Source organism: Panthera tigris, chromosome B3, assembly GCF_018350195.1.
Source record: "Panthera tigris isolate Pti1 chromosome B3, P.tigris_Pti1_mat1.1, whole genome shotgun sequence".
Lineage (NCBI taxonomy): Eukaryota > Metazoa > Chordata > Mammalia > Carnivora > Felidae > Panthera > Panthera tigris.
Genome location: NC_056665.1, coordinates 84,109,398 through 84,367,687, shown reverse-complemented (window position 1 = coordinate 84,367,687; position 258,290 = coordinate 84,109,398). Strand labels below are relative to the sequence as shown.

At 39.1% G+C, this 258,290-nt stretch overlaps 5 protein-coding genes across 11 annotated transcripts; 2 read left to right on the top strand and 3 right to left on the bottom strand.

Annotated features, from left to right (window-relative positions):
• Positions 1-37,362: 37,362 nt before the first annotated feature.
• On the bottom strand, positions 37,363-67,567 carry PSMA6 (proteasome 20S subunit alpha 6). Of its 2 annotated transcripts, none has more exons than XM_042989567.1 (7): positions 67,453-67,567; positions 45,592-45,686; positions 45,036-45,117; positions 44,162-44,317; positions 41,056-41,234; positions 39,664-39,758; positions 37,363-37,800 (listed from the first exon to the last, which is right to left on the bottom strand). In XM_042989567.1, the coding sequence occupies exons 1-7, from the start codon at positions 67,469-67,471 to the stop codon at positions 37,743-37,745; spliced, it is 684 nt and encodes a 227-aa protein (XP_042845501.1). In that variant the 5' UTR covers positions 67,472-67,567; the 3' UTR covers positions 37,363-37,742. The 2 variants fall into 2 exon arrangements, with proteins under 2 accessions (XP_042845501.1, XP_007073792.1); XM_007073730.3 differs by lacking the exon at positions 67,453-67,567 and adding an exon at positions 56,176-56,342.
• A 5,583-nt stretch (positions 67,568-73,150) lies between these two features.
• On the bottom strand, positions 73,151-204,380 carry PRORP (protein only RNase P catalytic subunit). Of its 2 annotated transcripts, none has more exons than XM_007073735.2 (7): positions 204,264-204,380; positions 200,710-200,757; positions 200,103-200,235; positions 153,373-153,480; positions 77,770-77,918; positions 74,918-75,113; positions 73,151-73,415 (listed from the first exon to the last, which is right to left on the bottom strand). In XM_007073735.2, the coding sequence occupies exons 3-7, from the start codon at positions 200,151-200,153 to the stop codon at positions 73,284-73,286; spliced, it is 636 nt and encodes a 211-aa protein (XP_007073797.1). In that variant the 5' UTR covers positions 200,154-200,235; positions 200,710-200,757; positions 204,264-204,380; the 3' UTR covers positions 73,151-73,283. The 2 variants fall into 2 exon arrangements, with proteins under 2 accessions (XP_007073797.1, XP_042845495.1); XM_042989561.1 differs by lacking the exon at positions 204,264-204,380 and adding an exon at positions 202,623-203,816.
• LOC102960669 (60S ribosomal protein L23a-like) lies at positions 116,844-126,560 on the top strand. The gene is made up of 2 exons (XM_042987745.1): positions 116,844-116,891; positions 126,053-126,560. The coding sequence occupies exons 1-2, from the start codon at positions 116,844-116,846 to the stop codon at positions 126,500-126,502; spliced, it is 498 nt and encodes a 165-aa protein (XP_042843679.1). The 3' UTR covers positions 126,503-126,560.
• On the top strand, positions 203,908-226,571 carry PPP2R3C (protein phosphatase 2 regulatory subunit B''gamma). Of its 4 annotated transcripts, none has more exons than XM_042989562.1 (13): positions 203,908-204,132; positions 209,922-210,049; positions 213,089-213,193; positions 213,846-213,958; positions 214,397-214,494; positions 216,134-216,204; positions 217,443-217,575; positions 217,981-218,036; positions 218,116-218,191; positions 218,913-219,049; positions 220,939-221,076; positions 224,138-224,197; positions 226,261-226,571. In XM_042989562.1, exons 1-13 carry the CDS (start codon positions 204,057-204,059, stop codon positions 226,447-226,449), a joined length of 1,380 nt encoding a protein of 459 aa, XP_042845496.1. In that variant the 5' UTR covers positions 203,908-204,056; the 3' UTR covers positions 226,450-226,571. The 4 variants fall into 4 exon arrangements, with proteins under 4 accessions (XP_042845496.1, XP_042845497.1, XP_007073794.1 ...); XM_042989563.1 differs by having other exon boundaries at positions 224,138-224,219; positions 226,261-226,350; XM_007073732.3 differs by lacking the exon at positions 203,908-204,132 and adding an exon at positions 204,758-204,959.
• A 245-nt stretch (positions 226,572-226,816) lies between these two features.
• Positions 226,817-251,516, bottom strand: FAM177A1 (family with sequence similarity 177 member A1). Of its 2 annotated transcripts, XM_042989566.1 has the most exons (6): positions 251,223-251,516; positions 251,005-251,125; positions 244,973-245,146; positions 232,583-232,649; positions 231,413-231,510; positions 226,818-229,264 (listed from the first exon to the last, which is right to left on the bottom strand). In XM_042989566.1, the coding sequence occupies exons 2-6, from the start codon at positions 251,095-251,097 to the stop codon at positions 229,058-229,060; spliced, it is 639 nt and encodes a 212-aa protein (XP_042845500.1). In that variant the 5' UTR covers positions 251,098-251,125; positions 251,223-251,516; the 3' UTR covers positions 226,818-229,057. The 2 variants fall into 2 exon arrangements, with proteins under 2 accessions (XP_042845499.1, XP_042845500.1); XM_042989565.1 differs by lacking the exon at positions 251,223-251,516 and having other exon boundaries at positions 226,817-229,264; positions 251,005-251,206.
• Positions 251,517-258,290: the final 6,774 nt, after the last annotated feature.

The window sequence follows — 258,290 nt, the reverse complement described above, 5'->3', positions numbered from 1 at the left end:
GGAGGGACAACCGTCATGCATTGCTAACTCAGGTCTAGGTGGTTTTGTTTTGTCTTTGCAGTTTAGAGATAACCGTATAAAATTAGCTGCATCCAGAGGTCTCGAGTCAAGGGAGTCCCCCTGAAACGCCAGGCCTCTCTCTGGCTTTGTGTTCTGGGGCCATTCGTGGAGCCATACTTCCTCCCCTGAGGTCTCTAGCACCCGCCCCAGGTGGGCGCTCTTGTGCTCCGTGGCCACTGTCACCAGCATGCTCAGGTCTCCTGTCCAGAAAAGCCCCTGAATCACCGTTTCCACCCCGAGACCACTTAGAAATTACAGCTGCTTACTTATTGTCCCTTCTCTGGGCCACCGTTGTGCGGAATCCCAGCTGAAGGAAAGCACCAGTGACTGCAAGTTACTTAAGAATAAAAATCCACTTCTTATCCCAACAACATAAAACATTAAGAGGAATTATGTTTTTTACAAAATCCAACAAACCGCCCACGATTGTACCTACCAAGCAAAAGCAGTACCTTTGTAAGCAGAGCAATGATGAAACAGACTGGGGCCACTTGATCTCAGGTCCTGGGCAGACCTTTAGGTGCCAGTCTTGTTTTCTAATAGTCTGAAAAAGAGTTGATAAAAAGTAACATTTATTGGATACTTCCTAGGTCCTGTAAACCTGGACAAGTTTCTTAACCCTTCTGTGCCCCCAACTTTTTATCTGTAGAATGGGAATAATCTCAATGCCTCTTAGGGTTTTGTGAGTATTAAATGAGTCCATCTCTGGAAAGTACTTGAATGGTATCTGGTGCACAGAAAAGTGGTATTTACATGTTACCTCAATATCAGCTACGATCACGTGGCAGCCCAAAGAGGGTTCACGGTCTCTGTTTTTGAGACTGTGGCTTCAGGGCTTCCTCAACACCCAGGGCCAGCCAGCCATTAAGTGGAGCCATGGGTCTCCTGATCTTCGTTCCCTGGGGAGAGGTGTCTCCAGAACTCTCTCTCTAGGCCCTGCCTCCTCTAGCCTGAGTGCCAGGCACCTGGACCTGCCTCTGTGGCACTTGGTGGTAGAAAGAGGCCCTGAGTTAGGATTCAGAAGATACTCAGTGTGGCAGCTGAGTGACCTTAATCTTTGGGCCTCAGGGTTCCTATCTGTAAATTAGAGATAATAATTGCCCTTCCCACAAACCCACATGCAGGGTGGTTTTAAAGACCAAATGCAAAATAACTAAAAGTTCTTCCTAGAGGTGACATCATGAGTCTCTGCTGTGCCTCCAACCCCAAATTGCACTTTTTTTTTATTATTTTAAAAAAAAGTTTTAACGTTCATTTATTTTTGAGAGAGAGTGTGAGCAGGGGAGGGGTAGAGAGAGAGGGAGACACAGAATCCGAAGCAGGCTCCAGGCTCCAAGCTGTCAACACAGAGCCAGATGCGAGGCTCAAACCCATGAACCGCAAGACCATGACCTGAGCTGAAGTTGGATGCTTAACCGACTGAGCCACCCAGGCGCCCCCCCAAATTGCACTTTTTAAAGCTCAGCTGGGGGGTGAAATGGATTGAAAATAAACCAACCTCGATAGTTGTGCAGGGGTCTCAGGGGAGCTCCTTAGCCATATAGAGTCCCTGTCTGCCCCCACTGCCAGGCTGCTACAGGGAGGAAACCATTAGCCCGAGTGAATTCTTGAAACACTGGAGGCAGTTGTTCCATCCCAGGTGGTTCCCATGTTCCAGGAGGAAGTAAGGATCTTGCCCCCAAAGAGCCCAGGATGGAGTCTGGGAAGAGGGTCTTCTGGAAAAGGCGGCCCAGGCCTTGGATGTGAAGCAAACCTAAGCAAACCCTTTGCAAACCTAAAGCTCTTAGCTGCAGCTGTGGGTAAGGGAAAGAGCCTGGGAAGGTAAGGGGCCCTGTCGGCAGAGCATCCTGCAATGGGGGAAATAAAAATAGAGATAGGGTTCTCCCTGTCCCCACCCCAGTTGAAGAAGCCTAGCACTGGCCTGGCACTTAATAGATGCACAATGAATTTGTTCCTTTTATGCACATGTGCACACACACACACACACACAACTCCATTTGGCCTCAAAGTACCTGCTATGTGCTGGGCACTGTGCAAGTTCAGGGGACCAGGTACAAGAGCTGGCCTTGACCTCTGGTGGTTGAGATAAACTTCAGCCCGGGAGAGAACTGGAGCCCTAAGAGGAGCCCTGGGGAGGTGCTCCAGAGCTGGGAGTGCTAGTAGAAGGGCCCTCAGGCTGAGGGGACAGCAGGCACAGTAGGAGGGGGCAGGAGCTCTGGGGTGACTGGGTTAGGCAGAAGGAAGATTCTTGGATGGTATTTTCTTGTTACATACCTATTTGATCTATTCTTTGGTACTTTCTGGAGAGGCAGGACCTTGGCTGCCCACCTTTGCAGGCCTCTGCATAACCGGTACGCAGTAATCCCAGCATGGAACCCCCGTCGTGGAAGGGGATGGCAGTGTAGCTCTTACCCCAGATAATAGCACAGGTGGACTGGAAGAATGTACAGAAGAGTCCTGTCCTCTGGGTTCCAGGAGAATCCTAACCAGTCACAGTCCTCGTGGGACTGAATGTTTTCCCCGAGGTAGCTCCCAGGACTAACTCCAGGTGCAAGGCCTGGGTGCCACCCATCACTTCTTCCCTCCTGCCCACCCCACTTTTAGGAGAAGGTAGCCAGTTCTGTCCACATCTGGCTACCTGTAGGATGGTCCTGGGGTGTCAGATCCAGAGTAGGAAAGGAGAGGGTGAAAAAGAATCCTCTTCAGTGGTCTGCCCCCTTGGGTGGGTGTCTCGAGCTAGGCCATCCTTCACACCACCCAGAGAAATCAACTCCTCAATTACGATGATGGAACTTGTTTCCTCCAGCCACATATTTGCATGAAAAGCTGGGGACTGGATATGGGGGAGGGAAAGCAATAACTCTGAGAGTTGACACCAGGGCTCAACTCTGGTGCCAATTTGAGTTGTGCCTCAGAGCAGGTTTAGAACAAGGAACATGAAGGGGTGCCTGTGTGGTTCAGTCAGTTAAGTGTCTGACTTCAGCTCAGGTCATGACCTCATGGCTTGTGAGTTCAAGCCCCATATTCGGGGTCTATGCTGACAGCACGGAGTCTGCTTCGGATCCTCTGTTCCCCTGTCTCTCTGCTCCTCCCCCACTCATGCTCTCACTCTCTCTCTCAAAAATAAATTAAAAAACATTTTTAAAAAATGAGGAACATGTATTGAAGAGCACCTACTATGTGCCAGGCCCTTTGCATGTATTCGCATGAGGTAGACGTGTGAGGTAGGTGTTCTAGACACATTTTATAGATGAGGCAAACTGAGATAGAGCGAGTTTGAGTTGCCCAGAGTCACACAGTGACCTGAGAGGAGTAGAATCTGGTTCTGCTGGCAGGACTGTCTTTTCTGACTGAGAGTCCCTCAGCAAGCTCCTGGGACAGTGTAGATTCTGGGCAGATGGCTGCAGCTCAACTTGATGCTGCAGCCTGAGGAACCATGTGGAAGGCCGGCTTGGTGAGCATAGCAGCCGTGTCACAGATGGGTCAGGGCTTTGGGTGTCCTGCTGGCCAGTGAGGAACCGTGCGAGGCGTTTGCACAGGCTACCCTATTCCTGAAGCCAGTGGGGGTCTCCAAGTCTTCTGGCGTGGGTGAAGGCTGCTTCCCAGTTGATGCACTTGGAAAAGCCCCTGCCTCTACCATGGGCCACGGAGAGCTGTGTAATTTCCTCTGTGGGTCAGTCCTCCACCAAGGGCTGTGACAGGGTGGTGAGTCAGACCGCAGCCTGTCACTGATAAGCCACCAGCTGCCTAGCTTCTAGCCTGCTTGGTGGACATCGGGATGGCTGCTCACTGCCTTCTCCCATCTCTGCTCTGCCCTGCGTAGGAGAAGTGGGGCTGCTCAGGGGAGGGTCAGGCAGACATCCGCTGTGGGTCATGTAAACTTCCAGGGTCAGGAATTGAGGTGCCACCCGTAAGCTGTTTGAACCTGGCCTGATCACACCATTCATCTCCCAAGCAAGAACATTCTCTGCCTTCCCCTCAAGTTCGGGAGACCCACAGGGGAATCTGCTCTTCTCAGAAAAAATCACTTAGCTTAGGTGATTAAAAAAAAAAAAAATCAGTGGTTATTTCAACTGCCTTCAAGGAATTCACCATGTACGGACGGGCTTTGAAACTCAACAGCTGGCTTTTAGAAAACAAGAAGGATTATCTTTGGATCCCTTGCTGTGAGCTGACAGTGGCTCATCCAGAATCCCTCAGGGTAGGGAGGCTGTCACAGGCTGGAGTGCCAGTCATACTTCTGGGCAATTTAAAGCCACGTGCTCTGTGTCACCAAGACTGTGACTCAACTGTGTGCTTGCCAAAACTCATTCACAGAGGGGTTGAAACTGCTCTGTAGGCACTTTTCAGAGTGAGGGCTCTTCATGTCCTGGAGGGAAACCGGGGATGCACAGATGAGCCTTCCCAGCAGTCCAGGTGAGGGCCCCTTCGAGCCAGGCCCCGTAGGTGTTCGCTTCTGTTACCTCAGCTCCTAGGCTTTCCATAAGTGTCTGTTAGATGACTGAATGAACAACAGAAGAAACAAAGTGAAACTGGCACAAAAACCTAAAGCCCATACTCTCCTATGTGTGTCTTACTGCTTAGCAAAAAGGAGTGATGCTCGTGTGGTCCCCACAAGGGAGCCTGAACCTCCACAGACAGACCAGATGCCTGGCTGGCTGCCAAGAGATCCATGCACCCCGAGGGCTCACCCTTTCTCTGCATTCCTCCAAGAAGGTAGGAGTTGGCCCCGAACACCTTGAGGGAATAAGGCCACTCATATCTGGGCTATTTCTGGAATTTTAAATTTTTTTTAATGTTTATTTATTTTTGAAGAAGAGAGAGAGAGGCAGAGTGTGAGCAAGGGAGGGGCAGAGAGAGAGGGAGACACAGAATCCGAAGCAGGCCCCAGGCTCTGAGCTGTCAGCACAGAGCCCAGCGCGGGGCTCAAACTAACAGACCACGAGATCATGACCTGAGCTGAAGTCGGATGCTCAACCAACTGAGCCACCCAGGTGCCCCTATTTCTGGAATTATAAAGAGTTTGTGTTGACTGAGATCCTCAAAAGAAATTTCTTAAATTATTATTATTTTGCTCCTTAAAGACAAAAACAAAACAAAAACAAAGGCCTGATGACAGGTGCTAAGAGTCCAGGCTAGATCAGCATGGCCAGGCTGGGAGGAGTGAGCAGCCATCAGTGGGCCTGGTCAGGCAGCTCTGCCAGAGTGGGCAGGCAGGTCCTCACACTGCAGTCTCCATCAACCCATGCATCTCCTCACATCTTGAAATCTCCATCTTCAGTTACACCTGTGGGCTGGACAGCCACATTTAGACCAGCTCCTGCCATCACTACTCCTCACTGCAGAGCACGACCCAGGCATCTTGGATTTTTTTCTTTCCTTTTCTATCCTTTTTCTATCTCTTCCTTTTTCTTTCTTTGCCTTCTCCTTACTTAATCTAATTGTCAGCGTGGCTGGTAGAGACCAGAGGCCAGAGAGGGTGTGACACTAGACAGAGACATCCAGGGGCAGCAAGAGCCCAGTAGTGAGGATGGGGTGACTAGGGGGTTCCTTGGCCCGCCATGTGACAAGCAGATCCGGCTTATCATCCTGGAGACTTGGCTCTGAGGTTCTGCCCGGGAAATAGCTATGGGGCAGGAGAGAACAGGGGCAGGGGAGAGACACCAAGATTTGGGTCTCTAAGAGAAGAAGACAACAAGAAACACATCAACAGTTTTATCGGGCTGATCACATAAACCGCCAAAACACCAGAGCTGAGTGGATCAGAAATACATCAAGCATTGGTGGCTGGAGAATTTGAGTTTGTTCTGTGCTTAGAACTGTGACGTCCACATGGGAGGATTTTTCACTGGCTGGGGCCTTCCACAGAAGCGCATTTTTACCATTCTCTGCACCATAAACAAATGCAAACCCTCATGGCAAGCGGTTTTCAAAGACTGTTGTCTCTAAAAGGAAATCGGGACTGCATTTTCCCACAAGAACTTCAAGGAATTATGATTACTCAGAACTCCCTCTTGACATTCTTGTGAACATTTGAGAAATTCCCAGTGCCTCCTGTCGCCCTGAGTGCGGGAAGCCAGGGATGTGCCGACTCACACACAGCCCAGAGAATGCTTTCAGGCTCATAGCAACTGCATAAACCATTGCATAACTGCAATCGCGCCTTTTTTTTAAAACTTTGATAATGAAAGGAAATGCAAATAAAGAAGTAATGACTTCTGGGAAAATGATGCCTAGAAGATGACTTCTTCCTCTCTATCCCTCCCATCTCCTCAAAAGTGCTCCTCTCTAGATCTCTTTTTCAGGAGCTGATTTCCCACAGCAATTTTCCAGGATTGTAAAGGGACATGGGACAGTCCACGTAATTAATTCTGTGAGCTCCCCTACTTTGGGGCTCAAACATTCCCTCAGGCTCAGAGATGGATGCAGGGACTCTCCGGGCTAGAAGAGCTTCTGGCCACCAGCCAACTTCCAATGCAAAGTACAACTCCAATCATGAAACAGACATGGAGAGCCTCACCAAATACTACAGACTACTGGAAAAGAGTTAAGGGCCTGCGTGAGCCTGCCCCCATCACTCAGTAGAGAGAGACAGCTCACCTTTGTTACCTACAACCATAGACAATAGGTGTATAGGGACTGGATATGTAACCAGATATGTAACTGGATCTGGTAACCAGAGGGCTACCAGAAAGCCCAAAGAAAGTAACTAGCCACATGCATGCTACAGCACGCAAGGGGAAATAGCCACTGGACAGAAGAGAGTTCTGGAAAATAAAGTTTCCTAGAATTTTCTGCCTGGAGAATGCTGTAGGCAGGTAGACACATGTCTCATTTCTTTTTGTTTTTTAAGTTTATTTATCTTGAGGGGGTGGGGAGAGAGTGAGAGCGAGCGTGCATGAGCAGGGGAGGGGCAGAGGGAGAGAGGGAGAGAGAGAATCCCAATGTTCAGCATGCAGGGCCTGAACTCACCACTGTGAGATCATGACCTGAGCCAAGATCAAGAGTCAGACAATCAACTGAGCCACCCAGGTGCCCAAAATGTCTAGTTTCTAACGAATGATTTGTTTTTCTAAGAAAGAAGAAGGAAGGAAGGAAGGAAGGAAGGAAGGAAGGAAGGAAGGAAGGAGAGAGAGAGGAAAGAAAGAAAGAAAGAAAGAAAGAAAGAAAGAAAGAAAGAAAGAAAGAAAAAGAGAAGGAGAGAAGAAAGAAATGGGAAGGAAGGAGGGAAAGAGGGAAGGAGGCGGAGGGGGAGGGGAAGAAAAGGGGTGGGGGAAGAAAAGAGGGAGGAAGAAAACACAAAAGGAAAGAAGAGGGGTGCCTGGGTGGCTTAGTCAGTTAAGCATCCAACTTTGGCTCAGGTCATGATCTCACAGCTCAGCTCGTGAGTTCGAGCCCCACATCGGGCTCTGTGCTCAGAGCCTGGAGGCTGCTTCAGATTCTGTGTGTGTGTGTCTCTCTCTGCCCCTCCCCCACTCACGCTGTGTGTGTGTGTGTGTGCGTGTGTGTGTCTCAAAAATAAACATTAAAAAAAATTTTTTTAAAAGAAAAGGAAAAAAGATAAAAATTCTAGAGCTGTGCTGTTCCATATGGTAGCTTCTGCTCGCAAATGGCTTTTGGGTCCTTGAAGTACAGCTGATCTGAATTGAGATACGCTGTAAGAATAAAATATATGCTGGATCTCAGAACAAAGAAAGGCATGTAAAATAAATACCAATTAATAATTGTTATCAATTACACAGTGAAATGATGTTTTGGAGATTAAAAAAATTTTTTAATGTTCTTATTTATTTTTGAGACAGAGAGAGATAGAGCATGAGCAGGGGAGGGGCAGAGAGAGGGGGAGACACAGAATCCGAAGCAGCCTCCAGGCTCTGAGCTGTCAGCACAGAGCCAGACGCGGGGCGAGTGTCTCTCACGGAGTGTGAGATCATGACCTGAGCTGAAGTCGGATGCTCAACCAACTGAGCCACCCAGGCATGCCTGGAGATTTTGAATTAAACAATATATATTAAAATGAATGTCATCTATTTTTCACTCTTTTTAATGTGGCTCCTAGAGCATTTACAGTGACATCTGCGGCCACACTCCATTTCTCTTGCAGCGCTGCTCTAGGTAGCTGCCTTCCGTGGCACAGGGCTGTCCTGGGGTTCCAGCCCCACTTCTAGCTCCTGCCACACTGTAGAGGGCCTCAGCTCCACCCCTTTCCCTGGACTGAAAACGAACTAGCTCAGATGGGAAATGTCTTGATTCTTAGATTCTCCAGAAAAGATCCAAACATCTCCCTGGAAAACCCTTTTGAGTTTCAAGCAGTCATGTTTGACCTTTCAAAATCCTCTGCGTTGCATGAAGGCGCCCAGGGGCTTTCTTGCACTCGTTCGAGAGATGGTAGGTGGCTGTGTGATAGCAACGGAAACTTTGAATAGGATGTGTGAGTCGTGGGAGGTTTTGGTGAGGCCTCAGTGGGGACTAAGACATTGACAGACACTGTTAAAGTTTGAATCCAGGTTCACCGGTAAATATTTAGGAGAATTTTTTACATTTTTTAAAAGTAGTCTTCACACCAAACCCGGGGCTTGAACTCATGACCCTGAGATCAAGACCTGAGCTGAGATCAAGAGTCTGATGCTTAACTAACTGAGCCACCCAGGAGCCCCCTAGGAGAATTTTTTAAAGTGGCAGAGGGGCGCCTGGGTGGCTCAGTCGGTTGAGCGTCCGACTTCGGCTCAGGTCATGATCTCGCGGTCCGTGAGTTCAAGCCCCGCGTCAGGCTCTGTGCTGACCGCTCGGAGCCTGGAGCCTGTTTCGGATTCTGTGTCTCCCTCTCTCTCTGACCCTCCCCCGTTCATGCTGTCTCTCTCTGTCTCAAAAATAAATAAACGTTAAAAAAAAAATTTAAACAAAATAAAGTGGCAGAATATCGCGGCAACGTTGACAAAACATTTCTTCCAAAAATATGTGTTTGAGCACCCTCTCTTTGCCTGGAGTAAACTAAGTGAAGAGCACAGCCGTCTGCTGTGGAGCCCTGGAAGGCAGAGAGGAAAAGGCTGGGTGTGTGATGTGGGAGGGACAGGGTCCAGGCACCAACGGTATACCTGCTCAGCTTCCCAGGCCTCCAGCCACCGTGTGCAGACTTTTACAAAGTTGAAATTATAGTATACTTGCATGTTTTGCTTTATACTTCTTTCTCATAAATGCTCAGAAGCGTTTTCCATGTTCCTATATAGTCTTCATAATCATCCTTTTTAGTACTTAACTAATACTCCAAGTGACTGTATCATTTTGTAACCTCCTATGGGACAGTTTCCAGTTTTGTTTAAATAAGATAGCAGCAAAAATGCAATTTGCTTTCTTTGCTGTCTTTCCTTTTGGATTTAATTAATTGCCAGAAAAGAAAGAAACTACCGTGTTCAGGGGTATGAAATCTTTTCTAGTTCTTGATGGATATTGCCAAGGCGCTGTCCAAAAGGCACGTATGAACTTATATTGCTTGCCGGGATGGATGTACATACTAAGTTTCTTACAACTTTGCCAGGATTGAAGTTACAGTATATATATGTATATATGTGTATGTGTATTTTTACAGCATTTAAATTTGCAAACGTATATATACATGTACATGTATACATACACATAATATGTATGTATACGTTTGCAAATTGTATTGCATATGTCTTGAAGCTTGAGATTTTTGAAGCTTTTATAAGCAAAATGTTTATAGACAAGTAACACAACTATATATACATTTTTTTTTTCTGAAAATGCCACGATATTGTCTTGAGCATTTCTGGACTCTGCATACATTTCTGTGTTTAAATTGTTCTGCACAAGTTTAAGAAACAAAACAGATGAACATAGGGGAAGGGAAAGAAAAATGAGATGAGAGAGGGAGGCAAACTGTAAGACTCTTACATACGGAGAACAAACTGAGGGTGGCTGAAAGGGTGTTGGGTGGGAGAATGGGCTAATGGGTGATGAGCATTAAGGAGGGCACTTGTTGGGATGAGTTATACGTAAGTGATGTATCACTGGGTTCTATTCCTGAAATCATTATTACACTATTTGTTAACTAACTTGGATTTGAATTTTTAAAAAAAGTGCTATTGTCAGCCTCAAATATTTAAAAAAATTTAAAAAAATGTTCTGCAAAGATATGTCTCTTTTTCTCCATTTATTAATTTATTTGTATCAATATGGACTCATTTTATATTTTGGGTTCTACTCCAATTGATTGTATTGCCCAAATCTTCCAGCTTAGGCCATCGGGATCTCTTTCATTTGGCTCCTGTGCCCCTTGGACATACCCTATCAATGTATTTGTAATTATCTCTTTACTTTCCAGCACTCCAAGGTTCTCCAGGCTCATCTTTCTCAGTCCTAGAGTCAGTCTGTTCTCCAAGGGGCCCTGTTATTGGAGAATGGTTCTAGAAACCAAGATCTGGGTGCTCAGTGTGCTTATTGCTACTATGCTGTCATTTTTCAGGTTCTCAGGTGACAGAGAAAAGACATATGCGTGTTTACCAGCCTGCATCAGGGATAGATTCCCATAAGTGACGTTTCTGGATCAGAGCAAACCCACATTAAACATGTTGTTACTGCCTAGTTGTCCTCAAAAAAAAAAAAAAAAAAAGACTGTTTTTCACTCTTCCCAGTGGTGCTTAAGAGCACCTGTTTTCCCACACTCTCACCAATACTGAATAGTAGCAAATACAAAATTAGCAAATTTTTACTGATCTGATGAATGGAAAATGGGATCTCCGTGTTTGAATAATTTGAATTGACTTTGAACTTATGTTTCTAGTTTTCTCACTGCTCATCTGTTACTAGACTTTGAATTTCTTCTTTCATCTTCTTTTATCTTGTATAAGCATTTGCATCCTTCCAAATAATATCTAAATGACTCTTTTAAAACTCTTTGCTGACCTCACCTTTGAGCTTAGGTAGATTTTGCTGAGAAATGGAAGCTCCTTGACAGACTGACAACAGCACAGATGGGGACAAGAGGACTCATTTTCCATCTCTCCTTGCAGGCACTTCCTTATTAGTCCTTCCCAGCCCCATCTAGAGCCCCTCCGGTGCTCCTTCCTCCAGGATAAACTATTCTAGAACACGTCAGCAATGCCTGCCTTTGGGAGGTTGTGGACTTTTGTCACAGTTTCCAGGGTGACTGTGACTCAGCCCCTGTTCCTGAAGTCTGAGGCTGTCCACCTAGAAAGCGCTCATTCCCTAGCACAAACGTGCCTCCCTCAGCCTCAGGCCGGCAGAAGCTCTTCTGTGCCTTCCTCCCCTTGCTCCTCCACTCCCGCTCCCCACTTTAACTCATAGTGTCATTATACAAATGAAACGTCCACAGACACGAACCATTCAAACAGTACACAATCATCCTGTGAAAATACATGGGTATTTGTTTAACCTCTGTGCCTCTTCAGAAATAACCATGCATAAACAGGCATATATTTGCATATAGATTCTTTTTTTTAATGTTTATTTATTATTAAAAAATGTTTCTTTAAGTTTCTTTATTTCTGAGAGAGAGAAAGAGAGAGCAAGCACATGAACGGGGGAGGAGCAGAGAGAGGGAGACACAGAATCCAAAGCAGGCTCCAGGCTCTGAGCTGTCAGCACAAAACCTGACCCGGGGCTCAAACTCGAGAACTGCGAGATCATGACCTGAGCAGAAGTCAGACGCTTAATCGACTGAGCCACCCAGGTGCCCCATTGTTTATTTATTTTTGAGAGAGAGGGAGAAAGTGTGAGCAGGCAAGGGGCAGAGAGAGGGAGACAGAGAATCTGAAGCAGGCTCCAGGCTCTGAGCTGTCAGCACAGAGCCCGACGAGAGGCTCAAACTCTCGAACTGCGAGATCATGCCCTGAGCCGAAGTAGGACGCACAACAGACTGAGCCACCCAGGGGCCCCTATACATTCTTTTTTTATAAGGCAACTGGCAGAAAACTCTACACAGTGTTCTGCACCTTGCTTTTATTTTTAATTACCAGTGTATTTCGAAGATCTTTCCACATCAGCCTACACAAATCTGTCATTTTGAATGGCTACATGGTATTCTACTGATGTGTTATTGTTTATCTAGTCCCATTTTAATAGATATTGGGTTTTTCCTTTTTTTTTTTTTTTTTTGCCACTAGAAAGAATGCTACTGTGAACATCCTTGTGGACCTGTGAGGTTATACCTGCAGGGTAAATTCTTTAAATTGGAATTTCAGGGTCAAAGAAAATGGTGTACTTTAATTCCAATAGATATTGCCAATTTGCTCTCCGAAGGGGCTGTGCCAATTTACCCTCCCATCAACAGTCATGAGAGAGGCTATCTCCCTGTCCTCTCTCACCAGCATCCAGCTCTGTTATACTTATAAACCTCCTCCCAGCTGATAGGTGAAAATGGTATCTCATTATAATCTTAATTTGCATTTCTCTCATTATGGTTGAGGGATGTATTTCCTTTTTTTTTTAAAGTTTATTTATTTATTTTGAGAGAGAGAGAGAGAGAGAGAGTGTGTGAGCACTAGCTGGGGAGAGGCCGAGAGAGAGGAAGAGAGAGAATCCCAAGCAGGCTCCACCCTGTCAGTGCAGAGCCTGATGTGGGGCTCTGTCTCACAAACCGTGAGATCATGACCTGAGCCGAAATCCAGTGTCAGACACTCAACTGACCAAGCCACCCAGGCACCCTGAGGGATATATTTCAAGTGGCAAGAAGTCATTTATATTTCTTTTTCTGTGAACTACTTATATCCTTTATGAATTATCCCATTTGTTGCCAGTTTTTATCTTACTGATTTAGAAGCATTCTTCATATATGAAGGAAATTAGTATTTTTGTTATATATGGTATAATAATTTCCCCCCAGTTCATTGTTTGTCTTTTGTTAGTAGGCTTTGTAAAAAAAATATACATGCTACCCTTATAGATTCTGTCTTACAGCAGGTTAGAATTTCAATATACATATTTGGGTGTGCAATAATCGATTTTCTCATTTCTACATTTCATCTCCCATCCCCCTGAGGGGGCAGACACGTCTTGTCATCAGTTCAAAGATCAGCTGGTCCTCTCGTCCCCTCAAAGTTCCTGGGATGGTCCTGAGTTCAGTACACGAGAGGACAGATGGAGCACCTTCAATTCTCCAGGCTAGCTGGCCAGCTGGCATCTACTGGGATTCCCTGGCTGGTCACTTTGGGCTGTCACTTCTTGTCCACAGGATCCCTCCATGTCTGCTCTCTCCTCCATACCCCTACACTACCAGTTACACAGGACTCTTTCTGCTACCCACAGCGAGGCAGAGACCCATCTGCCTGACACGCCACAGCCATTTCTAACCTGGACCTTTGCCACTTCCTCTGGGTTCCGCCTAGGAAACCCAGGCAGGGTTTCTTTCTCAGGACCTCAACAACATCCACGTATATCTCAGGACACCCCTCACCTCTGCCCTCTTCCCAAGCCCAGACTGGCAAGCCTTGCTATTCCTTGTCAAGGAGCTCCCACATCTATTCCTGTGTTTTCCATTCCTCTGTGGAGTTATAATTCTGGAACTCAGAGGTCAGGAAGACTTTCTTTCCATACTTTTTCTTCTGTTTCTGTCTCACATCCTTTCCCTGAGGCAGCACACACAGAATGGTCAGAAGTGTGTGTGTGTGTGTGTGTGTGTGTGTGTGTGTGTGGTTCCTGGGGAGGGAGAGGCCAAAACTTGTCAGGAACCCCAGGAGAAAGCAGCCAGGTGTGAAACCCTGTGAACTTCCCCAGCCTCTCCCAGCAAGTCTCAGCCACACCCCTCATTGCTGGGGGTCTGTTCTCTCTTAGGCCCTCTCTGATGCCATCTGAGGCTGCTGTGGGTTGAGTGGTTGCCTGTGCCCCCTTTGTGGGTGGGGGCTGGCCCATCTTGCTATCCTCTGTGGCATCTAGCCCATGGGCCTTGCACATCTGGGCACTCAGGATGTATGGCATTGAAGCACCTGCTGGTTTTACCAAGCCAGCTTGTCCTTGTTCTTGGTGCTCTCCAAGAGGCCAGGAAGGTGGGGCATCAGTGAGAGGGGTCCCCAAATACCCTCCTCAGCTTCTGCTTTCTTCTGAAGGCATTCCTCAGCTGACCTTGAGAAGCCAGGGTGAAAGAAGGTTTTCTCCAGAGAGCACTGTCGGCAGATGAGGCCTCCTCACCCAAGTTTGTCTCCCCTAGTCTCCATTCCTACTTTTGCTGTTCCTGCAGGCTAGGGGGCTGGATAGCATGAGATGACCTCAGACTTCAGGTCCTCAGGAAGGGATGTTGGAGGGAAGAGCCGGAGAGGAGGTGAATACAACTGAATTCATTCCTCGTGAATCCCATCCCTACTGTACTCCTGGTTCCATTTTTACTTTGCCTCTAGCTAAAAAACCTCTACCTTTAATCCTTCTGTTCATGAGGACAAGGTCCCTTCTGGGAAGTCTTTCTCTTTCCTGGGCAGGGCCAGCTCTCAGGACCATGCATACATACCTTTAGCCGGTCTCCAGCCTTCCAGCCATTTCTAGTTGTTCCCTCCAACATTCTCGAAGGGCTCAGCCTGTAATCTGATCTAGTTTTGCTGACCCTGTTACCTCACATCTGTGCCCATTACCCCCAGCGGCTTACTGTCTCCAGTTCTTTCATGTTAATTAATCTTTTCCTCGGTAGCATCTGAGCAACACTATCCACCAGCAAGCTTACCTAGGGACTGCAGGCTGAACTCTGGGAAATGTCCACAGTAGTGGAGATTCGAGGTCAGGAAGAGGGTCCAGCCCCACCTCTGGCATTGACTGGCTGGTCCCTTGACTTCCCTGAGTTTCTTTCTTCATCAGTAATGAAAAAACCCAGTACGTACTTACCTCACAGCAGGGTGAGGGCTACAAAGGCATCATGTGCATATTTCTAAAACATGTGCTATTAGTTGTAGTATAATGTGAAAAGCATTTTTTATAATTGACCCTGCCCTATCTAGCATAGATCTTGAGTCATGTATATATATGACATATATATATATATGTCATATATATATATATATGACATATATATATATATGTCATATATATATATATATGTGACATATATATATATATGTCATATATATATATATGTGACATATATATATATATGTCATATATATATATATATATATATTCCCCCCCCCCGGGGGAGGGTGTGTTCTCTACCATCTTGTTTCTCCTTTTTCTACAATTCCTTTTTTAACTAGAAGTTGGAAATGGCAATGGCGGTGTTAGGGAGGAAAAGCAGTGCTGGGTGTGGGTGGAAAGATAAACAGGCTATCAGCAGCCACACCCCCTAGAGTAGGTGCCAGCAAATTCAGCTGGGATTTAATCAAGTTTGGAAACCTCGTGCTGAGCTCCTCACCTCAGCAGATGCCAGCCAGGCTCCCTGCCCCTGCAAGTGCAGTGCTCCCCACGAGCCAGTGTGAGGAAGGCAACCCCACCCATGGATGCTACGGGGGCCACCGATGCCCTCTTCCATTACCTTGTGTCATTGTGGTTTGTCACATCTGGAACATAGGCCACCAGGGAGGGTGCTGGGCCCAGGAGACGTGGCCTGGGCTCACTGCAGAGCCAGAGGTGAAGGAACAGTTAGTTCCCCGAGAGGGAACAGCAAGTCAGGAACCTGGAGGACTGGAAGGCTCTGAAGTCACAGCAGTGGTTGGTTTCCCTTGTAGGGATGCAGAGTGGGAGATGCAGGGTAATGAGCCAGGAAAGGAAACAGGAGCTTAGAAACAAACTGCAGCTATCTGTGCAAAGATTGAACACACCTTCAGTTTCCGTCAGGGTGGGAAGACCGAATCATATAGGGACTATCCATACAAGGGCAGGCTGAACAGAAGGATGAGAATTGCATTATTTATTGATGTGACATGACATCCAATATGTATCACTAAATGAAAAAAGCAAGATGCCAACTGTGTATAAAAGAAGCTACCATTCATGTTTTTATTTATGTGTATTTGCTTGAATATGTGTAAAATGTCTCTGGAGAAACTCACTGAGAAACAACTTCAAGGAGTTCACGTTTAATGGGTACAGAGTTTCAGTTGGGGTAGATGGAAAAGTGCTGAGAAGGATGGTGCAGGTGGCTGTACAACAGTGTGAATGTACTTCATGTCACAGACTGTACACTTAAAAATTATCAAAATGGCAAATCTTATATATATTTAACCACAATAAAAATACTCCCAAACATTTCATCAGTTGCCCGTGGGGAGAGCAGGGTGTTCGAGAGAGAGAGGAAAGGAGAATTTTACTATACATCCCTTTGTGCCCATTTAAATCTTTTCAAAAAATAATTAAGAAAAATGAAAAATAAATGAAGCAGCAGACTGATAAGACCCCCAAACAAGCTAAGCCTTGCCGATGGGTAGCCATGAGCAGAACAGGGCTGTGGCTGGCTCACTTACACAGAAACTTTTTTTTTTTTTTTTTTTTTAATGTTTATTTATTTATTTTTTTTGAGACAATGTGAGAGACAGAGTGCAAGCAGCGGAGGGGCAGACAGCGGGAGACACAGAATCTGAAGCAGGCTCCAGGCTCTGAGCTGTCAGCCCAGAGCCCGACACGGGGCTCGAACTCACGAACCATGAGATCTTGACCTGAGCCAAAGTCTGACGCTTAACCAACTGAGCCACTCAGGCACCCCTTCACAAGAACTATTTATAAAGATGTAAAAGGGGGAAAGAGAGCATGTGGACAGTGCAGCAGCCTGGGGTCAAAAGCAACAGTTACTCATACTACTTACTGGAATTAGGAAGGAGAGAATCATTGCAAGAGGCTGCCTGACAGAGGCTGTGACCTTCCTTCCCAGGTCACAGCCAGCCTGGGTGACCCTACAGGGAGGGTCTTCCTGACTTCCATCTTTTCCCTTCCTTTAGTGTCTCATGGGCTCCCCATTGGCCAACACCGAAAGGCAGCCGGAGGCCAGGTGCACCTGTCAGGGCACGATCAGTCACTTGGGTCAGCTTGCTCTGGACACAGTGCAGGGTGGCAAAGGATGAGGAGAGGATCGGGTGAGACAAAGGGACCGTCTCTGTGACGGCTTGCAAACCCAGGCACCAGCCTGCTACTGACTGCCTGGGTGCCCTTAGGCATCCTGATCTGTAACAGGAATAATTGTACCTCTCCGATAGGCTGGTAGGAGAATTAAATTTAGTATCCACGTACAGTGCTTAGAACAGTGCAGTGCATGTGGTAAACCCTATATGCGAATTGTGACTTACTTATTACAGCCTCCCCTGTGACACCCAAAGCTTTCCGTGTTTCCTACTGAGGCCCGGTGCAATGGAGCAGGCCCATTCCGTGAGGAGAAGGGGGAAGCAGCAGTGAGTGTCCTGGTGAGGCCGGCACCTGGGAGTAACAAAAAGAGCTACTCATCCAGCATCTCTCAGAGGCAGCCCTGTCCTGGGTCTGCTGTATCCATTGTCATGAAACCCTCACCACATGTGCCAGCTGGGTGGAATCTTCTTGCCTTACAGCTGAGGAAAGACTGCAGCTCAGAAGGGGAAGCCCCTGCCCAAGGCCACACAGCTAAGAAAAGTTACTCTCAGCAAGCACTCATGACAGCCCTCCCAGCTGCCAAGTGTTCCTTTAGAAACTCAGAGCCCAAGAAAGATTTACAAATTGCAGTACAAAAATTGCAGAATTAAGGACACCCTCTGTTTACAGAATTTCTCTGAGCTTCCTAGTCCTTATACAGAGGGTAAATCTCATTTAAAAATATTATGGTCGGGGCTCCTGGGTGGCTCAGTCAGTTGAGTGTCCAACTTTGGCTCAGGTCATGATCTCACAGCTCTTGAGTTTGAGCCCTGCGTCGGGCTCCGTACTGACAGCTCAGAGCCTGGAGTCTGCTTCAGATTCTGTGTCTCCCTCTCTCTCTGCCCCTCCCTTGCTTGCGCTCTCTCTCTCTTTCTCTCAAAAATAAGTAAACATTAAAAAAATTTTAAGTATAAAATAAAATAATCTTATTTTTGAAGCAGCTCTTTCTGCCTATGGGTCATGTCCCCGTGCTTTAATAAAACCACCTCGCTGCACAGAGAAAACAACCTTATTTTTGAAAATAGTTTTTAAATACATTATTTTAGGGGCGCCTGGGTGGGGCAGTCGGTTAAGACTCTTGATCTCGGCTCAGGTCATGATCTTACAGTTCATGAGTTTGAGCCCCACATCTGGCTCTGTTCTGATGGTGTGGAACCTGCTTGGGACTCTGCCTCTCCTTCTCTCTGCCCGTCCCCTGCTTGCACTCTGTCTCTTTCTCAAAATAAATAAATAAACATTAAAGATACATTATTTTAAAAGAGCACCGATATAATAAAATCAATTTGTTAGTCAAAAATACTTTAAAAAATGTAAAAGACAATGGCCAGGCCATATATCAGCATCTGTCAATGGACACATGGGCCACGTCCTTGCTCCCTGTCCCTGTCTCTTTACAAACTGAAAAATGAAGGGTGCCTGGGTGGCTCAGTCAGTTGAGCATCTGATTCTTGATTTCGGCTCAGGTCATGATCTCCTGGTTGGTGAATGAGAGCCCCACATCAAGCTCTGTGCTGACAGCTCACAGCCTGCTTGGGATTCTCTCTCTCCTCTCTCTGCCCCTCTCCCACTGCGTGCGTGCTCTCTCTCTCTCAAAATTAATTAGTTAATTAAAAAAAATGAAAGCTGATTTTCATCCCTATCAGTCTCCATTCATGGTAAATATAAATGAATGAGTGAGTGGATGGACAAATGGTGTATTTGAAGGAAAAATAAACCAATGAGAAGAGGTGCCGGTGATGAGCTTGAAAGACAGTTTGGACTATGTGGGAAAGCCTTTGACCCAAGGCTGAGGAGAGGATTTCCCTCAAGAGGCGGTACAGTGCCCATTGGGGTTTAGGACAGGAGAGTGATGTGACTCAGGCTTTAAGGAGATTTATCTCACTGAGGGGTAAGAGGACGGTAGGGAAGCGAGTAGTGTCAGTGTCACCATTCGGGGGCTCAAGGTGACATCTTCTTTGGGAGGGTCTGGAAAGAAAGGGAAGGAAGCCTGAGGGCCAGTAAAGAGAACTGGCAGGATCTGGTGGGTGCCTGGGTTGGGGGCCCAGGAGAGAGAGAAGTTGGAGATACGCTGGTCCCTTTGGCAGCTCCAGGGAAGCCAAGCAGTGGGGAGGAAACCTTTTCTGTCAGCATTAGAATTACACTACCTGCCTCCCAAGAGTGGGGGTGATATTGAGATCATTCTTGAGTCAAGACCTGTGTCTGAGGCTCGATGTCTCCCTTGTGCCCAGAACGGAGGACGCCAAGGCCACAGTACCACACTTCCTCTGATTCTGGCCCTGTTTCCGAGGTGAGGTTCTGTCCTCTACTTGAGTGGCTGATGGGAGGCATTGTATCCTTCGTTACAGTCCCTGAGTCTTCTCCCAAGCAGGCAGACCCTGGGCAGAACATTAATCCAGACACGCTTTTATATCCCTTAGCATATTTCCAGGATACCTGGTGGATAACTTGTCAACCACCTGAGACCATCATCTGTCTGTGCTGAATCCTCAGGGGCTGAGACAGCATAAGAACAGAAGATCCTAGATCATCTATCTTTTGCTCTTTACAGTCCTGCTTCGAATGTCAAAGTTCAGAATGAACTAGACATAAGGGAGAAGACAAACCATAAAGAAAGTGACTGCCCCTTCCATTCAGGTACACAGAAAGGCATGCTGGTAAGGAGGCCAAAAGGCCACAGACCGGAAGTTTCTGATTCTTGTCTGCAAGGCCAGTGCTGGGTAGATGGGATATTTATCAGTAAGAATACAGATCAAGTAGTCAGCAGCCTCTTCTAGTGTCGCATGGATGACTTATGACGTCTGTGAGCCGCAGGCTGCTCCTCACACAGGGGTCAAGTCCCTTGCTCGAAGCAGCCTTGGTTGTAAGAAGGCTGTCTCTGGAATCAAATGGCCATTTTCAAATTTTCAAATGAAACTTCTGAGTGATCCATGCCTGTTCCTGGTGGAGAGGACAGGGCTAGGCCATAGCATCAAAGAAACTTTGGCAGCTCTGGCCATTTCCTTCATTCAGCACATATTTATGGAGCATCCCCTGGCTCTGTCTGCCTTCTAAAGTTCCAGCAGAGCCTGGGATCACTCTAGGGTGAGGGCTGATGCATTTCAAGTGCATGCTCAGCTCTCCTTGGCCACAGGAACCCAGGGCCAGCAGCAAGTAGGTAGAAGCCAGGAGGGTTGTAAAGAATGGGGCTATGGCCAGTGGAATCCTTGGGACATGCATGGGGCAGGGGAGGCCCTTCAAGTCCTGGGCAGCAGGTTCCTCAAAAGCAAAACCACTTGAAACACATCATGTGGGACAGCTGAGGCCCCTATGGCCAGCCCCCAGCAGCCCAGGAGGTTTCTGTTGTGGAAAGCCCCGGCCAACAAGGGCAGCTGCTGGCCAGAGATGCCCAGAGATGCATCTCCTGCCACACCCCTGCACAGTGCCCAGGATGGCTGCGAGCAAGGGGCTTGGGGCCAAGGAACAAGGAGGTGACTCTGGGGAGACAGCCACTCCGAGGGTTCCCTTGGGCTCCAGGACTCAGCCCTAAGCTCAAGCTCCCCCCCCCCCCCGCCATCTTGGCTCTGTTCCCCTCTTCTGTTCTCAGCTCTTGTCTTTCCCCCAGTGGAGGCAGGCTGGGAGGCTCGACTGCCCTGGGTAGCTGCCAACAAGCTGTGGAAGGCAGGGGCTTGGCAAGCACACAGTGTCGCCTCTGTGGGAGCAGTGGAGCTAATTATACTCAGCTGGCGGCAGCAGTGGCCGGGAGTTTCCCAGCTCACTCGCCTCGCCTCCTTCTGTGTGGTAAACACTAAAGGGAGGTGCGGGGACAGAGGGTGGGGAGGTGTGGGCAGGAGCCCAAGTCAGGCCTTGAAGGGGAGCCAGGTGGGACAGCCCAGCCAGTGCTGGCTCCAGCTAGGAACCTGACTTTGAATCCTTGGATGTGGGGCCAGTGTGGCACTCCCAGGGTTCAGGGTCCTATTGAAGGGGTCCAAGCCTCACCCAGCTGGGATATTGTAGAACCAAAATGGGATGGAATGCTTGGGGAAGGCCCAGAGAAGGGGCCTGGTGGAGAATGTACTGTGTCTGCCTTTCCTTTTCCTACAAATCTTGGGGACTTTCCTGGGGTCAAGGCTGCTGTGTACAACTATGCAGGTGTGGGCTGAGGCATGAGTGGGGACTAACCCAGATGGTGCTGGGTTGTGTCCATCTGAATGATGGGTCACCTTTTTCCAAATCACACAAAGGTCTGGTGCTGGCTGGTATCTGGTGCCCATCAGGCCAGAGTCAGAGGAGGCTGTTCATCAGAGGCGAGCCCTGTACACTGGGTATCTGCCGGCCTTGGGAGTCCTTCCCCAGAGGATGGGGTGATGCTTTCAGGTCTGCACATCCAACCTGGTGTGGTGGGTTGGTAAACTCTCGGCCCAGGAGGTGACCAGCAGGTTTGCAGAGTAGCCTGAGGCCTCTGGCTGAGAAAACCCAGATCCCTCTCCTCCTCCCCAGACTGGTTGCTTCCACATCTTCCCTGCCTGCGTTCTAGCTTTTGCCACTGTGGCAGAGTCACCTCTGAACCAATCAGATGTCATCGCAAGTGGCTCGGGTCACACAGAATCAGGATGAGGAGTGAGCCTGTGGAAGCCAAGGCCGGGAGTCAAGTACATTGGAGCAAGACCAATGATTTAATTTCATACCTATCATTACATAATGCACAAGAATGTTTAGATTTACGAAAACTAATCTCAAAGCCCTATTCACTCCTTCAGCAAACATTAACTGACCACCTCCTGGGTCTCACTCAGCATTGTTTCTGAACTCAGCAGGGAAGCGGTTGCACCACATCACCACTCACATTCTAGTGGGTAAGACAGACGAAAAGGCAAGAAAACAACAAACAAAATAATTGCAAATTGCAAATAAGCCCCGGGAGCAAATAGCATGCCACAGTGGAGAGCAATTGGCCTGTGTGAGTGTTGAAGATGTAAATGAGCTGGTCCTGCTTCACTTTTTTTTTTTAATGTTTATTTATATTTGAAAGAGAGAGAGAGAGAGAGAGAGAGAGAGAGAGACCGGAAGAGGGGCAGAGAGAAAGGGAGACCCAGATTCCAAAGCAGGATCCATGCTCCGAGCTGTCAGCCCAGAACCCAGCGTGGGGCTTAAACTCGATAACGGAGAAATCATGACAAGAGCAGAAGTCGGATACTTAATCAACTGAGCCACCCAGGTGCCCCATGGCCCTGCTTCACTTCTGAAATAAGATCATAAGAAACCTACCCAAATCGTTGGCAGATGTAAAACAAACCCTGAACTACCTCCAGACCAAATCCAGAAGAACCCGCTTCCCTGCACACCTACTCCAAGCTGCAGCTGCTCACAGAGGAGAGGCCCTCAGGGAGCCTCTGCTGACAAGAGGGCTCACAGACATGAGGGACGTGACCACAGACATGAAAGACGTGCCACCTCGCAGGCACCATGGGAGAGGGAGACATCAGGTCTCTGTCAGGGTGGCAGGAAGGATTCATAGAAAAGGTGAGGGAGTCGAGGTTGGTTTTGAAAGATGAATTCAAATTTGCAGGCCCACGAGGGGGAGGCCTACCCGGCACAGAGGTGCAGAGCAGGGTCACAGGAGTGTGCTGGAATGGGGTGCAGTGGGCACCCTGAGAGGAGAGGCCCAAGGCCTCCACCCGGAGGGTCAGAGAGCACCCAAGAAAAGGATGCATTCCCAGACCTCCATGGTCCCCCCCTCCTCCTGCCACCTCTGAGGCTCTCACGGGGTTTTCCCAGGCCGTCAGCCTGGCCAGAATTCCATAGGGCAAGGTCCAGGCAGGGTGACAGGAAGGGGACAGGACTCTAGGGAGGGGCTCCTTCTCCTCAGGCCTGGCCACTCGTTTGTCTGTAGAAAGCACCAGGATACTGAGAGATGCCGCTCTTACTGAATGTCTGGCCATGAACACAGAAATTCAGGGAGGGAGGAGCTGGCTAGGGAAGAGGAAACAGGCTTTGTATAGAGGTGCCCCTGGTCTGGGTCTGGCCTGAGTAGGAGGGGCAATAGTTCTCAAACTTGAGGGTGCAAAATTCACCTGGGGGCAGAGGGGACTGTTAGCATGAAGATTCCCTGAGCTTCTTCCCCTCCTTTGAGATCAGAATGTCTAGGGTGGGACCCGTGAATGCGCAGTTTTAACAAGTACCCAGGCAATACTGATGCAGGTAGCTGGTGGGTCCAGAGCCCTGGAAATTGGGCCTACATGGCACAGAAGCCACCAGGGAGGCTGGGAATTGGTGGCTCACTATGGGGCATGGCAGCTCCAGAGACCCCAAGACTTTTCCTTTGGTCCATATCAGTACCCGCCTCCCCCCTCATTCCACCACAAGATCTCAGAAGGGGGGCTTCTTGCTGGCATTCCCACCTGCTCTATCTGTGCTCTGACACATAAATGAAAGCCCCCTCCTCCATATTCTCAATAATGTTTTTTTCCACCAGAAAAACAGCCTGAACAAAGCGAACGTGAGGATTTGTGGTGGCCTCGGTCTGGGACCTCAAAGATGAATGCATTTTACCTTCAGGTAAGTCCTTCCCCACCGCCAGCACTCAGCTGATAGTGATGTTGTCAGTGGACAAAGATGAATATCCCACAAGAAAGGCTTGAAACCACCAAGCAGGAGAGAGAGCTCACAGCTGTTAAGAACCTGGTGGCATCAAAGCTTTACTTCTCTGCTCACCCCACAGCTGTTAGGTTACACATGCCACAGGCAGGGGTGAGTATCCTGGTTGGCAGGAGAGTCAGAGGGGTGGAGAGGGCCAAGGAGGACCTCAGGCAGGTCAAGGATGCTGCCCTCAACTGGCCACCCCTCTCCAGAGTCAGAGACTGACATAGTAGAGGCACATCGTGCTTACCTGGGAGCAGATGGGCCTTGTTTGCATAAATTTTAGGGCCTCAAGATTCTTACTCACCTGCAGCCCATTGTTTCCTAAATCCTGAACTGCAGCCCTGGGGAGGTGAGCGTCTGTACTGTGGAGCTTCCCTTAAGGCCCTTGCTTGGGGGGCTGCGCAGAATGAGGCCTATGTTATGACTTGCTAGACTTTGTGGGAGGCAGAGCTTTTGCCCTGCTAATTCTCGTCCCTTCCCAGCTCTGATCCAAGCTGTAGCCTGTGGCTTTTCTCCCATGAGAGCTGCCAAGCTGGGGGTTAAGAAGGGTTGCCCTGCCTGAATAGGAGATAGGTTCACAGGCTCAGCCCCAGAGCCCCAAACTCCTCCCTGACTTCTGGCTGGTGAGATCCACATCACTGACCACAATGAATAAATTTAGCTGCCTATTACCATACAACATGAGCAAATTACACTTTGAAATTGTAAGGCAAGTTTACTTTGACTTGCTTCTTATTTGGCCTTATATCTCATTGGGTCTACACCCTAATTTGGAGGGCTCAGTGTGAAAATGGGACAGCTTCGCCTACCTTATTATTGTTAACCACCACTCCAGAAAGGCCATTTCAGAAAGCTGAGCCAATTCATACCTGTGTCTTCTACGGGCCTCAAGGGCGGCTCTGGGCTCCCGGTTGGAGGCGTCAGGATGCTGCAAGACTTGGAGTCGGGAGCTGGGCGAGAATAGGATGAACTGTGCTGGCTTTTGTAAGACAAGGCTGTGTGTTCTGGGCAACAGCTGCCTGTGGAAAGACTTGATGGCCATTGAATTCCAAACAGACCTGGCTTTGAATCATCGTCTACCACCTGTGTGTCCTTGGGCAAATCGCTAATCATTTTGAGCTTCAGAATCCCATCTGTCAAATAAGCATGACAACATCCACCTCATAGGATTGCTCTCGAGAGACAGTCTGTGGAGGTAGCGTTTACTTCAAGCACCAGTCTGAGGTACACAGTAGATGCTCAGTGAGTGTTCCTGCTACCTTGCCTTAATTAGGAGCCAGAGCCCCTAGGATTCCATTCCTCTCCTGAGCAATCATGACCTGATCACGAGAGGCAGCAGCTGCGAGAGGAGGAGGGTTGGCTGCCATGACTGCGCGGCCCTCACCAGGTCCTGGCCCTTACCCCTAGACGACCGGCGCTCTTGTGTGTCACTGCATGAGTCACGACCCAGGACTGTGGGACTTACAGGTGTTTGCTCACATGTCTCCACTTTCTGCTCTGGTCAGGACAATGCTTTTAAATTAAACAGAGATAAAGGCTAAACATGAACACAAACTTTATACAAACCATATATATATATATATATATATATATATATATATATATAATATATAATGTATATAAAACTTTATTATATATATAATTTTTAAAAATGTTCTTTATTTTTCAAGAGACAGAGAGCACAAGCAGGGGAGGGGCAGAGAGAGAGGGGGACAGAGGATCCGAAGCAGGTTCTGTACTGACTAGCCGATAGCAGCGAGCCAACGTGGGCCTGACCTCACGAATCGTGAGTTTGTGACCCGAGCCAAAATTGGATGCTCAACCGACTGAACCACCCAGACGCCTCCCATTTTTATATACTAAACAGACAAAAAGGACCTCAGAACATCTGAGGGGGTCTCTGGTTTGAGCTCTGTTCCCTTACACGCAAAGCCAAGGCTTTTGTCTGGTCCCCACGTGGCCCTGCTGTGAGTTCTTGGCCCCGTGGGTGTGGTCGCCGAGGGCACTGAGGAACACGGGCCTGTCTTGTCCTCCTTTCCCGGGTCTCTCAGAGACAGATATTGCAGCTGCCTGAGCAGTCCCAGGAGCACATTTGCATTATTTGGTGGCAACAAGCAAATTTCCTGGAGGGGTTTTTTTGGAAGAGCTGGGAGCCTTCCAGAGTGAAAGCCGAAAGAAGCAAGAGAGCAGGAGGCCAGGAAGAAACAGGCCTGGGCAGAGGTAGAGGCTGTGGGGGAACACAGCCTTGGCCTGAACACTGGGCTGAGGGATATCTGGGGTGCTGAACCCCCTCCTCCACCCTCCTGAGCTGCAGAGGGCGAAGCCAGGGCCTGAGCAGGCCCAGGCACTGCCTGAACCACCCATGCTGACCTGCAGGAAAGCTTGCCCAGCCCAGACCTGTGTCAGTGGTGGGTGATGATCTATTTAAGGAGGAGCCGACAGGGCTGTAAGATGGAAAATCCCCATGGCGCTCCTACACGTGAGGCAGCACCCAGGGTGGGGGCTGGGCACCGTGCTCCACTCAGGCCCTGACTATAGGAGGCATGTGCCTGACTCCTGGGTTTGGCAGGGCGGCTGCCACCAGGGCGCTAGCAACTGAACAACTTCGAGGAGAAGGGAATAGAAACCTGGCCTTTGACCTTCCTCTTTATTCTTGCGTCCTGAGAAATGGCCTGACTCCAGGCTTAGTGTTCATATGTGCTGGGTGAGATGGGGAGGCCATTAGGAAATGAGAGAAGACAGACCCGTTTTCTGAATATAAAAAAGGTCCAATGACCACTCGAAATAGGCTGGGAGTCTGAAAAAAAAAAACAGGTCATAGTGGTTTAAAGAAATCAAACAGCATTCCACAAGCATGTAAGTCACTATTAAAAGTCAGATGCAGACATTCTAAGGTGCCACCAATACTGATGAACATCAGGCTGTGCTGGGCTTTGGGCCTCAAGGAAGAACACCCATGGGGCACCCGCTGTGTGGTGGCACCGTCACATAGTCTCTCCTTCAGTTCTTGCTTGGTAGGGGCCCTGTGAGCAGGAGAGTGTGCTTGATGAGTACAGAGCAACATAGAAACACTCCTGATCTCTCTGCCCTCTCAGTTTCCTCCAAGAAGCCAGGCTCGAACAGACTGTCTCAAGGCCCTGGGAATGTAGGTGTTTTCCATCCAGTCAGTCTCTGGAGCAGAAGCTTCATGTTCCCTGTACTCCAGGAAGATGAGAAGGATCTAGGTGTCAGCGGATGTGTCCCCAGTGTGGGGAGGCTGTGTGGGGCCCAGCCAAGGGAAGAAGGAAGGAAGCCATGCAAGATAGGACTTCCCCACCTCAAGGCCTACAATCTGGCTCCAATCACCTGATAAGCAAGTTGGTTTGTTAGCTAACCTGTAGTTTTCTACAGGTGACAAAGCCACTAGGAGGTTGCAAAATCTCTCCCACACAAGCAGATTTCAAGAGGACATGCTTTTTCCACAGGGATATGAAGAGAAGGTGCACAAACCCTGGATGTTCTATAGAGGCTGACTAGCATAGCCCAAAACTACAGAGAGGAACTCAGTAGCACAGGAGGATTTCTCGTCTGTCCTCCCCATTCTTCTGGCCAGTTAGTGCTCCTCCACTTCTGCCCCTCCCTCCCTAACTGGCCTTGACTCACACACTCTCTGGGTGAGGCACCTGCCCTCTGGCCTCCCTCCATCTGTTTTGCTCTCCTCCCCAGGCTACCCAGGGTGAGGACCCCCTGGCCAGGCAGGCTCTAGGTACAGGCCAGAGCCTTACTGCTCTGTGCTGGGGTCCAGCTGAGCCAGGACCACCAGGGTTCTTGAGGATTCTGCAGGCCCTGAAGGTGTGGAGGAGATCTGAGCCTGGGTTCCCCTCAGAGCTCCGGGAGACTGGACTCATGGAAGGGTCAGAAGCTGCTTGCTTCCTGATGCCATCTTGTGTGTTCTTCCAGGACAAGAAGGCTCTATCCAGGATAGGATTAGCCCCAAAGGCCGGGGACCCCCGTGGGGAAAACTTACAGCCTGTGGATGTCATGAGCAAGTGAGCAATGGAGGTTCCCAGGAAGGAATCCCTTCACCCAGAAAGAAGTGGGAAGCTGGCTGAGCCATGAGCCTTGTGCAAGTTACTGAGGCCACACCTGCTCAGCTCTGGCTTGCGAGAAAGGCTTTTTCACTATAGGCTGGCTTCTGCCCTGTCCACCTCACTACTTAGGTGAAAATTTCCCAGGAAATTGTATTTTGGAAGGTCAGAATGCTTTAGAAACTTGAAAGCATTTAAGAGCCATTCTGGAAGAGCTACACCATATTCTGTTGATAGTACCTACTGTTCTCAGCACTTTAAGTGCATTATGTCATTTAATACCCACAGCAACCCTTTGAGATGGATCCTATGATTATATCATTTTACAGAAGAGAAAACTGAGGCTGTAAATTACTCAGCTGTGGATCAAGAATTCAATGAGCCTCTCTGTTGGAGAGTTGAAGTCCTTGGCACTTAAATCTAACAGAGAGAGCCTGGGGGTGTAAGTGCCCCTTTCCCCCACCTCTCTAGTCTGTCTCTGTCACCTGGGTCTCCTCAGGCTTCCTGAAATGGAACAAAGGCAGAACTGAGACTTCAGTGGTGGGTGTGTATGTAGCCAGCAGGCGCTGTTGGCGTGGTGTTTTCAGCGGGATCCTCCTCACTCCCAGTTTCGCTGTTGTCTGATGTCGGGTTCTTGTAACCTCTGCATGGAAAGCCCCTCCCTCTAAGGCCATCAGCTCTCCCCCCACCCCCACCCCACCACTTTGTGTAAGGGAGGCCTGGTACTGGGGTTTTTCAGAAATGTGAAATCAGCTGTGAGCAGCCGTGAGCGCCTGCAGCCCTTCCTGCTTCAGAAGAAACCATACAATACTCTGTTTTACAATGACGTTTGTTTTTAAGAACACAGAGTAGAAGAAAAAAAAAAAAAAAACCCAGAAGGGATCTCCGTGTAGTTTGTGGCAGGAAAGGAACACACTAAGCATATGACAAATGAGAGTTGTTAGAGGCATTTTCTCACCAATCACAGGCAGGTTGCTGCTGGTCCCTGGGGGCCCCAACAAAGCCCATCTGGAAGACGGCCTGGAGGCTGGTTTGGCACAAGGTGCCTCCATGCCCTGTGTGCTTCTGTGAAGGGTCCACTCCCTACCCTGCTGGATGGAGGCAGGATGCAAACATCTCAGTGACAGCTCACTCGCAGGAGATGCTCTGAGAAAGAAGCAAGAGCCCAAATCCTTAGCACCCGGAGAGAATTAGGCTGCATCGTCTTGTTTATCACTGTGACCCCAGGCCCAAAACCTGGGTCTGACTTGTAGCAGGGGTCAAAAATATTTGCTGGTAAATCAGAAGAACTAAAGAGAACTTTCCTACATTAACAGGAAATGGTGCAATAACATGGCCCCTGCGCAGCAGCTCTCCTCCCCGGGTCCCTCCTAAAGCACATGTTGTCGGGTGGTTGCTGGACACAGAGGCACAGAGAAGCTGGCAGCCTGCTCCAAGTCACTCCCCAAGTCTCTCCAGCCATTCTGTTAGGATCAATGAGCTACTTTTTTGGAGGGGGTGATTTTGTCCCATCGTGTCCATCCAAAACCTAGAGCCATCATAGAAGCACACTGGGCATGGAGGCACCTTGTGTCACCATTACTTAAGAAGTGCCTTGGGGCGCCTGGGTGGCTCAGTGTGTGAAGTGTCCGACTCTTGGTTTTGGCTCAGGTCATGATCTCATGGTTTGTGGGTTCGAGCCCCACGTCGGACTCTGCACTGACAGCGTGGAACCTGCTTGGGATTCTCTTTCTCCCTTTCTCTCTGCCCCTCCCCATCTCCGCATTCTGTTTCTCTCTCAAAAAATAGGCAAACGTTAAAAAAAAAATCTTTAAAAAAGAAATGCCAGCATGGCCATCCTCACAGACGTTTTCTTGCCTTCCCTTTTGGTGAGAACTTATATAAGCTCCCTGAAACTTGTGCTCGCCAGGCCCCTGGAGGCTGCCCAAGAAGTCTGGCCCTAGTTATACTGACCCAGGCAAACGTAGCTCTGATGGTGGTTATCAACTAGAGAGCTAGGACCCATTGATAACCGAAGTTCTGCCTTTATCCCTGGAAAACCCCAGCGAGGCCGGGCACTCTGTGGCTGTTCACTGGGGCTCCCCCCAATTCATCCCTACTCTGCCCAGGGAAACCAGGTCTTTCCTGTTCTTCTTCTGCTTCTCCTTTTCATCTTCATTCCAGTCCCCACTAGAGCCTTAATCACTGTAGCTCTTGGTAAAACCTACATGACTGGGTTAACTCTGAGGTTTGCAGGTCAACTTGTGCAGTTAGGCCAGATGCTGATTTCTGTGTGAAAGATGTCTAATGCAGACAGTCTTCTTGAGTGGTAACCTCTCAGAAGGGGCATGAAGAGCATCACCAAAGTTTCTGCAACACCACTTGTCTTATGGGACAATGGCACATTCCCTTCTCCTAAATGTGTATTTCCCTGTATTCCCTTCACGTCCCTCTGGATCGTGAGCCCTTGCAAGGGGAACCCCAGGATACAGTTGCTGCAAGCTGGGCTGCTGAGAAGGGTTAATTATTGTTAGACATTTGCATTTTTTGTCCCCTTGAATGACTTTAGGACTCAAGGATGAGGTCAGAAAGGCACAAATGACATTAACCTAATGTACAGGGGTTACGTCCTGGACACCCACTTGACTCTTCAGCACCCCAGAAGCTTCCCACTTACCAAAAAAGGAGTAAAGGGGAGATAAACCCCAAATACACTTCACTATGATCATGCCACCGTTAATTACCTCTTACAATATTTCCTAACCAGCAGCAAACACCAGAACTACTGGGGAGCACCTCAAAATACACGTGTCCAGAGCAGCATCCTGGGAACCTCTGAGTTGATTGATCAAGATTGGAAGCCAGGTTCGTGTTCTTCACAAGAGTTCCCCTGGTGGTTCTGATGTGAAACCCTGGCTAAGAACACTAAGTCAGACATTTCAGTTTAAAAATCTTCACTGCTTACCCTCATGAGATGTGGGCATAGAAAAGTGGTATTACAGAGAATTTGAAACCACACTGAGCTCAGTGATTTCCTTCTTGGTAGAGAGGTCAGTGGGCAAAATAGTGCTTTTTGCTACCCAGGAGGCTCTTTTTCAGTCAGAAGCACCTGATGCTTTCTCTAAAGCTAAGGTGAGGCAGGTTCCCAGGGCTAGGGGTGAGGTCTAACGGATAACCCACAAGCAGGGTGAGATTGTGCACCAGGGAACTTTGTAGGTTCCCCAACGTGTGCTGTGTGTGGCAGTGATGATTTGGCCCAGGAAATGTAAACACTTCATGCATGCTCAGAGTTTGGGCCACCTGGGTTAGCGATTGTCTGTGCTCTGAACTGGGGAAAGCAAGAACCCCATGGAGAGTTTGAACAAGGGGTCTTGACCAACACGTGACTAGCTGAGCAAGGCTCCTCTCCAGATAATGCTTCCCTCCAGGTAGGCTGTGCAAACACTTCAAAAATGGGTAAGACCCTCCATACCTTCACTTTTGGTATTTCACCAGGAAAATGTGGGCTTAAATTTGCTCATTAAAAAACTGAAAATTTCCATCAGGTTTTCAAAATCCATGCTTTTCAGTATAGGTTTTTAGAATTCAGAACTTAATTTTTGCCTGGTCGTATAAGTAATACACAATCCATTTAAAAATTTGGAAAATACATTAAAGTATAAGAAATGAGAAAAATTATTCATAACTGATATGAACACTTTGGATTATCTCTTGAAATTTTCTCCAAGCATTTAAAAAATTAATAGACTTTATTTTTTAGAACAGTTTTAAATTTACAGAAAGATTGAGTGGATTGTACGGAGAATTCGCATATAACTCCCCTCTGCACCCACACACATACCTGTTTTCCCTATTATGAATATCTTGCATTAGTGTAGCACATTTGATACATTATTATGAAGTAATATTGATACATTAACTAATGAACCAATGAACTAATATTGATACATTATTATGAACCAAAGTCCATGGTTTAGATATTCACCCTTTGTGTTGTACATCTCTATGGGCTTTGACAAATGCAGAATGTCGTGCATCCACCAGTACTGTATCAAACAATAGTTTGACCACCTTAAACCTGTGCTTCTCTAGCCGCTGATCCCTACCATCCTCCACTTTCCTTCACCCCTGTTCCAAATACCCAGTAATCATTGATTTTTTACTGTCACTGTAGTTTTGCCTTTTCCAGAATGTCATACAGTTGGAAGCTTAGTCTTTCCAGACTGGCTTCTTTCACTTAAAATGTGCACTTATGGGTTCTCGATGTCTTTTCATAACTTGATAGCACATTTCTTTTTAGAGCTGAATAATATTCCATTGTCTGGATGTACCACAGTTTGTTTTCCAATCACTTATTGAAGGACATCTTGCTTGCTTCTAGTTTGGGGCAATTATGAATAAAGCTGCTAAAAACATTTGGGGTTTTTTGTTTGTCTTTAAAGTTTATTTATTTTGAGGGAGTGTGAGTGGGGGAGGGACAGAGAGAGAAGGGGAGAGAGAATCCATCCCAAGCAGGGTCTGTGCTGTCAGCACAGAGCCCGATGCGGGGCTCAATCCCACTAACTGTGAGGTCATGACCTGAGCTGAAATCAAGAGTGGGACGCTTAACTGACTGAGCTGCCCAGGCACCCCTAAAAACATTTGTGTGTAGGTTTTCGTATGGGCATAAGCTAGATCTTACAGCAAGATGGTGTCAAACTGCCATCCAGAGTCATTCTCACCAGTTTCTGCTGCTTTTTATCTCCACCAGAATTTCATATAGTCAATTTGTTTTAAACCCTCCTAATAGATGTGTAGTGATATCACATTATTGTTTTAATTTGCAACTCCTGATGACCTACAGTGTTGGCTCCATGCTGACAGCAAAGAGCCGGATGCAAGGCTCGGACTCACAAACTGTGAGACCGTGACCCAAATCAAAGTTGGTCCTCAGCCAACTGAACCACCCAGGCACCTCTGCCAGTTTTTGAACTGGACATTGTCTTACTGTTGAGTTTTAAGAATTATGTATTTTGGATATCAGTTCTTTATCAGATATGAGTGTGCAAAGATTTTCTCCCAGCCCGTGGCTTGTCTTTTCCCTTTTTTTTTTTTTTAATGTTTATTTATTTTTGAGACAGAGAGAGACAGAGCATGAATGGAAGAGGGTCAGAGAGAGGGAGACACAGAACCTGAAACAGGCTCCAGGCTCTGAGCTGTCAGCACAGAGCTCGATGTGGGGCTCGAACTCACGGACCGCGAGATCATGACCTGAGCCGAAGTCGGCCGCTTAACCGACTGAGCCACCCAGGCGCCCCAGTCTTTTCATTCTCTTAAGTGCCTTCACAGAGCAGAAAAAGTTTAGTTTATCAGCTTTTTCTTTCATGAATATGCTTTTGGTGGTGTATCCAAAAGCTCATTGCCAAACCCAAGGTCACCTTGGGTTATGTTATGGTCTAAAAGTTTTATAGTTTGTTGTTTTACTTCAAGTTTATGATCCATCTGGAGTTACTTTTTGTGATAGGTGAATGTTTTGCATGTGAATGTCCAGTTGTTACAGCACCATTTGTCAAAAAGACTATTTTTTCTCCATTGAATTGCTGTTGCTCCTTTTTTCAAAGATTAGTTCATTATATGTGTGGGAGTCTATTTCTGGGATTTCCAACTGTCCTAATTGATTTACCTATCCTTTTACCAATACCAAGCTATCTTGACTACCCTAAGTTTGTAGTAAGCCTTTAAGTCAGATAGTATCAGTCCTTTGACTTTGTTCTTCTTTTTTTTTTTTTTTTTTTTTTAATTTTTAATGTTTATTTATTTTTGAGACAGAGAGAGACAGAGCATGAACAGGGGAGGGTCAGAGAAAGAGGGAGACACAGAATCTGAAACAGGCTCCGGGCTCCGAGCTGTCAGCACAGAGCCCGACGCGGGGCTCGAACTCACGGACCGCGAGATCATGACCTGGGCTGAAGTCAGACGCTCAACTGACTGAGCCACCCAGGCGCCCCTGACTTTGTTCTTCTTTGGTATCTTTGGTTATTCTGGGTCTTTTGCCTCTCCATAGAAACTTTAGAATCAGTTTGTTAATGTCCACAAAATTACTTGCTGGGATTTTGTTTGGGATTGTGTGGAACCTATGGATTAAGTTGGGAAGAACTGGCAACTTGACAATATTGACTCTTCCTATCAATATTGACTCTTCCTTTTCATTTATTTAAATCTTTCATCAGGGCCTCCTGGATGGCTCAGTCGGTTAAGCATCCGACTTCAGCTCAGGTCATGATCTCACGGTTCGTGGGTTCCAGCCCCGCGTCGGGCTCTGTGCTGACAGCTCCGAGTCTGGAGCCTGCTTCAGATTCTGTGTCTCCCTCTCTCTCTGCACCTCCATTGCTCACGCTCTGTCTCTCTCAAAAATAAATAAACATAAAAAAAAAACCCTTTAAATTTTTCATCAGTTTTAAAACTTTCCTCATATGGATATAGCACATATTTTATCAGATTTATATCTACATATTTAATTTTTGGAGGGTGCTAATGTAAGTGGTAGTGTTGTGTTTTAATTTCAAATTCCAATTGTGCACTGCTGGTATAGAGGAAAGCAACTGACTTTTGTATATTAATCCATATCTGCAACCTTCCTATAAACACTTACTAGTTCCAACAGTTCCAAGAGTTTTTTTCTACATTGTTTGTATTGTTGAAATCATAGACTTTGTAAACAATCATATGCTGTTTTTTCTCTCAATTATGTCATGGCATTTTCCAATGTAATTAAAAAAATTTTTAAACACTTTTTTTTTTTTTTAACGTTTATTTATTTTTGAGACAGAGAGAGACAGAGCATGAACAGGGGAGGGTCAGAGAGAGAGGGAGACACAGAATCTGAAACAGGCTCCAGGCTCTGAGCGGTCAGCACAGAGCCCGACGCGGGGCTCAAACTCACGGACCGCGAGATCATGACCTGAGCTGAAGTCGGAGGCCCAACCGACTGAGCCACCCAGGCACCCCAAAATTTTCTAAACACTTTTAATGGCAGCAAAATATTTTACTGAGCTATGATTAGTTAACATCCATCTTTAACTTCATGCATATTCCTTATTAGAAATGCAGAAGAGTATAAAAAAATGTGCTCATAGTTCTACCATAAATAACCAAATTAATTTCCACCAGAAATAACCACAGTTCATATTCTATTGTTTTCCTTCTACTGTTTTTTTTTTTTTTTTTTTCTGCCAATGGTTCCCCTTTCTTGGGCAATAGCCTTCTTTGAATATCTGATGAAAGCTATGGGTCTCTCCCAGGAAATTAAGATATGCACTAAATTTTGCAAAGTTCCAGAGTTCTAGAGGCCTCTATGGCCCATCCCAGAAATGACTGACAAGAGGCTGGGACAGGCTACACTTATGGCTGCCCTGGGGGATGAGATGTTGGGACAGTTACATGTACCAAATGTACATCCCCTTCTGGTACCCCACCCCTACCTGCTTGTTTGCCACCAAGGGCAAGGGCGTGGCAGGTGGCACCAGGGCGAGGGCTATCTTCCTGCTTCCTCCTACTCGTCCTCCTCTGCTGGGGTGGCCTCGTCATCTCTCATGAATTATAGGCACTTTGACAGCTATCAGCATGCGCAGCTCACAGCCCTTCTGTTGTGGGTGAGCCCAGGTCTCTGAGGAAGTTATAGTCACAACAACAGCAGCAACAACAAAATAGAGAGAATATTACCTCTGTTGACCTGAATATATTCTATGACATATAATTATAGAGAAAATATATGTGTTCTATTTTTGGAACAGTTATTCTTGGTATAGAATAATGGCATTTTTTTAGAATTTTGAATCTAGCCACCTAACTGATGGTGGGGAGGGGAGAACTTGATGTAGGTGATTGTAGGTTTCATCTAATGCCCTGACAAAGAAGTCTTGGGGTCAGACAGTTGTGTGTGGGTCTACTCCTGTCATCAATGCTTGTGTGATCTTGGACAAATTAATTTACTGAGCTCAGTTTTTTCACTTGTGGTAGGGGACTATTGATAGTATGGATCTATGATCCTTTCTGCATTAACTCTTATATATCCCAGACTCTTAAAACACACACACACACATACACACACACAAACAGAACTAGAGTGACTTAATGTTCATACTTAAATTGATCATTTCCATTTCTTCTAGCTCATTTAAGCATAATTTAGCCAATCCAAGAAGCTTAATAATACTATTTTATACTTGGGGCATCTGGCTGCCACAGTCGGTATAGCATGTGACTCTTGCTTTCAAGGTTATGAGTTTGAGCCCCACATTGGGTGTGGAGATTACCTAAAAATAAAGTCTTAAAAAAACAACACTATTTTATACAGTAAAACCTTGGTTTGCAAGCATAATTCCTTCCAGAAACATGTTTGTAATCCAAAGCACTTGTATATCAAAGTGAATTTCAAAAACCATTGGCTCAGTTGTGATCATGTGACATTTGATGTCATGTACTCTTCTTATTGAAAGACATTGCTCATTTATCAACTTAAAATTTATTAGAATGTTTGCTCATCTTGCAGAACACTCACAGAACAAGTTACTTACAATCCAAGGGTTTACTGTACTTAAATTTGTCTAGATTTTGCATAATGTAAAACTTATTTTTCTAACAAATGAGGCAATTTGCATTTTCTACCACTAAGAGGTATTTTCTTACAAAATAATCAAGGTATTTGCTAGACTTTCACCCATGACTCCAGAAGGGTGGAGTCGATCAAGACTCTTAAGGGTATAGTTGTCTGTTCAGTGAAGTAGGCTGAGGGTCTACACAAGACCCCACTTTGAAAACGGTAGTACCTTTACAGGGCCTAGTGGATATAGATGGGTAATCCCAGAGCAGCAGCCCCTGAACTGGAAGACCTTGCTTCCCCTTTAGGACTCATGACTCAGCTCTGATGAGGATGTGGTCTGTGAAGTTTCCTGCTTTTAGTGGTCACAAGTTCACATGGTCTCCCCTTTTGTGGGACTGGTGGCTACAGATAGAGGAGCAACTGCCTCCAGGCATTTGTATTAGGCCAGCAGCCACGTTCACCTGTTGTGTGTGGGGACAGCCTGTCTCACCCAGGGCAAATGAGGACATGAAACGTATCAACCTTAGAAATTGCGAGATTTTTGGATCATCTGTAACAATTAGCGATTCATGTCACCAGGGTATCACTATGGGAATTTAAAAAAACTTAATTCTGTTCAGTAATGATTTTTCTGAATATAATCTGCTCTTCTTTTTCCCTTAACATTGTTTATAGTGGCATCTCTACTATAGGCCAATTCCTTAAAGTCTGCTTTAAATAATTTTAAGGCAGCATAGAAAATACATATATTCTACAACTTTCCTGGCCTCATTGTTTCTCAAAGGTAACTGCAATTTTTGCTCTTAAAAATAGTGCATCTTACGGAGTAGAGATTAAATGTGTATCTCAAAACCACTAATAACAATGCCAATCTTTTCACTCTGGTTAAAACCTCTGACAGAACTTGGGAGTCCAGTTCAGGAATATTCCATTTGAATGAATGAAGAAATGCAAAATAAAGGTCTTGCCTCACATGCCAGCTTACAATCAGAGCAAGTTATACAACCACAGTTTTTAGTTTGCCATTTATTCATTAGGCCATAGAGCTATAGTTTAAACTTCTGCCTGTTAAGTTCCTAAAGCCAAAGAAACTTGGATCTCTGTTAACAAAAAGCATAAAGCTACAATGTGAGGATGGTGGGCACTAACAGTCTGCATGCACCAGAGGCTTACGACTTAAAACTTGAGGTGAAATTAAGACAAGATGCGATTATTTTCCAAAAGCACTATTTTTTTTTTTTTTATTTATACAGAGTCCTAACCACTTCAGTGGCAGGAGGAGTGGGAGAGGTTCCTTTTTCAATCCAGGGGCCTCCATAATGTTGGTCTGTTGTTACCAAACACACAGGCAAGTGGCGTCATGGATTTGGTAAACTAACTACGTACAATGTTTAGTCTCTCTCTGCTAGAGCAACAAGGTGAGCATCAATCTCTGCTTCTGTAAGAATCCTAGAAGGCAAGGAGAAAAAAACCCGTAACTATTTTACTTTTTGAAAACTTTTTCTTATCTAAAATTCCAAACACACGAAAGTAGAATAGATAGTAATGAATTCCTGTGTACCTAACACCCAACTTGGACAATTATCAATTTACAGATTTAAAAAATCTGTATACCTGTCATCCCTTTAGAATTCCCAGGTATTTCATCAACTTTATCTATACACAAAAATGTTTACTTCTTTGACATCAGATCTAAAATTAGGTTTTCTTTTTTTTTTAATTTTTTTTTTTTTTAACGTTTATTTATTTTTGAGACAGAGAGAGACAGAGCATGAACGGGGGAGGAGCAGAGAGAGAGGGAGACACAGAATCGGAAGCAGGCTCCAGGCTCTGGGCCATCAGCCCAGAGCCCGACACGGGGCTCGAACTCACGGACCGTGAGATCGTGACCTGAGCTGAAGTCGGACATTCAACCGACTGAGCCACCCAGGTGCCCCTAAAATTAGGTTTTCTGAAAGCAAACTCTTTTAGTTGTAGCTATGACAGAAAATATTTAAAGCAAACCTATACATAATGTATTCTATTTTAGCTCCAATGTCAAAATGCCCTTTAGAAAAAAGACGGACATCTGGGTGGCTCAGTTGGTTGAGTGTCTGACTCTTGGTTTTGGCTCAGGTCATGATCTCATGGTTTGTGAGACTGAGCCCATGTTGGGCTCTGTGCTGACAGTGTGGAGCCTGCTTGGGATTCTCTCTCTCTCTGCTCCTCCCCCACTTGCTCACTCTCTCTCAATATAAATAAACAAACATTTAAAAAAAAAAAAAAAAAAAGAGAGAAAAGAACTTGCAGGTCCTTTAAGCAGATTTATAAATTGCTCCTGCAGGAAAAATACTGCTAAAACCAAACACACAATTACTTCCCACAGAAAAAAAAAAAAAAAAAAGTATAGATTCAAAAATTTTTTAATTCCATGAATTTTTCTTAAATCATTCACATTTAAACCACTTACCTACAGGCAACAAAGAGAATAAATTAGAAGAAAAAATGCATAGTAACAAAAAACTCTGTAAGGTCCAGTTAAGCTTAAGTTACCACCTTTTTTCCCACCCCTAACCATTATCAAGTATCCCTGTAACTGTGACCTAAGAGTAAATACAAATTATAGTTAACATGCCTTCCAGCAGTATCCTGCATCTGTGGATTTAACTGAAGTATTTTTCACAAGTGCATCCAGATTCATGGTAAGTAAACCACCTCACAAGGTTCTGGGGGGATTAAGTGAGATGGTATATGTTAAGCACCCAGTATAGATTTGACTCATGGAAGCTATAAGGTTGATCTGTAGGAGTTAGTTACTTAGTAAGAACAGACAAGCATCCAGCATCTGCAATTCAATTAGCTATATTCAAAATTTGGGGTTTCCAAAGATCTCCAGACAGGGTCTGATATAGATTAGTATTTCATATTACTCTCAAAGCTCCACTTAAATAATCACTAAATAATCAAAGCTTCACCTGAAAAAAACTAAAACCTACTACTCTGGGAGATGAGGTTTCTATTGGCCATAAGGTAAACAAAGGTAACACTTATGCTTACTTTACTCCTAACATAAAGAAGGTTATTTTATGTTGCCTCTGATATTTGATATAAAATCACTCAGAAATGAGAAGCAGTTATGTCTGCCTTAAAGAGATTTATGGTAAGTTTTAAAACAGATCTCTCAGGTAATGAGGGAAAAAACTGCAATTAAAAAAAAAAATGCTTTTCCCCCCCAAGTTGTAGGACAAATGGACCCACACACTTCTACCCTTCTAGGCTGTAATTTATCTCTTGGCAAACTTCTTTAAGCACCTGTCCAACAATATAACTCACCTGAATTTAGGATTTTCAACTGTAACTACTCCAACTTCTATTTCTGAAGGTTTAAAATCAATTGATAGAACAGTAGATAGGCATGTAATTGCAGTCTGAAAAAAGTATCAACATTAAAATAGTATTTTTCAGAGATTCCAAGATTTTTCATTCCAAGCTTATTCAGATCATGAATTAACCACAAACTATTCATTTTTGTTCCATGTTTCAGTGATGCAGTTCTACAACCACGTGTTACCAACAGATTGCTTAATTCTAATATGTTGCCTGCCAATGAGAAGAAACTTGGCTTATACTAAGTCAAGTCATAAATGAAAGGGATCTATCAAAAAACACAGGATGAATCACACACAACAGTCTGTTTGCTTGATGACCTCTACATGCTGGGCACTGTGCTTAGCACTTGGGGTGAGATGGGGGAGAGGATAAACATGAATGATACAGCCTTCCTTCAAGGAAAATTTACAGTAATAACAATTTAAGAATGTTTTAAAGTGGCTCTGTATCTGATGTGATTAATCATTTATGTAATTATGAACTGCAAGTAAAAAAGACCTTTTATAAACATTTAAACAGGACACAGTACCTCCCAGATGAGAACTAACTTTATATCTCCCATTATTATAAATACTGCCAACCAAACATAAAAGTATTAGATAGTAATTCTTCTTTTGTCACTTACCAGAATCATGTTTTAAGTCTTTAGAATGGTTGTATCCCAGACCCTCCTTTCCAAAATTTACTAAAATTTTTGTTTTCAACTTCTTGGCAGTAAATAAAAGGTTTCCTTGGTCTAAGATTACTAAACATTTATGTAAAATTTTAGCTTGTTGTGTCCATTTAAAACATCCCAATCATAATGAATAATCAATCTCCTATCATTCCTGCATTAAGCTAGCTCTGCTTTTGCATCCCAGATAGAATTTCTCTGTCAAGTTATCGCATGAGCATATATTCTTTAACCAAGAAGATGTTTGTTTGCTGAGAATCTGGTATGCGGCTCTTTCTCCTTTAGGGCCATAAGAGTAACACTGCAGACTCAATTTTTTCACTTTTGCTCCCAGGAAGCTTAAGTCTAATTTGAGTCACAACCATGCAGGTCTCAGGCCCTGCTCTTGAATTCTCATTTTTAGTTACATCTTCCCATTTTATAAGTGTTTTATTGGAAGCAGTTTCAAATACATTATGACATGAGATAAGGAATTAAGTGAATACAAGCAGTCCTCATTGTTCCCATGTCAGCTGAATGACACCAATTTTAAGCCAACAAACTTGGTTCTGTGATAAATCCAGAACAGCCTTTTTAGATGGTCAATTTATACAATGATCTTCCCTATTCTATTTAGCATTTAAAAAAAAAAAAAAAAGGTCAGATCCTTTTGACTAACTTACTTCCACTGTCTGTTCAAATGTCCAATCAAATTTCTTCTTGACTTTTTTTTCAAGGAAGCTGGTTGATTCAGTTTGTTTAACTCCTGCTGCAGTGGCTTTAAACCCACAGTAGTAACCTGCAGGATCACACTTGTACACCTGAGGGCCTTGTTCTTCATCTATACCAATTAAAATCATACCTAAAAAGAAAGACCCTCATGAAATATCTTATACTTTTGCACAACACAATTTCTTCTTTCTTTGTATTGTCATAAAGCTATTGTTAATCACTATTCTGTCCATCTATTTTAGGATATGTATTTTGCTTAAAGAACACTGATAAAATACAGGTTATCACCACAGATAAACTAGGTAACCAAGAACTTTCCATTTCACAAAAGGCTTATCAAAGACGTTTTTAAAATTTGAATTATTACAATTATAATTTACAACTTTCTAAATCCTTGCTATTACTCAAAGCATATTCCTCTGAACCCTTAAGATGTTACCAAATAAATTTGAATTGAATTGAATTGAATTCAAGTTGAATTCAGTTAAATTTTTCATCTTCCTTTTAGAGAAAATAATATATAGTAGTATGGTAAATGTTCTGCTGTAGACTGACCTACTTAAACTTAGTAGTTCTTTAATTTATTTGACCAAGGAAGACTTTTTCTTTTTTAAGAACTTTTTCTCTTTATTTTTTAAATAAAAAGAACTTTTTTTTTTCTCTTTTTTTTAAGAACTTAAATTCTAAAGAATTTAAGGTTCCAGGGAACCAAAATTGTGGAATACACCTTGGGAATGGTGGCGCAAAACGAAATACACCTTGAGGCTACTTGCTTATCTTCAGACTGCCCATCTTTGATACTGTTGGTATACATTCCCCTAGTAGTCAGGAGAAACCAAATTCTAAATTCTGTACACAGAACTTTATTATTACAAATCCATTATGTTACAATGACATACAGTTAAAATAAACACCACACCAAACTTCTTTCTACTCAGCAAAGCAGGTAATAAAGTATTTAAAGAATGACTTAACTCCTGGTTTCTTGCATTTCTAGATCTGAACCTCTTTTATGTACAGGCATGCCTCGTTTTATTGCGTGTTGCCTTGTTGCACTTCACAGATACTGCATTTCTTTATAAAGGTTTGTAGCAACCCTGTGTTAAGTCTATTTTTCCAATAGTGTTTGCTTGCTTCATGTCTGTCACATTTTGCTAATTCCTGGAATATTTCAAACATTTTCCATTATTCTTATTACACTTGTTACAGTCATCTATTATCAGTGATTAGGACTTGTTGAAAGTTTAGATGCTAGCATTTTAGCAATAAAGTATTTTTAAATTAAGGTATGTACATGGCTTTTTTAGATATAATGCTATTGCACACTTAATAGAGTACAGTGTAAACATAACTTTCATATGCACTGGGAAACCAAAAAGTTCATTTGACTCACTATATTGTGATATTAGCTTTATTGCAGTGGTCTGTACTGAACCTGCAATATCTCTGAGGTATGCCTGTAGTTTCCTCTGTTTTAAGATTCAGTAGTAGTCAATCACTTTATTCACATTTAGAGATGTTTTACCGAGTCTACCAATGAGGAATTCTGAAACTTATTTAATTGATAAACACGATGACAGTGATCAGATATCTGTTTTAATCAAAGGTTATGTCACCCTCTAATTTTCTTTACATTTTATACTTGATATAAAGTATAGGGCAACACCAAAGAGATATCCACTTACTGCTTGAGGGAACAAACACTTTTTTACTCCAGTCTTGCAAGATGAGCTGGGTTTAATAGATGGTAAGGACATGAAGGGCAATCAAGGCAAAAGGAACAACATGCACAAAGGCATCAAGACATGAAAGGTCTTGTTATATCCAGGTGATGACAAAAGACCCACGCACTACCGGGACTTCAGGTGAGGAAGGAAAGCAGTACACGGAAGAAGGTGCTTGGGAATAAACTGCATGTCATATTAAGGGGCTTGGAATTTACACTGTAGCTGATGAGGAATCAGTTTTTCTAGGGAGTAACAAACAAAATTTAATTTTAAAATGATAACTCACATAGCAACATGGAAGACAGACTAGGAAAGAGTGAGAAGGGAGAGAAGAGACAAGTAAACTAAGTGGCAAAGGCAAGAGATGATGAAGAAGGAACAGAGGAGGCAGGAAAGAACAGATATTCTGAGGAGAAGCTTGAAGACTAATCATATGACCAGGGAAGGTGGAGTAGGCGTAGCAAAGAGAAGTTGAGGATAAAAGTAGGAAAACAGCAATGATTTCAAGTCTGAAGCATCTGCAGGCTGTGGAGGAAGGGACTGGGCTAACACTAATGTAGTAGTGACTGGCTGAATACAGGTAGTAAACGAAAGTATGAAAGAGGGTGAGATCACGGACACAGAACCAAGAGGGAGAGAAGGACCACAGAGAAAGCCTGGTGAGCAAAAACATTTAAAGGAAAAGCAGAAGATGAGCTAAGGAAAGTGAAGAAAAGGGGGAAAGAGCATCACTGAAGAAACTGAGGGAGGATTTTTAAATGAGAGGTCAAAAATAGGGTCATATGTTAGAGAAAAATCATTGCACTCACTGTTTTAATTCCCATAAACGACACAATGTCAAAAACAAACGTGTTCAATTTTTCAGGATAATGTATTACATTCAATCTAAAATCAGTAAACCTCATCTCTCTCCTAATAGAATTTTACTTGTTTTTAAAAAACATAATATAGTCTACAAATATGAATCCCAGGTATATGTGTTTGAGCCTAATTCTTTAGGGTGATCAAAAAAAAAGAGCTACATTGTTAAGATGCGTATTGAGACATCTGCATGGAAAGAGTAATCCGGAATTGCAGTACAACTCCCATTACAACAGCCCAATGTAACAGTGACTTGGATCTTTCAAATCAAACATCCTTAAAAGAACTATTTTAATGAAGTCTAATAGCACTAAAGCTTAAGAGATAATACCTAAAATACTGTTGTGAAACCTACCCTTCATCGCTGATTTATTATAGAGAGTTCCACCCTTTATATAATTTTCTTTTATTCCTCTTTCTGAAAAAATGTAATTCATCAATTATTTGTGAGCCTTGTTAGCATACTTACAACAACCAAGAGGCCTCATTTCAGCATTCTGTGTGTAGACCTGAGAAATATCAGCAATTCTTTTGCACAGCATGTCCACAGGAATCTCATAGCCATACTTGTACTTCCAATTAGCTGCCTCATAGCGTGCCCTCTGTACCTGGGATCTGCTGTCCGCTTAGAGCAGAAAAAACACGTTTACTTCTTTAGAGGAAAGAGTGAACGTAAAATCAGACAATTTTCCATTTTCCATACATATATAAAATCTCCACTCTAACTTAAGGAAGGTAGAGTGGTCCACTATGGTTTCTTCTACCACCAACGAACGGTCGATGACTCAGCAACAAATATATGACAAAAAAGGAAAACATTTAAAGATGGAGTTCTACACACAGCACTTCCTTTTATGCTGAGTCCTTTATCAGCCGTCAAAATAGTTTCTACAAGTGTTTAATAATTCCCAAAAGAACAAGTTTTAAGGAGAATGTTTCTCTTATCTTTTTTGTAGGCTTGAATTTTCTCTTGATTTCAGAAAACAGAAACCCAAAGTAATTTTTATAATTCTCATCTACTTCTAACTGTGCCATTATTACCAGGTTTGAAATATATGGACTTAACTGCCCTTAAAGTATTAACTACATATGAAATAAATCATCTATGAGAGGGGCCTCAGCCCAGTTTCCCTGACAGTAGTATACAGATCTAATTCTATTATACTTATGATTTCAAAAAAGCTCACAATACTCCGAATATACTGATACTAACCTTGGAAGATGGCAAATATACTCCTATATATCAGGCACATCAGGCACTAAAGGGAGCCTTTTAAAATTAATACAAAACTCAAAAATAATTGAAGAAAATAACAAATCTAAGTAGACATCAAATCAGTTACCTGTCATTCCTGTCATCACACAGCCAATGTTTTCAGTTATCTTGAATAAGTGAGTCACTGTGCTAGAATCCAATAATTTGTCCTAATGAACAAAAGAGATCAAGATAATTTTTGTAAAATCAGAGGCCCCAGTGCAGGGATAAAAAAATACTATGGAGTTATGATAAACTATGTAACAAATGTCTTCTGTTCATTTTATTGTTAAACCCAATTTTTTAAAAAAGGCAGGGGATAGACTTTGTCTTCCTTTGTTAGATGATAGGTTTCCTGTGGGGGAGAACTATATCACCAAAGCCTGTTGCAAGATTCCTGAAGAAAAAAGACCTAGAATTCCCACTGTGCTTATAATCATTACCACAAAGTTCAATATGTTAATTCTGTCTACTCAGCTAAACAGTCCATAGCTGCCGAGTAAATACTTCTGGAGTGAAATGGGAAAGCACGAGGAAAGCAAGAATGTTAATGTATATAGGTTGTAATATAACTTTGTACAAACTCATGAAAAATCCTTACATTATATTCTGTAACAACAGGCTATCTGAGCAGTATTACTTACAGGTACTTTCTTCTGTGTGACAATTACTGCACAGTCTTTCCCTCTGACAGCTACTGATGTAAGGCCACCCTGGTTAATAGCCTTAAAAGCATATTCTGGAAAACAGAATAGTGTTTTTAAAAGGTGGAATAAATTATTATAGATTCATCAAATGGAATAAGCAAGCAATCACTGAAAAGAATGAGCTAGAGCTATACAAACTAACATGGAATGCTGTCCAAGACATGCAAAGTTAAAATAATAATGATAATAATAAATTCTAGTTAAACCAACTCCATTTCTTTTCATTTTAGTTTACTAATCATTTTCATCAGACTAAGTACCAAATTTCCAAAAAAGATTTAATTAATTTATCATATCAAGTCTTAAAAAAAAATTTTTTTTAATGCTCATTTTTGAGAGAGAGACAGAGCATGAGTGGGGAAGGGGCAGAAAGAGAGGGACACACAGAATCAGAAGCAGGCTCCAGGCTCAGCTGTCAGCGCAGAGCCCGATGCGGGGCTTGAACTCACAAACTGTGAGATCATGACCTGAGCTGAAGTCAGACACTTAACCAACTGAGCTACCCAGGCACCCCTATCATATCAAGTCTTTATCAATTACATTTTATAATTTGAAAAGTTTGTTTTGTGGTCATTATTTCTACCAAGTCTGGTTTTCCTGGGTCAAATTTAGTTGCTCTAAATTTTCTCAAGATCTACTACTACTGCTAATTTTGGCCAGTAACTAATTTGACCATATGCAATTTTAATTGCTGTTAAGATTATTCTGTATTGTCTTTTCCCCTACCAAGTTGAAATTTTCTGGCTCATAGTTTTGATTTTCATGATATCTAAAACAAGGATTCTTTAGTTTGTCTATAACAAACTTCAGCTTGTGCACTTCTAGCTGCTATCAAACCATTCCCCAGGTTAAAACAGATGGATCAAAGAGGGAGCATGAAAACAAACTACTTTAACACCATGCAGTTGACAACAACTGCTTTTGAAGAGTAGAATTACAAATGAGACTACCCCTTTCTATGTTTTGTATTTCTGTAATATCTAAATCTAATATAAACACACTTTGTAATTATAAAAGTAGCAACAGATGAACTATTGGAACCTCATCAAGATAAAAAGCTTCTGTACACAAAGGAATCAATCAACAAAACTAAAAGGCAACGGACAGAATGGGAGAAGATATCTGCAAATGACATATCGGATAAAGGCTTAATATCCAAATACATGAAGAACTTACCAAACTCAACACCCAAAAAAACAAATAATCCAGTGAGGAAATGGGCAGAAGACATGAATAGACACCTTTCCAAAGACATCCAGATGGCTAACAGACATGAAAAGATGCTCAACATCACTCATCATCAGGGAAATACAAATCCAAACCACACTGAGATACCACCTCACAGCTGTCAGAAAGTGGAGAAAGGGGAACCCTTTTGCAAGGTTGGTGGAAATGCAAACTGGTGCAGCCACTCCGGAAAATGGAATGCAAGTTCCTCAAAAAATTACCTACAGAACTACCCTACAACCCAGAATTGCACTACTAGGTATTTATCCAAAAGACACAGGTGTGATGTTTCAAATGGGCACATGCACCCCAATGTTTATAGCAGAATTATTAACAACAGCAAAAGTACGGAAAGAGCCCAAATGTCCATTGACAGTTAAATGGATAAAGAAGATGTGGTATATACACAATGGAGTATTACTTGGTTATCAAAGAGAATGAAATCTTGCCATTTGCAGCAATGTGGATGGAACTAGAGTGTGTTATGCTAAACAAAATAAGTCAGGCAGAGAAAGACAAATATCCTATGATTTCACTCATACATAGAATTTAAGAAACACAGCAGATGAACATAGGGGAAGGGAAGGACAAATAAGGTAAAAACAGAGAGGAAGGCAAGCCATAAGAGACTCTTAAATACAGAGAACAAACTCGGGGTTGCTAGAGAGGAGGTGGATGGGGGGTGGGCTAAATAGGTGATGGGCATTAAGAAGAGCACTTGTTGGGATGAGCCCTGGGTGTTATATGTAAGTGATGAATCACTGGGTTCTATTCCTGAAATCGATACTACACTGTATGTTAACTAACTTGAATTTTAAAAAAAAATTAAAAGAAATTAAAATAAAATATTAGTCATAAAAAACAGCAACAGAAATATTTGCTCACTGTAGAAAATACGGGGATTATAGAATACAATGTAAAAAAAAAGTCACTCATAACTCTAATCATTATTGACATTTTAACACAATAGATGTTTTAAAAATTCTGTCAAGTATTACTCTGGGCACAGGGTCTGAATCCTAGTCTCCTATGTTCAGAAAGCCAACTGGTGATGAGGACCAGCCAAGAAAGATACTACCTGTGCCAAAGAACTTCCTTTAATAGGAGCTATAATAAAAAACTCATCAAATATTTCTAAGTAGCTATAGATTGAAGACAGAAAAATAGAGTAAAAAAGACTCTAGCAAAACACCATAAAGAAAATCCTCAAATCTACCTTAGATTCAACTAGATTACAATAGTTTATTTTTACCATCACCACAAATAATTTCTAAAGCATAATGTTTCAAAATGCTTCTCAGTTCTATTTCTTATATGGCCAAAAAGCTTCTATCAGATCAAACCTCCACAGATAAAAAACCATAAACTCTGAATAACTACCTGAAGACACCAGAAAGTGACAAACAGTAGGCAGATTCTAGAAGGGGAGGACAATGCTTGGAAGAAAGGAATGGCATGAATGAGTTTCCCGTTTTCACAGCTTATACACTGAGTGCAGGCCCTGGTCAGGGCTAAATACCCACAGAAAATTCAGTCTCTTTAGCCTGAAGAACTAGAGAACAGTTTGGGGGTAACTACAGCTACTGGAAAATGAGGGAAAGAAAGGAGAGAGCCAGAGAGGGAAAGACTCAACCCATATATTATGTTACCCAAATCTGTGGCTGATTCTATAACCACATATACACAAGACAGACTCCAGGCAGCTTAGCTAAGGATAAAAAAAAGGGAGATTTGAGCTGCCACCCAAATTTTAATTGCCTGCTAGAACAAATCAACATTCTTTGGAGGAATATAACAGAATCCATGTCAACTGCATTAAATATTAATGGATAAAATACTCCAATTAAAGGCAGAAACTGTCAGAATGGATAAAAAAGCAAACCTCAAATATATGCTATCTACCACAGACACACTTTACTAAATGAATGGAAAAAAAGATTACCATATAAACAGTAAGCATCAGAAAGTTGAATGGACAATATTAATATCAGACAAAGTAGAGATTTCAAGACAACAAATGTATCAGAGATAAAGAGGGACACTTCAAAAAAATGTCACAGAATGTCAAAAAATGTCATAGAAAAATCAATTCATAAGAAAGAAGACAGAACAATCATAATGTATATGCACCTTATAAGAGTACTTTAAAATACATATAAGTAAAATTGACAAAATTAAAAAGAGAAATGACCAATCCCATCCAGTTTAAGATTTTACCACCACCACTGGGCAACTGAAATAGACATAAACACACAAAGTAGACATTCATGATATGGACCACACTATCGATCACCTTGACTGAGTTGTAGCTACAGAACACTACTGGCAACAACTGAAGAATATACATGCACATGGTGTAATACAAATGCACATGGTACCTTTACTGAGACAGAGCATATATTAGAGACCATAAAACAAGTCTCAATAAATTTTAAAGTACTGAAATCCCTAATTACTTGAAAAATTTAAAACACCCTTCTAAATAATCCATGGATCAAAGACATAATCATAAGAGAAACTTAAAAATATTTTGAACTGACTGGTAATAATGTATCAAAATTTGTAGGATGCAGCTAAAAGAAGGAATTGTATTGCTATGGTAGAAAGACCCTAAGGTGGCCTCCTCTCTATAATCCCTGCCTCCGGGTGTTCACATCTTTGTGTAATCCCCTCCTCCTGAATGTGAGCAGGACTGTTACTTGCTTCTGACAAAATGTGGCAAAGGTGATGGGATGTCATTCTCCTAATTACATAAGACATCTTAAAAGCAAAAACGTATGTTACCTTCCATTGCATATTTCTCCTACCATCATCTTTTTGTAACATTGTTTTTTTTGCCTTAAAGGTAAATGTCTGCCCCAAATGAATATGCAAAATTTTAAAATAAAAATGTTTAATTAATACAGCTTAATGCTTCTAAGACAGCCAAACTAATTCCAATTACTTCATAAGTTGAAACGTACACTGATAGCTTTGAATGCAAAAATATTATCAGAGGTAACAATTATGGCATTTACAGATGTCATTAAGTGAGCTTATAAAATGATTTACCTGTGACATGAGGCTAATTTCAGTCCTTAACTGTACTTGTATGTGTCTCATTTATCAATAAAATTATATATACATAGTTTATATATAAACAGATATATAAACAGATATATTTATATAAATATAAACATATATAAAGACTCTGTCTTGCTAGCAGACTAACTCTAGAGATTCCTCTTGCTGACTTGCTAAATGGCTGTATGACAAAGAACCATGGGTGTCTTCCAGTGAACAGTCAGCTAGTAGCTGGGACCCTCAGTCTTATACTGAAAGGAAATGAATTCTACCAACATCCTCAGTGAGCTTGAAAGCAGAGTCTTCTCTAGTTGAACCTCCAGATGAAAACACAACCCAGACATGATTGCAGCCTTGTGATATTCTAAGCAAACTACTCCTGACCCACAGTAACTGTGACTTAATAAATGTATTAGTTTTAGTGGCTAAGTTTGTAGTAATGTTTATGCAGCATAGAAAACTAATATGCTAGCCTTGTTTATATTAGACAAGGTCTAAAATCAATTATTTAAGTTACTACTTTAAGAAAATAGGAGGGTGTCTGGGTGGCTCAGTTGAGCGCCCAACTTTAGCTTGGGTCATGACCTCACTGTTCATGAGTTCGAGCCCCACATTGGGGTCTGTGCTGCCAGCTCAGAGCCTGGAGCCTGCTTCAGATTCTGTCTCTTCCTCTCTCTACACCTCCCTTGTTCACACACTCTTATCAAAAATAAATAAACCTTAAAAAAAAGTTTTTTTAAATAAAAAGAAAGAAACTTAGAAGGGGCACCTGGGTGGCTCACTTGGTTAAATTTCCGACTTTGGCTCAGGTCACAAGTTCACAGTTTGTGAGTTCGAGCAAGCATGGGGCTCTCTGCAATCAGCTCAGAGCCCGCTTTGGATCCTCTTCCCCCCCCTCTTTCTGCCCATTCCCCTGCTCATGTGCTCTCTCTCCCTCTCTCAAAATAAACATTAAAAAAAATAAGAAACTAAGGAAAGGTAAAATAAACCTGGTTCCCCCAAATTTCCTTATCTAATTCCCATCTATATCAATTCACCTTCTCTGAAGGAACCTTTCCTGGCTCTCCCTGGCTATGTCAGTTTCTTTCCTTTTTTTTTTTTTTTTTTTAAGATTTTTATTTATTTCTTATTTTTTGGAGTAATTTCTACACCAAACATAGAGCTCGAAGTCCTAACTCTGAGATCAAGAGCCACACGCTCAACTAACTGAGCCAGCCAGGTGGCCCATGTGTCACTTTCTATAGTAACCTTCTTTGTACTGTTATTTTAGTACTCACCATGTTGCACTGTAATTTCCAATAAAATTTTATATAAATGAATCCCTATTGTAATATTACCAGTGTAAAATATATATTTTATAGTAATTTCCAGAAAAATGGAAACTGCTGGAGTAAAGAATCTTGAGACAACATAATAAGTAAAAAGTATCTTCTAAAGAAACACTGGTAGGGTAAAAATATAGTTTACAGCAGAGGGGAGCATGAAGGCTAATTAAGAAAAAAACAGAACAGCATAAGGGGAACATTTAAAGGTGTACTTGTTTTTTAAAGCCGGAATTCAAATATTGGAAATAGTAATTAAACACTTTATTTCCATCACTAAAGATTGGGGCTTTTAGGGTAAAATTTCAGAAAAACTTACAAACTAGCAAGCACTATTACATTAATCTCCATAATCTGTTTTTGAATGTCCAAAATTATGCAGGATAATAACTGATAGTCCATTTCCCATTTTTTAAATAGAACAAATTATAATGAATTACACTCAATCTCAAGTCTTCATTTCCTTAAATACATAGTAAAATACATATTTGTAAAGTATTAGGTTGACCCACGAAAATCACTTTAATAGGTAAAAAAAATAGTAAAATATCAGCAGTTTCACGTGGTTCAACCTAACAATAAACCATTAGGTTAGAACGCAAATTGCTTCCTTGACCACAAACAAAATGGTAAATCAACAGTTGTTTTGTATAGTTATCTATTTCACAGTCATCTCTTATTCACTTTCTTTCCTTATACTTTTTCCCAGCACTTTCCCAACTTTTCTGGGAGTCATTTGTATAGTACTAGGAAAAAAACAGGGGGAAAATATAAAAGATACCGTGATAAAACGTTCAGGACAATCACGATACCAGACAATGGCTCATACTACGACCTGCAACAGCAGAGATGCATATCCCCTTTATGAACACTCATCGGCTTTGCAAGGCATCTATAGATGATTCTGAGGTTCTGCCAATTACAGGGCTATACTCAAGATTTTCCCCACCCATAATTTTGTTTAAAATGCTGTACTGAGTTTTGAGAGATAGATACGGGTTTTTTTCCCCCATATAAACATGGGCTGGAAAAATTAAAAAAATGAAATGAGAGATCTATACATTCTATGAAGTTTGATTATGGAAAAAAAAAAAAAAAAAACAAACACCAAAAAGGTTGTTCTACTGAGGCAAGGCAGGTATTCTGCAAAATATGTCTATTTAATTTCAATGCTGCATGCTAGAAACTTTTTGTTAGTAAGATTTTTGGAAGCTGTTTATTCTTCTGTCTTTCCCTAACCTTGGAACATAAATGAGAAGTGCATCTCATTCCTTAGCACCACCTATTACCCTCTTTAAAACTGTGATCTTTGGGGTGCCTGGATGGCTCAGTCAGTTGAACATCCGACTCTTGATTTTGGCTCAAGTCATGATCTCAGGTCCTGGGATTGAACCCTGCATCCAGCTCTGCGCTGGGTATGGAGCCTCCTTGGGATCCTCTCCCTCCCCACCCCCTCTCTCTCTGCATCTTTGCCCCCCTCCTCCACTCACTTGTGGGCGCTCTACCAAATGAAAAGACAAAACAACTGTGATCTTTAAGCAGGTGGGGTCATTAGAAATCTTGGCACTGGCATGGGGATGTAGAGGGTGTATATGAGGTTTGAAAACATAGTGTTTGATCTCGTTACTTTCTGGTGTAGTTATAATATGTATGTATTTATGTATGCAGACATTTAATTTCAAATCGATTCAAGGAGGGCATGAGAAGTCTAGGTTCAGAAACACTATTTTTTTTTTAATGTTCATTTATTTTTGAGGGGGGGGGGAGAGGGAGGTGCATGAGCAGGGGAGGGACAAAGAGAGAAGGGGACAGAGTATCCAAGATGGGCTCCAGGCTGACAGCAGTGAGCCTAATGTGGGGCCTGAACTCATGAACTGTGAGATCATGACAGCCGAAGTCAGATGCTCGACTGAATGACCAGGTGCCCCAGAAATACTACTTTAACACGAGTTGTTTTTTTTTTTTTAACAGCAAAAAATGTAAACAGTAAATACTTCCCAGTCCATTTATTTCTAAAACTCTTGATTCCATTTTTATCACCCACTCATTTCTTCCTGACAGCATCCCTCACTGAAACATTTATTGAGCACTTACTTTGTGAAAGACACTGTTCTAATAAGTACATTGTATCCATTAAGTCATTAAATCCTTACAGCCCTATAAGGGACATGAAATTATTATTTCTATTTTACAAATCGAAGAAAATTCTCATAGTTGGTGTGGAGCAAGAACTTGAACTCAGGAATCCTGGCTTTGATACTATGCCAGACTGGTATTTCTAGATTAGAAAAGTGTCCTATCCAGTGTGATTCTACCAGTCTATTTCTTTCCTGTTCCTTATCAGTATACTCCCTTCTTAGAAGCAACTGGGCAGTGCTCATATCCCCCTGGCAGGCACATTCAAATGACACTCCTCTCCTCCCTTGCCAGACCTATCCAGCAAAGGATCAGCAAAAGCAGGAGAGAAAAGCCCGAAAATAGTGAGGTTTATTTTGTCCCACCTGGGCCTTAGTTTCTTCATTGATAACTTAGGGATTTCTGAAATTAGATTTCAAAGCTGGTGCTCTGTGTATAGTTCTACAATTTTTACATACACACACCCTGAATACATTCATTAAGAGAAAATTTTCAGTAGTTACTAAAGAGTACAAACAACAATGAGAAATCATTCTCTTACTCCCTGGGAGCAAACACTGTCAACAGTCTGTAATTATGGGTAACATTTTAACTTTAAATTTGTACCTCTATTTTTTAAATTATTGCCTTTAGACTACATTTATGTTTTGAGTCCAACTATGGAAGAGGAGGAGCATACACTCACCTCTCCATTAATCTTTCCTTCCCCAGTCACCTCCCCATTTTTGCTTTATTTTTTTCCACTATCAAAGTTAACAATTTGCACTCATAATTCTTATATACTTTGTCTCTGGTGGATTCTAAAGTTTATAAACTCATCAAGAGCATTCACAATATTATAATGTACAAATATTTCACTAGAGAACCAAGTATGGATAGACCATAAAAAAGTAAATACTCCATGTTTACAGAGCTACTAAGCTAACAGACCAAAAAAATGAGCCAAAGAATCAAATAAGCACCTAAAAACATTTACTGAGCATTTAATACTGTGCTAAGCACTCTACATGCACCATCATATTTAATCCTCAAAACAAGCACACAGGAAGGAATTGTTAACCCAACTCTGCAAACGGAAACTAAGGCTAATGTTAATGTTATAGATCACTTGCCCAGGTTGGCTAGTATGCAGTATGCAAGGATCTGAATCCAGGTAAGGCTCCAGGGCCTGACCTCTTCACTATACTGCTTGCTCACACTAAGTGTCCTTTCACTTTCCTTTTCCTAGCAATATCTAATTAGTGCCCTGAATAGCAGAATGTGTTATTCAACAAGGCAGTGCTTAAAGTCATCCTGTCTAGAGATTAAGCTTTTGGACTACATGTTTCATTCCAAATCTTTTTAAATTACTTAACTGACACTATATCCAGCCTTTCTACTCACCTAATCTGGAAGTATTAAAGACTACTTTTTGGCTGGATTTCACAATACGGTATATAGCAAAGCAAAGAGTAGGTCTGACTTTTCCTGTTCACATATTAAAAATCATAAAATAGAACATTTAAAGCAGTAGTCCAATATAGAAAAATTCTCTAAAACTCGGGAAAGAAACTAAAAATGAAACTTCCTTGAGGAGTTATCTTTCTTCTGCCTTTGGTCATATTTTTCGTTGAGGATGAGTGAAAAGGGTTACTGAATTACCCTTGTTTCTTGCTACCTTGTAAACAGTATATAGCCATATACTGTGTAAGTTTCATTCCAAGTTATCTTGAACTATTTCTAAAATTTACAGGTGAAGAGAACCTCATTTATAGGTCAACTCTCTTATGATTTCCAAGCAGAGATGGTATTACTGTCCTCCCCAAAGCACTGTGGCGGTAAACTCACTCAAAAATCAAAGGATCATGGGGTCAGATGTAAATCAGATTCTCCAGATATTAATTAAATTCCCTATGGCAGGAGATTAAGAATCCCTGACACCATTTCAATCCAACAAAATATATTGTTACACTGAATGAATGGTAAATAGTTTAGGGTTTATTCCCACTAAGGCTGTCTTTCAGGAAACAGCTAGTTCACCACTTCTCATCCACAATTCAAAACAAGCTTTTAAACTATTTAGAAACGTTCAGATGTGGGTTAAAAGGGGATGCTAATTTCAAGAACAGCTCCAGAATTGACAGCCACTCACTCGATCTGCCAGTTTTTCAAAGATGTCCTGATCTGTAGATCCTTGTCATCTGGCACTTTTTACTTTTCTTTTTATACGTTTGTTTACGTTATATATTACTCCCTTTAAGCTGTGAGCTTCAGTATAGGAGAGGGTTTGACATCTTTGCATCCCCTAGGACCGCCACAGTGTCCTCCACATAAAAGGGTCTGGATGCCAGTGTGGAATTAACTACTACAAGGAAGTACATGTTGCAAACAAAGGAAAACGGAGAGGAGTGTTTTAATGGCAAACTTAAGGTGCCAATTATTCTTTAGAGAAGTCCAGATGTTGGGCCCATCCAGGCCAAAACGTAACAAGTGAAAAGGCGTCAAGAAACCAGAGTCCAGAATTGCAGTCCTACCTTCCTTAACTCTTTATTGTGTCCAGGAGGTGCGGCCTCTCGCCCTTAAGAGCCCGAGGCCTTCAGCCTTCGGGCCCCCCGATCCCTGCCTCCAGACAGGCGTGGGAACACCTTGGGAACGGACCCTGACTCGGCCTTTCTCCCGTCCCAGCTCGGGCCATGCTTCAGTCGCGGACTAAACTCCGGCCGCGTCTGCCTGTTCCAGGCCGTACCATGACAGAGCAATTCGAGTGGACCACAGGCGGACTCGGTTCACTCACCTACTTGGTAGAGCCGGCCCTCGGGTGAAAAAATGGTAATGTGGCGATCAAACCCAGCGCTGGAACCACGGGACATGTTGGCGCACCCACTACTTCAAGCACTGTCTCTGAGCCCCGTAGCTCCCGTACCAGGCGTACAAACCCCCCCGGAAGTTGCAACAACTGCTTCCGGGGCACCGGCCGGCTTCATCCGCTCTTACGCGCGGAACTCGCGACTCCAGCTCCAATTCAGGCGCGGAGAGCGTTCCGAGGCCACACCCCTTCTTGGGGGGTGGGGAGAGCAGGGACGGTGCGGCGTGGGGGCGCTTTCAGTGAGCGCTTGCGTCAGCTACGCGTCTGAGCTGTGTGCAGATACCAGGTGAAACTGGCGTTGTGGCGGTTTAGAGTTTTCATCTGGAAAGTGAATGGACTGCAGCAAGGACGAAAAAGTTTTCTGGGGGCCCCGAGTAATAATCTGCCTACCGGTGGGACCTAAATGGATGGATGATGTGTTTAAGTCTCTCGTTAGTTTGGGGACGTATGTATCCAGCTTGTGTCTAGATTTCTTGCGTTCTTTCTAATCTACTCTTTACCCATCCACTTTTCTTCCTACTACAGGAGAAAATGCGTTGCAGGTGTTGCGGCAGTAACCGTTAATTTTAGGTACAGAAGGGAGCGGGTTCTAGTAGCTACTGGAAAGAACAGAACTGTCTTCTGGCCAGGCAAGGCCAGCAATCCCGACAGTTTTGTCTTAGAAGTAGAACTGAGGAAATATAGGTGAGGAATATGAGGAATCATGAAGTTAAGTTGCTTTAATTGATAAGAACGGAAAGGACATGGAGTATAGCCCTGTTCATTTGTTGAATGAACTAATGGGAGTAGCGGACTGGGTGGCTCCGGGGAGGAAAAGTGGCTTTTCAAATTGTAAAACGGTGCCTATTTTGACTTTTCCCCAAGGCACACTCCTATTTAACCAATATTAAATGCAAAACATGACGTTAGGCTGGTGTCCCTAACCTCCCCCGTTTGTGCATCTGGGAGGCCGGTTTTGCCAAGGTTTCTGGCACTTGAGTGCCTGCTGTAAGTAATACTAAAGGATTCTTACCTCTTTAACATATTTTCTCTTAAGCTCACTTTGCATTTAAAGGAAAAAAATGTGTAAGAACCTCTTAAGTAGTTCTTAAGGAAACCCCAAACGTCAACAATGTTTTTAAAAAATTAAACCTCCATTTTTATCAAGCTGAAAAAGTCCAAAAGTGAGACATGATTAAGATAATAGTAAATGCATACAACATCTTTGGCACACAGGGTACTTTCCAGCTCTAATTTCCAAGTGTACCGATAAAAGTTGTCCGTTACTTCTGGCGCAGGTCCCTACCCTACCCTTAGGACCAACTCCTGACCTTTTGGGTGCTTTTTTCCTCACACTCTGAGCGACGCTAGTGTATTATAATTTACCGGACTTTACCTGAATAGTCATAAAGAGTTCTTTGTAAGGCTGCTAAGGAGGGTGAACTCTTTTAGTCGCACAGCCTCAACAGCCCGCCACCCCATGCTGATGTCTCCCAAACCTACGTCTCTAGCTGGACCCTTCTCCAGAACACGTTCTTATCTAATTGCCTGTGGGATGTTTTTCACTTTGAGACACAAGGTACCTTAAAACGCAATGTATTTAAAACAGAGCTCATCATGTCATTTCTTCCCCCACCAAGCCAGTTCCCGCCCCTTGTACCACACTTTACAAGTACTCAGAACCCAAACCTTGCAGCAGTCTTCGATTCCTCAAAACTTCTTACTCTGTCCCTATATTATCCTGATCCTTCATTTTCTTTTTTTCTGTTCTGTAATTCATAATTTTGTTCACTGTTTATTGTCCCATCCCCCACCCCACCCCCACTGCCCCCACCCCCCACTTGCTCCACGAGGGCAAGAATCTTTGTTTTGTTCACTCCTGTAGCTCAGGCAACTTGAACAATGCCTAGCATATATCAAGTGCTCAATAAATATTAGTTGAATGAATGAATCCCTTACAGCATCGAGGTTAGGAGTACATCCTTTTCTATTTAAATATGGATTTAAATGCCATTTGTGGCAGTTACTAGATATGTGACCTTATGCAAACTCTCTAAGTCTGGATTCCCTTATCTATTAATTTTGGATAAGATCCACTTTATTGGAGGCTGTTGTGAGGATTAAATGAGAAGGCAAGTGAAGAACTAAACAAAGTACCTAGCATGTAACCTGGCGCATTAAACAGTTTATGTTATTGTTGCTTTCCTGTCTGGTTAGTTACCAAATCCTGTTGATTATTCCTATGGGATAGGATATGTCTGCTTTTCATTCCCACTGCCATGCAGTGATGGGATATTTAAAATCACAGACACTGGAAGCCATTAGGATGTCACATGTTCAAACAAATCCTCATCCCTTCTTAAGGTTACATTTAAGCTGGGCCCTGAAAGAGGCATTGGATTTCAGATGGTATATACATTTTAGTACTCAACCTGGAAAGAATCAACCTCATTTTCCACACAAACACAAACTGAAAGCTACAATTAGAACATTAGACTTCCTTAGGGCAGTGGTCACATTTATTTTGCTCCCTAGTGTATCCTCAATGGTAAACCATGTCTAGCATGAAGTAAGCACTCAGATCATTCAAAGGATATGCATGCTCACTATCTGAGTTTTCTGTTATGTTTGTTTTTCCTAATTTGGAGATATTTGTGAATAAATGAGAAATCCAAATTTCAAAAACTTAAAAAGTCAGAGATTTTATATTAGAATTTGAGATTTTTTTTCCCCCATACACAAATGAATTCCTCTGGGAAATCTTTCTGAAAGACAAACCCCTCGCTGATTCCACTGCTAAGGGAAATCCCCTGGAAGCAGACTGACTATGTGCCACTGGGTGCCAAGCAGCAGCCAAACTACTCACCCAGGTGGACTTCCCCCTTGGGTTAGGGAGCTTTCACCAAAGTCGTCAATACTCTTGTAGCTTTAACACAGGCCTATGGGGGCAGACTTGCTGTGTCTGTGTGGAAAATTTGATCTTCCTCTCTGTGGGGCCACCAAGTTAGACTTTTTGAAATGACTTTCTGGTTTTTTGAAAAATTTTAGAGATGACTTGACATCTTGTGAGTCTTGGAAAATCTCCTGGGGGCCTCCATTTGGCAAGGCCCATATTCTCCCCTGGGGGTGGAGGTAGGTGGAAGGTTGGGGTTACCCACAAGGCAAAGGTAAAAAGTGGCAGCGTAGATTCCCAGTGACTGCAGACATGCTGAATCACGTGGTGTTTAAAGGCAAGATAAGAATTTAGCCCTTAGCTTACAGTGAGCCCAGGGAATATAAAAATGGAGCTTATCTGTGTTTCCATGTGATATTAGCAGATGTTGAAACACAGTGCCCTGTGAGTTAGCCATCAACACTGGTAACAGTATTTTAGGAGAGTGAGGATTTCTTGATGTTAAGGGACCCCAAAGGTCAACTGGAGCCAGGACAGAGCTCAGGATGTAGCAGCTTGGGTGGACAGTAGGAGGGAGGTAGACCTCTGCCCAGCTCCCTGGCCAGACTTCCCAGTCAGGTGCTTCTCAGGGAACTGAGGGCAGGGACCTGGCTCTATTTGTATGTTTCCCTGTTTGTATCGTTCTCACAGCAATGTCAGTCCTACAGCTCTTCCTCCAGTAGCTATGGTTGGCTGCCTGGGAGTTGTCATTCTGGCTGAGTCTCTGGGAAGGAGAAAAGTGATGTCTCTGTACTCTAGTTCTATATAATTTATGGGCAGAAAAGAAGGACAAATGCACCAAATGTGGGGGAAGTGTGCTTCTGTGACTTACATGAAGCACTTGATTATGCCCTTACTTGAAAGTCCTTCAAATCCTTTACGTGACCAGATTCTAATAAAGCAACACTCCCCTGCCCCCTTGTCCATAACATCTAGTGTGGTTCTCTCATCCTCCAATACCAATGGTGAGTACAAGATGATGTCTATCGACATAGCAGTCACACAACTGTCATTTCCATTCTGCTCCATCCTTTCCTTACCAGTCCATATAATTCTGTGCCTGGATTCTATTAGTCATCGCCAATATTGAGAATGTTGTCATTTGCTTTGAAAGGGAATAAACTTGCATCAGCCTAACCCAAAGGACATTTAACTAAAACTATCCAGGAATCCCCCACCTTCCCTTAAATAGAGCCAAAACTTTTTTTTTTCTTTTTTAGAGCCAAAACCTTTAGCTTTCAGTTTACCCTTGATTTTTAGCTATAACAACGTCAGTATTATCCTCTTACAACTTTTGACGTTTCTCTTGCTTTCTCAAACCCTCCTTAAATGAAGATGCAATGCTCGACTGATCTCTTGTTTCTGGAAGCCAAAGGTCTTGAGAAACACTTGAGAGTTCTCATGGGTCTCCCCAGAATACTGGAAGAAGCAATGGAAGACCCCAGCTGTCTTGGGCTTAACCGTTGGTGGTTTTTAACATACAACTTCCCCTTAGGCATGATAACACAGGAAGCCCTGCATAGCTTAAGAGAACAGCAAATGTTCCAGTGAAAAATCTGAAGGGGAAGGGAGGGGCCTGAGTCTCGAACATGGTCAGGCTCTGAGTGTCAGAAGCGCTGAATTACAATCTGAGCCTTGCCAGAGACTACCTGATGACCATGACCTCGGTTTCTTAAACAGGCAAGCATGCTGTACCCACCTTAAAGGCACAAAGAAAAAAATATTAACCACTACTGTGAAAATAAGTCACATACTAATAGACTTGAACTCAGCTTCTCTCTTTGTAAAGGGGAGCCACTGGTGAATAAAGGACTGGATTGTTGGCTATTTTGCTTTGATCTCACCCTAGTACAGAAGGAAACCAAGTACTGCACCAACCTGCACTGCACTCTGCTATTGTTCAGAAGTGAAAGTCTATTTTCTTAACTTGGAGAGCAGCCAGTTCTTACCCACCCTGTCCCACACACATGCAGCCTCACCCACGGCTGTGGACAGGGGGGTGGGAACTGTAAGCATCAATCAGTTCATTGATAAGATTTTCATACCTATCATCTTGAGGTCTTTAGGAATGTTATTTAACTTCATTCGCTCTGCTCGCCACCCTCACCCTTACCCCCATTCCAGCCCCCTAATCAGGTGGGGAAAAGAAGGTACAGAAATTGGCCAGCACCAAGAGACCGAATTAAGGACAGAGAGGAAATAAGACTCAGCAGCCTTCCCTTTAGCCTAGAGACACTTCCTCTTCCTTGAGGTTTCCTAATTGGCTTCCTCTAATTCCTATTTTCTTACCACAAAATTAAGTCATCTCTGATGCTCAGAATCAGCCAGCCTCTCTCGGGGTAGTAACAGGGGAGACAGCAAATGAATGAGGTTTCTGATCATTATAACCAATATTTTCAGTCACTAATTTAGGAACTAGTTTTGAGAAGCCAGTTATTGATGGGAAAGTAAGAGAATGCTCCAGTCTTATTTTCTCCTTGCTTTGAAATGATTGATGGACCTGAGTTGAGATCCCCAAATTTCACCCCAAATGCATTTTGTCCACAGTGGTCAAACAAAGGCAACTTTGAAAAATCAACCAATAACAGATCTAAAACATTTCCAAGAGTAAAAATTCTGGAATGAGGTCTTACAGGTGTATAGCAAATTTTATTCCAGTTATCACAGTGCATGTACATAATGATGCCTAATACATCATACTGAATTCATATAAGACATAGGGGGCTTACATGGTAATGATTACAGAGGGTGGCAGTGAGAAGTTAATATTTCTTGAGGATCAAGGGATCAGACACCAAAGACTATGTTCTTGAGTTAGCTCACACACAAAATACCATGGAGCAAGAGGGGAATTCACTCAAAGGAGAAGTGGGAATTGGAGATAAAAATCAGGAAGATATTTTCAAACAACTTCTCCAAAGTCATTCAACAAACATGTATTGAGCCCCTTCTATGAGTAAGAGGCTGGGCTGGCTGCTCTGGGAGGCACAGAGATGAACCAGACAAGAGCCCCACCAGAACCAGAGTTCAGTGGGGAAGATGAAACATGACTAAAAGCAACACTAACAGTTCATGATACATAAGGTAGACTCCAACAGAGCACTGTAAATGGCAAATTACCTTGGGCCATAGGGAATGTACGCTTCCTGTTGGAAGAAGTATATGTGAGCTTAGCATAGGAAGACAAGAAATCCTTCAGGTGTGTTAGTTGTTGGAAGCAATGTCAATCAGTGGCACCAAGATGTAACATGGAGTGGGAGTGACATGAAGAGAGAAGCAGAGAAGGGAAAAAAAAGCCTGTGCTTAGGACATGGCAATGGCCTAGCTTGACTAGGACTCACAAATGTTCTAGATTAGGACACAAATGCAAGGAAGAGGCCTTGAATGCCTAAGCTAAGGAACTTAGGCTCTGGTTGGAAGGCAATGGGGAGACATTTAATATTTTTGCTTTAAAAAAATTTTTTTTTTTTTAGTGTTTATTTTTGAGAGAGAGGGACAGAGTGCAAGTGATGGAGGGGCAGAGAGAGAGGGAGACACAGAATTCAAAGCAGGATCCAGGCTCTGAGCTGTCAGCACAGAGCCTGACACAGGGCTCGAACTCACGAGCTATGAGATCATGACCTGAGCCGAAGTCAGACATTTAACCAGTGGAGCTACCCAGGTGTACCAATATTTAATGTTTTGGAGTAAGGGAAGCAGCATAATTAGAATTATGCCCTGGGAATATAAAGCTAGTGGCATTGTTTATGATGAACTATGTATAGATGGGGATATCAATCAGGAGGCTATTATGAATAGTCCAAGTGAATGTTTCTGAAGGCCTGAACTGGGATGGTAGTAATGGTTATGAAAGGGAAAGAATATTTACAAGAGATTTTTAAATAGCTGTCCCCCTATTGTTAAAAGTAATATACTATTCAAAGCAGTGCTATTTGTAATAGGCAAAAACTGAAAGCATTTAAATGCCCATGAATGGTACAATCAATAGTTGTGGTGTTCACACTATACAACATTGTACAACAATAAAAATGACTGAAATACAGTTACATGCAACAATATGGATGAACTTCACATAATGTTGAAAGGAAGAAGCCAGCCACAAAAGAGCACATCCTGAAGATTCCATTTATATAAAGTATAAAAACAGGCAAAATGAATCTATACTGTTAGAATAGATAGTGTTTAAGTTTGCGGTGGCAAGAAATGATGGAAGCAGGCATCTGCATTCTGCTAACAGAATCTGATGAACAGATTGTGATAAAACTCCCAATTTGATTTTTTCTCTCCCACCCTTTCTTCAATCTTTCTTTCCTCTACACGAAAACCTGGCAGGTCTCATTACTTTGCTGTTCCTCAGACAATATGCAGTTCTATGGTCACTTTAAGTAATAAATGAAGTCTCAATTCAGAAATCAGAATATCCAGTTCTAGAAAAATAAAAATTCCAAACAGCACTGCATCATTTCTAATCTGCCAGCTTAAATTGGTTTCAGATTAAAGCCTCCCAGCGGAAAGGGATTGGGAACATGGTTGGCTTTTCTGGTTCAGTCACTCCTGGTTCAATTCTGCCCCCAGCCAAGGTGGAGGATGGACAGTGGAGGGCTAGGATGGGAGGGTAGGTAAGAATGAATGGTTAATGTTTTCTAGGCCTAGCAGCTACTTAAAGCTGGTGCTTTTGGTGAGCCTGGTTAAAGCTGATGCTTCTTCTCTTGGCCACTCTTCTAGGGCCATATATCTTTATATGTAGGTGGTTACTTGCAGCAACTTCTTCAACCCTCTGGGCATCCAGAAGTTCCTCTCCAGCCCAAGACAACCCAACCCCAACACATCTGGCTCCCATCTGGCCCTTGGGAAACCTTTCAAGGCAGTCGCCTTGACTCAAAGGAGCCTCTGACTCCCTTTCCAATACTGCTTTTTGGCCCTTCTGTCATCTTCTATATTTGCAGACACACTCAGGCCCCATCCCCAGAGGCTTTAGCTTTCTCAGGCACCAGAACTCTGGGTCACCCATACTGTAGGAGGCTCTCCAAGTCCTCCTGCTGAAGCATCTTTCTTGAGGTCCTGGGGCAGAGGACACAACTCAGAGCCTGGCAATGGCTCTCTAAAGAAACTTCTTTATCTTTTTCTTTCCTCTGACTCTTTTATATGTTTGGCCTGGCTAAGAGGCCAGAGGTTGTGAGTCAGATTCTTCTTTATTCTTTTTGTAAAATCTGTGTATGTACCTCACATTCATCTGGGAATCTTAGTATCTACTGTATTTGTGTCTCAGTGGAATACAGCACATATATTGTAACAATTTTAGGCTATGCAGGAGATGAAAAGAAGAAAGTAAAAATCATCCACAGTTCTAACACCCAGAGATACCTATTAATATTTTGGAATCAACACAATGTTATTTCTTTTTTTTTAATTTTAAAAAGACTTTATGTTTTTAAGTAATGTTTTCTCCTACATGGGGCTTGAACTCATAACCTTGAGACCAAAGGTTGCATGCTCTACCAACTGACCAGGCAGGCAGCACAACGAAATGTTATTTAAGATACATTTCTCCAGGTATCTCTTTCCTTCCTTCCTATTTAAAAAATGGGATCATATTAGACATACCATTTTGTAGATGCTTTTCATTTAATCCATGCCAACACACAGAGTTTCATTTTAGTCACTGTAACATTAAAAACTACATTTACTTCTTTATTCCCTTGTTTTGAGCACTTAGTTATTTCCAATTCTATTATTATCATCAGTAACACTATTATGAACATCTTCAGGTACAAAACTTTACAAAAGAACTTTTTTTTTTGAAAGACAGTCAAGAGTCGACTAGCCTGCAACTGACATTTTGAAGGTATAAATCAACACAATTTGCTAATTGAGTAGGTATGTGAGTAAGGGGAAAGGAACAAGAAAAAATAACTAAGGCAGGAAGTTGCTTTGGGTGAAGATGAGTGGTTCCCACAGTGGTTCAGTTTGTAGGTCCTCAGGCCACCCAGGTAGAGATACTCAGCTGCAAATGTGGAATTAGAAAGACACCAGGGGTAGAGATGGTGCCTACCTTTGAGATGTTTGTCTATTATACTAACCCTAGCAAGGCATGGTTTATGTCAGGCTACAAGCCTAAAGGTATTTGCAGTTAGCTGCGAAAAGAGCCAGTGGAAAGGGATTAACTGAAGAGAACAAGGTCTCAAGCCACCAAGAAGGGACAGAATGGAGGCAAGTAGAAAAAGTAACCTAGAAAAGAAAAGGGAGAAAAGTTCAGGATGGGAAAGTTACTGGAAAGGACAAAAATTGCTGAAGAGGCTTCAGCAGATTGCAGATGGCTTGTAGATCTTAGTTAAGTCATCTGCTGACAGTGAGAATAGTGAGGTTATGACTCAGGACTCAGACTCATGAGTGTTGTTGTATTATTATTTTAAAATAAGCTTGAGCTCACTTGAAGCTACTCACGATACTACTCAAAATATGGTCTGTAGCATTGCATCACTTGGTACACCAGACGTTAAATCAGAATCTGCATTTTAAACAAGATTCCAGATGATTCTATGTCTATTAAAGTTTGAGAAGTACTGCTGTAGCCCATCTTCCCAATTAACAGAAAAGGGAATGGAGGTTTTAGGAGATAAGCCATTTTTCAATAGTGCAAAGGGTGAGAGAGCTCCTTCAGGAAATTAATGGGAATTCAATTAAAGATGAAAACAAGGATCTTCAAATGAGAGTGAAGTTCCAGCTGTATAATTTCATGACTTTTCTAGCAATACTTGTGTGTAGGAATGGAGGAAGTGGAATGGTTTGGGGCTGTCCAAAATTAGGTTTAGGTAAGATGCTGCAGGAGGTGAAAGGAACAAAAGAAGGCAAGCAAAGGCAGATGGGGATGGACAATAGAGGCCTTTAGGTAAGGAAGGGATGGGCCAAAGAATACACCATGGAACTGGTAGTTGGGATGAAGGAGTGGGGCTGGTAAAGAGGTTGTGGTCAAAATGAAGAACTTAAAAGTTTGAAATCCTGAAGGTAGAACACCTTTTTTTTTTTTTTTTTTAGGTTTACTTATTTATTTTGAGAGAGAGAAACAGAGAGCAGGTGGGGGTTGGGGAGGGGAAGGGACAGAGAGAGAATCCCAAGCAAGTTCCAATCAGCACAGAGTTCTATGAAGGGCAGGACTTGATCTCACAACCTGTGAGATCTGGACCTGAGTCCAAACCGAGAGTCAGTGCTTAACTGACTGAGCCACCTAGGCACCCCTGGAACACTTTTAAGTAATTTAAAAGGTCCAGGTTGGCCGTCTCACAGGGGGCTGAAAATGACCAGGTTTAAGAGGTTAAGAAACAAGACCAACATATGAGTGGTGTTAGAATCTCCGGGGATAATGGCAGTGGACCAGAATAAAAAATCTGGTGACATTTATAAAGCACAAACTGTTCAATACTGATTGCCTCACATAAACTTCCCTTGGTGGGTCAACGAACAAAAAGAGCCATGTGATTTGCTTTAAAAGATAAAAAGCCCTTTTTATCTGTGTAAAGCAGCAATCCTTCCTGAGACTTTCTCTTCAAAAACTTGGTCTGACTAGAGTTTATTGCTTTAGCAGTTGGACATCAGAGGGCCTAACTTGGAAAAGATCCATTTCTTCAAAGATCTGACCACTCCTGCCAGAATAAGACTAAATGCCAAAGGACATGACCCTTAATTTGAATCAGTAGATACTATCAGAGTGACAGCTTCCTGGAACACCAATTTCCTTCTGAACCCAAGGAAGCCTTGGGTAGTATATCAGTATACAGCTCTGCAAGTAGTAGTTTATGGTATACAACAGCCCTAGCTTAACTTGGCTGGCTGTCTTTATGAATTTACATTATTATGATTAGAGTATACAAAGAAGAAATGGTAGAAGACCATACAAACGTTTTCATTTTCTCTCAGGTGAACAAAAAGTTACAAAAGAGTTTACAGAGAATTGATCCTTTAAAAAAATCATGTGCATGTAATAGCCATATCTACGGATGTATAAAAACTTAGTAGCAACAGACAGCCCAGCTTTGGAGCAAGGGATAGAAAAAAAAATGCAACTGTGGATTCTAGGACAAGGCACTGAAATGAGGAAAATAGAATAATATATTTTTAAAGACTTAGGAATAGGTGCACCTAGCTGGCTCAGTTAGTACAGCGTGTGGCTCAATCTCAGGGTTGTGAGTTTGAGCCTCACACTGGGAGTAGAGATCACTTAAAAAAATAAATAAGCTTACAAAAAAAAAAAAAAAAGACTTAGTAATTCAGTACATCTTAAGCAACAGGGGACTTACCTTTGGGAAGACCTGCCATGACCACTTCCAAAGGAACCTATTTGATGGAAGTGGAGGCCCATTCTCTTCTCCCAGGCCAGGACACCACTCTGCCCCGGACAGCCCAAGGAACAGCAGAATTGTGAGAGAATTCCACTGGCACCTGTCAGAACCCGGATATTCTCTGTTCTGATGTGGTCATAGAAAGCAAAAGAAATCTGTTCAATTTTAAAGGTTTCTATGTGAACTAAGCTTGATACCAAGTAATGTTCTAGTCTAGCTGAGAGTGATAGGGCAATCTGACCCAGTCTCTTCAAAAATGAATTTATGTCTCTACCATAGTAGAAATTTAAGTCCCTAGCAGTGATTTTTCCAGCATTTGCTTTTTGTGCTGGATTTTAATTAACACCAAAGAGATGGTGGGGTAATCACTTTAATGTGGTTGAAATTTCCATCACATTTCTTGTCAGAAACTACCAAAACCCCTTCATATGACACTGTTATTTACAATAAATTATCGTGGTTACCTTAATAACCTAATCCATTTGATAACAGTGAACTGAGAGGATCTGTACAAACTATTTTTGGCTGCCATCAATGACTACTAGATAATTGTCTTTCTGTTTATTTCAATTCCGAGTTGAAAGCAAGTTGTGTACGTAGGGTCTCTGGAAGCATCCGTTGGACTGAATATTGCCAACAAAGAACAAATCTCGGAAGACAGAGCTTCCCTAGAAGTATTTTTCAGTGGCAGAGCTTCAGGGAATTTTGAAACATCAAATGAAATAGACATGACAGGAGAAAACTAAAAACTATCTCTCCAGATTTACTGCATTTACTCATTGGTGTTCCCATCTCTTATATTTTTTCATCTCACTGCTTTCTATGGCTTTTTCTAAGTAGTTCTCTAAATGGAAGTCCCTTTGCTTATAGAGTGTACATTCAAGCAGATTTGTTATTAGCTGGGACCAGCAGGGAAGAGCTGGTCTTCTTGCCTTTCTTTCCTCTCTCAGGTGCCTTTTACTCACCTCCTTTCTTCTCCTTGTTTCCCTCCTGCCTCCTGTAAGACTACTGGGCTGTTAGATGCTTCATTCCCCACTACCACTCACCCTCCCATGTATGTCTCACCTAGGGTTGTCAGATGTACTAAATATAGGGTGCCCTGTTAAATGTGAACTTCAGATAGGCAATATTTTTAGTATGAGTCTGTCCCTGCAATACTTGAGACATATTTACACTAAAAAAATGTAAATGCAAATTTAACTCATAGTCCTAGATTTTACTTGAGAACCCTACTCACTGTGGGCTACAGGGGGCGCTAACAGCTGCCTGGTCTCTCTTACTGAGAACTCTATTTGCTGAAAGAATACCTAAATCAAAATAGCACCATTTCAGGGTGCCTGGGTGGCTCAGTTAGTTAAGCATCCGATGTCTGATTTTGGCCCAGGCCATGATCTCACGGGCTGAGCTCCTCGCTGATGGTGCGGAGCCTGCTTGGGATTCTCTCTCCATCTCTCTGCCTTTCCCCTGTTCATGTGCTGTCTCTCTCTCTCAAAATAAATGGGGTGGCTGGGTGGCTCTGTCGGTTAAGCGTCCAATTCTTGGTTTCAGCTTAGGTCATGATGTCACAACTTGTGAGTTCAAGCCCTGTGTCAGGCTCTGCACTGATGGCACGGAGCCTGCTTAGGTTTCTCTGTCTCCCTCTCTCTCTGCCCCTCCCCTGCTCACACTCTGTCTCAAATATAAATAAATAAACATTAGAAAAAATAGGGGCACCTGGGTGGCTCAGTCGGTTAAGCGTCTGACTTTGGTTCAGGTCATGATCTCACGGTTCATGGGTTTGAGCCCTGTGTCAGGTTCTGTGCTGACAGCTCAGAGCTTGAAGCCTGCTTTGGATTCCGTGTCTCCCTCTCTCTCTGCCCCTCCCCTGCTCGTGCTCTGCCTCTCTCTCTCAAAAAAAAAATTTTTTTAAAGAAAAAAGAAATATCACCATATCTTCACAATGGTCTATGTTGCTATACTCCCAGTCATTCCCACAAGGGCTCCCTTAGATGTTTTTCACTCTAGGAATTCCAAATTACTGAAGGACGGCTGAAATACCAGATCTGGACTCCATTTACCTTTGCCCTCAATTACCCTGATAATACTAATTTTTAGCAAATGAGTATAAGACTCACCATGATGGACAGAATTCAGGTGCCCATATAACACACTCTTCCTTTCCATTTCTGCTTTAGAATGAAGCTATTAGGGAAAAAGAAATCCAACGTGAACATATATGATGTATTTTATAATACATTAGGACAATTTTTCAAAAAATGAGAAACCTGCTACAGGACCAAAGAGCAAGTAATTATATTTAAATGCAAACTTGAAGACACAAATTAATGTGAAGAACAAGACACCTAAGGTGAGGTAGTGTCAATGTAGTCCTGAGAGAATAATTAACTCAGCCTTCCCCTTTGAGATCTTCTCTTTATTCAGTCCGAGAACAGCAGGAGGCAAAGAGAGTATAAATTCAGGAGCATTTCTGAGGGAAACACAAAGCACTTTAGAAGATTGATTGACTGATCGACTGATTTAGAGAGAACATGAGCAGGGGAGAGGCAGGGCGAGAGAGAGAGAGAGAGAGAGAGAGAGAGAGAGAGAGAGAGAGAATCTCAAGCAGGCTCCATGCTGTCAGTGCGGTTCCCCACATGGGGCTTGACCCCATGATCCTGGGATCATGACGTGAGCCAAAATGAAGAGTCGTACACTTAACTGACTGAGCCACCCAGGCGCCCCTGGAGGTATTTTTCAGTGGCAGAGTTAATGCTCTTTCAAAGCCTTCATTTGCCCTTTCAAAGCCTTCATCTGTTCATAGCTGACTTAAAAGACACTATTAATCCAGAAAATAACTTTTTTTTGAGTTTATTGTTTTTAATTTACTTTGAGAGAGAGAGCAAGCAAGGTAGGGGCAGAGAGAGGGGGACAGAATCCCAAGCAGGCTCTGCACTATCAGTGCAGAGCCCGATTTTGGGCTGGGACTCATGAACCGTGAGATCATGACCTGAGCTGAAATCAAGAGTCTGATGCTTAACTGCTTCACCACTTCACGAACTGAGGCACTGAGGCCCCCTTGAGCATAACTTAAAAGAATTCCTCTTCCCATTGTCTCAGACTTTGCTTAACTGGTAGCTTTTTTTCTTTTTCACTCAGAATACAAAAGGGCAGCCTAAGTGTTTGGTACCAGCTCCCTTCCTTCAGAAGATTCCTGCACTCCTCAGTGTCCTGTGTCAGTGTCATTTACACTAAGTAGCCCTAGAATTCCCTTACTCCTGGACAAAGAACAGATGCACCTCAACTCAAGCAGAAATTAGGATTTTTTAAATTATTTATTTATTTATTTTAGTAATGTCTATACCTAGCGTGGGGCTTCAACTCACAACCCTGGGATTAAGAGTCACATGTTCTTCAGACTGAGCCAGAGTTGTATTTTTTAATGGTATTAAAGAGTTCAAAAATAATGTAATTTCCCTGACACAATTTTGTACACTGAAGAGCCATTCTACAAATGTGGACCCTTTAAAGAGGTACTCCCTTGTTTCTTTGCTCTCATTCTTCCCCCTTTCTCTTATGTGGCTAAGTCCCTCAATCTAAATACTGGATGCCCTATGATTCAGTCTGTTTGAGTTTTTATGAACTACCCTAACCTAAATCACAATGTAGAGAAGGAAGATTATTTGGCTGGGAATCAGGGAAGGTGGGTTACAGTTGAAATGTCTCCACGAACTAGCTATGGGATCCACAGAAGCCATTTCATCTTTCAGGGTCTGTCCCTCCTCTATAAAATGCTACTGCTGGACTTTCTGTTCTTCAAGGTTCACTAGAAGTTCTGGGATTCCTTTTGTATTCTCCCCCATCTCCATGTACTCCTTGTGAGGTATTTGTGTTAGGCTGTCAGATAAGCTTATTTAACAAACACATTTCTCTTTTTTAAAAATTTTCCAAAAACTAGGATAGTTACTTTAAAAAAATGTAACTCACTGAAAACACAGTTTTCTGTCTGTAGTTTATGAAATTTAGAAAATAAGCAGATTGGATGTAGGAGAATTTTCTGATCTTCAATATTTTCAAATTATTGCACACTTTTCTGGAAAGCTATTTTTTCTAGGCACGCAGCAGAGTAGGATCCAGTAAATGGATAAGGAGATGAAACATTCCCCTCCTGTGTTTTTCCTGAATAGTCTCTCTGTGCATAATACACACCCTACTTATGTCTGTGTATATGGCTTTATGTAAGTGAGGTAATTATTTATTTCATGTAAATAATTATCTTAAAAAGTTTTTTAATACTTATTTTTGAGAGAGAGACAGAACGCGAATGGGACAGGGGCAGAGAGAGGGAGACACAGAATGTGAAGCAGGCACCAGGCTCCGAGCTTGTCAGCACAGAGCCCGATGCGGGGCTCGAACTCACGAACTGTGAGATCATGACCTGAGCTGAAGTCAGACATTTAACTGACTGAGCCACCCAGGAGCCCCAATAACTATCTTTTTAAGGTTAATGTTTTTTGAGCTACATTGTTGTAAAGGCATCCATTTTAAGTAGTGTGATAAATCGACCAGTATACACATACACCTAAGTTAGCATCACCCAGATCAATATACAGGGAACTTTATATCACCCTCCAGAAAGGTCTCTTGTGCCCTTGCCTCAGGCAACTACTATTGTGATTTTTATCACCATAGACTGGGTTTGCCTGTTCTTTTTTTTTTTTTAAGTTTATTTATTATTAATTTTTGAGAGAGAGAGTGCACAAATGAGGGAGGAGCAGAGAGAGAAACAGAGAGAATCCTATAGAGGTTCTGCACTGTCAGCACAGAGCCCGATGTGGGGCTCAAACTCACGAACTGTGAGATCATGATCTGAGCCAAAATCAAGAGTTGGATGCTTAACTGACTGGGCCACCCAGGTGCCCCCAGTTTTGCCTATTCTTGAGTATTAAATCATACAGCATGTATGAATAAAGAAAAAACATAAAGTATTGTGGACATGAATATTTCCAGCTAAAATTAAGGCCCAGTGAGGTATAAGCAGGCTGGCAAGGAAGTAAAAGAGAGGCAAACATGAAAAGTTAATCACTTTGTTAAACTAAGTCAAACTTGATTAAATGAAGAAAAATCTGTATCCTTTAAAAAGCCCTCATATTCTGAGTGATAGATTAATAGTGTTCACAAAATATTGAACCAATTTGAAAAAGGCATTGTAGAATGAAGAAATGACCACAGGCTAAAGAGAACAAACTGCTCCTTTCTCTCCCACTCAAATCATTGGGTGGTAAGTAAAAGTTGCTAATAAGCTTCTGATTTCCTGGCCAGTTTATCACAGAGGACCATAAGTGACTCAGTGTGAGTAGCAGATCATGTGTAGAGGATGAGATCATGCCAGAAATGGTAGAAGGGGTTTGGAAACAACATGAGTAGCCTAGGCCTAGATGCATTGGCTCTGCTATTTGTGGACCTGGAAGGTGAGGTCAGGGGTAGCAAAATGGATACCAGAATCACCTGTTGTCCAAGTGAATGGCCAAGCTGGCCCGACAGGAGAAACGTAGATTTCACTCTGCCCTGACTTCCCCAACTATGGATAAATTCTCCAAAAACAAATGGCTGGTAAAAAAAAATACAAATACAACTGCTTATGAAAAGATATATTTTATTTAATTAAAAAAAACCCCTCAATTTGTTGACATCTGGACCAAACAGGACAAAGTGGATCACACAGGAGCAATGCTCTAAGCGAGCACTGACTGAAGAGCTCTGATGCCAACCAGAAGGGCACCCAAACACAAGTTCTGCATAGGGTATAGTCTTTATGTCTTTCGGTGAAGGCACAGCCATTTGGTTGGCACTTCATAGGAATATCTTTCCAACAAGTCTTCATCATATGGTATGTGCCATGAGTCTCCAGTTGTTTGCACCACTGTGTCATAACTGGGGATACGCTGTTGAATTAAAAAGGGAGACAAACATTGAGAACAACACAGAGGGGTTACCTGGTCATTTCCCTTTCTTTTCTGACAACTTCTCAGTTTGCTTCAGGAGTATTCTCTGTCTTACTTAACAATGGATTTTCAAAGAGCAGCTAGCTCTGTGAAGATGAACCCTAGCATTAGGGGTTTCTTTTTTGGGGGAGAGTTCATCTTTAAGGTTAAAGACTCTCTACAGGAGAGTCTATATTTGGACTGAAAGAAAATTTTCATATATACAAAATAGAGAAATAGTATAATGAACTCCCATGTATGCACCACCCAGCTTCAGCCATTATCAACTCATGGATAATTTTATTTCACCCATACCACCCCCCAAGATTATTGTGAAGCAAATCTCAGCTATCATATCCCTTCTTCTATAATATTTAGTATGTACCTTTATTTTTATTTGTGAGAGAGAGAGAAAGTGGGAGAGAGGGGCAGAGGGAGAAAGAATCTGAAGCAGGCTCTATGCTCAGCGTGCAGCCCGAGGTGGGGCTCGACCCCAGGACTCTGGGATCATGACCTGAGCCGAAATTAAGAGTTAGAAGCTCAACTGACTGAGCCATCCAGGCGCCCCTCAGTATGTACCTTTAAAAAGTAAGGATCTATTTTGTAAATATAAGATTAATACTATTATTACACTTAAGAGTTAATAATTCCTTATCATCAGATATCTACTATTTACATTTCCCCAATTATTAAATATGTGTACATATATTTTACAGTTGATTTCTTTGATTAGGAGTTGAAATTAGGTTATTACATCGTGACTGAATTATCTGTTAATTTTAATTAGAGCTTTACTTTTTATCTCTGTTTTTCTTGTCATTTTGTTGTTGTTGAGGAAACCAAGTCAGTTGTCCTGAATAGTTTCCCCCAGTCTTGATTTTTCCTATAGAGCTGTTGTTTTGTATATTTTTTGACCATTGGACCACATATACCATTGGCTAGTGTATTTTTCTATAATAGCTTGCCTTTGGATTTTTTCCCTTTGCTTTCACACAAGAGATAAGAGATCTCATATTTGCAGGGATCTAAACTAGAACCAAAGGAGAACTCAATTGAGACCATGCCGCAGAAGTGAACTAACAGGAAAAAGAGTTACTTAGCAGAAATATGACGAACCATAAGGGATAAGGAATTTTCAGGAAAATAAAAAACATGTATGAGGATTTATAATCGTTGACATAACTGAAGTCACAATTGATGACATCTCAGATGTTTTTGATATGTCAATTAATGTGATGTGAGGCTGGTCTATGGAAACTTTTGCTCTGGCAGACTTTCTGTGTCCAGGAACTGGCTAATCCCAAATACCAAACTACAGCTGAGAAAAATAAAGCATTCAGAACCTTCAACTAAGTGCAACATTCTTTGACTATGCCACATTCTTACTATATATATATATATATATATATGACTATATACTGTACTTGACTCTGTTGGCATTATGTAGAGAACAAATAACATACCTGAAAGGTTATTTTTGATCCTGGAAGCCTATTAATGATTGCTAGCTGATGGCCCTGCTGCCACTTAAAGAAGAGGCGCTGGGTCTTGGCATCATGTAGACAGGCCTTGTGGTCCCGCATCAGATCTTTTGTGATAAACTTGCAGTGGTTCCCCGAGTGCAGCGTGGCATACAGAAGGAATGGGTCGTCTGCCGAGCTAAGCCAGGCATAAGAAAGAATACAATTAAGCACAGCCCCAAGGAGGCAGAGGATGGCATTCTTCACCATGCTTTTTACTTCTTACTCTATCTACTTTCCTCAGAGGTGTTCTGCATTCTTAACTGACATGATCTCAGTGATGCTTACAAACTACCTGCATCATGTCCTTTGCTAGTAGACAGCATTCTCTAGAACACAGGTTGGAAAGCTAAGTGGAAGGGAATGCAAATGCTCAACTTGGTCCACTGTAGTGGGCTCTCCCACTAAAATGAAGAATTCTAACAATGACTTTCCCTTCACATTCACAGAGAACCCTGATTCTCTGTGTGCCCAAGGTGTTGTTCCTATTTGCCTTATCCACCACAGGGCATACCCGCGCCACCCCCCTTCTCACCTTTCCTCATTTAAATTTGAGGAATATTCAAAATATTAATAAGGCAGGATGACACTTCCTTGCAAGCTACCAAAAATAATGGGCTGCCCTCAAAGCTAATAGTGGTATCTCAAAGAAGCTTCTGGGTAGTCACCCAGATCACTCAAAGGCATCTCCTGCTATGAGATGAACCAGTGACTCAGAGTTTCTAATAGACCCTCCACTTGAGCACTTACCACTATAGTATGTGTGCTGTAAAAACAGCCAAGTAGTTGCCTTGCTCAGGAGATTTGGACTATAGCACGTGGTATGTCTTACGCCTTGATCCAAATGACCCAAAGTAGGACCATTCATAGTTTATTTTATACTCAACTATTTCAAATGAAATGATAAATGACTAGAATCTATCTGCCTTAAAAATCTCCAGGTAAAAAGAGAGCGGAAAGAAAAATAGAAAAAATGTAGGGGGTTATACGCAACAATATCAGAAAAATGATAGTAATTGCTGGAGCTGGGTGACACTTCCATGGAGATTCACTATACTATTCTCTTATAGTATAGTATCTGTTTGAAAAGGCTTCTTTGGTACATTAGTGGAAAATAGAATTAATGTTAAAAACTTAAATATTCAAATCCAAAGCCACAGGAGGTCACTGAATCAATCTTTACAACTGGGTTTGGAACTTTAACAGACACAATAAACACAAGCCCCAAACCAAGCATGAGACCAATTTCCAACAAGCTTCTTGGTTGTAACACTGCATTTATCCAGTTCCTCCACCTAAGAAAAATAAAAGTGATGATGATGGCACTTACATATATGCTTTCCAAGTACTTGGTGCCCTGCTACAGTTTTCCATGGATTATTTACAAACATTATCTCACTTAATCTTCACAGAAACCCCATGGGGGTTATATATGAAGACACAGAGGGAAACATCTTCCCAGATAGGAGGTGGCAGGGCTGATATGAATCTGGGTAGACTAATTCCCAAGCCTGTGCTCCTCTAGTCTATCCGATGCTGCCTAAAGTGAGTGTGAAGAGTATTATTATTGTCTTCTACTCACAGAGACAAAGAAGCAACCCCTCCCGTGAATACATAAAAGGACTTAGCTAAGGAAAAAGGGATTGGTTTGGGATTTGAACGAGGGGTTAGCCCCCTGATCTATGCACAGAGAGTCATTTTACCTTTTTAGGAATAAATGATTTGGGGAATACTGACAAATCTTGAAGCTACCACATTCAACATAATGAAACCTATACCCAGGACTGAGGTACACACATGATCCAGGCAAAGTTAAAAATAAACTTTTGTCAGCATAAATCGGATGTAACACTAAGTGTATGTTAAAAGTTTACACGTCCTGTTGAGGGTCTGTGCCTCTCCTGATTAGCTGCTTTCTTCTTTATGGACACTGTACCATTTTGTCACTCACCATGTTTTCCATGTTTCTTTGGATTCCTGAGAAGCTGTGGCTCATAGCAACATTCTCTTTATATTTAGAATAAATTCCAGGCTCCTCGCTTGCCTATCCGAGTCCACAGGTCTTCTGTACTACGGTCCTTTCCTTCTGAGTCCAGAACCTCCTGCTTTTCCTTCTTGCTGCTACAGCTCATCTACAATAGTTTGCTTTCTTCAAACATGTCAAACACATTCCTGCTTCAGGGCTTTTTGAACAGTGGCTGTTCCCTCTGCTTCATATGTTCTTCCATCCACCCTCCCCCATTTTCTCAAATGACTCCTTCCCTCTGGTTTTGCCCCCTCCAAAAGGCTATTCCTGACCACCCATCTACTACCCTCTGACCTACCCCCTACCTAATCCTTTTTAATCTATTTACTCTGCTTTATTGTCTTCCTAGCCATTGATCACTGCCTGGAATTACATGACCTTTTTATTTGTTTACCTATTTGCATCCCAAGAAGGCAGGCACTCAATGAACGACTACTGTTTTCCAAGAACACAGAGGGTGCTCATATTTATACAATATTGGTTAAATGATCTGTGTAGGACCTTATGGCATGCATTCTGTGTACTCATCTCACTTCTGACTTTATCTCCCTCCTATTTCTCCTTTATCCTTATTTTCTCATCCATTTAAATGTATCCCGCTGTAGAAAGTATATTTTTGTAAGCTGCTTCAAATCTTCTTTTAGAATGAGGCTGAATATACGTACATATATACATTCAGACACATGCACTTTAAAAATGGCAAGAATAGGTAACTAACAAGCAGATGATGGAAGCCTAGTGTAATTCACCTAGTGCCTTCAGTACTTACATGTTGTCAGCAAAGAAGCAGCTGGCTTGCTTCTGCACCTTTTTCATCTCATCCTTTCTCCACCTGGAGTGCTGTGTTAGCATGTGCTTTCGGCCCAAGACCAGCAGCTGCAGATTCTGCTTGGCTAGTTGAGAGACCACATGCAAGAGCTAAAAAACACAAAGCCAGTCCCCAAAAGGGCCAAGAGAAGAATGTCAAGTAAGAGGAGTGATTCTTCTACCTGGTAGTCTCAATGGTAAGGGGTGAGAAAACATTCCTTAAAACAATTCTGCATCTTTGTAAGCCTGAAGCAAATGCTTCTTTGTTACAACTGTAGCCTACTGGTCAGGCTACATTACATTGGGTCTGGTGGGGGGGGGGGGTTCCTAAGCATAGACAAAATAGGTTGTTGTTGTTGTTTTGCATTTAATTATTTTTGAAAGACAGAGAGAGACAGAGTACAAGTGGGGGAGGGGCAGAGAGAGAAGGAGACACAGAATCCAAAGCAGGCTCCAGTCTCGGGGCTGTCAGCACAGAGCCCGACACAGGGCCCCGAACTCACAAACGGTGAGATCATGACCAGAGCCAAAGTCGGACGCTTAACCGACTGAGCCACCCAGGTGCCCCCAAAATGAATTGTTTTTAAAGTGTGTTCCACAGAGTCCACTGGGATAGAGACAGAGAGGTTCAATGAGGATGGGATTTAGTTCCTATACTCCCGACCCTGTTTCAACCAAAACAAGCTCAGCTTTGGTACATTTATACACAGGTATTCTGCATAAGTTGTCACTTGAATAAAGTGAACAAAGTGTTCTACTTTTTTTTTTTTTCTTGTAAGTTTGTATATGGCTGGAATAGATTGCATCTTTTCAGCCAACTTTTCCATGTCATGATTCTGCGGAGACTGATACCTTTCACTGAAATTCTTTTTTCCAAAGATCTGTCAATTTTTGTTCCCCACCCAAAGATTGTTAATATGTATTTACCAGTGGTTTTATTTCATGCATTTTTATATAATCTTATAAGCCATAATTTTAAAAGGCTAGTAATCAAAAGCAAACATCTACACTATAAGAAAGTTTGGTTCATTGATTCAAAAGAACTCAAAAGATACTGAGAGGTGCATCTCCTTTAGAATGCATTTATAACATCCCTTTATTTATTTATTTTAATGTTTATTTATTTATTTTGAGAGAGAGACAGAGAGCATGTGAACAAGCAGGGGGGAGACAGAGAGAGGGAGTGAGAGAATCCCAAGAAGGCCCATGCTCAATGTGGAGCCCAATTCGGGGCTCCTGAGCTGAAATCAAGAGTTGGACACTTAACCAACTGAGCCACCCAGGCACCCATAACATTCCTTTCTTAAAGCTATGCTGAGATTACAGATTATTTTCGGTGAGCTCAATTATAAAACGGCAACTGGATTCATTAAGAAGAATGACAATTAGTTTTAAAATTTTCCATATGAATTTCCATTGGATTATTGCTTTATATTTTTAGTTTACTACTATACCCTGGTTTAGATAAATGGCCTTGAGTTTACTAATACTAAGTTAAAAAGAGGGGCCCAGGGAAGAACAGAAAAGGATTAGCTTGAACTGCTCTGGGGCACCATCTTGTGGCTTAGAGGTCTGTAGTAGCAGCAGCTCTCTGAAATGATGCTAACAAAAGAGAATAAAAGAAAGATACAGGAAAGAAAGATGAGTTTACAGAATAAAGGCACTGGCCTGAAACTCTATGACAGTCTAGCCATGAGCAGACTTCCTCTGCAGTAAATTCCAAGGCTAGATCCAGTGGGCTGGGTCAGAGTCACAGGTATACTCAGAATAGTAAAGAAAAAGAAAATTTACCTTAATTCTATGTTAGATCAAAAATAAAACTGGGGGGGATTTCCACTTCTTGGAAGATGGAAGTAAATCTACTTTTCCCTATCTCTAAACTACTACTAAAAAGCCCAGACATTCTACAAAACAAACATATAAAGACTTTGAAAGTTTGATGTTTCTAAAAATCAAAATGTTTTCAAACACATCTAAAATATAAAATACATCATAGGGGCACCTGGCTAGCTCAGTCCGTGGTATGTGCAACTCCTGATCTCAGGGTTGTGAGTTCAAGTCCCATGCTGGGTGTGGAGATTGCTTAAAAATAAAATCTTAAAAAAAATACCATAAAATGAAATTTATACACATTTTGCACATAAGAAAAATATCAGAAATTAGAAAAAAGAAGACTGTGAAAGGTACAGAGAAAAAAGCAGACTGGCTAGGGACCTGAGGGCATGAAGAATGACATCGTGAGTTCCCTGTATATTCTTTTTGACTCATATATCCTAGACTTAGAGTGAAGAAGCTGGCAACCCAGAAATGCCAATGGGTACAAAAAGACCCCAAGAAAGGCCCAATTTCTATAGCCCAAGGACCAGGAAAGAGGCCATCCAGCAAGACAGAAAACTTGTTACAATGATGACACAAGAAGACTGTGGTATTGTGTGTGTGTGTGTGTGTGTGTACATATATACATGCAGTTCCCAGAGCAGCCATTAAAAATCTACACTAAAACACACTATATATTAAAAAACAAAACACAGTAAAAAACCCAGGACAGATACATAAAAATGGAATTCTATAAAAAAGTTCAAGTAGCCAATAGGAAGGCAGGAAAAATGAAACAGAAAAAAAAATAGAGATGATATAAAACAAAAAATAAAATGGCAGGCATAAATCCTAACATTTCAATAAGGACATGAAATACAAAGGGTTTTAATACACCACTTAAAAAACAGAGGTGGGCAGTGTGGATTAAAAAAACATAACCCAACTATATACTACGTAAAAGAAACTCATTTTAAATATAAAAATATAGGCTAGTGGAAAGTTAAAGGATGGAATAAGTTAAATCATGCAAAGATTCATTAAAGGAGTGCCAGAGTGGCTACATTAATATTAAATGAAGTAGAATTTAACGCAAAGAAAATTACCAGATATGCAGAGGGACATTATGTGATAAAAGGATCAATTCACCAAGTAGACACAGCAATCCTAAATGTGTGTGCACCAAACAACAGAGCTACAAAATATGTGAAGCAAAAGCTGATAGAATGCAAAAGTGAAACAGACAAATCCATAATTATAGTTTGAGATTTCAATATTCCTCTCTCAACAACTGAGAGAAGACCCAGACAGAAAATCAGCAAGTATATAGAACTCAACAACACCATCCATGTTCATGGATTGGAACACTCAAGACAGTAAAGATGTCAACTCTCCTCAAATTGATATATGGGTTTCAAATGCAATTCCTATCAAAATCCCAGCAAGTTTTTTTTTGTAGATATAGACAAGATTATTATAAACTTACAGGGTAAGGCAAAGGAAGAGCAGCTAAAACAGTTTTGAGAAAAAAATAATAAAGTGTGGGAAAAATAAGTCTACCTCATCTGAAGCCTTATTACAGAGCTAAAGTAATCTACATTGTGTGATATTGGTAAAGGGATAGGCATATAGATCAATAGAACAGAATAGATGACCCAGAAATAGACCGATATAAATATGCCAAGGAAAGGTAAGTTTTTCAACAAATGGTGCTGAAGTAATTGGATAAGTAAAAAATGAACCTCTATTTAAATCTCACACCTTATACAGAAAATTAAATCAGAGAAGATCATGGACTTAAATATAAAGCATAAACTATACAGTTGTAGGGAAAAAACCTAGGAGAAAAATCTTCATGACCAGAGATCTACACAGAGTTCTTAGATTTGACATCTAAGACATTGTCTATAAGAGGAATCTTTGGGGGTGCCTGGGTAGCTCAGTTGGTCAAGCATCTGACTCTCTTGATTTTGGCTCAAGTTGTGATTCCACAGTTCGTGACTTCAAGCCCTGCATTGAGCTCTGCGCTGACAGCATGGAACCTGCTTTGGATTCTCTCTCTCTCTCTGCCCCTCCCCTGCTCATGCTTTCTCTCTCCCTTCCTCGCTCTCAAAATAAATAAAACTTTTTAAAAAATTAAAAAAAGAGGAATCATTGATAAATTGGACTTCAAAATTAAAACTGTTTGCATTGTGGAAGGTCCTGTTAAAAAAGATGAAAAGACAAGTTACAGACTGGGAGAAAATACTTGCAAACCACATATTCAACAAAGAAGTGATATCTAGAACATATAAAGAACTTTCAAAACTCAACAGTTAAAAAAAAGCAAATAATCCAAATAAAACATGAACAAAGACCTTTTCGAGTGCTTGGCTGGCTCAGGTGGTAGAGCGTGTGACCTTGATCTTGGTATTGTGAGTTTGAGCCCCACATTGTGGGTAAAGTTTACTTAAAAACAAATCAAAACGGGTGCGTGGGTAGCTCAGTCAGTTAAGCATCTGACTTCAGCTCAGGTCATAATCTCACAGTTGATGGGTTTGAGCCCTATGTTGGGCTCTGTGCTGACAGCTCAGAGCCTGGAACCTGCTTCAGATTCTGTGTCTCCCTCTCTCTCTGCCCCTCTTCTGCCCATGCGCTCTCTCTCTCTCTGTCTCTCAAAAACAAATAAAAATGTTAAAAAAAATTTTTTTAAAACAAAACAAAACCCAAAGAACTTTCACCAAGGAATGCACACAGATGACAAATGAGCACATGAAAAGATATCCAAAATTATTAGCCATTAGGGAAATGCAAATTATAACCCAATGAGGGATCACTATATACCTATCAAAATGGCTAAATAAAAAATAGTAATGACACCAAATGCTGGTGAGTGAGGACAAGGAGAAACTGAATCACTCACATATTGCTGGTGGGAATTTAAAATGGTACAGCCACTCTAGCTACGGTTTCTTGTAAAACTAAACATGCAACTACCACATGGCCAAGGTATTGTATTTCTCGGCATTTATCCCAGAGAAATGAAGACATATGTTCACATAAAAACTTGTACACATATGTTTAACTACTTAGGTTTATTTGTAATAGCCAAAATCTGGAAACAATCCAGATGTCCTTCAATAGGTGAACAGTTAAACTGGTGCATCTAGATCATCGAATACTAAACAACAATAAAAAGGAACAAACTATTGATACTGCAACAATCTGGATTGATTTCCAAAGAATTATTTGAGGGAAAAAAGCCAAACACAAAAGGTTATGTACTGTGTGATTCCACTTACATAACATGTCTGAAATGAGAAAATTATAAAAACTGAGAACAGATTGGTGGCAGCTGTGGGCTAAAGAGAAGGTGAGGTCAGGAGGGAAGTAGGTATGGCTATAATAAGGAAACAAGAGGGTTCCTTGTGGTGATGGAAATGTTCTCTATCTTGACTGTATCAAGGTCTATATCCTGGTTGTGATAATATAGTTTGGCAAGATGCTACCATTGGAGGAAAGTGGGTAAAAGATACACGGGATCTCTGTCACTATTTCTTACATCTGTATATGAATCTACAATTATCTCAAAATAAGAAGTTAAACAAAAAAGCCAAAATAAAACAAAACCTCTGAACCAAAACAAACTGGGGCTCCTAAGGACAAACGGGTATGTGACAAATATCCAATGCATCCTGGATGGTCAGTATAAGATATAAAAGGCAATCCTCTCCTGAGACTATCAGCAGGAAATAAGTTTAGATAAGAAAGATAAGGAAGGGTTTTCTTAAACTCAGGACAGTCATGACCAGAGAAGCCACAATCCACTCTGGACTGTTCTAATGTGGAAAACCATGAATGAGATGGTAAGGGATAGTTCTGGGTTTGTCTAAGTAATCTAGAATCTGAGCCACATAATAGAACAAAATAAATAGTATGGCTCCTTCTGGAGAGTATCCAAAATTCCAAATTGATTCTAGAACTTCTCTGGGTATCTCAAGGTTAACCAGAGATTGGATCTCAACGCCACCACCACCCCCCGCCCAACCCCATTGCTCCTTAGGATGTCTAAAGGATAATTTTCCAAAAACCAGAAGAAGAAGAATAATTTTCAGACTAATATTTGATGCAAACACTTTCTTGTTTGGCTTCCATTCTAATTTGGTTTATCTCCTACAGGAACAGATAAAAGGTTTTTGTTTGTTTGTTTTTGTTTTGTTTTTTTTTTACTTGTAAGTGACACTTATTTTTGGTATAAAATTGCTGAAAGGTAGTTCCTGAGCCTAATTAGGGTAAAAATACATTTGGCAGGGCCACATCTGTTAGAAATAACTGCGTAGGGATACTCAGGAAGTAGAAAAGCTGCCTGGGAGGTGGTAGAGGCCAATGAGACCAAGAGTTTTTCTGAGTAATCCTAAACTGCAAGTGTAACTTCCTTTCTGTATTCTTAACTTTATACATCACCCCCTGCAGTCTCTTGCGCTTCCTGGGTTGTGTGGACTGTAGGTCTTCAAAAACTCTTAAGCCTTTGGGATCTGATGTCTACAGAAATTAGTTTTATGCCAGTTCTTCAGCAAGATAACTATAATCAGTATACCTTATATACGAGAATAGTTATTATCAGATACCTTCTGGAAAAAGTTTTGGAAACAACCCAAATGTCCATCAATAGATGGAAAGATAAACAAAACGTGTATATACACACAACAGAGCATTATACAGCTTTAAGAAGGAATAAAATTCTGATACATGCTACAACATGGAGAAACCTAGAAGACATTACGTTAACATTACGTTAACTTAAGACATTAAGCCAGACACAAAAGAACAAATATTGTATGATTCCACTTATGTGACGTATGTAGTCAAATTCATAGACAGAAAATATACTGATTGTAGGGGGTAGGGGTGGGGGAAAATGAGGAGTTATTGTTTAACGGGTACAGAGTTTCAGTTTGGGAAGATGAAAACGTTCTAGAGATGAATGGTGACAATGATGGGACAACAACGTGAAGCATTTAATGCCACAGAACTGTACACTTAAAAATGGTTAAAATAGAAAAAAATAAGGTTAAAGTGGGGTGTTATATGTACGGGATAAAATCATTAAATTCTATCCTGAAAATAAAATTATACTAAATGTTAACTAACTGGAATTTATTTATTTATTAATTTTTTATAATGTTTGTTTATTTTTTTTTTATTTTTTATTTTTATTTATTTTTGGGACAGAGAGAGACAGAGCATGAACGGGGGAGGGGCAGAAAGAGAGGGAGACACAGAATCGGAAACAGGCTCCAGGCTCCGAGCCATCAGCCCATAGCCTGACGCGGGGCTCGAACTCACGGACCGCGAGATCGTGACCTGGCTGAAGTCGGACGCTTAACCGACTGCGCCACCCAGGCGCCCCAATGTTTGTTTATTTTTGAGAGAGAGAGACAGAGTGCAAGTCGGGGAGGGGCAGAGAGAGGGGGAGACACAGAATCCAAAGCAGGATCCAGGTTCCGAGCTATCAGCACAGAGCCCAATACGGGGCTCGAACTCACTAACGGCGAGATCATGACCTGAGCCGAAGTCAGATGCTTAACCGGCTGAGCCACTCAGGTGCCCCATTAACTAACTGGAATTTAAATAAAAACTAGAAACTATAAAAATGGTTAAAATAAATTTTATGTTGTGTATGTTTTGCCACAATGAAAGTTTTATTATAGAAATCTAAGAATATAAACAAAAGTCAGTCAAATATGATCACACTACTGTGTGCCTGTCACTAGTTTCAATAATTATCAGCTTATGGCCAATCCAATTTCATCTATATCCCCACCCAGATTATTCTCCCATTCATATTATTTTGAAACAAATCCCAGACATTATATCACTTCATCTGTAAATATGTCAGAATATACTTATAAACATAAGGACTGTTTTTTAAAAATAAGCACACAATACCATTATCACATCTAAAAAATTAACAATAATTCCTTAATGTCAAATATACACTATTCATATTTCTCATTCATGATTTTTTTTTACAGTTTTCAAAAAAAAAAAAATCAGGATCTAAAAAAGCTCCATATATTGCAATTGCTTGACTGCAGTTACAGAAATGTGGCTGTTTGTCTTACAGTATTTCCTGTACTTAGATTTTGCTGACCGCATCCCTATGGTATCATGTAACATATTCTCCAGTCCTCTGTTTTTGTTATAAATTAGTAGTTGGATCTAGAGAGTCAACCAAACTCAAGGATATTTTTTGGTGTGTACTCATGTGCGTGTATGTGAAACTCCAGTTCCTTCATAGAACATGAACGAGAACTTCTCTGTCAATCAATAAACAGGGGGCACTGGAGATACAGATATAAAGACACAGTAATCCCTAACCTCCAGGAGTTTACAGTCAAATGATTCTAACAGAATTGAATAAGTCTAAGAGGGAGCACAAGGGATGGGCACTTAAATCACACTGAGGGTAGGGAGGGTGGTCAGGGACGTCTTCACAGAGGAAGCGACCGCTGAGGTTTCAGATGAATTATCCAGGCATGGAATGGGAATTTCCAAGGACAAGGAGCAGCATGTTGAAGGTGGAAGCTCTTTATTCGTACACTGAATTCAAGGAACTGCAAGCTGTCAAATGTGTTTCAAGCAAAGGTGTGGGATGACCTGAGGAATGCCACAAATAAGGCTGGAAATAAATGTAGAAGTCAGTTCACAAAGGTCCTTGTAAGTTGTGATAAGGAATCTTTTCCCACCTGAAAGCAATGGGGGGGGGGGGGACAAAGAATTTAAAACAGGAGCATGATATGACTACCAAGTTAGATCAAAACTGTGAACTTTGAGAAGGCTAGACTAGGAGATCAAGTAGGGGGGGTTTCTGCAGTAATTCAAGTAAGAGATGAGAACTGAGGCACGGGCAGTAAAGCTGGAGAGAAGAAAGCCTTCTAAGTTAGTAGAGTTAGTGGAGCAGAACTGATCAGGCTTAGTCACTGATTACCTGTGGAAATGAGGAGAGGGATAAACCAAGGAAGACTGGGACAACTGGACAAATGTTAGTACCAAGACAGGGTCTATGAGAAGAAAAGCTCATCATATCCCCAGGTGGGAGATATCCAGTGGGCAGCCAGTTATGTGACTCTACTATCTAGCAGGGGGCTCTGGGCTGGAGATAAAGATTTCAAGGCATCATGGAGTAGAAGTTTAACAGGAAGGATACAGACAGAGAAAGGAATAAAGCTGAGGATGAAATATGAAGAATACTATTTTTTGAAGGCTAGAATGATAAGAATTTAATGTCAACTGAGGAATGGTCAGAGAGATAAAGAAAAACCAGGAGACAGAAGTCTCTCAGACTATCAAGAGCTTTTAAGAAGAAAGGAGAGGCTAAGTATCAGTGCTTATAGAGACAACAAAGTGTGGCCTGCAACGTGGAGTCATTTTGAGGAAGCCACGGGGACAAGAGTGAGATTTCAGTTGGTTTCCTAAATTACATAAGGTTACAGTTTGCTTTTTCCAGAGAGACTCTGTTTTACAAGCATATCTGTATTTTGTTTACCAAAAATAACAATTCTGCTTTTTCATTTCAGAAACGATGTTGTGTGGTCTCTTCAAAACTTCCAACCTCCAGAAGCTTCATTCTGAAGGGAGGAGGTATTTGATTTTGTTTTTTTAAAGACAGACTTGAGAATATTTATATCCTGATCAGAAAAAGTCAGCGGCAAGGTAAAGGATGAAGATACAAGGCACAGAAAGGATAATTGTTGGAACAAGTTTCCTGAGAAAGCAGTAAGAGAATCCAGAGAATAGGCAAGAGAGAAAGAGAGAACACCTCTAGAACTGAAATGGATTTGAGCATAGATAAATTGGCCTGACCATGTGGTTTCGTCTATGTATATGTGTGGTGTGTATGTTGAAATGTGAGGTCACTCCTCCTGACAGTTTCTATTTTCTGTGTGCGACAGGAGGTGAGTCACTGGCAGCAGGATGGTGGGGAGGGTAGAGCAGGAGGCTTGAGGGCAGAGACACGGAGGAGATACAGCTGGTATGAGATTAGGAGTGAGAGCTGACCTCGGACTCACAGAGCAAGCCAGACAGCATAAAAACCCAGAAGAGGGTGGAAGCCGGGAGTGCCTTGAGGCAGCAGCAGTTGGCACAGTAGGGAGATTTTCAGCAGGCAGCATCCTGGCTGAGTGAGAAGGCCAGTGTGGGTAATGATAATCCCTTGCTCCGAATTTGGTCCAAAGGCACTTACAGGTGGAACCATCATCAAAACATCAGTCATCTAATATCGCTCTCCCTATTTACTACTGAAGATCTCATTCCAAATTTTTATCAATATAGGATCTGTGGTTTGGGGGTTCTGGCCTGAGTCAGGAATTTCAAATTCCTATTTTATTTACTACTCAGATTGCTTTATTTTTAAAATGTGAAATAAGTTACCTCCCACCCTCTTCACTCCCCCTCCCACTATCTTCAACAGTATTATGAACATTTATCTATCAAGTTATCATCAATAAAAATGTAAAATGACATCAACTCACATACAACTTCTATATGGAAAGATCTTTGGAGCAAGGATCTCAAAACCATCTGGCTTTCACGGCATGTTCTTTCTGGCAATGTTTCTCCCCTCTAATGACTTTTGGAAACCACCAGGGGTCAATTTGATAAGGGGTCCCAGGAGGCCGCATGTTAGTGCTGAAGTATGTTTCCTTCCTCAACCTACCTCTCCACCTTCAGCCATACCTCTCTCCTTTTAATGTATTAGTGTGTGTGTGGGGGGGGGGGGGGGGGAGAATGGGGGGTGGTGGTGAGAAGTTGTATTTACTTATCTTAGCCTTAGTTAAGAGCAGACGCCCGCCCCACCCCGTCCCCAATTCTATTCAGCTAGTTGGAGCCCAGTGGATAAGGCACCCAGTATCATTCCCTGGCAGCTTCTGATGGTAATATTCAATGTGTGAAATGAGTAAGTGTAAACAGCTCTTCAGGAATCATGGAAAGTTGAAATTCCTGCACTTGGCTGTGGACAGTTTTCTTTAAAGGATCTAATATACAGATGGGAAGTGGGAAAAAAAGAGAAAAGAGGGAAACAAACTACAGGAGACTCCTAATAACAGAGAAAAACTGGGGGTTGATGGATGGAGGTGGGTGGCAGATGGGCTAGGTGGGTGATGGGTATTAAAGGAAGGCACTTGTGATGAGCACTGGATGTTGTACTTAAGTGATGAATCACTGAATTCTACTCCTGAAAACCAATATTGCACTGTATGTTAACTAACTAAAATTTAAATAAGGAAAAAAAAGGACCTGATGTAGAAGGGGAGCTTAATTAAAGTAGAAGTTGTTCTCTCTGAAAATGGTCAGCAGCTGTTTATAGGTAAAAACTGATCAGGTGGGGTGTTTGAGGAGCAAGGCATCATGCATTTGACTGGTCCAAGCTTTTGGAGGCCTCATTTTTTCTCAGATAAAACCATACTAGTGCTCACACCAAGGAAGATGTGAAGTGATTTTGTCTTTGACCTGTCTCCTCTTTACACATACACACAGCTGTAGTTCAGCACCTGAACTGCAAAATGAAAAATTAATTAAAAAAAAAATTTTTTAAGTTTGTTTGAGAGAGAGAGTGCACAAATAGGGTAGGGTCAGGGAGAGAGAGGGAAGAGAGAGAATCCCCAGGCTCTGTGCTGTCAGTGCAGAGCCTGATGCGGGGCACAAATTCACGAACTGTGAGATAATGACCTGAGCCGAAACCAAGAGTTGGATGCTTAACTGACTGAGCCACTTAGGAGCTCCAGAAAGCAGATTAATTTTAAATACAATGTTGCTATGGGGCACCTGGGTGGCTCAGTCGGTTAAGCATCTGACTTTGGCTCAGGTCGTGATCTCATGGTTCATAAGTTCGAGGCCCGAGTCAGGCTCTGTGCTGACAGCTCAGAGCCTGGAGCCTGCTTTGGATTCTGTGTCTCCCTCTCTCTCTGCCCCTCCCCCACTCACACTCTGTTTCTCTCTCTCTCTCTCTCTCTCTCTCTCAAAAATAAATAAACATTTAAGTCAAAGGCAAGCAAGAAAAGTAAGTAAAAATTCTTTGGGTCCTTTTCTTTCATGTGCATTAATTAATTTTGACAATTATTTCCCACAAACTAAGAGAATATGAAATCACTTTAGATACACAATGAAAGATTCTATAGAGGCAGTGTTCTCAGACTCAGAAGACTACAAACACAATGTTTATAACTGATGCACTGTGCTCTCCACAAAGTTTACAGGAGAAAAAGCAAGGCAAGTCATAACTTACACTGAACAATGGAGTTTTCTACTTGTTTCTGTGTTGTTTCTACCATCTGCAGGTAAGCTCATATCTAGTTTCATTCTCTCTTCTGTTTTTGTAAGTCTCAGTGTTCTCTTGAGCTAAGTTTTGGGAAGAGAATTCCTGCTTAGGTGACTGCTATATTCAACATTTTTCTGTATACCTTGGAAAATACCAACAAGGAGGAGTTTAGGAAAACCACCAAAGTTTTGGCTCAAGGCTTCTCATCATGTTTTCATTTGCCAACTACTTACTGGTGCTGTCTCAGCCTCAGTTCTATCTTAGAGAGAGATATCCTTCTTTACTTAAGGAAGATGAATGATATTTCGTTGTTGGAACTGTTCAAGAGCTATCCACCATGTAAGATGTAGATTAGCACTTGATGAAAATGGGAGAATTAGAAGAAGATGAAAAAAGGAAATGTTTTAGAGAAGCGGCAGAAGCTGGGGTGAGGAGGGGAGGGGTACTTTACTGGGTGGTATTGAAATGGAAGCTTCATAAACATGGTGGTAGAGTTCCAGAGAGAAAAGGCTGAGACTAAACCAGGGTTCTGCTCCCATCTCTGGGACCATGCACTCTGACCACAGAAGATTTAAAACTTTGATGACTGACTAAGTAAATTTCTTTGAATCTCTTGGAAGAAAGTATATACACAAAATACTGTTACTTTATTATGATGTCATAAATGATCCCACTGGTTTACACTAGACTCACCATGTTCTATATATCCTGCTTTCATCAGTCTTTGGTATTTTGGGGAGATTTGAATGATCTCACGTTGTCTTTATTCAATGAAACAATTCTACTGAGGAAGAGAAATGCCCTTCCTGCCCTGGGAACATCCTGTCAAGTGTGGGATGTGTTTCCTGCATACCTTGTCTTCTCTGATGCCATTAGCACCCACACAATTGTCCAGCCTTTTAGAGAATGATTAACTTGGCCAAGATGGATTTCCCCAGCTAGCTGAGAGTCAGCACTGTCTAGAAAACAGAAGATTTGGCTCCTGACTCATAGTATGACTTTTCTCCAAACATTTACATGCATCCTTTGGTCTTTTTAGTTTCTCTGTAAGATATCTGCGTTTCCTTTATCACTGTGAGACAGAAAAGCATAGTATTTTGAAGACTGAAAACTAATTTCAGGAAGATTAAATTAACTTACTCGGATACATTTTAATTTCCACTTGCAACAATTTAATAAAAATTTCCACTAGGGTTCTAGATCCAGTCCATGTACAGGGAGTAATCTGCTCACACTGGCAAAGTATGTAAATACTTTCAGGCTCATAGATACCATTTAATGACTAGAAAAGAAAGAATATGATGACTGGGGCTGTGGAGGCTTGAAAATTTATGTAACCTTTCCATGGCTGCATTGATTTACATAGGTTCTGTTTTAGTAGACAGCCACACACAAGTGTATATTATGGCTATTAATTTTGTTCACTTAAAAAAGTTTTTTTTAATGTTTGTTTATATTTGAGAAAGAGAGACAGAGTGTGAGCAAGGGAGTGGCAGAGAGATGGAGATAGAATCTGAGGCAGGCTCCAGGCCCCAAGCTGTCAGCACAGAGCCTGACATGGGGCTCAAACCCATGAGCAGTGAGATCATGACCTGAGCTGAAGTCAGACGCTCAACTGACTGAGCCACCCAGGTGCCCCTTGATTTTGTTTTCTGGAACAAGCTTGTCAGTTCTAAATATATGAGAGACACAGGAATATAAAAAGACACCTTGGATATCTCCAGTTAATGTTCCAAGTCATCTATACAGTTCTGTAGTGGAAAGGCTGATATGGTAAATGAAACTGAATAGAAACATAAAAGAAACTTTTGCAATTCATATCTAGTATTTGATAGTATAGTAATTAACAGCAATAAGCTTTGATATCAGGCTGCCTAGTTCAAATTCTGGCTCTACTGTGTCAGAGCTGTGTGACCTCAAGAAAGTTACATTTCTTTTTTGGGCCTCTGTTTCATCATTGGTAGAATGGAGATACAAATTGGGTTATTATGAGGATTAATTCAGATTCATTTAGCTACAAAGCACATGGAAAAATACTCAATAAATGCTAGCTATTATTAGACAGTACAGTCTGGATTAGTAAATTTAGACCTCCCAAACCCCACTGTATTCCCACTCCCTCAAAAAACAAAAACAAAAAACAAAACAGAAAGAGAATAAAACAGATAAAAAAGAAAGAAAAGAGACATTCTTTTGGTATTATCACAGACCTCGGTGATTTTTGTATTAATCTCTCTGTCAACACTTGTTAAGAGTAGAACATAAGCTTTCAGGTTAAGAAGACAAAAGGAACACATGCATCTAATATTAACCCCACTTGAAACCCTACTAAAACTATAATACAGAGCCTTCTAAAATGACAAATCCACAAGAACCTGGAAACAAGGGAGATAACAGCAATAAAATTTGGAAGCTGGAAAGGAGATGGGCAGGTGGCAACTAATCTTGCAGATCCAACAAAGTCAATTTTGAAGAGGGGTGAACTAAGAACCAACCTAATTTCTCAAAATACTCTAGAACTGGAAGCAAAGGAGGCAGGCTAACTGGAGGCGTATGTCTTCACTCAGAAGACCTGGATAAAAGCTATTAAGGAAGCATCAGATTCCTAAATCTTCCCTCCCCACTCCACATACATACTGTTTCTGCTGTGGTGGGGGTAGGAAGTCTGAAGGTTCATTACTTGGATGTGGTAAATCAAAGGATCTCTATACTGGAGTACTGTGCACATTTCACAGTGTGAGTACAATACTGAAAAATAGGCATGACGTGAATATACGTATATTGAAAGCAGGATGTAGAGAAACTCAGACCTGTTCCTGTTCCTCTACTTGGCTCTCAGAAACACTGGCAGTAGTAAGCCCTTGGCCCTGCAGTCAAGAGATTGGAAACTCTCCTTTGGGGAATCTGACCAGGCAAAGAAAAAACCCCAGACATACTGACTGTTAGGAATTCCCCAACAAATGGCCCACCCAGATCACCCTACCATGAAGTCAATAAGCCCCACCTACACACCCAGAGCTTCTAATCAGCTCTTGAGATTATGTTTAATCATAAGCACATAGCGGGGCACTTGGGTGGCTCAGTCGGTTGAGCGTCCGACTTCGGCTCAGGTCATGATCTCACAGTTTGTGGGTTCAAGCCCCACGTCAGGCTCTGTGCTGACTGCTTGCTCAGAGCCTGGAGCCTGCTTCAGATTCTGTTTCCTTCTCTCTCTGCCCCTCCCCTGCTCACGCTTTGTCTCACTCTGTTTCTCAAAAATAAATAAAATGTAAAAAAAAAAAAAAATTTAATCATAAGCACATAGCAAAGAATTATCACAGCTGTGGAGAGCCTATGACATGGAAGAGTCTAAAATAAATAAGAAAAAAAAAAAAAACAACAAAAGACTATAAAGGGACAAGGCCAAAATCCTACAAAAACTTATCATTAAAATCATGAGATAATATATATTCATTATGTATTTTTTTTAAAGGAAGAAAATAAAGAAGAGCTCTTAGGAATTAAAATATGGCTGCAACCATGAATTAAAAAAAAAAAAATCAATAGAAGGGTAGAAAGAGAACACTGAAGAGGCCTCCCAGGAAAGGAGCAAAGGGATAAAAATTAAGAAATTTAGAAGACCAGCCTGGGAGATCTAACATCTGAATAAGAGACAGAGAGAGAGACAGAGAAGAACAAAGGGAGAGAGGAAGAAGGGAACGAACAGGGAAAAAAGAGAGGAGGGGTCATCAATGAAATAATCAAGGAACATTTCCCGAAACAGAAAGATACAAGTTTTTAGAATGAATGGATAGCAACTTGACCATATCAAGTCATACTACTGTAAAAGCTTACAATGCTGGAAACAAAAAAACAATTCCAAAAGCTTCCAAAGAGAAAAAAAAAATCATATAGAAAACATCGGGAGTCAGAATGTCTTCAGATTTCCACTCTTCCTGTAAGCAGCCTGAGATGATCTCTGAAAATGGTTCACTATTCAGTTGACACAGAAAATCATACAAAATCATGCAAATCAAGAGGTTCAAGGGTGCCTGAGTGGCTCAGTTGGTTGAACATCAGACTCTTGATTTCAGCTCAGGTCATGATCCCAAGCTTGTTGGGATTGAGCCCAGTGTCAGGCTCCATGCTGAGCATGTAGCCTGCTTGTGATTCTCTCTCTCTCTCTCTCTCTCTCTCTCTCTCTCTCTCTCTCTCTCTCTCTCCCCCCCCCCCCACCCCCCGCCATCCCCCATGCTTGTGAGCATGTGCTCTCTCTCTTAAAAAAAAAAAAAGAGGTTCAAATCTTCATGTTCACTTTAACAACACATGTGAAACTGCCTAGGCCATCAAGGGTATGCATATCCAAAAAGCCACACAGTATCTGAAGGATGTCACTTTGCAGAAGCAATGTATGCCATTCCATTGCTACAAAGAGTGGGGCTAGACACAAGGTTGGTGTCCCAAAAAGAGTGCCAAATTTTTATTGTACGTGTTTAAAAATGCACAGAGTAATGCTGAACTTAAGGATTTGGATGTAGATTTTCTGGTCATTGAGCACATCCAGGTGAGCAAAGACCCCAAGATGTGGTGCAGAACTTACAGGGCTCAGGCAGATTAACCCATACATGAGCTCTCCCTTCCACACTGAGATGATCCTTACTGAAAAAAGAGCAGATTGTTCCTAAAGCAGAAGAGGAGGTTGCACAGAGGAGAAGGATATCCTAGAGGAAACTGAAGAAACAAAAACTTATGGCTCTGAAGTACATTCTGCGTAAACTAAATGCAAATAAAAGTAAAAAAACAAAAACAAAAACAAAAAACAAATGTCTTCAAATTTTCAACACTGGAAACATAAAGTACCATCTTTAAAATTCTGGAAGAATATTATTTCTAACCTAGAGATCTATTTTCAGCCACTCTATCATATGTAAGAATAATATAAAGACACTTTCAGACATGGAAGCATTCTAAAATTTTACCTCCCATGCATCCTTCCTTAAGAAGCTCCTGGAGAATGTTTTCCACTAAAGACACTAACCCAAGAAAGAGGAAGACAGGAAATAGAATCCAATACAGGAGAGAGGCAATGGGAATTGCAGGAGGATGGTGAAGAGAGATTCCAGGATAATTGTCTGTGTATCAGATTCAGAGGGCATTCAATCTAGATTGGAAAGTGAGTCCAGAGACAGCCACACTGGGGACAGTCATCATCACGATCTCCACTGCCATCACATCATCGTTTTCATTTGAGCATAGAGTGCTCAAGTGCGTGAGCTTGTACTTGGCTGTCTTAACCACAGTCTGGAGTTACCATACTCTCTACTCCCTGCCCTGCTGCCTGGATCGGTAAAGACTTGCATTTTACTGAAAATGCAAGAAAGTTTTGCTTTGATCTACTCCTAAAAGCTGGAGGAAAGCCATGTGAGTGTAGAGGCAGTAAACAGCAGCCTGTTTGGTTTGACCATGTTTCTGTCAAACGCTGTGTAACTGATCCAAAGTATAACTCTGCCAGATGCCTGATAAAACCTCTGTTTCCTAAGACTCATGCCTAATGCTGAATGCTTACTTCCCCAGAAGGGGCTCTTACAAGCTCTCAGAGAAGCCATGAACCAAAGATTCTGTTCACCTTCTCCAGGGAGTTGTCATCTAATAGCAACAACACTGGTCTTTCTTTTTTTTTTTTTTTTTTTTAACGTTTATTTATTTTTGAGACAGAGAGAGATAGAGCATGAACAGGGGAGGGGCAGAGAGAGAGGGAGACACAGAATTGGAAGCAGGCTCCAGGCTCTGAGCCATCAGCCCAGAGCCCGACGCGGGGCTCGAACTCACGGACTCACAGACCGTGAGATCGTGACCTAAGCTGAAGTCGGACACTCAACCGACTGAGCCACCCAGGCGCCCCAACACTGGTCTTTCTTTACACAGCTAGGGTTGAGCTTGCTACTTGGTTTTCCAAATCTAAACAAAGAAGAGCAAGAAAATTATTTATACCATACTCAGGGTGTCAGGATGAAGAAGAGGTTAGTAGAAGAAAGAAAAATAAGTTAGGGCACATAGAGAGCTTCTTAATATGACAGGTACAGGAGAGTTTTATTATTATTATTCTTTACATCATACATTTACATTTAAAGTGTTCTTGGGGCGCTTGGGTGGCTCAGTTGGTAGAGCATCCATCTCTTGATTTTGGCTCAGGTCATGATCTCCCAGTTCATGGGTTCTAGCCCCATGTCAGGTTCTGCTGACAGCATGGAGCCCACTTGGGATTCTGTCTCCCTTGCTCTCTCTTCTTCCCCTGCAGGCGTACATGCACGTATGATCTCTTGATAATAAATAAACTTAAAAAAAAGTGTTATTTATAGATGATTATGTCTCTCTCTCTCTCTCTCTCTCTCTCTCTCTCTCACACACACACACACACACACACACACACACAGAGGCTCTGTAACATGAATCATATGAAGTTCCCAATATTCTACCATTTTTGAGGTGCAAAATAGCAACCTCCTATGTTTAAATCTAATAGTTGAGGCTCAGCAATGTACCTTATGCCCTTGAGGTGAGTTAAGAGCCTAAGTTTCCCCATCTGCAAAGTGTAGAGTGAAAAATAAAACAACAGAGAAATCAATGTAATGAACTCTCATAACTGTGTAACTCTCATACTATGTATGCCCAATACAATAATTCCTGTCCTCCAAAAAGTTAAAATGTAAGACTAATGGGGAAATTCCTTTGTGTTTCCCAGAGTAAAGATCTGGCAAATATTATATTCACATAAGTATAGTTTAATGTAATGTAACAATGAGAACTTAGGAACAGTTTTTAGAAATCCCCAAACCCTCACATTTCCCTCACTTCTGCTTTTCTTAAAGAAATAGGGGCACAGAAACTGGAAATGGCAGGAAGCAATAATGGGGATGTGATTTGAGGGAGAGGTGTGAGAAGAGGAATTAGATATCAAATGAGACAAGTGTATTCACTATGCTCTAATCAAGGCAGAGATATGGGCAGACTGAGTTGGTTCTTAGTAGAAGAGCTATTTTGAGGCTTTTTCCAAGCATACAGAATAAACATTCATGCAAACTAAAAAGAGTCATCTTCTTTTCTCCCTTTAGCATAATTTACTGGGCAATTCTGGTGGGTCAGAAGCACTTTAAACACCTTTATATACGTCTTCACTTCATCCTCATAGACGTCCTATGAATTTGGTACCATTATTACCACCCTGCTCCTAATGCCCTTTTACGTACGAGTAACTGAGGCTTAGTAAAGTTAAGGAACTAGCTCAAGGTCACAGGCCAGTAAATAGCAGAGCCAGGTTTCAAACCTGGGCTAATTCTAACTTCAAACCCATTCTCTTAATCAGTAACCCCCTTATACTGAATACATCTTGATTCTAACTCCTTTCTTTTCAAAATGTTCCCCCTTCTTAATCCTGCCCCTTAATCTATAGCTGTGACTATGATTTTTCCAGTAACATCTATTGCTTCCTCCTTCCTGAGTTGTGGGAAATCCCTCGCTACTTTTTTTTGACAGCCTAACGCTGTATTTCTTACACTGGGGTATGCACAAACAGTCCTTGGCAACATATTGGGGGCACCCAGAAGCCCATAGGATAAACAGGCACATCCTCCTGGACTGACCATTTTACTTCAGTTTTGAGAATCTCCTTGTTTCTGATTTGAAAACAAACACAGAACTGCTGTGATATCTTCAACTGCAAGATCTATACTGACTTTTAAGATGAAACAAACAAGACTCCAGATATATTTTCTATTTGTGGCAGGGTCATATACTGCAACCTCTGGGTATAGGTGCTTTCTCCTCTACAAGTGTTAAGGAGTGATCACTGGGCTGTAAAGTAGGTCAGCAGAGAACAGCACTCTAACCAGCCCAGGAACAAAGGCAGACTATGGAACATTGCCCTAATCTGACTGTTCAAAGACACTTCCAAAACTTTGTACTTACTGGAAATGCATATATTTTTAAAAATGCAAATTTTAGAAAACTATGTTTAATGATGGCATTTCTGTGCAAAATAATTGTGTGTATGTGTGAAAACAGTCTTGAAAGATGCACACATAACTGTTATCAGTGGTTTCCTTTGAGGAGCAGAACTGAGAGAACGTTCAATTTCTTCTTTTTTTTTTTTAATTTTTAAATGTTTGTTTATTTTTGAGAGAGAGAGAGAGACAGAGCACTAGCGGGGGAGGGCAGAGAGAGAGAGAGAGAGGGAGACACAGAATCCAAAGCAGGCTCCAGGCTCTGAGCGGTCACAGAGCCTGACGCAGGGCTCGACCCATGAACCACGAGATCATGACCTGAGCCGAAGTCAGACACTAAACTGACTGAGCCACCCAAGTGCCCCAAGAATTTTCAATTTCTATCATTTGATAGTATTTGACTTTTTCCCCAATGAACATGTATACTACCTTTAGAAAACAAGAAAAACATCTGATGGTTAAAAAATAGAAAGAAGAAAGTGGGGGAAATGGGTGAATGTTGCCAAAAGGTACAAACTTGCAGCTGAGGTAAGTAAGTTCTAGGAATGTAAAGTATAGCATGGTGACCACAGTTAACAATACTGCATTATATATTTGGAAGTTGCTAAGGGAGTAGATCTTAAAAGTTCTCATCACAAGAAAAAAAAAACTATCTATGTGAAGTGACGGATATGTTAACTAAATTTAGCATGGTAATCATTTCACTATTTCGAATATCTATAAAGCAAATCAGTATACCTCAAACTTTAGGTATACAAATCAGTGTACCTAAAACGAAGGGGAAAAATAGCAACAACAGCACACACAGCAATCCCCCAAACTAAAGATAAAAAAGGATTCCTAGAGATCTTCCAAATCAGTAATTCTCTGAATGACTGAGGCTAAAAGGTCAATCTGAAAATCAGCATATCTCAGAGTAGGTTCTACCTGAATTTATTTAATTCAATTCAGCAAATATGGTGTCCACTCTGGCAGGCACTACTTGAGGTGCTGGGATATATAGACCTTTTTTTTTTTTTTTAATGGATCTTTATATCAATAAGAACCACTTTTTTTCTTCCAAGAGTTCTGTCCAGGGACACAGACATGTAAACAAATCACTGTAATATATATAGTTTTAGTGCAATACAAAAATTTACCAAATGGATGTAACTCTTCTGCTCCAGGTGACAGAAGGGTAAGCAAGACATGGTAACCTACCCTCAAGGAGCTTAGAGCTCACTGGGAGTAAATATAAGGTGTTGGCAGAATCTCTACAAAGGAGGCTGAAAAGAGAGGCCTGTGGCAAGTATTGAAAGTTGAAATGAAACGAAACTTCCTAGTCACATGGGGGAAATATAGGGGAGAATATTCTAGATTAAAGAAGTAGGAAATGCAAAGGCACAGATGAATGAAACAACACAGTATGTTTAAGGAAAGGCAGGAATTTTAGAATTGGTGGAGTGTACAGTGCAGGGTAGGAGGAAGGAGGTGCTGAGAAGGTGAGAGAAGGGCCAAAAGGTACGTAGAAGTCAAACAATCAGGACTGTGCACTGTACAGTACCTTGGGTTTATGTGATGACAAGCCTCTGAAGAGCTGTGGCAGCAAAGTAGTGACACTTTCAGATGTCCATTTCAGAAAGAGCATTCTCACTGAGGTTCAAAATGTAGGGAGGTCAATTATTAAACTTCAGCAGTAGTGAGAGATGAAGAGTCTAAATAAGATAGGACAAGACAGACGAGAGAAGTACAGCCCAAGTGAAATATAACATGAGCTGCAAATATAAGTTTGGTAGCCACATTAAAAACAAATAGAGGGGCGCCTGGGTGACTCAGTCAGTTGAGCATCCGACTTGGACTCAGGTCATGATCTCACGGTTCGTGGGTTCGAGCCTGCATGGGCTCTGTGTTGACAGCTTGGAGCCTGGAGCCTGCTTTGGATTCTGTGTCTCTCTCTCTCTCTCTCTGCCCCTCCCCCATTGATGTTCTGTCTCTCTCTCTCTCTCAAAAATAAATAATAAAACATTAAAAATTTTTTTAAAAGTTAAGAAAATAAACAAAAAGAAACAAAATATTTTTACTTAACACACTACATCAAAAATGTAGTTCAATATCAAAAATCAAAAGTTCAATATGAAATTAATATAAAAATTATTAATGAACTAGTTCCTATCCCTTTGTACACTAAATCTTCAAAACATGGTGTGTTTTTCACACGTACAGCACTTCTCAGTTTGGTTAGCCACACTTCAAGGGTTCAACAGCCCCACTGACTGGTGGCTACCATATTAGTGCAGGACTGGAGGGATTAATTTAGGAGGCAATATTGATTTGCAGGATTTGTTAATTTCGTGAATGTGGAGAATAAGAAGGTAGAAATACCTGGAATTGCTGGCTTGGGTAACTGGATGGACAGTGGTACCAGCAAACCAAATAGAGGATATAGAAAGAAGAATAGGTCTGAGGGAGGGAAGGGAGGAGACAGAAAGTTTGGTTTTAGAGTGTTAACTTTGCAATGAAGTTATTTGCCCAAGCTAGTAACCTAGCTAATACATGACAGAGCCAGAATCCTGACCCAGATCTCTTTGATGTCAAACCTTTTCTAAAGATTACTCTAAGTGAGGATTTGACAAAAAAGAAGGATGAGGCATGGGAGGTCAAAGTCTCCCTTTATTTTCATTCAATATGAAATACTTTCATATTGACATGTCTCAGAAAACAAAACAAAAAAATTAAAAATCCCAAGTATGTGAGGCTTTTCATTCCATCTCCAAATTTCGTGCATTAATAGTGCAGCCATAATTTTCAGTATTTTTGAAAGACAGCAAGAGATTTTTTGAAATGTGCCCAATTTAAGAAATCTAATGTAAAAAAATACATTTTTAAAGGCACTATCTCCTACTTTGTAAATTTACACCAAGCCTAGAAATGGAATTTTTAAGATTTCATCAAAATTATGTCCATACTGTAGGTGAAGGTATTAATTTTTAAGACTCACTCACCAGATAGTCAGAAAAAGACCTTCTGATATGCTAAAAAGTGCAGTCTGATTCTATATGCGAATTCACAGATGTTTACTTGAATTAAATTTTGGTTTCTCCTGCATATACGCCTAGGAAGAGAGTATTGGGAAAATGATACATCCAAAAGTAGGTGGCATAATAGCTGTCCTTGAGATTATTTGCTGCTTCAAAACACAACTGGTTGCCTTAGAAATGACTATGATCACCCACACTCTCACATGCACACGCGCCTGCCCATATATGCCCCAAAGCTATCTATGAATGGGAATAAACAAAATAATTTGTTTTCAAAGGCATGATTTTCCAAAACAGAAACAGGCAAAGTGAGAAAACTTACCTGAGTCAGTTTTAAAACAAAGAAAAGAATGGTTTAAAATTTGACCACTATCCAGGAAATGGTAGCCACAATATTTTTAAAGGATGCTAAAATTAGAATGTATGTGTACAGAATGTAGTCTGAGTAGTAACTCTGGTGATAGTGAAATGATTTATAAACCACCAACTCTGTGCTAGTCTGCGCAACATTCCTATCAAGCACTCTGTTTAAAAAAACTTTTCTCATTTTTTAAATAGAAAACAGAGCAGAAGACCCTTGGTTTTCCAGTTAGACAAAGCAGGACAATTCATGTCCATGGGAAAGTTATTTCAGTGTGACATACCACTGAGTTGAAATGGCAATGGTATGGCTTCATTTACTTACTCCTATTAGGCAATATAGGAAATGCAGAAGCAATAATGTGCCTGTTATCTGTCACCTGCCAAAAGGAAGGACAATACTGTTTGTAAGATGTAGACCAGGCAGGCATCAAATTCTAGAAAATATTGCAGTTGGGAGTTATCACAAGACAATCATTTTATGACCTGTCTTAGTCAGCTTGGGCTACCATAACAAAATATCATAGACTGGGTGGCTTAAACAACAGAAATGTATTTCTCATAGTTCTGTAGGCTGGAAGTCTGAGATTAGGGAGCCAGCATAGTTGGATTCTGGTAAATGCTCTTTTCCTGGCTCACAGACAGCTGCCTTCTCACTGTGTTCTTGGCGTGGCAGAGAGAGAGAGCTGTCTCTTCCTCTTCTGACACTAATCTCAGGTCTCTTCCTCTTCTCATAAGAACCCCCCATGACCTCATGTAAACCTAAACATTGGGAGTTAGGGCTTCAAAATGGTAGGGGTACACAATTCAGTCCATAGCCCATAGCATGAATCAGATCATCTGTTCTTATTTACCCACTGCCTGATCTAACCAACTCATGATATGCTGCCAAGCTGGCATTCAAACGGTGAGAATTTGATCATTTGCTTTGAGAAATACTGTTCGTTTTCGGGGAGGCAGAACATCTCTGAGAAAAGCACAGTATATGGATTCTGTGCAGTACTAGACAGCTGTTAACCTCTGGGCAAGTCACTTAACTTCTGAGCCTGTTTCCTCATATGTAAAATGACAAAAATACAACCACTTACTCCAAAGAAACATGTGAGGATAAAATCAGATAATATCTATGAAAGGACTCAGTAAGCTGTAAAAGACTACATATTGTTATTGTTAGGCTATGAAAGCACAAAAATGTGGTCCATTTATACATGGCTTTGACAGATCCTAAAAGATTACGATTTTAAGAGAATTAAGTTTTCATGAAAAAAGAGTGGACATATATTTGCAAAGATGCTTTAACTCCTTGATTTAAGCACATTCATTTCTTCTTAGTTTCACTGTCATCACTTGACTTCAAGATGCAATTAGGTCTCCTGACTGGTCTTCCAACCAGGATTCTCCTGGATCACTGCCAGGTTACTTTTCCTGCTATTCATTCTACTTTCTGGGATTCATCCCAATTTCTGGGATTCTAGGCTATCCTAAATTGTAGGTATGACAAATCCAGAATTACCTGGTGAGGAGAGGGCTACATACGCAGGTTTGGAAATTATAACACAGAACAACATACACAACACAGGAAGAGTAGCATAGTGGGAAGACCATGGGCTTTGGAGTCAGATTGGCATTTGAATTCTGAATCTATTACTTGTATTTATTTACTCTAGGAAATGGTTTAATAGCACCTCAGTTTGTAAAATGGTAAGTTAATTGCTTACTTCATAGGGTTATTTAAGCACAGTGTCTAACTTTATTAGTGTGTGTGTTTTAGTTTCTGTCCCTTCATATAAAACAGATAGAAAAATAAGATGTTAATAAAAACAAAATGGTTATGTGCATTGTATATTTAGAGTTTTGTTTGCTCCACTGCATAATCATGTACTATATCTAAAGTGCAAGAAGATAAAAAGGCTACGTTGGAAAAGGGAACAATTTAACAAAATAGTTCACATCTGTTCCCAAAATAAATCTTTTTTTTTTTTAATGTTTATTTTTGAGAGAGAGAAAGGCAGGGCACAAACAGAGGAGGGGCATAGAAAGAGGGAGACACAGAATCCAAAGTAGGCTTCAGGCTCTGAGCTGTCAGCACAGAGCCTGATGTGGGGCTAGAACCCACGAACTGTTGAGATCATGACCTGAGCCAAAGATGGACACTTAACCGATTGAGCCACCCAGGCGGCCCTCAAAATAAATCTTTTGACATATTCAGATATCTCCTTGGTCAAAACATCAAATGAAAATCTATGGTTACACTGTAAATTAAGTTTGAGATTTACATTTTTGTCTGTAGAATAGGTTGGATTTGAAAGAAACAAAACTGGAGATGAGAATCCAGTTACAAGGATATGGTAGCTATTTAAGCAAATGCTACTAAAGATTTGAAGAGAAGGCTATAGAACAGAGGGAAGGAAGAGAACTGATTTGAGAAATAATTAGAAAGTAAAATTGGCAAGTCTTGGTGAATGACTGGATTTGAGGGCTATGGAGAGGGAGGAGTCACAGACCACGCCCAGGTTTCTACACTGGATGCCTGGAAGGATGGTGGTATCATCTGTAGGAGTAGAGGTTAGGGATGAAGATGCTGACTTCAGTTTTGGACATTCTTAGTTCGAAGTACGTAGTTGTCTAGGGTAGAGATGCAGATTTGGAACCTGACAGCCCAGAAAGTGGATGAGATCCACTAAGGCGGAGCCTGAGACAGAGCTTCAGGGAATATCAACACTTAAGGGGTAAGAGGAGCTCAAGTATAAAAGATGACAAGGAATGGTCAGAGTACAAGAAGAAGGATAAGAGTATGGACTCACAGAATTTACATTTCAAGAAGAAAAAAAATAAAGTACTAAATATAAGAGAAAATGTCTGGATGTCTGTATCTCCCCACTGAATTCACATATTGAACGCTAACCCTTAGTGTGATATTAAGTGGGGATGGGAGTCTTTTGGGGGTGGTGATTAGGTTATAAGGACAGACCCCTCCTGAATGGGATTAGTACCCTTAGAAAAAAGGCCAGAGAGATCTCCCTTGCCCTTCTGCCATGTGAGAACACTGTGAAAAGTTGGCTATCTATGAACACAGAATCAGGCCCTCACCAGACACTGAATCTGCAGAGCCATGAACTTGACTTCCCAGCACCCAGAACTGTGAGAAATAAATGTTTGTTGTTTATAAAGTTACCCAGGTTATGGTATTTTTGTTATAGCAACTCAAATGGACTAATACAAGGACTAAAATATGTCCACTGGAACTGGCAATTAGGAAACTACTGATGGCCTCAGTGGGGCTAGTTTCAAAAAAGTGATGGGGCTAAGCCATCCCTTAGGGGTTAGGGAGTAAATGGATAGCAAGAAAGAAATTGTATACTAGTCTTTTGAGAAGTTTAGATGAGGAAGAGAGAAACTAGAGCAAGCTAGCTGTTTATGAGTTAGTGATTAAAGCAACGGAGATCCAAAGAATCAAAAGCATGATACAAAGAGGCCAAAGTAGAATTTCAGGAAAGAGGACAAATAGATCTGCTACAGAAGAACATGGATTTTGGAAAGAAGTATTTATAATCCTGTAACTTTGCCCCTTACTAGCTATGAGACAAATTACTTAACCCTTTTTGAGTTGTAGTTTCCTTATCTTTAAGAAAGAAATACCACTATCTGTGGATCCGCTGTGAGAATTAAACGAGATGCTACATATAAAAGTGCCTTGCACAGGCACCTTCTGCTTGCTCCACAGAACATATTCAACAAATACTAGCTTCTATCTGCCCACAGAAGTCACTAGTAACATTGAAGACTGTCATTTCAACTAAGCAGTGAAGATGATGTTAAATTGTCCTAGATTAAGGCATTCAGTTATGAAATATTACAAATAGGGAACAAGAATTGAAAGAGAAAAAGGATCTGAGAGAGTTAACCATGTTTGAAGCCTAAAAAGGATGAGGCAAGTAAACTGCCAAGAAAAACTAAGGCCAGAGGAGCCCTCATGTCTTATATATGATTTGTGTACGTCCCAAAATTATTTGAAATAGAGGTCCCCCACTGGTCTATAAAGGGTGCAATTTGCAACAAAGATGGAAGCTGTAGAAAGCTGGACATGGAAAGGATCACAGGTCAAATGAGCCACGTCATGGAGGAAAGTTTTGATGGAGCCTGATGCTGTTGATCATTTCAGCAAAGATCGAGGAAACAAAATATTTAAGAATATTAGCTTCCAAAGCAGACTTGAATTCAAGCATCCCTGGGCCTGTTAACAAATGTGAAGCACACAGCTAGGAAATTTGTGGGTAGAAAACATTCCCTAATTGCACAATCTCTAAACCTTCCCATCTGATTCTAACTATAACAGATGTTCAAACAAATATACGTCTCAAGTTTTCCAACCCAAATGCACAAAGAATTACTCTCTTCAAACATACATTCATTCTAATAATTAGTCTTGACATGACAGCTTTCTTAAATAAATTCAAAGTTATTCCAGATGGGGTGTGTGTGTGTATGTGTGTGAAATTATCAATATTTTCAGCTTCATATGTTGGTTACAGAGAAAACCTAACGTTTAAAGAATTTAGAACTGCACAGACTCAAAAAGCAAGATAATGGTATAATGGAATCCAATGCTATTCTTTTTTCATATCTCTCTTCCTAAATAAATACAAGAAATGCAACTCTCTCTTCAAAATACAGGGCACAGACTTCTTACCAACTGCACATTTACTGACCGCAAATCAAGGTGGATGAGCAACCACATAGCTCGGAAGAAAAAAAAAAGAGAGATGCTGTGATCATGTGAGGGAAAAGAAAACTAGAAAAAACTTCCCATGTTTCTCTATACAAGAAAGAAAGAAAGAAAGAAAGAAAGAAAGAAAGAAAGAAAGAAAGAAAGAAAGAAAGAAAGAAAGAAAGAAAGAAAGAAAGAAAAGAAGGGAAGGAAAGAAGGAAGGAAGGAAGAAAGAAAGAAAAGAAGGGAAGGAAGGAAGGAAGGAAGGAAGGAAGGAAGGAAGGAAGGAAGAAAGAAAGAAAAAGAAAGAAAGAAAAAGAAAGAAAGAAAGAAAGAAAGAAAGAAAGAAAGAAAGAAAAGAAAAGAAATTAGAGAACTCTTTAAAGGCAAAGAAAAAAATCTTCCAATTACTACTGAAGGTAAAGAAAGAAGTGGTAAGTGAATTTGAGAGCAACTTAACACAGGTAGTCTGAAGAAAGACAAAGGTTGGTTTCTCCACAAAACTTCTTCCACCCCCTGGGAGAGAACTTATGTGCTTTCCTTAAAGAAAAGAGTTGCACTCTGGCAATGCTGGAACGTGGGAAATGACTGACTTTATTATAGGAAATTAATTTTGACAAACATCCAAATTAAGCATAGTAGACAAGGTCACTGTGTGGAGTTGAGCTGGCTGTGCACTGCACAATTCTAGGGCAACGTTCACACAGACTAAGATGTGAGAGCCCCTGTGGGTGATGCGCAGCAGCAGCCCTGATGGCAGGCATGTACTGAAAACAATGTGAGCTCCAAGAGGGCAGGGGATTTTCTCTGTTTCATTCATGGTATCCCTGGCACAAAGAATAGGGCCTGGTACTTAATATGATCAATTAAAATGTGCTGCATGAATGAATGCATTAATGAATAAAAGAAAAGGGGAAAACTGAAGTTTGAGAGCAGAGGGGAAGTATATGTTAGAGCAGGATTCCTTTCAACTGGAAGACTGAGCAAGTAAAAAAATCCAGAACCTTGGAATGGAATTCCTACCTGTTATGTAGGAGGAGAAAGAAGGGATGACAGAACCAGTTTGAACTGTCTTGCCAAGTTTTATTGTGCTCTGGCATGGACTTATTAAAGTCAAGCTAAAGTTATATTAATAAAGAGGGGTGGAAAGACCATGTTGGCATAGATGGGAACTTTTCTTCTTATTTTTTTCTTCTTAGTTAACAGGCTAAGTATGTCAAGAAAAGTTCACTCAATTGCTTTTTTTCTATCAAAAGTATCTACATGGCCATAACCATACAGGGAGGTGGAAGTCAGAAGAGGATTTTCACTATAATATGACTCCCCCCCAACAAATAAATTCTTGAACACATGGTCAAGTAAGATGAACACTGCAAAAGGGATCTCTAAATTGTTATACACTACCATAGTGTTAGCTGTTTTTATTATCCAATTAATAGAAACAGAATTCACAAAGAAAGATTAACCAGTCACGTAATGTCTACTGACCATATTCTGAACTTGAGCATATATGCATGTATATAAAATAGGTAACTTATATTATTCCTTGATTTTCATTCTGTTCTATTTATCAGGTTTCAACTAGACCTATAGTCTGTTTCCTTAAAACCCTCAACATCATCTTTACATGATCCCATTAAATATATATAGAATTTCTAAGGACATGGGCTGTTTCTATGGAATTTCTTTACACATTCACAGTATTTTTTTTTAAGTTTTATTGATTTATTTTGAGAGATAGGGAGAGAGAACACTCGAGCACAAGTGAGGGAGGGGCAGAGAGAGAGAAGGAGAGAGAGGATCTCAAGCAGGCTCTACCCTGTCAGCACAGAGCCCAATGCAGGAACCAAACTCATGAATTGCAAGATCATGACCTGAGCTAAAATCAAGAACTGGACGCTTAACTGACTGAGCCACCCAGGTGCCCCATATTCACGATGTTTCTTAAAATTTCAGCTACAAAAATTTATTTCAGGAGAGCTGATGCCCCTATATGTCCTCTTATGATTCCTCTGATGACATATCACAAACAATTCATCTCACCAAAGAAATTTGCTAAGTTGCTCTAAATTCTGAGCAATACAAAGGTACTTACTGAACCATATTTTTTCTGTTCACAATCTGTTTTCTGCCATGGGTTTTGGGACACACCATCTGTAATTTCCATTAAAACAACAAAAGCAAACAAAAACAAAACACATAGCTCTTCGCTGTATAAAAAACCTGTAGTTGGCTTCTCTGGGAGGAACCACTCCTACTCACAGCCACTTGATGTTTATCAGGATCTATTAGTTGAGAGCTGTGAAAAATAGAGTGGGAAGTTCCCCGTAACCAAAACAAAAATGTTACAAATACTTACGTGATCCTTAGCAATACCTGTCTCCTATCCACCATATGTTTAGGAGTTTAGTAGGTTATAGAACCCACCAAATAAAGGACAACTCTTCATGTGGTAATGTGATGTACCAAGCCATTAAAGCTTTATTTTTCTATGGGTAATAAATCCACATGGTTCAAAAATCCAAAAGAAACCAAATGGTATTCACTGAAAAGTTTCCCTCCCATCCTATCCTCCAGCCACCTAGCTCCTTTCCCCAGAAGCAACCAATATTTTCCACTTGTTGGGTGGCCTTCTCAAGAGACATGAACAAGCAAGTGTGTGTGTGTGTGTGTGTTTTCTTTCCCCTTCTTTGCACAATGGGTGGCACAATGTATACTGCTTAGACTCCTAAGCACTTCTCCCACTGTGCCATGGATAGGGAATAGGCTTCTTATATGGGTTTTTTTGTCGTTGTTAGATAGAACGATAGCAGTTTCCTCAAGTGCTGTGCTGTGGAGGAGCTTGAGGTTAGCAGGCTTGAAGGACAGTATGTTGTGAATGTTCTGTAATATCTGCTACAGCCATCTATTCCCGTTCTGTGCCTTACTTTATCTTCTACATGCCTCTATTATAAGAATTACCACACTTTATTATGCTTGGGAAGGGGTGTCTAAAGGTAGGTACCATGCTCTTTTATGGATATAATGCAAGGTGCCTACCCAGCACAGGAACTAGCATATAATTAGCATTTAATAAATATTTACTCAGTGAATCCCACAGCAAAATTCCCAACGTTTAGGGAGCATGAGAGAGCTTTTCATATTCATGGAAGAGCTACTTCCCTCCATACAAAGATAGATTTGATCAACTCTGGAACTGTAGATATACAATGATGGTGTATTTGAAACACAGGTGACAGTGTTCTCCCTGTCCCAGTCAGAATTTTCAGCAATGCCATGTGGCACTCAACCTCCTTGAGAAAAAATAATTCTACAGAACTTTACACAGGATCCTATGTGTTATAATCACCTGGTTTCCAATCACTGCCATGTAAAGGGAAAATGGTTGTATAACATGTGATTTCTGAAACAAAGGTGAGGTGAGAGGGAGGTCAGGTGATGGTGAAATAAAAATGAACGGAAACATCATGAGTGAAAAAGAAAGTTTATGATTATTTTTTAAAAATCCAGCAAATGAGAAAAATTAAGAACATTTCAACTGAACTTTACTCATTTAAGACTCCATCTGCTAATCATTCTCATATAAGTACTGCCATCTACAGTACATCTAGGAATCCTGGTATTTTTTTAGGGAGGAAATAACAGAAATGAAACGTCTGGCACACCACAGGCTAATGTCTTCATGCCCTTTTAAATACATGCATTTATCAAAGTTACATGGTATATTTTCTCTTTGTCATTTTGAAAGGTAATAATGCTTAATGGGTTGGTTATTATGTTTTAAAAATTTATAGTGTAAAGCTAGAGCTTATGATTTTAAGTCTTTAAATTACATGTTATGTAACTATTAATAGTGAAGAAAAAAGAACTAATTTATAATTTTAACCTAGAATTTTAAGAAATATTTTAATATGCTCAAATTCTCATTCACTTCATTTTGTTGTAAGATACAAATTGGGACTCTCCAAGGAGAAGTAAAGAGAGTCCCTTTTTTGAAGTGAAAAGAGTCTCTTATTTTTGGTGGGATTCTCTTTACTGACCTGTGGGTTAGTGTAGGGACAGACAGGATGGAAAAGGAGGAAGGGCCATCAAAAGTGAACAGACTGACTCATATTTATAGGTACAAGCTGGAAAAGCCTAAATGAAGTTATCCCAAACCACAGGTGATCTTCATGTTCCCAAGAGAATATTATACCAATGTGCTGTGTTGTCACAACACAGCTTTTAAGGTAAATAAGTGGAATCCATTCAAAATACACTTTAGAATCAAAAAGAAGAAATTTGATTTTGGAGATAACATAACCATCAATATTAAGAAGACAGTGAATTTTTCTGGGTTGTTTATCCAACTATTGCCAACTGGGTATAAAATTTCATCTTTTTTCTCAAATCTCATCCTATTATGGGTACGAAGTGTTTGACAATAGGAAAAAAAGGGTGATATTTAGTACTTCCCCCACACACACCCTTTACTCCCTACCTCCCAAGAACTACTTTGCTACATAGTGCTATTTGAACATGTTGTCTACACACAGAATCAGCCCCCCTTCTTTCCCACCTCCTCAGCTCTAGTTATAGAAACCTAACCTAGTCATAAAGAACCAATTAAATGGTGATGTCTGTCCATAAAGTATTCTTTTATTCCTCCTTAGCTAGAAGTAGTTTTCCTTAGCCTATGATTTTTTTTTTTTTTTTTAGTTTTTCTGAAATACTTCTTAGGGCCCTTATAAATAGTCTACATATGAACAACTTGAGTATTTACAAGATTATAAACTCCTTGACAAGGAGAGAACTGCATTTTACTCACCTTTGTATCTGCCACAATACCCAGCACTATGCCTGGCACAGGAGAGGAAGTCAGTAAAGATTTAACGAATAATGTGTATTTACATTTCAAAATTTATATTGTCCACAAGTAATTTTTTTGAGAAATATCATGGCACAAAGATCAACAACAGAAGGGTCTTTGTTAAATATTTCTTGGGCAAGGAAAGCCAGAATCTATGGCAACTACAGTAAAATATACATACTTAAGCTCTTGGTTTTTATAAGAGTAATACTTAGTGTCATTAAGTCACTAGCAGTCTAGTGACAACTTATTATAACTTGTCAGAGCTGTGGTTAGGCTAGGGGCATTTGATTTACAAGGAGCTAAAACTTCTAAAGTTCTTTTCTAATCATTAATTTATAGATTAGACAGATTGTACTATTGCCAGGGAGATGTCGTAACTACCAGAAAGGAAAGCATAACAAATTCTAAAATATACCAAATGTTGGGAAGAAGGGCAGGTATTAGAATCCTTAGCCTTTTGTTTACTGATTTCATTTCTTGGGTCTCTCTTCACTACAGTAGAAAAATGCCCTACCAAGGTATTCAAGTGTTGAGGCTCTCTTATTCAGAGTTCCTAATAAGTTTATGTATGTGGTATGTTATACTACATAAAATTAACTACAACAGAGTTTCTTTTAAAACAATCAAGAACAATATATTCAGAAAAGAACACAAATCTATGCAGAGATATGGAAAAATTAATTTATGATACTAGAAAAACCAATCAATATCAATGATTAGATATGAACATGGACAGGTGGAAATAATTATCAGGAAAAATTATAATTAAGCTAAAAGAGAAATAGATGAAAAGACATCATTAGTGTAACCCTGGAAACAATCAATAAACTTCCCACAATCCCAACCCAAAACATACCACAATCAACCAAAAGGAGTTTGTGGTCAAAGATAAACAAGAGCTAGATACAAACCATGTAATTTCAAAGTTGGGAAATGGGGAGAGAACCAAGGAGACAATAATTACCAGGGAGGGAACACTATTGTAATTAGGTAGCTTTGGGGAAAGTTATAATTATGAAGGTCAAGGTGCTACACATCTGATAAAATCCTTAATTAGTTGTTGTTTCAGTAATGTTTCATGTTCTTTAGGTATTTTCTAGTATAGGCTGTAACATTTTTTTCCATTGGAACTTTAGAAAGAAAATAAATTGGAAAGGCTGCATTATGTAGTGTTTAGAGCATAGGCTCAAGCTAGATTTCTTTAATTCAAATTCTAGCTCTTGCTTAACTAGCTTTGTGACCTCAGGGATGTCACCTAATCTCTCTAAGCTTCAGTTTCCTCATCTACAAAATGGGAGCTAATACTGGTTCTCACCTGATAGGAGGATTTGTTTTTTATGAGGATTAAATGATTTAGTAAATTAATTTATTGTTTATAAGGCACTTTGGAACTGTCTCCCACAGAAGTGCTACATGAATGTTTGGTAAATAATATCAGTCCTCAATATTCCCACTGTTCATCTGACTTAAAAACTTTGAGATTGATCTGATTGCTGTAGATATCTGGCACCCCAGTCCAAGTTAGCATGTTCCAATTTTAAGGTCCCCATAGACCACTCTGATGGCCATGATCGAGAAGATCTCCAGATATACATATTATGATGACACTAGGTATAATTTAAAAAATGGTTTTCTGTTTTTGAAAAAGCGCTGCTTTGACTTTACTGTCTGTCCTTCATTCCCCCTGCTATGATTTCTAACTCTGTTTCTATAATTTTAGTTAAAAGATAGTTATCCAGGAAACAGTATACCTCTTACTCAGGGTGCTTAAGTGTTCACTGCCTCCAAATCTGCCATGACCCTAAAGAAATTAAAGGGCACACACACACACACACACACATGGCAGGGGAATACATAGAGAGAGGATATAAGAAGATATGCATCATTTCCACTGTTAGATATATGACAGTACACATTAAAGCTGCGGATAGAGTGGGGTCTGAAGTCTCAATAAGACCATGTAAAATCAAGAAGAGCTCCTACATAGAGGTGCTGGTGTAATACCTAAAGAATACTATAGTAGAGCCTTTCAATAATTTATCAGTGAAAAATCAAGTAGATGGAGAGTAAGATAATGGCCTTATTCCTAATAACAATCTCTAGAACATGGATAACAAGAAAAGGAAAACTTGAAAGGTTAACACATGGAGGCAAGTGTCACTGAGACTCATGACAATGGAAAGGTATGTTCTATTCTAATGATGCTGTTGTGGTTGACGAACTGTGATGCTTTTCTAATACAGATTACAAAACAGATATAGACACGATATACAGTAGTAACGGGAAATGTCACCTCTCCCAGCATGGGTGAGAGGTTTCATTCTGGTAAAAGTAGAGCACCTGATAAGTTGATATCATATTGACAATTTCATTTCTCAGCAGAGGAAACAACAAAGAGAACTGCTATTCAGGAGTATAAAGACTGTCGAGGAGGAAACTATAGATGATGTGACAACGGCTTTAAAAGACATGATGGTCCTCACTAGTCTGGACTTTATAAGAGCAAAGGAAGCAAACATTTCCCATGGGAGGACCCTAGACCCTGAGAGAGAAAATGTCAAAGTGTTCAGACATAGTATGGAGTAATTCCAAGCTAGAAATTCTAACAGGGAGTATAACCTAAGACAAGTGGAAGGTAAGGCTTTAAAAACAAAATTGTAATATTATTGACTCTATTGAGAAAAAAAGGAGAGAAGCAACTAAAGAAAAAAATTAAACACAGGTAGAGATGCATTTATTAAAGGATGAATACAAAAAGTGGTGCAAACTCACTACAATAACATCAAGAAAGTTAATGCCCAGAAGGAGATTATTTTTTTTCCTAAGCACATGACCTTTTTGTTTCCTGCTCTTCCCTGCCTCCCCCCTCCGCCCCACCCTGCTTCTCCTTCAGGTCAGAACTGCTGGTTAAGTTCTACCTAGCAAAGAGACCAGAGAATTAGAATCTCAGCCTGGGAAAAGAACTTGAGAGTACAAAATGGGGCAAAGACAGTATGTGTTAGGGACTTGGCAGTATCCAAAATAAGCTATTTTATGGCCATCAGAGTGGTCTATGGGGACCTTAAAATCGGGACATGCTAACTTGGACTGGGGGTGCCAGATATCTACAGAAATCAGGGAGACAGGGCTAGCCCCATTAGTGGATCTGAGTGGTATGTCCGTATTTCTCATGACTTTTTCTGTAGGTAACTGTTATTTTGAGCTTTTTGTTGCTTTTACTGAATATGCTCTGAAGTTCTTGAACCAAATCTGTAGTACTGTTACACATATGCCAATTTTTGAGGCCATTCTTTCCAAATACTGGACTCTGAGTGTAATAAATACTGAATAATGTCTCCCAGCTGTTTCTTGGTGAGTATCATTTGTTTTCATCCATGGATGCCTCTGGTGCTGGTCTTTGGTGAGATCCACTGAGCCTGGCATCCTTTAATCTCTGCTGTTCATATATTCAGGTCCAATGACTATTACAATTTGTAAGTTATGGACAACAGAAAATAAAAGTTCCAAGTTATATTCAAGTTGGAAATGCTGCACAAAAGACTGAATGAGAAAAGAAGTACAAGAGAAGTGACTGAAAAAAATAATTACTCCAAGAGAGTTCATTTTTCTAGGCCTGGATGAATTTCATCCTAAGATACCAAGAAAACGTATATATATAATTGTGCAGCCATTACTGGTTATCTCTAAAGAAGGAAGAATGGAAGTCTGGAGATAAACAAACATGACTAATTTTCAAAAAGGAAGGAAATATAAATCTCGAATACCACAACACCAGCTCAGAAGAGGAACAAGACCAAAGAAGGTCAGAGTAGTAACACAACCAAGGTCATGCCACAGGAGTGGTTAATTAGACACTGCCTCTGGGGCCCGCCACTGGACCCTCAGGTGGGCATGCTTGTATGTCATGCAGGCACACACACCACAGTCACAGTAGGGCAGGATTCAGACTTCCACTGCCGTTGTGAAATGTCTCTAACCGCATCTGTGTCTTTATATCCTCCAGAGTCAAAGTCCCAGGAGGAAAAGCCCACCTGGCTAAGCATGGATCTTGTATGTCCGTTTTAGTTACAGGGCTGGGACCAGAATGAGGTGACTAAGGCCCTTGCCTTGGGCACAAAATTTAAAGGGACACCAAAAAATTCACTGAATAAGATGAACAGTACTTTAATGCAGTATTTTGCACGATCAAAACCAATGCACAAAAATCCACGATGAACAAAATATCAAAATTTAAAGAAAGACAGGTTCAATAATAGTGCCATGCCAAGCCATACCGGTGCCTATGACAAAAGGGACAATCAATAACAGTGATTCAGTTTTTCTGTAAAATTTCGATATTTTGTTCATCACGGATTTTTTTTTTTTAGTTTATTTACTTATTTAAGTAATCTCTACACCCAATGTGGGGATCAAACTCATGGCCCTGAGCTCATGAGTCCCATACTCTTCCAACTGAGTCAGTCAGGCACTCCCATCATGGATTTTTTTTACATTAATTGTGATTTTTAAAATATTGCATTAAAACATTTATCCTTATTAATTACTGCATTTTGGGGCATCTCCTTAAATACTACAGCTGAGGTGAGTGCCTCATTCTTACCCCAGCCTCAGGCCTGCCCCTTGGTTCCAAGGAGCAACAAGAAGAACTGTTTGGAGCCATCTTTGATTTCCCCTGTGGGAGGGCATGGCTCCAAAATAGGAAGTGAATGTGGATGCTCCTTCTGCCTGGAACATAAATCTGCCCTGCCTCCCTCCTCTCTTCTTGATTGTCAGGTCTCAGTTTAGATCTCACTTCATCACTACTGATTTAGTTATTCCTCTATGCTCTCTCAGTATCCTATACGTAAGCTTACCAAATATTTACCACAGTGTTTTACAATTTATTTGTTTACATCCTCCCCCAAAGTACAGTCTTAGATGACACAGATTCTGGGATATTCATCCTTACATCATTCTAATACTTAACATAGTGCCTGACTCATATTAGGCCCTCAATAAATACTTTCTGAATGAAAGGTATGGAAGCCATATCATAGGGGAGTAAATGAAATGAAAAGTATTGATTCCAGAAAACAAGACTCAGGGAAATATAAATAGTTGTCCTCATCTACCTGAATGGCTGTCATGAGGAAGAAGGTTGAGATTGCATTTCTCAATCTTTTGTCCATTCTCCACCCTCCTGGAGGAAGTTCATGACATGTCCATCACAACTGGCTCACAATGATATTAAATATTCATTTAATATATTTTTAATGGGATTTTTTTTTTGGAGGGTGATGGTGGTAGTATATATGCTGGAAAGGATCTCATACCCCTAGAAGACTGTGTCAGAATGCTAGAGAAGCAGTACATGTGTTATTCTCCCCGAACATGAGAATCATGGGACAAGTTTTTCTTATCCCATATAGCTTTATAGGAGATCTAGAACCCACTGTCAAATATTATCCCAGAACAGGTTTTGGCTCAACAGAAAGAAGATTTTTTACCCTTTAGAGCTGCTCATAAACAAGACAGGTAGAGATGAGAAATGATGAATGTGCCATGACCATGAACATTGCAGCTTCTTATCAGGATGTTACAAAGTGAACCTGGCAGGAAGTGGAGTGAGATTAGGGTGTGGGGTTGAATAGTGAACCTCAAAAAGATATATCCATGTCCTAATGTCTGGAAACTGTGAACTTGTTTGAGAAAAGAGTCTTTCAAGATGTAATCAAGTTAAGGATCTCCAAGGTGAGATCATCCTGGATTACCCAGGTGAGTCCTAAATCCAAGGACTACAAGAGACAGAAGGAGAGAGGTCAGGGACACTGAGAAAGAGACATGAATATGGAGACAGGGAGAAATGAGACAAGTAGATTTGTGAGAACTTCTAAATTGAAGAATCTTTGTTTCTAGTCATTTCCTGCTTAGCAAAAAACCAAAACAAAACAAAACCAAAAAAAACCCAGAAAACCAGAAAAACCGAGACCATAAGGAAAGCTACCACTCAAGAAAGCTTTTCTGCGATGTTTCCTGAAACTGACACCTCTACTCTTCATGCAGTAAAGAAAAGGGTAAGTATTTTAATACAATCAAGTAGCATTTCTGTTGGCATACAGAAACTACAAAAAAATTAACTGGTAATGTTGTGAAGTTGATGGTACCAACTTATCTTTAACAAATGCATGAAGCTATGTCTAACACGTAGGATTTAGATGTGGACTACATCCAAATGTCATGTATGGTCACTTAGGAAATGGTAGCTAATCCAAATTATGCAGGTAAGGGACAAAGTATGCTCTTCTGAGGGTCCACCAAACACTTTTCAAATACTCAGTGTCTAAACAATGTCACGTGTAGGCCACTAACTTTCATAAATGCTGTATGTCCCTTTGTAGAAAAAAATGTTTCTGTAGGCCCATCTTACTCTGCCCATAACTTGCTATTAGTTTACAAAATGGGCTTTAAAAAAATCTGTGACTATTTCTTAAGCCTTTAAAGAAATTGTAAATACCCAAAAATAATGACATTCCAATTTCACACTTTTTGGATTGTTAATTAAAAAGGGGGATAGCACAACTAAGAAAAAGGAATAAATCTTAACTATATGTCACCAGTGATTTTTACACCTCGAAATTGTTTTCATAAGACCAAATACTTTAAATAAAAAGGAATATTTTTCTCCTTCCAATATAAGTTTTATTTGTTAATCACAAAACCATTTTATCAAAGAGCCTAGTGTGTGATGGAGTTGGGTTGCACACAGATAATAAGAAAGACAGATCCAAACCCAGATACCTTTGCTCCTGCGCTCTTAAGCCATCTGTCATGGTGTCTCCGAAGTTATTATTCTATTGGTGTTAACAGGCTACCCTGAGCTGGTCCACCAGTGTCTAAATTTATTTAGTTGTTCAAAATATTTAATGACAGTGTACTATGTGAGAATGTGTTGAGCCACAAAGGTGAAAATACAGAGAACTGCAAGAAATAGAGTGACATGTAGGGAAGAAAAAACATGGACTGTAACAAATGTTCATCGATGGGTGAACGGATAAAGAAGATGTGGTATATATACACAATGGAGTATTACTCAGCAATCAAAAAGAATGAAATCTTGCCATTTGCAACTACGTGGATGGAACTAGAGGGTATTATGCTAAGCAAAACTGGTCAGAGAAAGACAAATATCATATGACTTCACTCATATGAGAACTTTAAAACACAGAACAGATGAACACAAGGGAAGAGAAGCAAAAATAATATAAAAAACAGGGAGGGAGGGGTGCCTGGGTAGCTCAGTCAGTTAAGCATCTGACTTCGGCCCAGGTCGTGATCTCACAGTTTGTGAGTTCGAGCCCTGCATCAGGCTCTATGCCGACAGCTTGGAGCCTGGAGCCTGCTTCAGATTCTGTGTCCCCCTCTCTTTTTGCCCCTCCCCTGCTTGCACTCTGTCTCTCTCTCTCTCAAAAATAAATAAACATAAAAAATAAAAAAAAACAACAGTAGGGAGACAAAACATAAGAAACTCTTAAATATGGAGAACAAACAGAGGGTTACTGGGGGGGCGGGGGTTGTGGGAGAGGCGATGGGCTAAATGGGTAAGGGGCATTAAGGAATCTACTCCTGAAATCATTATTGCACTATATGCTAACTAACTTGGATGTAAATTAAAAAAACAAACAAACAACAACAACAAAAACAAACTATAACATAACGAGTGGCAAATGCTACAAGACAGAGACAAAATAGGAATTCCAAAGAGAAAGAGGTTATTTTTAGCTTGAAATAAGAGTAGAGTGGTAGAATCTGGGAAAATTTTTGAGATGTGCCCATGTGATATCTCAGAGTCAGCTCACTAGAGGAGGTAAGCAATGGAATGGTGATGATGATGATAACATCACCTATTAACTGAGCACTTATCAACATTTAAATTGCATTTTTATGGGGCGCCTGGGTGGCTCAGTCTGTTGAGCGTCCGACTTCAGCTCAGGTCACTATCTCGCGGTCCGTGAGTTCAAGCCCCGCGTCGGGCTCTGGGCTGATGGCTCAGAGCCTGGAGCCTGCTTCGATTCTGTGTCTCCCTCTCTCTCTGCCCCTCCCCCGTTCATGCTCTGTCTCTCTCTGTCTCAAAAATGAATAAATGTTAAAAAAAAAAAAATAAATAAAAATAAAAAAAATAAATTGCATTTTTAAATTTAATTCTCACTAAAATCCAATGGGTAGGTATTTGTCCTCCTTATATAGATGAAGCAATCAGAGAGATGTAAGGTCACTTGATTAACAGATAGTGGCATGGGTAGAGCACACAATGCCGAAATATATGGTATGAATAATATGAGGGCTGCTTCTCAAATGGCATCAAGGTATAGATCTGGTGGGTAGGAAGAAAGAATTTTACTTGGTTTTGGGTTGGGAGTAAAGAAGAAAAAGGTAGTGAAGAAAATATGGTTGGGATAGGAATTTACATCTTAGAAGGAGAACAGTTGGTTCGTCTTTGTCAATTCTAGGATTCTTAATGGTGAGATGATTTTTGCCCCCATGACATCTGGCAATGTCTATAGACATTTTTGTTTTTCACAACTGGGAAAGAGGATAGGGAGTGCTACTGTCATCTAAGTGGGCAGAGGCCTGGGATCCTGCTAAGCGTGAACAACAACAACAATGAACAACATAACCTCAAACAAAGAATTATCTGGCCTAAAATGTCAATAGTGCCAAGTTTAAGAACCCCTGGGCTACGCTATCCGGTCTCAACACTCCCGGTTAAGACAGAACGAGGAATGTTCTACTTTAGAGAGCAAGTTAGAAAGAAGGAGATGAAAGAGGTAGAGAATGAAGAGGACTGAACAGAAAAAAAAATAAGAAGAAACTCTGTAGCTTGAAGCTGGCTAATTAGTATGAGAAACATTAAAAAAGAAAGAAAAGAAAATGAAAAAAGAATAGCCACTCTTACAGTTTCTGACACAGGAAAATAACTAAGAACAGAGAACACAGGCAAGGCAAGGCAAATCAAAGTCTTTCTCAGAATTAAAAGAACACGGGAATCTTGAAGGAGGTTACATGTAAAAATTTGAAGTTACACTGCTCTACTGAAAACCCAGTGATGTGTGCGTGCATAGGAAAGTCTTTTAACACCAAGTAAATCTAGCAAATTATACCAAGGTACTTTGGTGAGGTTTGTTGTGGGGTGTGGGGCAGAGGGGGAATCAAAAACAACCCCAAAATAAAACTAAGGAATTAGGATAGACTGACAACATTTCTGATATAATTATTATAAAGTATTTAAAATTTTTTTGTTTTAGGACTAATAAAACAGTTCTATTTATATATTTTAAAAATAAGTTTAAAAATGTAATCTACCTCTAAATGGCTTTTTGGACCACAGTGGCCAAGATTCATCTGATTTCCTAACAAGAATGAATTTAGGAAGGGGGAAATTTTCCAAAGAAACAAAGAAAAAATTAGATTAGGCCACTTAAAAACTAAAAGCTTGGGAAAATATTTGCAATAAATATAATAAGGTCCAATATACTTGCTTTATAAAGAATGCATACAAACAAAATAAATTTTAGGCCCAACAGAAAAAAAAGCATAAACATATAAACTTACAGAAATAACATAAATTCACAGAAGAAATCGAAACTGCTAACAAACATGAAAACTGTCCCATTATTTACTTAAAAAAAACAAACATGAAAACTGTCCCATTATTTACTTAAAAAATACAAATGAAAACAAGATACTTTAGATTCAATGTAATCCCTATACCAAAACATCAGCTGGCTTTTATATAGAAATTGACAAGGTGATCCAAAAAATTCCCATGGAAATTTAAGGGACTTAGAATGACCAAAACAATAAAAAAAAGAAGGTGGAGACTCACATTTTTCATTTTCAAAACTTACAACAAAGCTACAGTAATTAACACTATGTGGTACTGACATAAGAACAAACATACAGATCAGTGGAATAGAATTGAGGGTACTGAAATAAATATTCACATTTATGGTCAAGCTAGATCATACCTTATACCATATATAAAAATTAACTGAAATAGATCAAAGATCTAAATATATACATATACACACATTCTACATACATACATATACATATATATATACATATACATATATATATTTACATACACACACACCCACACACACCCACATATACACACTCACTGGTAAAAAATTGAATGAGACAAAAAAAAAAGAATAGAAATACACCAAAATATTAATACTGAGTGTTGAGATTATGTGTACTGAAAATTTTTTCTTTGAAATATTATTTGCCAGATTTTCTAAAGTCAACATTAAGGAAAAGCTTTTAGAAGCATCAATAACATTAAGAATTGGTTTATATTACCTTATCTATATAAATTTAGGGTATGAGATGCTATTTCTCAAAGGTTGGTAGTCTGAAGACATAAAATTAAGCTGAGATTCTACCTCTGTTCAGTTCTTTTCAAGAAAATGCTAAAGCTCTCAGAAATACCACAGCACCCTCTTTTGGAAGAAATGCATTGTTTTTCACAGGGAGTCTGCTGGAATCACTAAGTTTTAGAACTGAGAGTCTCTTAGTATATTAAGCCTGGTCTCCTCATTTTATAAATAGGAATTTATAAAATTCAAAAAGGAAACTACCCAAATCATAAAGGGAGGTAGCAGCAGAGCTGAGAATAGAGCCCCACATTAGATCCTAACCAGAGTATTTTTTTTCTTTTCATTTTTTATTAAGCACATTAGAAAGTTTTTTTATTAAAATTTTTTTTAAAAGTTTACTTATTTATTTTGAGAGAGAGAAAGTGTGTGTGTGTGTGTGTGTGTGTGCGCGCACGAGCAGGGAAGGAGCAGAGAGAGAGGGAGAAAATCACAAGCAGCCTCCGCATGCTGTCAGTGCCGTGCCGGATGCAGGGCTCGATCTCACAAATTGTGAGACCACGACCTGAGCTGAAATCAAGTCGGACACTCAACTGACCAAGCCACCCAGGCGCCCCTAAACACATTTTTTAAAGATTAAAAAATAATAATACTCTGCCATTCTTTGGTAAGTATGAGAGCCTAAACTCAAAAAGTACTCTACGCACCCAGCCACTTAAAAGAATTATTTTAGAAGGGGCGCCTGGGTGGCTCAGTCGGTTAAGTGTCTGACCTTGGCTCTGGTCATGATTTCATGGTTCACGGGTTTGAGCCCAGCGTCAGGCTCTGAGCTGTCAGCACCTGCTTCAGATCCTGTGTCTCCCTCTCTCTCTTCCCCTCCCCCACTTGCACTCTCTCTTTCTCTCTCAAAAATAAACATAAAGTTTTTAAATAAATAAAAATAAAAGTATTATTTTAGAAGGGCACGTCCATTCTTGCCCGTTGCTTGATACAAATCAGAATAAGAATTTATAGGAGCGCTTGGGTGGCTCAGTTGGTTGAGTGACCAACTATTGATTTTGGGTCAGGTCATGATCCCACTGTTGTGGGACTGAGGCCCGTGTTGGTCTCTACGCTAAGCATGGAGACTGCTTGGGATTCTCAATCTCTCCCTCTGCCCCTCTCCTCTGCTCTTGCTCCCTATCTCTCTCTCTCTCTAAATTAAAAAAAAAAAAAAAAAAAGAATTTATAATACCTCACAACCTTTGCATCTGTCTTTTAATAATACATCCTTCTTATAAAAAGCAACAGTAGGGGCGCCTGGGTGGCTCAGTCGGTTAAGCGTCCGACTTCAGCTCAGGTCACAATCTCGTGGTCTGTGAGTTCGAGCCCCGCGTTGGGCTCTGGGCTGATGGCTCAGAACCTGGAGCCTGCTTCTGATTCTGTGTCTCCCTCTGTCTCTGCCCCTCCCCCGTTCATGCTCTGTCTCTCTCTGTCTCAAAAAGAAATAAACGTTAAAAAAAATTATAAAAAGCAACAGTAGATAAGAGAGTAAAATCATTCTGTTTAATTCTAAAAAAATTATTCTCTAAATCTATTCTCTAGTGAGAACAGATTCAATATTAGTTTGGGGCTTCTGAAAAAAATCTGCTATCAGATAACTGACCTAATGTACTGGGATATTATTCTGGCGTAAAGTCCTTCAATTTCACTACTTAGGCTGGTTTATGATTATTCATAAAGGGAAAGAAACAGTATATAACTCTTTTCCAAAAATATAAATAATGTAGGGACTATTTCAGCCTTTATTTTCCTATTTGTAGATCTCAACAGTATACCTGCTTCCCTGACAGGCAGTATTCTTTGAAAGAACACCCTGTGTTTTCCTCTTATTTGAAGGATGACTGGCAAAAAAAAAAAAAAAAAAAAAAAAAATGTGACAAGTGTTGAATAAAAGAATAATGTATGGCTTCTATCATCAGCAGCATTTTAACAGCCTTTGAAGTATACTGAATACTGGGGACATGATACTTATTCCTGATTGATAGTTATTTGTCTATTGATGCATCTATAAAAGAATCATTAATTCTTTTGACAAATATTTACTGAGCAGCTATTGTCTGCAAGGCATGGTTTTAGGTACTGGGAATATAGCAGTGAATAAAAGAGGCAAGGTCTCTGCTCTCATGGAAGAGAGAAAGCAAAGTGAGAACCAGTAAACAAAGAAAAACAAACGAACAAGGTGATTGTGAAATGTGAAGACAACAAAATGGGTACCTAAGAAAAACCAGAAAATTAATCTTTACAGTGTTGAACACCCACTAAAAATTGTTCACCAGTTCCACTGTAGCAACTGAGCTAATCCTATATATATGACTGTCCATTATAGTGCAATGTGATGTGGGCATAAAGCCTATAGTGGCTTGTTCTACTGAAGAAAACTGGAGGAGGTGAACTGTTGTGCTCTTTTTTTTTTCTTTCCAGAAGTTTAGTGGGCATATCTAAGTATTCCAGATATTTAAATTAGTTTATTTATCTAGTATCTAAATTAGGCAATGTTTCAGGTATTTCTAGCTAGTCACATGTGTTGATTTTCAAGATAATTAACACTTACCAACATGAGCTTCTTCTTACGAGATTCTGCCACTGTCAGTATACTAGCTATTCCTGCCACTTCTGCTGACTTCCCAGTCTAACTCTTCTCCATGGGCTTAGTCAAGACTCCTAACTAAGAGCTAAATGTTAAAAATGAAAACCACCCAGATGTAACTGAAATCAGAAATGTTTTATATAACTTTGACTTTTCCTCATCCATTCTGAAAACAGAGAATGAGATGAAGCATCTTCACTATCCAAAATTAGATTTTTTTTAAGTTTATATATTTATTTTGAGAGAGAGAGCATGGCCAGGAGAGGGGGGCAGGGGGAGGGTGATGGTGAGAGAGAGAGAGGGAGGGAGGGAGGGAGGGAGGGAGAGAGAGAGGATCCCAAGTAGGGATAACCCTGACACAGGGCTTGAACTCATGAACTGTGAGATCATGACCTGGGCCAAAATCAAAATCAAGAGTTAGACACTCAACCGACTGAGCCACCCAGGCGCCCCTGAAATTAAATATTTTGTTAGTGGAAAAAAAAAGAAAGAAAGAAAGAAAGAAAGAAAGAAAGAATTTAGATGTCTTCCAACAAATAATTAATGATAACTCAATTTATACATAGGAAGATTCTTCTAGTTATTCAGCCAAATGTCTTTCTCCTAGTCAAAACTTCGTAACACCTAATCAATTTCTGTTTTTCCATTTGTGAGTTTGAGTGTGTCTGTGCGTGTGTGCACACATGCACACACACATATGCAATTCTATGAGTTTTATCAATACCACGATCAGGATACAGAACAATTTCACCATTAATTAATTTTTAATTTTTATAATTCTATGCTGGTTAATATTTTAACACTAGCATTTGGTTTTTATTTTTACAATTGCAATATAAAGATCTTATCTGTTTTAGAGACTCTGCTCTAGCAAAAATGGAAGAAGGTAAACTGGCACAGCTTGAAACTAGAGGTAGGGGGCAGAAAACTAATAAAAAATACATTAAATATTGCTATAGGGAATGCAATTCAACTCTAAGTATTGATGCCAAGAAATCAAGAGAAATGATTAGAGTGGGGGGGACTAATAAGTTTCTAACAAGGGAACTAAGAATAAAAATGACCTCAACACAAAAGGGTATGGCTTGCTGTGATACATACCACTACTTCTTTTGCATTCATTAGGAAATTGATTGCTAAGTCATTATATTCAGGCATGGACATTTATCAGAAGAAATATACTCCTGAGGTTTAAAAGTCTAGAACTATCTTGTCCAATATGGTAGCAATTATAGCTATGTTACTATTGAGCACTTGAAATATAACTAAGTAGAATTGAGGTGCACTGGATTTCTATGAAAATTACTATTCACATAGAGTATAAAATATTTCATCAGTAATTTAAAAAATATTAATTACATGCTGAAATGATAACATTTTGGACATGCTGGGTTAAATAAGATTTAATGTTATTTCACTTGTTTCTTTTAATTTTTTTATATGGCTATTAGAAGATTTAATCTAACATTATATTTCTATTGAATAGTGCTGATCTACAATGTTACTCTAGAATGTTACTGGTCTGTTCTGTGAAAACCACTCTGTATAAGCTGACAGCACTGTACCAATAAGGCTGGTAATATGCGTTAAGAACTTAAGAGGAGTCAGAAGAAGTGGTCATGTCTGCGCACTTGAATCCAGCCAGTTTGGGCAGGAATATAAACTGATCAAAGAGAATAGGTATAGACAGCTATAATCTACTTTGAAATATATTTTTAAAATCCACACTAATTAATGAATAGATGAAAGAAAGACAAACAGCTAACAAAACAAGTATAGTAAAATGTTAATAGTAGAATCAAGGAGATGGGTGTACAGATGTTCGCTGTAAATTCTTTAAACTTTAATGTATTTTAAAAATGTTTCATAATAAAATGTTGAAAAAAAAAAGGGAAACAGGAAGCATTGTCTCAGCATGGAATAGTAGCTGATAAGGATTAAACTAGAGGGTTAGGAGGCCTGTTCCAGATACCATCGCTGTTAAAATGTATACTTTGCAGTTTCTTTGTTGGTGGAGAACAGGACAATGAACTATTAATGTATGCATAGTAATAGTGAAGAAAGTATTTTTTTCTGACAACTACAGTTCTTTATATTTGTTATCTGAATTCTGCCTTCAGGAAGTAAGGCTTTTCAATAAAACTATAAGGTCTTTTATTTTACATTCAAAAACTTTCTTTTAAGAGTAGAGAGTTAATCCCTTTCATGAAGATGGCAGTGAAGGCAGAAGGAAGCCCCTGCCCCTCCCAAAGCCAAAGCCAAAGCAAAGGCTTTGAAGGCCAAGAAAGCAGTGCTGAAAGTCGTCTACAGTCATAAAAAAAAGATCCGCAGGTCACCTACATTCCGAGGGCCCAAGACACTGTGTCTCCGAAGGCAGCCCAAATATCCTCTAAAGGGCGCCCCCAGGAGAAACAACCTTGACCACTATGCCATCATCAAGTTCCCCCTGACTACCGAGTCAGCCATGAAGAAAACAGAAGACAACAACACTCTTGTGTTCATTGTGGATGCCAAGGCCAACAAGCACCAGATCAAACAGGCTGTGAAGAAGCTCTATGACATTGACGTGGCCAAGGTCTACACTCTGATCAGGCCTGATGGAGAAAAGAAAGCATATGTTCAACTGGCTCCTGACTATGATGCTTTGGATGTTGCCAACAAAATTGGGATCATCTAAACTGAGTCCAGCTGGCTAAATCTAAATATAAATTTTTTCAACATAAAAAAAAAAAAAAGAGTAGAGAGTTAAAAGGCCTAGGAAAACACTTCAGCATTTATGTCATGTAGGATATAAATGTAGGCGCATGACCAAAAGGCTCTGGCGTCCTTAGGTAAATGGCTTGACAGTATTCATTTGTTCAGCATTATTAGGCTGTTAGTCCTGAAGAAAATATAAAAGAAACACAACCACCTTGAGAAAAGAATCAAAAAGAGATGACTCCACGTGATAATAATCTACTATCAGCAAACTTCAGGGGTTAAAAATCAACATACTGAATGCAATAAAGTTCATGTGTTAGAATTTCGACACTGCTGAATGACAAACAAATGGCAAATGTGTAATCACTACAGAGAAGAAAACTTCTCATCGACTTTCTCAATGAGCAGCACTGGAACACTGCTAAATAATTAATATAAATTATGTGTCCTAAAATAGAAATGGAATGGACCTTGAGAAACAATCCAGGTTAGTTCTATGGTCTCATGAACATAAAAACTCTCACATTAGAAAACAGATGAATGAGGCCCAGAGAAGCTCACTGTCTTACCTAAGGTCACCTGGTCAAAAAACATTGGTGGTGGGAATGGTGTGCAGTTTTTCTGACATCTGATATATGATGATGTTGCTAGTCTACAGACTTGTGATGGAGAAAAAGAGATTGGCTTCAGGTCAGGGGTGAATATTTAGGAATGATCTATCACCTTGACCTACAAGGTTTAAACCTGGTGCTGGTTGGTGGGAATATAAAGTATAAAATAGCTATGGGCCTGCACAGTGTAGACGTAGCCAATATTTAAATCAGAGGTCTTAACCAGTAAACTATAAGCTACCAACAGAGTCTGAGGTTTCACGTGAGTGCCACTATCCTCCCTCTAACTCTACAGCTTGGCCCCCTTCTCACTGCGAAGGAAAGTAGGAGTATAACACCAGTGTCCTCTACCCTACTCAGGGAATTCGCTAACAGCATTCCCCCACTCCTCTCCCATCTGATGACCTCAAGCCTTTAGGGATATAAAAAACACTTATTCACCAGAAAGAAATGGAGAACCAAACAAAAGGTACGTTGTCTATCATAAGAACCACTATCATAGCCACCAAACATTCCACAAATCTAAAAATACACTTTGGGTCAAACATTCACTCAACCTTTTGCATATACTTAGCATATGCCAGACACTGTGCTGGATGTCGAAATTTCTAAAAAGAACAGTTCCTGCTATCAAGGAGCTTAAGATAATTGCAATCGTGTGACTGATGCTACACCAGAGATGAGAGCGGGGTACTCAGAGAGCACACATTAAGAGGCCAAATGTCCAGACAAAAGATGACCTCTGGGAGAAGACAGGGAATGTGGGGAAGGGGTTTTAGGAATGAGAGAGGATTCCCAAGCTGAGCCCTGAAAGGCAAGAAGAACTTAGCCATACTGCAGAAGCAACATGTACAAAAGCAAAAAATTATGGTGATATTACAAGTCTCAAGTGTCTGGTAGACTGTGAACATTTTCTATTTCAAGATCATGTCAATACTTAATTAAAATAAACAAATGCCACTGATGGTTTTCCTTTCACTTCTGAAGCTGCTTTTCTTTGTTAATAGAACAGATGTATGGAAAGCTGGCAAGATCGATAGAAAAGAATATAACACAGTGTTATTAGTCTTAGCCTCTGCTGTTAGAGAGCCTGGGTTTGAGTCTCAATTCTGACATTTACTAACTGTAAATTTATCATGGGCAAGTTTCTTGACTTCTCCAACCCCTTGTTTCTACATCTGTAAAATAGAAATGACACCTTATAAGACTGCTGTGAGGAATAAATGAGATAACATATGTAAAGGGCTTAGAACAGTTCCTGGCACATGTGAAATTCTTAATTTTCTCATTTCTTTTACAAATCATCTCCCAATATGACTTTCCAGTAACACGACCATGTGACATGAGTATCACCTGTAACAAAGTTAAAGTGGAAGATAAAAATTTTAAAGGAGAAGGGTAAGTAAACAGAAAATTACCTCTTCCTCTGCAGGAAGTTTTTTGTGGTTGCCAGATTAAAGGAGATAACAGATACCATTTGTGAAATACCAAGCTCTAGATAACTACATAAGGTGTACATATTTAGTAGTTCAGAATTTAACTAATTCAATAAAAAAACCTTTCGGATATTCTTGCTTGATTTTCAGGTTTCTTTTTTTTTTTGCCTCAACACAGTAACAAAATGATCAATTCTATCAAAAGAATACCCTTACACTAAAATCTAGATGTTATTAGTGGTAAGATCAAGCAAAATTAAATAAGGTTTAAATCTACATTAATATACAATTTCTTTGCTTTTATAGACTAATCTTAGGAAAGCATAAAGAACATTTTACTATCTAAAATTACTTTTAATTTATTCTAAAAGGAGTCCAGGATTAAAAAGCATTAGAAACACTAATTTCGAATATCTGTTACAGCTTCTCATATAACAAGTGAATAGTTCTTGATGACTTAGAAAGTTTGGAAGATGGTTGGTTATGCTTTAAGGCAAAATTTCCCCAAGTGTATTCTGAAGAATATGCCCTTCAAAATGCTCTGTGAAAAAAGTTCCATAGTCAAATAATACATCCTCTCTTGGAAAATATCCGTATACACTGTGTTCTTCTTCCTTCCATACTTCCTGTTTTGGCTAATTCCTCCTTCTATGCTCTGGACCGTACTGCTTTCCGCCTTCTTTAATACACTAACCATTCACTCTTTTTCTCTTACATAGTCAGCTTCAACCCCAACCTGGATCTTCTCTCACATGTCTACTTACTTTATCCCCCTTCAGATACTGCCCTGTTTCTATCCTTCCTGCTTCACAGCCTCAATTTCCTTTATTCCTTGTGACATAATGAAAAGTATATATATATTGGTCTCTGCCCTGGTTCCCGGCACAGAGTCCCTAAAACCCTTATAATTTCCTAAGTGATAAGAATACTAGGAGCATCTTTTGTTTTAATATTTGGTCTCTGATCCCAGTTCATGATGCAGAGCTCCTAAATTCCTTAGAATTTCCTGGGTGATAGGAGCATCTTTTTTTCTAAGGAGGTGACTCCTGGTGAGTTCCTGGATAGCTTCAGGACAGGGGCTGATCACCACAGAAAGACCAAACCATGATTAGAAGCTTGGAACTTTCAGCCCTAGCCCCTCATCCTCCAGGAAAGGAAGAGGGGCTGGGAACTGAGTTAATGATCATGCCTAAATGATGAAGCCTCCATAAAAATCCTCAAGTATGGGGTTTGGAAAGCTTCTAGGGTGGTCAATACATCTACATGCCAAGAGGGTAGCACACCCCAACTCCACCAGTATGGAAGCTCCTGTACTTAGGACTTTTCCAGACCTTGCCCTATGTATTTCCTCATCTGGCTGTTCATCTGTATTTTTTACCATATCCTTTATTATATAATAAACTGGTAATCATAAGTGTTTCCCTGAGTTCCATGAGCCATTCTAGCAAACGATAAAACTTGAGGAGGGGTCATGGGAACCTCCAATTTATAGCTGATCAGTCAGAAGTACAGGTGACAACCTGGGAACTGCAATTGGTATTTAAGGGGTATAGGGAATCTTGTGGGAGAGCCCTTAACTTATGGAGTCTGCGCTAACTGCAGTTAGTATCAAAAAAATTTAACTCAATTGTAGGACAACCAGCTGGTATCACAGATAATTGCTTGATATCAGTGTGAAAAACCCACACATCTGGTGTCAGAAGTTAAGTAAAGTGTGGGATGTTCTGTGTAAGTGATAAAGGAGAGACACACAGAGTGTGTAGTCCAAGCTACTCCATTTGACTGCTTATCCCTTCTCTCCACCTCCATAGCTCACTCTATGGTCACCAATCATCTCCATATCACTATATTCAATGACACCTCCTGATCCTCATTCCCCCATGATAGTTGTGTAATATTTGCAAATATTAATCTCTGCTCCCTTTTGAAACATTCTCTTCCCTTGGCTGCCATAACATACTTACTCTTCCAGTTTACCTATCATCTCTGTAGGTACTCTTCCATGTCCTTTGCAAGCTTATCCTCTTCTATATACTGGTTTATATATTAGAGTGCCTTAAAGCTTGGTCCTAGAATTACTCCTTTTTCATTCCAGATGGTTTCAATTATCACCTATAGGCATTTGAGTTAAAATTTCTACCTCCTGCCCAGACTCCTCTTTTGCATCGTAGGGCTATATGCCCAATTATCTATTAGGTATCTCCTTTTGGATACCCCAGAGGCATCAAACTCAACACATCTAAAGGCAGACTCATAATTTTCCCTCCAATTGTTTTCCAACCTCTCAGGAAATGGCATCACCTTCTGTCCAGTTAAACAAACCCATTCCTTGGTATCATCTTTGATCACTTTCTCCAATTAACAACCCCCCCCCCCCCCGATCCAGTTCATTACCAAATTATCTGTTTTATTTCCTAAATATTTGAAGATTCGTCCATCTTCTACCTAGTCTCTCCCTCTCTAAATTTATCTTTCTATGCTTCATTCTGGGTTTCTCAGTACCAACTTCCAATTCATAAATTCTTTCATTGTGGCCAGTCTAGAGTTTATTATGTCTACTGAATTATTTCAATGACTATTTTTCATTCAAGAGTTCTGATTCTTTTAAACATCTGTTTCTGTTTCATTTGCTTCATATTTTCTTGCTTGCCTTAAATAGAATATATTCATTTGAATCTGAGCAAATATATTAAACATACTTTAAAATATTTGAACCTTTACAGAATTAATTTGATCTATAAATTTATGTGTTTTTTATTTATTTTATTTTAGGGGAGAGAGAGAGAGAGAGAGACAGAGAGAGAGAGAGAGACAGAGAGAGAGAGAGAGAAGAGCACATAAGCAGAGGAGACAAGCAGAGGAAGAGAGAGAATCCCAAGCAGGTTCCATGTTCAGCATGGAGCCCATTGTTGGGCTCAATCCCAAGACCCTGGGATCATGACCTGAGCTGAAATCAAGAGTCAGATGCTCAACCAACTGATCCACCCAGGTGCCCCTGTAAATTTATGTTTTAATTGTTTTGTTGGTTTTCTTTCTTAGCATTAAATTTCTTCACACTTTGAGTTTTGGTTTGTAGACTTATTTTCATTTTAAGTTTAGAGTTTTTGGTTCTTTTCTCTCTTTCACATTCTTAGCTGCCATTATGCTGATCCTATCCCTGCCTAAAAGTTTTGGGATTACTCATCTCCCTAGTTCCTGAGTCCTTTGTTGATGGGAATATCACAGATCCTGTCACTGGTGAGTTCCTAGAGTATTCTTCCGTCTTCATTCCTGGGGCTTGCAACTAGTTGACAGGCCATTAACTTCAAATGGTAGTTAAAAGGTCCCCCCCAACCCCTACCCCAGTACCCCAGCTTCCTCTGCCATTTTGAGAAGCTTTGCTCCTGCTCTAGCTTTAAACAATAAAGCACCATTCACATGGCACACTTTTAGTCTTTCCTACCCCAAAGGAGTTAAATCCCTGCCTCCATGCCTATTCTAGGACTCAGAGCTAAGCAGGCCTGTGGTTACAGTTCTACTGAAGGTTTTATTTATGCTTTGTTTTGTTTTTGAGCTTGGCAATATCTTTTCAGTTTGTAGTTTCTATAGTTCATCTATCATTGATATATAGATGTATAGAAGTGGTACATCAAAGTGTGAATTTATGGAACCACCTTAACTGGAAATCACTGATTCACTTTCCACACTACAGCCAGAATTATACTTTTAAAATGAAAACTGCATTATGTCAATTCCCTGCTTTCTATCACTCTTAGGATAAAGAACCAACTCCTTGAAGTCTATAGTGTCTGGACCTTTTCCAATCCTACCATCCTGACCTTTCAGTCTCTCACACTTGTCATCTTCCTGTTAACCAGCCCCCACCAAGGGCCTTTGCACATGCTATTCTCTACCTAAAATACTTCCTTTTTTGTTATCTTTCTCTACTTAGTTAACTCCTATTCATCCCTCTGACCTCAACCCATTTGCCATTTCTTCAAGGAAACCTTTCCTGATCTCCTTGTCCAGGTCAAGTTTTGTTTTTGTTTTCTTAAATGTCTTCATAGCACCATGTACCTTCTGTTTGTTTGTTTCGTATCATTTATCACAACTGCAATTTTACACATATTTCTAGGATTATTATAACGTCAGGCTATAAACTCCACAGGGGTGATGATCATGCCTGTTTTGATTTACCACTGTACCTAGCTGCTGAATGACTGAAAGAAAATTCCAACCCTTCAATATTATATTTAAGGTGCTCCAAACCAGGGCCACAACCAACATTTTCAACCTTATCTCCCACTACTACCAAACAAGTAAGCTATGTTCCAACTACTAGTGGTCTACTCACTAGTCTTCAAGTGTGCCTTTATTTTCTGCCTTTAAACACTCATGACTCAAACCATTGCCTCTGCTTAGACCACCCTTGCCCACTGACTCTGCCTGATGAAGTTCATCTCAAACGCCACCTTGTTCATGAAGTCTTTACCTAATCTCCTGATCTACATCTCACTAATGATGTTAATACTCCTGCTCCTCCCTCATTTGAATATGTGTCTTATCACTTCTAGGTTGTGAGTTTTCTGAGGGCAAACAACATAAGGCCATTTCCAGAACCACACAATAGTAACTTAGTATTTACTGAACTGAATTCTGAGCACAGAGAGTTAAACTTATTTTTGTTGATTTGCAGAAGATTTTATTAGAAAGTGACTATGCTGTATTTAAACTCTGGCAACAAAATGTTATAGTAAAACAAAACCTCTTTGGCTTTGAGTTATATAACACAAATGTCTGATTGTTTTACTGTATACTGAAATAAAAATAAGAACACACGGAGAGGACAAAAAGACACATTTTATGGCACAAAGAAATATAAACAAAACTCTATCAATGTTTTATTTAAAATATCCTAATTTCGAAATGGGACAGCCATTTTTTAGGGGCTCTTGTGGGGGTGTGGAGGTAAACAGATTACTGGCTGCAGTGACATTCTTATTTTGAGATCGTGCCATATCCCAGGGAAAATGTGGAGGGGTTCCCTTGAGTTGGCAGGTCCAAGTTGGTGGGTGAAGAAGAGAGGAAAAAGAACAGGTAAGTAACCTTAGGGTGTAAGGGTCAGTGTGCATAGAATAGAGAACCCAGTGGATATAAAAAAAGAAAGAAAGAAATCAAGTCTCAGGATAGCATGGAAAAGCAGCAGAACAAAGAACCAGTGGGAAAGATTCCCACCTATTCCTTCTGCAGCAACACACCAAAACTGTATGTCTTTTTGTAAGTGGTCTTCTCTACATACAATATATTTGTAACTTCATTAAAGAAAAGTTTTACGCTTCTGAAACGACTGTCAGAGAATACCAAAAATCTCCATGTTAAAGCAGGCACTGCGATTACATAAAACAATTGGGCAGATATGCCAATTTCACTAGTACAGGTACAGGTAAACAATATTAATGCAAAATAACTACAAGTCTTGAGTACATCAGGTGTGGGGGGGAAAAGTCCTTAAGTTCCAAAGCATTTCAAACCACAGAAAAAGTAAGTTTTTTTCTTTGCATCTCCAATGACTCTAAAAATAAGCCTTTACTATTTTCCAGATTATAAAAGAAATGTAAGTTCATTATTTAAAAAAATTCCAAAACTACACAAATACAGAAAGCCAACATTCTATATAACCCTTCCTTTTAGAGGTAACTAGTATTTATCAGATGGGTAACGACCACTTTTTGATTACTTGAGACACAGTAATAGTAGAGCTGCTCTGAACAAGTTTATGCTAATTATTTCAATTTATCCTTTGAGCTGTTACCTTTCCTACTCCACTGCTAAGGAAACAAAAAAGGAAAAAGAAAATTCAAAATACACGCCGATCCTCCAAAACAGGCAACACACGAATAAGATTAACCCCTGGGGGAAAAAAATCAAAGGTGACTGGGCAAAACTGTTACACTAAGTGGCAGAAGCAAGTATTATTTGATATTGAAAAATGGAATAAAGTAGAAAAAACACTAACCTTTCTTGTTTATTGTTCTCAATAATCAAAAATGGAGACAGCATCTTTCCCTTCAATGGAGACTGATGCAGCCTACTTAATTATCTGTGTTTTCTAGCTTTCAAAAAAGAATGTTGTATAACTGAGGTACACTGTGGTGCCAGAAAGTAAGGAAATGCTCACAACATTGACAATGATGGGGGTATGTCAAAGAGACACAGGAGCCAACAAAAAGTTTGCAATTGCCAAAGCTAGAATATATTGAACAACAAAATAAATATTAGATTATAACCCAAAGTATAAAATAAAATATCCATGAGTCCATACTACTACAAATAAGCATTAAATAAATAAGTACATGGGGGACAATACACACATTTCCCATGTAGAAGAATTTAAAATAATTTATGTAAATCCTCTGCCTCCAAGAAGGAAGAACATAACTCCCTCCTCTCCACATGTGGCTGCATACTGACTTCCTTCTGAAGATTACAACATGAAAAGAGGGGGAAAAAGAAAAACTTCAATATCATATTGGAGAAGTCTGACAAACACTTCCTCAGCCAGGTGATCACAGGTAACAACAGGAGGGATAAGTCATGTTGATACTATGTACTTTTAATATCATGTAATGGGACTGGTAATTTACCTCCATGGTCTTCCTCCCCAAAACCCATAACCCCACACTAATCATGATAAAAACATCATACAAACCCCAACCGAGGGACATTCTATGTAATACCTGCCCAGCACCCCTCAAAACTGTCAAGGTCATCAAAATAAAGTCTGAGAAACTGTCGCAGGGAAGAGGAGTCTAACAAGATGTAATGATTAAATGTAAGGTGGTATTTCTGGATGAGACCCTATGACAGATGTTATGATATCTTAATGTCATTTTTTTCTCTCTGATGACATGTCAGAATGACAACCAGGTAGTGGACATTGAAATGGAATTAATAAAACAAAATATTGGAAGTAATTAAGAATTTGGTATACTTAGAATATTTTCATAACCATAGAACTATGCGGCTTTGCAGTTTTCACTTTCAAGTTCTTATTTTGGTAAAAGACTGATATTGATAAAACACTTTATGTGTATTTTGCAGGGTTATTTTGGTCCATTTTAAGAGGAAGTGCTATTTCCATTTATCTTCTAAGTTTAAACCCAGTAAAATTGCCTGTTATCTCCTTCCTAAACCAATGAGAAAATTTTCAAGAGGTTTTCCTGCCATTCATATCATAATATGTGCAGATATTTTTGTGGAGAGGGATATCTATAATAATCAGAAAGCTTCAATTCAGATTAATTTTGTAACTTTATGTACACAAGTACTTTCTAGGCATTTATGATTTACACAAGACTGAGTGAGAAAGCACTACACTGATTAAATTAAATGATGTTGAGTTTCCAAGCTTCTTTTTTCACATAAAATAAATGGTATTTGCTATAATTACTTAACAAAAACCAAAGGCACTTCAGATACTCCAACCCACCTGAGTATCTCTTTAAGTCTTAAGAGTGCTTGCTACATAGGCAGTGTATTAGAGATATATGTTTCCTAGCCAGACTTTTTAAAAAAGTGCAATCAAATTATATATTTTAAAAACAAGGTCTAGGGGCGCCTGGGTGGCTCAGTCGGCTGAGCATCCGACTTCGGCTCAGGTCATGATCTCACAGTTCGTGAGTTCGAGCCCCACGTGAGGCTCTGTGCTGACAGCTCGGAGCCTGGAGCCTGTTTTGGATTCTGTGTCTCCCTCTCTCTCTGCCCCTCCCCCGCTCATGCTCTGTCTCTCTTTCTGTCAAAAATAAATAAAAATTTTAAAAAAATAAATAAAAAATAAAATAAAAACAAGGTGTAGTACCACTGTGGATTACTGTGGATCCAAAGTGAAAAACCAGCTTACCCATTTTCCAAAGAGGTCAAGAAGCATGAGTTCTGCTACCAGGCCTTCTCACCAACTTGAGACAGCATTAATGATAATGAGCTATTGAGGCCTGTTCTCTCAAGCTCGTATATTATTCTTCTGACTCCTTTACTGCTGATACTTACACAGTCCATTCGCCTGGTCCTAACAAGGGTGTTGTAAAGAGCACCCACAGTGCCCACATGCCCTGTACTAAAAAGGCCTGCAAGTGAAATCTCTTTGGTTCAAATATTAGAAATAATGGTACTTTCCCCAAACAATTTGTTTCCATTTGGTCTTATGAATTACATGAATCCCCCAAATCAATGAACCTTACAGTGGAAATAACTTCCTTAGAAGGTGTACCAGAACTGTGTGTCTTCAAACTGCTCTACTTTCTGATTATCTCTTCACTCTCCCAAAACCCATCCCAGTCCCTGTGAGAATCTCTTTAAGGAAAGAGAGTGTTTATAAATGGCAGTGTGGAGTGCTTATGAATGATGTACAGGCAGATAAAAGGACAAACCCCTACTCTTCTGCAATCATGTTTTCATCTTCAAGTCTGTTGACAGAATTTACAGCCAAATTACTAGAGTACTGCATGGTATAAATTTTGTGGAACCAAACTCAAGCCTCTTATTTTTCCTAAAGCTTATATTCCCTTTGTGCTCTTATTTTAAGTTCATTTTATTTTAACTTATTTTAAGTTTATTTTCTGCATTACACACACTATTTTTTTTTTTAATTTTTAATGCTTTATTTATTTTTGAGAGAGAGAGCATGAGAAGGGGAGGGACGGGGGTGGGGTATGGGAGGAAAGAAGATCTGAAGCAGGCTCTGCACTGAGAGCAGCCAGCCTGATGTGGGGCTCGAACTCACAAACTGCAAGATCATGACCTGGGCTGAAGTCAAACGCTCAACCGACTGAGCTACCCAGGCGCCCCTGCAGTATACACATTATTATAATCATCTTTTATCTCATAGAACAAAGTGGGACACAGATAATCTACAAATAAAGAATAGCTATGGTGGAGGGGGAGATGAATACCTGAAGAACTATATACACTTCCTAATACTATCTAGGAAAAAAAAACACGTCTAAATGAAATATTGCAATAAAATCTAAGATCTGAATTGATCTCAATCAATTGATCCTCATTGTACTTGACTGGGAGAAAAATCAGCCTTTCAGTAGTTAAAAGTCTGAAATAGAAGCTATTTTAAAAGGAGAATTATTTTAAAATAAATATTTTAATATAAAATTAATGACTAATAAAGTATTACCACTGTAATAATAGGTAAGAATAATTGATATAACTTCAAAAACATGTTTAAGTAAACTTACTACTCATTCTGGAATTGCTGTTTACCTTAGAGATTTAACAAATATATATTTTTAAATTTTGATTAAAGTGGGTATTATATTTTCATAGGGAGCTCTGCCTACCACATTCCTGAGAAGTGTTTTAAAACATTGTCATAGAAGCAAGGTACACACAATAATGATTCACAAAGATAATCTCACCACACCCCAAACAGTTATCACACAAACATTATCAGTGGCACATCAAGAGAAGAATCAACTTGCCATTGAGATTTTGTCAGAGAGACAACAGATATGGAAGCCTGGCAACGCTGTATTCCTAACAATGCTGTTCTAAGACACACAATCACTTGAATGACTAACGCAATGGGGGAACTTTTGTTTCAAACACTATGCAAAATAATACCTTTTTGGAGATGTCTGGAAAGAAAGAGACATGAGGCTAACATCATTATAGAAATTTTGCCTGGCTTCATTCATCTTTTTACTTATTCCCTTGATTACTTCACCAAAACCCCACTTATGTGACAGTTGATCATTCACCCCACTAGCAGTTGGTACATGTAAGAATAATTCTGAGTGGTGTAGACTATTCTAGCAGTCACATAACAAAACAGAATTCTTATGTGTGTCAGGCAGGTAGAGTGGGTGGAATTGCACGTGGATGAAAGGAAGTACCTAGTCAGTGTGGCATTATTTGATTGCAGATAATGTGACCTCCTTGAGTTATCATGTCATGAAAGATGAATAGTAAGAAAAGGAACATATTTTGTGTTTTTCAGTAAATTCTAGATTGGCATTCACTAATGCCTATTTATTTCCCCAAGTCACTTAGATCATCTTTGACTAGCTAGATACATCGCTTCTCGGCCTTTTGGCTAAGATCAAGGGTTGACTAGCTAGATACAATTATTCTAAAAATAAGGAATCAAGATTAGACCTACTTTTTCTCCCCCATGTAGTAAGTTTATAGATTAGAGAACTCTTATCAGCCCTTCCAAAATCCCAATAAAACAGAACTTAAATCCTGCTACAGGTTAGCTGCCTTAAGATTCACAGTCCAAGTTTATAGTTACCACTGATTTTCTTTTAATCTTGGGCTTATAAATACATACTAACAATGACTTATTTGGGTGATTATTTCAGATGCCCTAGAGAGAAACAAGCAATTCCACTGGTTTGATACTCCCTATAATTAATTAATTGAGTCTTAGGCTTTCCCCAGTTAGCACATTCTCTTTGGGCTACTTAACATATTTTTTTAAAGTCATATTCTAGGTACCTGAAAATCATCATAATGCTAATATAACAACTTGATAATGTAACTGTTGGTTATGGAAACATGACAAACTTCTACTTTGAAAGTGGAAGAAGTATATTATTCTTAGGACCAAGTTTCAGTACCTTAAAATGAGTTTCATATATTCAGTGATAAAAAAGCAGAATCCCAATCTAAAAATTATTAAGACTTCTAATAATTTTGAGTGTTTACCTTTTATCAACTGCTTGTTTTTGTAAAGCAGTATGAACACACTTCTGAGAAACTGTCTTTATATTATAGTGGTTCTCAAAATGTGGTCCCCAAACCAGCAGCATCAGCATTACCTTCTCAACCCCACCCCCAGACCTTCAGAATCAGGAACTCTGGGGTAGGGCCTGCATCCTGTTTTAACAAGCCCTCAAGGTGATTCTGAGGCACACTAAAGTCTGAGAGTCAATATTCTGAAATATAGCCGAATCACTAGAGGTTAAGTTTGTAATACTACATATTTATTTTAAAGTTTCTTTTCTTTAAAAATATGTTAATTTTTTCTAAAGAAATACAGTAAGTACTTGTAGAAATATATAATTTGGATAAAGTGAACAGTGAAGTCCTTTGACAGATTAGAGTTTAACCTAGAAAAAACTGGATTCATAATTGTTCTTACAACTCCTAGCCTTAAAAACACTGAAAGAACCAGTCTTTAAATTCCACTGGAAAGAAACTATTGTTAACCAGTTGACTGAAATTAAGAACATGTTTAGAAACAATCTCCAATCGCTTATTTCCAATCATTAGTAACCAACAAAACTTATGAAAGTAAATTGGGAAAAATGACAAGTTTTCAATTCGACATTTCAATACAGAAAAAAGTTACTCAAACACCTTCTCAGAGGAAACATGGGGGTTAGTACATGTTTTCTGGAGGCAACAATAGCAGCATGACATCCTAGTTTTGAGACCCAAGGAACAAGACCTTCTACCTCTAAAGCCAGTCCTTAAGAGCTAGTCTTTAAGTAGGAAGAAAAACTATATGGAGAAAAGTATTTAAAAGTTAAGAAGGTATTATTAATAAAAATACTTCAATACTTAATCTAACATTTGCCACTGCAAACACAGTAAGATAATTTAAGAGTTTCTGTGCTACTTTAATATTATTAAAACATAATTTCAAGCACAGTTGGTGTTAAACTCTACAATATTTCTACAGTTTGAGCAAAAAAAAAAAAAAAAAAAAAAAAAAAAAAAAAAGCCCAAGATCACACACACACCACACAAAACACTGAGCATAGTTTATTGTATCTTAGGTTTTTTATGGTATTGAAACATTTACAAGAGACTATATAAATCAACCAAAAGAAATAAAATAACTTGGGTGGCAGAAAAAAAAAGAGAGAACTCATTGCTAAGTAAATGCTACTGCCAAATAACCTTTACTGGCTAATACCCATGCTTCAGTTTTTCTCTCACTATAGTAAAACCAACTAAGAGGTGGCAATCAAAACAAATTCTGCAGTGTTTCCACCAAACTACTTTCTATTCAATGCCTCAAGCATGCTGTAAGGATGAAAGCATTCAGTGCTGATGTCTGGCCATAATTCTTTTAAATTACATTATATATTTTCATTCTGTAGAAGCTATTTTAACCAATTCTCAGTTATCGACAAAAATTGGTAGTAGAGTTTTGAACAGCTAGCAAAATTAACTAAAATGATGTACTTTTTCCCCTATACACTACACCCACTACTAAAGGAGCTTATTATGAACAAACGAAAATCCAAAATGCAAGCTGCAAAAGCAGCAACGAACAAGGACACTGGGACTGAATTATGGGTAGGAGCGTGAGCCTGTGTGTGTGTGTGTGTGTGTGTGTGTGTGTGTGTGTGTGTGTGTGTTTGGCAGGGGAGACAAGAGAGAAAACTCAAAATAAGAACCCTTCCAATTTATATCCTTTTATTTTCTAGGTAAAAGGTTAGTACAGTGTCCCTGTCCCCTCAAGATGATCTCACATTGCCAATTATTAATGATGAATTGGTGGCTCAAAAGAAAAACTCATCCTGAAAATGAAAGTTGTGAAAGTGTGTGTAAAATATGAGTCATGGAGACTTTAGAATTCCTATCTGTTCATTCTAGAAAAAAAAAATCAACCATCAGTTCTTTCTATATAAAACCATGGGAAAGGAAACTGATATTGGAAAAAAGAACCTAGGTGAAGACAGTTTGCATGGTCATGCTGAAACTCATTTCTAGCTCCTGGGCTAGACTTGACCATTGTAACAAGCAAGACATCACCAACCTCAGTGTGGTAGTCATTAGAGCTATTCAAAAAACATTAATTCTCCTTCTCCTTCTGGGCATATGTGGTAGGATTTCCCCCCAGCCCCCATCTTACTGAACTCAGGTGTAGCTGCATAGCTTGCATTAGCTGCTAATAAATTATGAGCAGAAGTGATAGGTATCAGATCTGAGTAGAAGCTTTATGAGTCAGCATGTGCTCTACACCTTCCCTTTTCCCTCTGTCACAGTGACTGGCAATATTTCAGAAAATTATGCGGAATCCTGGAATAAGGATGACAATGAGACAGATGATCCACACTGAACATGCAGCATGAACAAGAAATAATTTGTTTTAAGCCATTGAAATTTGGGTTTATTTTTTTTTATTTTAATTATTTATTTTGAGACAGAGACAGAGACAGAGACAGAGAGATAGAAAATCTCACAAACCACGAGATCATGACCTGAGCCAAAGTCAGGAGTTGGACGCTTAACCAACTCAGCCACCCGGGCGCCCCAGAAATTTTGGGTTTATGACTGCAGCATTATGTAACCTATCCTGATGAATACTCATACAGTCTTTTATTTTCTCTGTACCATTAATATATTTCTTATTTAATTATTTTACAGAAAAGTTAGCCATTTATTTAGACACTCAGGTTTAGATTCTAAGCATCAGTTCAAAACAATGAAGACCCCCAAACTGAAAAAACTAAGAGCAGATTGTCAGTTATATTTAAATTAGGAAACTAAACGCATCATAAAAAACTACCATACTTTGGTACCTACAAAGTTAAGACCATGGACAACTAAATGCACTCACAAGGTGGTGGTGTTTTGTTTTGTTTTGTTTTGTTTTCTGCTTAAATTTATTGGACTATGTGCCAGGCACTGCAATAAGTGCTTTTCAAGGATTAGTTCATTTGATCTTTACAGAAGGCATGAAGAGCTTTAACAGCCTAGATCACAAAGCTAGCAAGTGAATGAAGTTGCAGAGTGAAACTCAAGAAGTCTTTCAGAGTTAACCCCAAACCCAGTTATTTCTAACAGTTTATATAATTTCCTGTAACTCTATATCCATTTGTTCATTCTTTCATTCATTTACTAAGTATCTAGTGAGCAATTTACTATGTGTAAGGCCCTTTTCTCAGTGCTGAAACTATAACTGTAAACAAGATGTACAAGATCTTCAGTATTGGGGCATTTTCATTCTGATGGAGGTTAATAAAGTAAACAGAGACATGTATAGGAAATTGTAGATACTAAGTGCTATGAAGGAATTAAATAACTATTGCTGTATAATTAACTACCCTGAAACTTGGGTTAAAATAACCACTTATTTTCTCACAGTATTATGGGTTGGCAACTTGGGTTGGGCTCAGTTGGACAGTTATTCTGCTCTACATGGCATTGGTTAGGCCAATCCATGTGTTCACAATCAGTTGGCAGGTTGTCCAGAGGCTGTCTGGTCCCAGGTGACCTTACTCATATGACTGGAGCCTTAGTTGGGATGGCTGTGCCCCTGATCTTCTTGCCCTCTTTTTCCCTCTCCCTCTTTCTCTATGTGGCATCTCATTCTTAAGGAGACTGATGTAGGCTTGTTCACAAGGTGGTAATTCCTCAAGAGTGACAGCATAGCCACATGACCTCTTGCGCCCTTGCCCAGAAGTCCCACAATGTCACTTGTGCCAAATTCTACTGGCCAAAGCAAGTCATAGAGCAAGCCCAGATTCAAGATGTGGGGAAACAGACTCCATCTCCATATGAGAGGAACTGCAAAGAATCTGTGGCCATTTTTAATCCATAACCAAAGTAAATAAGGTTGATGTAACTGAAAATGCAGGCAGAAGGTAGGAAAGCAGACTGGGGTTACTTCAGAAGAATTAGGGAAGGCCTCTGAGGTGCTGATAATGACTCCGCCATTTTAAGAAAAGAACATTAAAGGCTGAAGGAATAGCAAGTACAAAGACCTTGAGGCAGGAACAAGTTCAGTGTGTTTGAGGAACAGGAAAAATGCTAGTGTGCCCATTATTCATTGAAAGAAAAAAAAAAAACAGTACTATAATCCATGATAAGGAACTTGGATTTCATTCTAAGTGTAACTGAAAGACATTAGGGCAAGGGTGAAAAAGCAAGGAGACCACTTAGGAGTTTAGATGAGAGATGATATGAATGGAGATGGAAAGAGATAAGATTATAGGATATATTTGGGGGTTATGACCAATAAAACTTGTCATCGGGGCACCTGGGTGGCTCAGTCAGTTAAGCATCCGACTTCGTCTCAGTTTGCCTTGTGGTTCATGAGTTCAAACCCCGTGCTGGGCTCTGTGCTGAAAGCTCAGAGCCTGGGGCCTGCTTCGGATTCTGTGTCTCCCTCTCTCTCTCTCTCTACCCCTCCCCTGCTTGTCTCTGTCTCTCAAAAATAAACATTAAAAAAAATTGTTTTTAAGCAAACAAAAACAACAAAAAAATTTGTCAGTCAACTGGATTTGGAGCTAGTGAAAAAGAGCAATTGAGGCTAGAATCTTTGGTTTTTGACTTGAACAACTGGGAAGACGGTGGTGCCAATTACTTATTCACTTAAGCTCTAAAAAATACAAGTTAATTTCTACCTCTGGCTATGCAAAGCTTTTCCTCTGAAGACTTGTGGATTTATTTTATTTTATAATATTTTATTTATTTTTGAAGGAGAGAGAGAGAGACAGAGTGTGAGCAGGGGAGGGGCAGAGAGAGAAGGAGACACAGAATCCGAAGCAGGCTCCAGGCTCTGAGCTGTCAGCACAAAGCCCTACACAGGGCTCGAACCCAGGAACCGTGAGATCATGACCTAAGTTGAAGTTGGAAGCTTAACCAACTGAGCCACCCAGGTGCCCCTTTCCTTAGAAGTATTTGTAAGAGTCAAAATAGCATGCTGTTGGATGGCTGTTCATAAAGAGATTCATGAACCTAAAACTACTCTAAAAAGATAAGTTTATTAAATTAAAAGACAATAAATGTAATTGAAGAAAATCCAAAATACTGTATCTTGCAGAAGGTAATGCTAAAGAAATACCAGTTCAAGTGAGTCAAGGGTTCAATGGTGCAAGAGTTCATACCTGATACTTTAATCAAAGTTTAAAATTTAATCAAATTTAGTTTCTCCCAAATTACAACACATTCTGGAGAACTGAATGTTATGAAAACTGTTTTGCAATACTTATTAAAAAAATTTTTAGCCCATGTATTTTGGGTAAATGTTATTCTCTACTCTGACATTTGAAGTAAATTTTTAAAAAAAGAATCATATACAAATATAAGAATCACTGTTAATGGACAACAAAATGCACAATATACTACAAATGTCTTGCTTAGATAACATACCTATTAGCCCAATTATGTTCCTAGCATTTATTGGCCTACAGACATATCCTCACATCTTAAAACAATATCTGACATGGAATAGGTGCTCAGTAAACAGTAACTGAATCTACATTGTAATTTCTGGCTAAGATGTTCTAACTGTCCTCAAAAAGGAGACTATATAATTAACCACTGGTCACCCAGAACCCTTCCCACTTTTCAAAATAAAAATACAAATTGGATCTTTTCTTCTTCTGAAAGTTTGAAACTAAATATATATATTTTTAAGCAGGATACACTTTACATTTGAAAAATATCTACAAGATTAGTAACAAGTCTTATTTTCCCCAGATTTACTGAAGATTAAACAAATGAATCAGAAACAATCAAAGGTAGTCCTATCTGAATCTATCTTCTAAATTATTGCTTATCATCTACCCATAACTATATCTCTAAATATTCAGAAACCATAAATGCAGGAACTAAAACTATAGAACTCTTAGAAGAAAACATAGGCATAAATTTTCATGATCTAGGATTAGGCAATGATATTTTAATTTTTTATGTATTATTATTATTTTTAATTTATTTTTGGCAATGATTTTTTTTAGATATGACACCAACAATGACAGGCAACAAAAGAAAAACAATAGATAAACTGGACTTCATTAAAATTAAAAAATTTGTCCTTCAAAAGACAATCTAATTGGGAGAATATATTTGCAAATCATTTACCTGATAAAGATCTAATATTCAGAATATATGAAAAATACAACTCAACAATAAAAACACAAGTAACTATTAAAAAATAGAGTATTTTTTAAATGTTTATTTATTTACTTTTGAAAGAGAAAGAGAGAATGAGAGAGAGAAAATGCAAGCAGGGGAAGGACAGAAAGAGAGGGCGACAGAGAATCCCAAGCAGGCTCTCTGTTGCCAGTGCAGAGCCTGAGGCAGGGCTTGAACTCACGAACCATGAGATCATGACCTGAGCCAAAATCAAGAGTCAGACACTCAACCAACGGAGCCACCCAGGTGCCACCCAAATAGAGGATTTTAATAGATATTTCTCCAAAGAAGACATGCAAATGGCCAACAAACATAAAAAGATGCTTAACATCCTATGTCATTAGAAATGCAAATCAAAACCCACAAAAAATTCCACTTCATATACACTAGAATGGTTATAATAAAAGAGACTGATAGTAACAGATGTTGGTGAGGATGCAGAAAAACTGGAACTCTTATATACTGTTATGGAGATGTAAAATGGTGCAGCTGCTTTGGAAGTTTGGCAGTTCCTCAAAAGTTTAAACAGAGAATCACCATACGACCTGGCAATTCTACTCCCAATTATAGATCCAAGAGAACAGAAAACATGTCCACACAGTGCAGCAAAAGTGGTTCTAAGGAAGAAGTATATAGCAATACAGGCCTACCTCAAGAAGCAAAAAAAAAAATCTCAACTAAACAACTTAACCATATACCTGAAGGAGCTAGAAAAAGAATAAGCAAAGCCCAAACCCAGCAAAAGGAAGTAAATAATAAAGATAAGAGCAGAAATAAATGATATACAAACTAAAAAAACAACAGAACAGATCAATGAAACCAGGAGCTGGTTCTTTGAGGAGATCAACAAAACTGATAAACCTCCAGCCAGACTCATCTAAAAAAAATAAAAAGAGGAAGAGAGAGAAGATCCAAATAAACAAAATCACTAATGAAAGATGAAATAACAACCAACACCATAGAAATATAAACAATTGTAACAATATTACGAAAACCTACATGCCAACAAATTGGACTACTTAGGAAAAATGAATAAATTCCTAGAAACATATAAATAAATAAAGCAGGAAGAAAGTGAAAATTTGAACAGATGAATTATCAGCAATGAAATTGAAGCAGTAATCAAAAAACTCCCAAAAAAACAAAAGTCTAGAACCAGACAACTTTACAGGCAAAATCTACTAAACACTTAAAAAAGAGTTAATGCCTATTCTTCTCAAACTATTCCAAAAAATAGGAGAGGAAGGAAAACTTCTAAATTCATTCTATGAGGCCAACATTACCCTCATACCAACACCAGATAAAAAACATTAAAAGAGTGAGAGAGAACTACAGACCACTATCTCTCATGAACACAGATCCAAAAATCCTCAACAAAATATTAGCAAACTAAATCCAAAAATACATTAAAAAAATCATATACCATGATCAAGTAGGATTTATTCTGGGGATGTAAGAGTGGTTCAATATTCACAAAACAATCAGTATAATACATCACATCAATAAAAGAAAGGATAATAAACATAAGGTCATTTCAATAGACGCAGAAAAAGAATTCAATAAAGTGTAACATCTATTTATGATTAAAACAAAAAAAAACTCTGCGAAGTAGGTCTACAGAGAACATACCACAACATACTAAAGACCTTATATGAAAAACCCACAGCAAACATCATACTCAAAGGGGAAAAAGAGAGCTTTTCCCCTAAGGTCAGGAACAAGACAAGAATGTCTACTCTCACCATTTATATTCAACATAGTACTGGAAGTCCTAGCCAGAGCAATTTGACAACATAAAGAAATATAAGGCACCCAAATTGGTAAGGGAGAAGTAAAACTCTCATTATCTGCAGATAACATGATATTATATATAGAAAACCCTAAAGATTCCATCAAAAAACTACTAAAACTGATAAATTCAGTAAAGATTCAGGATACAAAATCAATGTAGAGAAAGCTGTTGCATTTCTATACACTAATAAGGAAGCAGCAGAAAGTGAAATGAAGAAAACAGTCCCATTTACAATTGCACCAAAAACAATAAAAAATATCTAGGAATAAACTTAACCAAAGAGATTAAAAACCTGTACTCTGAAAGCTATAAAATGCTGATGAAAGAAATTCAAGAGGACACAAAGAAATGGAATAACATTCTATGCTTATGGGTTGAGGAACAAATATTGTTAAAATCTCTGTATTACTCAAAGCAATATACAGATTTAATGCAATCCTTATCAAAATACCAACAGCATTTTTCATAACTAGAATAATCAATCCTAAAATTTGTATGGAACCACAAAAGACCCCAAATAGCCAAAGCAAACTAGAAAAAGAAAAAAAGTGAAGGTATCATAATCCCATACTTCAAAACTTACTACAAAGTTGTAGTGGTCAAAACAGTATGGTATTGGCACAAAAACAGGCACGTAGATCAATGGAATAGAACATAAAACTCAGAAATAAACCCACAAATATACGGTCAATTAATCTCCGATAAAAGAAGAATGAGTATACAGTGGGAAAAAGACAGTCTCTTAAACAAATGGTGCTGGGAATAGACAGCTACATGCAAAAGAATGAAACTGGACAATTTCTTACACCATACACAGAAATAAACTAAAAATGGACTAAAGGCCTAAATGTGAGACCTGAAACCATACAAATCCTTGAAGAGAGCACATGCAGTAATTGCTCTGACATTGGCCCTAGCAACATTTTTCTAGATAGGTCTCTTGAGGCAAGGGAAATAAAAGCAAAAATAAACCACTGGAACTACATCAAAATAAAAAAATTCTGCATAGTGAAGGAAAACAGTCAACAAAATTAAAGGGGAACCTACTGAATGGGAAAAGATATTTGCAAACAACATATCCTATAAAGGGTTAGTATTCAAAATAAATAAAGAACTGATATAACTCAACACCCCCAAAAAACAAACAATCCAATTAAAAAATGAGCAGAAGACATGAACAAACATTTCTCCAAAGAAGACATCCAGGGGAGCCTGGGTGGCTCAGTCAGTTAAGCATTGGACTCTTGATTTCAGCTAAGTCATGATCTCATGGTTGTTGAAATTGAGCTGCACTTTGGGCTCCACACTGAGAGTGGAGTCTGCTTGGGGTTTTCTCTTTCCCTCTCTCTCTGCCTCTCCACCACTTGTGCACTCTCTCTCTCTCAAAATAAATAAACATTCAAAAAAAAAAAAAAAAAGACATCTAGATGGCCAGCAGACACATGACAAGATGATCAACATCAGTCATCATCAGGGAAATGCAAATCAAGTTACACAAGATATTTCCTCACACCTGTGAGAATGGTTAAAATAAAAAACACAAGAAACAGCAAGTGTTGACGAGAATGTGGAGAAAAAGGAAGACTCTCACACTGTTGACGGGAATGCAAACTGGTGCAGTCATTGTGGAAAACAGTATGGAAGTTCCTCAAAAAATTAAAGTAAAAACTACCCTATAATCCAGTAATTGCACTACTGGGTACTTACCCCAAAAATACAAAAAAACACTAATTCAAAAGGATACACACACCCCTATGTTTACCGCGGCATTATTTACAATAGTCAAACAACGGAAGCAGCACAAGTGTCCATCGACAGATGAATGGATAAAAAAGAAATGGTATATATATATAATGAAATATCATTTAGCCAAAAAAAGAATGAAATTTGGCCCTTTTCAATAGCATGGACAGAGCTAGAGAGTATAATGTGAAAATGAAATAAGTCAGAAAAAGACAAACACCAGGGCACCTGGGTGGCTCAGTGAATTAAGTGTCGGACTTTGGCTCAGGTCATGATCGTGCAGTTTGTGCATTCGAGCCCCACATTGGTCTCTCCACTGTCAAGCATGGAGTCTGTTTCAGATCCTCTGTATCTCTCTCTTTTCCCCTCCCCTGCTCATGCTCTCTCTCTCTCTCTTTCTCTCTCAAAAGTAAACATTAAAAAAATCTTACATTAAAAAAAAGAAAAAAGAGATAAAGACAAATACCATGATTTCACTCATTTGTGGAGTTTAAGAAACAAAACAAAACAAATGAGCAGAGGGAAAAAGAGAAAGACAAACCAAGATACAGACTCTTAACTACAGGGAACAAATTGATGGATTTACCAGAGGGGAAGAGGGAGTGGGTGGGTGAAATAGGTAATGGGAATTAAGGAGTGCACTTATCATGAGGAAAAAAAATTTTTTTAATTAAAAAAAATTTTTTTAAAGGGTAGTTCACTAAATATTCAGTTTGCTAGCTGGATTCAGCTATTTTATTTTCTCCAAAATGACTTGCTTGTCTAGATTTGGCCCCTGAATCAAGATTAAACTTTCTAAAGGGTCATTACCTTAAAAGGTCATTTAATCTTATACCCATGCCTTGGGGGTGCCATTCAGGAAGGTAATTCTTCAATGTCATTAAGAGTTCTCTGGAGATCATGACCTGAGCCAAAATCAAGAGTCAGAGGCTTAACAGACTGAGCCACCCAGGTACCCCTTTTTATGTGCTCTTTTAAGGTGCTTCCATCTCAAATATTTTATTTTTTTAACTGTTTATTTAAGTTTATTTATTTGAGAGTTTTGAGAAAGTATGTACATGAGTGAGCGAGGGGCAGACAGAAAGGGAGAGAGAGAATCCCAAGCAGTCTCTCTGTGCTGTCAGTGCAGAGCCCGAAGCAGGGCTTGATCTCAAGAACTGCGAAATCATGACCTGAGCCAAAATCAAGAGTTAGATGCTTAACCAACTGAGCCACCAAGGCACCCTTCAAATATTTTTAAATGGGTAGTTCTACACCTTTTAGAATTTTGTTTTTATTGAGAGCTTTCAACAACTGTGAATTAAAATGCAGATATATAGTCATTACACAGTTGAAGCTCAATTAGGTAAGAAAATGGAAAAACACTGCAAGGAAATAAAACACTGACAGTGATTATTGTTGAATGATAGGGTTATATATAATTTTATTTACTGTAATTTCTAAATTTTCTACATGCATTACTTTTATAATCAGAGGAAACTAAAATTTCTTAAAATCATCACATTAGGGGCGCGTGGGTGGCTCAGTAGGTTAAGCATCTAACTTAGGCTCAGGTCATGATCTTGTGGTTCTTGAGTTCCAGCCCCGCATTGGGGTATCTGCTGTCAGCACAGAGCCCGCTTTGGATCCTCTGTCTCCCTCTCTCTGCCCTTCCCCCACTTGCTCTCGCTCTCTCTCTCTCAAAAATAAACGTAAAAAAATTTTTAAAAACATCATTGCATTTAAAATTTTTCTTAAGTTTTTGGTAATACTGCCTTCAATTCTCAATTATTATTTGAATACCTGACCTAGATTCAGTCTAATATTAAGGCAGAGTTTTGTATTTTAATTCTATTTACATAGATGATACGATGGAAAAAAACTGCCAAATAAGGGTCTACTGAAAGCAAGAATTATGGTTCCAGATAGGAAATCAATCTGAATAGTAATCACAATAATAGTTACACCTATTAGATACTTACAATGTGCCAAATGCTTACATATATTAACTCATTTATTCTTTATAACATCTTTGTGAGATAGGTACTATTATTATCTCCATTTTACACACTGGGAAACTAAGGCACAGAGAGGTTAAGTAATTTGTTCAAACCATGAAAGCTACTGAAAGTGGAAGAACCAGGACTAGAATTCAAAAAGTCTGACTCCGGAATCCTTATTCTTAACTTCTAAGCTAAAATTCTATTTACAAGATTAACAGAAAAACTGGGAAGCTAGTTCAGACAACCTAAAGTGTTAAAGAATAAAACTAAGCCACAAGAGGGTCTGACAATAGATATAAAAAAAAGGGGGGGGGAGAGGCCTATGAGAAATATGATATATCTGTATTTTTTTAAATATAAATCTCTAGATTCGAGATTTGAGAAAAAACTTGAGAAGGAAAATTTTTTCCTTTTTCCTTATTCAGGTGCATCTCTAAGCTGAGAGCCTCTGAGCTGCAGTTTCCCAAATATAATACCAATGTACTGCTACAAGATAAGGGTGCTTTTACGAGCTGAGTAATAACAGTTACCTGTCCACATAAAGTGTTGTTAACATTAAATTATTTTAAGAGTGAAAGCTAAAAGTGGTGGCAGCTGCCTATAATTTCACAGGTTAATCTTTGTTCTTTGCCTCTTGGTTTGCCAAAATCTGCTAAGATCTTTCCAAATGTAAAAAATTTTCTCCTATAGGGGCACCTGGGTGGCTCGGTCGGTTAAGCGTCCAACTTCGGCTCAGGTCATGATCTCGTGGTCCATGAGTTCGAGCCCCGCGTCAGGCTCTGTGCTGACAGCTCAGAGCCTGGAGCCTGTTTCAGATTCTGTGTCTCCCTCTCTCTCTGCCTCTCCCCTGTGCATGCTCTGTCTCTCTCTGTCTCAAAAATAAATAAACGTTAAAAAAAAAATAAAAATTAAAAAAAAATCTCCTATAATACTAGGGGATATATCCACTACAGCATTTTCAACGTGTTACTTTTCCCAAAAATGTTCACCCAATTTGGGCTATATATTTCTGGCAAGCCAATTTTTACTGCTTTGTGTGAAGCTGAATGTCAAATAAAAGGTAAACAAATACAAAACTTTACACAGATTAGCTGAGAACTTCTGATTTTGAGCTCCACCATGTACTAGTGATAGTAATTTTATGCTTCATTTTCTGGCTTTGCCCTTTTCAATATTGCTGCCTCAAATAACCCTTCAAGTACCTAAAGGACAAAAATATTTTCAACTTGCTTTTGTGTTTTTTAAAAATAAAGGATTGAAAAGTACATACGTGACCATAAAAATGTAGGCATAAAGGATAGACATATAAAGAAATTTCTGTCAATCAACCTCGTCCTTGGTACTTGTAAGCTTTTCTGAGTATCAATGGCCAAACGGGACTAGTTGCATCTCTGAGAAAAAGCTTTTAAATTGGCAGTAATTTTTAAGAAATAACACAGATTAACTACAGATGAATGGCCATAGATTGCCAGCAGTAAGAACCACAAGCTTGAAATCCAGGAGCTGTCTACAATTTAATTCTGATGTTATGACTGCTTTCTACAGATTTACTATACAAAATTGGCTTCACTTTTCTAGTATTCTAATCTATAAAAATGAGGATTAAAATAATTGCTATAGAGTATAAAAATTGCTATAAATTATATGTAAAATTTTATATAACTGCTATTAAAAATCATGATATTCCTATTAGAAACTACAGGACATTTATAAACTTATAGAACAAATGATTACCTTACAAAAAAAAGAGCGGGGTTAGATTCATTTATGAACATACTATGTTTGGAAAAAACAACTATGGGTATATTAACATCTCTTAGTTTATGTTGAAAAATTTCAAATAGAGGAATGTGACTCACAGCGAAATGACAGCGTAACCCCAAAGAAAGAGTAGAGATGTAGAAGAAGGTTAAAGGTTATATAAGTAAAAAGGCTGAGGGCACCTGGGTGGCGCAGTTGGTTAAGTGTCTGACTTCGGCTCAGGTCATGATCTTGCAGTTCATGAGTTCGAGTCCCACCTTGGACTCTGTGCTGGCAACTTGGGAGCCTAGAGCCTGCTGTGTCTTCCTCTCTCTCTGCCCCTCCCCCACTTGTGCTCTCTCCCTTTCTCTCTCTCTCTCAAAAATAAACATTTAAAAAATTAAAAAAAAAAAAAGAAAGAAAGAAAGAAAAAGGGCTGAAATGGCCCTCTACTACATGGCTTTTTAATGACTCTTGGCCAGCCTATAAGAGTCACTTTCTTGCCAGAGATGAAAACAGTGAATCTTAGATAAGTGGTTGGTTACTGTGACACCTTTAGGAGCTTATTTTTAGAGGAAGGAAAAATGGGGAGTTAACACATCCAAGGAAGATCACAAATAAGTACAGTAAATATTTCTAGAGATTTGGAATAACAAAATAAAACTTATACTTACAACTTGAGATTCACGGGCTTTAGGAAATGTTTTGGCAACATTGAGCCCATCAATGACGATATCAAAAGGAGGACAGCATTTTACAAAGTTCTGAAATCTCTCAAGTTCCTAAAAAAGAAAAGCCAGATAAAACAATAAAACTTAGCAAGGGCTTTATCATAAACACACTGTTATGACTTTTATTATTGTTCTGGTAAGTAAATATATTCATCCCTTAAAAATACACACAAAAAGGGGCACCTGGGTAGCTCAGTTAATCACCCGACTTCAGGGTCTGGTCATGATCTCACAGTTTATGGGTTCAAGCCCCGCATCGGCCTCTGTGCTGACAGCTCAGAGCCTGGAGGCTGGTTCAGATTCTGTCTCTCTCTCTGACCGCTCCCCTGCTCTCTCTCTCTCTCAAAAATAAAAAAATAAACATTAAAAAATTTTTTTCAAATGCACACAAAGATACTTTCAAAATGAAATCCAAAAAGACCAGACTAATAAATGCAACCACATGTAATTAACTGATATACCTTATAATCTCATAGCACTGTACACTTCCTAGAGTACTTTCACATGCTATTTCATTCGATCTGCACCTAGCTATTGCCTACTAAACTGACTTACATGGTAGTCATGATGAGAATGAAATGTCAAAATCTCTATATCTTGTTCTGTATGCCAAGGAGAAGTAAACCTCAGATATGTCAGTCTACTAGTGCAACTGTGTTGAAAGAACAAGGCTCTACAATAGCTCTTTGGTCATCAAGAGGTTTTTATTTACTTCTGGCTATTTTGAAGAGTTGGGTTATTCTACAAATATTTGTGGGGCATCTACTGTGTGCCCAGCAGTTACCAGACAGATAAAACTCTAACTTAGTGGAACCTGCATTTTAGTGGAAGGAGACATAAAATAAACACATAAGTTAATAAATTATATTAAATGTCAAATGTGATGAGTGCTATGGAAGGAAAAAAAGGAGGAGAAGGAGCTCCATTTCTGGTAATGATGGAATAGTCTGTCCTGGACTATATATAATATAAATTTTATATAAAATATAATAATATAAATTTTACATAAAAACCAACTATTTGAAGATACTAGACAATGACTGAAAGCAGGCAGAAATTAGAGGAAACGCAAAATGTGAACGACAGTGTGGTGTTTTATTATTCTTCTTCTTTTAAATGTTTTTTTGAGAGAGAGGGAGAGAGAGCATGCACAAGTGAGGGAGAGGCAGAGGGAGAGGGAGGGAGAGAATCCCAAGCAGGTTCCATGCTGAGCATGGATCTCGATGCAGGGCTAGTTCTCATGACCTTGAGATCATGATCTGAGCCAAAATCAAGAGTCAGACACTTAACTGACTGAGCCACCCAAACTTACAGTTTTAAAATAAGTCATAAGGATGTAAAGTACAGCATAGGAAATATAATCAATAATACTGTAGTAACTTTGTATGGTGACAGATGATAACTATACTTACCTCAGTGAGCATTTCATAATGTATATAAATGTTGAATCACTATGTTGTACACCTGAAACTACTATAATGTTGTATGTCAACCAGACTTCATTTAAAACTAAATTAATTAAAAATAAAATAAAACAACCACTAATCCATATGCATGCTTTCATTTCTCACTTGACTTCTTTAGCTTTTCTATCCTTGCCAACTCCAGTTGTATGGGACCAACCTCTTTCCTTTCTACTCAGCATAACACTTTTTAAAAATTTCTTTGCTCAAATATATTTCCTGAAAAATGTTTAGAAAGTTCCAACTAATATCAAAACTAACTAAATAAAGTTGCAATAGGAATACTGTTTTTTATAAATACTGTTTTTTATAAATGGAATAAATGGAAATAAAACTATCAAGGAGAATGAAAACAGTCTGCAAACAATATGACCATTTCTTGTTTTGGTCTGAATGAACCAAGGTAAACAAAACAAGTGCATTAAATTCTAAAATTCAGGTTTCACTAATTAACATGGAAAAGATTTCCCATTATACTTCCAATATATCATTGTGGTGCTGCTCTTAGTACTATGTTGTATTCACCTCAGGAGTAATGACAAAGCAAGGCAGTTCACCATGACTGGCAAAATGGACATTTGGAAAATCAAGAGTCAAACTAGATAACTTACAAAGTCCCCTTCCAGTTCCGATATTCTATGTTAACAAGACTTGGAAATCCCTTAAAATCACAGAATGGAAAAGGTTATACTTGTGATGGTTTGTTTGAAAGGTGAGTCTCAGGAACCTCTGTGCAATCATAGAATGTGTAGTAAAATTCCATCTGGAGATTTAGCCTCCTGATCCGTATCTAATACACAGAAAAATTTTAAATGTCAGATTGGGCTTTTCCCCCATTACGAAATCTCCATTTACTAAATATTACCAGTCGAGGAGTAACACTTTATTACTTTGTAATACTTGCTGTGTGTATCCAAGATGCTCACTTTTCAAACTAAACAAGTTTATATGTCGTTGCACTCAAAAGCCACTGAGTAGATCATGCTGATAAGGCATGACAAAGAAAGAGGTGACCTACTGAGACAGCATATTAACTATGGCATAGGCCTATACAAATCTGCAAGCTTAAGTGTTTTAATGGAGGGTAAATTTAAATTATTTCTTTCTAGTGCTGCTGCAGGGATTGTACTTGATTAGATTGGCTAATGATTTAAAGTATGAAAATCCACCAATCTTTTGATCATTTGTTTCTTGACTAACAAAAGAAGTTCTTTTGAAAAAAATTTATTGATACATAATTCATATACCATATAATCCACTCATTTGAAGTATAGTAAAACCTTGGTTTGTGAGCATAATTCCTTCCAGAAACACGCTTGTAATCCAAAGCACTTGTATACCAAATCAAATTTCCAGAACCATTGGCTCAGTTGTGATCATGCCATCTCAGTTTTAATCATGTGATCACGCCATTCGGCATCACTTATTATTCATGTTGCAAAACATCGTTCGTTTATCAAATTAAAATTTATTAGAAATATTTTCTTGTCTTGCAGAACACTTGCAGAACAAGTCAGTTGCAATTCAAGGTTTCACTCGTATACAATTCACAGGTTGTGCAACATTACTACAATCCAATTTTAGTTCTGTCTTTCCTACTAGAAACTCCATGCTCAGCAGTCAATCCCCATTCCACTACCTTACCACGTGGCAAACTGAATTATACAAATATATAGTCTTTTGTGACTGACTTCTTTCACTCAATATAATGTTTTCAAGGTTCATTAGTATTATAACATAAATGAGTACTTCATTCCTTTCTATTGCCAAATAATATTCCATTGTATGGATTATACCACATTTTATTTATCCATTCATTAGTTGATGGACATTTGGATTATTTCCACTTCTTGGATATTACACACAATGCCGCAATGAACATCTGTGTACAAAAATTTTAGATGGATGTATGTTTCATTACTCTTGGGTATACATCTAGGAGGGAAACTGTCATGAGCTACCATATGTAATAATAGTAACTCTCTGTTTAACTTTTTGAGGAACTGCTAGACTGTCTTCCAAGTAGCTATACCATTTTACATTCCCAACTACAATGTACAAGGCTTCCAATTTCTCAACAGCCTCACCGATACTTGTTATTTTATGTGTTTTTTATTATACTCATACTTTCAGATGTGAAATGGTACCTCAGTGCGGTTTTGATGTACATTTCCCAAATGACTAATGATGTTGAGCATCTTATTGTGTGCTCATTGGCCTAAAAGGAATTCATTTGTGTAACATATAGGCTTTACAAATTCAACATATATTTCCTTCAATAAAAAGTCACAACTTCTATCATCTTTACTCATTTTACACTTCTAGGCTTAAATCTAAGAAGTGTTACTGCATAGGAATTACAAACACCATAACTTGCAATAGAGATTGTTAGCTCAAATGTCTACAAGGACCAGGCAGGTGACCTAAATAAGTAAAATGGGCCAAGTCTATGAAAACACAAAAGAGCAGGCAAAATGATAAATAGCAAATAGTGTAAGTCTCATGGTCCAAGATTCTACAGAAAGAAGTAAAGGCTGACAAACTGGAGAATGTAGGCCCCTTACAAAGGAGTAGCCCAGTGCTCAGTCCAGCTAATTGCTGCCACATGAAATAAATACTCAGGGCTAGGAGATTTAATTTTTCAAGGAAAATAAAAAATCTGGCATTTTGAAACACTGTTAAATAACTATTAAAAAGAATAAAATACAAAGAAGCTCAAACAAAAAACATTTTTGGGCTAGATTCCACCTGCAGACCACAAGTTTATAATACATTCACTTGGTCAGTCAATAGATTTTCATTGAGCATGTGTTATGTGCCAAATAATATTCTTCTTCCTAGGAACAGAACAGAATAGTGAACAAATTCACTGAGCTAAAGAAATTTATTTATTAGTAGAGGAAACAAGCAATACCAAGTTAACAAATAGATATTTAATTTTAGGTAGAGAAAAGTGCCTTGAAGAAAATTTAATCAGGGCAGGGTGTTAGCCCAACTCTTCCAAGCCCCTCTCTACTTTAGATATGGTGAAAGGAAAAGGTCTTTCTAATCAGGTAACATTTAAACAAAGACTTGAATGAAGTGAAGGGGTCAACAACCATGCTTCCTCTGAGGGAAGAGCCTTTTAGGCAGAGGAAAGAACAACCAAGGCCCTTAACTAAACACCAAAAGCTTTGAACATTTGATGATTAATGATTAGGCAATTTGAAAGTTCAAATAACTATAAAGTTTTTATGTATTATGTTTTGAGTTTAAGTTTTAAAAATTCAATTCTTGTTTATTACTACAATATGGGAAAGAGGAAATAAATGTAAAACAATTCTAAAACAGCTAATCAAAAGTTTTAAATTCTGTATCATATCCAATTTTTTATTTGAAACAAAGAAGCAGAATTGATATTTATTGTTTTGTAGTTGTTACCTAATCACAAATGAGTAGCAAAATGATCCAAATATGTGCATCAAAAAAAGAAATAAAAGAATGGGACAGCATATACATTACACAGATGATTCCAGCACCTGCCATCAAAGATCTGACTTCCTAATTATAAATGACTCTCACAATATACATGGCAATAGAAATTGACTCTTCTATTTATTACTCCTCCTACATCATGGATGAGAAGGCAAAGAGGTTAAGCAACTGATTTTTCTCAACAAATGATATTCCAATAGATGCTAACACTTCTCTTTTACCTTTCTACCTAGAAGAGGTTAAAACTCTTCAATATTTTGAAATGATGGTCCATATGTTTATAGCAGTTTACTTAGGAGACTTTGATATAAACCTCACCAGGAAATTCAAAACAGATCTCTCTCATTTATTGTATTGAGTTAACATCCTCCTCTACAATGGCAACTCAGGGGAAACAGGACTACAACAATGTATACTCAAAACTTTACATCATAAAAGAAACAATGAACTCAACATGTTAATTATATCCAATGTACTACAACAATCATTATATTTTCCAAAGATTAGAAGAAAGGGAGTATTAAAACAACTGGCTTTAGTCATAGCAGATATGGAAAAACAGGGGAATACCAGCTATTTTGGTGGGAAGCACTGTTCTTAACATGGAACCACAATAAAAAAATCCATCTCTGCATCTAACGGACAAATTTCTTTGCATACCTTCTTTACCCCATGAGATACAAGTAAGTGTGAAATAAAAAGAACACCAAAATGATTGCCTTACTGTAGCCAAAGAAAAATGAAATTGTATGTCTAGAAAATGTCACTGCAATCTAACAACTAATAGTCTTAGAAAGCTTACACTCCCTTAATAACAAGTTATATTTTAGGAGATGTTTTTCATTTAGTAATTATAGCTAAAACTACTATACTATGCTACTCTGTTTTTAAATACTTACAATCTTATCTGAGTTTTCTGATTCCAGAAAGATGAAAAAAAAACCCAACAAACCCTTTCTGCCAGAAGTTTCTAAAAGGCTGTGTAAAATACAACAAAAATACCTATGCATGGTTGAACTTGAAAGAGAGAAAGAAAGAAAGAAAGAAAGAGAAAAAGAAAAAGTCTCCCAGTGCCAGAGATGAAGCCAAATCTGAAAATCAGAATGGTAAGGATAAAAATTGATGCTAATGTTGTCTAGGAGACAAGAAAAGAAATGGAATGGGTATTAGCAAACAGGAGCCTGGTTTCTGATACCACCATGGAACCTGGAGATATATCAAACCTTCCAAATGAAGGGACAAATTGGAAGTGAATTCCCGAATAAAAGAGGAACCTTTACAGATAGGAACACTGATGTCAAAACACAATACACCACCCTTTCTATCTCTACCAGGGATCTAAGTAGGGGGGAAAAAAATCCCTGAACAAAAAGAAACTCCAGGTTTGCGTTTTAAATGTGTTTTAATATGTTCCACTGAGAAATTACATAAAAACTAGTTCTGATCCAGTGGCGCCTGGCAGGCTTTGTCAGTAGAGCATGTAACTCTTGATCTCAGGGGCATGAGTTCAAGCCCTATGTTGGGAGCAGAGCTTACTTTAAAACACACACACACACACACACACACACACACACACACACACACACACACACCTGGTTCTGATCCAGTAACATCTCTTGTTTGGCAGAAGCAAATACCAAACCTCTCCAGAGAGATAATACCAATAATCTAGGCAACAAAGGGACATTCATAGAAAGAGCAAGTCCTTCTAAAACCGAACTCACCAATTTAAAATCAAAAAACACGAGAGTAAACAATCTACCATGTGGGAGTCTTCTGACACACTGAAGGATTAATGCCCAAAGAGTTCAGGAAAAAGGAAAAATGTTTGAAACCTAAGAGACAATATAAAATATGTAAAAATAATTAAAATGTACAAAAAGAATCAAAACTGTAAGAAAAGAAAGAGACCATGAAAAAAATGAAGAAAACAATTTGAAAGAGAAGTTCTAAAATTAACATCCTAAAATAACTAACTGAAACTAAACGGATGGGAGAAAATCCAAATGTCCATCAGTTGGTGAATGAACAAACTCTGATGTATTAACACACTTAAATACACTCAGCAATGAAAAATAACTGATACATGTAACAAAAACTCAAAAACACTATATTTCAAACTAAATCTAATATATTGTAAAAACAAATACACAGCATTATTTTAAGTGAAAGACAAACAAAAACATTACAGATTATATGATTCTATGTATACGCAACTATTAGTAAAGACAAAACTACAGAGACAGACAGCAGCTCAGTGGTTGCTGGGGTTATAGGAGTAGGAGCAGGGACTGACCTCCAAAGGGCATGATGAAAGTTTTTGGTGAAAGAAGTATTCTAAAGCTGAATCATGGTGGTAGCCACACAAGTATATAAATTTACTCAAAATCAGTGAACTGTTCACTTAAAATGATGAATTCTGTGGTCTGTAAATTATTGAAACAGTAGGGGAAAAGCCCAGAAATGAATGGGTAGAGAGAAGAACAGACACATATGAGGTAAGAAGTAGTGAATTAGAAGATAGATCTAAAAATGTTACCCAGAATGCAATTCAAAAATATAACAAGATGAAATAATAGGAAAGAAAGAGTAGGAGCACCTCAGTGTCTCAGTCAGTTCAGTGTATGACTTCAGCTCAGGTCATGATCTTGAGGTTCGTGAGTTCGAGCTCCCACATCGGGCTCACTGCTGTAAGCCTGTCAGCTCAGAGCCTGCTTTGGATCCCCTGTTACCCTCTCTCTGCCCCTCCCTGACTTGTGCTCTGCCCAAAATAAATATTAAAAAAAAAAAAAAGAAAGAAAGAAAGAAAGAAAGAGTAAGAGACATAGAGGAGAGTGAAAGGGTCTCACAAATGTCTAATGGGAATTTCAGGAGAGGCAATATTTGAAGATATAAGGGCTGAGAATTATTCAGAAGTGATTCAAGATATGAAACATCAGATTCAGGAAGCTCAGTGAATCCCAAGCAGGAAAAAGAAATACATTCATAATACATATCATAGTGAAACAGCAGAAGTGAAAACAATTTTAAAGAGCAACAAGGAGGATGGAGATGATATACAGAACAAAAATTGGACTGATAGGGCACCTGGCTGGCTAGTTGGAGGAGTGTGCGACTCTTCATCTTGGGGTCGTGAATTTGAGCCCTATATTAAGTGTAGGGATTACTTAAATAAAAAACTTAAAAAAAAAATTGGACCAAAAGCAATCTTCTCAATAGTAACTAAAATAGAGACCAGAAGATATTGCAATACTATCATCAAAGTGTTGAGGAAAGACATTAAATTCCATGTAATTAAACTATCATTCAAATAGACATTTACAGACAAAGAATAAAATAGTTTACCACTCTCATCCTGTCACTGAAAGGATGGTATTCAGGAAGATGGCCAACAGGAAGTTTGGGGTTCGGTGAGAATGTGAGGGCTAGAGCTATATATATCTTTGAGTCATTGGCACACAGGTGCTAGAGAAAACCAGAGTGGGTAAAATGGCCAGAAAGAATGGGTAGTGTAGCAAATGCAGAAGCAGAAGTTCAGAAACAACAAAAACTCAGGGGATACAGGACATATTTTATTATTGTTTATTTATTATTGAGGACAAATTCAGTTGCATTTATGAAGAAAGAGACCTGGCAAAAATAAAAGAAATGTAAGAAAAAAAGAATTGCAACTGCAGAATTTAAATCTCCATGAAAAGCCATAAAGATTAGATTAGTAATTTACCAGAACATGGATTTGGTGAACCAACTTTGAGAAATTCTACAAGAATGCAGAGGAAAAGAACTAAAAGCAAATGTTAAGAGAAAAAAACATTATAGATACAAAGGACAGAGAACAGAGACAACTTAAGCCTCACAACAATGAGGAATAAGTCAGACAAAAAGATGAGAACTGGGGTGCCTGGGTGGCTCAGTCCGTTAAGTGTCCAACTTCGGCTTAGGTCATGATCTCACAGTTCATGGGTTCGAGCCCCATGTTGGGCTCTGTGTTAACAGCTCAGAACCTGGAGCCTGCTTCAGATTCTGTGTCTCCCTCTCTCTCCCTGCTCATGCTCTGCCTCTCTCTGTCTCTCAAAAATAAATAAATGTTAAAAAACTTTTTTAAAAAGAACAAAAAGATGAGAACTAATCATTAAAAAAAATCTTTCCTAATATTAAACAAAAAATCTAAGTCTTTAAGGATTCATGAAATTCAGGGAAACTTAATGAAAAAATTCACCTAGTCCTCTTCTCACAAAATTTTTAATTTTGAGGTTGAAGAAAGAAATCCTATATATATCCAAGTCAAATAAGAGTTACAGAAAGACTTTTATAGGGTTTTCTATGTGACAAGCAGATCACAAAATAGAGAAAAACAAGAATTCTAAGCGCTTTTCATATATTAACTTTCTCCTTCCTAAAAAGTGGTTAGGAACTTAACAGATTAGGAAAATGAAAGCACAGAGAAGTTAAGCCAGTCACATAACTAGTAAGTGGTGGACTTGGGATTTAAAACCTAGAAGTCCATGCTGCCATATGTTCTACAACAGCTCAGAGAAACCAAAATCAAGCTGGCAACCACAAAAGCCAGAAGACAACCAAATGACTATGTTTGAAGATGGTGGAGTAGTCCTCAGAAGGGCCTGAACCCCACAGCACCTGCTTCGGAATAATTTTTCCTTCTTCCTGGACAGTACATACTAATAAATTGTGGCCTATGCTCTTTTTTTCCATTTTATTGAGAAATAAATGACATACATCACTGTATAAGTTTTAGGTGTACAGTATGAAGATTCGCTGTACATATATTGTAAAATGATTGTCACAATAGATTTAATTAACATCATTTCATATAGGTACAATAAGAGGAAAAAAAATTTTCTCCTTGTGATGAGATCTCTAAAGAGCTACTTTCCAAACAACTTTCCTAGATATCCTACAGCAGTGTTAGCTACAGTCACCATGCTGTATATTACATACCGAGTACTTATTTATCTTATAACAGGAAGTTTGGATCTTTTGACCATCTTCCCCTAATTCTCCTCGCGACCTCCTGCCTCTGGTAACAAGTCTGATCTCTTTTTGTTTGAGTTTGGTGGGGGTTTTGCTTTTTTTTTTTTTTTTTAAATTAGATTCCACATATAAGTGAGATCATAACAGTGTCTTTGTCTGACTTATTTCATTTAACATAATGCCTTCAAGGTCCATCCATATTGTCATAAATGGTAAAATTTCCTTGTTTTTTTTATGACTAAATAATATTCCCGTCGTGTGTGTGTGTGTGTGTGTGTGTGTGTGTGTGTGTGTAACTTCTTTATCCATTCATCCATTGATGGACAGTTAGGTCATTTCCCTGTCTTTGCTATTGTAAATAATGCTAAGAACATGGCAGTGTAGATATCTTTTTGAGTTAGTATTTCATTTCCTTTGGATATGTTCCCAGAACTAGAATTTTTAGTTTTTTGAAGAACTTTCATATTTCATACTGTTTCCCATAGTGCCTGTACCAAGTTACAATCCCACCAACAGTACATAAGGATTTCCTTTTCTCCATATCCACACCAGTATTTGTTATCTCTTGTCTTCAGGACACGGTCATTCTTTTTGTTTGTTTTAGAGAGAGAGAGTACATGTGCAAGGTAGGCAGAGGGAGAGAGACAGAATCTTAAGCAGGCTCCACACTGAGCACAGACCTCAATCCGGGGCCTGATCCCAAGACACTGGGATCATGACCTGAGCCGAAATCAAGAGTCAGTTGCTTAACCATTCTAACAGGTTGTAATGTGATATCTCATTGTGGTTTTAATTTGCATTTCCCTAATAACTAGTAATGTTGAGAATCTTTTCATGTACCTATTGGCCATTCATATAACTTCTTTTTTTTTAATGTTTATTTATTTTTGAGAGAGACAGACAGACAGACAGCACGAGTGGGGGAGGGGCAGAGAGAGGGAGACATAGAATCAGACTCCAGGCTCTGAGCTGTCAGCACAGAGCCAGATGTGAGGCTCGAATTCACTAACTGTAAGATCATGACACGAGCTGAAGTCGGATGCTTAACCGACTGAGCTACCCAGGCACTCCCATTCATATAACTTCTTTGGACAAATGTCTATTCAGGTCCTTTGTCCACTTTTCATACAATGATGAAAGAAATCTAAGAAGATACAAATAAATAGAAAAGTATCCTATGTTGATGAATTGGAAGAATCAATACTGTTAAAATGCCAATACTATCAAAAAGCCATCTATAGATTCAATGCAATCCCTATCAAGATTCCAACAGCATTTTTAAAATAGAAATAGAAAAAATACTCCTAAAATTTATATGGAAACATGAAGACCCCAAGTAGCCAAAGAAATACTGAAAAAGAACAACGAACAAGGCATCATACTTCCTGATTTCAAGCTACACTATAAGACTATAATAATTAAGACAGTATGATATCAGCCTAAGAACAAATACACCCGTGAAACAGAATGGAGAGCCTAGAAATAAATCCAAGCATATACAGTCAACTAAAATTTAACAAGGGAGCCAAGAATATTCAATGGAGAAAAGATAGTCTCTTCAATAAGTGGTGCTGAGAAAACTGGATATTCATTTAAAACAACGAAACTTCACCCCTATCTTACACCACTAACAAAAATCAACTCAAACTGGATTAAAGACTTAGATGTAAAACCTGAAACCATGAAACTTCTAGAAGAAAACAGGGGGAAAAAAGCTCCTTCACATGGGTCTTAGTAATAATTTTTTGGAAATCATACCTAAAGCAAAGCAATAAAATAAAAAGTAGGACTACATCAAGCTAAAAGCCTTCTGCAATAGTTTGAAAAAATATTTGCAGCCCATATATATGATAGGGAATATGAAAAATATATAAAGAACTCAAACTCAATAGCAAAAAACCCCAAATAGTCCTATTTAAAAAGCGGCCTATCTACTTTTCTTTTTTTTTTTCTTAAAGTTTTTATTTTGGGGTGCCTGGGCAGCCCAGATGGTTCGGTGTATGACTTCCACTCAGATCATGATCTCACAGTTCTCAGTTCAAGTCCCACATCGGGCTTGCTGCTGTGAGTACACAGCCTGCTTAGGATCCTCTGTCCCTCTCTCTCTGCCCTTCCTCCACTGGCACTCTCTCTCTCTCTCTCTCTCTCAAAAGTAAATAAACAGAACAAAAAAAGCTGTTCTTTTAGTTTTAAATAAATAAATAAATAAAAGCTTTTATTTTAACCACTCAGTGCTCATCAGGACAACTGTACTCCTTAATCCCCATCACCTATTTTACCCATCACCCCCTCACTTCCCCTCTGGTAACCATCACTTTGTTCTCTACAGTTAAGAGTTTGTTTCTTGGTTTACCTCTCTATCTTTTTTTTCCCCCTTTGCTCATTTGTTTTGTTTCTTAAATTCCACATGAGAGAAGTCATATGGTATTTGTCTTTCTCTTATTTTGCTTAGTATTACACTCTCTAGTTCTATCCATGCTGTTGCAAATGGCAAGATTTCATTCTTTTTTATGGGTAATATTCCATCACACACACACACACACACACACACACAGCCCACAACTTTATCCACTCATCTATCAGGCTACTTTTTATTTAATTTTTCTTTTTAAATGTATTTTCTTATAATACTTTGTTTAAATTCAAGTTAGTTAACATACAGTGTAGTATTGGTTTCAGGAGTAGAATGTAGTGACTCATCACTTACATATAACACCCAGTGCTCATCACAAGTGGTCTCTTTAATGCCCATCACCCATTTAGCCCATCCCCCCCCAACCTCCCTTCCAGCAACCCTCAGTTTGTTCTCTATAGTTAAGAGTCTCTTATGGTTTGCCTTCCTCTCTGTTTTTATCTTATTTTATTTTTCTTTCTCTTCCCTTATGTTCATCTGTTTTGTTTCTTAAATTCCACATGAGTGAAATCATATGGTACTTGTCTTTCTCTGACTATCTTATTTTGCTTAGCAAAATATACTCTGGGTTCTATCCATGTTGTTGCAAAGGCAAGATTTCATTCTTTCTGATTACTGAGTAATATATATCTCACATCTTTTTTATTTGCTCATCAGCCAATGGACATTTGGGCTTTTTCCATATTTTGGCTATTGTTAATAGTGCTGCTATAAACATTGGGGTGCGTGTGCCTCCTCAAATCAGTATTTTTGTATCTTTTGGATAAATACCTACCAGTGCAGTCGTTGGGTCATAGGGTAATTCTACCTTTAACTTTCTGAGGAAATTTCACACTGTTTGCCAAGATTGGCTGCACCAGTTTGCATTCCCACCAATAGGTCGAGAGGGTTCCCCTTTCCCCATATCCTCAACAATTGGGCTACTACCCTATCAGGACTATTGTAAATAATGCTGCAATAAACATAGGGGTGCATGTATCCCTTTGAGTTAGTGCTTTTCTATTCTTTGGGTAAATACCCAGCAGTGCCATTGCTGGATTGTAGGGCAGTTCTATTTTCCAGACTGGCTGCAACAGTTTGCATTCAAAAGTGGCCTAAGTTCTTATACAAGGCACACCAATCAAGACTACTATGTTCTCCTATAAAGTACTTGCAAACAATGGGAGAGAAATGCAAATGTCTTTTCTGAGTTCTTTTGTTGAGAAATTCTACTTGCTTTGAAGTGGTCTTCCTTATTTATTCAGGATGAGATATCCCCCCTTCTCCTGCTCCCCCCCTCCAAAAAAAAAAATGACTACTATAGACTAATGGGATTTCACCTGAATAGAATTCTAATAAGGTATTTTTCAACTGTGGGTCACAGCTCAGTACTGGGTTACGAAATTAGTTTAATAGGTTGCAACCAGCATTTGTGGGGGGGAAGTATACAATTAGAGTACAACACATGTACCAAGAGGACATAATTTTTTGTATGTAAATTTTTTTCACTTGTAACATTGGTTGTTACATAAAATATAGTTTGTGCTTGAATTGTAGCCAAAAAAAAATTAAAAGTAATGAGACTCTGTCATACATACAAAACACGATTTTGTCCAAGGGAACATTATTAATACATTTTATCATAAGCCTATAATATTTGTCCCTTGAAAGTTTATTAAAATAAGGGTCAGAACTCTAAGGATTAATTCTACTATATTAAGATATATTATAAAACTACAATAATCAAAACAGTATGGTCAGGTACACAGATTAATGAATTAGAATAGAAAGTCCAAGACACAGACCCAAATATATATATGGGAATTTGATATATGTTAAAAGTGGGATGGGGCGCCTGGGTGGCTCAGTCGGTTGGGCGTCCGACTTCGGCTCAGGTCATGATCTCACGGTCCGTGAGTTCGAGCCCCGCGTCGGGCTCTGTGCTGACAGCTCAGAGCCTGGAGCCTGTTTCGGATTCTGTGTCTCCCTCTCTCTCTGACCCTCCCCTGTTCATGCTGTCTCTCCCTGTCTCAAAAATAAATAAACGTTAAAAAAAAAATTAAAAAAAAAAAAAGTGGGATACCAACCTACTAGAGGAAAAGATAGGTTGTTATATAAATGGTGTTGACACAACTAGGCAATTAGCTGGGGCAAAAAAAGTCAAGCTGGAACTATACTACATCTACACCATAAAAAATTCCAAATGCATCAAAAATGTGAGGGAAAACAAAAGCAGTGGGGGACTAAAGGAGGTTTTTTTTTTTTGGTTTATTTCTTTGTTCATTTTTAAATAATCTTGTAATGGAAAAGGTCTTTCTAAAAATATAAAGCCCAAAAGCCATAGAGAAAAGTTTGACAAATTTTACTATTTAAAATTTTGCATGGGAAGAAACAACATAAGAGAAGGAAGGAAGGAAGGAAGGAAGGAAGGAAGGAAGGAAGGAAGGAAAGAAAGAAAGAAAGAAAGAAAGAAAGAAAGAAAGAAGTCTCAAAAAATTCAAATCATAATTTTTCAGATAAAAAGCTCCTAAAAATCAATAAAACTCTCAGTAACTCAAAAATTAGCAAGATAGAAGCAAGCAGTTTGCAGAAAAGAAATACAAGTGGTTTTTAAACCTATGAAAAAATGCTTAACTTATTCATTAAGAAAAATGTAGGAGCATGTAGGTGGCTCAGTTGGTTAAGCGTCCGACTTCGGCTCAGGTCATGATCTTGCGGTTCGTGCGTTCAAGCCCTGCATTGGGCTCTGTGCTGACTGCTCAGAGCCTGGAGCCTGCTTCAGATTCTGTGTCTCCCTCTCTCTCTGTGCCCCTCCCCTGCTTATGCTCTGCTTCTCAAAAATAAACATTAAAGAAATTTAAAAAAAAAAAATGTAAATTAATCCTATACTCAGATTCCCTTTTTTACTTCAGATAGGCAAAAATCAAAATGTTTGATGACACACTGGAATACAAAAGTGTGGAGAAAAAAATTCTCATACTTTGCTGATCAGTGTATATATATATATATACTGATAAATTTCCATGGAGGCCAATCAAAATTGATTTTTTCCATTGCCCTAGCAATTCAACTTGCAGTAATCTATGTTACCGGTATCTTGGAATATGTGAGAAATTGCAAATGTGTAAGGTGATTCACTGTGGCATTTTTGCAATCGTAAGATTTAATTTAGACAACCTAAATATCCTTTAATAAGTAAATCATGGTCATTCTGTTAGCTAGGATACAAAGGGAAGTTATTCAAATAAGAGGGCTGAAAGCTATCAAACAGAAAGGAGAAGGAGAAGGGACAAAAGTAGGGAAGGAATGTATTTTGTTTTGCAGAATCAACAGTTCCAGCCAAAGAGACACTAATTAGGCGTTTCACTTGATAGCCCTTGCTAGTTGTGTCTTGCCTGACAGCCCTTTTACATGAGCCAGTTTGAGCTGGATTCGAGTTAAGGAGCTGTGCAGGAGCCCCCGGGAGCTGACGTGAAGTTACCTTTAGCTTCTTATAATACTAACATCTCTTGCTATGAGCAGAGTTTTCTGCCATTGTTTGAACATACAATGTACACACTAGCATGTTGCCATGCTAGGCATGTGCAACTGAACAAAAGCTGTCTGCAAGCTCTCTGCCCTACCCCCTAACACACTGAATAAAAACTTTCTGTACTAATCCCAGAGGCAGGCAGGCTTTGGGAGCTATCTCCTTGTCTCCTTACTTGTAACAAGTAATAAAAGTTCTTTTTCTTTGCTTTCAATATTTACCTTGGGTTGTGTTTAATTTGATGCCCTCCAAGTGGTAAACCCCTTGCGTTCCATTACAATCCTATACAATGCAAAACTATACAGCTAGAAAAAGAAGAGAGGAAGAAAAGGAAGAGGAGTGGGGGGAAGAAGATAATCTATCTTTTGCCTTGAAACACAAATGATAGCCTACTATTAATTGCAAAAAGGACTGGAAATTTCCCTAAAAAAAATCTCAACTATCTAGAATTCAGAGTTGAAGACAAGTGTTCTCTAGCAGGTAAGTGTATTTTCACATAGATTTTTCTACTAAATATCCCAGACAGAATGGTACATACTCACAAGCTTAAAGTCATTTTTCTTTTTTAAAATTTTTAAAATTTGTATTTATTTGTTTTTGAGAGACATACAGAGAGAGCAAGCACAGGAGGGGCAGAGAGAGAGAGAGAGAGAGAGAGAGAGAGAGAATCCCAAGCAGGCTCCTCACTGACAGCATGGAGACCAATGCAGGGCTCAAAACCACGAACCATGACATCATAACCTGAGCTGAAACTAAGAGTTGGACTCCCAATTGACTGAGCCACCCAGGCACCCCTTAAAGTTATTTCTTAAATCTTGCATGGGCTTTGGGGAAACAGATCTGATTCGGGTAAAAATAGTTTAAAAATTAAACTCCTAAGGGTGCCTGGGTGGCAAACCCAGTTAAGCATGCAACTCATGATTTCGGCTCAGGTCATGATCCCAGGGTAGAGGATAGAGCCCTATGACGGGCTCTGTGCTGAACGTGGAGCCTGCTTAAGATTCTCTTTCTCTTTCCCTCTGCCCCTCTCCCTCTCTCTCTAAAATAAAATAAACAAATAAATAAATTAAACTTCTAGGTAGAATAAAAAGCTGTATTCTTTATAATCCCACTCTCCTTTCTGTTCATATCATACCCTGACTGAGTTATAAAGACCAGCTAAGGGGCACCTGGGGTGCTCAGTTGGTTAAGGGTCTGACTTCGGCTAAGGTCATGATCTCACAGTTCATGAGTTTGAGCCTCATGTTGTGCTCTGTGCTGACAGCTCAGAGCCTGGAACCTGCTCCAGATTCTGTGTCTCCTTCTCTCTCTCTCTCTCAAAAATAAACATTAAAAAAAATGTTTTTAAGACCAGCTAACAGAAAGGCAAAAAGGCAATACATTAAAAATCATTTTTAAAAATTTATTTTAATGTTTATTTTTGAGAGAGTGCATGCATGCAAGCAGGGGAGGGGCAGAGAGAGAGAGGGAGAGAGAGAATCCGAAGCAGGCTCTACACTGTCAGCACAAAGCCCAATGTGGGGCTCAAACCCATAAACCATGAGATCATGAACTGAGCCGAAGTCAGACACTCAACCAACTAAGCCACCCAGGAGCCCCAAAAAGGCAATCCATTTTTAATTGCAGACTCTTGCTCCCAAATTAGAAAGGAAAAAATCAGACGAGGAAACAAGACAAACCTGGCTCCCAGAAATGCTGTTAAATCACTTTTTTTTTTTTTTAAATTCTGCTTTTAGTTAAAGGAGTTCATCCATGCTTACACATCCTGGAAATCCCCTCTACTTCACAACCAACCAGGAACCAGCTCTAGAGCACCAACACTGTACCTAACTAACTTCCCTCCTTCCTGGGAAGCAAACAGAAAATTTAAGTCCCTTCAATGGATGATCCCAAAACAACAAAATTTAAAATATTGCACAGCTAAAGCTCATTGAAGAACTTTTCCAAGAAAAAAAAAATCAGAAAATAAACACTTTTCAAACAAGGAAAAGTCTTAAAGAAAAATTTAGCACTATATATAGACAGAACTTGAAGCCCTCAAAAAGAATTCCCAGAGAAAAGCAATTACAGAGGGCTGCCCAAGGCTCTTTTTAAGAATCATTATAGATTTTTCATTGTCTACTCTAAAAAATGATCAAATTCAAAATGTTTCCTTTAACAATAACCTTGGACACTGTATTATTATTATTATTATCCCTCCCAGGAACAAGTACAAACCCTCAGAGGAGCTGTGGGGGTACTAAAGGAGCTGATCTGGGTTTGCATCTTCTCTGCTGGGCCACCCATTAGCTTATATGACTTTGGTCAAGTCACCTGACTTTTCTGGACCTCAAGATTCCTCTGGTATAAAGTAGAGCTACGTACCTACTTTAAAGAGCTATTGTAAGAACTCAATAAAATTAAGTGATTTGACTACAAAAAGTCTACCTACACAAGCCTCTAACATGTGCATTAGGTAAGTAGAAATAGTAGCACAAGTTTTACCAATAGTTTGTCACCAGATATAACTCTTTGGTTTTAAAAAAGGATACCAGGAAAATAACTATCCCTGCTCCTATCTTAACATTGTGGTAAAATAGATGGATCCCTATAAGTATCAATAACCTGCCTCCAGATGTGTGAGGAAAGCATGTCTACACTTCATTTTTTTCCCCAGGTGTTCTGATTCAGGGGCCAAAGAAACTGTTCAGCCCACCCCCTTCAGAAGGGCTTTGGTCTAAGATGAGATCCACTGCCTTTGCCGTACACAAGTAAAGATAATTTATAAACCAAATGTTCTCCCCTGGGATTGCCTGTCGTGCATCCTTGAAAACTACTTTATGCTTTACAATTGAATATATCTTCTGATTCTGTCCTCCAAACAACCCTCTTAGAAAAATGAGTATACAGAAAAAAAAAAAAAAAAAGTTAATGACTACGTAAAAGATACAGAACCTCTATTTCTGACTCCTACTTAACTCATTACTTTATTGAGCTGAATAAGCTATTTCTTTTATTTATAAAGCAGAAACAACATTGTATCTGCAAAAGCCATCAAAGTTTAAAGTCTTCTCATTAGCAGTAAAGCTGAATGAATCTACTATCATCTACACTCATTTTTATTGCTAATTAAAAAAGAAAATGGTTTGGGCTGTCTTTTTGACCTCTTTCAGAGAAAAAAAAAAATCAAGAATAGAAAAGGGAGAAGAGAGAAGGGAAAATTTAAAATTCCTGGGATTTCTAGTGCCTGAGTAAACAATACAAAATCTAAGGTAAAAGAAGCAGACAGTAAATCCCTGTGCATCACAGTAGTAAAAAGTAGCCCACTGAAGCTGCCTACATGGAAAGCAGAAAGGAACTGGGAAGTGATTTTCACTCTGAAAGAAATCCAAAAGATGAAAGACTGAAACAGTAAATGGGAGAGGCAAGAATACACAGGCAGACATCTTGGGGATATCCCGGGAATACTCATAAGCTCAAATGACGTGTCTTGTACATCTCATCAGTGGTTTTCCCTCCCATGTCCAACCTAAACAAATATTGAGTCGCTTAAGAACAACGTACAACTGGAAGATGAGTCACTCCACCAGTAAGCAACGAGATTAAGGGGAAATTTTAGTTTCCTGTGAACTCTGACACAGTTTGCTTGGCACAGTTTGCATCTGTTTGCATTATCCCTGTTAGCAATTACTGCTAATCCATGTTTGCACATCTTTTCTGCTACCATTAATTAAGCAAGTAATAGCAAGGTAAGTGTTAAGCACTCTTCCACCCTCAAAAAACATGCATCAAACTAATAAGGAAGTAGAATTACTAACAAGTGTAAATAGCATGTGTAATTGAATCCAAAGACTTGGGTTTGAATCCTGGATTCATGACTTAAACAGTGTGGCTTTGGCAAGCTACTGAACTTCTTTGAGCCTCAATTTCCTCATCTGTTAAGTACATAAAATACCTCTTCCCTCAAAATCATTGTAAAGATTAAACAATATATTAAGTAAATGGTAGCTATTACATAAGAAATAGAAACATTGAAAAAAAAAGAAATATAAACATTGGAGTGATAATACATAAGTAACAATAGTTACTGCATGCCTACTGGATTCCAAGCATTGTGGAGAATACAAAGAAGGGCATCCTGCCCTTCCAAGAGTTTACAATGTGAGTGAAGAGATAACAGATACTGATGTGAAAAACCAAGCACTAGAATGAGAACACACAGTACAGGGTCAACGACAAGTGTGTGGCAGGGTTCAGAAATGCTACAAGTTCAAAAGAAGAAAAGATAAATAGAGAGGTCAGGAAAAGTCTGAAAAGGGTTTGGAGACAAGTGTACATTTTAGAGGAGGAGAAAAAGCAGAGGAAAAAAGCAGCAAAGGAGGCCAGAGCCAGTGAGTCAGCTCTGGCTGCAGCAGGTGTTTGTAGAGGAGAATAAGAGACGAGGCTAAAAAAGTGGGTCGTGGCCAGAAAAGGAGCTACTTTTAGGGTAGGAATGGGAAACTGCAAAAGGTTTTTGGGTAAGGGAATAATACAACTAAATCAGTGTTTTGATAAAACTGATCTAGCAATAGTGTGAAAGAGAGATGGAAGGAGGAGAGTGCAGACACATGAAAACCAGTTAGGAAGTAAAATGGGAGTTGAGGTTGAGGAAAGAAGTAGTGAAGGGATGGAAATAGTGGAAATGGACAAGCGGAGGCAGATGAGAGCAATACTGCACAACAGGATTCATGACTGATTAGCCGCAAAGGTTAAGGATACGAGAGGAGTCAAAAGCAGTTTTACTCTCTTCAGTCTCAGTAGCAAAGAGGAAAGTTACAAAAAGAAACTCAATGGTGTGTGATCAGAAGCTAGAAGATAGAAGAGAAGAAACGTTTATGAAGAATTTGATTTGTGACACGCTGAATTTGAGTTCATAATGGCATATTACATATAAATGTCACAAAGGCAGTTGATTACATTGATCTGGCATTCAAGAGAACAGTCAGAATTAAAGAAAACAATTTGGGAGTCACTTAGACAAAACAGCATTAAAGCTGAGGGAAAAAAATCCCATCAGGGACACTATAAAGGCTCTGGGTCTTCTTCCAGGAGAAAAATCCATTCCATTGCAGGGAAATGTGGTTTCTCCTCTGGTGAGGAGGGGCTATGGAGTCCAGGAGAGCCCAATACTCATAAAAGTCCTCTTAAAGGAGGCATCCAGATTGTCTCTGTAAACAGTGGTCAGCCTAGATATAAAAGATCTGTGATGCAATATGAATTAACATAGGGAGATCCTACCTTGGATGGCCATTGTCACTGGCTGCTCAGCCCCATTAGGGACTCCAGGGACCTAGGGAAAATTTGCTGAAATACATTGCACTTGTTTCTTCTATATTTGGCAATTTTCTTTCTTTCCTTTCTTTCTTTCTCTTTTTAATGTTTATTTTTGAGAGAAAGAGAGAGACACAGCTCAAGCAGGAGAGGGGCAGAGAGAGGGAGACACAGAATCTGAAGCAGGCTCAGGCTCTGAGCTGTCAGCACAGAGCCTGATGCAGGGCTCGAACCTACAGACCACGAGATCATGACCTGAGCTGAGGGCTCGAACCTACAGACCACGAGATCATGACCTGAGCTGGAGTCGGACGTTTAACCGATTGAGCCACCCAGGCGCCCCTATATTTGGCCATTGTCTGATAAATTTTGGTGTCCGTAGCTATATAAACAGGGAATTTAATCTAATTTTACCCTGGATATAAGTGTGGTGTCTACCTACTAATCCAAAACCCACTTGAAACACTGCACACATATTTACACATAATTTTACTAAAGTTTCTGGAGTCTCAGAATCCCATGGAACCACCAGAGTTAATTACAAAACAAGGGAAGAGTTATGTTCCTTTTCCCTCCTCCCCAAATCTACTATTATTCCTTTGCTTTATAAGGTTATTCTACTTTAAAAGTTTTATTCTAACACAATAATGTTAAATAAAAAGTAAACACTTTGGATTTTAATACTAGCTCAGCTTCACTGATAACATAGCTGACAGTTGGGAATAATGAATGCTGTGCTTCGGATCTGATCGGTCAGCTCTATTAGTTCTGGAAGTGATCTGTCAGGTTATTTTGGTACTTTATGCAACAATCGGTTCCTTATATATATCCAATCACTATGTTATACACCTTAAACTAATACAATGTTATATGTCAATTGCATCTCAATAAAGTTGGAAACATTAAAAATAATAATCGGTTCTTGTTTTCTAATAATCATGCGGAGTTTCTCGGATTGTAGACACAGAAGCCTTATACTATTAACACAATATTAAGCAACCTGAAAAGAGGTCACTTCAAAAATTTCTATATCCAGAGGACTGGCCCATTTATATTTACGAAAATATAGGCCCCTAAATATATTTTGAAAAAATGAACCATGGTTATTAGGCCATGAGACAATGACTACAGAAAAGGTATACATTTTTGATAATGCCCTTCCCCTTTCACCTAATGCTTAATAGCTCCTGAGCATTGATTCTAATAAGTTCTTTTCACTTCCTAGTGACAATGCACCCACGTGCAGTACCTGATATGGCCTTATCCCATGTTCCTGAAAAATACCCCTTCTCATTTTTCTCATTTTGGAGAATTTATAGGTTAAATAATAAGTTCAACCCCAAAGACAAGCATTTACATTGCATTAATCTGCAAAGGAGACAGAATATTTTTATTAAGATGACAGAATGCAATTTTGCCATTCATAGTTTTTCAGTTAGTTTGCAAAGAAGCTTACTGTTAAATAAAGCAGTGGTCTGTCAAGATGGATGCCTACCTCTGAGACAACTGAGTTATCTGCTACTTCAAATCATCGGAATAAATGGCACAAATGCAGTGAATTTATAAACAAACAAAACAACACAACTGTTTAAATCAGCTGTGTGAATAGCTCAATCCATATACATTCCACTCTTCCAATTATAAGTCTCCAGAAGTAAACCCAGTACTTGCAAGTGCAGGAAATCACATTTTACTACCCTGCAGCTGCTTCATAGCTCAGGAAAATGCAAAAACAAAGAGGAAATACGCCTGGAGATCTTATTAACAAAGAGTGGAAATCCCCTTACTCCACATCTTCCAATTAGCACTGCTTGAGAACATAAGCTCTTGGGTTCAAATTTCCCTTCATGGAAGGCCCAACCACACTGGAATTAATCTGCAGTTGCCACCTGCACTAAAGACAGGAGTAGATGCACACTGGAGCATTCCAGATTGCCACTTTAGCTATCTTTTTCACTACAGAATGGATCAACTTGTAAAGGATTTTTTTTAACTCCAGAACAGACATTACTCTTTTTGCAAAGCAAAAGCAATGTAGTTCAATAGAAAATCTCTCTCCTGCTCTTGATCTAAATTTCATCTTTCATGCATTTCATAAATGCAAAAAAGAATATTTATCATGTGCAAAAGACATGACAATTTTCAGTATTTTTAAATATTTGATGAAAGAAGGGGATTTTCACTTTCTATAGTGACATTTCTAAACTACTTTTGTATTTGACAATTAATATATGTTTGGGGAAAATATTATAGAAAGATGTTGCCTCTGCATGAAATTCACTAAAGATGCATTGTTTTATTAAACTCCCTCTTCACAATTTCTATCCTGAAAGCATATGTGTATTTATGTCGATTTTTAAAAAGACCTTTACAATAGAAATTTCAAACATATACAAAGTAGAATAATATAATAAATCCCAATGAACCCACAAACTAACTTTATCAACTCATGGCTAATCTTGTTTCATATGTAACTGTACCCATTCCATCCCCCATTTCCCAGCTATTTTTGAAGCATATCTTGGGCATCACATCTTTCATCCATAAATATTTTAGAGTGTAGCTCTAAATTATAAAGTTTTTTAAATGTTTGTTTATTTTTGAGAGACAGAGTGAGAATACGGTGGTGGGGGGAAGAAGAGAGAGAGAGAGACAGAGAGAGAGAGAGAGACAGAGAGAGAGAGAAAATCCCAAGCAGATTCCATGCTGTCAGCACAGAGCCCAACTCAGGGCTTGAACTCATGAACCATGAGATCATGACCTGAGCCAAAATCAAGAGTTGGATGCCTAACCAACTGAGCCACCCAGATGCCCCTAAAATATAAAGTTTTTAAAAGATAACTCACTAGCATTATTACACCTAAAAAATAATAAACAATAATTTCTTAGTGTCTCCAACAATCAGTGTTCAGATTTCCCTGATTGTTCAAATCAGGAATTAAAAGCCAAATACAGTACACGCTCTGCAAATGATTGATATATTACAAACTGCTTTTGATCTACAGGTCTCTGTTTCCTTGCAATTGATTTATTAGAAGATACTAGGTTGTCTCAGAGTTTCCCATGGACTGGATTTGGTACTGTATCCTCTAGGTGTAACATTTCCCCTATATTTCCTATAAATTAGTACTGGCTATAGATGCTTGATCAGATTCAAGTTTGACACTTTCATGTACCAGATTCTTAACTCTTATCTCCTATTTCTTGAAACCTAGGGAGAGAAGAAACACTGGCCAAGTTTCAACCTATTGCTAAAAAGTAGTACTGAATATTAAGGAGGTGTCATATGCTCTGCTGAAAACTTAACTTCAAATTTCTACCTTTGAAAGGCAGGGAGGGAAAGAGCTTCACACCACTGAAACCTCAACAATGATTTGATGCTCCCTTTCTTCCTTCCCAGACTGATACTGTGCTAGATACAGATTCTGCATTGTTTTGTTTTTTTAGAGAGAGAGAGAGAGAGAGAGAGCACATGAGCAGGGGAGAGGGGCAGAGGGAGAGAAAGAGAGAATTTTATGCAGGCTCCATGCTCAGCATGGTGCCCAATGCAGGGCTTGATCCCACAACCCTGGGATCACAACCTGAGCCAAAATCAAGAGTCAGATGCTCAACTGACTGAGCCACCCAGGCACCCCAAGTTCTGCATTTTTATTCATCTAAATCACAACTTCCTCTTCTACTCTGTACTGTTTTCAGGGCTCCACCCTCATCTCTACTCCCACTAGGGAAAGACTACCTTATCTGACTAAAACATAACTAAATTGCCTGGCAACAGTTAGAAAGTCTTGACATTTCAGACCTGGAAGGGGCCTTGGAGATCATGGAATCCAATCTGCTCTGTTTAATGTTTTTTTAATTTTATTTTTCAATCTGCTCTGTTTAATGATGAGGGAACAGAGAACAAGAATACAGTAGTCCTTCCTTATCTGCAGAGGATATATTCCAAGACCCAGTGGGTGTCTGAAACCAGGAATAGTACCAAACCCAAATACATTATAATTTTTCATACATACAAACTTGCGATAAAGTTTAATTTGCAAATTAGGCACAGTAAGAGATGAACAGCAATAACTACTAACAAAATAGAACAATTATAACAACATACTGTACAGAAGTTATGTGAATGCACTCTCTCTCTCATAATAACAAAATAGAACAATTATAACAACATACTGTACAGAAGTTATGTGAATGCACTCTCTCTCTCAAAATATCTATTGTACTGTACTCAGCCTTCTTCTTGTGATGATATGAGGTGATAAAATGCCTATGTGATGAGATAAAGCGAGGTGAATGACAGGCATTGTGATGCAGCTTTAGGCTACTACTGACCTTCTGACAATTCGTCAGAAGGAGGATAGTCAGCTTCCAGACCACAGCTAACTACAGGTTGCTGAAACCGCAGAAAGTGAAACTGCAGATAAACAGACACTATTGCAATGGAGTAACTTGCCAATGGTTATGAAGATGATGTTAAATGAGTTAATAGCTATAAAATCCTCACAAAAGTGACTAACATATAATAAGCCTTATATAAATGCATGCTTTATTTTAAAAAACATAGTTAAAACTAATTAAAAAGCAAAATTAATATTTGAAAGGATCTCTCAAATTTCTTCAAGAATATAAACACTCCCTTCTACCTTGCATGTTGGGGAATAATATATTCTATATATAAGTAAATGTTCAAGATAACTGAGGCATGCTCCTTTAAATAACCAACTTTATTCCATATTAATCTTTACATTTTTTTTTAATGTGTTTTTTTATTTTTGAGAGAAAGAGAGACAGACAGAGTACAAGTAGGGGAGGGGCAGAGAGAGAAGGAGACACAGAATCCAAGCAGGCTCCAGGCTCCAAGCTGTCAGCACAGAACCCAACACAGGGCTCAAACTCATGAACTGCGAGATCATGACCTGAGCTGAAGTCAGATGCCTAACTGACTGAGCCACCCAGGTGCCCCTCTATAAAGTCAAGATAATCCAAGACAGAAATTGTTAGAAATATATTGCATACTTTCTTTTATCAAACAAAGAACACTAAACAATCTTATTAAATTTCATAGTGACCTAGTATTTCGTTATGAACACAGGTAAGCTTAATGAAGAGAACTCAGATTTTAGAGACTTGGGTTCTAGTCTTAGCTCTGTTACTTGAGTTCTAATCCTAGCTCTGCCAAAAAGCTTGTCTTGGCAAAGTCCCTTAACCTCTCTGATACCTAGCAAATAAGAGATGCTGCTTTCCCTAGAGAATTATCAAAAGGATTAAAGATAACAAAGGTCTAACACAGTGCCTGATACATAGTCAGCATTTAGTAAATGGTAACTATTATTCATTAATTCAACAAAGTGAGAATCTTCATGCCAAGCATTGTTCTAAGATATGGGAATACCACAGAGTTCAAACAGACAAAAATTCCTACTATCATGGAGCTTCTATTCTAATATGTGAAAAAAAATATTAAAAGCTAATAAAATATACAGTAATGTCAGACGGTAATAAGTGCTATGGAAAAAATAAAGCAGGGACAGAGTGCTTGGGCAAGGTGTGAGGGTATATATGCAATTTTAAATGCGGTGGTCAGAAAGAACCATTCTAACAAGTCTATACTTCAGAAAAGAGTTCACAGTGGATAAATAATCATGCAGATATTGGGAGGAAGAGGAAATAGCAAGGGTGAAGGTCCTGAGGTAGGAGCATATCTGGTAGGATTGAGAAATAAGAAGGAAATATAAAGAAAAAGAAAAGAAACACACAAGAGTCCAATACAGCTGGAATGGAGCAAGATCTGAGAGGCTATGGGATGCCAGATTAGGCAGAGCCTTTCAGGTCACTGTAAAGACTGACTTTCAGCCTGAGTGACATGGAAAGCTCTTGGAAAGTTTTCAGCAGAGAAGAGATATGATCCAACATGGATTTAAAAGGATCACTCTGGCTGAAAACAAACTTGGGCGCTGGGAAACAGGGAAACCAGTTAGGAGGCTACTGCAATTGCTTGGTCTAGCGATGATGGAGGCTTAGATCAAAAACTTGGTAGTAGTGAAGGTGATGAGAAATGGTCCGATATCCTTTGAAGGAAATCAACAGAACTTTCTGGTAGACAGGAAGAAGGGTATGAAGGAAAGAGAGAAGTCAAGAATGAGTGACATTTATATTGATATCTAAATAACTAGAAGGAGAAAGTTTTATTTACTGAGAGAAGAAAGGCTGCAAGAAGGGCATCTTTACAAAGATCAGGAATTTGGAGCTATGAAGGATGAAGGAGACCTTCTGCCCTTATTCTCAATATTTCTGCTGCTGCCATTTCACATTAATAATTTTCTCTTTCCTCAGAAGTAAACAGTCTTCAGAACCAGTTTGTTATCGTTTCTAATCTCTTATTTACACCATTCTATTCTCTAGGGAGAACAAATGAAAAGGCAATAAAAACTACTACATTTATCCAATAGTGAAAGAAAAAACTAAATCAGAAATCTAGGGCAGCAGTTTCTAAGGAAAAGAAAACTTAAAAGTGTGGTCACTCTGGGTAGTGCTCCACTTCCAACACATTATTTCTAAAAATTCACTTATAAAATGGTTATTTAGAACTCACAATATTTTTCTCATAAATACAAGTTTATAAGAAATGACTTGGTTTGGGGCACCTGGGGACTCGGTTGGACTGAGCATCTGACTTCGGCTCAGGTTCTCATGGTTCAGGGGAATCTGTCAGCAGACTCTCTCTCTCTCTCCCTCTCTCTCTGCCCTTTCCCCACTTTGCTTTCTCTGTCTCTCTCTCTCTCTCTCTCTCTCTCAAAAAGAAATAAACTTAAGAAAAAAGAAAGAAAGAAAGAAATCACTTGGTTTCCATGCCAAACTAGATAATGGAACTACATTATAACAAAAACTATACCAGCCTGAATCTAAGGGAGAAAAGATCACAGCGTATAAGAAAAACCAGACTTCCTTGCCCTTGGCCTAAGAGAAAAATTAGTCAAGTTTCTCCTTTGCACACTCCCACCTTGTTCAAATCACTTATACTAAAAGCACCATTATTAAAGCTTCTCGGCCTTTTGGCTAAGATCAAGGGTCTAAAAGCACCTTTATCCTCTGCCTGTAACACTGTAATCTCCATGAAACCTCCTATTCTAGCATTGTCTTCAAATCTGCCTGGAAATATGTTTTATGTTCTCTATGACCACCCAGTTCTAAAACAGCAGCCACCAAACACCCACGACCACACACAATTCTCATTCCCTTGTAAAACAAGACTCGGCAAAGCATCAGGAGGAAATGCACTGCTTAAAGTTAATTCTAATAAAAATGACTTGATCCCAGTTGGAAGAATTTCAGTAAGTACTATATAAGAGAAAATGAAGAATATAGAAATAAGGAGAGTATTTCACATTGAGAAGTCCACTACAAAGAATCAGCCTGCTTCTTTCTACATTTTCACCTCTCCTGTACTTCTAAACTCACTGATTTTTCTAGAAGTTTTACCTAAGTTTTCTAGTTACATTTTACCATAATTCTTGCACCAACACCCTGGACAATCTAGAGATTACATGTCTATTTTCCAGTTTTCCTTTTTTTTTTTTTAAGTTTATTTATTTATTTTGAGAGAGAGTGAGCGAGTGAGCAGAGGAGGGGCAGAGAGAGAGAGGGAGAGACAGAATCCCAACGAGGCTCCATGCTATCAGCAGAGCCCCATGCTGGAACTCATGGACCGTGAGATCATGACCTGAGCTGAAACCAAGAGTCAGACGCTTAACTGACTGAGCCACCCAAGTGTCCCTTCCAGTTTTCAATTGTGGAGCTGAAGAAGAGGGAATGGGGAATAAAATTAGTGATTAATTAAGTATGCATTGGTAAAATGTTTTTAAGTTAAGAACTATATTCATTAATGGGCTTTTATAAATAAAGACTTCAAAATACATGGATTTAAAACTATACTTTGCATATAATTAAATTTCTTTCTCAGGTTTTCTTCTTAAACTACCAAACCCCTCAAGTTTGCCATTTGCCATTCAACATTTTTTAAAATCTGGGGCGGGGGGGAACCTCATAGTTCATGTAAAAGATAACGAGCAAAAAAAAAAAAAAAAAAAAAAATGAGAGATAACTGGAGCTTCAAACCCAGAAAGATGAGAGAGCAAAGTTCTGAAGACTGCAACAAAGGGCTCAGTTCACATCTTTCAAGTTTGCAGCTGCCACCCAAACTAAAAACAACAACAAACACCTACATTAGATCAGTTCTTTTTTTTTTTTTTTTTTTTAAGTTTATTTTGAGAGAGTGCATGCATGCACAGGAGGGGCAGAGAGAGGGAGAGAGAAAACCAAGCTACACACTATCAGTGCGGAGCCCGATGCAGGGCTCAAACTCACAAACTGTGAAATCATGACCTGGGCTGAAATCAAGAGTTGGACGCTCAACTGACTGAGCCACCCAGGCACCCCTCATTGGATCACTTCTTATACTGACATTCATTTGGGTCACATGTGCTGTCTTAAATCTGTATTTAGAGAAACACCAGAAGGTCTCCCTTCTGTCATTTAACTCAAGAGATATCATCAAGCAGAACAAATGGTTTGACTTAAACTTAGCCCTAAAAATGATAGGGAAAAATCTGTTATAAGATGGCTGACAGGACTAATAGGAAAATTCCTGTCCCTGACCAAAGGCTCCCCTTCCAGGTTCTTCTTCCCACCCTGCTTGCAGCATTGCTCCAAATTACTACTAATGCGGAATGCGTAAGTAACAGACTATAAATTGTTCCCTCTGCGTATGCTCGGGGCTCAGACCTCTGGAGAGTTAGCTCCTCTGAGCCCACAGGTGTAAAATAAACCTCCTGCCTTCCAAGATCTCTGAGTGCCGTGTGCCGCTTGGTTCTTCCACTGGGTGATCCAGACCAGGTTCCGTAACAAAAACTCAATTAAATGTAGTATAGGTGATTTGCCTTCCTCCAATTTCTTTTTCAGAAAACAGAATCCCAAGTCATTAAAGTTTTTTTTAAGAAGTCCTAAATCACAGGATTATGGGGGACTGCTATTGTGATTAAAGTTTCATTTAGAGTTAAAAAAAAAAGTTTTATTAAAAGTTCAAACTGAGAGGACCCTGGTAGGCTATTATTTCCCTCTTTAGAATTATCTATTTTAACTGTAGCTTTTAAATAATTAATAAACATCATTTTTATAATTAGAACAAAAGGCACCTCCATTTTGGAAAGTGACCAATGGTCAGGAAGTAAGTCTCAATAAGAGCTAAAAGAGAAGACCCTAAATAGAAAATAAGCTGAGTAGTGAGACTGTTGTCTTTAACTTCTTTTGTTAATGTCTGTAGAATAAAACTGAGAGAAATAAATTTTACTTAAACTTTTCAAAGAGTTAGAAAAAGGAAACTACATCTGCAGTGGAATATTTCTAGAGCAGTGGTTCCCACACCGTGGTTTGCAGACTTCTGGGCATCTGTAAGACCCCTTTGGGAAATCTGTGAGGTTAAAAATGATTTTTATAATAATACTAACATGTTATCTGCCTTTTCCATTCTCGTTTGCTCAAAAGTGTGGAGTTTTGGTAGAATATCAAAGAATAACCACAGTTACCCGAAAATGTCAATAAAATACTCTTAACTTTTTTATGTTTACCTATATGAGGTCCCATTTTTTTCATATGCTTCAGCCAAAATCACATACAATAGACTGAGTACAGAAGCAGACATAAAAATTCAGCTGTCTTCTATTAAGTTATGTAATTAAAGAGACTTCCAAATATATGACAATGCCTCTCTTTTCACAAATTTTTTTTTGTTTTGGATGATAGTTCTTACTAAGGAAATATTATTTATGTTAACATGTAATAGTATTTACATTGTCATTTTAAATAAATTAATATTTTTAAAGGTTCTCAGTTTTAATTTCTAATCCAGTAATTATCAATAGATATAATCTCACAAAATCTCTCAGGAGTCCTTAATTTTAAGATATAAAAAGGTTGTGGGGCACGTGGCTGGCTCAGTTGGTGGAGTGTGCAACTCTTGGTCTTGGGATTGTAAGTTTGAGCTCCACATAGGGTGGAGAGATTAATTAAAAAAAAAAATCTTAAAAAAAAAAAAAAAGAATGTAAAAGGGTCTTGAGACCAAAAAGTTTGACAATTTTTACTGTTCTAAGGTATTCTTAGTTTTTTTTTTTAATGTTTATTTTTGAGAGAGAGAGAGAGAGAGAGAGAGAGAGAGAGAGTGAGTGGGGCAGGGGCAGAGAGAGAGGGAGACACAGAATCTGAAGCAGGCTCCAGGCTCTGAGCTGTCCACACAGAGCCTGGCGTGGGGCTCGAATCCACGAACTGTGAGACCATGACCTGATCAGGGGTGGGACGCTTAACTGACTAAGCCACCCAGGTGCCCAAGTGTTTCTTAGTTTTTAAGAAAAAATCACTGTGTAAAGAATTTTTTAGGTAAGAGAAACAAGTGAAGTGAATTTATAATTAATAGGACAAATGATTAAGATCACATTTGCTTCACAATAATCTGAGGAGCAAACAAGAAACAGGTGGAAGTGTTCATGAAATAAAAGTGGCCATGAGTTAATGATCATTGAGCTAGCAGTTCATTATACCAGTCTCTGTCCTTGACAGATGTTTGAAATTTTCCCTAATAAAAAGATTAAAGAAAGAAGTGAATTCAGACTTAGCAGTTGAATTAAAAAAAAAAAATCAGACTGTAAAGTAACATTACTGCTTAGAATGAAGGAAAATAAAGGGACGAAATCTTAATATTAAAAATTAACATTAATTATTAACTATTAATATTAAACTAGCAGTATCTACATAGCTCCAAATGCACTTAAAAATTTTTTTTAATGTTTCATTTATTTTTGAGAGAGAGAGTGTGAGCAGGGAAGGGACAGAGAGAGAGGGAGACACAGAATCTGAAGCAAGCTCCAGGTTCTGAGCTGTCAGCACAGAGTCCGATGCGGGGCTAGAACTCATGAACTGTGAGATAATGACCTAAGCTGGAGTTGGACGTTCAACTGACTGAGCCACCCAGGTGCCCCCCAAATGCACTTTTTAAAAAAGGTTTATTTATTTTGAGAAAGACAGAGACAATGTAAGTGGGGGAGGGGTAGAGAGGGAGGGAGACAGAGAATCCCAAGCAGGCTCCATGCTGCCAGCTGTGGAGCCTGATGTGGGGCTCAAACTCATGAACTATGAGATCATGACCGAGCCAAAGCCAAGAATCAGATGCTTAACCAACTGAGCCACTCAGGTGTCCTCCAAATACACTTTTTGATCTCCACTGATCTTCTCTCAATTAGTTTCATATAGTTAAATGCATACCATTCAGAGTTCTGCTTTGTTCACTTAAAATTCACTTATATAGCTCCTATCTTTACCTACTATCACTAACCAGACTTAAAAATGACGTGCATATCTTTTGGCTTAATAATTTTTTAAAAGATTTTTTTAATGTTTATTTACTTTTGAGAAAGAGAGAGCAGGAGCAAGAGAGGGGCAGAGAGAGAGGGAGACACAGAATCCAAAGCAGGCTCCAGGCTCTGAGCAGTCAGCACAGAGCCTGATGCAGGACTTGAACTCATAAACCACGAGATCATGACCTGAGCCAAAGTCAGACACTTAATTGACCAAGCCACCCAGGTGCCTTTCTTTCAGTTTAATAATTAAATAAGGTTAGCAAATCCTTTAACCTAATTTATCTGACTATACAATAATTTTTACATGTGATACTATTGCCATCTGCTGGCTGTGATGTCTAAGTACAGTAAACAAAGGTTTAAAACAGAAAAGCTAAAAATTTACCTATGACTGAGGTTTTCTCCCAAAATTATCCTGTAGAAAAGAAGCTGCCATACATACATTAGGGTTCTGCAAAACATCACATTAGACAAGATTGGATGCATTCATCGTGGTATGGCTGTAGACCAAAACCTCACATCAGAAGCAGTGGTTCTTGACCCTGGTTATACTTTATTTAAAAAAAATTTTTTTAATGTTTATTTTTGAAAGAGAGAAAGATAGAGCAAAAATGAGGAAGGGGCAGAGAGAGAGAGGGAGACACAGAATCCAAAGCAGACTCAGGCTCTGAGCTGTCGGCACAGAGCCCGATGCGGGGATCAAACCCACAAACTGTGAGATCGTGACCTAAGCCAAATTCAGACGCTTAACTGACTTGAGCCACACGGGTGCCCCAACCTTGGCTGCACTTTAAAATCACCTGGGAGCTTTTGAAAATCCTAATGCCTGGGACCTAAAACCAGAACAATTAAATCAAATCTCTATTTTATAAAAATAAAAGGCAAGCCACAGACAGTAAAGATATTTGCAAAAGATCTATCTGACATAGGAAGTATATCTAGAATATATAAACTGTTACAACTAAATAAGAAAGCAACCCAGTTTTAACAACGGGCAAAATATCTGAACAGGCACTCACCAAAGCACATAAAAAGATGCTCAACATTATCAGTCATTAAGAAAACATAAATTAAAACAACGAGAGGGGTGCCTGGTGGCTCAGTCAGTCAAGCGTCCGACTTTGGCTCAGGTCATGATTTCACTGTCTGTGAGTTCAAGCCCCAGTAGGGCTCTGTGCTGACAGCTCAGAGCCTGGAGCCTGCTTTGGATTCTGTGTCTCCCCCCACTCTCTCTGCCCCTCCCCCACTTGTGTTCTGTCCCACTCTATCTCTCAAAAATAAAAAAATGTTAAAAAAAAATACAAACAAACAATGAAATACTACTTCAGATCCATTAGAGTAGCTAAAGGTAAAGAGACATCATAGTAAGTGTTGACCAGGATGTGGAACAACTGTAATGTTCATATAGTGCTAATAAAAATATAAAATGGGACAACCACTTTGGAAAACAGTTTGGCAGTTTCTTAAAAAGCTACACACACACACCTACCATAAGACCCAACCACTCTACTGCTAGATACGTACCCAAGAGAAAGAAAAGTTTTAGTGGTTAGTATGCCTTCTAAACTTCATGCCCACCCAGGAGCGCCTGGGTGGCTCAGTCGGTTAAGCATCTGATTTCAGCTCAGGTCATGATCTTATGGTTCGTGGGTTTGAGCTCTGTGTTGGGTTCTGTGCTGACAGCTCAGAGCCTGGAGCCTGCTTTGGATTCTGTGTCTCCCTCTCTCTCTCTCTCTCTGCCCCTTCCCTGCTCGTACTATCTCTCACTCTCTCAAAAATGAATAAACATTTAAAAAAACATTTTTTTTTTAATTCATGTCCACCCAGAATGTGACCTTATCTGGATGCAGTTATAATTAGCTAAGATGAGATCATACTGGAATAAGATGAGCCCTGAATCCAATGACTGATGTGCTCATAAGAAGAGATGGCGCACAGGGGTGCCTGGGTGGCTCAGTTGGTTAAGCGTCTGACTTTGGCTCAGGTCATTATCTCGCAGTCCATGAGTTTGAGCCCTGCATCGGGCTCTGTGCTGACAGCTCAGAGCCTGGAGCCTGCTTCAGATTCTATGTCTCCTTCTCTCTCTGCCCCTCTCCCACTCATACTCTGTGTGTGTCTCTCTCTCAAAATAAACATTAAAAACAAAAGAAAAGAAAGACAAAAGAAAATATGGCACACAAAGAAGCAGAGAAATACACCTAAAAGCCAAGAAAAACCAAGGATTACCAGGAGTCAAGAGCTTGTGAAGCTAGAAAAAGAGAAGGAAGGATTCTTCCCTAGAGCCTTCAGAAGGAGCACGGCCCTACAAATACCTTGATTTTGGACTTCTAGCCTCCAGAACTATGAGAGAACAGATGTTTTAAGTTACCCAGTTTGTAGCAATTTGGCATCCTTAGGCACCCCTAGGAAACAAACACAGAGGAACAAAGCACAAACTCTTGTACAAGAATGTTCTTTTATATTTTTTTAATTTACTAATTTGAGAGAGAGAGTACATGAATGTGTGGGGGAGGGGCAGAGAGAGAAAGCCAGAGACAGAATCCCAAGCAGGCTCTATCCTGTCAGCACAGAGCCCAAGATAGGGTTCAAACTCATGAACCATGAGATCATGACCTGAGTGGAAATCAAGAGTCAGACACTTAACTGACTGTGCCACCCAGGCACCGCATAAAAGAATGTTCTTATTAGCTATATTTGTAATAGCCCCAAAATGGAAATAACCCAAATGTCCATCAATAAATGAACGAATTTATAAATTGTGGTATATCCACCCCAACAGAATGTTACTCGGAATAAAACTGATTGAGACACAAAATATGAATGAAATCTCAAAATTATGCTCAATATTAAAAAAAAACAGACAAAAAATACTATATATGGTGTGCTTCCATGGTGTTTATGGGGCATGGGGCAAGGAAAGAGTGAGGTACAGGAGTCATTAGAAAGTAGCACAAAGAAACTTTTGGAGATGATATATTCATTATATTGACTGTGGTGACAGTTCCACGGGAGTATGTATGTGTCAAAACTCACTAAGTTGAGGGGAAGATGGTGGAGATGAAAGCACCAGGAATTTGTCTCTCCCACCTAGATAACAATTACACTGACAGAATTTGTCTGATGTAACTATTTTGGAACTCTGGAGTCTGTTGAAGGCTTGCAAATTGCAGAAGGAGACTTGTATGATAAACGTGGTTAATTTTGTTCAGTTTTAACACTTAATACAGTAGCAACTACCCGTTCCACACCCGAAGCCAAATGGCAGGCATCCGTCATGTTCCTAGAGCAGCTTGCACGCATTATGGGAGCCTGGGTGGACAAAAAGGATCCTGTCTTCCAAATACTAGGGATCTACGCTCTGCTGATCGCTGCTTTTAATCACAGAGGTACAGACAACAAGGCATAATCACAAAGAAAAAGAAAATCTGAATATACCTATATGTAGTAAGGAAACAGAACCAGTAAGAAAATCTCCCAACAACAACAACAACAACAGTGGCAACGACATCTTGGACCTGATGGCTCACTGGTGAATTCTACAAAAGAGAATTAATACCAATCCTTCTCAAGCTTTTCCAAAAAACTGAAGAGGAGAGAATACTTCCTAATTCATTCTTGGAGGCCAGCATTACACTGCCTCTACCAAAGCTAGAGAAAGACACTACAAAAAAACTATGTACCATGATCCTCCATGAACAGTGATGCAAAAACCCTCAACAAAATACTAGCAAGCAAACTTTAGCAGCATATTAAAGGGATTACACAATATGACCAAACAGGTCTATTCCTGGAATGCATGGATGGTTCAACATATGAAAATCTATCAATGTAATAGGCCACATCAACAGAATAAAGGAAAAATAAAACACATGATCATCTCAACTGATGCAGAAAAGCATTTGACAGAAAACCCTTTTCATGATTAAAAAAAACCCCGAAAACTAGGAATAGAAGGAAACTACCTCAATATAAAAGCCATATGTGAAAAACCTACAGCAAACATAATATTCAATGGTGAAAGACTGAGAGCTTTTCCTCTAAGATCAAGACCAAGGCAAGGACACCTTCTACTTCTACTTAACATAGTACTGGAAGTAAATTGCTAGAGCAATTTAATCATGTAAAATAAGTAAAAGGCATCCAAGTCAGAAAGGAAGATGTAAAATTATTTTTGTTTGCAGATGACTTGATCTTATATGCAGAAAATCCTAAAGATCCCACACCCAAAAAAAGCTGTTACAATATATCAGTTCAGCAAAGTAGCAGATTACAAAGTCAACGTACAAAAACTGGTTGCATTTCTATAAACTAACAATGAACAATCTAAAAAATAAATGACGAAAACAATTCTATTTACAATAGTATCAAAAAGAATGAAATAGTTAGGAAGTAACCTAACCAAGGAAGTGAAACACTTTATAATGAAAACCACAAAAGATTGCTGAAAGAAATTAAAGACATAAATAAATGGAAACACATCCTATGTTCCTGAACTGGAAGGCTTAACCTTGTTAAAATGTTGATACTGCCCAAAGCAATCTACAAATTCAATGCAATCCCTATTAAAATCCAAATGATATTTTTTGTAGAAATAGAAAAACTCATCCTAAACTTCATATGGGATCTCAAAGGACCCTGAATAGCCAAAACAATCTTTAAAAAGAACAAAACTCATACTTCCTGATTTTAAAACTTACTACAAAGTTACAGTAATCAAAACAGTGTAGTACTGGTGTAAAAACACACATATAGACCGACAGAATAGACATAAACCCAGACCCTCTCATCCATAGTCAAATGATTTCTGACAAGGGTGCCAAGACCATTCAACGGGGAAAGGGCAGTCTTTCAACAAATGGTGCTGGGAAAACTGGATATCGACATGCAAAAGAATGAAGCTGGACCCTTACATAACACCATACACAAATATGAACTCAAAATGAATCAAAGATCTAAATATTAAGACCTAAAAGAGTAAAACTCTTAGAAGAAAACAGAACAAAAACTGAATTCAACAATGATTTTCTTGGATACGACACCAAAGACATATGGTAACAAAAAAAAAAAAAAAAAAAAACCAACAAATTGGACTTCACAATAAAAAAATTTTGTGCATCAAGAGACACTATCAATAAAGAGACAACTCATAGAATAGGAAATATTTGTAAATCATATTATCTGATAAGAAATTAATATCCAGAATATATAGAGACCACTTAAAACTCAACAACAAAAAACAAAATTCTGGTTCAAAAATGGGCAAAGGAATTAAATAGGCATTTCTCCAAAGAGGATATACAAATGGCCAAAGAGCACATGAAAAGATGCTTAACATCACTAACCATTAGGGAAATACAAATCTAAAACTACAATGAGATACCACCTCATTAGAAGAGATACTACAATGAGATACCACCTCATGAGAAGAGATACTATTTAAAAAAAAGAAAAGATCAACAATAGCCAAAGTATGGAAAGAGCCCAAACGTCCCTCAATGGATGAATGGATAAAGAAGATGTGATACACACACACACACACACACACACACACACACACACACACACACACACACACTGGAGTATTACTCGGCAATCAAAAAGAATGAAATCTTGCCATTTGCAACTACATGGATGGAACTGGAGGGTATTGTGCTGAGTGAAATTAGTCAGTCAGAGAAAGACAAAAATCATATGACTTCACTCATTTGAGGACTTTAAGAGACAAAAAAGATGGATATAAGGGAAGGGAAACAATAATAATATAAAAACAGGGAGGGAGACAAAACAGAAGACACTCATAAATATGGAGAACAAACTGAGGGTTGCTGGAGGGGTTGTAGGAGGGGGGATGGGCTAAATGGGTAAGGGGCACTAAGGAATCTACTCCTGAAATCATTGTTGCACTATATGCTAATTTGGATGTAAATTTTAAAAAATAAAAAATAAAATTAAAAAAAAAAGAAAAGAAAAGAAAAGAAAACAAGTGTTGGCAAGGATGTGGAGACAGTGGAATCCTTGTGCACTGTTGGTGTGAATGTCAAATGGTGCAGCTACTGTGTAACACAGTTCCTCAAAAAATTAAAAACAGATTTAGCCGTATGATATAGCAATTCCACTTCCAGTAACATACCCAAAAGAACTGCAAGCAGAACCTCAAAGAGATATCTGTACACCCATGCTCATAAACAGCATTTTCATAATAGCTAAAATGTAGGATCAACTGAAGTATCCATTGCTGGATGAATGGATAAACGAAATGTGGTACACACATACAATGGAATATTATTCAGCCTTAAAAAGGAAGGAAGGGCAGCTGGGTGGCTCAGTCTGTTTAGCATCTGACTTCGGCTCAGGTCATGGTCTCAAGGTTCTTGAGTTCAACCCCTGCATCAGGCTCTGTGCTAACAGCTCAGAACCTGAAGCCTGCTTCAGATTCTGTGTCTCCCTCTCTCTGCCCCTCCCCACGTTTTCTCTCTCTCTCTCTCTCTCTCTCTCTCTCTCTTTCAAAATAAACATTTTTTAAAAATTAAAAAGAAAAAAGGAAGAAAAGTCTGCACTATGCTACAACATGGATGAATGTTGAGGACATTATGCTAAGTGAAATAACCCAGTCAAAAAGGCAAATACTGTATGATTCCGTTTATATGAGGTACTTGCAGTAGTGAGAATCCTAAAGACACAAAGTATAACAGTGGTTGCAAGCAGCTGGGAGGGAGGAGAGAATGGGAAGTTATTATTTAATGGTATAGTTTCAGTTTTACAAGATGAAAAGAGATACGAAAAAAAGATGAAAGAAGTTCTGGGGATGGATGATGGTTATACAACAATGTGAATGTATTTAATACCACTGAACCGTACATTTAAAGCCAAAATCTACAGAGGGTTGAGTCCAGGTATCATTAATTTTTAATCATCTCCCAAACTATTCTAATCAGCAGCCAAGGTTGAAAACGATTTTATCAGAGGGTGCCATCTCATTTGAACAAAAGAATTCTATTTGATGAATTCATTTTAGGTGCCTATGGAGGTCAGCTGATATCATACTTTTTCCTTAAGTAGACAAAGAAACTCAACATGGATGGGATATTTACTCCTTGGTTTATACCTCCCATTCCTAAATTATAAGCAAACTATAGAAACCAATATTGAACTCAGTTTCAGCTATTTGTTCCTAGTACAAAATAGCTGAAAATGCTGAATACAACATAGTTTTAATACATATTGCAATGAATGGTGTTATAGACTGAATTGTGGCCATCTCAGAATTCATATGTTGAAGAAGTCCTAACCCTAAGTACCACAGAATGTGACTATATTCGGAGATAAGAAGTGGTTTAAGATAAAATGAGGCCATAGGACGGGCCTTAATCCAATTTGACTGGTGTCCTTGGATGAGAAGGAAATTTGGACAAAGAGAAACCGGGGATGCTCAAGCACAGAACAAGTCTATATGTAGATAAAGCAAGAAAGGGGTGATCTGCCAGTCAAGGAGAGAAGCCTCAGGAGAAACCAAACCTGCCAATGTTTTCATCTTGGACATCTAGTGTCCAGAACTGTGCAAAAATAAATATCTGTTGTTTAAACCATCCAGTTTGTGGTATACTCTGGTGCTGAACTTTACCCTGGGGTATATGCCAAACCAGATGCTGGATCTGGCCAGAGCGTGGTATGGCTATTCCTGGGAAATCTTAACCTCAAATATTTCACCTGCTCTCTGACCTCAGCCTTCTCGTATTCTTTCCTTTACTCCCACTATACCTTTTTTTCTACCCCACATTGAGACTACTAGTCCCTTAAACTCTCCTAGACAGTGCTCTCTGACCTTTCTTCCTCATCTAGTCTGAGCCCCATGCTGATCATGTTAACTACTCTGTCAGAACTACCTTCCCTTGCTCCCTATCATATTGTCACCCCTAACCAACAAAACCCAAAATCTGAACCAATGTTACATTTTGTCTTCACTACTACCATTCTAGGTGAGTCAAGCTCTGTCAGAAAAATATTAAATCATACATTCATGTAATGTCTACAAATTACTGATTCAAATCTCAGCACCCACCCTGTCATAATCCTTCTGCCCTGAGTTAGCATTTCTGCCATTCTCCTTAAGAACCATTCCAAACTGTCTCTACTGTCTCTAGTGTTGACTAGACTTTCCACTTGACTCCAATCTCTCACCTTATATCCATTTGACACAGATGTCACTTCCCTCAAACTTCTCTCCCTCTACCTATATATTTATCTATATCTGCACCCATCTTCACTTTCTTTTCTACAGTCTCAAATAAGAACTCTATTTCTAACCTCCCCATTTGTGCTCTTTTTGGCAACTCCTCCTACTTCTGAAGCTGGGTCATTCATAATCCATTCTCTCTCTTACGTGTCCTGCTTATTCAACATTTTTATCTTTACTGACACCTTTTCTCCATCACCTAAACATGCACAAGTCTCTCCCATCTCCCTATATCCCCTCCCTTGACGTCTACCATCCTCCAGCCACAACTATCCCATTTCTTCTAATTGATTTTCATCTAATCTTCGCAAAAGTATAGTTTACACTCAATGTGTGTTCACTCAGTTGCTCTAACATGGCTGGCTTTGGCCTCCAGTGTACTATCAAAACTACTCTTCCTGAGGTTACCAATGATTTCTTAGTTACTTAGTTCTTAGGGAACCTATTCTCTCAAAGCATGCTATAGGACTGAGGAGAAAGAAAAGGCCCTCTTCTAGTACCCACTGCTCCTTCAAAATCACTATGTCTTGGGGTGTCTGGGTGGCTCAGTTGGTTAAGCGTCCGACTTCGGCTCAGGTCATGATCTTGCAGTTCATGAGTTCTAGCCCAGCATCAGGCTCTGTGCTGACAGCTCAGAGCCTGGAACCTGCTTCGCATTCTGTGTCTCCTTCTTTCTCTCTGCCCCTCTCCTGCTCACACTGTCATCTCTCTCTCTCACTCTCTCTCAAAAATAAATAAATAAAATTTCAAAATCACTGTCTCCAATCCCCACATCAACTAAGGTTTATGATATTCATCTATACCAGTGGTCAGCAAATTTTTCTGTAAAGGGCCAGATAGTAAACAGTTTAGGTTTTATGGGCCACATGGTCTCTTTTTATAGGTACCCAATTCTGCAAGGCAAAAGCAGCCATAGACAATACAGAAATGAATGCATATGGCTGTGTTCCAATAAAACTTTATTCATAAAACCACGTGGTGGGCTGGATTTGGTCTGCAGGCCATACTTTGCTGACTCCTCCTCTTTGCTATCACCTGTGTCACCCCAGACATTTCTACATGCATTGAGAATTTGCCATCCGACTCAGTCTTCATCACCAGCCTAAATAACAAAGCACAGTGCCTGGCACCTGGTAAGCATTCCATAAAATGTGGCTATTTTAAAAAGCCACATGAGTAAATTTAAATTTATTTAAATAACAATTTATTTAATTATTTAAATAATTTTAAAATTATTATTAAAAAATTATCATATGGACACTCAATAAATCTGTGGATGACCATCTAGCACTTGTGGCTCTCAGTCTCTTCATCTGCTTAACTGTCATACTCTGGACTTTGTCATCACTGTAGAGCACTCAATCTCTAACATCTAAACTCTAATACACACTGATCAAAATCTCCTGTTTGTCATTCTCACTCCTTTTATGCTTGCTCTTCAACCTCAATGAGTATCCAATCCACTTTTATGTCTATTGTCTCTTAATCCATGAGCTCCCACCCATCTTTACTTCCTTCCTATCAAGCTTGATCTCCTGGCCCATTAACTGATCCATCCTTTCACCTACACCTTCAACTCCTGTTTTCCCTCAACTATACCAGATTAGCAAAATCCTGTACCATCCCATCTACCTGCTTTCCCTATTCCTATTCCTAGATGGCCCAGGAATGCTGAAAGTGTCTCACAGATCAATGCCATTACAAAATTATGCTCTCCACCCTCAGTTGGGACTTCAGCACCATCCAGTAATACTTTCTCCAATCCTCTCCCAAATATTCCAAACTTCCAAGGCTTAAAACTCTCCTCAAGGCTCCTTAGGCTATATGTTTTCTCACACCTTCAAACGACAGATTTGCCTTGGGCTCTAGTCCCAGAAAAAGAGTTGGTTCTACTCCAATCCACTAGCAGTGCTCTGGATCCATCCCTGCCCCTTCTCCTCTGCCAATAACACAAAAACTAAACCCTGAACAATCCAGCCACATCATATGACTTTCTTCACTGCTCTTTAACCATGGATACATTGCTTATCCTGAGCTTCCCCATCTTCAAAAGGGTGATATCCTTGCAATGTTGTCGTGAGTGTAACAGATCTTGAAGTACCTGACATATGATAATCATTCCATAAATGGTGCAATTATTATTATGTTAACAGCTTGAAGGTGAAAGGCAGTTTCAAGAGATGGAATATAGGGTTGGAGACCTTCAGGGGGAAAGGGGAAGCATACTGAAAAGAGAGAATAATTTCCCTTGCCCTAAAATATTCCAATCCTTCGGTGAATATAATCAGTTACTTTGCCAATTACAGTAATTAAATATATGACTACTCTCTGCTACTCTCACCATAGTCTGGAGCCTGCAACTCCTCTTGCAGTATAACGCTGTCCAACAAGAAGATGTGCTCTGGGTTCTAAGTCTTTTCCAAAAGAGAATACTAACAAATCTTCCTTCTATTAATCTAGATTTAAAGTGATATTCATTAAAAAGGAATTACAGCAATGTTTAACCACTGAGAGGTGTCAAACAAAAGTATTCAATTAGTGATTGTGCCAGAAAGAAGAGAAGTGCAAAAGCTGGGGGCAAAAACTGATAGGATAGTGGTGAAATGCCAAAAAGAAACAGGAGATGGCTTGAAGGGGGCTCCTAAAAGATAAATCCAAGACAATTTGAGCACCAAAAAGAATAATGATGGTAATGGATTCTAACACAATTAATTAAAAAAAAAGTCCTTGTCCTTATGTCTATATAGATTATTAAAAAAACAAAACAGGGGCGCCTGGGTGGCTCAGTTGGTTAGGCGTCCGACTTCGGCTCAGGTCATGATCTCGCAGTCCATGGGTTCGAGCCCCACGTCAGGCTCAGACAGCTCAGAGCCTGGAGCCTGTTTCAGATTCTGTGTCTCCCTCTTCCTCTGACCCTCCCCTGTTCATGCTCTCTCTCTCTCTCTGTCTCAAAAATAATGTTTAAAAAACAAACAAAAGAGCTCCAAGAAAGAGAAAAACCATTTATAGAATAGTACCAGTTAATAAATGTGGGAGGAATAAAGTAACTTGAAGATCACCACTGTGCAACCTCCAAAAGTAGAGATCATCTCCATGATGTGAAAAACACTAGGTGAAGAGTTAACAGGAAATCCGCAAGAGTGACAGGATATCTGCATAGTCCTGAAATATTACTCCACAGATTACTTTTTTAATGTTTATTTATTTTTTTAGAGAGAGTATGCATGTACACATGTGTGAACAGGGGAGGGGCAGAGAGAGACAGGGAGACACAGAATCCAAAGCAGGATCCAGGCTGAGCTGTCAGCACAGAGCCCAATGCAGGGCTCGAACTCACGAACCAAACCATGAGATCGTGACCTGAGCCAAAGTCGGACGCCCAAGTGACTGAGCCACCCAGGCGCCCCAAATCCCAAGCAAGCTCTGCACCATCAGCACAGAGCCGGTGCTGGGCTCCAACTCATGAAATGTGAGATCATGACCTGAGCCGAGATCAAGAGTTAGACGCTTAACCAACTATGCCACCCAGGCACCCCACTTTTTAATTACAAAGATTACAAAAATGTACCTTTATAATGGAGATATCTGGCAGTTGTCCTCTTAATCAAGTGATGAAACTTAGCATCAATAGTGAAAATAACCTAGTATTATGTGGCTGCAGTAAGCACACAGCATCACCCACATACTTTACCCAAAATCTTTTATACTGAATTAATGAAGAAAAAGCAATCACTCAGTCTAAAGTCTTATTGCCCAAAATGTGGTCTAAAGACCAGAATCATATCATCTGGGAGCTTGTTCAAAATACAGAGTCTTGGGCCCCTAGACAACTCAATCATAATTTGCATTTTAACCAGACCTTCAAATGATTCACAGGTACAAAGTTTGAGAAGTCCAGTATAAGACAAAACACCTAGACTTTTCAAAAAAAAAAATCAATGTCATTAAAAAAAAAAAAAAAAGCAGTGTGGGAGGGGCTGCTCTTGATTTAGAGAGACCTAACCACCAAAAGCAATGAACAAATCTTGACCGAATCCTGGATCAGTGGGGGGAAAAGTTATAAAATACATTTTAAGGAGGCAACTGGGATAATTTGAATATGTGCCTTTTATTAAGTTATATTAATATGAAGGTTCTTAAATGTGATAATGGTATTTAACAACAGAATTTTCTTATTCTTAGAAGATACACGCTGAAATATTTAAGGTAATATGTCTACAACCTACTATTATTTTTTTAATTTGTTTATTTTGAAAGAAAGAGCGAGCAGGGGAGGGGCAGAGAAAGAAGAGAGAGAGAGAGAGAGAGACAGAGAATCCCAAGCAGGCTCCACACTAACAGTTCAATGTGGGCTTGAACTTACAAACCTTGAGATCATGACCTGAGCTGACAACAAGAGTTAGACGCTCAACCAACTGAGAGACACCCAGGTGCCCCCAGAACCTACATTTATATAGCTCATAAAAACATACGGAGGGAATGCATAAATGGCAATTGGTTACTCAAAATGAAGAGTATGTAGGTGTCTATTGTGCTATTCTTTCATTTTTCCTTTAGGTTGAAGACTATTAAATAAAAAATGAAAGGTGGGAAAACTTCAATTAATCCACAACAGAAATGGTTAAGTTTTTGGCAGCAAACAGCATAATTTGTACACAACCTTGCATCTATCTTAACATCTACTGTAGAAAATACAGATAAGCATTCAACAGATGTTTGATGAGGGAAATGAAATTTATTTGTTTAAATCGTATATCAGCTGGCAGAAATTCTTAAAGCTACTCCAACCAGCTGGCTGTCAGATTTATATGGAACTATGGACTGTCATGCAATGAGAGGCAATAGAGTGTGACAGTAAAGGTTTTAGGGTCAGTCAGTCCTAATGAGGGGTCCTTGGGCAGATTTAATCTCCCAAAGCCTCAGTCACTCTCTCTATAAAACAGAAATAAAATAGTACCTATTAGGGTGGTTATAAAAATTAAATAATATATAAGATAATGAATATAAAATACTTAGCATCATTAATAAACGTTAACTAATTTTATTTATCAGTAAAGTCAGCTAAAAGGTATTCCATAAAATGAAGCTAATGTTTTTATGGACCATATTTTGACTTTATTTTGAGCATTAAAAGTTTTCATATGATCTAGGGGCCTTCTGTGACAATTTTAAGTCAAGGGGAGAAGGCAAAACTATTTGTACTTCTTATTTTTATTTGGTATCTTGAAAAAAAAGCATTTAGTAAGATGATAAGCAATTTTTCCCCAAGTTGTAAAAGCATTTTAGTTCTTCAACTTAGTGAACCAGTATAAAGTACTGAAGATTAGCAAAATGAAGCTATTAAAAATGACTTATAGAATCAAATTCAATACTTAGAAAATTTGGAAATAATTTTGTCAAGTTACCTTAAATTCTCTTGATTAGAAGAGTTGTGAAAAGCCATGTTTTCATGGGAATTTACTGAACACAGTTTTCTGGAAATACTTAGACAAAAAAATAAGCACCTATCTTTTTGGCTTAAGTGGACTTGCATCTACATGAAACAGACTGACTTCAATACATGGATGATAGTCTACCCCAATTATTCTATTAAATTCTAAGCAGTCTCTCCTAAAGGTTGGCAACTATAGCTGGCAGGCCAAATCCAGCCCACTGTTATTTTCATTAATATAGTTTTACTGGAACACAGCCATGCTCATTCATTTATGTACTATATTATGTATTGTATTTCAAGTTGAAAAGTTGCAACAGAGTCTGTATGGCCCACAAAGCCCAAAATATTTACTGGCCCACAAAGCCTAAAATATTTACTATCAGTCTTTTATAGAAAAAAATTGCCAACCCCTACTCTAGAAAAGCAATCCAAAAAAGGAATAAATCCTGTTCAGGACTCACCTGAGGGGTTGTCTTTTTGTATTGATCACCTCCATCTATCACATCCCTCATGATTTTTTCCTTGAGAAATTCATACTCTTCTGGACTCAGGTGAATAGACTCTATGGTTTTTCCACAGCCCGAACACTGACCACTGTAATTACAAAAGTTTGTGTTAAATGGTATCCTGGAAAAGAATTTTCTCTAGAATGAATAATCCTAGGACAGAAAGAAATTGAAAGGTAATTTAAAAAGAATGTTATAATCTTTGTGATCATCACATGCAATTTTTTGTAAAACTGATAATAACACACATTAGGTATGCCAGAAAACCCAAAAAGTAGACTGCTGGGCATCCAGATAAAGTATTTAAACTTATTCCCAAAACACAACTGGGTTCCAGATCTGTAGGGCAAAATATCTCTGAGGCTTCACATGAGGCTCACTGCACCTATGGGAAAAACATGTTGAGCACTGCAAATCCTCCATATGCCAAATATGGCTTTTTTTCTTGGGTACTCTCTTAATTACCCAATTTCTAAAGTATTCTTAAAATTTTTTTGATCGGTAGCAACAAAACCTACTAAACCTGAATCAAACAAGTTAAAAATAAAATACTGGTCTTTACCTTCCCTGGATTGTTGTGAACTGTCCTTTCCATTGTTCCCCAGGAACACTACAAAAAAAGATTACAAGACCAAATCATTACGTCAGATTCCTAAAACTTAAAACAATATTGATAAAATAAATGAGATAATAATTCTAATTTTTTAAAAAAAGAAAAAAGGTCAGATTCCCATAGAACCAAAAAATAGGCATTTTATTTAGAAATTGTTTTTAGAAACTCGGCAGGCAAGAGCTCTGAAATGTTCAGGATACTTCCCCAGGATGGTTTAATTAGAAGAGTGGGTGATACACTGTGATGGGGCTAAGGAGGGAACAGTACCCTACTGTGGACCTCCTTCCCTTCACTTCTCCTCTGGTCATTCAACCCTCATCTTCAAGTCTAAATCTACTTTCACAGGATTGTGCAGCTAACATTAATAGTGTAACCTCTAAATCAAACTCAACTCTAACTTTCTCCATGAAGCTGCCAGAGATTGTTCCTGCCCAGAGTAATTCCTTCCCTTACACTATCTTCTTATACACCACTATTAACTGTCAAGTATTGCATTCTCCATTAGGTTGTGAATGCCATCATAATAGATCTTACATCACAAAACACCCAAAGTGCCTACCCAAATGGAAGCATTCAAAACTACCTGATTTATTTGCTCAATCAATGTATTCCTTTTTTTTCTCTCACATATACTACCATCAGTTTCTAAGGACTCTGTTGCCTTCTCCTTCCCTAGTTCATAATTCAGGATCTCATCATCTCTCATTCAAACCTACAATTGCCTCCAAACAGATCTTCCTATTTCCAATCTTAATCCCTCTCCAACCTTTTTTTCTGTTTTGGCAATTACCTTTTTTATTTTTATTTTTTAATTTATTTTTTGAGAGAGAGAGGAGAGTGAGTGCACACGCAAGAGAGCAGGGAAGGGGCAGAGAGAGAGAGAGGGAGACAATCTTAAGCAGGCTCCATGCTCAGCTCAATCTCATAACCCTGAGATTAGGTCTCATGACCTGAGCCAAAATTAAGAGTAGGATGCTTAACCAACTGAGCCAGGTGCCCTGGAACTCTACTGTAAGGTAACAGAACAAAACCCAAAATCCTTGGCATTCAAATAATTTCACAATCTAGCTCCTCCACTCATATTCAACAAATTTGTTAAATAAGATAATTAAACATGATTGCTACTTCAAAGCTCTGTGCAAAGGATATATAGTTGAAAAGAGAAAAACAGAAAAAGAATGAATTTTTTTGAAAGTGCCTAAAAAAAATTAGTAGTGAATCAGTGAATAAAAAACTGAAGCAATAAATAGGGTCACAGCCAGGAACGTGAACAAAAAGCAGAGGGAAAGCAGAGAGCCTTGGAGAGAGCAGTTGGGTGATGGAAAGATACAAAATGAACTGGAATGAAGAGATTTTCCATTTTTAACACTTAACATTTAACATTTTTAACAGGCATATCATGTCTGCTCAGGCTTCCCTTATCTGTTCTAAACATCCAAGTTGATGAAATGCATAGATTAAACAGATACCAGTCACTAGGTTTCAGAAGAACTTCTGAACATACTAATATGATCCAAAGACAGCTCCAGTTTTCTTGCTATAAACTCCAGCCATAAGTTCTATTGGTAGGCACATCAAAGTGAATACCTCAGAAAAAACAGGTGATCCTTCCAAAAAGAAAAAATACATAAAAACATACAAATGATCTATAATTTCCCTTTTATGTGATGAATGGAAAATACAACAACTTGTTTATGCTATTACTTTTTTTAAAGAGAAAATGTTGTCTTTAAGGAGAAATAAATCTCAAGGGAGGAAAGTATAATTTGAATAGAGTAATTCTCAGCAACAAAAAAAGGAGGCAGCTGCTTTTAGGTAACGGTATTGAATTAAAAACATACATATAAAAAAATTAAAATTACCTTTCAAACCATGTTTTTATACTGTGTGCAAATGATTCCCCAGGATATAGATGATTATTTCTTAGATACAAGAGAATGTCAAGTAGCTTGTTTGAATACTGATCATCTTTTATGTTTTTTCCAAAATCAAAGAATGCTTTTAAAGTTTTCAACATAGGAATAAGATTATGACCCAACAATTCCTGATACAAATTCCACGCTAGGTTTACATCTTGGTGAAGGAGGGCTCCCTCGATACAATCATTGTAGTTCTTTTTTGAAGGAATCATGACTTTTTTGATATCCTCTAACAGCAGCAAGGCCTCTTTCCATCTGTCTGAGTGGATTAATCCTTGGATGAGAAGAGTATATCCTCCAGGTTCTAACCTCTTGTATCTGGCTTTCATGATTTCATAGACATCAATAACTTCTGATATATGTTTATGAAAGACGCAGAGATACAAATACTTGACCAGCAAATCATAGCCTACAATACCATTGTTTTTTGCAGCTACCCAGGCTAACAAAGATTTGGCCACATCTATAGAGCTATGGCAGTCAGCCATTTGTGAAATGATCCAACTTTCAAAATTAGCCTTTCCTTTGAAATCTTCCTTGAATTTATCCCACTCTTCTGAATTCAGAGGTCTTGTTGGAAGTTGAATAGTGTTCCTCACAGGTGGCAAGGCATGATCTTCCCTATGAGTATTCATCTGTGATCTCTTCTTAGCTGCTCCAGCAGCAAAAAGATGGGAATCAGAAGAAACTTGATTATTACTGCCTTCATCTCCTTTCCTGAGATATCTGGCCTTGGCAATCAGAAGATTCACTGCTTTAGTATTTTGTGGAGACACCGCTTTAAGAGAAAACCACTGCTGTTGGTTCCTGATGCCACAATAGTCTTTGAGAAAGAGAGAGAAATAAGAGTGTCCTGGGCCTACGCTAAGGTATGGGTTGCTCTTCCAAAGCTTAGGAAGGCTTCGAATACCAGTGAAACAGAAAGTCATCATGCGGTGAGATCAGCACCAGATATAATTAGAGAGATGTTCATAAAGCCCCTACTTCTACGGCGTAATTAAGGAATTGGGCGTGAGGGGCAAAGAACCAAAGCACAATTTCTTAAAAGATGATTTTCATTTTCTCACAGACAAATCAAGGATCTGCTTTTGGGGCTATTAATACAACGAAGTCTGGTGAGTTCTCTCCATTAAACAACCATCCAGGGACAGCCAATGTCAGTCACAAGTCCCAGAACCAGGCGATAGGGCAGGAATCTTCTGGTGGCCGATAAATTACAACCTATGAACCTGAGGAAAAAGCACAAGGAGGTCCGTCCAATTTGTTTCGCGTGTGTGCCCTTGAAAAGAGGTAGGATCCCATGGGAGCCTTGCTGACGGAAGGGCTTGAAGTGGAAAACCGCTACCAGGAGTCCCCAACCCCAGACCTAGCAGCAGCATGGACAGCGGCGAAAGCCCAAGTCTAGGAGCCCTGGGCCTGCATTACAACCCTCCCAGGCCGCCAAAGACGTCAGGTAAGGTTATGAGGGCAGGGGAGGTGGGGAGACAGCAGAGCCAACAATTCAAGTAAGGAAAGTACACAAAGGACACTGCCTGCTGTGTACGAACCGATCACAAACAATGTTCACTCCATTCAACAACTCACCTCCGCACTCACGCTGAACGCAACCATAAACACGGCGGAAACTACCGCATCCAGAATGCACCGCGAGGGCCCGGACCGCGGGGGCGTGACAGAACTCGACGCGGGCGTTTCGCTGGGCCGTAGGGCGATAAAAAAAACTACTTTGAAGCTTTTAGTGGCAGAATTGGCTGTTGACGTCTGCCACATTCAGAGAACCTTTATGGCCTCTAGATATCAGCAATGAGCAATGAAAAGAAATTGTGAAGGAAGAAAACCTTCCCCCCGCCCCATCCCCGGGCCGGAAACGCTTAAGGACTCCTGAGTCACGTGGCCCATACGCGCCTAAGCCCCAAGTTAAATAACAACGTGGGTCTTCCTTATCCTGAACCTTTCAAATTGGACTTGGTGAAGTTGGGTGCTGACTTGCAGAGGATTGTTTTTAACGTCTCTTTCAAGTCCGTGTTGCCCGCTGGTAACGTGATTAGCCGTATTCGCCGCAGTGGCAATAATCGTTTGTTCGCCTCTTCAGCCGACTTCCGCCCATGTCCAACATGGCGACTGAGTATTCCTGACCTTTACGGGGTTGGGCGGTGATTGCTGTCTGAGCTGGTAGGGGGTGGAGCGGTTAGTAAACAGCAAATGCAGGAGCTTCTGCGCGGGAGTCAGCCATGGACTGGAAAGAAATTCTTCGCCGGCGATTAGCGACGCCCAGCACCGGTACTAACAGTGAGTTTGGGAGGGGCTGCTCGCAGAGATAGCCAGGCCCTAAATTCCTGAAGATGCGGGAGATGCGGGAGAAGCAGCTACTGGGAGCCGCACTTTACGCTTCTATGGAAGCTCTCTCGATAAAGGCAGTTGGATTGTGATTTAGGGTTACTGAAAGGTTTGATCCCCACTTCCCAGGAAAAGGAGTTGCGGAATGAGGAGCTACCTTAGCACCAACTTACGTGGCTGTGACCTAGGCTTTTGAGGAATAATTGAGAATCCCAGTCCCAACAACTCTTTAATCCTACTATAACCTATAATCCATTGATCTTTTGTCTTTTTATTATCACACTTTTTTTTACTTCCCTCCTTATACATTTTAGATTTCATAATATATTTTTCCCTTATCCCTTCCCTTCACCTTCACGCTTGCCTGTTAACCAACCTGGTTAAAACTATCTTTCCTATTTCACACGTGCCTTCAGGGTAGCCCAAAGTGGCTGGAGAAAAACGAAACCGTGGTGAATGGTCTCACTTTTAATTCATGTCCACGAACCTAAAGGAAGTGTTTCAGTCATTTATTTACACGTATTCCTTGTTTCCTTACACTCAGTTCTGGCAGTTCTCATCTTCCAGACATCCAGTTCTCCAGTATACCCTACCTACTCTTTATTTTCAGTTGATGAACTTGTGTATGCACTTGAGAAAGTCGGAGCTCACCTGTTCCCACTTACCATTTCTATCAGCCCTTTCCTCACCATAGATGCCCATACACTCTGCCTTTACTGTTAAAATGAACTAATTGTCCCTGCTCCTATTTGAGACAATTCCTCCACTCCAACATTAGATCATGCTCCCTTTCTTTTATTCACTCTCATCTTCTCTCTCAGCTATTATCAGATTTTCCTTCTTTACTGGATCATTTCCATCAACTGACAAACATGTTATAATATGCTCCATGTAAGAAAAATATTTTTTTTTAACATTTATTTTATTTTTGAGAGATAGAGCATGAGCAGGGTAGGGGCAGAGAGAGAGGGAGACACAGAATCTTAGGCAGGCTCCAGGCTCTGAGCTGTCAGCACAGAGCCTGATGTGGGGCTCGAACTCATGGGCCGCGTAGATCATGACCCGAGCCGAAGTCAGACGCTTAACCAACTGAGCCACCCAGGCGCCCCGGAAAAACATTTCTTCTCACATCTCCTTCCAGCTTTTGCTACATTTTTCTGTGCCGTTTATAGGAAAAGTTACATGTACTTGTACATTCTCTTCACTCTTTTCTTTTTTGAATTTTTTATAACATTTATTTATTTTTTGAGAGAGAGAGAGACACAGAGTGCGAGCAGGGGGCGGGCAGAGAGAGAGAGACACAGATTCCGAAGCAGGCTCCATGCCCCTAACTGTCAGCACAGAGCCCAATGTGGGGTTCAAACTCATCAACCACAAGACAATGACCTGAGCCAAAGTCAGAGGCCTAACCGACTGAGCCACCCATGTGCCCCATTCTCTGCTTTGCTCTTTTTTTTTTTTTTTTAATGTTTATTTATTTTTGAGAGATAGACACACAGTGTGAGCAGGGGAGGGTCAGAGAGAGAGGGAGACACAGAATCTGAAGCAGACTCCATCCAGGCTTTGAGCTGTCAGCACAGAGCCCGACGTGGGGGCTCAAACTCACAAGCTGTGAGATCATGACCTGAGTCAGACGCCCAACCCACTGGGGCACCAGGGCGTCCCCTCTGCTTCACTCTTAAGCCCACCCCATTGCATGCTTGTTATGTGCCAAGTACTGTTCTAGGCTATAGCAGTAAACAAAACAGATAAAAAAAAGTCCTTGTAGAACTTAAGCTTTAGTGTTGGGAGAGATAAATAAAATAATAAGTAAATCATTTAGGTTATACAGCTTCTGTTTAAGGCTGTTTCCTTCAGTGGTGTGCTAGATCCCATTTTTACCTATTCAAAGGTGTACTCCTGCAGTTGTCTCTGTCTCCTGCACCAGGTTTTCTTTCTCAGTCATTCCTATCAGTATTTAAACATGGTGGTATTTCTCTCACCTTAAGAAATGTTCTTGTCTTAAACTTCTACCTCTTAGCTATGCCTCATTTCCCTGTTCACCTTATATTATTGCTTGTTAAAAGAACTGTTGATTATGGGGCGCCTGGGTGGCTCAGTCGGTTGGGCGTCTGACTTCAGCTCGGGTCATGATCTCGCCATCCGTGAGTTCGAGCCCCACATTGGGCTCTGTGCTGACAGCTCAGAGCCTGGAGCCTGCTTCAGATTCTGTGTCTCCCTCTGTCTAACCCTCCCCCAGTTATGCTCTGTCTCTCTCTCTCTCTCTCTCTCTCTGTCAAAAATTAATAACTTAAAAAAAAAAAACAAACCTGTGGATTAAATCTGTACTGTAATTCCTGCTTGTCAAGATCATTAGTGATCTCTGTGTTGTTCCAGTGGTCAGTTTTTAGTCGTCACTTTCCTTGACCTGCCAGGGATATAGTAGTTCACTCTCGTCCTAAGCATACTTTTCTCTTCTTGGTTTCTGGGAGACACACTCCCTTAGTTTTCTTCTCACCTCACCAGTCATCCCTTCTCAATCTTTGTTTTCTTCTCCCCAGCAATTTACCATCAGAGTGCCCAAAGCTAAGTCCTTGGTCAGCTTCTATTCTATTCTCTATCTACTCTTACCTTCATGGTGAAATTAACCATTATTTTTAAGGCTTTAAATACTGTATATTTGCTTTTGTCTCCTAAATGTGTATTTCCACTTCCCAAATGCCAGACTCATATATCTAATTGCCTACTTGACATGGCCACTTGGTTTTAATAGGAATCTTTTTTTTTTTTTTTTTTTGAGAGAGCGAGCGAGCACGTGCGCAAGCCAGGAGAGAGGCAGAGGGAGAAAGAGAGAGAGGAATTGAGAGAGAGAGAGAGAGAGAGAGAGAGAGAGAGAGAATCTTAAGCAGGCTGTATGCTCAGTGAGGAGTGGGGTTTGATCCATGACCCTGGGGTCATGACCTACGCTGAAATCAAGAGTCGGATGCTCAACCAACTGAGCCACCCAAGCACCCCTGTAATAGGTATCTTAATCTTAATTTATCCAAGACTGAACTCCTGCTTTCCTTTCTAACTTGCTCACTGGTAGCTTTCCACCTTTTTGATATTGGCCACCCCATCTGCTCAGGTCAAAATCTGTAGAGATATGTTCAATTGCTCTTTTTCTCTGATATCCACATCCAGTGTGTTTGCAAATCCTGGGACTAAAAAGAAAATATATCTAGAATATTTACTCCTAACTGCCTCCATTGCAGCCACCATGATCCAGGCCTCCACCATCTGTCACCTGGATTACTGCATTAGCCTCCTAATTGTTTCTGGTGGCTCTCTCCCTCACCAATGAGCTAGTGGCCTTGCCTCACATTAATCTGCCTTCCCTCATCTACGTTTCCTCTGGCCCACTCTGCTACAGCCACACTCACTGCCTCCCTCTTCCCTGGACACACCAGGCACACTCCTCTATCTTAGGGCCTTGGCACTGGCTATTTCCTTGCCTGGTATGCCCTTCTCCCATGATATCTGGATAGCCTGCATCCTTGCCTTCTTCAGTTTTTTGCCCAGTTTCATCTCCATGAAGCTTTCCCAGACACTGTTGAAAGTGTTGTGTGTATGTATGGACACATGTGCATGTGTCCACTCACACATATATTTGTGTGTCCCTAGAATAGTTGAGTGAAAAAAGAATGAGTGAAATAATGAAAATGACTCTAGGGGTTTGGGCTTGGGTGACTGGATGAATACCATTAACTGGGATAGAAACATGGAATTAGGAGAAAAGTGGTGAGGTGAGGAATGGGAAATTATTAGGTATGTTGGAGTGTGAGGATGAAAATATTTTGTTTTGAATGTATGAGTTTAGAGTTCAAGAGCAGTGTCTGTGTTAGTGACATACACTTGGGACTTAGAAGTCACACTACAAAAGTTGAAATGAGGAAGAAAGAGTAACAAAAATAAATGGCCAGAAAATAAGAGAATCAACAGTGTAGTCCAAGGTTAGGAATTAACATGGCACATGTGGCAGAAATGCAGGCATAAGAGAGGTTTAGGGGAACAACTATAGGCATGTTGGAAGGAAGTGGAAAGAGGAAGAGGAGGAGGAAAGTAAACTATTGAGAAAATAGACCCCAGAATTGAAGATTTCAGTGAGGCTGAAGTGTAGGTATGATGACAGTGAGGTTTTGAATAACCAGAAGGAGAGAAAAGTTATCTGAGGGTATATGAGAGTTTAAGTTTTTATTTAAGGTTAGTATATTTAGGAGCAGATAAGATCTGTGGTCTTGCCATGGAACTGAGTGACAGAGGTGACCCCCTCTTCAGAGTTGAGGTGTCATGGTTACTATCATAAACTTTATCCTCCCTTAATGATTAATGCAAGACATTGAGGTGAAGAACACTGCACCAGTTGCTATGGTCAACAAACTGGCAGACTGACTAAATACGATGGCTATAGGCCAGCTGCAGGTGGTTTGGTGGGTAATAGCATCCTGAGGTCTGAGCTCAAATGGACGGGGTTTGCATTAGGTAGAGGAACAGTGATTGCAAGCTGAAACTCATATGAGGTCCAGGACTGTTTTCTTACTGCTCTAGCCCCAGTGTCTAATAGTGCTCTATACGTAGTAGGTGCTCAGTAAGTACTTTTGATGGAATGAATCATGAACATGCCAGAAGTCTGTAAGGGAGGCAGTGACTTGAGGAAGAGACAAGTATAGTGATAAAAAGAAATGAAAGGAGCAGCTGAGATATTGTTGAAGTTGCAGGGGAGGCTTTTTCAGTGGAAGATAGTGATTCTTCCTGTTTTCAGAAAATTAATACAGATGTTCAGTATCTAAGCACAATTTTCAATGTCTTTTTTGCACTGTAATTACCCTATGGTAAAAAATACTTATTCCAAAAGTGCTTTTCCCTTTTAATCTATTTTGTTACCAGAAAAAAAAAGTGAACAAGAATTAAAAGATGAAGAAATGGATTTATTTACCAAATACTACTCAGAATGGAAAGGAGATAGGAAAAACACAAATGAATTCTATAAGACCATTCCCCGGTTTTATTATAGGGTAAGTGGTATCTAAGCAAATGTCTTACAGAGTTTATAAGTGAAATGTAATTTTTAAAATGGGATCAGCATCTTTTATTTTGTATAAATACAGGATTATATTTAAAATTTTATGTAGTCTTTCATTGTAGTTGATCTTATTGTTTTGGAATTGATAAATCTCAGGGCTTGATATAAATTGGTATAAGAACACAAAGTTGTTACTTGCCCCCCTTTTTTTGGGTTACTGGCTTTTTATTCCTCATTTTCCTATGGATATTTGTGGTAGGTATTCTGTTGGATTATGTCGTCTTTTTATAAGACTTAGGTTTACTTGGCTGATCACCGTTTTTAACTTTTGTCTTTTACTCGTGTTCTAAGGTATAATACATTTTGCTCAAGGTTGAACTGAAAAATAGATTAAAATGGAAAACTTGAAAAGTTAGACTCAATTATGTTTCCTCATGCCAAAACCGTGAAGCCTTTGATAAAGATTATAGTAAACAGTAAGACCTTAAGAAAGCTACTTAGAGCTGAAGTTGAAGGAATAAGACCTATTTAGTATTATGTAAAATGTGACCACTGTAGAAAAGTTAACTGTGGAATTTTAGCAGAATGTCTCTTAAACCTGTTACCTTCTAAACTCAATTATAACAATATTTACAAAGAAAGTAGGAGCAATGTATTAATATAAGTGAATTATCCAGATATTCTTCAAGTACAAACTTATTTCTTCAAGTACAAACTTTTTCCAAGTAAAACAGTGTGGACATTCCTCAAAAAATTAAAAATAGTTCTACCCTATGACCCAGCAATAGCACTGCTAAGAATTTACCCAAGGGATACAGGAGTGCTGATGCATAGGGGCACTTGTACCCCAATGTTTATAGCAGCACTTTAACAATAGCCAAATTATGGAAAGAGCCTAAAAGTCCCATCAACTGATGAATGGATAAAGAAATTGTGGTTTGTGTATACAATGGAATACTACTTGGCAATAAGAAAGAATGAAATATGGCCTTTTGTAGCAACGTGGATGGAATTGGAGAGTGTTACGCTAAGTGAAATAAGTCATACAGAGAAAGACAGATACCATGTGTTTTCTCACTCCTATGTGGATCCTGAGAAACTTAACAGAAGACCATGGGGGAGGGGAAGGAAAAAAAAAAAGTTAGAGCGGGAGGGAGCCAAACCATAAGAAACTCTTAAACTGAGAATAAACTGAAGGTTGATGGGGGGGGGTGGGAAGAAGGGTGGGGTGGGTAATGGGCATTGAGGAGGGCACCTGTTGGAAGGAGCACTGGGTGTTGTATGGAAACCAATTTGACAATAAATTTCATATTAAAAAAAAAAAACTTTTTCCAAGTAAACCATTTTTATTGGAAACCTTTTTATAATACTGTTTGGCAGTCTTTTAAGAATTATATGACTAGGGGTGCCTGGCTTGCTCAATTGGTAGAGCATCCAAATCTTGATCTTGGGGTCATGAGTTTGAGCCCCACGTCAGGTGTAGAAATTACTTAAAAATAAAATCTTTTAAAAAATTATATAACTAAGCCACATTTGTCATGGAAAAGAGAAAATACAGCTGATATTTTCCCATAACATTGCAGAGATATAAGTATTTTTGCATGAATTCTTCTACATACTTCTGTGTACATGTATGTGTTTAGCAAAAATGGGATGATATCATACATACTTCTGCTTTTTGTATTTCATAATTTCTTAAACAGTCCACTAGACAACTGAAAATTTTCAGTAGTCTGGGGGCACAGGAAGGGAATTGACATTTATTGAGTGCCAGTGTACTTCAGAGCATTTTTATATTCATGATTTCATTTAATCAGGATTATGAAATAGTATCTTACTAACCCAGGAACACCCCTTAGATGTTGATATGATCCCATTTCTGAACCCGGGAGTCCATTTTCCTGTATTTCCAGTACCAACCTTTGGCTCGCCATTGTGGTTCCTGAGGGAAACCCCTATGTCCCATTTCTGTTTCTTCCTTCTCTCTGTGACCTCTTCCAGATCCCAGATGGTTTCCTGTCTGCAGATGCGGATTTGTGGGATGTTCTTTTTGTTGTTTCTTCTTTCTCTGTCTTTCCACAGCCTTGGAGAACCTAGTATCTTTATCTTTGGTCACCACTTCTCTCCTTGGCAGATTAGCTGGTTGACTAGCCACTGGAGCACAGTCAGAGTTTCAGCCCCAGCCTTACTTCCCAATACTTCTTCGTTTTCATGGGAGGGATGGCATCTTAATTCTTGGAAATGAAAGGTGGAAATCATGGCTAATTTGGATTATGGTTACTTAGCCACATTTAATGGGGCAGAGATATGGAAGAAGAAATCCTTGAAGCAAATTGTTTGAAGTCAAATTGGAATGAGTCATTTTTTAGCCCTGTTTATGGAAATCACTCCAGTGGGCACACCCTGTACTTGGAGGGGAACATAATAGACACTGGCTTGACCATTTCCAAGGAGTAAGATCATCCAGGCTCAGAAGTCATACTCTGCTAAGGCGGTTTATCTTCAGTTAGTCCTAATTTCATTCTGTCAGTCTAAGGTTATAGTGGAAAGAGCACTCTGAGAATATAAAATGAAACTTGGGCTAGACCGTTAGTTCTTTCTAGGCAGGGATATGGTCTTGCTGATCATTGAATTCTCTGTGGATCTTTTTTTTAAATGTGTATTTATGTTTGAGAGAGAGAGTGTGTGTGTGCATTGAAGCAGGGGAGGGGCATAGAGAGGTAGGGACAGAGGATCTGAAATGGGCTCTGCACTGACAGCAGAGAGTCTGATGCAGGGCTCGAACTCAACAAACCGTGAGATTATGACCTGAGCCAAAGTTGGACACTTAGAACTGACTGGGCCACCCAGGTGCCCCTAAATGAACTTTTTAAATGAATAACTTGAAGAAAAATTGAGATACAAAAAGTAATTTGAGGATGTGTACTTAATTTATGTACTATTTTATGAGGCCAAATATATTTTACATAATCCAAAACTATGTAAATCCTAGAATTTAGGTGTAGAGAAATTAACTCTAGTGTATTTTTAGCTGCCAGCTGAAGATGAAGTCTTACTACAAAAATTAAGAGAGGAATCCAGAGCTGTCTTTCTACAGAGGAAAAGCAGAGAACTATTAGATAATGAAGAATTACAGGTAAGCATAGAATAAAAGGTTGCTTTGGATGTTAGCTATTTTGTATTTGTACTAAAGTCATACAGGATCTCAGGGTTTCTTAATGGAATCACTGCTGCAGAGTGGGTGAAGGCCCTGGAGCAATGGTTCCTGTCAAAGTCAGCTGCAGAACTTGCCTGGGCACAGTTCTCCCCAAAATAGTTTTGTTTTTTAAAGTCCCTAGGTGGAAACCAATTTGACAATAAACTTCATATATTGAAAAATAAATAAATAAATAAAGTCCCTAGGTGATTCTAACAAGGCCAAAGTTGAGAGCCACAAGTATGGGGTCAAACTGGGGGGGTTCACATCCTAGCCAGGCTCTGTGATCTTGGACAGTGGACTTAACATTTCTGTGTTCCAAATCTCATTTATAAAGTAGAGATAACAGTGTCTATGTCACATAGTTATATGGATTAAGGAAGTGCTGTATAAGAAAACTTTAAACTTAAGCATTCAATAAATGCTAGCTATTTGTATTATGTTCTTAGTAATCAAAAGGGTAATAGGGGATAAGATTCATCTTAATACTAAATTTCTATCAGGCTACCATTTTAATGGAAATAACACATTTAACCAATGTTAAATTTTGTTTTGTTAACTGTAACATCTTCATTTCTGCAATTCTCCTAAGAACTTGTGGTTTTTGCTGGATAAGCACCAAACACCACCTATGATTGGAGAGGAAGCAATGATTAATTATGAAAATTTTTTGAAAGTTGGTGAAAAAGCTGGACCAAAGTGCAAGTAAGAATAGTATAACTAACAAAGGAGTACGTTAAACATTTTAAATGCCTCAAATAAATGTTAATGAAAGTATAAGCCAGTGGGGTGACAATTTGAGTCTATTTGAGTTATTAATCAAGTTTAATAAAATTAGTCAAAATTCTATTGGTATGAAGTTATTAAAAGAAATAATACTTTATAATATGGAGTATTTACATACCATGCAACTACATATATATAGTACATTTATTTACAACAGTATGGGCTTTCATTCTTAGGATGATAAAATACAAAGATGTATGACTTAATATTTTAAGTTTTGAACTACGATTCTCACTTTGATTTTTTTCATTTTGATTTTTAATTCTTTGGATTCATGTTGTTGTTAACTAATTCAATATAGAAGTCATTTTAATATTATGTTGGCAGATGATTTTAATCTTTATTTCCTTTCCTTAGGCAGTTTTTTACAGCAAAAGTCTTTGCTAAACTCCTTCATACAGACTCTTACGGAAGAATTTCTATTATGCAATTCTTCAATTATGTCATGAGGAAAGGTGATTTCATTTTCATTGTGCTTAAATTCCTCTGGGAATCAAAGAGTTTTTGGTACATGCTTTTATAGTATCCCTTCCATGTGAAACAACTCTCTTAGTAAGTCTGAATAGCAGAATTTGACCCAGATTTGTTTTCTTATTACTCCATTTCTCTCCTGGAATTTACTAGAGCTGAGATTTCTTACCATAAATTTGGGTTCATTATTATAAACAAAACAAAAACATGTATCCTAAAGATACTAACTAAAAAATATTAGGGGTGCCTGGGTGGCTCAGTTGGTTAAGTATCCAACTCTTCATTTTGGCTCAAGTCGTGATCCCAAGGTCATGGGATTAAGCCCCTCGTTGGGCTCTGCACTGAGTGTAGAGCCTGCTTGAGATTCTCTTTCTCTCCCTCTGCCCCTCTCCCCCACTTGTATGCTCTCTTTTTCTAAATAAATTAAATACATACATACATACATATATACTATATATTAAAGGCTAAACCAAGAGTTTTAATGTATGGTGATTTAAATTATTTTAATTCACTGGTAATTCTATTTCACCAATGTACAGTTGACTCTTGAACAACACAAGGGTTGGGGTACTGACCTCCCATGTAGTCAAAATGAGTATAAGTTTTGACTCCCCCAAAACTGACCTGTTAATAGCTTGTTATTGACTGGAAGCTTTTCCAATAATATAAACAGTTGATTAACCCATATTATATATGTTATATGTATTACATACTGTATTCTTACAATAAAGTAAACCAGAGAAAAGAATGTTATTAAGAAAATTGTAAGGTGGGGCACCTGGCTAGCTCAGTTAGTGGAGTGTATAACTCTTGATCTCAGGGTTGTACGTTCGAGCCCCATGTTGTTTGTAGAGATTACTTAAAAAAAAAGGGGTGCCTGGGTGGCTCAGTCAGTTCAGTCTCCAACTCTTGATCTCAGTTCAGGTCTTGATCTCAGGGTCGTGAGTTCAAGCCCTGCATTGGGCCCTGCATTGGGCTCTGCACTGGGCATGAAGCCTACTTGGAAAAAAAATAACAACACATAAGGAAGAGAAAGTACATTTATAGTACTATACTGTATTTATTGAAAAAAAAATCCATGTATAAGTGGGCCCACACAGTTCAGACCCATGTTGTTCAAGGGTCAGTTGTATTGTAGGTTGAGTTGCCTGAGGATAGTTTCAAATTCAAAATTGTAGCATCACATTCTAGGAGTTTTTATTAAACAACCTGGAGTTATGATTCCTATTAAGTTCCATAAAGATCTGTGAAGTTCTAGATGTATGATTTTTAACTAATACTTAGTCACAGTAATAACTTCGGTAGAATAAATGGCACCTTCATTGAAGGCATAACATTACAATTGCTGTCCCTTTTTGGTGAAACACCAAGTTTAATGGATGTAGAACAATATTCTCAAGGGCATGAACTTTATTGTCACTTTAGGCAGGGTAGACGTGTTGACATCTGCCATTAATTATATGGTATATTTTGTTACAAACAATTTTGGGGTAATATATGTGTGAGAAATGTTTGTAGAGTTACTAATTTGTCCCCCTAATCTAGCTGTTTATCTCCTTTTATCCAAATATATGCTAAAGGACAGATCTTAAAATTACATTTCATCTTCTTATGTATTGTCAGTTTGGCTTCATCAAACAAGAATAGGACTCAGTTTATATGATGTTGCTGGACAAGGGTACCTTCGGGAATCTGTAAGTATTAACCTATTTTAATAATTACTGTAGACACCAAAATGTTAACAGTAGTTATCACTTGTTGGGTTACAGGTGATTCTTATATTGTTTTTGTTTTTGCAAATGTGTTTCCCCCAAAAAACTTTTAAAATGTATATTGACCACAAGAATTCCTTTTTAGATTCTTTTCCTCCAACTTTTTTTCTCCAACTTCTAAAAAGAGCCTATAGCTCATTTTTTATAGCTCTTTTAATAGCTATAGCTGTCATAATCTCATGGTTTGTGAGTTCAAGCCCCACATCAGGCCCTGTGCTCACAGCTCACAGCTTGGAGCCTGCTTCAGATTCTGTGCCTCCCTCTCTCTCTGCCCCTGTCCCCCTTGCTCTCTCTCTCTCTCTCTCTCTCTCTCTCTCTTTATCTTTCTCCCTCTCTCAAAAATAAATATTTTTTTAAAAATTTAAATACAAAAATTTAAAAAATAAAAGCAAGAAGCTCTTTGAGAGCCAGGATTGAATGACTACAAAGTATGTTGTTAAGTGATAAAAGCAAGATACAGAAGAATTTGCATAGTTTGCTGCTATATCCTTCATAAAAAGAGAAAGAGAGGGGCTCCTGGGTGGTTCAGTTAGTTAAGCAGCCAACTTCAGGTCATGGTCTCACAGCTCAAAGGCTTGTGAATTCGAGCCCCATGTCGGGCTCTGTGCTGAGAGCTCAGAGCCTGGAGCCTGCTTCGGATTCTGTGTCTCCTTCTCTCCTTGCCCCTTGCCTGCTCATGGTCGGTCTCTCTCTCTCTCTCTCTCTCTCTCAAAAATAAATAAACATTAAAAAATTTTTTTAAGAGAAAGAGAAATACACATATATATGTATTGGTTTGTATGTGCATAAGTTATTTTGGAAAGATGCATCAGAAGCTGATATAGGTTACCTCTGGGAAGAGGAAATAGACAAGACTTTCAATGAATACTTTTTGTTCCTTTTGAATTTGGAATTTTGTAGAATGTATTACTCAAAAATATGTTAAAATTGAAATAAAAAATAAATTTGTAGAAACACAATTTAATATGTTTACCACTCACATAGTTATATAACTAATTTAAGTAGTTTAATTATTTAAGTTTTACCACTTATATAGTTAATGTACTATTAATGCTGAATGATTTTTAGGACTGAAATTCAATATTCCAGTATCTAATGAAGAAACAAGATTAGACATTTAACACTTTGATTTAACATTTTGATTTGTTTTATTCTTTCAGGACTTAGAAAACTACATATTGGAACTTATCCCTACTTTGCCACAATTAGATGGGCTGGAAAAGTCTTTTTACTCCTTTTATGTTTGTACAGCAGTTAGGAAGTTCTTCTTCTTTTTAGACCCTCTAAGAACAGGTAAAAGAAAATCTTATCTTAGATATTATAAGGATATTATTCTAAATCTTAATAAGCAGAGAAGTCATGAAGATGTCATTTATTTTTCTAACATGTCATTGCCCTTAATATATAAATATCTTTTATGATTTATTTGCACCAACTATAACCAGCTGTGTGACACTGGGCATGTCACCTAACCTCTAAAATGGTGTATGAATTGGTTAATCAGTGGCTCCTTCCAGTTCTAAAAAACAGTTATTCTGATACTTGCTCTTCCTGTTATGTAATATACGGAGAATTGGTTCTTTTTGATGTAAAATATGAAACTTTAAAATACCAATTGTGTGATTACTCTTCTAAAATACCTTTATAAAATTGAGTTCCTCTATTTTTTTTAAATGAAATTGTGTTTGTTCTTTAAAGGGAAGATTAAAATTCAAGATATTTTAGCATGCAGCTTCCTAGATGATTTATTGGAGGTAAATATGTTTTTAAAATACTTTATTATATCACACTTGACAGTTACTGTCTTCTAATCATGTCTCTGTGTTTATTTAGTTAAGGGATGAGGAACTGTCCAAAGAGAGTCAAGAAACTAATTGGTTTTCTGCACCTTCTGCCTTAAGGGTTTATGGTATGGTTCCTATCATAATGCTAAAATTTGAGTTATCCTTTCCTCAGTTAATTGGCGTTCAAAGAACAGTTTTATACATAGGCTAATTTAGCTTAGGATCAAAGTATTCTAATTACCTTAAGAGCTAGTATTATAAATTACTAAAATTTACTTGTCATTTTCTTGCTCTTTAATAGAACATACAGAATGTAATTTGACCCTTTCTTAATGACTCAGGAGCATCTTTATGAACATCAGCTATTATCTTGCATTGTGATTAAAATGCCACTGCTGTCAGTATCCAGAGGCAGGTGTTCTAGGGACTGTTTGCTTATTTCCTTTAATTTCATTAGTCTGCTACACTATTCTCTTGGGTGGTCTTCTGATTCATTTTGGCATCCTTGATCTCTGCTTTCAAATACTAACATTTCAGTGCTTTTTATTGACCCCTATCTCTCTCTAATTTCAACACCTAGGAAAGTTTTAAACGCCTGCAAACTGAAAACAAATAATGATGTGGAATGGCCCAAAGGCCATGGCCTTCATGATGGGTTTTCTTTGACTGGTTCTAGCTTAAGGGCTGGTATGATAGAGTCCAGGGATAGTTGATCTTAGGGCACTACCCTAATATAGTTTGAAAATTAAAGTATTAGCCAATAGAAAGAACTTTTTGTGTTTATTCTTTTGTATTCTAATTAGAATTTTACTTTTGTCATGTCTTTTTATAACTTTTGTTCCCAAGGCCAGTATTTGAATCTTGATAAGGATCACAATGGCATGCTCAGTAAAGAAGAACTCTCCCGCTATGGAACAGCAACCATGACCAATGTCTTCTTAGATCGTGTTTTCCAGGAGTGTCTCACTTATGATGGAGAAATGGTAGTAGTTTAAATCTCTGATAAGTTTTAAAAATTTAGGCTCCCGCAATTCCCACAAACCCTTTTCTTGATATGATACAGTATTATTTTTACATCTATCTTAAAAAGTCCAAACTAATCAAATTGTTTGAGTTTTGGAGACTTTGATCTTAAGGCAAGTTCACTTTAAATATGGACTCAGGACAAATACAAAATTTTAATATTTTCATTTCATTATCGTCTTTTTTTTAATGTTTCAAGTTTTTATTTAAATTCTAGTTAGTTAACATACTGTGTAATATTAGTTTAAGGAGTAGAATTTAGTGATTCATCACTTATATAACACCCAGTGCTCATCACAACACGTGTCCTCCTTAATACCCATCACCCATTTAGCCTATCCTCTGCCCACCTCCCCTGAAGAGTATGGACTAGTGAGAAAACAAAAAAAAATCTCAAAAATAGGCAAATCCTATCAACTGTTTTCATATAGATGATTCATTCTTTAAATTACCAGGTCAGGTATAGTACCACAGATGCCATGGTTTAAATCTAAGAATCAGGTTGTATTATTTTCTGTAAGTGGCTATGTTAGTACCTAACAATTAACATGCACCTGTCCTTTTATCACAACAATGCAAAATACTTTAGGAAATTCTAACTAGTATTTTATGTTTTTTGTTTATTTATTTTGAGAGAGAGTGAGAGTGCACGGGGGAAGGGCAGGGTAAGAGGGGAGAGAATCCCAAGCAGGCTCCACACTGTCAGCACAGAGCCCACTGTGGGGCTCCAACTCATGAAATGTGAGATCACGACCTGAGCTGAAACCGAGTCGGACACTTAACTGACTGAGCCACCCGGGTGCCCCTCTAGCGTTTTAAAATCACCATCCTTGCTGTTAAAAACACGTTAGGGATCTGATAAATTGTCAAACAAATGACAGTTAAGAAATGGTCATATTGTCAGAAGAGAATTGGGGTTTTAGGTTTTATCATTTAGCTTTAATAGCAGTTTTCTGAATAACACAATTGATAGCCAGTGGCACAGGAAAAGGAGGGAAAGGTGCAGAAACTCTGCTTTGTGACTCCTACGGCTGTCTACACTCAAGAGTGAGGAGCTTGTACTATTCTAATGACTTCTGGTGAATAAAGTAAACCAGAGGCTTCAACTGTGAACGGAGTTAGACCATGATGAGGCTGCATCTCTTTAGCTCTTTATATTGCAATTTATGCGAAAAGGAATTCTTAATGTTAGCATAAAAAAGCATTTTCCAAGAATATAAATTTTTTTTCTAAGTGAGAATCTCTCAAGTGTTCTTTTAACCATGCAAAAGTAATCTGAATATGCCTTTTTTGTAGTGAAAGCTTTCTGTTCTCCTTATGTCATTCTAGCTTTTATTTGTGCTTTTTTCCATTTCTTTGCAGGAGAACAGTTTCAGTTAAAGTAGAATGTCTGGTAGTCTTAAGATGGCTTCTTACTGGAAATCATCTGATTTTAAAATGTTTAAACAGTATTTCAAAGTAATTATTTAAATATACTATTCTATTCATTCCAGATAAACTCCCCCCCCCGCCAAAACTGACCACATTGAAATGAAGATACTAATTTAGTGGCATTGTACAATAGCTTGGTCACTGTCCTGTCCATTTCAAAGGCATAATCAAAGAAAATTACTCCTTAAAGCAGCAAATCTCTCATAAGAAAATGAGCTGTGTCCCCCAGACTATTCCCGAGACAGATTAACTGCTAAGTAGAATTCCTAGAAACCAATATTAAGTATACAAGTGGATGTCTCATTTCATATTAAAAAAAAATTGCCATCTTTGTAAAATGGCTTCAATTCATTAGATACTCACTTGAAAAGTTAATTCCAAATAAGGCTTCTAATGAACATCCTTTTCTTTTCTGTAGGACTATAAGACCTACCTGGACTTTGTTCTTGCGTTAGAGAATCGAAAAGAACCTGCAGCTCTGCAATATATTTTTAAATTACTTGATATTGAGAACAAAGGATATCTGAATGTCTTTTCACTTAATTACTTCTTCAGGGTAAGTCTCATTTAACAAAACGTTTACTAATAGATGTTAGAAGCAAATCAAGTCTGCTTTTAGTTTTTTTTTTTTTTCCTATTTACATTGACTAAAAGGTGATTTGATTAGTTGTAGAACACTAAAAAAGTGCAAATATGTCAGGGGTTATACTGGACATGGAGATACAGATATGCATGAGGAATTCGTTGCTTTGGTGATCAAAAACTAATGTGTAAAATCCTACAGAAGCTTCAATTAAACAGTTCAGAAAAGGTAGAACTTTTGCAGACTTTGGTAGTAGTAGATTCTTTTATTTTTTATTTACTTATTTTTTTAAATGTTTATTTTTTTGAGACAGAGAGAGACGGAGCATGAACAGGGGAGGGCCAGAGAGAGAGGGAGACACAGAATCCAAGGCGGTCTCCAGGCTCTGAGCTGTCAGCATAGAGCCTGATGTGGGGCTTGAACTCATGGATGGTGAGGTCATGACCGGAGCCGAGGTCATGACCGGAGCCGAAGTCAGACGCCCAACCGACTGAGCCTCCCAGGCGCCCCAGTAGTAGATTCTTTTAAATGCTATGCTGTGAAAAAAAAACTTATTTTTGTATGTATGTATTTTTAATATTTATTTTTGAGAGAGAGATACAGACAGAACATAAGCAGGGGAGGAGCAGAGAGAGACACAGAATCCGAAGCAGTCTCCAGGCTCCAAACTGTCAGCACAGAGCCCGACATGGGGCTCATACTCACAGACTGTAGGATCATGACCTGAGCTGAAGTTGGACGCTTAACTGACTGAGCCACCCAAGCGCCCCTTATTATCATATTTAAAATAATTTTAGAACTGGCTAGGGGCGCCTGGGTGACTCAGTCAGTTGGGCATCTGACTCTTGATTTCGGCTCAGGTCATGATCCCAGACTCATGGGATTGAGCCCCACGTCAGGTTCTATGCTGTCAGCCCAGAGCCTGCTTGGGATTCTCTCTCTCCCTCTGCCCCTCACCCCTGTGTCACACGTGCACTCTCTAATAAACAAAAAGAAAGTAACTTAAAAATAAGAATAATAATAAATTTAAAACTGGCTAGAATCGTGTGCCACATTTCAGCATGAAAACATTATTGCTGAAGTACTTACATTGCACCTTAGGTGGACTCAGGGAATAACATGATGAGTTCTGAAGGGAAATTTAATTGTATCTTATCTGATAAGCCTTCAGATGCACAAGGTATAAAAGTAGGAATGTCTGCCCTTTTAAGACAAATCATTCCTAAATTTGGTGACTTTTCCATTTGGTAGGATAATTTTGTATAGTAGTATTTCATTCCATTACCTTAGAAGACTAAGTGATTTTTATATGGTTAAGATAACAGTAGGAAGAAATGGCTTTTTTTAAATGATAAAAATGACATTTTCACATCTTTCTCATAAACCATTTTTCTCCAGAGGCTTTCTCTTTGCCATTTAAAAATTTTGGATATTTTAAAAATAACTATTTGGTTTCTGAGTTTCATACTATATATTTCTTAGTTTCATGTTAAATTCTCTAAAACTTCCATTATGATTTCCTAGGTCGTAATGACTGCAAATATTAGGATAAATTACAATTGCAGTATTAGTATACATTTTTTAGAAACTGAGTCAATGGCTAATATAAGAATATAATACCAGCTCATCATAGGGATCTCCCACTTTAGGCAGACCTATTCAATGAAGATTCAATTTTAGGAAAACAAAGTAAATGTATCTTTTGGAAATTAAACCCTCAACTCTTTTTCATAAAGATTTCTTTATAACATTCTTATAATACTAAATTTTGTCAAATATTTTATATTGGGGTGCCTGGGTGGCTCATTCGCTTAGTGTCCGATTCTTGATTTCAGCTCAGGTCATGATTCCACAGTCGCAAAATCGAGCTGTGTGCTTAAGATTCTTTCTCTCTCCCTCTGCCCCTCCTGCTTGCTCTCATTTATTTTATCAAAGTATTTAGGCTTGGTTGTGTGGGCTAAGGTAATTATTTATTGGTACTGAGTCCTGCAGTCCTAAGCTGTTCATAAAGTCTTTGTACGTCAATATTCCAGTTATAAAGTGGGCCTAGATGTTGCACTCTAGATCATACCTCCAGGTCTACCCCTCTAGTAGCTGGGGGTGTACTTAAAGATTCTCATCTACTTCAAAGAGATGCCCTGTGCACACACTGATACCAGTGGCACCACATACTGAGTAAGCACCTGCAACGTATTTATTTGACTAATTACCAAGAATTTTCCAGTGAATGACTCTCACCTAAAATATTTATTAGTCCAACTGGATCACAGTAGTTTCTTTAGTTAGGGTTTTTTGTTGTTGTTGTTCTTAAAGGTTATAAAAAAGTTTGAGGGAGTTTTGCTTACATTTTTTTCTGTCAAGTAGAAGGCAAAGTATAGGGTGGGAGGCAGAGGTGGCGTATTGGGTGTCTTAAAGAATGGTGAGGGTATGGGGCGCCTAGGTGGCTCAGTAGGTTAAGTGGCTGACTTCAGCTCAGGTCATGATCTCACGGTTTGTGGGTTCAAGCCCCGTGTCAGGCTCTGTGCTGACAGCTCAGATCCCGGAACCTGCTTCGGATTCTGTCTACCTCTTTCTCTTCCCCTTTCCTGCTCCCACGCTCTCTCTCTCTCAAAAATAAACATTAAAAAATTAAAAAAAAAACAAAAACAAAAAAACGGTGAGGGTATGAACAGCATTCCTGGAAAATGAGTGTATCAGGCATCACAGATTAATTGCTAGGCCATGTAAAGGCCGATCTGAGGTTGGAGACCATTCCTATATGGTAGCAATAATCTGTAGTCTTAAAGACTTTTTTTCTGGAATTCTCAATAGCAACGTTATGTATCTTGAAAGGTTGGTAGTTACACTGAAATTGTTTAAGTTTGGCCAACTGGATGTGAAGCAAGGTCAAGGAAGTTGAGAATATTGGCAAGAGTGGTTGAAATGATAAGGCTTGTGGTCTGATAGGAAAGGAAGTGGAACTAGAAAGGGGCCATGGGACAGGAAGGGGGCTGTTGAGCATTTTTTATTTACTGACTTATTTCTATCCATACAGGCCATACAGGAACTAATGAAAATCCATGGACAAGATCCGGTTTCATTTCAAGATGTCAAGGTTACCTTTTCTTTCCTTTTCAGTAAGCTCTACACCCACATAGAGCTTGAAGTCATGACCAGGAGTTGCATGCTCTACTAACTGAGCCAGCCAGGCTCCTCTACCTTTTCTTTTAATATATGTAATACAGATAATCACCTATATTAAATGAAATTTTATATGAAAGAAACTTATGAACTATGAAGTGAATGAAATCAAGTATTTGCTGTTACTTGTTCTGAACCAATATTTAAATCATTAGTAACTGAAACCACACTTGGACTAATGATTTGTATAGTTAATGATTTTAGCATGTCAGTCTGTATTTTCATCGGAAGCATTCATTCATTTGTTTGAAAATTAAGAGAATCCATATAACCTGTATTCTTTGGCAGCCTATTCCAAGTTAAAATGAATTTTTAACTTGGTAACTGTAGTTGACCCTTGAATAACACAGGAGCTAGGGGCAATAACCCTCCCTGCTCACCCAAGCAGTTGGAAATCCACGTATAACTTTTTTAAAAATGTTTATTTATTTTGAGAGAGAAAGAGAGTGTGTGTGCAAGCAGGGGAGAGGCAAAGAGAGGGAGACAATCCCAAGCAGGCTCCACGCTGTCAACAGAGTCCGATGCAAGACTCGATCCCACAGAACCGTGAGATCATGACCTGAGCTGAAATCAAGAGTCAGATGCTTAACCAACTGAGCCACCCAGGTGCCCCCCTCTCCCCCACCTATAACTTTTGACTCCCTGGAACTTAATTAATAGCCTACTTTTGACTGGAAGCCTCACATAAACAATAACATAAACAGTTAACACATTTTATATATTACATGTTTTATATATTTTTAAAAATGAAACTAGGGAAAAAATATTGAGAAAATCGTAAGGAAAAGAAAATGCATTTACTGTATACTGCATTTATCAAAAATATCTATGTCTAAGTGGACCCATCCATTTCAAGTCCATATTGTTCAAGAATCAACTATATTTAGGTTTGGACACTTTTTAAATCTGCTACTTCAAAGGTCTTGCTTGCTTTGATACTATTACGGAGACATCAGTCTTACAATATGAAAACTACCACTATTTGAAACACGTGCTGCTACTTAGCATTTTTGTAGACTTTACTAGCTATGAAAAACATTCAGTATCTAGTACAGATTCAGATTCAGGCTAAGTAAATAATAAAATAACACATCCAGTTTTAATTAAGTATAAAACAATAATAATAATAAATGAGACAAATCTGAAACTATGCAACAGGCAATCTAAGAATTAGTAATTTTAAATTGCCACTAACCTAGAAAGGCACGTTTCACAAACACACAAGATTAAAAGCTCATAGATTTCATTTACCTGAATTCTTCTAATCTTCTTAAAATGTAATCTCCCTCTTTAAATGCTACTAAATCCTGAGTAATTTTCCTGCAAAAAGATTAGAAAACGTGCACCTAATTCCTTGTAAATATTCATATAGTATACCTCATAATATAGAAGAGATTTTTCCATCTATTCCAGTAACTTTTAGCACAATTTCATGGTCATTCTGGAATTCCTTGATACTGAATGTCCCTCACCCACCACCATCCCTCTGGATCTATACTCTTAGATCCAGAGTATAAAACGTTGACATCACTATTGGAAATGAAGCGTTGTCATTATCTTGGCTCTGGAAGCATTTACGTTTTTAGTTTGAGCTGAGTTTGCACTTAAATCAAGACCTTGCTTTACCAACAATTAGAAGACAACAGAAAAGTATAAGATACTTATCATGTATTCAAAGAACACTGCATTAGTTTTACCACTAATTAGCTATATAGCTTGGATCAGATGAAACTCCAAGCCTCAGTTTCTTTCTCTCTTAAGATGAGAGATAGATGCCACATACCTAAGGAATCTTCCAGTAAAAATTTGATTGTGTGTAGGGAAAAGGAGTTGTCTGTGTGTTAAATGGAAAAGAAAAAAACTAGAACAAAAAATTTTACATGAGGTCAAGTGCCAGCCTTGAATTTCACATCACTGTATGAAAGAAATTAAGTTCATCAGGTACCAGGTTTCATTGTATTTTTTTCTCTCTCACAGGATGAAATCTTTGACATGGTTAAACCAAAGGATCCTTTGAAAATCTCTCTTCAGGATTTAATCAACAGTAATCAAGGAGACACAGTCACCACCATTCTAATCGATCTGAATGGCTTCTGGACTTATGAGAACAGAGAAGCCCTTGTTGCAAATGACAATGAAAACTCTGCAGACCTTGATGATACATGATCTCTCAAAGACTAGACTGTGTTCATTAAGATACACTTGAATGCTGCATGCAAAACCTTTCAAGCTGGATCCTTAGAAATGGCCTAAATAAAATACTTTATATGCCTATAGAACACAGCAAATGTTCTGGTTATTGGAATTTTGTTTGCAGTAGTTGGAAAGCAATAGGATGAAATGTTTTAGGAGGTAGTAAATTCTGGTTCCACTTAGCTCAAATAAAGCAAGTGTGATTTGGTAAAGGTGGGAGTCCACTTTAAACCTATATCATCTTCAGAAATGAAGTTTTCATGGATATTTCTGACATTAGACATTAAGAATTTGCATATTTGAGGGATAATTTATTTATATGTGGTCACTTAACCTTGAGTCTTCTAAAGCATTAAGTGTATCAGAGATTATAAACTTACCCATTCATTAGAAGAGAGCCATTTCATTTCTGGGTTAGAAGTCTTTGGACGTGATGTTTCTTTTTAGGATGTTTCAATAAAAAGTATTCAAGTTAATATTTCAACTAAAAACACTATTGTATTTTTAAAAATCTGTCTAGCTTTATTAACCAGTACCAGGGTTACATTGTACAAAACTTAACCCCATTTCATTAAGGATTTTGTTAGAGAAATTAACTCACTGTAAAGATTCTCAATTATACTGTCCTGTGTTTAGTTTGTTTATGAGAAGAAAGATTAGAAGAGGGCAAAATACCATGAACTATGATCCAAAGGAAATAGTAATTATAAAAAGAGTTGAAAAGGAAGGAAAAGTGAAAGAGGCTTAAAAATAAGACAAAACCATTTAATGCATTTCTGGGAAATTTTATAGTTTGCATAAGTAAAGTATAAAAATTTAAGGCACAGTGAATAACTATATAAACATTACAAACTGGCCACTGTTGGACAAGTAGAGAAAGTGAAATTTAAGAAACAAAACCTTCATAATTCATCTTCCTTCTACTACAATCAGAAGAGTTTCTAGGTAAACTTTCAGATCTAGTGCCTTTCAAGAGAGAAGATTGAGATCATCTTTAGATATGCATGCCTTCACTGGATAAACCAATAAATATCTGAGTTAGAGGTCCTATCTCAAATGAAGTTTAAAACAAATTGGAGGAGGTCAGGCTAACATATTTTAGCGTTACTGGTAAACTAAAATTTATGGTGACATTAATTACATAATCTGAAGATTAATCCTTTAAGTACTAAATTAAAGAGTTTACACCCATGACCAAAAAATTACCATCATATACCATGAAGTACCATACCACAAATCCTTGTAACTGAAGATTCCAGATGAAAAATTATCTTTCCTAAATCCTTCAAATTTTAGTTGAAGAACTTAATGGCCAGATGTTCGTGTTCACTGATAAAAGATTTCCTTAACAGGCCCACTGTACCCTATGTTAGAGTTTCTCTGAAGCCATATTTTATATAAAAATATTTAAGACTGAAAGCTTAATGCTGTTTTGAACAACCATTAATCTCTGAAAGCTTTAAGTTTGTGAAAAAGCTTTTAAGAGCAGCGTTTCTGAAATACTCCACACATTCTTCCTTACCCACATTTAGTTATAAATCAGTCATACAGATATCTGTAAGATTATGAGCACATACTTAGGAATATTTTCAAAATCAGTTTCATATTATACTTTTGTAAGTTTTGCCAATAGCACAGCAGACTCTAGAGAGATGACCATACCTGGGTTAAGTAAATTGTCCACTTTACTGTTGTTACTTTGAAGAGGTAATAACCAGTCACCACTATGCTACCATGGCACCTTATACAATATTCAACAGTGGACCCCTGAAGGGTTAAGTCTTCATCTGTCCCTTACTCCACCCACCTCCCTGCAAGGACTTATCCCATAGGAAGCATTCAGGGTCCACTGAGTGACAAAACCAGGATGCCATGTGGATAATCACTAGGTGTTACCACTTGGAATACAAACACGTTAATAAATTCATCCCATAACTAGTGTTTTTAACATAATTTTCAAAGCTAGTTATTTGAGTACTGAAAAAGAAAAAGATTAAGTAGTAACCTGCATTAAAAAAAGTAAACCCATCTTAAAATTGGTGTTATCATCTTTTCATAAAATATTCTCAAGGAAAGAAAAATCAAAGTGCTTTTGTCTTGCTCCTTTTATTACACACGGTAAACCATCCTTAGTATGAAATTAATGGTTAGATGTATAAATGTAAGACAACATGAGAAAATCTATGGGGGAAAGTCCTCATTTTAATCTGAGACCAGGAAGATCAGCTCCAATTAGTCTTAATCAGTAATTTAACTATTTTTTTTCTTACAAACACAAATAACAGACACGTTTGATAATTTAACTCTTAATTGGCAATTACGGCTCTAGAATGTCCTTATTTTTTTTAAGAATATTTTAAAACCAAAGCACTAATTTGACATACAGTAAAAGCATAATATAAATGCCCAAATTTCAGATCTGGCTTTTGCTAGATAGAGCCTAAGAATAAAGAAACATTTCTCCCTTTCCAGATAATAATTTAAAATATAAATAATTGTATTAAGTCCCACTGAATAAAGAATGTGAAAGTTCCTGGTATTATAAAAACCCTAGAGTTTGAAGGTTGATAGTCATTTCATTCTACGGTGGGACAGAGACTGGATTTTGTTTGTTTTCCATAATTACTTCACAGTCTGCCTCCATTTCAAAATTGAGATTCACAAATGAACTGGATGCCCCTGTTTCTGGTTGATCCGTCTGGACAATGGAATCAGCTTGCAGTTTACTCTGCTGGTACTGTCTTTCTGCTTCTTCAGACATCCTGTTTTCTTCTTCTTCTTCTTCTTCCTAAAAAGAGGAAATATCAAGAATTGTTGAAATGTAAATGCCCAGAAGAAATATTTGTTCCCCTGCTTTCAACTACTTGTGCGTTTGTTTTTTTTAAACTAAAACATTAGTGTCATGTCCAATTCAGTTTGGTCAAATTAAGACAAGACTTACCTCCCTGTCCCCTGTTCCCAAACTGAAATGGAAACTATTATATGACATTTTAAAGAAAGTGATGTTATTTTTAAAACACGGTACAGCACTGCTTCCCTTAGATGGGACCTGAATTAACTTTGACAAAGGCTATATCTTTTCAGATTCTAATCTAAATTAAAAAATTGCTAGAGGCGCCTGGGTGGTTCAGCCAGCTGAAGAAGTGTCTGACTTCAGCTGAGGTCAGGTCTCGTGGTTCATGAGTTCAAGCCCTGCATCAGGCTCTGTGCTGACAGCTCAGAGCCTGCAGCCTGCTTCAGATTCTGTGTCTCCCTCTCTCTCTCTCTGCCCCTCCCCCACTCATGCTCTCTCTCAAGAATAAACATTAAAAAAATTTTTTTAATTGCTAAATACTGTATCACTTCAATTATAGGATATCAGCCTATTCAGTGGAATAGGGTGGTCTATTCACTAAATGGTATAACATGGTTAATGCTTCTGTAAGCAGCTTGTATACAGATAAGGCAGTCACTGCCCTCAAGAAGTTTACAATCTAGGAGGGAAGTTAAGACATGTAAAAAGAGTATTAAGACAGAAAGGAATAAGCACTATAGAGATTTAGACAGTAAGTAATTTCTAGTTCCAGAACTACTAAATTCATGGAGGAAGTGGCAATTGTATCAGTCAACACAATATGGGTAGTCAGTACAGAATAAGTAACCTGTCAAGATCACTCTAGAGCTTGCTTGAGAGAAAACAAGAAAAAGAGAACACTTAGGACTCTTTAATAGTCCAGATGGGGTAATGAGGCTGTAAACAAGGCTGGTAGTGTTAAAAACACTCATGTGTTCATAAAACATTTTTGAAACCATATAACAAATATAAAGTAAGCTGCCTTAGGCACTCTCCCGTTGCACTCTGCTCCAGTGACAAAGTACTATTCTTGCCACATCTCCAGATACATGACTTCTCTTCATGCCTCTACATTCTAGCTTTAGCTGAGCTACCGTCCCCATTTGCTTGAAGGAAAATAATAAAAGATTCCAATATTTATCCCATGCTCATCTACATATACTGGGTGCTTTTTCTAAGCATTTTACATATTAACTCATTTAATCCGTAGAGCAACCCTGAACATGGATGTCACACTTCTGATTATTAAGATGAAGAAACTGAGGCTTACATGGGGCAACTGGGTGGCTCAGTCAGTTAAGCGCCTGACTTTGGCTCAAGTTGTGATCTCCCAGTTCACAAGTTCGAGCTTGCACTGGGCTCTGTGCTGACAGCTCAGAGCCTGGAACCTGCCGCGGATTCTGTGTTTCCTTCTCTCTGCCCCTCCCCCCACTCACACTCTGTTTTCCTCTCTCAAAACATCAATAAACATTTTTAAAAATTAAAAAAAAAAAGAAACTGAGGCTTTACAGACGTTAAGCATCTTGCTCAAGGTTACAAAGTTAGAAGTGGCACAGTCAAAACTCGAATTCAGACCCTTTGGTTCTTCAGCCCATGCTCTTGAGAGCTAAACTTTTCTCATTCCTTAAGGCTTAACCCATTTTACCCCCACCCTAAGACCTCACTACATTTGCAGACAAAATTGCTTCACCTCTTTGTGCCTTAACAACTGGCACTTACACATTTCTAATACTTGTAATTTTCTGTGCACCTAACCCTCCACGTCTATATATCCTAAGTATAGAGACTAAGTCTTATTTGCTCATCTTAAAATTGGAAAAATAATCCAAAGAGAGATGTATGAAGATTAAATAACACCTCACATAACACCTAGCACAATGAAATCTAGCTTAGTTTCACACCAAGATCCTAGAGAAATTTCAGTATTAAAAAATACATAAATTAAAAATATCTAAGTTGATAAATTAATAACGCTAGAATGAAATGCCTATCCTAAGGGAGCTCTCTTTTGGGCAGCTAAGGACGATATATATGCTCATTATACAACCCATGAAGTCCACAGTAAACCGAACTGAATGAAAAAAATGTAAAAAGGAGACACACCTCCTTCTTCATCCGGTAATACTCATCAATGGCATATTGGTATTTAGGGGTGCTGATGCCCAAAACAGATGCAATCTTCTCTCCAAGAAAGTCACACACTAAGGATACAAAAGTTAGATGACTTACACAATTCCATAAACTTTTCTTAAGTATTTTCTATGTACAAGACACTGTAAAAATACAAAAGTTACAGTCTCTGCCCTCAGGGAGATTATGAACACTTAATACATCTCTTCTGTGTATCTTCCTTGATTTCCCCAAGAGGCAGCAGTGGCTCCTTCTGGGTTCCTAACAACACTCTCCTTATACCTCTAATTATAACCCATATCACCATGTATTATAATTATCTATTATGTGTCTATTTTTTAAAGAAAAACATATACTCTTAGAGAGTTGGGACACCATTAGGCTGTAGGAGAGGAAGGGCTTGTTCTCTAACACTCACTGAGTGCCTGCCACATGCCAGGCACTGTGAAAGGTTAGACTCAGAAGGGCAGATGAAGCACATCCAAAATGTAATCCAGGTCTGAATGTAAAGCTCATGTTCTTTTCATTACACCACACTGTGTAGGTATATCAAGTGTTCAGTAAACGTTTCTTGTATGAATTACTGTTCAAAATTAGCTCTAGTAAAAAGCAGAAAATGACAGAAGCTATGAGGGAGTTAAAACTGGAAACAGAGGAAAGCTTTATGATTTAAAACCTATGTTTAAAGTTAGCATGATTAAGTCATAAGGTGATAATTCATTTCCTTCAAATATGACTTAGTTACAGATCAACTTAAGATATGAAATATTAATGAAATTAAAATATAAATGAATTGTAACTACAGGCTCTAGAATAAGCAGTCAGACAGAATGACAACAGTATCAGTAGGAAATCATGTAACAAAATAGCAAAATAGCTGCTGACAGAACTAAGTTTCAAAAACACAAAAATTAATATAAAATAAAATAATAAAGCCATTTTTCAGTTCTTTAAAAAAAAAAAAAAACCACAACCAGGAGCTGAAGATTAGATTAACATCTTCCAATGCTAGCTAACTGCTGAAAGCAAAGTAATTACCTCCCTATTGTTTCTCCTTCACTTTGGAGACACCCCATTTGGGAAAGCTCCTGTTTTTGGAGCATATTATAATAGTTATACAATACTCAAACAGAAAAGTAGTACCTGAAAGGGTTGATGTGGCAGCTCGAAGCATGTAAAACCATAAGTAGGGGCCCCAGGTAAGTTTTGTCTGCAACAAGAAGTCAGGTTAGCAACATTCATACCTAAACTCATTCTGTATATTTAGGCCAGAATGAAGTAATCAAGTACTTGGTTGGCACATAAAACATTTTATAAATAGTACTATAGACTACAATGCAACTAAAAATTTAAAAGTTTTATAGACAGAATTCTACAAAGACATTTTATATTTACCCATTTAACTACCACCACCTTAAACCCATGGAATAACCAAAAAAAGCAGCAGCCCCTAAAAATGGAGTTGGTAAGTCACAGTCTTGATTATTTATGAATTGACAATCTATAGCCTTTCTCCTGTCTTGCTGTTTTGTTGTCTTTATTATTGATAAGCACAGTATCAGAGAGATGATGCAATAAATAGAAAGGGACCTTAAGAAATCATACAGTACATGGGAATGCAAACTCGTGAAGTCACTCTGGAAAGCAGTATGGAGGTTCCTCAAAAAATTAAAAACAGAGGGGCGCCTGCGTGGCTCAGTCAGTTAAGCGTCTGACTCTGGCTCAGGTCATGATCTCACGGTCTGTGAGTTTGAGCCCCACGTCGGGCTCTGTGCTAACAGCTCAGAGCCTGGAGCCTGTTTCAGATTCTGTGTCTTCCTCTCTCTCTGACCCTCCCCCATTCATGTTCTGTCTCTCCCTGTCTCAAAAATAAATAAACATTAAAAAAAAAATTAAAAAAAAAAAAATTAAAAACAGAACTACCCTATGACCAAGCAATTGTACTACTAGGTATTTATCCAAGGGATACAGGTATGCTGTTTTGAAGGGGCACATGCACCCCAATTTTTATAGCAGCACTATCAACAACAGCTAAAGTATGGAAAGAGCCTGAATGTCGATCGATGGATGAATGGATAAAGAAGATGTGATATACACATATACAATGGAGTATTACTTGGCAATGAAAAAGAATGAAATCTTGCCATTTGCAACCACCTGGTTGGAACTGGAGGATATTATGCTAAGCGAAATTAGTCAGTACGAGAAAGACAAATATCATATGGCTTCACTCATATGAGGACTTTAAGATACAAAACAGATGAACATAAGGGAAGGGAAGCAAAAATAATATAAAAACAGAAAGGGGGACAAAACATAAGAGATGCTTAAATATGGAGAACAAACAGAGGGTTGCTGGAGGGATTGTGGGAGGGGGGATGGGCTAAATGGGTAAGGGCCATTAAGGAATCTACTCCTGAAATCACTGTTGCACTATATACTAACTAACTTGGATGTAAATTTAAAAATAAATTAATTCAAAAAAATTTTTTAAATCATACAGTACAACATACTTTATGATACAGTAGGCAAATTAAGATTCAGATAAATGAAGCAGAATAAGGGTATATCAAATGAACTTTCAATGGTGGGAAAATAAATGACCAATAAGCAACAAGATGAGTTTTTGTTTCTTTAAAGGTTATAAAGGGACTAGACCATATAGCCCAAGACAAGCTGACTGTATATTTATAGGACCAATGGTAGAATGCAATCTACATTGTACAATTCCATTGTTAATCTTGATGCTGCACTTCCCACAGAATACTTCTGTGAAGGTTGCCACACAGATGACAGTTTGCCTCTGTGCATGAAATCAGTGATATAAGCATGCTTCACTATACCAATATTTTTGTTTACCAAAAGGAAGTAGAGAGCAATCAATCAAATAACAATTATTATTATTATTTTAATACTGTTTCCAGGAAGGAGAAAAAAGATAACATTCTTAGCTAAGATATGTTCATGATTATAAGGGTATTAAAACAGCAAACACAGGAATATCTGTAACTGGGTAGACGAACTAAAGAGAAAAGGGGGAAACATATAACACAATCTTCTCATGAAAAGTAGGTAAGCGAATTTCTGTGACAGGATTCTTGGAAAGACACAGAAGTGAGTTAGCTCCTCCACTTCTATTTACACAAGAATGAGTGTCCAAGCAAATACATTCAACTAAGAAAATACTGTATATTTATGTTTTCCTCAATCAAATCTAATATATGTATATCTTCTACATTCAGAGCAGGAAGCATCTCTCTTATTTGAGGATAAGGATTATTTTAGGGACTCTGTTTAAGATGCTCTCATCTTGGGGCACCTGGGTGGCGCAGTCGGTTGAGCGTCCGACTTCAGCCAGGTCACGATCTCGCGGTCCGTGAGTTCGAGCCCCGCGTCAGGCTCTGGGCTGATGGCTCGGAGCCTGGAGCCTGTTTCCGATTCTGTGTCTCCCTCTCTCTCTGCCCCTCCCCCGTTCATGCTCTGCCTCTCTCTGTCCCAAAAATAAAAATAAAAAACGTCGAAAAAAAAAAAATTTAAGATGCTCTCATCTTAATGTTTACCTTTTTTTATTTTAATGTTTATTTTTGAGAGAGAGAGAGAGAGAGAGAGAGAGAGAAAGAGAGAGCAAGTGGGGAAGGGAAGAGAGAGAAAGACACAGAATTCGAAGCAGGCTCCAGGCTCTGAGCTGTCAGCACAGAGCCCGACGCAGGGCTTGAACTCACAGACTGCGAGATCACGACCTGAGCCGAAGTCAGATGCTCAGCCAACTGCGCCACCCAGGCCCCCCTTCATGTTTACCTTATAGTCCTTCCAACAAATGGGACAGTGCAGTAATCTAGGGAATGGAACCAGTTTCTATAACACATTATAATGATAGGGCCAAGAAACTACTTAGAAAGGGATTAATCAGGCTTTTGAAGGAAAGCATATATTTCTAAGTGGACCAATTCTCCTGTGGTTGTTTCTAGAGAGAACAATTGCTAATAACCATGTGGTTGGTGACTACCAAAAAGTCAAACCTGCTCCAGAGCTGAGGAACCAGATAAGGATCCCCGAATAACATCTATCATCACACACAATTATACAGAATGAACGTATAGGGCTCTTTGTTTAGACACTGACCTCACTGAATCAAAAGGACAGATGACTCAAGAGCCTACAATGGAACCTTGCCGCTACCGCCACCACCATCCCAGTAATAAGTAAAATGGACTAGATCTTGGTCTTCAAGACTTCCAGTTTATGATGCAAACTCAAGCTGATTCATTTTTTCTACAAAAATTTAAGTATCAATCTCTTCCTGAATAAAGTATCCATCTCTTCCTTAATAGAGAACTATTAAGACTTGCTATCTTTTTGGTTTCTAAACTTATTTTTTATTTTTTACTATTTTTTAAATGTTTTATTTGTTTTTTATTCTCAAATTAGTTAACATTCAGTGTAGTCTTGGTTCAGTAGAATCCAGTGATTCACCACTTACATATAACACCCAGTACTCATCCTAATAAGTGCCTTCCTTAATGCCCATCACCCATTTTCCCCACCCCCATCAACCCTCAGTTTGTTCTATTAGGAGTCTCTTATGGTTTGCCTCCCTCTCTGTTTATACCTTATTTTTCCTTCCCTTGCCCTATGTTCATCTGTTAAGATTCTCAAATTCCACATATGAGTGAAATCATGTGATGTCTTTCTCTGACTTATTTCACTTAGCTTAATACCCTCCAGTTCCAACCACATTGTTGCAAATGGCAAGATTTCATTCTTTTTCATCACTGAGTGGTATTCCATTGTATATATATACCACGTCTTCTTTATCCATTCATCAGTTAACGGACATTTGGGCTTTTTCCATAATTTGGCTATTTGTTGATAGTGCTCCTATAAACATTGGGGTTCATGTAGCCTTTTGAATCAGCATTTTTGTATCCTTTGGATAAATATCTAGTAGTGCAATTGCTGGGTTGTAGGGTAATTCTATTTTTAACTTTTTGAGGAACCTCCATACTGTTTTCCAGAGTGGCTGTACCAGTTTGCATTCCCACCAACAGTGAAAGAGGGTTACCCTTTCTCCACATCCTCACCAACATGTTGTTTCCTGAATTGTTATTTTTAGCCACTCCGACAGGTGTGAGGTGATATCTCATTGTGGTTTTGATTTGTATTTCCCTGGTATGAGCGATGTTGAGCATCTTTTCATGTGTCTGTTAGCCATCTGGATGTCTTCTTTGGAAAAAGTGTCTATTCATGTCTTCTGCCCATTTCTTCAGTGGATTATTTGTTCTTTGGGTGTTGAGTTCGATAAATTCTTTATAGATTTTGGATACAACCCTTTATCTGATATGTCATTTGCAAATATCTTCTTCCATTCTGTCAGTTGCCTTTTAGTTTTGTTGTTTCCTTTGCAGTGCAGAAGTTTTTTGGTTTTTTTAGATTTTTTTTTAGTGTTTTATTCATTTTCTGAGAGAGAGAGAGAGAGAGAGAGAGAGAGAGCGAGCAGGGGAGGAGCAGAGGGAGACACAGAATCCAAAGCAGGCTCCACAGCCCAGAGCCTGATGTGGGGCTCGAACTCACGAACCATAAGATCATGACCCGAGCTGTAGTCAGACGTTTAACTGACTGAGCCACCCAGGCACCCCAGCTGTGCAAAAGCTTTTTATCTTGATGAGGTCCCAATAGTTCATTTTTGCTTTTATATCCCTTGCCTCCTCCAGAGGCATGTCAAGTAATAAGTTGCTGTGGCCGAGGTCAAAGCAGTTGCTTCCTGTTTTCCCCTTCTAGGATTTTGATGCTTTCCTGTCTCACAATTAGGTCTTTCATCCATTTTGAATTTACTTTTGTGTATGGTGTAAAAGTGGTCCACATTCATTCTGCTGCATGTTGCTGTCCAGTTCTCCTAGCACCATTTACTAAAGAGACTGTCTTTTTTCCACTGGATACTCTTTCCTGCTTTGTTGAAGATTCATTGGCCATATATCTGTGGGTCCATTCTGGGTTTCCTATTCTATTTCATTGATTTATATGTCTGTTGTTGTGCCAGTACCATACTGTCTTGATGATTACAGCTTTGTAATACAGGTTAAAGTCTCGGATTTGATGCCTCCAGCTTTGGTTTTCTTTTTCAACATTACTTTGGGTATTGGGAGTCTTTTGTGGTTCCATACAAATTTTGGGACTGAACAACTTATTTTTAGATTACAAAAGTAATGCTTATTTACTGTATAATACTTAGAAAATGGGGCAAAATATAAAGAACATCTAAGCCACCCATTTTTCCACTACCTGTAAATAATTATCATTAATATTTTAGTATATTTTCTCAGTCTTTTCCTAAGTGTGTATGTTTTTTTACAACACTGTCATACTTTCTCTATCCTGCTGTTTTTCCCATTTACAATATTGGCATTTACCCAAAAGAACTGAAATCTGAACCTTGAAGAGTTATTTCCACTCCCATCTTCACTGTAGCATTATTCACAACAGCTAAGATGTGGAAACACCTAAATGTCCACTGACAAATGAATGGATAAAGAAATTGTGGTGTATACATATAATTGAAAAATTCACCGTAAAAAAGAAGGGAATCTTATCATATACAACAACCTAGATGAAACTGAGGACATTATGCTAATAAAATAAGCCAGTCTCAGAAGGACAAATATTGCATGATAGGCCATCAATCAGCATTTCTGATCCTGCCCACAAGCCACCTATTACTGAGACTAAGTTCCAGGTAAATGCAGTTGACAGGTAGGGGATTCCTTCTGTCAGCCCCCATTCATGGAATGGAGGCTATACCATGGGCATGGTGCCACTAAGAATATTGGGGCACTGATAGGCCCGGTTCATGAGGCAGTGAAAAAAACCAAAAAGATCTAAGGCTCCTCACCTCCACCAAGCAGTCAGCTCTTAAAGTAGGTGTGTCACTCAGAAATGCACCACTGTCCCTACCACCAACTTCAGAGCTCTGGTTAAGAGATTTTGCCCAGGAGAATAAGCCATAAAACAGATAGTTCCTAATCTTTTCCCAAAGGAACTGACTTCATTTGCAACAGAGCTGGAAACGTTCAAGCCCAAAGGGTGCTCTCAAAATCAGTAGAGATTATGGTGAAAGGTAATTGAGAGGAAGTTCTTAGAGTCTATAAAGATGCAGGCTAAACTATAGGCCAGCTAGTTTTTTTTTTTTTTTAATGTTTTTAAATGTTTTATTTATTCTTGAGAGAGAGACAGAACATGAATGAGGGAGGGGCACAGCGAAAGAGGGAGACACAGAATCCGAAGCAGACTCCAGGCTCTGAGCTGTCAGCACAGAGCCCGACATGGGGTTTGAACTCACGAGCTGTGAGATCATGACCTAAGCCGAAGTCAGACGCTCAACCGACTGAGCCACCCAGGCACGCCCCCATTTTTTTTTTTTTTTTTTAGGAGCTAGTTTGTAGCAGAGAACAGGACATGGGGAGGAGACAGACTTCACTAAAATAATCCAACAGTCACTAAACAGAACAAAACAAAACAAAAACACAAGCAAATAATAAGACTGGGTGGGAGGGAGGAGAGGGAGAAGGCAAGGGGCAGTACCCAGAGTTGTTGCAATATGTTATCTAAAATGTACAATTTCCAACAAAAAACTAAGAGTCATGCAAAGAAACAGAGAAGTATACTCTGTACACAGGAAGAAAAGCAGGCAACAGAAACTACCCATGAGTGACTAGATGTTGGATTTAACAGAAAAAACATCAAAGTAACAGAAACCATAATTAAAGAAATAAAGGAAGGAATAACAATGTTGCATCAAAAAGACAAAATCAGGAGCGCCTGGGTGGCTTGGTCGGTTAAGCGTCTGACTTTGGCTCAGGTCATGATCTCATGGTCCATGAGTTCGAGCCCCGCGTTGGGCTCTGTGCTGACAGCTCAGAGCCTGGAGCCTGTTTCAGATTCTGTGTCTCCCTCTCTCTCTGCCCCTCCCCTGTTCATGCTCTGTCTCCCTCTGTCTCAAAAATAAATAAACGTTAAAAAAAATTTTTTTTTTAAAAAAGACAAAATCAATAAAAAAATGAAAATTATTAATGAGAACCGGATAGAAATTCTGTAGTTGAAAAGTGTAATAACTAAAATGAAAAATTCAGAAGAGGGACTCAACAAAAACTGACAGAAATGAAGGGAATAGACAACTCAACAATAACACCTGGAGACAACACCCCGTTTTGAATAATGAATAGGACAATCAGGCAGATCAACAAGGAAATTGAAGACTTGAAAAACATTATGAACCAACCAGACCTAACATATCTATAGAACACACCACCTAACAACAACAGAATATATATTTTTCTCAAGTATGTACAGAACATTCTCCACGACAGACCAGATGCTGATATCCATAAAACAAACTTCCATAGGTTTAAAAGGAGAGAAAGAATACAAGGTATGTTCTCCAACCACATGGGGGTGAAATTAGAAATCAAGAAAGAAAAAAAAAATGTGAAAATTTAAGAAACATGGGGGAAATAGAGGCGCCTAGGTGACTCAGTGGGTTAAGCAACTGGCTTTTGATTTCAGCTCAGGTCATGACCTCATGGTCAGTGGATTCGAGCTCCGCAATCAGCTAATGGCACAGAGCATGCTTCAGATTCTCCGCCTCCCTCTCTCCCTCTAACCCTCCTGCATGCTTTCTCTTTCTCTCTCTCTCTGTCTCCCCCCTCTCAAAAATAAATAAACTTAAAAAAAAAAAGTAGTTAAAAAAAAAAAGAAATATGTGGGAAATAAATAACATATTCTTAAAAAACCAACAGGTCAAAGAGAAAATACTTTGAGATGAATGAAAATGAAGATGTAACACACAAAATTTATGAGATGTAATTAAAACAGTTCTAAAAGGGAATTTCAGGGGCGCCTGGGCGGTTTAGTCAGTTGGATGACCAACTCTTGATTTTGGCTCAGGTCATGATCCCAGGGTCATGGGATTGAGCCCCGTGTCAGGCTCCAGGCTGAGCATGGAGCCTACTTGAGATTCTGTCTCTCTCTCCCTCTGCCCTTCTCCCCTGCTCACACATTCTCTCCAAAATAATTTTTTTTAGAAGGGGAAGTTCATAGCTAATTAAGAAAGAAGATAACCTAACCTTCCACCTCAAGACACTGGAGAAAGTAGGGCAAACTAGACCTACAGCAAGCAGATGGAAGGAAATAATAAAGACCAGAGTGAAAACTAATGAAATGGAGAAAAAAAATAAAAGAGAAAATCAATGAAACCAAATGCTCATTCTTGGAAAAGATCAACAAAATTGATCAATCTTTTGCTAGACTGACCAAGAAAAAGGAAGACCCAAATTACTAGAATCAGAAATAAAAAAAACAGAAAAAACTATAAAGGAATACTGTGAACAACTGCATGACAACAAATTAGATAACTTACCTATAAGAAATAAACAGAACTGCCACAATGGACTTAAAAAGAAAGAAGACAATTTTGTAATAATAATAAAAAAAAAACTATACACAGGGTGCCCAGGTGGCTTAGTCGGTTAAGCGTCCAACTCTTAATTTTGGCTCAGGTCATGACTCCACAGTTCATGGGATCAAGCCCCAAGTCATCCTCTGCACTGTCAGTGGAGCTGCTTGGAATTCCCTCCCCCTCCTTTCTGCCACTCTCTCACTCTCCCACTTGCACTCTTTCCCTCTCTCAAAATAAATAAACTTTAAAAAAAACAAAAACAAAACAAAAACAAAAAAACCAGACACAATGAAAAGCCTAGGCAGCTTCACAGGCAAAGTCTACCAAACATTTAAATAAGAATTAATACCAACTCTGGGGGCACCTGGGTGGCTCAGTCAGTTAAGCATCAGACTCGATTTCGGTTCAGGTCATGATCTCACAGTTCATGAGATCGAGCCCCACATCAGGTTCTGCACTGACAGCACAGAGTCTCCTTGGGATTCTCTCTCTCCCTCTCTCCCTGTCCCTTCCCTGCTTTCTCTCAAAATAAATAAATAAACTTAAAAAAAAATAAAAGAATACCAATTCTTACAAACTCTTCTCCCCTACTCCCCCGCCAAAAAACCAGGAGTGGCAACAGTTCCCAACTCATTTTAGGAGGCCAGTATTACTCTGGTACTAAAACCAGACAAAGACCTTACAAGAAAATTACAGACCTGTATTTTCTATGAATATGGGTGCAAAAATTCACAGTAATTACCAGCAAACCAAATCAGGAACATATAAAAATAATTATATACAATGATCAAGTGGGTTTTATCCTAAGAATGTAAGGCTTGTTTAGCATCCAAAAAATCAATTAATGTCACTATACCAATAGAATAAAGAACAAAAATCTCAAAACCATCCCAATTGATGCAGAAAAAGCATTTTACAAAATTTAAGGCTGCATCATGATTTAAAAAAAAAAAAAGCCTAAGAACAGAGGGAGGTTCTTCAAACTGATAAAGGGAATCTACAGAACACTCATGGCTACATCATATTTAACCGTAAAAGATGGAACAGTTTCACGCAAGATTTAGAACAAGATGAGAATGGCCACTTCTCAGCACTTCTATTCAACATTGTAATGCAGGTTCTAGCTAGGGTAATTAGGCAAGAACATCAAATAAAAAGCATCCAGATTGGAAGAGAAGAAAACTGTAAGAAAACAATTCCACTTACAGTAGCATCAAAAAAAAAAAAAAACAAAACAAAACACTTAGAAATAAATTTAAGAATGAAGTATAAAACTTATACTCTGAAAATTACAAAACAGTATAGAAAAAAATTAAGGGAGATCTAAAGAAGTTAAAGATTCATGAATCAAAAGTCTTAAGACATCAATGCTCTAAAATTTATCTACAGATTCAACATAATCCCTAGCTAACTTCTTTGCAGAAACTGACAAGCTGATTCTAAAATTCATATGGAATTGAAAGGGGCCTAGAATAGTCAAAACAATCTTGGGAGAAAAAGGACAAAGTAGAAGTCTCAATGCCTTCAACTTCAAAATTTGCTATAAGGCAACAGTAACCCAGACAGTGTGGTACTGGCACAAGGAAAGACATATATACATATATCAGTGGAGGAGAACTGAGGGTCTAGAAATAAAACCACATTCTATGATCAAATTTGACAAGAATACTAAGATCATACAATGAGAAAAGAATGAGAAAAATGGAAAACCACATGCAAAATAATGAAGTTAGACCCTTACCTCAAACCATATACAAAAATTAACTCAAAATAGATCAAAGACCTGGGGCACCTCAGTGGCTCAGTTGATTAAGTGTCCAACTCTTGATCTTGGCTCAGGTCATAATCTCATGGTTTGCTTTGTAAGTTTGAGCTCCATGCTGACAACACGGAACCTGCTTGAGATCCTCTCTCTGTCTCTCTGCCCCTTCCCTGTTTGTGCACTTCCTCTCAACAATAAATAAAACATTTAAATAAATAAATAAACGCCAGGTCACTGTAACTTTATATCAGTGAATTGTATGCCAAGTGAACTGTATTTCAATAAAGCTTTTATTTCCTTTTTTTTTTTTTTTAGAGACAGAAAGAGAGAGAGAGTAAGGGTTGAGGGGCAGAGGGAGAGAAAGTGAGAGAGAGGAGAGAGAGAGGGAGGGAGGGAGGGAGAGATCTTAAGCAGGCTCCACGCTCAGTGTGGAGCCCAATGTGGGGCTTGATCCCATGACCACAGGATTATGATCTGAGCTGAAATCAAGAGCTGGACACTCAACTGACTGTGCCACACAGGCACACTTCAATAAAGCTTTTTTAAAAAAGAGTTAATCTTTAGGAAAGTAGTAAGAATGCATTCGTTTCTACGCAATGCTCTTATTATCAGTTTCTTTGTAAGTAGAGAGCAACTTTTGAGACAATGACTTTTAAGGGGAACCTGGGCAGCTCAGTCAGCTAAGTGACCAACTCTTGATTTCAGCTCAGGTCATTATCTCACCGTCTGTGAGCCCCACGTCGGGCACCATGCTGACAGCACGGAACCTGCTTTAGATTCTCTCTCCCCTTCCCTCTGCTCCTTACCCACTCATGCTCTCTCTCTCTCAAAATAAATAAACATAAAAATTAAATTAAATTAAATTCATACATATATACACAATGTATATAAATAAGAATCCCTTCAAATTAATTTATTTTTTTTAATTTTTTTTTTTTAACATTTATTTATTTTTGAGACAGAGAGAGACAGAGCATGAATGGGGGAGGGGCAGAGAGAGAAGGAGACACAGAATCGGAAGCAGGCTCCAGGCTCTGAGCCATCAGCCCGGAGACTGACGTGGGGCTCGAACTCACGGACAGCGAGATCGTGACCTGAGCCGAAGTTGGACGCTTAACTGACTGAGCCACCCAGGCACCCCACCCCTTCAAATTAATTTAAATGCCAAAAAAACACTTATTCCAACAATTCTCCCATTGCATGAAACACCTCTGCAATGTTTTGCATGCATTTGGAAATGCCATCAGAGTATACTGCACGGTCCTTTGAATATATTCTATAGTAGAGACTCTGGATCTGATGTTTTTTTAATAACCAAAATTTATGAAGAGTGGAATCTAATAAAAAACTAGTAATAACATTTTTAAAATCAAATACAGATTAATAATTCTCTATCTTGCTATCCTGGTTTATTTTCTTTATAGCAATTTTCAGTCTAATAATTATAGTATGTATTTATTATCTGTCTGCCCACTAGCATGTAATAGAAATTTATGTACCCATTGCTGTATCAACAGTGCCTGAAAGAGAACCCATTAGAAAGTCAGTAAATATTGATCAACTAAACTCTCAAAAACCTACTTAGAAGGACAACACTCCTTTTTAAGAATGTACAGCTAGTCCTATAATTTTATAGTACATCATGTATAATTTAGAAATTCTTAAATTTAGCTGATAAGGCACATAAAATTAAGAACTATTCACTCCCATGTTCTTTTCTTTTTAATTTTTTTTAATGTTTATTTATTTTTGAGAGAGAGAGAGAGAGAGAGAGAGAGCGAGAGCGCATAAGCTGGAAAGGGGCAGAAAGAGAGGAAGACACAGAATCCAAAGCAGGCTCCAGACGCTGAGCTATCAGCACAGAGCCTGCCATAGGCTTGAACCCATGAACCATGAGATCATGACCTGAGCCGAAGTCGGATGCTTAACCAACTGAGCCACCCAGGCATCCCTGTACACTCCCATCTTCTACTTAAACTTTGAGGCAATATAAAAAAGAACTGACAAATCCTAAGTTTTAGGTGGAAACTATTATAGTCCTTAATTCAAAGGGACTGGAATTCAAACACTCTTTAGTAAGATAACTCTTAAAGAAACCTAGCCACACTGACAAAGAATTCTGACACTCAAACGATTTCAGACTACTGAAATGCAGGAAATATTTCCATCCATATTTGTAAAAATACTATTTTCTACCAAAATCATAATGTATAATTTGATAATCAATATATAGTTAATTTAAACCTCAAAAGGCCCCTTCCATTCAATGTTTAAGGGGAAACAAATCAATTTTAAAAACCACTGACAGAAGTATCAAACTTACCGGGTCAACAGTAGGCAAAATGTCTTTCTTCTCCAGGCCATCAACTTCATCTTCATCTGTGCTGTATTCTTCCATTGTTTCACCACTCACAAAGTGGATGACTCTCCTCGGGACTTTCTTCTTTTTTCCTATGACTCCGAGTTCTACATTTTCAAAGCCTCTTTCACTATTCATCTAATGTCAACAATAAGATAATGAGTTTCAAGTGAGGTTAATCTTTCAAATGGCGAAAAGATTCTTAGTTGCTGTATTGTAGGGAATTAAGAAACATAAACCAATCCTTAAATGTTTTTTTAAAAGAGGTCACATACACACAAGAGTGTCAGCATAAATGTGGAGTTTAATGAATAATAAAGCAAACACATGCACACTCACTACTGAGGGTAAAAAATAGAACTTAACCAATAAACATTCTTGAAGTCAACAGCTAAGAAATCAAGCACTGCACTTCAAGTCATAGCAATTCCAATGCTATATAATATGTGAAGATACTCTGGACTTCACTCATTTAAAGAATAATGCTAATTATGGATTAATGTACAATATCAAAGGAAAATCATATAGATGCACATATACATACAGTAGAGACATAAAACAAAATAACAGTTCATGGCAGAGAATTCTACATCTCTGGATTTGGACTTAGCTATGTGTGGGCAAAACAAAACTAGTATAACTTAACTCTGTATCTCTCCTTTACCCAAAAGTTCCTAATTAAAATGCTTTTTAACGCCAACTGGTACCAAAAGTGAGCAAAACTATATAGGGAAGGGTAGACCCTGGGTTGAAAGCATCCCCCATGAAGACATTCAAACCGAAAAAAAATTTTAAACTGTGCAGTCCAAATAAAATTCATTTGTAAACCAAATCTGGAAAACAGGCCATAAGTGTTCTATCTCTAAATTTCCATATTTCTTAGTCAATAATGTATAGATGACAACAGTTTTCCTGATAGTAAAAGGATTTTACAAATTTCAGTATAACAGTGTGTATGGAATTCTCATTACACTCAAATTTCATTCCAGGGAAATACTAATTTTACCTCACATATATAGCCATGTTCCAAACTCAGAGTAAATGCACATTGTGGGAGAGGACAAGGTTTTTCACTGTCATCTTGCCTCAAGTTTAAACTCCTAAGAAAGGCTTTATTTCATCTCCTTACTAGAATATTTCAAAAAGGCCAGTGCAATTGTGAAGAAAAATCTGGCAAGTGGTTACTCCTAGGGACAGGTACTAAGACAGGGGCAGAGGTTGAGGCAAGGGAGTAGTCAAGGGGGCCTGTTATTCTTTTTTTGTATTTTGTTGTTTTCTTTGTTTTGTGATGAGAATATGTTCATGTATTACTGATATAATTTTATGACTAAACAAACAAAATGATATAGGACTACAGGACTGCCACGATTAGAGTCCACATTGGTGGGATTCTGTAGAATAGTCCAGAGTTCAAAAATTTCGTCCTCTATAAGGAGTCTTACACTTGTATATACGACCAAACAATTTAAAACCATGAATGTTGTTCAACCAACAGGAAAATTCTTTGAACTGCAGTTGCAGAGATGGGATTATACTGATAAAAATAGTGGACTAGAACTGCCCAGTTATACAAATGTAAGTAACTTTACTTTTGCATTATTTTCTCTAATCCTCTAAGTTCCTTCTTCGAAAAAATATATGGCCTCTCTGTTCTTCACTTCCCAAAGGTAAGTTTGGTCATTAGCCAGGATCTGAATCCAGCTATAACCAACTCAAAGAACACATACATTGCTCCAAGACACACGAAGACATCACTGACAGCATCTACAACTCCTGTACAGTGAACTGAGATCATGAAAATCTTGAGAGCAGGGGCTATCTTTGGATTAACCTGAAAAAACAAAAGCCACAATTCTCCCTACCCTGTCTTGAAGGTTCAAACAAATCCTGGACCTTAATAAAGGAAGACCAGCCCATTTATTATGTCCACAAACAAAATGGACAACAAATAGTCCACCAGGTTTACCTGGTCCCTAGGCACAGTGAGCCATTCCTACTCAATTTCATTTTTCCCCTTGAAATAAGATTTGGTTTATAGGTGTTCTGATGTCAATATTTCCTTCCGAACCATTACTCAGCTCTGCGGATCCCTTCACAAGCAAGGGAAAATCAGAGGAGTTGGGTTATATCTCCAGTCATCACACTATCTGGATGGATCTGATGCCAAAGCAACAGTCCCTGTCGGTAGACAGAGCTGAGACTTTTCACAGCACATCACCATGTCCCATTCCACCCCCATTAGAGCAGAAGCAGCTTCTCACTGCTCCCTCTGGTAATTTCTCATCGGCTTAATTTTTCCTTTCTTAGATAAAGGCAAAGGAGAAGGCATATCTCTCATTGGCTCAACTACTTTACCTTCCTTCCTTGGACAACTTGAATACATCAAAACATTCTGGCTGGTTCATAACAATTAGTATAAACTTAGCTACTATCTCCATTAGCTGTGACTCTTGGCAATATTCCTTCCAAAAGATTTTTTAAAACCTGCAAAGGTGAAGGCTGAAACATGATTCCTATTTTTCATTCCAACACCGAGGTTAAGTTTAAACAAAACTTTGAGTAATATTCTCTACACACAATATAGAATTAAAAATGGCATTTTATTTGCTCTAGTAACATTTCATATAAAGATTTTTATTAAAGAGACTTTTATCTAATGGCTTCCTTTTAAAAATTTAATATTAATTTTTGATACAATAAAACCCAAGTTTTAGGTTTATCTTCTTAAACAGGAATAAGCAAACCTTTTCTGTAAAGGTCAGATGGTAAATATTTTAGGTTCTGCAGGCCATATAGCTTCTATCACAGCTACTCAACTCTGTGAAAGCAGCCATGGACAATACATAATAAATGGGTACAGCTGTGTTCCAAAAAAACTTTATATAGTGGCTAGTGGGAATCTGGCCCATAGGCTATAGTTTGGTCAACCCATCATCTTAAGGAACAAGAGTGGCAAGTAAAAAAACCTGTGAAAGACAGTTTATGACATGTGATTCCAACCTCTAGGGAAAAAGGGGGAACAGTGAAGGGAGGCATTGATGAGTAAAACCAACCAGAAAATTAAAATACTCTGGTGCAAAATTCCCAACAATTATAAATGAAAGTTATTCTCTGAATTTTGCAAATGTTTCTTTTTTACTGATAAACAATAAACCTCTTAGTAAGAAAAATTTCACAGTCCATAATACAAATTCCATTTTAACAAATTCCAAAGATCCGAAAAAAGAGGTTCCTAACATCAGGAAATTAATAGATGCATTGTCAATTCACATTTTATAGTTAACCAGACTAGACTGTAAATTTACTTATCTAGTTCCTCGGGGCCTGATTTTAACGGCAATTTTCTTTTTATACAGTCTCATAGCACCAAGAACTTCTTTAAAACATGTACTGCACATCATGGAATTTATTCTGTGTCACCGTCCCCAACTAGGTAGCAACATGGAAGTAGGCACAGTGTGTATCCTTCACTAGATAGTTCCTAGCACATCATAAGTTCTTGGTATCAGAGGTGCTACATAAATGAATGTGTAGCACTAAAATTTTCACTCCTTTAATAATATTGAGGCTCAGATTTTGGTTAAAAGTCTAGTCAAAGAACCTGCCTGATAGGATATCACAACAGGTACTGAATGGCCTGATTTGAGGTGAAATTCTAAACACAGAGCCAAGCTCCTATTTCTTACTCCTTTCCCTACACTGCATTTAGAATTTCTCAGTTCAGACAACTGATCAAGGACAGGAGGCTCTCCTTCCACCCAAGTCCCCACTTGGGCCTCTTTGCTCTAAATATGCTCAAAGGCATAGATATGGGGTTCCCAGAGATGTTTCTGTTTCAGGAATGTGAATGAGAGAGCAAAAAAGGGAAAGTCAGAAAACAGTTTGTATAGTATGAACCTATTTATGTTTAATGCAGAAGAGACTATATATGCATAGGAAATCTCGGAATGATCACAACAGAAACTTACTTTTGGTGAAAGTGAATGTGAGATACTGGCGATGGGGGTATTCTTATGACTTCCTACTTTTTGTTCAACAGCCTCCTTTACTGTTTAGATATTTATTATGTTTCAACCAGGAATCTGAAAATAATATAATATCACTACACCAAAAAACAAAGAGCCTCTCTTCAAACAATATTTAGCTGATAAATCAATACAGGTATGTTTACTTTGCTATTAGAGTAATTCAAAGCTTGAAGCAGTGATGAAAACAATAACAACAGAAGGAAAAACCAAATGAAAATATATCGAACACTACAGACTTAAAGGTCCAGTTCACATGTACCTGTCAGCAACAGGTCTCTAGTGAAAATGAAAAGAGGCTCCCTAATCAATTAGTGTTGCCCCTGAATTCCTTCTTGCTGATGACTTTTCTCCTTCTCAAGTTGGAGAAAAACAAGAAATTCCATATAAAAACTAGTATGGAGAAAAGTTTTTGTTCATGCAAACTACGTTCTATACTACAAGAAGCTACACTCGCATTCACGCACTATTCCCTAGGAAACTGTAGTTTGGGGGAAATGTCTTACTAACATTCAGGTGGTGGTTAGTCTCAAAACGGAAGCTACCCAAAAAGCTTCATTTCCACTGAAGGTGGAAAGATTTCTACATAGGAGCAACTTGAGGTTCTTAATGGCCCACACTGTACTAATAAGCTAGTTTCAGGTGAAACAATTTCTTCATTAGTTTTACTTGGCCAAAGTTCCTAAACTATTACTTTATTTATTTATTTACTTTTTTTTTAACGTTTATTTATTTTTGAGACAGAGAGAGACAGAGCATGAACAGGGGAGGAGCAGAGAGAGAGGGAGACACAGAATCCGAAACAGGCTCCAGGCTCCGAGCTGTCAGCACAGAGCCTGACGCGGGGCTCGAACTCACGGACCGCGAGATCATGACCTGAGCCGAAGTCAGACGCTTAACCGACGGAGCCACCCAGGCGCCCCTTACTTTATTTTTTTTTAATAAAGGGACACTTTATTATTTTTCTTAAAGTAGGCTCCACACCCAAAGTGGGGCTTGAACTCACCATCTTGAGATGGAGTTGGATGCTCCACCAGCTGAGCCAGTTAGGCTCCCCTAAACTACTACTTTAAACTATCAAACTGAAAACAAACCTCCAGACCTTACCTCTCTAAACTTCTGTCCAACACAGTAACCACTAGCCACATGTGGCTAATGCTCCCTTAAAATGAGGATAGCCCAAACTTAGACGTGCAGTAGGTCTAAAACACACGCAGGATTCCTAAGCCTTGTACCAAAAAGAACGTAAAATATCTCATTGTTAACTTTCACATTAATTACATATTTAAGTTTTTTGTTAAATTAGGTTAATAAAATATTAATAATATACAATTAAAAATTAAAATTTCTTTTTACTTTTTAAGTAATAGCTACTAGAAAATGTGGCTCCCATTATGCTTCTATTGGGCAGCTCCGAGCCTTAGTTACCCCGCGAGTGAAATGGGGATAACGCCCACATCATGCAGAAGTTATCAGGATTAAGTGAAAGAAAGCCTGTAAACGCTCAGCACATAGTTGCTATTAGCTAACCAAAGGGCACAAACAAGACAACTCAGGCGCTTGCACAAGGAGAGGCAGAGAAGTGTCTGAAGCCGCCGTCACCTGGCTTCCAGCTACTCTAAGGACAGCCTTTCGGAGCCACGCCTTCGTTCCTCGCTCGCAGACCCCAAGCAGGAATAGCACCCCCGGGAGCCCCCCACAGTCCGCAGAGCTGCCAGCGGAAAGGGTTGGTGAGGGACGCCCTGCTGTGGCGAGGCGTTCGCCCCTTGCCCCAAGCCGGTGCCTTTGGGCAGAGGCGAGGATACCGTGAGGACGAACCCCGAAACGCACCTCCGGCGGGCGGCCTGCTCGGAGGAACACAACACCGGGCAGGCCAAAGAGGGCAGCCGGCGGACGAGGGCTGTCTCCTCTCGGCTAGTCTCTCCTAGCCCCAGCCTCCGCGCCGCCACCTCCCTCGCCGGCCCCACCTACCTGCCGAGTCGATTCCCTGAACGTCGCGGCGGCCGCAGCTCCAGAGGCTCCTACTGCTTCTCCCTCCGCACGGCTCAGAGGCTCCGGGTCCATCGTTGTCACCGCTACAGGGCTGCTGGCGCTGGCAAGATAGAACGTAATGGCCGATAAGCCCATTTCCATTCTCCGCCTCCCCACCCAGGCGCGGACCGAGCCGGCCGTCACGAACTGGCACTCACCGGCAGCGCCCACCTCGCGCCGCGCCCGGCCACGCCAAGGCAGGAGGAGTGGGGCTGCCTTGATGGGTGGGACCCGCCTGAGGGGCGGGGCCGGCCGGCGCCTCGCCCCCCACTCCGGCTTCGCAGACCGCGGCCTGGGCGACTCAGCGACCAGCTCGCGTGGGGCGGAGCGAGGAGGGCCGCCAGCAGCACCGCTTCCGGCCCAGCCCACGTCCGCAGCTCTCGGAGCCGCCGCCTGGCACCACCGGTGACGTCATGCCTCGTACCTGCACCTGGAGCTTGGCCTTGGGGATCCCGGGGCAGCCATGCAGCAGCTGCGTTTTGGGCAGTCACCCTCCCAGATCTTGGTTTCTGCACTTGTAAAACCAAACAGCCTTGTAGTATGCTTCAAAGGTTTGTCAAATAGATTTTAAGATGTACGGCTCATGCTGCATATTCCATTCCTAACATGGATGACAGTCTAGCCAAAATACCCGTAAAATAAGAGACTGAAAGGTAAATTTTGTTTACACTTCTCTGAAATACTTAAGTATAACTAGAGAAAAAGTTAAGTGATATCTGAAGGAGGGCAAAGGGCAGCCGCAAGGTTCCATTTTGACAAATACAAGGCATGTTTTATTATGTTTTAGGGGCGTGTGTGCATGTATAAGGGGATTTTTTCCCATTTTTCCCAATGTTCAACCAAATTAAAGTCATGATTGCACCGATTACAGTATTACTTAAACTAGTTGGAGCATTTCCAGCTAAAATTATTTTTATTGTAGTTTTAGTATGAAAGTTTTCACACAAGGTTTTGTGAATTGTAGAGGTCAAAAATAAAATACATTATTTGGGCCACAGGGAGCGTTATATGATACTTTAAATTCCATTTTTATGCCAGTCAAAATCCAGAAATACTCTCCAAAGTTATGGCATAGTGTATCTGTAATTCTACCTGACCCCAACAAGGTCCACACCCCTGTAATCTTAAATATTCCCTTCTCTCTTGTACAAAAATTGTTTTTCCTTACTCTCTGCTTAATATTTTTGTACGCTTCTATCCTGCATATAACTATAACCTAAAAAACCAAAAACCTTAAAGACAAAAGTTGATTATTTGAAAACCAACATTTTAATAATTGTTTGGGAATTCATAATCCATTTTCTGGTAATAAAATCACGTTAGCTTGTTGCTAAGGTAAACAGGTTTTAGTAATATGATCTGAGGCTGCCTAGTGTCATTAGCAAAGGTTGAGACAGTCCAAAACAGCAAAAACAATCTCTGCAATAAACTGAAAAGAAAAAGAGCCAATTGTTAAAGACCTTATGATTTGGCTTTCATAAACAAGAACAGTTCTGCATTACATGTATTCAAAATCCCTTTCCTCTTAACGACATCAATGATATTATTTAAAAATTTTGTGGAATGTTTATAAATGCATGATTTTATTTTGCAAATTGGTAATTAAACATCAAATTACAATTTTCACTGCTGAAGCAGGACTTGTGTTCATAGTTTACAAGTGTATTTCTTAGTTAACTGAAAATTCAAAATGCAAGTCATATCCCAATATGAACTGGAAGCATTTCCTAAGAGTTACTTTTTTAACACAAATTAGCATTTGAAGGGCAGTCTATTACAAATGAAGGACTGATAGCAACAGAAAAACATAGAAATTCTAATGGTTTTATTTTGGGCATTAACATTTTTGTCATTATTCCAGACTGTCATAGGTCAACTAAAAGTGGGCAAAAAAAGCAGTATGTCAAATCTTTTCTTCATTTACCTTGGTAGTGTGAGTTGTATTATATCACTATGACAAAAAAACACATCCAGATATTAATATATCTACTTGAAAACATAACTGTGGCCTAAATTTATCACTTAATGGTGCTTATAGATCTAAAAAGGTGTAGTTGGATCCACCTATTTCTCTGAAAAGCTAGGAAAACAAAGCTGACTAAAACTTGATAACCAGGAATGTCCATCAAATAAAACAAGATTTTCTTATGGTTTTATCATAGCTACATACATATTTTAATAGAAAATGTTTTTAAGTTATCCCATCCCTCAAATAAGGGATCACTATCAATGACACATAAGAAAAAATAAAGTGGTAAAACGAAAAATGCACTTTAGGTTGAATTTAAGCATAAAAAAATTTTTAAATCATAGTAGTGGCTTCACTTATGGAGCCCAGATACTGTGCTAAGGACTTTCCTTGTATGAACTCTTCCTCACTTCTAACAGCTGTGAGGTACTACTATAGTTACCAACATTCTACCGATGAGGAGACAAAAGCTTAGAGAGAGTAAGAAACTTACTCATGGGGCTCCTAGGTAGCTCAGTCAGTTGAGCATCTGACTCTTGATTTCAGCTCAGGTCATCGATCCCAGGGATGTGGGATCTATCCACACGATGGGCTCCGTGCTGAACGTGGAGCCTGCTTAAGATTCTGTCTGTCTCTCACTCTCTGACCCTCTTGCCCATGCTTACTTTAAAAAAAAAGCAGGGGGTGGAAGGAAGAAAGAAACTTGCTCATGGACACAGCAGGTAAGCAGCCAAGCAAGGATTCAAAGTCAGGCAGTTTGCTTCTGAAGCCTATACTCTTAGCTACTCTGCTCCTCTGGGAAAGAAAATGTCAGAAAATGGGCTATTAGGGGCAGAAAATCCCTACATCAAAGGTGAATGTGATAGATGAAAAGATCTGGAGGCAAATTATCAAAGTGTGTATATTTTTGAAGTCTATTCTAAGATATAGCCATTTGTAAGCCCTATATTTAAGAAACAAATGAAAATACCAAGTGAGCAGGTTTTATCTGATGCCATGTGAGCACATTTCTTTTCATTGCAATTTGGTCAGATTTTTTTTGTCTCAAGAATAGACTACTGATATTCAACTAGCAGAATCTTTTATATGGCATTAGTCATAAAATATTAGGTTCTTTGTATACTCTGCCTAAACACAGTAATCTCAATGTTGAAAACTGTACATATTAATCTGAAGTCCGTAGAACACTAGAAGTCTTCTGACAATAATCAAAAAAACAAGTATAAAGCTGTAATAAGGATTGCAACGGAGCACCTGGGTGGCCCAGTCACTTAAGCGTCTGACTCTAGATTTTGGCTCAGGTCATGGTATCATAGTTGATGAAATGGAGCCCCACATCAGCCTCCGTGTTGGCAGTGTGGAACCTGCTTAGGATTCTTTCTCTCTCTCTCCCCCTCCTCCTCCCTCTCTCTCTCTCTCTCTCTCTCTCTCCTCTCCCTTCCCCTTCCCAGCTCTCTTTCAAAATAAACATAAAAATAAATAAATAAATAAATAAATAATAAAAATAGGGATTGCCACAATTAAGGATCTTTCCATGTAACGTACATGATGACTATAGCTAACACTGATATACGATATATAGAAAACTTAAGAATAAATCCTGAATTCTCATCACAAAGAGAAATTTTTTCTCCTTCTTCTTTTTTACTGTACCTACATGAGAAGATGGATATTAGCTGAACCTATTTTGGTAATCATTTCATAATATGTATAAATCAAGCTATCATGCTGTAACCTTAAACTTATACAGTGACCTATGTCCATTATTTTTCAAGAAACTGGGGAAACAAAGATGCCATTTATCTCAGGGCAAGATTATCCACTGTTCCTCTTAACACAGTAAGAAGGAAACTGCAGAAAATCAAGAGACACACATCAACTGAAGGTTTTCACACTTCCTATATTTTGAGTGTGAAGAAACCAGCAGATATTTCTTGCACCAGTTCTACCAGAAATGAAATTCTGACCCCCTTAATTGATTTCCCAAAGTCAGAAATTATGGACCCGTGAACATATCCAATAACAACTCTTACCTCTTTTGGGTCACTGAGGAACAAATTTCTCTCATTCAATTATAAAATCATAAAAAGCAAGCAAGCATGGTTCATAAACTATGCAGGTAGGCAGACATTGCATGTTCTCTTCACTGATGCAGACAGGAGACCTATCTCTGTAAAGAAGCTCACAAAACTTTAGCCATGTGTTGCTTAAAAATATACCATAGTCACAGGGTATTACTCCCTTCTGCTTCCCATGAGAAGGTAAAGCCTTTATGAGGAGGTAGGAGATTGTCTAAGGATCAGATTCATCTAAATTATCCTTGTTACAGGTAGGTACTGCTGTGTAATTACTTGACTGTTTTTCCATTTAGATTCAACTGGTACCAGGAAACGCATTGTTTTAGGCTGAGAGAACCCTGTAAGCCAAATGAAGCTAAAAGATACATGCTTTTCAAATGATAATTTCAGATGGAGAGAAAAGTAATGAGAAAATTGCAGATAGTAGCACAGGCATGCCAAACTCAAAAGAACTTGAGTGGCACCACATGCATATTATCAAAGGAAATACGCCATAATCACCAGATTTCAAGGTATATTTTCACTTTAAAAGTATCTGGAAATTACCTCATACTCAGTATACCCATATCAGAGATACCAGGTCAGTAGAGACAGGGCCTAGATTCTTGGGTTAGCAACTACTTGACACTGAACACAAAGTTACTCCCCTCTAATTGCAAAGTATGGGAAAAAAACTATCATAGCAAAATTTCACATCACATCAACAACTATTTAACAAAGATAACTCTTAGACTACTCAACTCTCTAGAAATTAAATTTAAATTAAGCCCCCAACATAGGAGATATAAATTCATCATTCCTGTAACGTATGACTCGAAAGCAAAGAAGATGTTAGGCTCAACTTTAATGCAATGGCTTAACATTGAGAGTATGGTAATTGGATTTTAGAGCAAAATTTTGAAGATGACCACTCCGTTTCGAATCTGGTAAATACAAGCAATGAACAAAATTATCTAAATATGAGGTGTGATGATGGATTTCTAGTTTTGGATATAACTTATTTGGCTTTATTAAAATTATTTCTGGGTTTTAAGGAAGATCAAAGTTACATACATTTTGTTATTATTTAGCCATGGTTCTCACAGATCTAGTTTTTATTAGAACTTACTCAAATTCCTTGGTTACTCTCTCATACAAACTGTAAAATACTTGCTTTTACCACATACACAAGCATCAAGCTAAAATTCCTTTGCATTTAAACGCTTTTTCCATTTTTTACTGAAATATTTGTATGTACTAAAGCTATATGTAAAAGGAATCAATTTTATTTTTATATTGTGGCTTACTTTTTAAACCCTCTACATTCACTGAAATAAGGTATTAATATTATATGTTCTACCTATAGGAATATGCGTAATGAGACTTTAGTTCTAGTAAATTTCCTGCTTTTGTTACCTCTGTAGATCAGTATTTATTGACAATATTACATTTCTTTTTAGCTACATGACACTATACTCAAGATAGTATAGTACTGCATGTCAGACCTAGGAACTCTTCTCATTATAATGTACTGTATTTATCTGAACAAAATAATGATTTATATAAGACACTTTGAAATCATTTTTACTACATATGAAAGGTACTTAAATTTTTTCCAATAAATTACTCCATAAAATTGCAATGCATTGTATATACTTACCTTGTATCTTATATGCCAGCAAATATGATACTTCCAGAAAAATACTGACATCCATCACATGAAATTGCCCACTAATTTGCCCTTTGTTGGTATTATAGTTTGTTGAAATTAATTTCCGAGTTTTTGTTTTATAATTACATAAGCATTGTAAGCTTAGGAACTACACCTAGTTTTATTTTTGTACATATTATAATAAACTTCAGGAAGAATCCAATGTTATACAATAGTAGATCTACGTAGGGGTCTAAGTTGGGAATATAACAGGTATCAAAAAGCTTAGGAACCAATTTTAACAATAGTGAAAAATAAAAGGAAATTTGGTCAAATTATTTATGCTGTCAAACTTACGTTGTTTGCACTTGGACAAAAACCGTGAGAATGGAAGGCTAGCTTTTGCAACTAAAGATGTCAGATTGAGGAATTAATGAAATCAGAAGTTTAGAGAGCATCTCCAGTGCCCTCGTCTTACCAAAGAGGAAATGGAAGCTGAATTAGGTGTTCTGCTGTCCTTTGCCACTGTTATTTTTGCTTCTGAAAAATATAATTTGCACCAGACACAAAAAAAACTTAAAAGCAATGCCTTAGTCATAAAGTTTGGCCAAGTGTCTCATTTCCTTTTTTGGTCAAAGTGAAAAGTGGTACCCCGAGGACAGAAATCACAAAAATGCTTGCCCAGAAAAGGTGGTATGCATCAGTTTAATTAGAAACTAATTTGGAAAACAGCATTTTCTCATTGTCAAATTTCTATAGCTGGACCTTATGACATTTCTGCAGAGTACAAGATACATCATTTATATAGGGTATACAGTGTTTTATAGGAGTATGCTAATTTTTAGCTGGTAAAAATAATTTAGTGGTATATAAAAAATCTGTGCCCAAGTAAACCAGAAAATCTGTTGCACTCTTTTTGTAATTATTTTTAAAAGATACTTTGGCTTATAAGACCTTTTTGAAACGCTTGAGTCATAAAAAATTAATACTATAAAAATATCCTCTCCTACTACTACAAATCAATCCTGTGCTGAAGATCAATTCACTATAGCTCAAAATACACAACTATACCATATCTAGTCTTCATGATCAACAATGAATAAGTATAATAATTATTCTAGTATTTTTAATTTCATAACTTATTTAAAAGCCACTTTTCTAAATGTACTATGCAGCAATCCAAAGTAACCAACAACCAGATCAACCTTGTCATGGTCTTATTATTTTTAATATGTATTAACAGCCTAATATATGCAATTATTTTCCCATTAGGAGGTCTATACATTAACTATTAACAAAGTACATCAGTTTCATCAAACAGATTTTTTTGGTGTGTAAGAAACAAAATTGGCTTTTCAAAAAAAACCAAATATTGTCATTAAGTCTTCAAAAATATGAGATAAGAAAATGGAAGCTATATACAAAACATTATATTGTAAACTAAACAAATTCACAATTTCAATTTAAATGGCAGGCCTACGATTTGTATGGCAAAATTACCGTAATTATTCTAAGTTAAACAAAAATCCCTAATACTAATGGTTAAATT

Coding starts and splice junctions, on each gene's coding strand:
- PSMA6 (XM_007073730.3), bottom strand. CDS start 56,251: ATGTCCCGTGGTTCCAGCGCTGGGTTTGATCGCCACATTACCATTTTT. Junction 39,759..41,055: donor CATTTGAACAGACAGTGGAA/GTAAGTTAGTCA, acceptor TACTTTTTTCAG/ACTGCAATTACATGCCTATC. Junction 37,801..39,663: donor GTTGAAAATCCTAAATTCAG/GTGAGTTATATT, acceptor CTTGCCTTCTAG/GATTCTTACAGAAGCAGAGA.
- LOC102960669 (XM_042987745.1), top strand. CDS start 116,844: ATGTTTCCTGAAACTGACACCTCTACTCTTCATGCAGTAAAGAAAAGG. Junction 116,892..126,052: donor TTCATGCAGTAAAGAAAAGG/GTAAGTATTTTA, acceptor CAGTGAAGGCAG/AAGGAAGCCCCTGCCCCTCC.
- PRORP (XM_042989561.1), bottom strand. CDS start 203,611: ATGATGACTTTCTGTTTCACTGGTATTCGAAGCCTTCCTAAGCTTTGG. Junction 200,758..202,622: donor ATAAAAACATGGTTTGAAAG/GTAATTTTAATT, acceptor CTTTTTTTGTAG/TGTTCCTGGGGAACAATGGA. Junction 200,236..200,709: donor TTCACAACAATCCAGGGAAG/GTAAAGACCAGT, acceptor TTGTAATTACAG/TGGTCAGTGTTCGGGCTGTG.
- PPP2R3C (XM_042989562.1), top strand. CDS start 204,057: ATGGACAGCGGCGAAAGCCCAAGTCTAGGAGCCCTGGGCCTGCATTAC. Junction 214,495..216,133: donor CAATTATGTCATGAGGAAAG/GTGATTTCATTT, acceptor ATGTATTGTCAG/TTTGGCTTCATCAAACAAGA. Junction 218,192..218,912: donor TTCTGCCTTAAGGGTTTATG/GTATGGTTCCTA, acceptor TTTGTTCCCAAG/GCCAGTATTTGAATCTTGAT.
- FAM177A1 (XM_042989565.1), bottom strand. CDS start 251,166: ATGGAAATGGGCTTATCGGCCATTACGTTCTATCTTGCCAGCGCCAGC. Junction 245,147..251,004: donor TCAGGGAATCGACTCGGCAG/GTAGGTGGGGCC, acceptor TGTTGACATTAG/ATGAATAGTGAAAGAGGCTT. Junction 229,265..231,412: donor ATTACCGGATGAAGAAGGAG/GTGTGTCTCCTT, acceptor TCCTCTTTTTAG/GAAGAAGAAGAAGAAGAAGA.